The 250,838-nt window shown below is 42.6% G+C and overlaps 1 protein-coding gene and 1 long non-coding RNA gene across 5 annotated transcripts; both read right to left on the reverse strand.

Moving 5' to 3' along the window:
* Positions 1–14,514: 14,514 nt before the first annotated feature.
* On the reverse strand, positions 14,515–143,552 carry AGPAT3 (1-acylglycerol-3-phosphate O-acyltransferase 3). 4 transcript variants are annotated; one of them, XM_030576684.1, is made up of 10 exons: positions 143,220–143,552; positions 140,890–140,973; positions 47,157–47,383; positions 37,592–37,761; positions 37,212–37,373; positions 27,020–27,173; positions 26,439–26,541; positions 18,856–18,931; positions 16,398–16,596; positions 14,515–15,713 (listed from the first exon to the last, which is right to left on the reverse strand). In XM_030576684.1, exons 3-10 carry the CDS (start codon positions 47,332–47,334, stop codon positions 15,625–15,627), a joined length of 1,131 nt encoding a protein of 376 aa, XP_030432544.1. In that variant the 5' UTR covers positions 47,335–47,383; positions 140,890–140,973; positions 143,220–143,552; the 3' UTR covers positions 14,515–15,624. The 4 variants fall into 4 exon arrangements, with proteins under 4 accessions (XP_030432544.1, XP_030432545.1, XP_030432546.1 ...); XM_030576685.1 differs by lacking the exon at positions 143,220–143,552 and adding an exon at positions 142,443–142,545; XM_030576686.1 differs by lacking the exon at positions 140,890–140,973.
* Positions 143,553–205,598: 62,046 nt separating this feature from the next.
* On the reverse strand, positions 205,599–219,449 carry LOC115646387. Its single transcript, XR_003999005.1, has 3 exons — positions 219,369–219,449; positions 212,245–212,250; positions 205,599–205,611 (listed from the first exon to the last, which is right to left on the reverse strand). It is a non-coding gene; the product is annotated as an uncharacterized LOC115646387 (long non-coding RNA).
* Positions 219,450–250,838: the final 31,389 nt, after the last annotated feature.

The following is a 250,838-nucleotide window of genomic DNA, read 5'->3' on the forward strand; positions in this document are numbered from 1 at the left end:
GAAAAATACTGACAAAAGTTTTGGGGAGCCCGGTGGGCAGGGGGTGTGCACTCCTGGGCCTTCGCCCAGAAATTGATGGACTGGGTGACGCGCTGGTTGAGGCCTGATGTCCAAACAGTGGGGCAGATTATGGATCAGGTGATCCTCAAACAGTTTGTGCAGTGCCTCCCCAATAGTATGTGGGTCTGGATGTGGTGACATCAGCCTGGCACTGTAGAAGCCGCCATCAAAAGGACAGAAGAATATGCAGAGGCAGACTTCCCCCCGAGGAGCATTGGACCCTGAGAGAGACAGAGGGAGGCAAGAAGCCCTGGGAGCACCCCACTGGGAAGCCGGTAGACAAGCGACGGGAGGAGCACAACGGTACCCCTAACTGCCAGGGACAGCTTGTATGCTGGCACTGTGGACAGCCGGGGCATAAGAGCCTTGGCTGCCCAGTGATGGACTGTGGGGATGCTGAATTCTGTAGTTGGACTAAGGTTGGGGGGAGAACAAGAGATATGGAATAGCCACCATCCCCGTGTGGGTGGGGAGAAAGCCCGAGACGAGTCTAGTGGATTTGGCCTCAGCCCGGTCCCCCATACAGCGATACTTGGTAAAGCTGCATTGGCTTATCCCTGGATAAAGGATGCTGGTGGAATGCACCAGTGGGGATGGGGAGTATTGTCCCATGGCCCAGGTACCCCTGGAGGTGCAGGGAAGGCTTGCTGGAAGCAGATGGGGGTAATAGAAGGGTTGCCCTACCCTGTGGTCCTGGGATTGGATTGGAACTCTGCCCCAAAAGGGAAAGAGGGCACAGGGAGGAGACCAACAGAGAAAGCGAGGGGGAAGACCCTGGAGGGAGGGTCAAGGCCCCTATGGGGGTGGACCTTGAGAAAGGGGAGTCCCTGCAACCTCAAGGGGAGAAAGATATGAACCCTAGACACCACAGCCAGGACAGGGACCCTAGAGGAGTGACTGATGAGGAATGGAGGTCCCAGGATGGGACCACCCAGGGGGACGGAATCCCCGTGACAGAGGAAGAGAAGCCAAAGAAAGTTCAGATGGTAGGAACCCAAAAGGGGGAGGCTCGAACGCCAACAGGCAGAGGCCCCAAACAGGACACATGGGGCAGCCTCGGGGCAGTTGGCGCCAATCCGTCTCCCCCACCAGGGAAGGAAAGAGAACATCCGGGGTGACCTGCCCAAGGTTGTGACTGGTATGATGACCTCTTGGCGGAGGTGGGATTGTGGGGTGGCCCACCCCTGACCCAACGCACTTTTTGTGGGTGGAGAATGCCAAAACCCCACAGGGTTGAGTGTGAGGACCACCCAGATGGGCAGGGAGGCCATCCTCAGAGTAAAACCACAAGCTGAGAAAAGCAGGGCCGAGCAAGATCAGGCTTGGCAGCAGTTTAAGGGGGGAGGTATGTAGCAGGGTGCTGGTGTAAAAGCACCTAATTAGCCCCTGCCCATTTCAACTCCAATCAAGGGAAAAAGATTGAGGGTGATGGAAAAGGCCTGATGCTGGCCTGAGGACTGGCAACACCTGCTGGACTGATAAGCCAAGGGCTATAAAGGCTGAGAGGGAGCCAGAAGGCAGGGAGCAGCAAGGGAGAAGTCAGTCACAGAGGGAGCTAGAGGCCTCCTAGCTGAAGGCTGACTGCCTGTAAAGCTTGTATATAGATGGACACTGGGGGTGGGACAACCTTAAGTAAATAAAGACATGGGTGCTGCACAACCCTGAAGCCTCTCTGAGCCTTACTGGGGATAGCAAACAGGCCCCAGGAAGAAGAGTGGGTCATAAACCCTGTACAACTTCCAACAGAGTTGATGGGCCAATGGTACTAGGAAATCTCAGTGTTCTATGTGAAAACCTCAGGTCTTTGCAAACCAGCCATTATCCCCACTGAAAGCTATTGAACAAGTGGATATGTGGAGATGGAAGCATACTACGGAACATGACTACATGTTTCTCCCCAGTTCATTCCTCCTAGTCCAGATTAGATTTTTTTTAAAAAATGGGATGCCAGCTCCTGCATATCTGTAGGTGAAAGCTGATATTACGGCACACAAGCATAGCAATAATTACCTTAATTCTAAAAAAGGGCAAGGACAGTCTTCATTGTGACAATTACCACCCCCATCTGTCAAACATAAATTATAAAATTCTGACAAAGATTCTTGCTTCACGCTTGTGCTCCATCAAACATATGAACCAGGTGGGTTTTATTCATGGCAGATTAGCGGCAGAAATATTCGAAAGATTAAACTATTTAAACCGCCAGGCACAAACAACGGATGTTCCAGCAGATATCCTGTCGTTAGACGCTGAAAAGTTCTTTGATCAAGTGGAATTGCCAGACCTACAAGCAATCCTGAGAAAATTAGGATTTGGCCCTAAATTTTTGACCCAAATTGTAGTATTTATAAATCACCGCTTGCCTCTGTTCTGACAAATGGTGTTATCACTTCCATTTCTTACTTAAATAGAGGAATCAATCAGGAATACTCATTATCACTTCTATGTTTTGATATGAACAGGGAACTGCTAGCAGCATATCAGAAAAACACCTTCCACTGAAGGAATTACCATCTGGGATGAAGAGTAGAGAATTAGTATTCTGCTCACTCTCAAAATCCATACGCTTCGATTCCCACTGCTACTGCCTGCAGTAAACTATTTCAATGAGTTATCGGGAATTTGGATAATCTGGAACAAATCTCAAGTGATGGATTTTTCTTGTAGACCAAATCCATCTCAAATAGAATCATTCTCCTTTCATTTATGCAAAGAGAGACCCTATTTAGGCATCAGGATGGGCTCTAATTTATCAAAGATAGTATCTGAAAATGTGGATGGCATACTCAAAAAAGTGACAGAAGACAGGGAAAAAATAGTGTTCATAGACTCATAGACTCTAGGACTGGAAGGGACCTCGAGAGGTCATCGAGTCCAGTCCCCTGCCCTCATGGCAGGACCAAATACTGTCTAGACCATCCCTAATAGACATTTATCTAACCTACTCTTAAATATCTCCAGAGATAGAGATTCCACAACTTCCCTAGGCAATCTATTCCAGTGTTTAACTACCCTGACAGTTAGGAACTTTTTCCTAATGGCCAACCTAAATCTCCCTTGCTGCAGTTTAAGCCCACTACTACTGCTACTGTCTATTGGGAAGGGTAAAAGCTATTAAAATGAATATAGGACCAAGATTAATTTACATATTTAGCTTAATTTGACTTGAATTTTCTGCTTCAACGTGCATACAAATAAACACAGTTGTACAATATTCTTATGGAATACGAAGACACCATAGATATCCCACAAGCTACTTAAGAAATCATGGCCAAAAAAGGGGTGGGGTAGGATTACCTGACTTGTATTTCTATCATCTTGCTTTTCAGTTAAGATTTTTAATAAGATAGGAAGAGGTGGTGGGATAGACCCAAGGCCCAGTGTGCCTTGAAATTGAAGAAAAAATAGTTAACTCCTTTATCTCTCTCTCTCTACACTTCCATTTTGAAAATGGTTGCCTGCATGTGTAAGGCAAAACACTATTTACCATTACCATTTCTAATTGCATCAACTCTCCTTCCATGCCAATCTGGAATAATCCACCATTTAAATTTGCCACAAGCTAGAAATTCATATCCACATGGCTAACAAAGGGCATGTTAACCATAAAAGATATTATTGGACAACTTTAGTTTCCTTCACATATCTTCATGATAAATATCAGTTACCAACACAGCAAGGTCCAAAAAGCTGCCACTCAAATTTATAAAGGAGCTGGAGAATTGTATGGTAGCCAAAAACATTTTGTGGCTAATACATAAGAATGGCTGAACTTGATTTCTCCTACTGACTACACCATAAAAGAAAAATGGGAAGAGCTAAACATCTCAATTTTCCTCTGACTGCTGGATTAGTATCTAGCACAATATATGCAGAAAATGCAGTTCTGTTTTCACACTTCTTTCAGAATATAATTCTAAATAGATATTGGACTTCTGAGTGACTGCATGAAGATGGACTGGCACGCATAACAGACGTTGGAGATGTGACAGCTCCAAAGCAATTCTGTCTTTGTATATCAAAAGCACATCCACGTTTTGGAAGGAAATGTGACACTATTTTAGGTGACCGGGGTAAGATGTTTCCTGTACGTTAAGCCTCTGTGTTCTGGGTATTCTAGAGGATCTTCCCTGTTCAAGCAATGCCAGGAAATGGATTGCCAATAGTCAGTTGACAGCAATGGAAATCTGCTGTTCCCTCCACATTCTTTGATTTGGCTAGCAGAACTAGCCAAACCACCCTCATGGAAAAGCCGACAATCCATAGAAGCACAGGACCCAACTATGAAGACACTTGGTCTTTCTTGAGACCGTTACTAACTCCAGATAGAGAAGCATGAAAAGCCCAATCTTTTTTTAGGCAAGGGGAGCGGAGGGGTTGTTAGGGAATTATTTCTTAATGTCCAGGAGTTATTTATCCATGAATTTCATATTTGTTATGGTTAAATCTATACTCCTGCTGTGTTTTCTTTGGCATTGTATTTAAAATACATCTTTATGGGCAGGGGCGGCGCTAGGCATTTTGCTGCCCCAAGCACGGCAGGGAGGCTGCCTTCAGTGGCGTACTTGCGGAGGGTCCACTGGTCCCGTGGCGACTGGCAGAGCGCCTCCAGTGGCTTGCCGCCCCAAACACGCGCTTGGCGTGCTGGTGCCTGGAGCTGCCCCTGTGTATGGGTACATGAACTTCTGAAAAATAAAATTAAAAAAATCCTTCTTTTTATTTTTGCTTAGCTCCAGTTGTGGTACTTCATTGAGGTACAAGTACATGAAGCAAGCCTGGAGTGATCAACACTATGTGATTTGGAAATATTCCTCAACGAGCCTGAATTAGGCAGAGATTTGATCTCAATTTATAGACAGAAAACTGATTCATCTCTGGAGATAAGGTCATGACAGAATCAGACACAACGGATGGTGACTAAAAGTAAGACACTGCTCGGTTCCCATACCCAGTATAAAAACAGCTAATGGGCTAGACATTTACCATATTATTTATACACACCTCTTCTCCTCCCCCCACTCATGTGTGGGGACCGATATCCATGTGCTAAATGGCATTTATTTATTTCAGCTAGAGCTAGCAGGAAATTTTTTGATGAAAATCTCCTTTGGGGGGGAGGGTTCAGACAATGCCAATGCATCAAAACTGCTCACAAGAAAGGGTTTGTTTTGACCAATTTCTCATTTACAAATATCTTTAATTGAAGTTTCCACATTCTAAAAAATGAAAAATCCCAGTTTTGATTTGAAATGTTACATTTAGAAATATAAGCTAATAACAGTTAAACCCAAAATAGAAAATATTCAAGATTGACTTTTTATCCTAATTCAGCACAGGAAATATTCTGGAAATCTCATTCCGCCCCCTGATGTTTCCTGCCCGGCTCTAGTTTTGACCCTGTCTGTGCTCAGTGATCCATCTGCACGGGGACTTACCCTACATTCTACATTTCTTCAGTAGCTTGGTGCACTGCACATTAAAACAAAAACACAGTCTACCAGAGAAATGATCCCAATATCCCCCATCTTCCCAAATTAGTTTGAAGTGTTATACAGGAATATTCAGTTTTGGATCAGTGGCAGATTTAAGTGCAGTGTTTGTGAACCACAGCTTGAAACAGAGCCTTTTTTTAGCATCTGAAAGTGGAGAATCCTGGCTTTCAAATCGATACAGCACTTGCTTTTTCTAATCCCTAGAAGGTCCCAACATGCTGGAATTGAATTGTCACATTATAATTATTTATGGAAAAAGCTATTTGGGGTATTTTTTAGAAGTTTTTAATCTATTGTTCTCCCCTTCTCCCCCAAGCCTTGTACAGCAGGAGTCAAACTAATTAAGGCTCTAGTTCAGAAAAGTATCCCTATTCGGGACAGCACTTAAGCATGTATTTACACATGACTTCAACTGGACTTAAACAGATGATTACTTTTAAGCATGCATCAATGCTTTTCAAATTGAAGCCTAAGGCATGTGGACTCCATAAGCAGAAGATATTAAAAATACTACCTCTCAAAAACAAATTCTTCAACCTGTACCAAAACAATTTTTGTAACTCGTGCAGCATATAGAGAATACACAGTGCTGTGGTGGGGTCAGGAAGGTTTTCCTTTGCTTGTCCTCAAGATGAGCTGCAAAACTTGCACACTGCTTCACCACTCATGCAGCCATCCCAAATTAACACCAAGAAACAAAATTAACCATCAATATGTTTTTTTTCCTGAGCTGTTCATTAACTTCAATTGCACTTCTTCCCCCATGCTTATTTGAAATACAAAGAATGAATTGCCACTGGGGTTGGTGCTGTTTTTCAGAGTAGAACATTTCAGAATTATTCATATGTGTAAAGTATAAGTCTCCATGCCACTCTGAAGTTATTGGGTTAATTTAGTGTAGCTTCTAACTGAAGTCCTTTGTAAAACAGTGTAGTACCTAGGTCTTAGATAGGTCTTATCTGTGACAAGTAAATAGTATGGAGTCACCCAGTAAGGACTCCACAGTCATAGTGTTTAAGGCCATAAGGGACCTCCAGATCATCTGTGTCTGATCTGCATATCACAGGACACCAACATCCACAGAGTAAACCCAACAACCAATTGTTTCATTCTAAGAAGGGGCATGAACTCCTGCGATTCCTCTAAAAGTAGGTGGCCAAGTTGTGTAAAATTTCAGTCAAGTTTTATGTTCTTTGAATTTTGTATGTAGTTTTTGTTTTTCTCTTCAGAAGTTTTTAGTAAGAAGTCTTTGAACTGAAACGTCCCCTTGGCAGTCCTAAATTTCATTGATAGCTCTTAAAAAAAATTCTAAACAAAACTTGGCAGAAGGGTGAATGCTGAGTTACCTAGTGCACCACAACGTTTTTAAAAAAACTGGATATAGGATCACTTTCAGATGTTATTTACATTACACTTTTATGTCATGTACCTAAATCTAATTGGATAGAGGCCAGGAGAACATAAGATCTTTAGCTGAAGCTTCTCTATCAGGAATAGAGTCTTGTGATGGGTTTTATCTTTTAATGGAGAATATACTTAACGGTTCATGCACTGCTGGTAGCACATAACTGCATAATCGTCTGTTAGTAGTTGCACATCTACCTCCAAACCCCAGAGACATCCACTCTCCTCCCAACTTCCCATCCCCACATAATTCAAAAATTAATCTAGAAAATTACTGTACAAAAATGTCATTGTGAAGCACTTAGTGTTTTTGCAAACATTCCTGACACAAACCCACAAGAGCCAGGAAATGCAAAGTTAAGCCATCTACCAATACATATCTTCTATTCTTCCCTTGCTGGAACACATCTTATCATCATCACATCTACTGTACAGCACACACCATTCACTGCAACTGTAACTCTGCCCCCTCAACACACCCTACTGCATACACCTGTTTACCAGACTGCTCCCCCAACGCCACTTGTAGGTGTGGCTGTTTGGTACAATAGCTGGTTGTGTTGGGAGAGGGTAATCTGGCAAAGCAATTTTTGTAAAATGGCAGTTAATGCCTAGGAAGGGCAGAATTAAAGGTGAGGTGCACAATCTATGAGCACATGGTGCACAGTAGCTGTGGGAATAGCAAGATGTATGCTTGTGGGTGGAGGAGTAGAGGATGTTTACTGTTGGATGGCTTAACTTTTTCATTTCCTGGCTGTTGTGTATTTGTGTTGGGTATGCTGTGTGAGTAGCAACCCTAATTATGTCACAACTTTTTAAATATTTTAATATTTTATTGTGGTGGGCTACTGAAAACAACCACTTTTTTTCATCTTAAGGATAAAAACAATTCCTTCCTGAAATAATACATTTTATTCTAAGTGTCAGATCAAAATCAGCCTTTAAAGCTGAATTGTGAAACAGAGAGGTTTTAATGGAAATGTTAAGACAAGAAAAGTTATAGCAATGCAACCTACAACGAACAAACAAGCAGGGTTTTGCTGGTATGCTGTTAACAGCAGAATCCACCTTTTCTGTGTAAAAGCATTGCCTGAATAATCAAAAACAATTTTACTTTTGCATTATTTTAAGATTTCAGTGAAAAATGGAAATCTGAAAGAGGTTGGATTTTAAAAATTGATTTAATCTAAAATGTCTATCCATACAGTCAGTTCATAAGCTTCCATCTACAGAATCACAGCCTTCTACATTATACAGCTCTGCATTTACTTTTGAAGATCCTTAATGAAATGTTTTTCTCACTTTTTTTTTATTTTCTTATTTTTTGAGGGAATGGGGAAGAATAATAAATATTACACCATGTTCCTATAAATGCTACAATATATGGAATCCCCATAGTTCTTAGTTACACTCTTACTATGGTGAATGAAAATGGTTTTAGATTTATTGATTACACCTAAGGTCCCAATCCTGTAAAGTGATCTGCAGGTGGATATCCCCAGTGCAGACAATGGGGCTTTGCAAAAGAGCAAGAGTTCACTTGCATGGATCAATTTGTAGGACTGGAGTCTAAGAGTGTAAACAGAAAACGGACATATGAAGAACAAAAACTAATAGCTCTTTATGGATGCTTAGTTGGGAAAATCAGAATGGCAAATATGAAAATAATGTAGCTCCTTCATTTACATATTGACTACTTAAGCAGTAACATAGCTGAAAATAAATGTTAGGCAGGTGTCCCTTTTCAATAAGTGCAATTCAAAAAATTCTATTCTAACAAATGTTATACACACACACTCACAACAATCAAAGTAAGTGACTCAAAGTGTAAATGAGATTCTAATACAGTATATACTGATACTTACACAGAGCCAAAGCTATTTTATTTTAAAACAAGATGTTTCTTTTGCATTAACCATTCTCTGAAAGCTCAGTAAAAACAGCCATCAACTATTTATGCAAATGTAATTGAAAACTACAAGTAATATTTGCATAGCTCTCTACATCTGTGTACTAGTTTGGGACACAGTTTTTCAGAAACTACGACAGGTGAGATTATTTTGCTACTTGCTTTTAACAGATTTCAATGCATCTTTTCTGAACTGCATATAATTTTGTGTAGGAAATAACTGTAAAAATGTACAAAAATATATATACACATGCACAGTAAATTTGTACCCTGTATACAGTTTTATTATTTGGTTGATTTGGCTAATATCTGGTAGTTAACAAAAACAACAAAATCACAAGTTTGTAACAATCATTTAGGTTAATGATGTTTAGTTTTCTCAAAGAGAAAATTATTAATTAAAGCTACAGTACTTGCTGGTGATCTTTATGGTTCAGTAACATGCCAGTTTATGGTAGCTTCCTGGCATTCAAGCAAGTAGCATTTGATTGTCACAACTCACAGTTTTGAGACAGCAGAAGCAATGAATGTATTGGGTACATTTTGCATGTGTAACAAATGATAGCTCTGTAACACAATCTAGTGGTTTTAAAAACATTTCATTCACAATAAATATTAGACACCCAAATTAACCATTAGTTTCAAAAGAAAGTTGAAAGTTAAAAATATCCTTCCTTAACAAAAGTATTATGCCTTGACAAAAAATAATAGATGAAACAAGAGTTTTATAAGATTCAAAATACATAGAGACCTCCTCCTAAAGGGATACTGTTAACCTGGATTTTTCTGAAATTATTTTTTTAAGAATTCCGGTTTCTGACAGAGCCCCTTTTAAATGGTATGTCATTATTTTTGAAAATATTTCCTTTAAAAATGTTAAAAGGCTTTTTCCACTACCTTACTGGTGTTTATAAAGATCTCTTCAAGCAAGGGAGAGCTGACTATATACAAAGTGCTCTCCAACAGTTCAAGTACACAAAGTAAATTTTTTTTTGCCAGCTTCTTTCAGATTTTTCATAAAACTGAAGTGTTACTTGTAACTATTGTAGGTACAAAATTTTCAAATGTGTAATTTTTAAGTTATGTTCCTTAAATTTGAAAGCATAGGGGTTAATACAAGAGAATTGTGAAATGTTTAGTTTATGGATGCTAATCCAGTATCTTGCCAGAGTTCTTTAAAATAGAGAATATTTTCATTACATCTTTCAAGCAGCTGGCAAAAATTGCACATGATCTGTCACATTCAGACATTCTGAAAATGTCCCCAAAATATAGTAGCAATCCTGTGAAGATACTGGTGCACAAGATTGTTGAGGAACTCAGGTAGATACTGTCCTGCCACTTCTTCCCTTTCCAGGTGGAACCTAGTTTTACAGGGAAGCTCCTGACTACCCAAGGAGGGTAGATTCTTCTCTGGGACAAATTCTGATCCCAGTCCTAGTGTATCCAGAGTAATTCCATTGATTGCAATTAAATTATTTCACTTTTGTACTAGCATAATGGTTGCGCTTTGTGTTCATGCTTAGCTGTTTGGTTTCCAAACTCTCAGGCAATTATTTAGTCTCCCGGATCAAGAAGTCAGCTGTACCAGCCAGTGCCCTTCATCCTTTCCGCTATGTTTACTCTAACCTGCAGTGTGGCCTTTATTATCTTCAGAACCCAGCTTTATACAATATTTGGTTTGGAGCAGCCCAAGCTCCATCATGGGTTAGAGAACACACAGATGAAAGGGAAGTGAGCAGTTGTGGCACACTGTGTTTGAGTACAGATTCAGCAATAAAGATCAAGAGGGTGAGCCTATATTAATACTCACAAATCAGAAGAGGTAAACAGATCAGCTGTTTCAGGACCAGTGGCTTAACTCTTAGCAGCGTTAATGCGTGCACATCTCAGGGAGTCTATATCCCCTAAATGATAAGCACTGTTTTCAAGGAAAGTCCATGAACATACCTCCACATTCAAGTTGACCTACTATATATGAATGATACTTAGCTGGGCTCTACCTGTTTATTTTGGCCATGGATATGTTTGATGAATGCCGCTGGCTAATTGGCACCAAAACACGTGGACATTTTATTATGCCTCTTGCAATACTCTGAAGCATTCTGCCTAGTTTGAGTTTGGGATGAAAATCAACATTCCTTTAATCAAAGGTGCATACAGCCACAGCTTTTTTGATTACATGCATTCAACGAAATGGGTATTCACCTACGAAAGCTCATGCTCCAAAATGTCTGTTAGTCTAAAAGGTGCCACAGGACTCTTTGCAGCTTTTTTGAGTATTCCCAGGCAGAAAGTGCACCTCCATCAACTAAAAACATAATCACATTAACTAACTGTTGGTTAACTACACACACCCCCAATGTTAATGACATCATTGTGCTAACTCCCTCATGTTAGTCTGGTCCATTTCAGAGGGCTCAAGTACTAGGTAATGATGTACTTACGCAAACAGTATTCTACCATATGAGACATGCCTTCTGTAGAAAGTCTCTACTTTGTACCAGTGAAGGCATGTTATCAACAGACTTAGACTTGATAATATGCCAGTTCATACTTATTGAACATACCAAAACAATACTGACTGACAGGAAGACAAAATCCATGGACATTTGTAGTAACTTCTATTAGAAGATATGCTGTACTGCAAAAGATGTTTTGGAAAGCCCCTGAGCTCCACCTGCGGCGTCAGAAGAGAACAGTCTGCAGACACTACATTGCAAGTAGATGGTAGATGAAGACAAGATGAACAACACAGAGGTGAATACAACAAAGCTCCAGAGAAAAGACGTGTGCTTTTCCCATGAATGCCAGGCAACCAGGAAAAGGAACATAATCCTCAGTATTGGTCAGCAATGAAGTGTACAGAGCCCTTCAAAGTGGTTAAAGCAGAACAAAGGACATTGCCCATCTTCTTTGTGCCCAAGAGAAACATTTCATTTGGTGGGACACAAAGTCAATAGCAAGAACACATTCTGACAGTCAGCTCATGGTTGGCAAGAGACCTCTGTGAGCCAAAGCCTGTAAATGCCAATTAGTATACCACAGGAAGTCCTTCTGCAACAAATTTTTATGCTTTTATGACTGATGGGATGCAATGGTGCCAGCAGCTGGCAAGAGTTCTCCCATCATATTCTTCACAAGGCTCCTGCATTGGGTCGCATGATGCTATTATGGTACTGCACATGGGAATTTGAGGGCGTATGACTTCTTCTTCCATGCCAGTGCTAGGGAGCTGCATAGTCAGTCTGGGAAGCCATTTGTCTCCTGAATCAGGGTTGAGCTCCCCAGCAGTTGGCCTGTGAAAGCTCCGCTGAGACCTCATGTTCACAACTGGAGAACTTGAATTTTAATCCAAAAGGTCAAACAATTACAGCCTTGAAAGATGGGAGGAGTGAAAGGGGAAATGCTTCCAGATTCTTAAAAGACTTATTAAAATTGTGGAGATCATGGGTGAAAATCAAAGACAAAAAAATTTGATATATTTTTGTTTATTATTGCTCTCCGAGGGCTTGGTAATCAATTATACAAGCTATTTTCTATTAAATCAGAAGAAAATAGTGTAAAATATAAAATCTATGCTCACTGTTCCAATCTAAGCCACTTGCTCATCTTCGTCAGAGACATTTACTGCAGCTATTTCCAATCATGTTAATTTATACATACTCTGTATATATATATAATTATATATTAAAAAACCCTATCTGAAGAGACAAATGTTCAAAATGAAAATATTCTTGCACTATTTGTGCAGTGTACTGTGCACTGTTGTACAATTCAGTTTTCCAAATAGTTACCAATATTTCTGCTTAGAATAGTAAAAATTATGCAAATGATAGTATATTTACTACACTTTCAAAACAAAGCACGACCATATGTTATGATTAGAAAAGAAAATACATTAAACATGTGCTTATTCTCCCCTTGACGTACATGCACTAATCCCATTAACTCTAATTAGGAGTTGCATGCACTAAGAGGAGACAAGACCTCTATAAAAAGAAGGGATTTTTAATCTTTACCCCTGTCCAGTGCCCAACCCCTCCCTCCCGCCACTAAGAAAGGAGAAATATTTGTTAAATTCTGGTAGTGTCTACCAGTACCAAGGCCCCTGCTCACAGGTAACTGTAAAGTATAACTAGTGGTCTTCCTGCTTTGCTCTCGTTACCAAAGCAAATGCAATTTAAATATGTTGAACATCATCTTCAAAAAGCAAGTATACAGCATCTGTTAAGTCTTTCTAACAAGCAAGAGTTATAGCCATTACCCAAATAAATAATAATAATCATAAAAAAATAGCAAGCCCACCTGTTTTGGTCCTCTGATTAGAAAATATCAAAGAAAACCAGGGACTTTGCTTTATCAGCATTCAGAATTCTAACTGTTTAAAAAGAGTGCAAAAAAATGCCTGGTAAGAAAACACACAATGATGGCCGTACTCTGCCCCTCAGAAGCCGGTGTTCAACTTGCACTGAAGATAAGAGTTGTGCACCATTTTTTTTCCCTTAGGAAGCATGGCATACTAACACAGGGTCTGAGAGCACAATTCTTAGCTGGAGATGGATCTAACAAAAGACATGGATGCCATGAGACAATCTTGAAAATTCTCTCTTTAAAAAAGACCCCAAATGAACAGTCAGGTGCATGAGAAAGTAATGATGAACAACCTCAAATGCAGCATTTCAATAAGCTATTAAATGAGTCTAAAACTTGAAGTTCAAAAGAAAATCTTTATGGGCAAATATCTGTGGGAGAGGAAGTTAGAGTGAATATGAAAAGAAGGTAAAATATTACACTTTTACCTTTGGCTACCACAGCAATGAAAAAATAAATCAGTGTTTTAACGAGACTCGGCCTTCACAGAACTGAAATAAATATTCAGACTTTAGGTTAAGATGAAAGGATGAGAGGTAACAACATCATTTTAACCTTTAGGGTCAAATTCTGCCCTCAGTTATACTTGAGCAATACATTCCACTGCCTACTCTGGAGTGTAGCCAAGTGCAGAATTTGGCCTTTAAACTTGAAGATATAAGCAGTTTCCACATATTTATGAATACTCATCTAAACACACATACAACAGCACTCTGCACAACCTTACAATGTGCGTTTGGAAAGAGACTGGCACAGCAAAAGTTCCAGTCTCCAGTTTTCAACAATAAGCCCAAAGGCCAAGTGATCAAAATGGTAGATATTAAAACCCTGAAGATACCTCAACACCCATCTAGTGTTTCCATTTCTAACAACGTCTCATCTAGTGATGTATCTCATATCAGTGTCCTACCATAGCCAGCTAAGAAAAGCAGCACAGACCACTGTACAGTCAGAACACATAGGGTGGAATCCTGGCCCCACTGAAGTCAATGGCAAAACTTCTATTGACTTCAGTGAGGCCAGGATTTGACCCCTAAACACTAGAGCAGTGATATCAGACTGTCTTCTGCGGCTCTTTGCAGCACATGCTATTAAAACACTCCGTGATTTAATTATTAACCAATCAGGGTGCTTTTACTATGTTATTAACCAACTGTAGCTGAGAAAATAATATTTGGTCAATCATTTTGCTGTGAGAATAATACATATACACACACACAAAATATTTCGCCGGTCATACTGTTTCAATATGAATATATAGTACTATAGTAAATGAAGCAATGAATTTGCACTACTGTGGCTCTTTTGGGTAATGTTGATTGCTAATTTGACTCCTGAACCACTGAGTATCACAGCATTAGAGACACTAATTGCACCCTTTCTTTTTAGTGTTGCTGCAGGTAAAGAAAAATCCTTTCCAGGACGGCTGTGCTGGTTTATGCTGATTTTCTCAGTAGGCTGCTGCAAGCGACAACCAGTGGAATGGGACTTTGGTGATGAGAAACAGGAACAGAAATAAAGAAGAATGTCAGTATAACTGAGTAAATAGCCTTCTTTACACTGGACCAAATCTCAGGGCTTACTATTCACTTAAAAAAAGCAAAGCAAAGCAAAACAGATCCAAGGCATGTAAAGTATAAAACAGGGCAGTGCTCAAATCAGCAAAGTGGTGTGTTGAGCTTTAACTGAGCATTGACCAACAGGTAGGGGGGAAGCCTTTAAACTGTATTAAAACTAGTGAATCTGATGTACAGTATGTGCTTATCAATAAGGTACCACTCCCATCAAAATTCCATTATCCATTCTCTTGTGGTACAAAAGTTATAGGATGTTGCCTGAAAATAAAAAGTGCCTTCAATAAAATGTACATAAATGGGATTTCGTCAGTAGTCATGATAAAATGGCCTTTCCAAATGGCTTTCACCCAAGGAACTGCTGTCAGTGAATTTAAAATGGATTGTTTCCTGGAGCACACACAGCACTGATGCTGGGAAAAACAAATATTAAATTGGTTTTAGCAAGAGGAAACATTCAATGGCTCCTATTGCAAAGCGAGTTTCAGATTCTTGAAGGATAAACCAGTGTGACTGGTCACCTGAAGAAGTAGGTAGCTGTGTCCAATATTTCTCGACCACTCAGCAAACAAAGCAAAAAGTTACCATTTTTTAGCCCAGATTTTCACTCTAAGTTTGAATAAAATGGTCCTTAGACAGAAAGTTGATGTTTTCTCTCCTCTTGATTCTTCCAATGTCTTTATTCTTGGCTCAAGTATTATTCATTAATATTAGTCATCAGTTAATAAGAAAAAGATAGTTTCTAAGTGTTTTTAAATTAAGTTAATTTGATACCATAGTCTGGTTTTATGTGCTCTGCTGCAGCTGTGAGTTATTCCTTTTTCTTGAATTCTTGGTTGCCATAGCTGGAGCCTTTTTCTATTTCGGTTACTCCTATCAGTCTACGAACTCCAAAGGAAGCTTTAAAATATAATGCAGAAATTGGAGGTGCATTACAACTGATATAATGGTAAAAATCTGTCTCTCTCTCTCAGACACACACATACACACCTTGATGCGAGATGGGCCATGGGGACTGGATACAAAGGTCACAGACTGAGCAATCAGTAGTGACTCCAGGCCATACACTGCCTCCAATCTGTGTATGCAGCTTCCATTGACTGACACTTTGGATCAAGTACATGTGCTAAATCATTAAACCATAGGGCAGTCCAGATTTAAAGACTCAGTAAAAGTGTAAATAGTGCACGTGTTAAAAGAAGCTGCACTGACAGCTCTGAAAGCTGAAGTCTTCCGTAGAACATACTCAGTCAGTATGGGGAACATCAGTGCAAACTTCTTCACACTGGCCAGCCAATATGCTTCACCCCTCATGAAGGGGCTACTGTGTGAATATTAATTAGCATATTAAATGCAACTTAAGAAATAAGAGACTAACCTGTCTGAAATTAAGGCTTTTGAAATAATTGTTTTTCTATGCAAAAATGGAACCATATGTAACTTGTCCTGAATTTTTATCCAAAATAACAACTTTCTGCAATATCAGTAATAGTAATCATACACAGAATTTACCACAGCTAATGGCCACAATTGTATCATATTGTGCTTTGGCATCATCTCCCTCTTTTCAATAACTTTCATTACCTGCTCCAACAAACCCCAGGAATGCAAGGATAAGAAGGGGTGATCCACTTGCAAAAATTCCAAAACCAAAGGTGAAGAGAGGAGAGAGCAGGACAGTAGCCCAGAAGAGGAAGTTTAGCAGAGTCCATGGTCTTCTAGGAGGTTTAAACTGACGGCCGGGAAATATGCCTTCCTGATTATACATCTCTTGTAAAGCATCCTGGGAGAGAGAGGGAGGGGGGAAAAGAATGTACCTAATTCAGAAACATTAGTTTTTGCATGAATAGTTCCAAGACTGTAGAATTCCATGATGCCATAAAAGGCCCACATCTGTGACAAGCATTATTAGACTCTGTGAGAGGAATTTGTATTTTCTGTAGCCTGTCTGGCATTCTGTTATGCTGCGATAACCATCAGTTAATACTATAAACAAACATTTTGAACACTATTTAAAAATAAACAAACGTAAACAAACAGAAATCAAATATTGTCAGTCTCCTTCCACCACTGTACACCTCCTGGCAGTGTGTTCAGACTTCAGAAGAGCTTTAGCCCAGAGAAGTACTCAGACACTTTCCAGTCCTGTGCTGGTTGCTTTTCTATTGCTCTTTCTTCCTCTTCTTTTTTATTACCAGAGAGTCAGGAACCATCTATAAGAGGTGCAGCAGAAAAGTGCTCCTTGTGGAGCTAACAGAGTGAGGCAAAGTAAAAGCTGACCAGCAGGGACAGCATTTCCTTGCAATCTGAAGATACTGGGCCTTGATTCTTCACAGGAAGGCTCAATCCAGTAGCCGTAACCATAGAACTTCAGAAAGTAATACGCCCTGAACTAAGTCTTTAGAAAAGTGTGGTACTGAGAAAAATTAGACAAATATCCACATTATTTTTTTCAGTTTAAGACAATGATTTATAAGCTGTATACAGAATGAAAAGTCATGTATTTAACCTAAAGCTATTTTAGCCTCCATTGACTTTACCAAAAAAGATGAGCTCAAGGCATTTCCTCTTAATAATAAATCCTTTAGTATAAAGACAGCACTTTAGGAATTCCACACTTACAGAGGCTTTTCTAAACCCACAGAGATGAATTTATGTATAAAAAATCCTCTAACAAAATTTGACCCCAGTGTTGAATGGAGGTACAGCCAATAACAAGAGATATCAAACCCTCGATCGTAGCTAGTGCAGAATATTCTGTCCAAGTGAAGTGAAATAGTGTGCTATCTGCCTTTCCTGCTTAACTCTATACTTACTCTACAGCAAAGAGGGCAACACAAATGGAAAAGCAAAAAATAAAAATGTGCATCAGTGCTCATCTACCAAAGTGGGAAATTTCATGGAGCATTTTTGTAATTTTCAAATGACTCTTAAGTCTGTTTGACACATCGACATCCAGAATGCAAGAGGGGCAGACAACAACTAATGTTTTTTGTAAACAATTCTCAGTCTCCTTGCCCCAATTGTTTTGAGTATTTTTAGGATCTACAATAAATACGGTTACAATTAACACAAGTGAAACTTGGGAGAAGAACGCCAAGAACCTTATGAACAATTTGTTGCCTGCCTACAGGTTAAGTGAAGGTTTGGAAATATTGCAGCACAGGTCACCAAGGCAGAAAAATGCTCACAAGTGTCAGGGTTTCTGTGCTCTTCTACTTTCCATGCCAGAAACAGCACACAAAAAATCATCAAGATACGCATTTCAAAACAGATGTAGTGATGTACACAAGTCCAGTCTATAGAAGCGTGGGGCAAACTTTATGTACAGTTCTCTCCCTGTCCCTGCAGCTCTATTAAATCTGTGGTCAAGAAATTTACAATCTAGGAAAGAGTTGAAAGAAAACTTTTGAGCACGTGGACAGTGCACTGCCTATGTGCTCTGACAGCAAACTAACAGACCTGCCTGTATCACATCAGAAATGGCAGCAGAGATCCGGCAGCCAAGTGGACAGAGACAGAGGAATAGGCAGGAGAGAACGAAGACTAGCTCTGCAAAAGTTGCAGTCCAGAGCCTCACTCTGCTGTGCGTGTCCAAAATGAATGACCACGTCTGGTTTAGAATTATCATGTGTCTATAGCTCCTAGAAACATCCATAGGTGGAACAAAAGCATTTAAAAATATATGAAAAATACCCCAAAACTTGAAGGACATTGCAAAAGAGAGAGGTTACGTATGGTCTCCCCCAAGGGTGGCGGAGTGTGTGTGTGTGTGGTGTCTTCTATGTCTGTGCAGTAACCCACAGTGTTTCCCTTCAAACCACAGCCACCATTCTGTGGTCAAGGAGGAATGGCTGGGGCTCCCTCCAAAGCCTGCCAACACTGCTTCTTAAATCAATCTAAGGAATAGATGCCAAGTTACATATAGTGCTCCCATTTCCTCTCTCCTTCCAGGAGTTGAGTGTGCATTGCTCAGCTCTTGACATGCTGCTCCTTAGAACGTTACTTGATGACAGATCTGAAAGAGAAAAAAGCCATTTACCTTCTCCTGGTACAGTTTATGAAGCCAGTTTGCAGCTTCCTTTTCATCTACAGGGATATCTTCAAGAGGAAATCTCCTGGTTTATTAAAGAGATTTAAAAAAAAAAAGAGAGTCTTAAAAGAAAATCCAGATATTTATTTTATTTTAGATCTTTTCAAATGAAGAGCTGCAATTCAATATATAGCAAAAACTGACAGAAGTTTTGGAATTACCAAAGTCATGAAGTGCAAATAAGAATCAGACAGTTTTTAATAGAAACCACACTTAGAAATCTGCATTCATGAAACAGCAGAATATACAGCTGTTTCCTACCAATTTCTGTCTCTCTCAGAAAGATATGTATTTTCTATTCAAGTATTACTGCAGCTGCAATGGAGTTATCAATGGTTGAATTCAAATAAGGTCTAGTTCACATTTTGATGACTAGAGCTGGTCAACAAACGGGAAAATTATTCACAAATATTTTCACAGTGAAAAAAAACTTTTTTTTGCTTGAAAAATCAAAATTTGGAAAATTGTGACCAGCTTCATATCTTCTCTTCATATCCCACTTCTACTGACAATCTACTAATTTCCCTCCTAGTCTACTGTCCTCTCAATCACTCTGCCCTTCCAGCGATCAGTCTCCAGCTTTCAAATTATTTCCCACTCTAGTGCCAGCCTGCTTGCTTTGCAATGTATAGAGACTCTTTGCAAGGTTCAATTTGCAAAGTTGAAACCTGCAAGGTTCACTCATCCCTAGTTATGTAGCATCTTTTGGAGGGATGATATTAATCTGACTCTGTGATCCTCTGGGCAAAGAGAAAAGACACTGGTAGGAAAAAAATATCAGTGAGATGGCCAATGACCAAGTCAGCAGTTCATACATGTAGTACAATAATTGGTAAAATATACATGACCAAAAAAAATAAGTGTTTCCCAGTGCTCTTAAAGAAACATTCTAGACCGTTAAATCACTAACATAATATTTAGTTTTTGAGAATAGCTTTATAAAGGATTGCACAATTAATAAAAAGCATCATTTGCTGAAAGTTCTCTTCTAAAGTCTTCACTGCACTGAAATCACCACTAGAGGGTACTCACAGCAAGACCATTTTGATGATTTAGGAGGATTGTTTCAATTCTCTGGAATCCATTATGAATGAAGAGCTGCAAAGTGTGCAAACAGGCTTGGCCACTCATCTCTGTGCAGAGGTGTGTCATGTGACCCCTCTAAGAACTGCTCCCACCACCCTCTACCAATCAGAATGGTAAAGGGAGAAAAAAGCAGCTACTGGTGAAATGGTTGGGGTCTCCCGATAAGTTTAACCGCTGGGTGGAAGCTTCTCAACTCTGTGACATTTAGACATGAACAACAACAACAACAACAACAAATATTCCTCCTGCAAAGACAGGGAGAAAAAATATGTGATGGCAGATTTTACATTGCTTTGCCCAGCATTGCCAGCTTTGCAGCTTTTCCCCAAAACACCATCTCAAACTTTACAATATGGCTAATTAAGCCATTGGATCTCCCGGGTGCCTGGGAGGTGGGGTTAGTGGAAATACAGTACCCGCACAGCTGGAATACTATCAACGAAGACACCCCAACCATTTCATCAGTAGCTGCTTTTTTCTCCCTTTTCCTTTCTCCGCTAGAACTTTTTCAATCTTGTAAATCCTGTCTCGTTTGGGGTTTACTTTTTCTAATTCTTCAGGGTAAAAAGATCCAGTAACTCCATCACCCCTGTAATCTTTTAAAGGGTATACAGGTATCTGGCACCTGGTTAAGGCTTCATCCACTATGAATATCTCATTGGTAAACGTCTGTTTTTCAAAAGCGCCTTTGGTTTTCTAAAAGGGGCAACAACCGATTTTATTTTAAAACCATCTCCATAAACCGTTTTCCATAGCTTCACAGAATTTGAAGGGTTAACATCAGCGGGTCTGGGACATATAGTTCTGTGAAAGCTCTGGTTGTATCTCTTTATAAAGTCAGGTAAGATGTCAATGTAGTGAAAGGTGTTATGGGCTGTCAAATATCTCCACATCCTAGTTTTTAAAGTTCTGTTAAATCACTCCACAACCCCTGCTTTGACTTCATTATTAGTAACAAAATGGTGAACTCCATGCCACTTTAACAATCTGCTTAAAGGTTTGTTTAAAAATTCTTTCTCCTGATTGGTTTGTAATTTTTGAGGCATGCGATCTTCACTGAAAATAGCTTTAAAGGCCTTGGATACCTCACCACTCATCTTGCCTTTTAGGCCTAAGGCCCAGGCATATTTGGATAAAATGTCCATCACTGTTAAGATGTACTTAAAACCGCTGTTGTGTTTGCAGAACCGGCGCATATCCACCAAATCTGCCTGCTATTGCGCATCCACATCTGAAACAATGGTCTTGTTTCTTTTAAAACGTATTCGAGCCAGTTTGTGTAAAGTGGAAGAATCCTGGTCTGAAAGCCAAGCTGTTACCTGTCTTCTATTTAAAAGTTTTACTATGCTTTCTGGCCACTTGAAAAAGAGGGCTCACCCCGCCAAAGCTCTCAACTTCTCCGGGGGTGTAATATATTTTCTTGAACAGAGCCGTCTGTGTAGACATGACTGTTACTGGTATCATCTTTTACTACCACGAGTATCAAAGGGGACACATTCATATTGACACATTTAAATAAGTTTTATTAATTGCCTTGTTTAACATGACCTTTTACAGCTGCCTGTAAAAATGGACGCCATGACCCCTACCATAAGGGGGTCTCAGCTGGTTCATTCTTCCATTTGTCCTTTTCGTCTTGAGATCTGTGTCTCAGATATGAGCAAAAACAGCTGATGCACGATATATTTACTCCCACAGTGCTACTGATGTGTAAGTTCTCAAAGACCTCTAGAACGGCATCGTCGAGCTGTTGAGAGATTTTCAGAAAAGAAACAGTATAAGTACCCCACTGCTTGTTTTTAATTTACACAAGCCCTGGTTCCTAGCCCTATTACCCTCCCCTCCTTGACCGTCGCTTTTAAATCATTCATTTACCTGAGCGCCATCTTTTCCGTTCACCTTGTCCACTGGTGACTCCCCCAAGCCGCAATTGCCTTCCACTTCTAAGGGGGTGGACAATGAGATGCCATCATGCTCATTGGAGTGCGCCACGAGGGTTTCGGGATCGGGTTCCAACGTATCCATCAATGGTTGAGTTAAAGAGTCCTCCTCCTTGGAACTGTCACTGTTATAGCACTTTCTCCACATAAGTCCAAAGGTGCTCAGGGCTAAAACAAAGTCCAAAATTCTCACGGGGGTGGTGAAGGAGCCCATGTTTCCTCTCAGTAGCTTTTCCATGATTTCTAAAATACGTGTCCTTGATAAGAGATGGCCTCCTCTGTCCAGCGCTGGGATTTATGGGGTAATGGTGCTGCACTCTGATTGGCAGAGGGTCTTGGGAGAAGTTCTTAGAGGGGTCACATGACCAATTTTTGGACGGGTCATCCTGCCATGGAATTCGTCATGATTGGTCAAAATCTCCTATTGGGGAGGTCCTTTCGGGATGCAACCCATCCTGATTGATAGAGGGTGATGGGAGTTCTTAGAGGGGTCACATGACACACCTTGCTTCCGCTCATGTGGCTCTGACCCCAGAAGTAATATCCCCATAGGGCGGGACTTCTGCTGACAGGTGGGAGGGACTAAAGGGTCAAGGGGTGGGGTTAGGGTTTGATTGACAGTAGGACCCTTATACTACTCTGCAGGCTCATCAAGGGTGATACATATGTTCAATTTGCAGTAAAAGGACAGAAACATACAGCCTGTGAGAGAAATGTATACCAGTGAGAGCTCACCATACTGTATTTGTGTTTAATGTCTGGAAAAATTAAGATTCAGTTTTGTACTTGCTCATTGCAGCATTGTAGGAAGTTCCCATCACCAGAAAAGTTGTATTTCTAGTTGGGATTAACCTCCAATGCCCCCAAGCAACCTTAAACAAAGCAGGTTCAAGCACAGTCAAGTGTCTCGAGAAGGCACATTCACCCCACAAATAAATATATATGTTTAAAATCACAGCAGACTGAAAAATTCAGAAGTTAGGTTACTACTGGGCACAATTAGTCAAGTAAGCTCACCTAGCACCAATACTACAGACTCTTCTATAAGGTTGGCTGAAAGCCACTGGTTTTCATCTTTCCTTTAGCACCACCAAACCACACCAACTCACATCTCATTTCGCGAAGCAGAAGGTATTAAGTGGATAAAGCCATTGTTTCAGTGCAAAAATATCCAGATATTTGCTTGTGCATACTTACTCATATCTACTTTGCCATGCTGTGGCACTTACAATTGTCTAGGGAAATCATACTCATCATATGTACAGTGCACTATTATTAGTTTGTAACTTGTTTCTCCACTTAGTAAAGCACACACTCCTCACTGGGAATACGTACGTGGCAAGTGAGAAGAGTTAAAGTGAAACCACTTTGAGTTATCCAACTGCAAAAGATTTCTGGAAAATTTCCTGAAGGCATTTCTGAATGCATGACTTTCCCTTCTCCATCCCTGGATAATTCCCCAAATGGTCAAATGGAATTGTACCAGGTTTCCAATCCCTCTCAACTCTGGGCTCTCAAGAAGCATGGGAAATTTCAGTTAAGATAGTCATTTTTGGGGAAGTTACATAAGCACCTGACAACAGGATTGGAAGGGAAGTTCCTCTCCAACTACAGTTCGTATTTCACCTGTTTCTAGGCTGGCAGCTCTTGCTCTACATTTTGCAAAATTGCTGCTGCTATCTCACAATGCTGAAGGTCTGGGTGAGACTACCGAGAAGTTCTCTCCAATAAGATTCAATACAACACACAACCACTTGTATCAAATAGAATAAGCTTGGCCAATAGCTTGGTGGCAGCACACTCCACAGCAGTGCCCAACACTCAGGAGAGAAAAAGAAATACCTCTGGTTATTCAACAGCAATCTCTCTATCAGAATAAGGTAGTGTTTCACAAAGCATAGGGAAGACAAGGACAAAAGGTGAGGAAGGGAGTGGACAGACCTCTCAATTGTTGTTCAGGGTCTCAACTTTCAGTTTTTTAAATAAAAGGCAGTCTTAAATTGTTTCAGCTGTGAATAAAACCTTCAAAGCTGAAGGTAACAGATACAGATTCATAGATTCATAGACTCTAGGACTGGAAGGGACCTTGAGAGGTCATCCAGTCCAGTCCCCTGCCCTCATGGGAGGACCAAATACTGTCTAGACCATCCCTAAAAGACATTTATCTAACCTACTCTTAAATATCTCCAGAGATGGAGATTCCACAACCTCCCTAGGCAATTTATTCCAGTGTTTAACTACCCTGACAATTAGGAACTTTTTCCTAACGTCCAACCTAAATCTCCCTTGCTGCAATTTAAGCCCATTGCGTAAGGTGAACAAGTTTTCTCCTTCCTCCAGATGACACCCTTTCAGATACCTGAAAACTGCTATCATGTCCCCTCTCAGTCTTCTCTTTTCCAAACTAAATAAACCCAATTCTTTCAGCCTTCCTTCACAGGTCATGTTCTCAAGACCTTTAATCATTCTTGTTGCTCTTCTCTGGACCCTCTCCAATTTCTCCACATCTTTCTGAAATGCGGTGCCCAGAACTGGACACAATACTCCAGTTGAGGCCTAACCAGCGCAGAGTAGAGCGGAAGAATGACTTCTCGTGTCTTGTTTACAACACACCTGTTAATGCAGCTCAGAATCACGTTTGCTTTTTTTGCAACAGTATCACACTGTTGACTCATATTTAGCTTGTGGTCCACTATGACCCCTAGATCTCTTTCTGCCATACTCCTTCCTAGACAGTCTCTTCCCATTCTGTATGTGTGAAACTGATTGTTCCTTCCTAAGTGGAGCACTTTGCCTTTGTCTTTATTGAACTTTATCCGGTTTACCTCAGACCATTTCTCCAATTTGTCCAGATCATTTTGAATTTTGACCCTGTCCTCCAAAGCAGTTGCAATCCCTCCTAGTTTGGTATCGTCTGCAAACTTAATAAGCGTACTTTCTATGCCAACATCTAAGTCGTTGATGAAGATATTGAACAGAGCCGGTCCCAAAACAGACCCCTGCAGAACCCTACTTGTTATACCCTTCCAGCAGGATTGGGACCCATTAATAACTACTCTCTGAATACGGTTATCCAGCCAGTTATGCACCCACCTTACAGTAGCCCCATCTAAATTGTATTTGCCTAGTTTATCGATAAGGATATCATGCGAGACCGTATCAAATGCCTTACTAAAGTCTAGGTATACCACATCCACCGCTTCTCCCTTATCCACAAGACTTGTTATCCTATCAAAGAAAGCTATCAGACTGGTTTGACATGATTTGTTCTTTACAAATCCATGCTGGCTATTCCCTATCACCTTACCACCTTCCAAGTGTTTGCAGATGACTTCTTTATTTACTTGCTCCATTATCTTCCCTGGCACAGAAGTTAAACTAACTGGTCTGTAGTTTCCTGGGTTGTTTTTATTTCCCTCTTTATAGATGGGCACTATATTTGACAGAGACATCTGTCAAGTTAGCAGAGGGCCCGAAACAATAGCTGAGAGGACTGACTGCCTTGATTTATTTCAATGGGTGCTAACTCAGATGCTAATGACGACAATTAACAATGTTAATATTTAAAAATATTTGCAGTGCTGTTGTAGCCATTGGTCTCAGGATATGAGAAAGACAAGGTGAGTGAGGCAATCTCTTTTATTGGACCAACTGCAGTTGTTGGAAGGGATAAGCTTTTGAGCATCACACAGCTCTTCTTTGGGTCTGGACAAGGAAATTAGAGAGTCTAAGCTAAATGCAAACAGGGACAGATTGTTAAGTGTAAGGGGTTCACCATCTTGTAGGAGACTACTTAAAATGAAGTGGGAAATCAGTAAGTCCGCAGTTGTAGGACAATGGAAGATCAGTAGGCAGCAGGATGTGTTACAAATTGTTGTAATGGGCTATAAAACAACCATCATGTCTGTTGCATCCATGGTTTTTAGTGTCTTTATCAGGAGTTAAGAATTTAAGTTCCCAGGCTCATCCTTTGAAGGTGATGTGCAGATTTCCTTTGAGGACCAGGACTGAGGATATAGGATCATGTCCAAAAGGCATGATCCTTTTGTGAAAAGTGCTGATAGGGTGTTTTTGTCTTACAATTTTTCAGTGTGAATTCATTCAAGATTAACATTGTGAATTCACTACTAATCAAAGTCATGTCAACAATCCTTTATGAAAGACTGCTCATTTTGGGCAGGAGTTTAACACCACATGGCACAGAGGGCATGATTAGTTTCATTTTCCTGATTCTGGAGGGTGCAGGTGAACACCGGATTATAGGTGTAGTCATGCCCACTCTTGAAAGTTCCACCTAGTCTCCTTCTGGCCTGATAGGTGAGGGCCGTGATATGGGCTCTTGTAAGCGAGACTAGTTTTAATGATAGGGAAATGGGAAGATCCTCAGGGCTTGCAAAGGAATGTCCTCAAGGGATGCACCGACGAATGACATTTTCCTACCAGTTTTGGGGATACAGTATCCAAACACAAACCTTGTACGTCTCACTTCCATCATTACATGCTCACCTTACACACATATCTGCTTCGTATTTCTTTCCATAAAGGATTCCTAATAAAGATGGGTTCTTGTTTCCTCTAAAGTTTAGCGTTACATCGTACACTGCTGAAACTGTCAAAAGAAAGATAATATAGCTGTTAACCTCAGCATCCAAAACATCGAGGTTGCTGCTGTTCAAGCTTTAAAAAGAAATAAACCCTGATGCAAACACTGCTTTAATAATACCAGTTGGCAAAACATATCAGTTTTATTTACCCAGATGTCCTCCTTAACAATCTAAGCTCTGGCAGAGTATATGCATACACCTCACAGGAGTGGAGAGAGAGCTGATTAATTATGTAATGTTTGTATATTGCCACTTTAAAGATGGAAAGTATTAATTTTTGTAAATTAAAACTAGAACAAATTAATACATTTTAAAGATTGTTTAGAAAATGGACTCTAGTGCTTCAGCTTAATCTTGATGTCATCCAAGGGCTATACTGAGTCTGTATTATCACCTACTCACCGAATGCAATGAATATACTGAACTATCATACATAATAACACACATTACTAGTAAGGTTTAGAACAAATAGCTCACCCATACCTGTTCCCCTGAGACACTGGACAGCAGTGGTGAAACCTTTGGTTCTGGGCAACAGATGATATTTCAATGTAGGCAACCCTTTGGATTTAGCCACCTCCATGCTGATACGATGCTTGGTTTCTGTAAAACGAGTTCCTTCACAATACAGGAGAAACTAGCATACAAAACAAGAGGAAAAACAAGGGTTTTTCTTAAGAAGAAATTACTGTGTAGTGCGGATCTGGAGCTCTTACAGGATGGACACACACAATTCCCTCTTTTGTTCTTTAGATATCACGCATCAGAGCCATCCTACAACTCTTCAGTGGCATAACTGAATATAATAGAGCATATTATTTGAGAATTACAATCAGCAGTTTGCTGTACAGTATCCGATTTCAGAAGACAGCTAATTAGACCCTGGTCTCAAAGAATGTGGAACACACATGCAAATATTCAGAGATGCAACTAAATTTAAAGCATCTTTTTGGATATCAGTTTATTTATTTACTTTCTAATCAAGCAAATAGGTTATACATATACACATGCATACACATGCCCTCCTTCCCAATTCCAGCTGAAATATTTCTTCCTTTAAAAGTCACAGGAATACTAAAAAATGCATGAACATGACTTCAGCTTCAAGTTCCAGCTCAGCTAGAAGAAACAAGTAATTTCCAATACTAAATAAGGAAATTCTCTTCTCTACCACAAAGATGTAGATCACAGAATGACCATAGGACTGGAAGGGACCTCGAGAGGTCATCTAGTCCAGTCCCATGAACTCATGGCAGGACTAAGTACAATCTAGACCATCTCTGACAGGTGTTTGCCTAACCTGCTCTTAAAAATGTCCAACGATGGATATTCTACAGCCTCCCTGGGAAACTTTTTCCAGTGCTTAACCTGACAGTTAGGAAGTTTTCCCTAATGTCCAACCTAAACCACCCTTGCTGCAATTTAAGCACATTTCTTCTTGTCCTATCCTCAGAGGTTAAGGAGAACAATTTTTCACCCTCCTCCTTGTAACAACCTTTCATGCACTTGAGAACTGTTATGTCCCTCTCAGTCTTCTCTTCTCCAGAACAAACAAACTCAATTTTTTTGCAATCTTGCCTCATAGGTCACGTTTTCTAGACATTTAATCATTTTTGTTGCTCTTCTCTGGATTTTCTCAAATTTGTCCACATCTTTCCTGAAATGTGGCACCCAGAAACAGGACACAAGACTCCAGTTGAGGCCTAATCAGCGCAGAGTAGAGTGGAAGAATTACTTCTTGTGTCTTGCTTACAACACTCCTTCTAATACATCCCAGAATGATGTTTGCTTTTTTTGCAACAGTGTTACACTGTTCACTCATATTTAGTTTGTGATCCACTATGACCCCGAGATCCCATACTCCTTCCTAGGCAGTCACTTTCCATTTTGTATGTGTGAAACTGATTGTTCCTTCCTAAGTGAAATACTTTGCATTTGTCCTTATTGAATTTCATCCTATTTACTTCAGACCATTTCTCCAATTTGTCCACATTATTTTGAATTTTAAACATAATCTGCAACCCCTCCCAGCTTGGCATTGTCCGCAAACTTTGTAAGTGTACTCTCTATGCCATTATCTAAATCACTGATGTAGATATTGGATAGAACCAGAACCGATCCCTGTGGGACCCCACTTGATATGCCCTTCCAGCTTGACTGTGAACCACTGTTACCTATTCTCTAGGAATGATTTTCCAAACATTTATGCACCCATCTTATAGTAGCTCCACCTAGGTTGTACTTCCTTACTAAAGTCAAGATATACCATATCTACTGCTTCCCCCACTTTCCACAAGGCTTGTTAACCTGTTAAAGAAAGCTATTAAGTTGGTTTGACATAACTTGACAAATCCATGTTGACTGTTACTTATCACCTTATCTTCTAGGTGTCTGCAAACTGATTGCTTAATTATTTGCTCCATTATCTGTCTGGGAACTGAAGTTAAGCTGACTGGTCTGTAATTCCCCTCGGTTGTCCTTATTTCCCTTTTTATAGATGGGCACTATATTTGCCCTTTTCCAGTCCTCTGGAATCTCTCCCGTCTTCCAAAGATAATCACTAATGGTTCAGATATCTCCTCAGTCAGCTCCTTGAGTATTCTAGGATGTATTTCATCAGGCCCTGGTGACCTGAAGGCATATAACTTGTCTAAGTAATTTTTAACTTTTTCTTTCCCTATTTTAGCCTCTGATCCTACCTCATTTTCACTGGCATTCACTATGTTAGATGTCCAATCTCTACTACCTTTTTGGTAAAACTGAAACAAAAAAGTCATTTAGCACTTCTGCCATTTCCACATTTTCTGTTATTGTTTTCCCCCCACTCATTGAGTAACAGATGTATCCTGTCCTTGGTCTTCCTCTTGCTTCTAATGTATTTGTAGAATGTTTTCTTGTTACCCTTTGTTACCGTTTTGTGCCCTGGCCTTTCTAATTTTGTCCCTACATACTTGGATTTGTCTATATTCATCTTCTGTAATTTGACCTAGTCTCCACCTTTTTGTAGGACTCTTTTTTGAGTTTCAAATAATTGAAAATCTCCTGGTTCAGCCAGGGCGGTCTTTTGCCATACTTCCTATCTTGCTATATAAATCTTGCTAAAGCCAGTGGAAGGTGCATTTGTGTACAGAAGAGCAGATTTTGATCCAGGTAATGTAAAAGTAACGCTTTCAAAGTACTGGTACCAAATTTAAGGTCATAAGGGTCTAAAAGGTTAATATAACAACTGAAAGAGCATTACAGGAAAAAAATCCTAAAAAGTCATAGCATGCGAGGGGCTGGTACTGCAAGTGAGAAAAGCTATTCAAAGAAATATGTGCCCATTTGAAAGCAAATATATTATCCCGAATTATCCAAGTATTTTCCTTTTGGAGGGGAGACTGGATGGACTCACCCTTACATCACCTGTTTGACTGCACTCTGGGCGCCTATTGACAAAGACTGAAACTCTCCACTACACGCCTTAAAAAAAAAAAGCACAATACAGAGAAGACAGATCTGTGGCTCCCAGGCCGCCACTCCACATCTTCCCCTCTTGGAAATGAAACCAGGAGCAAAATTAATAGGCACATATAACACCAGGTACATATGCTGGGCGCCACAGAGATGAACTCTGGATTCTTGGCCATTCTGAGTGGCTGGAACCTATTTCTCCACTTCTCTTAGTCTCATTTTAGCTCTGTGGCACAGCTGCATTCCTAACTTGTGTGCACACAAATCTCTGCACCATATAAAAGCCAAAAAGGGGAAGTTGATTCTACTTATAACAGCAGTAAATTATGTTTAATTGCTGTAGTTCACAATGTGCTTGAAAAGTAAGTTGTCCTAAAAATAGGGAAATCAAGATAGTCTCTCAGTTTTGCTATAGTCACTGTACATCTGTTATGTAACAGTGCTGTTGTGTCTCTACCTTTCTCTTTAGTATATATAAATATTACATACAAAAAAAGCTGCATTAAATGAATGTTAAGATTGCAAAGTCAAGTACTCTGAAGTTAGGAAATGCCAGAATGAATGTTATTAATGCAAAATTAATTTAACACCATTATGGTTATGCATTAAGAAAGTCTTTGTCAATCATCATGTGGGATATCTGTGGCAGTGCCCGGAATAGAAGAACCCAGCTCTCTTGGGTTTCAGTCCAGCATCTTAAACATAATAACTTCTCTTCTTGCAACTCTCTGCCTCCTTCACTGTCCATCCTGTGCACTGAATGAGGCAGAAGTACTGTAGAACAAATACTATGTGATTATGTAATTAAAGACTATCATAATGCAAACACACAAGGAGACCCAATGAAGATTGCACAGACAACCTTAATTCTGGCATTTCCTAACTTTTGAGTGCTTGATTGTGCAACCTAAAAGTTATTTTAATGCAGGTTTCTCAAACAGAGGATGCCGCTTGTGTAGGGAAAGCCCCTGGTGGGCCGGACGGTGTGTTTACCTGCCCTGTCCGCAGATCCAGCCATTTGCGGTTCCTACTGGCCGCGGATTGCTGCTCTGGGCCAATGGGAGCTGCTGGAAGCAGCGCAGGCCAAGGGACGTACTGGCCGCCACTTCCAGCAGCTGCCATTGGCCCAGAGCAGCGATCCACGGCCAGTGGGAGCCGCGATCAGACAGAGCTGTGGACGGGGCAGGTAAACACACTGGCCTGGCCCACCAGGGGCTTTCCCTACACAAGTGGCAACCCCTGATTGAGAAACCACGTTTTAATGTAAATTTTTCCTATATAATTTCCTATGCTTTTTAAAAGAAACTGAACCCCCTAAGAAATTCCATCACCTGGAACCATAATGACCCCCTCAATCCAGGGGTGGCTCCAGGCCCCAGCACGCCAAGCGCGTGCTTGGGGCGGCATGCTGCGGGGGGCGCTCTGCCAGTTGCTGAGAAGGTGGCAGGCGGCTCCGGTGGACCTCCTGCAGATGTGCCTGCGGAGGATCCGCTGGTCCCGTGGCTTCGGTGGAGCATCCGCAGGCACGCCTGCGGGAGGTCCACGGGAGCCACGGGACCAGCGGACCCTCCACAGGCACTTCTGTGGGAGGTTCACCGGAGCCGCGGGACTGGCGACCGGCAGAGTGCCCCCCGCGGCGTGCCACCGTGCTTGGGGCGGCAAAATGTCTAGAGCCGCCCCTGCCTCAACCATCAGCATGGTTGGAACCCATAGCTGGGCAGCACAGACATCTATCACCTGAGCTAAAAGAGTAAGTGGTAGCAGTAGGAGGCTGTTATCCTCTATGTTATCCTCCATTAGAAGGCGACATGAGACATACTTTGCCTGTGGCTTACTCAGTTATTTATAGACGGTGGAGAAATGTTGGGAAACAAGAACGCTGGTTTCCATTTCCGGCTGGGGCACGGGGGGCAGACAGTAATTCTGATTTCTATTTCTTGCTCTGGAAGGAGTGCAGTCGAGTGGTTACAGACAGCATAGCCAAGCACACAGATCTGGCACATTCATTCTGAATGACAGTGCAGCTAAAAAGATGAGATGTGCCATATTAGAAACTTAATACCAATTCCAAAGTCTGCCAGAAGTGACTTCGTGCAACTTCTCACCAGTTGCTTTATTTGTGAAGGTTCTCAGTGATATCTGCCTACCTCTTAAAGGGTATGAGGCGCCTTGCTCAATAATAAGGGCTCTGAAAGGCATATAATCAGCACTGGTTAGTAGAGGAGTCAGACTAGAGCTCAATTTCCTCATAGCTCCCAAACAAGAGCACCTTTCCCAAAGCCAAGGGGAGAGGTGTAGCTGCTACTGCTGTACCCCTTGTCTGGAGCTCTAGCTCTCTGTCTGCCATTTAGGAGGCTTAGCAGAGGTGGAAGCAGGGCCAGCCTTAGGATTTATGGTGCCCTAGGTGAGATTATTAAACTGGTGCCCCTGTGCCTGATCTGTTCTTAGCAACACAAACATAAGCTTACAGTATTGGACAACTTGCCACATTCACATTATTAAAACCAGTTTAACTTAATTAAGCACACTGTAATGCTGATGGACTAGCACTAAAGAAGCAGCACTATAGAAAAAATTCTGATGACAGAATGATGCAAATTTTTTTTTAATTTATCAAAATTTTATTGGAAATTTATATGAAGACGTATTGAAACAAAGATTTGTTTTTAATTAAAAGAAATCTTTCTGGCTTTTTTGGCTGCAAAATCAGTAATAATGTCATCGTATGACAAAGACAAAGTCGTGTCTTGTTCGACTGCAAGAATAGCAAGACCAGTTAAGCGTTCCTGACTCATTGTAGAGCGGAGATAGTTTTTAATGAGCTTTAGTTTTGAGAAACTCCGTTCTCCTGACACTACTGTTAAAGGAATTGTCAGTAGAATACGAGTGGCAATGTACACATTAGGATATATGTCAACAAGTTTGCGGGTATGAATAAACTGTACAATGTCCATCACCGATTTTGCATGTGGCAACATTGATGACAGTGTACTCAATTCTTCGTACAGTTCAAGTCCATTTAAATCAAAACTATCACCGTGCTTCAGGAGGCTCTCTAGGTTCTTGCACTTTGTCATTAGTTGCTCTTGTTTTCCTATTTCGTTGAATTTAGTTATGTCATACAAAAATCCAAACTGTTCATGGTGTACTTGCAAGGTATTAAACCTTTCATCCACAGCAGATACTGCTTTATCCATCACAACATTAAAAAATTCAACCTCAAATTTCTTTGCTGGATCGTCTATGGGCATGATCTGCTGTACAGATTCTTCACAAAGAAGTGTCACTGGCCTTTTTAACTCATATTAACTATGTATTTACTTTATGAAAGTTGGAGAAAACATTGTGAAAACGTAAAACATTGGCTGCCCAACTTCTGGGCTGGCAAAAGTTATACTGACTCACAGGGAAAAAAAAAAGCAGGAGAATCTTAGTACAACATATGGTCACTCTATACCAGGGGTCGGGTCGGCAACCTTTCAGAATGGTGTGCCAAGTTCACTGTAATTTAAGGTTTCTTGTGCCAGTGATGTTTGTAGAAGGTTTCTCTTTATGTCTATATTATATAAATAAACTACTGTTATTATCTGAGGTCTTGGCCACCGGTCCTGCTCAGGCCACTGCCAGCTGAGTAAATGAAACCCCAAACCGGCAGCGGGCTGGTGGCTGGAACCCTAGACAAGGATCCCAGGCCCCGCTCAGCCCACTGCTGGTCTGGGGTTCTGACCACCAACTCCTGCCAGCCAGGATCCCGGCCACCAATCCCCCCTCAGCCCGCTACCAGCCTGGGATTCTGCTCACCCAGACTGGCAGGAGGCAGAGTGGGGCTGGCGGCTGAGCTCCTGACTGGCAAGGGGCCAGCAGCCGGAACCCTGGAGTAGCAGTAGGCTGAGTGCTGCTGGCACCCCAGACTGGCAGCAGACTGAGCCACTCAACCCCCCATAGGCCCTGCTCAGCCCGCCACCAGCCCACTCAGCCCGCTGCCGGCTGAGTGAATGGAACCCCAGGCTGACAGCAGGTTGAGTGGTTCAGCTGGCCTGTTCAGCCCACTGCAAGCCTGGGGTTCCTTGAGGGTCCCCAGGCCAGCAGCAGGTGCTGAGTGGGGTCGATGGCTGGTATCCCAGCTGGCAATAGGGCAGCAGCCGGAACCCCAGAGCAGTGATGGGCTGAGCCGCTCAGCCTGCTGCTGCATACCATCAAAAATCAGCTCACCTGCCACCTTTGACACGTGTGCCGTAGGTTGCCGACCCCTGCTTTATACACTAGTAAGGAGATGAGCATATTACAGTTGTTGGAGGGCTCTTATCAGGAGTAACAGGCTATAGGAAAGTCAGTCAACATTTTTTGTTTCTCTGATGAAAACTGGCCCACTCCCTGCCTCAAACCAAACCTGTCACTAATAATTGTCAACAACTTAATTTTCTGTTTTTGGCTAAGATATTGATTTTTTTTTTAAATAATATTGAAATTGGATTCAGGATTGTTAGCAAGAATTTCTGGCAAACAAAGTTGTTAAATGACAATCTAAATGGCAACACAGTTCTGCTTTCATGCTTGGCTCACCCCCCAGCCCGCTGGTCCAACAGCTGCAGTAGAGGAGGAGATAGGTGGAAAACTGCAGGACCCCAAAATCCACCTCTTGGGGTGCACAGTGGCAACAGCAGCAGCAAACCCTCAGGTCCAATCACACGCCAATGGGCACCACCAGCCTTATGGACCATGGTGAAGTTAGCACAGCATCTGATCTCAGGGACAGGGCACCCATGGAGCCACAGCAGCTCATCCTGCCCTATGCAGCTCCCCCCGGATGAGATGGATAGCTGGGAGCTGCCAGCCCGGGGGAGAGGCGCTCCCCAGCGAGGGTGGCCAGATCCAGATGTCCTGATTTTATAGGGCCAGTCCCGATATTTGGGGCTTTGTCTTATATAGGCACCAATTACCCCCACCTAGAGTGACCAGACAGAAAGTGTGTAAAATCAGGACAGGGATGGGGCGGGGGGTAAAAGGAGCCTATATAAGAAAAAGACCCCAAAACTGGGACTGTCCCTATAAAATAGGGATATCTGCTCTCCCTACCCCAATCCCGATTTGTCACACATCTGGCTAACCCCATCCAAACCCTGTGTGACATTCCAATTCTGGCTGCCTGCCCAGGAAGTGAGTTACTTTCACTTTCATTCCTCAGCAAGCAGCCAGCCAGCCTCCCCTCCCCCCACCTACCCCCAGCACCTCACCCAACCCAGCCCTGACGGAGGGGAGGGAGGAGAGAGAGAGGGGGGTGCTCCTGGGGAGGAGGGAGAAAGGAGAGGGTGCTCCGTGGGGCAGGGGGGAGAAGAATGGATGTTATGGGAGACAACAAAGGATACTGGTTCCAGAGCCACAGCGCCTGCCTCACCTCACCTCAGCCGGGGGGAAAGAGTCACACTCACAGGTGAGCGCCTTCCCCAACCCCTACCCCCTCCCCTTCCCAGAGACCCCAGCAGCCAATCCCATCCCTCGGACTGTGCTGCATTCGGCTCTCTCTAGGACCCAGCAGCCCTGCTTCTACACTGTCTGGGCTGCCTGCAGAGTGGTGCTCCCAGGCAGTGTGAGGCCCTGCGCGGCTGCCTATTCTGCCTATGCCTAAGGACGGCCCTGGGTGGAAGCATGCTCTTTGAAGACGGAATGTTCAAAGATTTTACCAGCAAGCTTCTAGCAGGCTTTACTGGGCATGTACAAATGTTGATTTTAAGAGGGTTTATAATAACTATCAAATCTGGGTGGATTTCACAGGGAATACATAACACATCTCATGGACCCTAAGACTATCTCCCTTTCAGATTTTAAAGTTACTGCTGCAAAATGGAGGCACTAGAGCTCTTGAAAGAGGCAATTTTATTTAATTTTTCTGTTTTGTTAACATTGGCAAAAACTACCTCTGTTTCACTAGCCTCATTCGCAGAAGCAACACTCATTTTCATTAAAATATTCCAAAAATATTCAGTCTGAGGCATGGAGCAAGCACTGCCCAGAGGGCCAAAACATAGGAAACTGACAACAGGGGCTTATAATTCAAACTATTAGCTCCGCCTATAAAAGATAATCTTCAGTAACAATTATGCTGGAGCTGGAGAGAATGCTATTGTCCTGAACGACTTTTCCCTTCACAGATAATCTTTTCTGTCCAGCGCCGTTCGTGAACTTTGTCTGATCACACAGCCACTGGATTGCTAGTTTAATAACTTTGCAAACCATTTTGGAATATATTGGGTATGAGAAGTGCTATGTGGAGCCAAAATCTTTTCAGCACCTCTTATAGTGGGGCCTGGTACTATTGCAGATAAGGTTTGGGCCCATGAAAGAATTTACAATCTTAAGATCTTTTAGCTTGTATTTGGAGACTGAAATGCATTACACATGTTCTCAAGCCTGAGGGAACTTATTTTTAAATAGACTCAAATCAAGTTAAATTCTTGGTGGTGAGGAGTCATAGATACATTAGCTCAAAAATGTGAAGACATGAAGGTATCTTTCAGAATATTAATTTTTTTTCTGGTTTAATTATGATGTATCATTGTAATATACCCCACAAAACTGAGATTAATGAACTGTTGGATGCATATATAAAGGAGATGTGCACTTCAAAGGCAACTGGAGACGTCTGTATATTCTTGCAAGTTTCTCAAATGCGTGTAAAATTTCACAGCGCAAAGAGAATGCACTGATGGAAAAAATTTCCATTGTAATCTGCAACCTGTGCAAATCTCTTTCCACTGCCCCCCTGCAGGTTCCTGCAGGAAAAAAAATCCTATTTTTTAAATAATATGTTTAGGTTAGCCTGGAAAATTTAGCTTAGATTCACAAGTTCAGTACTAAAATTCGAATAATGTATTTTTGGATAAAAAGAGTTACGGAAAGTCCATTTATCCTTTTAGAAGGGGGAAAAAAGTTATATGTTTTGAGACATGCAAGCTTAGGTTTCTACTTCTAAATACTTTGAGAAATACTTATACACATTTACCAACAATTTTCAAAATGGCATTCCTAGTCAATAACAGATCAGAAGCCTGGTTAATATGCAACGAAGTCAACTTGCAGCAAGGCATATAGCTATACACTTCAAATGTAATCACAGGAAGAAGGTGGCGCTCTTAAGTATGAAGCTGACACACCACACAAATAAAGTCTTCATTACTGCATTCTAAGCAGAGGATACACTATATATAAAGGATCAGAGACTTACCCACATATATTCAGGATAATCGGACAAACGTCTTAATCCCTCAATAACTGTATCTCTGTCTTCTTCCCATTTCCTTTTGCAGAAAACGATCTCAAGGAAGTACCACGTCCAACCAATCAAGGGCACATACAACAGTTCTTTCTTAGCAAGAACTTTGGAACTCTGGAAGAAACCCCACCCAATGACATTTGATTATTTATATATGTCAGACCTAAACAAAAGCACTAAGGTTGCAATTTTCAAAAGTGCTCAGCACTGGCCTACCTCTATCCAAACTGAAGTCAATGGGAGTTCTTTTGAAAATCCCACCACAAAGAAAAAACAAACACAGGAGTTTTATATTAAATCAAGATTAAGGGAAAGTTCCCAGAATCACTCACCCCCAACACTCCAAAGCGTTCAGTCATAGTCCAACCACACAAGAAGTCAATTTCAAAGTTGTGATTCAAGATGATGATCACATGTTCTTTTCCAAATTTATCCACTGTGGCCTGGTCTGAGAATAAAGTGCATTCTGTGCCTGACCACCATTCCAGCAACATTACTAACTCTAAATAATATCATGGGGAGGAGAAAAAAAAAAAGACAGGTTAGGTGTAATGCTTAACCATAACATGTTTAATGTCCGCTGTCCATCCCAATCCCATTCCAAACTTTTCTAGACCACAATGTTCATCACCTTTTTAATCCATCCTGCTGAGGTTGCTGGTTTATAATACATTATAGATTAAATGAGTTCTCAGACTGACATGCACCAGATCACCTGCACTCATATTTATGTTCTCACCCTGAAACAGGATTTAGGCCACAGGACAAATACCTGATTGTTATTGTTGCTCATCGTAAATTCAAGATTTCACAAACACCAACAACCCCCCTCCATTCCCTTCCCGCCACACACACACACACATACACACACACACACACCTCTGAAAGCAGGCCTTTCAGCAGTACACCTTTCTACTAAATGGGTACATCTCTTCCCAAGTGGAACACAAATTATGCATAGACTCAATCTAATGTTTCCATTGAATTCATATGAAATATGCTTGATTGAGGTAAACAAACCAATATAATGGGCTTTTAATGGATAAATGCTACAAGAATTTCTGCAGTATATTTTAATATTAAACACATGACTGTAATAATGCTGTATTAGGGTTACCAATACAAAGTCAGAGACACATGGGGGAAGAACTGGGAGAGTCCAGAGAAATTACTGGGTAAGAACAGAAGAAGAAATTGCTTCTCCTTTATTTAGTCTACAAAAGAAGGAAAGAGAAAGAGATCCCTCTCCCTCTCCCTTCTCTAACTCTTCTACATTTCTGTGTTTCCCTTATCTTTTCCTCCATTTCATCTCTCTCTGATATCTCATTCATTACCCACCCCTTTTCATCTTTCCTTCTCTTCAGCATATTTAGAATTCCCACCATTAATAGAACATTCAGTAATGTAGCTTTGAACTTCAGCTTTGTTTCATAAGGCATTGGCTGGACAAGTTGGGGCAGTGTCTGTCTATGTGAGGGGTTGCCCACCTGCTGGTCACAAGGTCTCCAGCCTGCCCTTCCCATATTGCTAAATGGGCTCGGGTCTAATTTTGATCCAGACTAGACATGAGGCAGACTCAGAGGGGTCTGAGTATGGAAAAAAAATTGAGAACCCCTGCTCTATGTTAATCAAAGAGAGGTTAGCTTCTCCAGGACTGATTATCTAAATTGCTTTTCTTGTCATATCCACAAGCCTATTCACTTATATATCATTTATGCAGGGCCTCTTTATGTGCTTGAAGAGACTAATGTAACTTGTACGTCAAGTCTGACTCTTTCCCACTGTGATTTAAAGAAGGGAGGAAATGAGAATATCAACAGGGATGCATAATTTATAACTACAGGTTTCTCTCAAACCTGGCCAGCCCTATTTTCTAAGTGATGAAATGCATCAATTAAGTGCATTTTTGGTGGTTTCAGAGAAAGAGGTTTATTCACAAACCTCTGGTGTACTTTAAAAACTACTCCCATACTAACTTAGTGCTTCCAGATATAATAAGGCACAAATCTGTGAACCTTAAATAGAATTATCTTGCTGTCCTGTGGAAGAAATATTAGCCACTGTTGAGATCAATAAAACTCTTATTATATCCTCTATATAAAGAATTAAACAGTCAAATATATAGAAGAGATGGCATAAAACCTTGTCGTGTTGTTATAAAATTTCTGAAGCAGCTGTATAGGGGACTCAATATCAATTAACACCTTGACTACATTTCATTGTAGTTGTTCTCCTCACCCCTCTTTTTAAAAAATCTTATCCACCTATTCAGGTCTTGTCATATTCCACATTGCAAGCTCTTTGGGACACAGACTGCCTTTCCTGCATGTCTGCACAGCACATAGCCTAATGCGGCCTTGATCCTTGTTTTGTGCCATTAGGCACAATACAAATACCACCACCGCCCTCACTGTAGCAGGTTTGCAGCGGGATCTAGTCCAGTATAGTTAAAATTCAAGAAGTGGGGGATGTCACTAAGTGTACCCACCACTGGTGGAGCTGTCCTTGGATTTAATATATGAGGCTCAGGTTACTGGAGGATTATTCAGTGACTTCAGTGTGTTATTCCACAGCACCCACTCTTAATCCTGCCAACTGTCAATAACTTGGTCCTTTATGCAGCCAGAAATTATGCTAGACCCAGGACAAATTGCCTTTCTATCGCTTTCTGGAGATTAATGTTTATCTAACTCTACACTCTGCTCTTAAAAATCATCCTTAAAAAACGGATGGAGGCTGTTCCTGAGAGCTCCTCTCCAAAGAGAACAAAAATTCAACAGAGCCAGACGTGGATGCACTGGTATGAGAGCATTCCCACCATTTACTCTGAAACATTCTTGTGAGATTTTTCCTGGAGCTCATACTGAAATATGAGGGTTGGGGAACAGGGGAGTTACGACCAGGAAACAAATTGTCCTTTACAAGTACACTGATATTTGATGCATGTACATTTTTTTACTTCGGTGAATTTTTTTAAAAAAAGATTGGGTTCCAGATATTTAGTCTCAAACTGATCCTGTCAATGCTATGGCCTATTCTCTGAAATCTTGTTTGTTGTTTACATGATGGTTTGGATACTTGCTCTAACTGCCTGCAAGGCAACAAGATTTCACTTTAACAAAACAAAACAAAATCTTATAATTTAGCCCAACCCCTCTCGGATTCTAGAGCTTCAGCTTGCCAGAAGAGGGGCTCTTGTTGCCTCCCGAGAGGACAACTATCCAGAAACAAAGTAAGCCAGGGTGGCGAGATACATCTATCTACTGCGCTAGAATGCAGAGGACATTAGTTTCAAGATACCAAGATTTTAAGATATTATATTTACAACTGGACTAAACTAAGCATACTGCCCTATTAAGAATCATGAGTCATTTGAAGAGCACTAATGCTAGTAAGCATGAAATACAGATGCTCTGAAGTGTTTTCTCTTTGTAGGGAGTCTGTCAGAAACTCCAGCACTGCTTTACCACAGGAAGGTGGTATTCACCAAAGCACCATACTGATCATTTTAGTTAACATGTGTTAGAGCAAGAGATTCAAGCCTCCTAAAATTAAGTACACATGTGAATGACTTCCACTCCAAATAATCTTCCTGATAATGACAGGTTTCAGAGTAGCAGCTGTGTTAGTCTGTATCTGCAAAAAGAACAGGAGTACTTGTGGCACCTTAGAGACTAACAAATTTATTTCAGCATGAGCTTTCATGAGCTACAGCTCACTTCTTCGGCTGCATAGAATGGAACACACAGACAGGAGATATTTATACATACAGAGAACATGAAAAGGTGGAAGTATGCTTACCAACAGGAAGAGTCTAATCAATTGAGATGAGCTATCATCAGCAGGAGAAAAAAAACTTTTGAAGTGATAATTGAGATGACCCATAGAAGGTGTGAGGAGAACTTAACATAGGGCAATAGATTCAATTAGTGTAATGACCCAACCATTCCCAGTCTCTGTTTAAACCTAAGTTAATCGTATCTAACTTGCATATTCATTCGAGTTCAGCAGTCTCTCTTTAGAGTCTGTTTTTGAAGTTTTTTGGTTGCAAAATTGCCACCTTCAAGTCTGTCACTGAGTGGTTAGAGAGGCTGAAGTGTTCTCCCACTGGTTTTTGAATATTATGATTCCTGATGTCAGATGTGTGTCCATTTATTCTTTTGCATAGAAATTGTCCAGTTTGGCCAATGTACATGGCAGAGGGGCACTGCTGGCACATGATGGCATATATCACATTGGTAGATGTGCAGGTGAACGAGCCCTGTTGGTATGCATACTTCCACCTTTTCATGTTCTCTGTATGTATAAATATCTCTGGTCTGTGTGTTCCATTCTATGCAGCTGAAGAAGTGAGCTGTAGCTCATGAAAGCTCATGCTGAAATAAATTTGATAGTCTCTAAGGTGCCACAAGTACTCCTGTTCTTTCTTCCTGATAATGTATATCACAGCTACCACAGCTAGCAAGTTCTAGTGATAACTCATGTTACACTGGTGGCAAAAAAAACAACCAACCAAATAACCCACAAACAAAAAAAACAAACAAAATATAGACTGACACTTTTCTAAATTCACTGCATGGGGCAGCAAACAAACAGCTCAGTACCTTGAGTTGAGGGTGCAGTAGTCTTAATTCTAAAGCACGGCTGTACTTTGAAAAGGGATTCTGTAAACATGGCATAGTGGTGTTACATGTTTACTGTCACTCAGTAATTCCACATCAAAAATTTAAAAAAAAATCCCCCCCCAAACGGTGACTGTCGTGGTCTCACGGCACCTACACCACGGTTCACTCAGCTTTCAGAACTCCTGCCATCACCTGTCTCTGGGTAGGGATCCTCGTCCCACTCCTTTCTGATCAGCAGTTTTAAGGCTGCACAGATCCCTGCTTTACACTGCATGATCCCTAGCAAGCCACTCTGCTTACAGCCTGTGGCTGGGCTCTGCTTTCACTCTGAGGACTACAACAGGTGTGATTTACCAGTAATCCAAACAGTTGTTTCTAAGCAGGGATATTTATTCTTATGGGAAAAGTTTTACAGAGAAAAAATGTATAAAAAAATAAACAGATTTAAATCCACACTAAAACATATCAAGAAAAACAAGCAGTCTTAGGGGCCAAAGTACTTCCAATCCTTCAGCAGGATTGGGCCCCTGGGACAAAAATGAATGTTGGTTTGCTGGTTCAGAAAGACGACACCGTGTCACTTCAAACTCAGCCTTTCTATACCAAGAGCTCTTTCTTCGAGTCTCTGGAAAACCCACTTTGAACCAGTGTATGCAAAACAGTCCTGGGTGGTACCTCCCTAGAGTTGTTTAGTCTCAGTGACTTGCCTTGATCACTCCCCCACTGTTTTTAGTTCCTGGAGGAGCTGTGGTAACCCTCCTCCATGGAGAAGAGCACATTCATACATAAACTCTTCATAAATTTAATACATAGGTACTGCAGCAGGCTGCAATATCTGTCACAATGACTGCAAATGTCAAGTCCAGCTTGGTTCTTCTTGTTCTATCACCACTGCCAGTTATCCTGACCCACCTAAGGTGTGTTGTATCTGGGATACCATCAGTCCTACAATGTCCCATGTCAGCCACACGACATAACAGTTGCCGTGGAGAAGTATTACAAGATTAAGTACACTTCATAAAACCCAGAAAAAAGTTACAAAGCTCAAAGTTGGACTGAGTGGCTTTTATTGAACTTGCTTTTTTAAAATGTTATCTTTGAGTTGAGAACTAGCACGAGAAACACCAGCTTAAAAGAAATATTTTTAAATAAGTGACCAAAACCAACAATGTAGAATGGAATGCAAACTATAGCTCCACTCCCGAAATACGTAGGGTTTCTTATTCACGTTATAAACGGTAACACTTGCCATGCTAGGTTTATAGCTGTATCACTTTCTTCATTATAAACCACAATTAAAGTGACGGTTCTGTCAGCTTTTCCATTACAGGCTATTAGCACTGTTAAGGCTGAAGTTGTGTTTACACTACAAACCTTGACTTTCATAGTTTAATTTCTCACAGATTTTAAATGTATAGTAAGCTACGAACTAACACATAAATGCTACAATTGGATTGCACCTAGGATCTTGCTCAACTGCTACGTTTCGTTTGGAGCATAAGTATATGGTATTTTTAATATAGCCAATAGATTAGTTTTTAAAATGCCTATATCTATCTGCTTTTAGCTGTAATACAGTAGATAACTCTCCAGGCTCAATATTAACTTCTTGGATAAATTAAGAGCCTAAATTTGCAAACCAACCTTTGATGACACCAGAAGGCCATTCTTCCTGTGAATTCAATCCATTACCTGAGTGAGTAAAGGTTTACAGGGCTGTGCTCTGATATATTAAACAGGCACGGTGAAATATATAAAAAAGTATTTTTTGAAATATCCTCCTATAAGCTTGAAAAACACATTTTTCTCTGGCAGTCCCCCCCCCCCCCACCCCTTGATCTATAATTTAGATACTAAAGAGCAGGAATGATGGAACAGGGGAGCCAGGAGGCTATGTCCCCACCGATTTTTACCCATCATAAGGGTGAGTGATGGGGGAGGGGTGGAGAGAAGTGAGCAGGCCTTGGGGTGCATAGAAGAGGAGTGCGGGGTGGGTAACAAAGTCTTGGGGCGGGGCCTCTGGAGAAGAGGCAGCAGAGGGGTGGTCAACAGTGCCCCCCTACTTTTAGGAAGCTTCCACCACTCCTGTTACAGAGTATATTTGTTTATAACACTTTGAGCCCATGATTTCTTAAATGTTAACATCTAATGTTAGAAGCCTAAATCCCTGAAAAGGCACCTACCTTAGTGATTTTCAAGAGTGCTGAGCACCCAGCAGCTCCCACTAAAGTAAATAGCCCTTTTTGAAAATCAGGCCACTGAGGCAGGTGCCTAAATACGGATTTAGGAGTCTAATATTAGACACCCATATTGGAAATTGTTCACTATTTGATATGGGGTACAAAGTCCAGAGAGAGAGCAGGAGTGCTGGAGTGGAGGCCAAATGAAGTAAGGCTCGGGGAAAGAAGGGAGTTTTGGGGAGGGTTGTGAAGGAGAGGAGCAACCAGGGCCATACTTAGGTATATGTAGCATACATGGCTGCATAGGGCACCCAAACATTTGGGGCACCTGTCCCCTCACTGGCTGTGGCTGGAATCCTCTCTTCTCCGGCCCCTCCCTGGCACTGGGCCAGCAGTCTTCTCCCCAACCCCAACCCCAACCCCGCTCCTCAGCTGGCTGGCCGAAGGCTCCAGCCTCTGGCTCTGCCACGCCAGCCCCGGGGAGCCCAGAGCAGCACGGCCGGTGACTGGCGGTGCGGTGGCCTGGCCCAATGCCGCCCAGAGCAGAGACCCTCCCTGGACCCTGCCTGCCTGTGCCGCTTGTCTCCGGCAGGGGCCAGGTTGGGGCCAGGACAGGAGGAGTGAAACTTCCACGTGAGTCAGCGGGGGGGGGGGGGAGGGGAAGAGCCAGGCCGAGCGAGGGGGAGGGAGAAAGAGACTTAAAGTGACAGTGCACTCACTGTCTCTCACACTTCCCTAACACACACACCTGTACTATTGTTGCTGTTATTACTGCTTGGTACTTCCACTCAAAATGCTTGTGGTGAGCCAGGATTGGCTAGGGGCTGCAGGAGGGCTGTGTGGACTCTGGCAAAATGCAGCCCCCACGTGACAGCGCGAAGCCTGCCTTGAGCTGCTGCCACAGCATCTGCTGCATACGAAGCTTGATGTGTGTCAGCAATGGGGGAGGCTCTGGGGGTCCACGTGGGGGTGTGTGTGACCATGCCTCCTCAACACACTGGGGTCAGCAGCACTGTTTGAGGACCGCCTTCAGTGGAGCATAGGGGCACCAGTTTAATACTACTACATAGGGCCCCATAAATCCTAAGGATGGCCCTGAGAGCAACATAGTACCATTCACAGGACCAAGCACAAGAGGCAGTGGAAGAAAAGGGAAAGAGTTGGCTGTGATAGGAGACAAGGCAGCAAAACGTACGGCACAAGCAGAGGAAGACTTTGCCCTTTTAATGTTGCATTAACAGAGATTTCTGCATGGAATCTAGAAGGTATTTAGAAGAAAAACTGTAGTAATTTCCCACCAGCTGGGACAGCAGGGGGTCATTGACAGGCTTGACCTACCAGTCCTTTTAGGAGTGTCAATGAAGTCACACATAGGTGTGTTGTCATCTACTTGATGCTCTTTTCTAACATGTTTCAGGATTTACTAGGGCTGTCAGGTGAGTAAAAAAATTAATCATGATTAATTGCACTGTTAAACAATAATAGAATACCAATTATTTAAATATCTTTGGATGTTTTCTACATTTTCAAATATATTGATTTTCATTACAACACAAATATAAAGTGAGCACTATTCTATTTTTTTATTACAAATATTTGCACTGTAAGGAAAAAAAAAAGAAATAGTATTTTTCAATTCCCCCATTACAAGTTCTGTAGTGCAATCTCTTTATCGTGAAAGTTGAACTTACAAATGTAGAATTATGTTCAAAATACCTGCATTCAAAAATAAAAAAATGTGTTAAACTTTAGAACCTAGAAGTCCGCTCAGTCCTACTTCTTGTGCAGCCAGCCGCTAAGACAAATAAGTTTGTTTACATTTGCAGGAGATAATGCTGCCCACTTCTTATTTACAATGTCACCTGAAAGTGAGAACAGGCGTTCGCATGGCACTGTTGTAGCCAGCGTCGCACGATACTTATGCTTATCCTTCATGCTTCAACCACCATTCCAGAGGACATGTGTCCATGCTGATGACAGGTTCTGCTCGATAATGATTCAAAACAGTGTGGACCAATGCATGTTTATTTTCATCATCTGAGTCAATGCCACCAGCAGAAGATTGATTTTCTTTTTTAGTGGTTCGGGTTCTGTAGTTTCCGCATTGGAGTGCTGCTTTTCTAAGACTTCTGAAAGCATGCTCCACGCCTCGTCCCTCTCAGATTTTGGAAGGCACTTCAGATTCTTACATCTTGGGTTGAGTGCTGTATCTATCCTTAGAAATCTCATTTTGGTACCTTCCTTGCGTTTTATCAAATCTGCAGTGAAAGTGTTCTTAAAATGAACATGTGCTGGGTCATCATCTGATACTGCTATGACATGAAATATATGGCAGAATGCAGGTAAAACAGCCAGAGGCATACAATTCTCCCCAAGGAGTTCAGTAACAAATGTAATTAACACATTATTTTTTTAACGCGCGGCATCAGCATGGAAGCACGTCCTCTGGAATGGTGACCAAAGCGTGAAGGGGCATACGAATGCTTAGCATATCTGGCACATAAATACCTTGCAATACCGGCTACAGAAGTGCCATGTAAACATCTGTTCTCACTTTCAGGTGACACTGTAAATAAGAAGTGGGCAGCATTATCTCCCGTAAATGTAAACAAACTTGTTTGTCTTAGCAGTTGGCTGAACAAGAAGTAGGACTGAGTGGACTTGTAGGCTCTGAAGTTTTACATTGTTTTGTATTTGAGTGCAGTTATATAACCAAAAAAATTCAATATTTGTAAGTTAAACTTTCATGACAAAGAAATTGCACTACAGTACTTGTATGACGTGGACTGAAAAATATGATTTCTTTTGTTTATCATTTTTACAAATATTTGTAATAAAAAAATAATATAAAATAAGCATTATATATTTTGTATTCTGTGTTGTAACTGAAGTCAGTATATTTAAAAATGTAGAAAAACATCCAAAATATTTAATAAATTTCAATTGGGATACTACTGTTTAACAATGTGATTAATCACAATTAATTTTTTTGACTTAATGGCATGAGTTAGCTGTGATTAATTGACAGCCCTAGGATTTACCCAAACCCTACTCAATTTTTTACGACCTCATTCCCATCAGAGTATACTCACGGCTCCAGAGCGAATAGGCAAGGCGACAGTTTATTCGGCGATAAAACTGCTTGTTTATAGGCCAGAGGATTAGTGTGCATAGTTGGACGAAGTTAATGATCAACCCACTCACAACGAAGACAAACCCAATGAGGAGATGAACTATAAACTGGGTCTTCAAAAATGCAATTAAGCCCATGATAACCACTTAGTAGGCCTTGCAGGGTCCTTCGCTCAGAATAACTGTCCTGAAAGAGAGAGAAAAGAAAATCTCATTGAGACTAAAGTTACCAGCCTCTGGAAAAGAAATCTAGGAGAGTGTTATTTCTCTGTCTTACAGCAGGAAGAGGAAAACCACCAGCCTCCAGGCCTCTTATTCTGGTCTTTTTTGCAGTGGGGTAATCGTTATTCAGCCAATGATGCAAATCACTTTAAGTAAGAATCTCGTTAACTAGAACTTTTTACTACCTGAGAAAAATTATTCTGGCCGCTGCTGCTAAATTTCACCTCTCTTCACACAAACTCCAAGTAACAAGGCTTTGTGATTGGACCAAAAAATAAATTAAAAACTGAAACAAACAAACAGTAATCCCCAATCTAAGAGCAGGTGGCACCGCAGCACCTCCACAGCTACTTGTTCCTGTCTGTGAACTGGAATAGTGGCTGTTGCCCCTCTGGGCCACATGAGTGGTGTGCCTAGCACCTGTGTAAGCGTGAATCCATTGATCCCTTCATGGCCTGTTCCCAAAGCTTTTTCTCTGCATTGACCTATTCAGAACAAGCACAAAAGGCCATCGCTGCAGAAGCACAGAGAGGATGGTGACCGTGCTATGTGTCTGCTTTGTTTAGAGAGTAGTGTAGTGGCCCATTCACTGAGTGGGCCCTTCCCACTATGACAAATTTCACTTTAGAAAAAACAGTGCAGCACTAAGAGAGGCAGTATGGCCTAGCGGACTAAGAATGGAAATGGAAATCAAGTACAGCAGAATCTCAGAGTTATGAACACCTCAGGAAAGGAGGTTGTTCATAACTCCGAAGTGTTCATAACTCTGAACAAAACATTATGGTTGTTCTTTCAAAAGTTTACAACTGAACATTGACTTAACACAGCTTTGAAACTTCACTGTGCAGAAGAAAAATGCTGCTTTTCCTTTATTTTTAGTAGTTTACGTTTAACAAAGTACTGTGCTGCATTTGTGTGTGTGTGTGTGTGTGTGTGTGTGTCTTTGCTGCTGCTTGTTTGCATATTTCTGGTTCCAAATGAGGTGTGTGGTTGTCTGGTCAGTTTGTAACTCTGGTGTTCGTAACTCTGAGGTTTTACTGTATTCCCAAATTCTAATTCCAGCTCTTAGGCAAGTCAGTTATCTTCTCCCTTTCTCAGCTTTGTGACCCAAGACGCCCTTCATGCCAACTAGCAAAGGGGTTACAGGAACATCCTGATACTGGTATGTACATTTTGGTTCACCAAAAATCATCATGTAAGGTGTAAAAGGAAAGCTGGTGTCACCCTCGTCCTTAATACAGTGAAACCCCGCTATAACGCAACCTTTGGGGTCCAAAATATTCCATCGCACTAAATGCGGGGTTGTGGTATAGCGGGGTTTCAAATCAGTCAGTTTTTCAGTGGTCCCCAAAGCGCTGCATTGAGATGCACCGTCTTAATGCCCCTGGTGCCTAGTGGCCAGCAGGGGAGAGGAGGTGCTGCCCCCCGCCTGCCGGGGACAGAGAACTCCGGGGCTGCAGGCACTGGTGCTCTCTGTCCCCGGGAGGCGTGGGGCCGCAGCTTCTCTCCGGCTTCAAGAGGAGACACGGCTCCCCACTTGCCGGGGACAGACAACTCCGGGGCTGCTCTTGAAGCGGGCGCCTGCCAGGGACAGAGAGCACCGGCGCCCGCAGCCCTGGAGTTCTCTGTCCTCGGCAGGCGGGGAACCGTGGCTCCTCTTGAAGTGGAAGAGAAGCTGTGGCCCCGCGCCTACCGGGGACAGAGCACCGGCGCCTGCAGCCTTAGAGAAGCTGGAGAGAAGCCGCGGCCCCATGCCTACTGGGGACAGAGAGCACCGGCGCCAGCAGCCTCGGAGTTCTCTGTCCCCAGCAGGTGTGGGGCTGCAGGTTCTCTCCCCTGCCATCATGTTGGGGACCATTAGTACAGTACCATACTGTACCTTAAAGGGGAGCCAACCTGTGATCGTGTTATATGCAATTTCGCCTTATGGTGGGGCGCGTTATGGCGGGGGTTGACTATATTGTTGTTAGTACATATAGATACTATGTAAGGAGTTATATATGTACACTGAAAATATGTTTTAAAGTCTGTATCGAGGTATTAGTCACCAGTAAAGGTGAAAAACAAGTTTTCCTCCAGACAGGACGTAAGAGATAGGTATTTCTGTCAGGCTATAAATTAAGCTCTAACTTAACAAAACAGATGCACATTTACATACAAAGTCGCCAGGAAAGGAACACACCGGAAAAAGAAGCCATGGGGGTTACCCTGGTTGTGTGCAAAGAAAATGAACATGGGAGTTATTCCTAGAAGGCAAAGATGACACCCAGTCTTTGTCTGATTCTGCCAACATTTACGCATAGGAATAATTTTACATCCCATTGAATTCAATGGGTAAAGTCACATGAGTGTGAATGTCTGGTTGATTTGGACCTATGTCAGTGCCTGGAAATGGGGGGCAGACAGATCGGAGGGGGGGTAAGGGGAGGTACTGAGACCTGGCGAGGGTCAGGCAGCTGGCTCCAGTTGGGAAGGTGGGTCCCAGGGGTTCCTACCTTATCCTGGGAGCATTTCAGCCCAATCCTGCACCCCACAGCAGCCACTCCAGCCCCTCTGGGTCCTGTTCCCTGCTCCCTAGACCTTGTGGTGGCCTGCTCCAGCCTCTCTGGGTCCTACTTGTCTTCCACGTCCCCCCAGGCATGTGCAAGTTTATGCAGGGGCAGAGCCCCCACAATATTTCCATTGTGAGGGCGCTAGCTCCCCTGACCTAAGTGGTTACTGGTGATGAAATGCTTTGAAGATACAAAGTGCTAAGTAGACAGACAGACAGACAGATGTTCCCTATGGTTAAAAAAAAAACCAAAAACCAGTACACGCCAACAGCCAAGAACTGATGAAACAGCTCCATTTTTCACTCATTTAATTCATGCTGCTATTTATAACTCCCCAGCATTTGTACTAAAGATGCTGGTTTCCTGACTAACACAAACTATTGCAACTCCTACTTGTCAGGTGCTTCCTTCTGATCCCTAGAATATGTCTCATTGCCTTCTGTACTACAAATGAGTTGAGGGGTTTTTAATTTTCCTTACTTAAGTACATTTGGAAACAAAATAGAGGAAAGGGAGAAACATGTCAAACTGCCCAATGCTTCTATCTTAGATTTTTACATAGTGACTATAGTACCATTTCTCTAAGCTAAATCAAAGTAGTTGAATAAATATTGTTTTAGGAAGCCCCACCCTACTTGCCCCAGGATTTTTCCTATAAGAAAAAGGCTGAATTCTAAAACAAAATGTATTTGTAAAGGTTTCCATTTCTGGCAGGCATACAGTTGTTACTTAGCAATAATTCTTACAATCTGATGAAGGGACAACATAATTTTAAAAACAAACAAACTCTGTTTCCAGGATACCCATTGTCTGACACAGTTTAAGTGCTGCAAAATACTTCCCGTGTACTGTATCATCACCTTACTTGCTGAGCTGTGACACTGAGCAGCTGATTCCCTACACAGCAATGGATTCATGTCTTTTTATTAGAACATTCTTCAAGTTAATGTATGAATTATGTCAGTGATAAGCAAACCCTTCCCCACTTCCAAGATTAAAGATAAAATCATTCCTTTATCTGTTGTCTTTCAAAGTACAGTACGGACAGATCAAAAAAAATAAATAAATAAAAATCTGTTTTTTTCCTCCACATAATCACTCAGAATTTCAATTTGCATTTCATACAAGCACACAGAGTTAGCTTAGCTGATGATAATGTGTGTCATCACAGTTATTAGAATAGTAATTATTACCTTGCACTATAAAACATGGCTCTCTCCCTTTGGGTGTGCCATTTAAGATCGGAAATAAACCACTACTAGAAAATGGAAATGCCAACTAATAACACTGAAGGTTTTCAACTGATAAAATGGTTGAGTCACGCTTTTATGCTTCCTCTGCTTTGCACCAAATCTAGGATGTTCTAGCATTTGTCAATCAGCTCAGTACTTTGCAATACTATAGACACAAAAAGGCAAATCTTGCTCCGCCAGCTGCAGCTGCCGGAAGCCTCTATATGTGGAAAGCATGATGTACTACTGGCACGCACAGAACCCAGCTCTGCTGGGGTTCACTGTGCCCCAGTGGACTTCAAGATTGCAAATACAGCGAATACTACTGCAGCCCCGAGAACAGAGAGAGGTTACTCACCCTGTGCAGTAACTGTAGTTCTTTGAGATGTGTCCCCTTATGGATTCTCCCCTTCAGGTGCACGTGTGCCCCACATGCCTTCTATTGGAGAATTTAATTAGCAGTATCCATGTAGCCCATGGATGCACTGTTGATAGTCTCGTGCCCTGCACCAAGGTTATCTCAGGCTGTGCGAGTGAACTCTTCTCAGTACATTGTCCACCACTGAGTCTCAGAAGGAAACTCCAAAGCAGAGGGGAAGGAGGGCGGATAATGGATCACCCATAGGGACACATATCTCAAAGAACTACAGTTACTGCACAGAGTAAGTAACTTCTCTTTCTTCTTTGTGTAGTGTGCCTATGGGTGCTCCACTTCCGGTGACTCCCAAACAGTATCCTCATAAACAGGGCAGGGAGCTTCAGAGCAGAGGCCATTACAAAGGAAAGAACTGCACTGCCAACTGCTGTATCACACCTGGAGGCATTCACTAAGGCATAGTGTCTGGAGAAGGGATGTACTGAAGACCATGTAGCTGTTCTGCAGAGCTCAGAAAGTGGGACTTTTTAAGTAGAGGCACAGATGTCAGCTCATTCAGTGAGGTCATAATCTACATGCCAGCCTGGGGGCGGGGGGTGTTGTTGGCTGCACTGTAACTAGGTATAAAACGCCCAGAAATCTATTCTGAGAGCCATTGGCTAGAAATGGCAGAACCTTTGATCTGTCTCCACACTAAACCAATAGTCTAGAGGATTTATAAAATAGTTTAGTTTTATCTAGAATGCCCTCCTGACATCTGGAGTATTGAGAACAGTCTCCCTGTTGGAACTGTAGTTTCAGAAAGAAAACTGATAGGTAAATGACCTGATTTAGACAAAACTCAGAAGACGCTTTAGGGAGAAACGTGGGATGCAGCTCTTATGCTTATAAAATATTGTGAAAGTAGAGCCTGCCATTAATGCCCCAATGTCTCTGACTCTGTGGGCTGAGGTAATAGCCACCAGGAAGGCTGTTTTCACAGACAAATTCAATAAGGAGCAGGTCTCCGTTGGTTCAAAAGGAGACTTCATATGGACTTTTAAGAACTTGATTCAGGTGACAAGCTGGGGAGGGACTTTCACCTGTGGGAAGAAATTTCCTAGACCTTTCATGAATCTTACAGTTGCAAGGTGAGCAGACAGGGAGAGCCCCTCAATAATGGTATGAAAAGCTGTTAGGACAGCCAGATGAACCTGCAGGGAATTCAGTGACAGTCCTGGTTTTTTTAGTTGCAACAGGTATTCCAGAATGAGCAGAAGTGAGGCAGATTCAGGGACAGCATTCTGTAATTGACCCCAGTGATTGAATCTTCTCCACTTTTGAAAGTATTTCTTGTAGAATCTTTCCTACTGTTTAATAATATGTGTTGTACCTTTGCAGAACAGGACAACTGTAGCCCAGCAAACCACTGAGGAGCCATGCCTTGAGGCAGCAAATGCTCAGATTGGGATGCAGCCTTCAACTGGCACCCCTGGAGAGAAGTTGAGGAGTGATTGGAAGATTTGTAATGGATAAAGAGCTGGGTGGAACTGGTAAGGAAACCATGCATGTCTTCACCATGTTGAGGCAATTAGAATGACTCATCTTGACCTGTCTGATTTTTTTCACCACTGAGAATCAGAGATATTGGGTGAAAAAGCGTAAAACAGCTTCCTCATCCAGGAAAGAAGTCCTCCAAGGAATTGCAACTTAAACCCACCCTTGAACAAAACAGAAACCCCCAAATCTGAAAAATGCTGACCAGAACCTGAGGATCCAGCTCTCTTTCACAATCTTGGGAAAAACACCTTCTGAGAGTGTCAGCTGTGACATTTTGTCTGTCTGGAAGATGCATTGCTGAAATTCCAATGTGGTATTTTATGCACCAGTTCCATAACCATATTGCTTTGGCCCAGTGGGAAGGGGATCTCACTCCTCTCTGCCGGTTGACATAGAATAGGGGTTCCCGAACTTTGTTTGTGGCTTGTTTAGGGTAAGCCCCTGGTGGGCTGTGAGACACTTTGTTTACCTGAGCGTCCGCAAGTACTGCTGCTACAGCTCCCAGTGGCCGTGGTTCGCTGCTCCCAGCCAGCGGGAGCTGTGGGAAGCAGTAGCCTAAAGTGCATCTAGTTCTCCCCCCAGCTTAGTGTCATCTGCGAACCCGCTAAGGGTGTAATTAATCCCACCATCCAGATCACTAATAAAGATGTTGAACAAAACCAGACCCAGGACTGAACCCTGGGGCACTCGCCTTGATATCAGCTGCCAACTAGACATCGAGTCGTTGATCACTACCCTTTGAGCTCAACAACCTAGCCAGCTTTCTATCCACCTTATAGTCCATTCATCCAATCCATACTTCTTTAATCTGATAGATCTGTGCCTGATAAGAGGCAGAAAAGGCAGGCAGGCATTTCTGACTGTGCTGAGCTCCAACAGGTCAGTGTGAAGGATGGTTTCCTGGGGTGACCATCTGCCCTGCACTGTTAAAAGTGTCAAGGTGCGCTCCTCATCCTAACAAAGATGTGTCTGTAGTCACGGTTACCACTGGCATCAGTTGGAGGAAAGGAACCCTCACCCCCTACATTGTGATGGACGTTCCACCAGTGCAGGAAATGCTTTATCTGCTAGGGAATAGACACTTGCTTGTCTAGACTGTATTTGGCAAGTAAACTGATCTGAGCCACCCTGGAAGCAGCAAAGGCATAATCTCGCACACTCTATCATGGAGGTGCAAACGACCATGTGACTGAGAAGTTGAATACAGTTTCTGATTGAAGTCTGGGGGCTCCCTTGACTGGTTCTGATAAGGTTTGGTAATATTATGAATCTGTCCTGGATGCTAAGGAATATAGGGATGCCCCTGTAAATCACAAGTTCTGAACAGGAGACAGTGTGGATTTTTCCGCATTCAACTAAAGACCAAAGTCCAAGAACAGAGAAAGTGCTGTCCTTGTGGCAGACAATGCCTCTTGGTCTAACCAACCCTTGAGCAGCCAATTAGCAAGGCAGATAAGAAGGAACAGAGGGTGGTTTGCCCACGCAGCCTGATATAGCCTTGGTGCAGGCAGAAGGATATCAACGGCACATGCGCAGGCCAAACGGGCCCTGCTAATGAAAATCTCTGATTAAAGCAGTGTGGGGAACATGCACACCTTAAATGGAGCAGCCATAGAGGCACTACTTGAATAAAAACAGTAGCCAAATAGTGGCTTTGCTTCCAGCTTGCACCTTTTGGGGATAGAGAAGATTCAGGGATAGGGTTAACCCCAATGTTTTGTAAAGTATAACTATTTTACTTTTATTTAATCTTAAAAAGACAGGAATCCAAAAGAATCTGAAGAATCCTGTTTTCTCTCCCACCCGATTAATACTGATTTCAATACTGGGCTCAGAATCTTCCATAGTATCTCTATTTTATTTGGCTTTAAAGTAACACAATATTTTTCCCAGTTAGAGTTTACTTTTCTGTATTCCTGTCTCTGTAGGCCAGCCAGATAAGACAGTGAAAGACTAACTGAGAAATGTTACTTTGTCAGCCAGGGGGTGCTTTGTGAATTCCCTACTGATCAATTTATATTGGGAAGTGAACAGGGATTACTATTTACCATAATGAGAAACAGTGTATTAACAGTGATTGAGTACAGTAGATATTGAGGAAACAGTTTCCTTAGAGCAATTTGCAGCAATTCTCAACAGTCTCCACCTTATATGAATAAAAGAAAATATATACAGCAGCCCACTAACAACCATCTTTTTGTTCCCTTCATCTCCAACCATATCTGCAATCCCACAACACAAAACCACCATGAATATCCATTTCCTGCCAGGCTGCAGGACTGAGAACAGCTCCAGTAGCTATGACATTTGTACTCTCCCTACTCCCATGACCTTGCAAACTCCTACCTTTTACAGCGATACTGCAGTAGAGCACAAATGTACAGAGCACCTAAAGAGTAACTTAGAACAAATAGCTTCCCTCAAACACCAGGTTGCAAGGGTCATTCAAATACACAAATATCTTATGAGGCTTATGGAGTCAATCATCTCCCAAAGTCAGATGTCACGTCTCTGATCCCCTATTATTGAAGAGGGATGCTGACTTTTGGTACTACCTGAGCTTTTAAACTCAGAAGGCAAATCAGCAGGTTGCTGGATATCCATGCATCTACTGCTGTTATCTCAAATTTTGATAATACAGCAGGGGTCGGCAACCTACGGCATGCAAGCTGATTTTGAGTGGCATGCTGCTGCCTGCCACAGTCCCGGCCCCCAGCCCCACTCAACCCCCCTGCCTCTTCCCCCCCCCTCAGGGACAGGAGGCAGAAGTGTGGTCCTGCGGCAGCCAAGCTTCCCCTCTCCCCTGCTTCTTCCCCCAGCGTGGTGCTTTCCTGCCCCTCCACCTCTCCTTCCCTGTGCTGATCAGCTGATGGCCCTTGTGAGGGGGACGGGGAAGAGTGGCAGCATGCTCGCTGCTCCATAGAGGAGGCAGAGAAGAGGTAGGGACGGGGTGGCCTTGGGGAAGGGGGTGGACAGGGCATATCCCTTCCAGACCCTGCCATGAGCTGTGACCCCTGAACCTGCCCCCTCATCCTTCTGCCCTCCTCCCCCACACCCCCTCAGCCCTCTGCCCTGACCCTTGAACCCCACCCACCCAGCCTTCTGCCCTGCACCCCCCCAGCCCTCTGCCCTGACCCCTGAACCCCCCCACACACCCAGACTTCTGCCCTACACCCCCCCACACCCTAGACCTTCTGCCCTGAACCCCACTTCCAACCCTCTGCCCTGACCCCCCCAGGACTAGGGTTCCAGCTGCCGGTCCCTTGCTAGCTGGCATCGCGGCCGCAGGCCCCGCTAAGCCCTCTGCCAGCCTAGGTGAACAGAACCCCAGGCTGGCAGCGAGTTGAGCAGGCTGGTAGCATAAGATCAGCATTTTAATTTAATTTTAAATGAAGCTTCTTAAACATTTTGAAAACCTTCTTTACTTTACATACAAGAGTTTAGTTATATAGTATAGACTTATAGAAAGAGACCTTCTAAAAACATTAAAATGTATTACTGGCAGGCAAAACCTTAAATTAGAGTGAATAAATGAAGACTTGGCACACCACTTCTAAAAGATTGCTGACTCCTGTAATACAGCATCCATCTGGAATAACTGGATGGGTCATAATGTATAAACTACAGCTGAAATTTCTAAATCTGGAGATTTGTTTAATAAGAAAGATGCAAGACAGGCAAGGTATACTACAGTAATCTCTGTAAAAATACTAGTGAACTATGGAAAAGGAAAGAAAGAGTACAGAGTATCCCACTGCCCAACTGCTCTGGTGCACTGAGGGTTTTTTTTTTTTTTTTTTGCTTTCCTCTGGGAAAAGATTTGCGTATTGACCACTTGGCACGGTTACAGGAGAGCTAAGGCCTTTGATCCCTTTACATTACCTCAGGTGACAGGCTTTGCTTTCTTCATCTCTTATAAGGTGGAACCCAGCTGCTCAACCACTTGAGAACTGGGTCTCTGGGTTGCAACCCCATTGCCCAGATGCACGAATGTGACAGGCCCAACTGCGTTCTGCCCATGCAAGAAACATTCTTCTAGGAGTTTATGACCAACAGGTGATTAATGTGACTTAAAAAAGCTTCGTCAAAACAAACATATCCACCCAAAGGTACATGGCAATGAGAGAAAAGGGTTAAAAACAACAAAAAGCCTCTCTTACCTTAAGCTTTTCATTTCTTTCAAAACTTGGGCAAGCCTAACTGCCCCAGACCCATCCCGCAGGTCAGTCTGTTGGGTCTCCATGAACAGACACTCAGGTTTGAACCCCCTTCCCTTGCTAGAGGACAAGTTTTTAATTGTTTAGTATTCTTTTGATCTTAGACCCTCAGCTGTGGCAAACCAGCTATGTAACTTTGCCTGGCGCCCGAAAATAGCATCTTCCCAATTAACAGTCCAGCCACTGTTTTCTTACTCCCCTCAAGTTTATCCGAAAGCGTCTTACCTGCTTGTTCTTCCTAACAGCATCTTTTGATTCAACTGCATGTAGCCATAATATCATGCAGGTAAACTGAAATACCCATAATAGTCATAAAAGATATAGACATTCCCTTCATCCTTCATTGCAGGGCAAATGGCAGGATAAGAATATATGAACAGTCATACTAGTTCAGACCAATGGTCCATCTAGCCTAGTATCCTGTTTCTTACAGTGGCCAGTACCAGATGATTCAGAGGGAATGAACAGAACAGGGAAATTTTGAGTGATCAATCCCTTGTTGTCCAGTCCCAGATTCTGGCAGTAGTTTTAGGGACAGCCAGAGCATGGGGTTGCGTCACTGACCATCTCGGCTAATAGCCTTTGATGGACCTATCCTCCATGAACATATCCAATTCTTTTTTTTAAACAAGTTATATTTCTGGTCTTCACAACATCCCATGGCTATGAGTTCCGAGAGTTGACTGTGCTTGGATCAATGGTCCAATACGGTGAGACAAATCTTAAACTCTCAATCCACAATGTTGCAATTTCCCCACTCTTACTACCAGCATGCAAGTTAATGAAGCAGTGGCATCCCTAGCTGTGGCTATCTCGACATATATCTTTTTGCCACACACACTTATTACTCAAGAGTAGCGATTATTTTCAACTGTATTCTTTTTTTTTCCTTTCTTAAGATCACATTTACATTATTGGACCTGGCAGCCACTCAGTGCAAGAATGCTGAGACTAGTCTAATAGTTCATACTCCTAATTTGCCAGTGGCAGTAGAGGATCCCATTGGGAATGATCTTGCAGTAAAATGTCAGTAGAAAGTAAGGAGGCGCACACACCATTTTGCAGCATAGCTGTAAAGCCACTTCCCCAGGGCTTTTCTGCATGAACAAAGAGCTACAGAGGTCTGAGTGCATCCGCCCAGCTCTTCTAGTGTCACTTGGTATCACTCCTTGTTTTTGCTTATGCATTCTCTTGGATTCCATTTACAGTGACTATACGAGAAACAGGTTTTTCAAATAACCGAGTTTCTTCCAATGTACACAGAAACCAATCCTTAAATTGTGGGCATATACAAATTCTGCCAACAGTGCATAAATAAATAGTTCTCTTCATGTACAGTATTACTAAGTCAAAACCACTGGTTTAGAGAATGGTGATGGCTGAGAAGACAGTAAGTGGAAAAAATAATCACATACGGTATTTGAAAATATTGCCATGGAAGAAGTTCAAGTATATTGAGTCTTTCCTGAACTTATGTACACCACAAGAAGGAAACAGAATACAAAGACTTCAAGTCTCCTTTACATAGTATGACTGCTTTCTGCCATAATCCAGGGAGTTTTGTGTTTAATAATGTATAAAATGTATGAATTCATGTATAGAGTTTAAGAAAGTTGGAGACCAAGTCTAACTACCTCGGAAAACCTCTAATTATTAATAGTAGGCTGCACTTCTAGAATGCCTATTGTCCAAGGTATAGAGATCTACATATATTAATGCATTTTTCTTTACTTTAATACTCCACAGGGTTGGGTATTATTATCTTCTCAATGAGGAAACTCAGACATAGAAAGATTAAGTGTCCTGGATAAATGTTCTGTTACAGAGCTGGGAATTGGACACAAACCTCTTTACTTGCAGTTTTGTGCCTTAATCATAAGATCATCCTTCTCCCAGAATTTCCATAGTTCCTTACAAATGATGACAGATCTCAGACTGCATTTTTAGTCCCTGAACTGTTGAAATTTGGATGATATAAACTGCTTCCAAATCCCATTTTCATCAAATCCCTGGACAAATTTCAATTTACGCTGTAAGAAATACAATTTGTTGTGCACTGAAGAACTGGGATTTGATGTCACTGAGGAGAATTCTGTAGGGCCCCAATTAATACTAAATGGAACCACAGGGTTGCTATATGTACTTGTTTATCATAAAACAGTTTCATATGCAGATAGTTAATACTTAAGGCTGTCTGTGAGCCCTCTGCAGGTCTTTTCATGTTCTTGTTCAGATCAGAGGATAAAATCATATTTATCTTGCTCCAGCACAAAAGGATGGGATTCTATTAAAGCAAAATTGTTCAGTTATTTCCTCCCCTCCACTGATTTGATGATCTCCATTGTCAACAGCATTCTTTCCACTCATGTGATCCTTTATCACACTCCTTCTCCCAGCACTATGTTCATACTGTTATTCCTCAATCCCAATTCATCCTGGCTTACTCAACTATTTTTGCTCCTGATTCCATGCTGGTGACAGTCTCTGGGGGAAGACCTGGGACTACATAGACTACCATCGATGCATGCTGGATAAAAAGTGAAAAAAAAATTAAAAATATTATTTTTAAATTTAAATTAAATACAAGTTTATTTTTAAACCTACTTGAAACTAAATTTTAAATTGACAATCCGTGTTAAGGTCTAATCTTATTATAATCTATTTAAGTAAAAAATTAAATAAAAATATATTAATTGGTACATATTTGCTGTCAAGTTTGAAAGAAAGTCAAACCATTGAATTGGTGGAAGTCACTGGCTAAGCATCTAGAACCAGAGTTTGTTGACAAGCTAAACCAGCTTTTGACAGCAGCACACTCTTCTGCAGTTGCAGAGAGAGTATTTTCTTCATTTCAGTTTAAAACCTAGCAGTTCAACAACTAGTTCATTCAAAGTTAAGAAACCGTTTGGGAGTTGAAACAGCAGGAAAGCTTGTTATTCTCTCACATCTGGAAGAGGAAGAGATCTACTAGTTCTAAAATCTTGAAGGACATAGTGATCAAAAATAATCAGTTAAATTCACTAACTCCAGATAATACTTCCTTTATTTAATTAAACAGTTTTAAATGAAAAACATGTTTTAATAAACTTTGATAAACTTTTCTTATGTTTCCAGAATATTTAAGATAGTCTTATTTAATAAAAAAAAATAAAGAGCTGTTTTTGCGCCTTTTTAATTTAATTTGAATTTCCATCCAGGTAGAGCTTGACAGAAATCGCAAATTAAAAAACCCAAACATCATAAGTAATAAGTGCACCATGCACAAATCTAATGTGTGATTAAGCTGTATAACTGCTCACATAAATGTGTATGGATATACTGTATCTTTCAGGTTACCAAAAAACAGTACCAAATTGTGCAAAGACTATATTTAAAAGCAAATAAACATGTTTTAATGGTTACTAACTGGAAATAACTAAAAAGTACAAATGCAAAACATTGATTTCAATCATCAATTGTAATAAGGTTTCCTGCTTGATGATTTAAATCATGATTAAATTTGGTGAGTTAAATTGCTTTGATTTAAATCAATCCACCCTACTCAGATGCAATTTGCTTTCTCTTCAGTAATACTGTTTTTGTTGCTACCTAACCAGTTCTACTTCACCTACCGCATTGAATCCTGGGCCTAAAATTCCAGTGCCTCCTCCCTACCTTTGACTCCTTCCTGAAACCCTCTCTATCTCATTTCTCTTCTCAAAATCATCCCAATTTCTTCGAAGAAAAAAATCAATTATAATCTCCCCAGCCCACCTCTCTTCCCCTTTCCATCAGTACTTAACTATACTCTCTCTAGTATATACTGACTATAACTTTTTAAAAAAGTACCTTTGACCTCCTACTACTAAATGCATTTCTAGGATATCCATAATGATGGTATCTGAATACACTTTACACTCATCCTTTCAAGGACCAGAAATAATACCAGAGAACTAAGATCACCAAATCCATAGCAGTAACAATTAACAGAATATACTTAAAGCATACACAGTAAACATGTGAAATCCATCTGTATGAAATATTAAGCTTTAAATAATTAATTAGCAAAAAATTCATAGTTTGTTGATGAAGAGAAAAAAGGGTAAAATTAATCAGTTATTAAATGTGAATGGATTTTCCTAACTCTAATTTCTGTAGCTGATTTATCCACTGTTCTCTTTTTCACATATAACCCTCTGAAAGTCAATGGGGCAAACACATGAGTCTTTAAATAAGGCTGCATGCATATAAAACTGAAACCAGAATCTGGCCAACTGATTCTAATTGATTAATTGGAAACAGCACATTTAACAAAAAAAATATGCTGTAGACATTACTTGCACCTTCAGCCCAATTATCTTCGCAAAGTCTGTTTATTAAAGTGCCTTTTGTTTCTGCAATTAATTCTGTTCTACTTCATTACATTTGTCTTCATTTATTAAATCAAATTTCCACCATTTCTTGCTCTTCCAGTGTTCCCTGTCACCAAATCAGGTATTTGTGAATTCTACTTTCATTTTGCTAGCTTGATAAGAATTACCATTCAGTCACTGAGGGCCCAGAAGATGAAGCTGATACAATGTCAAAGTTGCAAACAACTATTTAGCCAGAATTTTTTTTTTTTGGTAATGTCTTTTTCAGATGAATGAGATTTACAAAGCTCAATCATCTCTTTAAGCACTGACAATCCAGTTTACAAAAAAGGATATTTAAAATGTAGAAAGTCTAAAACAGTGCAAGAATGTGTGCAGTTGGTGTATGCATGATAAAGGGTTTCTAATTCGTCTCACCAACATGTACATCCACAACTTTTCAAATTCAAAACCCTCTGTGTGTCTCTTGAAAATACATAAGTAATTAAAAAGAGTTAATTTTGGTTCCAAATGAAACTATTTGTCTGTTCAATGAGTGATGGGGTATTATTTGAAATACCCAAGTTACCTTTCAACTAGGCATCATGTAAATTTGCCATCACTATTTTATGTACCCTTAAAAGTTTATCTTCAAAAACGAAGGCGACTTATTTTACTCAAAAATTGTTTTCTGTGGCTCTCTCCTTCAAGTATCTAGGCAACATTAGTATAAACAGAAGCAGGCAAAAACTGAAAAGAACATTTGGACTTTCCAGTCACACACATGCACACGCTCACACTCATGCCTGTGTGTGAACACGACAGTCTCCCCTCTTCCTAGCAGATCAGAGGGGCTAACAACTGAAAGATATATATACTGAACTATGCTCATACTTACGGAGGATTGCTCCAGAACAGAACTGAGGCACAATGGTGAGGGAAGCTTTCACTGCTGCTGCCTTGGCTGTACTTGTTCTGTGGGTAAACAAAAAGCACCAACTCCAGTCCTGTCAATGTAATGCTCATGAAAGTTACCTCAAATGATACAAAAAAAAAAACTTCCTGCTCAGGTATCTTGTCTCTTTCTCATGAATTATATTAGATGCTTGTAAGATGCTATCTCAGCTGATTTGCAGGACTGGTACCACCTTTCCATCTACTTGAAACCAGGCTCTTAAAACAGAGGAGGATAATAAACAGCCACCTTTTAAAAGTGTTAGTGAAATCTGCTGGCACTGAATACTCACAATCAAATATTTGTGAAAAAGGAGGGAATGGATAATCTCCTGTTTTCTCTACTACGCACTTTCATCACAAATTTCAAAATCTTGGGGGCACGACTAAATGATGAATAAGGGCTGACTATCACAATTAAGCAAAGTGCATACTACTGTGAATAATCCTATTGGCTCTGCCCAATAGGAAGAACATGAAGGATTGTGCCTTAAGGTAATAAGGTTCCCACCCAATCTGCTACAACTCCAGTAAGAGTAATCACCATTCAGGTCTAGTTTGCATTAGAAAAAGTTTGCTGGTATAAGCTATACTGGCAAATGCTCCCAGTGCAGACACAGCTAATCTGAGGGGGAAGATGCCAGCACAGCTTACTCTGGTCCCTGAATGAAATAAACAATACCAGGAATGGCACTTTTTTGCCAGTATAATTGCGTGTACACTAGGGCTTTTGCTGATAAATGTCTTTAAAAAAAAACAAAAAAAACCACATACCGCAACCTTAAGCAACATTCCTATATCACCAAAAAGCTTCTAGCCTTACTTCAGATTTAAACTTGTTAGAAAGATCCAGTAAGTTGCCTACACAATAAGCTGAATAGCTTTAGGTCTTGCATCCCAATATATCCTTCTGTGCTACCAAAGACTCTTGTCCAATGTTTATTTATATTACTTATCACAGTTTTCTGAAAACTAAATATCGTGGAAGAGGAGCTCAGTTCAAACTTACAATAAGGATTTCTACCTTGAACGGGATGACTGATGAAATGAACTCCCACCCCAAACCTAAAGACTTTGAAGCAGCATCAATAGTAGTAACTTCTCATTATACAAAATAAGAATGTTACTACCCAATGGTCTAGCTAAATTAGAATATGTTAAGCATTTGAGGTCTGATCCAAGCTCACTGAAGTCGATGGAAAACTTTATTGGAAAACAAGTTTTCCATTGACTTCAGTAGGCTTTGAATTCTGGTCTTTATGGATGTATGGTAGGATACTAGTATAACTTTCTCATTAAGACAGGAGGTCTCTTGCTTAAAGCATTAGACCAATATCCTAATGGAATTTTAGGGAAACAGAAAAATCAGCTCTGCAAATCGCCTTTGCATCAATTTTTATATATTCTATTATGATTTAATGGATATACAGAATGAGAGGTCAGGGAGAAAATCTAGAAGAGGAAAATTCTTGGTGTTGCTAACAGTTGCCATTACATTGATGTTGCCTATCTACATAGAATGTTGACAACTGAGTCATAGCAAAAAGGCTTTTTAAACAACACCTGCAACTACTAGAGGAGTGAAAAATAAATAATTTTAACAGGAATTTAAATGCACATATAATCTATAAAAGCACTAATTCTTATCTAGTGGTTTCTGTACTCTCCAGTGGTCTTGACTGTGGTATTATTACAATACAATCAGTGACCCTTTAAGAAAATAAGTTATAAAGTAACTTTGGATCTGAATAGTTTAAAACTGAGCAACAGTGACCAACAGCAGAGACTAACTCATATACAATGATGTAAAATCGTCCTTTCATTCTACAAACCAAAACCTACAGATCACCAAGATTCTGTCCATCCTTTACCTGGTATTATGTACATTTACTACCTAATTTTTAGAGCTCCTGAACAACCCAAAACTCACTGACATAACAAGAACTCCCACAGTGGTCCCTCCTGAGTGTTCCAATCACGATCAGAACCCAGATTTTCAAAATTTAGGATGGCTTCGATCCAAAGATATGGGTACACAGGACCTCCAAAAATCACAAATAGTTTGTGTAACTTTGACATATATAGACAGAGTTTCACAGGATACATAAAGTACAGACAAGAGGACTTTGAAACAGTTTATCAGTGCTACTTTATGAGGGAAATAAACCAGCACTTCATACTTCAAATCACTGCATTTGAATGCCAGTTTTCCCATTTTCCCATCCCTAACCAAAGTGGTGCAAACATGATTAAGCCTCATTTCTTGCAGTAAAGAGAATGCAGTATTTATAGCCCTGAACAAGCACAAAGCTATTAATGAAAGCTTTATTTTCCTAACCTTTGCCCCAGTGTTACAGATAAAAACGACACGTGAGCGATAACATGGTGATGGTTGTTAATAACATGTTATTAACTATTTCCTTTCTAAAAAGCTCAGCAAAAAAGAAATGCAAATGGCAAATGTGAACAATTTCCTTGTCACCAAAAATGCACACTGGGCAAAATTAGTGCTATAACTGTGTACATCTAGGCTGAGTAGCACAGTGATGTCTCCTCCTCCCCCCACCCCCACACACACAACTGCACAACTTCATGGTAACTACAACTGAAATGCATTGAAACAATTTGGCACTCTTCTTTCATTTTTCTTCCCTATAGCTAAAATATAGTTTGCATGGATATGTGTGCCATATGTATTACAGGTGGAGAGCAATGCTACATCTGCAGTTTAGCAAAGCGCTTCTACTGTCACAAGATGTGTTTCAATTGCTTAATTTTTTCAGCTTTCTACCATTCTTTTTGAAATCCGGCAGCGTTGTTCCAGGTTGAGTGCCTTTTATTAAAAGTTTGAGCCAAAATGATTCGCCATTTGTAGAATCGCAGAGTCACAGAGTTTAAGGCCAGAAGGGACCACCAGATCATCTAATTTGACATCCCATATATCACAGCCAACAATTCCACAAGAGACTAGAGACTATGGTGTGTCATAGGCAGAGAATAGGAGGGACTGAAGAGTTAAAAAATCCACCCTAATTGCAAGTAGCCATGCTTAGCTGAGATGGCTTACTTGCAAAGTTGGTGAGATTTCCTCATTTCACAAGGTTAAATATGCATGGACCCTGCAAAATCATACCTACATGCATTGTAGAAACCGCTAGAACAGGGGTTTCCAATCTTTTTCTTTCTGAGGCCCCCCTCCACATGCTACAAAAACTCCAGGGCCCACCAGGGAGGGGGGCTAGAGACTCCGGGCTGGAGGGAGGGGGCATAGGCGCAGTATGACTTCTATGGGGCAGGGGCAGGGCCTGGCAGGGCTCAGGCCAGCTCCACACAGTGGGGTTCAGGGAGGGAATGTCACTTCCATTCCCTGACTCACCTCCACAAGCCGCCCAGTCAAAAGAGGGCGGGGGCTCAGCTCAAAAAATATGAAAACCACTCAGGATGCAGGCAGGGGGCAGCTAGGTGCTGTGCACAGGGAGCAGGTAGCTAAGGGAGGGGGAATCTAAGGGCTGTGTGTGGGCAGGGAGATAGCTCAGGGTGCAAGGATGGGGCATCTAAGGGCTGAGTGCAGGAAGAGGGTAGCTCAGGGTGTAGGGAGAAGTATAGTTAGGGGCTGTGCGCAGGCAGAGGTGTAGCTCAGGGTGCAGGGAGCAGGGTAGCTAGGGGTTATGTGCCAGGAGGGCCTCTCATGCCCCTCCCTGTGCTCCCTGCTCCCAGAGGGCTCTCCCAGCCCCACAGCTGGGTCCTCCTGCCCTGGTAGCTCCTACTAGCTGCGTGAGCAGTCAAAGGGGGCTGGGAGCTGAAAAGCAGCCAAAAGCCCAGGCACCAGTAGCAGCAGGAGGAGATGGGGGTGGGGGGAGGAGTAGAGATACCATGGCTGCCCATTCCATGGCACCACCTGGAGCAGTGGCCGCCCTGAACTGCCAGGCTCCAGCTTCTGGCCTCCATCCTGGCCTCAGAGTGGGGCCTCTGGAGGACTGGGGAAGAAAAGGAGTTGGGGGTGGGAATTGCCATGCTCTGGGTAAAGCACTGCAGTTGGGGGGGGGGGTGCAACACCCCCCTCTCCGTGTCCTCCCAACTCCACCCATGGGCTCCAGGCTTCAGCCCAGAAGCTCTGGCTTTATTATGCTAGAAATACATCAGGTATAATTAGCCTACCAGGTGTTCTGTTTTGTTTAAACAAACCAACAACCTACATATTTTATATTTGTGCGCTGACAGCTAATTCAGGATGATCCTCTGTTAAAACAGAAACATCCTGGATAATACACTGGCTCTCACTCCAGAACACTGGTTTGTCAGGGGAGAGGTAAAGGGAAAGAAGCCATCCTAAGGCACCAAAGCACCCAGATTCCAAGGCCACAGGTACTGAGGTGTCAAAACAGATGCACCAAAGATAAGAACAAAAAACCTGCAAAGTACCAAAAGGAAGATGTTCTGAATTACCATGAGGAAACATAGCCTCAGTGCCATGCCTTTATACCTCAAGTCCAAAGAAATTAAACGAGGTGCTAAAGTACAGAATCCAAATAAGGTATGGAGGCCTAGGCAACAATGAAATAAAAAAAACCCACAAAAAAACGAAGATCAATCACACACAAAAATGTACAAGCCATCTGAGCACACCAGGCCATTGTGAAGGTATTGCCAAGCCCAGAGAGACCTGGGTGCAGAAGGGCCCTGAGGTTCACAAAGTGATGATGCATAGAAGTATCTAGGCAAAATCTCTGAGGCCAGAGGTGAAAGTAAGCCAGACTGGACCAACTTCTCTGGCAGTGATTTAAAGGGCCCAGGGCTCCCTGCAGTGGCGGGAGCCCTGGGCCCTTTAAATCACTGCTGGAGCCCTGCTGTTGCCGCTCGAGGTAGCAGCAGCAGGGCTCCCATGGTGATTTAAAGGGCCTGGAGCTCCATAGAGGCCAGAGCCCAGGGCCCTTTAATTAGCCCCTGAGCGATTTAAAGGCCCTTGGGCTCCCAGCCACAGCTGGAGCCCCAGGGCCTTTCAATCTTGAAAGGCCTCGCCTCTTCCGGTTGAGGCCCTGCCCTGCTCAGGACTCCGGCATACTAGCAAGTCCTTTAAGTTACTTTCACCACAGCCTGAGGCCCTTCATGAAAGGTGCCATGGTTCTCAAGGCACTGATGGTATGGGGGACAGAGACTCTGCTGTTGTGCACCAAAGTGCCAAGGGCTCTGCCTTGAGGTGCTGAATGGCAGAAGCCATGTTGCAAGGGTCCTCACTTTGGCAGCACTGGGATCCTGCCCCCAGCTTGCTATGCGTCCCGAGGCCTACAGCAGCACACAATTCTATGTGGAATGATGTGCACAAAGCTGGATTCTGTGACACAGGATCTCCCTTAGCCCTCTGTCAAGGGCACCCCACAGAGCACAAAACTCCACTCCTCAAGCTAAGTGCTACTGGGAAACTTTGCATAAATTAGAAGACTGCAGGATGATTGTGACATTCTGCTCATGACACACATAGCTGTGAGCCCCTATTACACCTCTGCCTCAGCAAGTGACCTTTGCTGGAAATTAGACTGTGTCAGCTCCCTGTCACCCCAGTTTGTCTGCTTCACCAACAAACTCCTTGAGAATCTGCCAGTCTACACCTTGCTTTGCAGGTAACAATCAGTGAACTCCACTTCCTGAGTTCCCCAAAGACATCTTCTGGCAGCATCCAGCCCCTCTCACTGGACGAGAGAAATTATTAAGTTTGCTGCCTCCAAAGACACGATGTACAACCCAGCCTGTTAGTGTTGCTGAAGATTCACACTTTACTTCATTATAACAGCACTGAGATGGTTTGAGTACAAGGAACAGAGATGAAGTGATTCTAAGCAAAACAAACAAACAGGCTTTTTAGTGACTAAAACTTAATTTTAGCATGTTACAATCTTTGTCTAAGCAGTTTTCTTGTACCAAGGTACCAGCATCTCCAGGCCTCCTGTCCAGGGGATCCAAATGTCATAGAATCAGAGGGTGCTGTTCCCTTTGTTCCCTAAGTGATGGATCACTGGGAAGTCTTTTTGCACCCCTTGTATTTTCCTAAAGTCTACTGTCTCTGCTTCAAGATCCAGGAAGCCTTCCTGGGGTGCAGATTCTGTCCTGCAGTGTGATTGCTAAACTGTCTTCTCTGCCACTTGCCAGCTTGAAGGCTTTGTTTACCTTATAAGAAAGTATATTTTCATTGTCTTCTGCCTGCAATCAAGCCAGTCAGACAGATAAAGACACAGTCTTTTGTCCAGAGTGGGTGGGTTTTATGTACTGCCTCCCAAACACATTTTAAGAACATATTTCCGGCACACGTATACAACTCTTTATACACAACCTATTCATACATCACACAATATTTTCGGGACTAGCATTTCATCAGTTTACATCTTATACTTTACATGACACCTTTTAAATACACATTATGACAACAATGTGTTGTGGGTAATGAGCATGTCAGGTCTGATACGAGTTACAGCATAGGTGGGCTCTTTTGCCAGTTGGCATTGCAGGGCTATTAGAATCACAATGTCTATAGAGAAGCAGAATTCCATGTACTTTTCCCTTTTAAATTCTCTAAAATAGTCTCATAGTTTTGCTACAAAATATATAGCATATGCAGAATACTTGATAGTATGCCCTTTGCCACTCAAGAGCATGCAGCCATCCCAAACTCATGAAATTAACAGTTTCATACCAAACCAGCCTATCATTTATTCAATTTCACAGACACATATACATTGTATACATGCATGCTTTATATAGTAGAGCAATAGTAATGCCACAGTTAAAGTTGCAGTAGAATTTTCCTTTTTGATAGGGAAGTTCATCTTTTATTTTTCAGAAATCTTATAAAAGTAACTAAAAACTGAAACAAGTTAAAGTTGACACAGTGTTTCAGGTTTTCATGTTCGTTTGATGCAGATCAGGTTCACACATACACAATAATAAGAGGTCAAAAATGGCCACCTTTTAAAAATTGTAAGGAGATATTACCTTTTCTTTTATTCTTTTTGCAAAACTGTATAACCTAGGATCTGATTTTTGCCTCTCACTTTATATCTGCTGAGGGCAATATCAGTTACAAGTGGTACATATTCAGTATTTTGTTCCTCCTGCAATTTTAAGAGTTACTGTTTTTAAGTACTTTAGCAGACTAAATACTGAGATGACTCTATTCACACTGAATGGCAGTTCTGGTGTCACAAGATTTCCAGCTGCTACAACACAGAAGGCACTATGGGTATGGTATACAGTGCAATAAAACACCTGCAGCTGGCCCAGGTCAGCTGACTTGGGCTCATGGGGTTCAGGCTGTGGAGCTATAATATAGATGTTTAGTCTTGGGTTGGAGGCCAAGCCCTGAGACCCTGCAACAGGGAAGGGCCCCAGGACTTGGGCTGGGGCCCAACCCCAAATGTCTACACTGACATTTTACAGCCCCACAACCCGAGCCTCACGAGCTCAAGTCAGTTGACCTGGGCTAGCCACAGATGTTTTATTGCAGTGTAGACATACTCTCAGAGACAAAATTATCAGAAGCTTAGGTTACACCTCCCTATGCTTTATATCATGAGTTCCAACCTCGCCTCTATTGACTGCAGTTTATGGTTGTATCGGGGTGGATAAAAATTGATTTAAATCCAATATCTTTCCTTTTAAAAGTAAACCTGTTTAAAATTAAATTTGAAATTATGACAACCCATGCTAAAGCTGAAACTTACTATAATCTATTACAATCATTTAAATAAACATACACTGCATCAATGAGCCCTCAAATTCTCAAATTTTAATCATATACAGAATCAGGGGAAAACATCTTTAACTTTTGAGGTCAACTCAAGCATTATAAATGCCACAATGCCATGTGTTGCATGAAATAAGTGTCTGCTATTTTCAGCTTTTACAATGGAGTGAATGTTGATAGTTACATTTTCCCAGATTCTGTTGCGCAGAAAAGCTTTTGTCTAAATTTCTTTTTAATTTCACTTTAGCTAGCCAGTGCAGAGACATCGTTCTCTTCATTTGTACTAGTTCATTCAAAGTTGAGAATCTGACTGGGAGTTGAGAAAGCAGGAGGTGCTTGTTTTCCTCTTCCAATCTATGAATAAACACCAGGTGGATGAAATCGACTATTCTTAAAAACTTAAAGGACATGTGGCCAACTTTTCAAAGGCATTTAGGCACCTAAAAATGCAGATAGGTACCCAATGGTATTTGCAAAAGCACCTACCTAATACAGAGAAGACACCTGATTCTGCTCACAACCAATTTTTAGAACAAACCATACTGTTTGAGATCGACCTGGGGCAAAACCTGACATGGCACTGATGCTTTCTGGTGGTACCTAGGGTGATGAGGCACCTCACTACCACCTGCCCTTAGCATGAGGAAGCTTTGTATGTGCTTGCCAGGGGTCAGCTCCCTGACTCCATTAACCACAGGTAATACAAGCCCTCCCCTCTATGCCTCACAGGCCCCGCTGTGGGTAAGCAATAGGCACAGTCCAACCCCTGAGTTCTCAGAGCGTCCCCCTGGAGTACCCAGCCCCTATTACACTGGACACTCACAGTATTTACAGAAACACTATTCCCAAAGGAACAGTACACTTCCGCTTACAGTCATATATTAGGATCACTGCTTAACTCACAGCACTTAAATTTATGCAGTGTTGTCGTAGCTGTATTGGTCCCAGGGTATCAGACACACAAGGTGGTGAGATATCTTTTACTATACCAACTTCTGTTGTGAGAGACACAAGCTTTCAAGCTTACACAGAGCTCTTCTTCAGGTCCTTGAAAGCTTATTCCCTTCACCCACCTAAGGTAGTCCAATAAAATATATTACCTCACCCACCTTGTCTCTCTGAGCACTTAGATTTGTTTATAGTGAATACAAGTATAAGTTTATCTAACAAAGAACAGAGATTCAAATACAGTAATTCCTGCTTAAAAGCAACCTCTGGTTCCCAGCAAAAAGTTATTATACAAAAGTTGCCAATAAGTGGAAGCACTGTTTTCAGGAGGATACCTAGAAAACCATGTGCAGAATGATATATTTGTAGACAATAGAAATTGTGAAACTATTTATTAACTGTTCATTGACTGTCAGTACTAAAGAAGTAAACCAAACAAAATACACAGTGATTGATACATTGTGAAGTGTACCACAATGCTTTAGAACAAATTTAGGAAATCTCAGCTTGCTATGAGTCACAAAGACTACAGCAGCAAACAATTCTATAAAGGAAAAGCATTTTAAAGAAAACAAGAAAAAAAAACTTATAAAACACTTACAGTATAACGTCTCTATCTGCTGATCAGCTCTGTACTTGCAGTCAGTGCTCTTTACATGTCACATCAATTAAAGCAGCACAAGATTTTATCAATAAATAATGTTTTTGAGAGGGAAAAATGTATCCAATGTCTGCTTTCTACAGTTGGCCATCTCGACCTGTAAATCCTTTTCAGTTTTGTGTGTAGGCTTGCAACAGTTCTCAAAGCCATGACTCTGGCATATCCTGTGAAAAACATCCACCACACGTAGCTCTGTGTGGGAAAGCTCTTCAGGTTTGTCACCCAATACACTATCCTCTTGTGCCTCATCAGCCTGTTGGTACAGGCACTACTGTGTCCAGAAGTTCGGCATCAGAAAACTCACCTTCCAATTCCAAATGACTGTCAAACTCAACAATAGCCACAGATTCTTCTGCTGTTAGATTTTCAGAAACAGACATTTTGGCCAGTTCATCAACGTTCACCAGGCCATCCTTTTCTACTGATGAAAACCCTTCTTTTCTGAAGCAGGTTATAACAGTCTGTGGGAGAACAGTGGCCTATGACTCCTCAGCAAGATGAAGCACATCAGAGGGTTCTTGTTATTTTGGCAACATCTATTACCTTGCAAATCAGCATCCAGAGAGCCAATGAGTCATGCATTAAGATGAGAGCAGCAGTGATCTTTGAAGTTTTTACAGACAACAAACACCCAACATATAACCCACACAACTTTACTTAAAAATTACTCTAGCAAAATACAAAGGAAAATGCAACAGATTAATATAGGTTAAGTTACATATGAACATAAGAATGGCCACAGTATGTCAGACCAATGGTCCATCTAGCCCAGTATCCAGTCTTCTGATAGTGGCCAGTGCCAGATGCTTCAGAGGGAATGAACTGAAGAGGGTAATTTCAAGTGATCCATCCTGTCATCCAGCCCCAGGTTCTGGCAGTTGGAGATCTAGGGACACTTGGAGTATGGGGTTGCATCCCTGACCATCTTGGCTAATAGCCATTGATGGAGCTACCCTCCATGAACTTACTTAGTTCTTTTTTGAACATTGTAAACAGTTTATTATAACTGTACCAGGTCCGTAGATGGTGCTGCAATAGTTCAGCTAATGGCTACAAATTTCAACAGCAACATAAACCTAACCAGCACTCTTAGCATTATACACAGATCCATCCCATACCTGAGTGCAAACTAGTTTATAGTCCAGGGTCCTCCCTTGATTGGTGTACTGGATGAGCAGGCTTTGTATAATGACCCACTTAGATTGCACAGTACTAGCTGGTAATAACAGACCATACAATGAATCCCTCCCACTGCCCCCGTTTTCTTCTTAGACATAATGCAGCCAAACCAAGTCTCAACACTATCTTCAACCCAGAGGGGATAGTCCCAGGGGTAACTCATTCTTTCCTCAAATCGACTGAGTCAAATTCAAATCTGTGGCATAACCGACAGTCGCTGGCTTTTGTTCTCAGTGCCCAGCTGTGGAGAAGGAATCAGTGAGCAAGGGCTCAGCATTAACAAGTATTCAACTGCAGCATAGCCTTAATCCTGGTTATATATCTTCAACCCCAGCAACTCAACAACAGAGATCTGGTCACAGCTTTTCTTTGGCCCAGACTCCAAAGGGAGTAGCAGCTCCCAGTTCTAGTTTACAGACCAAACTGGAGCCCACTGGCTCCCATCTGCAGCCTCTGTCCTGGAAGCTCAGTCCTAGTCAAGAGGGCACCCACCACTGCATCCTGGGATTTGTAATCTGTCAAAGCTATAAAACAGCACCACCCAGAGGTCGGTCTAAACAGAGTATCCCTGATAGTGTTCAGAGGCCCCTCAAATGGGGGCCTATACACTGAAATAATTATTCTAGAGAACATCTTTAGTCAGACTACTTTTTCAGTGGAAAAAATTACCACCCACTATAGATTTTTCAGAATAAAAAAGTGATATTCTAATTCCTTTAATTGTTTTTTGCAGTCAGTAAGCCAAGTGGCTACTCTGTACAGGCACATGCATCTTTAATAAAGCAAATACCTTTAAAAAAGTCAACAATTGATTCTATAAACCAGCTTTTGGCCAGATTTATTATAATTGCTTAACAGTCCTCCAACTTGCATCAGATGGGACTTGCTAAGCACCCATACAGCCAGCATCAGATGGGAAGCTATGGTGAAAGCTGTAACTTAAACATTTAAAGACCAGCTTTTACAAAAACATTATCTTTACATTAACACTTATAATGCTTTCTAACTTGAGATGGATTTTCATTTTGTTTCCCCAAATAAAGCTGAGAAGTGTTCCATTGGGCGCCATATTCAAAATGCCAAGGGCCAAATCCAAAGCCGCCTTCTAAACACGAAGGATTCTGCATAGGCAATGACTGTGCACGTTTAGGTTGCTTATAACTTTTCATATGCACTCTGGCAGCTTTCAAGTGCCAAACCTAATCTCTCGCTAGGCTGATTTGCCATTATGTTGAGCTCACTTTTGGCCATGTTGAGTTTGTAAGCTTTCCTCCTCAATTCTCTCCATTCCCTCCAATGCTGGTGATAACATTACCAGCCTCCCTATCACCCAGAGCTATAACCTGGGGCTTACCCTCAACTCCTCCATCAGCTTCTCTGCCAATATCCAGACCATGGTCAAATCCAGTCATTTCCCTCCCTGCAACACTGATGCTTCCTTTCTGTCCCAATAGCCGTATCATTCACTCTTGCCCTCATCATCTGCCTTGACTACTGCCATCTCCTCTTTGGTCCTTTCATGCTAAACTCGCCTCACTCCCGTCTGCCCACAATGCTACCACTAAAATCATCTCTCTCACCTAGTGCTTTTGCTGTGAACTCTCAAGCACACATCTCTAAACTGGTCTTTCTTCACATTGCCCCGTACCTCTCTCTGCTCAGACTATGATGCCAGTCTCAACAACTCCTTTGCGTCCTCTTCTCAAGTATTTCTGTGCCCTCATCCATACTACCCCCTAATACTTGGAACGTCTCCCCAAGTACATCTGACAAACTCATTCAAATTCTTCCCAAAAAATCTCACTATAAGAAGTGAGGGGGAGGCAAGTTTAAAAAAGCACCAAAAACAAACAAAAAAAATCTAACAAAGTTGTGACTTTTGTCTTTCCTCTCATCTTCCCACCTTTCTTTGGTTTATGATCCCTACCTGCAGCATCCTGTCCAATTTAGACTATACATTCCTCATGGTACCTGTTTTTTAAAGATGCCCAGCATATTTGAGGCCTCCAAAGAATTATAATAATTCATGAATAGTAAAATCTAAAGCTTACTCTTGTAACACAGCACTAAGTACTGTTTATGGGAAGGCTTTTTAAATAAAAAACACTGTGACCCCATCAAAATAGTATGTTCTCTACTTACCCTTTCTTCCTCCCACTGTAGCCAGTTCTAGGAGTTATTCATCTGTCAGAAGAAAGTTCTTATAACTTTCAGTTTTCCTCCTACTTTCTGAATTCAGAAAGTGAAATCACAAGCTTATTTTTGACATCTGTTTGATGGCTATTACTGCGCCATAATAATATATTTTAAATAATCAATATGGAGCTTTGATTTAGTCAGGCAGAAGATCGCTTACTGTCAGAAAAAGTCTGAATTCAGCTATTCATTTCATAACCCTTTTGGCATCAGAATGAGGCTTTAGTACTGTGATACACAAATATATTTCACATTCTTCCAATCTTCTTCACCTCGTCCCACACCCACTTATTTAAAAAAAGATTTTCTCCAAGTAAACCAGTCACTAGCCAATTCAAAACCTCTCAGAGACAGGAATAGGATATTAAGCCTACTAACTCTGACCTGTCTGTTCTCTCCACATACAGTATTTACACACTTTCATTTTCTGCAATGAAGTTTCCATTACCAACCTCTTGAGAATAGCCAGCTATTTTTTAAAAATTGGGAATTCCTCCCTCTAAAACAATATATGAGCTACAGGAGTCTATGGCTACATTTAATATTATTCATAAAACAAATAATAATGATGCAGCATATACTATTAAGAAACAGAAGTGTTCCCAGCATCCAAGATTTACTGATGTATTTTTGGGATAATTTTATTTTCTGATACACCAAGTTCTCATTAATCCTCCAGTACTAAAGTCACTTCCTCAGACCATTCTCCTTTGCTGGTGGGACTAGCCAATATTCAAACAGTGTATACAGTATTTTGAAATATTTTTCCTAGTATCATATCTAAGTTCTCCCTTTACAGCATTTCATACGATTGCTTCTAGTTAACCATTTCTGCAAAGCTTCTTCCTCTCTGTGAAGTGATGCCATTTTAATAATATCTATAATCTGATGACACTTCCGCCTCCTTTCCTGCTCCCAAACCTACATATAATTAATCTCCCCAATCTCCTCTCACATTACAATTCCTCTAAGGACTTCATGATCCTGAGAAATGCAATCAGAATTCTGCTTTCAGCTTGCAGTTTATTAATATAAATCTTTTTTAATACTGGGGCACCCACAAGTGAATAGAAGAGTGCATACATAGAAATGCCCAGAACTATTTATTCACACCAGGAATGGATCCATTCCCCTTTTAAAACAATGGAAGTATGGTAAGTAGTATGGTAAGAGGTTGATACCAGATACATTTTTCAGATAATCGGAGATGTCAGAGCAGATAAGAGACCAGAGCTGTAGGTAGACAAGCCACATGAGAAAGATGCGAATGTAGGGCAGTGCTTCCCAAACTAAGAGCCATGGATCCTTGAAGGGTTCCTGGGGGAGTCATGAGTATTGGGGGAGAAATGTAATCAATATGTCTGTTTTTGTTTTTTTCTAATTAAGAGACTATTAAACTAGGCTTACTAATCACCATATTTTCAAATTATAATTTTAAAAAAATCCAGATTAGATTGGTTTATATAATTAAACAAACTGTATGTAGTTGAATAAAGTCACAAAAACATCTGAACTTTAGTGTCCCTCTTGAACCTAGTATCCTGAACTCTTGTATCTAGTGTCCTGAGTTCATTAAAAACAAACAACCCATCCTGATACTTGCTGTAGGGAGTCACCGAGTTTTAAAATATCTGTAAGGGAGCTGCAGTATTAAAAAGTTTGGGAACCACAGATACAGTGTCTCTGTGGTCAAGGATGGGTGAATTTTCTTAGTGCAGACAAGACCAAAAGCATGGAAGCTCACATATTAATTGAATCCTTCTTGGCTTTCCAAAGGAATAAATTGTCAGCAAAAGACAATACAAGAGTTGCTTTTGGGCTTACATCAGAGTTTGTTGATACAGTGTAGGTCTAGGAAGCTTCCCCAAGCCAAACTTTGGAAGTTCATTCTGCATCTTTAAATTAGTCATTCTTAGAAAGCAACTTTCACTAAGTCTAGTACCATTCACCTTCTAGCACTACCTAAAAAGCTGTAGGCATATTAGTTCTTGAGATTTCTGGACATATTTATCGGGACAGGTGCCAAATGCACCTTATGAGCCTCAAACTATGAAGAACAACCTTGACGCTGCCTTTCTCCTGCATCCACACTTCCGTTTTGCTGCATCATCTGACCATGTCTGACTCAAAGTGATGCACTAATTCAGTACTCTATAACTAACTACATCAAAGGAATATGGAAAAGCCAAAACAGACCTGTTAATTTGCTACCTATTCCGGGGTCTTCAAATCCTAATATTATATGTTTGTTCAGTAACATTTCCACAAAATTTAGACTTCAGGTATTTCCCTACTGAATATTACCATAAGCCCTTAATCTTCCCAACACTTCTTCCTATAGAATCAGCAATAATTGTCTATTTCCTGCCAAGGCCTCCTTTTTTCTTTCTTTTTAAAAATAAAATAAAATAAAATAAAATAAAAATGACAAAACATTGATTTGTGCCACTACTTATCCTATTGACAGCATAGGCAGAAAAGACATTTTTCCAAACACTTCCAGAAGTATAAGCCTTAAGTAATAACTTTATAAATGAAAATACACTGGGACCTCTTGTTTGATTGGAAGAGCAAAAAAATCATTTCAGGACCTACTCTTTTCCAGAAAGGACATTAAGTGTGGTGTAGAAAAGGATAAGTAATGCATTTTGAGGTCACAATCTGGGTATCATCTCTGAAAACCTAACCTCTGATTTAGAGCAAAGTTACCCATTTTACTTGTAAAGACAGATGCAAAGTAAGGGTTTATCTATGCAGTGTTACAATCCAGACTCCAGGGCCGTGATCTGTAAAGAATGTTGGGCTCTGACTACCCTGTGCAGATCTTGCTGGCATGAACTAAAAGGTACATACTTTGCACTGTTTGAAAAAGGACTCAGTTAGGACTACATCAGCATGAACTAGTTACCTTTTAATTCACACCAGAAGAGTCTACCACAACACTTCAAAGCATTCTACCAATCAGAACCCTTAGGCCAAACTATTTTGCAGTGTAGATAAGCCCTAAGTCTTAGTTTGGAGTATCTGTTTCCTTCTAAACCCTCCTCTACCATGAAGGAGACAAGTCTTGTTCACCATTTATTGCATTTTTCCTTGGTTAACCTTGACAAAGATAAATGCACTGTGCAACTTCCCTCTAATTATACTGAAGCTCTTGGTAAAGCATTGCATAAAGTACACATTCAGCAACTAGGATTTCCATTGATCCAGGCTGATCCTTCGCTTTACACAGAAAGATTACATTTTCAGAAGGGAATTATAGTTCAACAGTGGTGTATTTTCTCCACTGATGTAGAATTTGTTCATGGCTTTCTAGATGGAAATCTCAGCAATTATGAGATACCATCTACAAGACGACATATTAAAAGCTTATGGCCTAAAAATTATTGCATAGAAAATGAAAAGTACTTAAAGTAATTTCCAACAAGGATAAAGTGCAGGAAGCCAGACCTGACAGATAAAGGGTACACTCAAAAGGAACTAAAAGGAGTCTAAGGGCAAGTGCACCCCTTATGTGATAGGCCGGCTTCCTGCACCACATGCTGGGTTGGAACCATGTGGTCCAACCACTCAAACTGGATCTCTGGGCTGTAGTCCCCCATATCCCAACCGTGTTAGTGTCACAAGCCCAACTCTATTTTTGCACCTGCATAAGTTTCCCTTCGAGAGGCTGTGAAAGCATGCATTGGCAGTGACATGGAAACAGCATCTTCAAAACAAAGCATAATTTATTCACTCTTCAAAGGTATGAGCATGTAGAGCAACGGGTAAAACAAATAAAGGCCTACATGCATGTGTATTACTTACACCTTTGTAAGTTCCCCTCAGCCAAGCTAATTCCCTCTCTGCAATATTTTGTATGTTTTCTTTAAAGCCCCAGTTCCTGAAGTCAGGTGAATACATAAGAATCTCCACATTCACTTTTTAAAAATGTTTCTTGCTCTTACACAGTTGCAGAGAAAAAGCCTCAGAATGTGACCCCTAAATACTCAGAAGGCAAACAGAAGGAACCTACAATTTAAGAATCTCATGATTTTTTAAACCCTGCTCCTATTTTTAGGGGGCCCAATTCATGACTTTTGAGCATATGGATTGACAATCATGGATTTGGCCCAGTTCATGCAAAAACCATACAGCTGTGCTCGTGCTTTGTTTATGTAGAAAGGGCGAGGTCAGAAAACTGCAGGGGAAGTTTTTAAATAGAGCACTGTTTTCTAATATAGGGAAGGCCTTAAAGTTGGCCAACGAAAGGAAACTATACATGGCAATACAAACTGAAAAAGTTGTTGAGCGACTCAACCTTCTTATAGATTCCACATTTATTTCCACTGTGATGTAAAAACCTATGAAGCAGAAACAACTCTAGACTCTTAAAAATAAATATAATCATATGCCTTGCTGAGAATAGTGACCTAGCAGGAATCTGGAAGCCATAATTCCTGGGTTCTGATGCAAGTGTTACCACCAACACAATGTATGATCTTGAGTAAGACACTTATCCTTGTTGAGCCTCAGTTTACCCTATCTGAGTAGGGTCTATAGGAATGTGTCTCTCTCAGGGGTTTTATGAGAATTAATTAGAGTTTGTACAGCACAAAGGTCTTCAGATGACAGGCATTTTACAAGTGTAAAAGTATTATTAACATAGTTTGTGTCAGTTAGAGTTTGTCCTGATGCAGATACAAACACAGACTTCTCCATTACCACTCCTCAAATCCTTGCCTCCTCCTCCTTCACCTCACTCTTAATACTCATATTTAGATTACTACAGTGTATAGGGGCATTAGGAAGGATTAATTTTGACATAGAATTCACAAACTTTATTAAAGAAGAATTCCTCTCTACATGGATTAATTTTAAAGATACACTGTTACGTAGTTAAGCCCAGAAATAGGATCAGCTTTATAATCATGGTAATTTGGAGAGAGCAAGTCCTGATTCTTAGGGCCAAATTCTCCTCTCTTCCCCCATGAGAACAAGAAAGCCAACAGCAGCGGATATATATAGCTATGAGGTCACAGAGGAAGAGTTTTTGCTCCTTTGTCTTCTCCTTCCTCCAAAACTCACCTAGTCCCTCTGGGGACACTACATAAGCTTGTGCTTCAAAGGTAGGACAGCTGCTCTCTGTGGCATCAGCCTTCCTCAGAATTGTGGTGAACTCTCATGTAAATAAATGCAGAACAAAATCAGCATTGAATTTGCCTGGGCTCCCTCATCACGGTGGGAAAATCATACCGACATAGACAGCAAAAGCAGGCTTGAGTACCAGTGGAGACACCATGGGAGCAGTGCTTCTTCATTAGCCAGGCTGCTCCCACAGGGACTTGGGAATGAGTTCAGAAGCAGTAACAAATTGGCTATTAATTTTTGCTTATTTGTTTTTATTTACATGAGAATGTGTTTCCTGGGGGAAAATTTGTTATTTAAAAAAAATATTTTAATAGGCAACCAATGTAAAATCTCCTTGTGTGCTATCGTATTAATAAAAGCACAAGTCAAAAGCTAACTTGACAGGAGCAGGTCTAGATAAATTGACCAAAGATGAGCTCTTATTTATCACTTACATTGCTGCAGTGCCTAGAGGCCAGAAAAAGGCTGGGGCCCTGCTGTGTTAGGCTCAGTACAAACAAAATGACAGCTCTGTCCCCAATGAGATTACAATCAAAAAGAGCACTTACAGTCTGAAATAATTCTGGTTTATAACCCAATGCAAGCCTTCAATTTAAACTGATGGCAAATTTAAAAATAAAAATCCAAGACAACATACCAAACTGCTGCTTCAGATGCTTATGGCGGCCACAAAACCTGTTAGTGGGCACAAGCCCCATGAAAACACAGAATTCTACTAACAAGGAAACACAAGGGATGGCCGATGAGACTGTACAGCTCCTTAAAATTCTGCAAGCATGTGCAAGTACAATACAAAACCACACTGTGATAATCAAGAATATGATGGGAGATAAAACTCTATAATATGAATTACCAAGTCATACCACAGAAGAACCCATTAAGAAACAAGTCTCAAGCAGCTTCATTCATAACACAAGCAAAGTTCATATATATACATAAACTGCTTAAGTTTGCAAAACTGGACTAGAAATCTAGTGAAAAAGATATTTTCAAATATTTCAAGTCCTGACCAGAAATACCTTAAAGTAGCTTGTCTGATTATATTTTGGTGTTTCGGTTCCTTCTGAGGCCACAAACTGGATGGGTGGGAGGGTGAGGTTAAGGAAGGGCATGTATTTGACCATTTCAGAGTCTCATAATGGCTCGAATTAAAAAAAAAAATTGGGGAAGAGTTTTGGGCTCGACTGTCTTATGTAGCCTAGATCAGTTTGCCCCTACACACTATTAAGTCACTATGACAAATATATGACAATAAAAATATCTTTTATATATGGCTAAATAAGCAATTCACTAATCAGGGAGAAGTGTCTTAGAGCCTGACTCAGTCAGGTGCTGGGCTCAATTCCCAATAAGGAAATTCCCTTTGTTATCTGAGCAGGATACTTTACCTTTCGGCTAGTCAGCTGGATCCCACAAGTAGTTTCTGTGGATGGGTGTACTCTTGCATCACACCACCTACTTATTGGGCAGCAGTTCAGCTCCTATCCTGAAAGGGGATGAGCGCCTTCCCAACTGGGATGGAGCACCCTGGATTCCTAGCATAATAAGGTCCTTACAGAGTATATCTACATTTGCTCAAAAAGTAACTGATTACCTCAGCTGGCTAATAGGGTTTTTCCAATCCAAGGAAAGCAAAAGATCACTGATGCAATTAGGCAAAAAACAGATTAATCTCTCAAGATGCAAAGTTCACTCCTTGCCGTCTCTGCAATCTGCAGTCTTATCAGTTCGTCCTTGTGTGAGTGGGGCATTCTATGGCAGATGTAGCACCCAGACAAGAAAAATAAGTTGAAAAGGTTTCAGAAACTACATCCTGGAGACCAAATATATGAGGAAAAATAAGTAATTAATTGACCTACTTTACCCCTGGCAGTACCAGTCTATAGAACTGCTCTCTTCAAGAGCCAATAGATTAAAAAAAATCTTCACGTATAAATAATCAGGCCTCATCTATATCTAATCAGAAAAGTTTAAACAAACTGGCCTGAACAAACAGCTGCGCAATATCTCTGATTTTCTACCTCAACAATCTCAAGGTTCAAGCAAGGCTTAGGCCTTTTACTTGCTAGATAACTTCTGCTGCATACAGAGTTGTAATCTGTCCTGCAACCCAGATCTGGCTTGGCTGTAAGTCAAGAATTTTAAACCATGAGTGAACTAGACTGCTCCTATAGCAAGACTTGCTAAAAACATTTTTTAAATATATAATATTTGTACATACTCCTCCCACAATATAGCATCTCTCTCTATTGGAATACAAGACATAAACTGATGTAAGCTTCAGACTACATTTTGATACTCTAATGTTGGGAAATGAAAAAGTTAGAGATTCCATAATAACCTTAATTTATTCCCACTGCAGAGGTTTTTTTGTATTAAAATATAATCAGTGGCGTAACTAGTAATCAAAAACTTTAAATCTTGCATTTCCTATCTTTAGAATGTTTCAAATTGTAACTTTAATGCTATAGTCACATAAACGTGTGTGTTCTATTTCCCTGGATATTTTTAAGACACAGCAGCAACTTTGACACTATTATTTCCACAGATTTCACTGTGGACTTCAACACTCTGTTGCATAGTTTAAAGTATACAAAACTGTAGAAATTCATAGTGAAATATCAGCAAATACACTCATCACTATTAAATATTTACATTAAATTGTAGTCCTGTAAATACCAGAACTCTGACTAGTAGAAACATTTAATTTAAAGCACACCACAGATTTTAGTTTACTTCTATCTACATCACTTAAAAAAACGCACAATATTCTGGAAACTTATCCTCAGTGAAAACCCCTAACCTGGGAAGTTTCAGTTTGTGAAGTCTAGCCATTTAAGTTGCAATACAGAAAAGTCAGTCTTTTTACAGCTAAAAATATATATAATTTTTCCGTTAAAAATGATTAATGGATTTTACTCAAGTTCTTTAAAAAAATCACCTTTTCACCTAGACCACCCCTTTGAAAGTTCTGAACATCTGAAGGAAGAAGGTTAGAATGGAAGATATTTGCTGAATGTGCCTCCTTCACTGTGGAAGAGATATATACCTCCTTCCTTCTCTTCCCACTGTCTTACCCTGCCACCTCTGCAGGCTCCAACTCTGTTCTCTCCCCACAATCACCTGCTACCTACCACCACTATTCATATATGTAAGGGGCAGATTAGGGAACAATGCCATAGGTTCAGGGGGGAAAACATGAGAGTCCTTAATTTGCGCCTGAAGCTTTCCATACTGCAGTGCAGATGGTACACTTTCATATACACACATTACACAGACACACACACACACACACCCATTTGTGAGGAAGCCAGTCACAGCCTAAGCTTATGAGGAAAGATGGACAGCTGTATGGATGATAAACAGGGGTGTGGAAAATGGTAATGAGTAAAGGGGTTACAAAAAAGCACCCCCCAATGAAGAAGAAATTCAGCCCTCTTACCCCATGATTTCCAATACCAATCACTGTATCCTTTCATCATCCATCTTTCTTCCAAGTGGTAAAGAGTAAACAGAGACTTGCGACACAACTAATGAGGAAAAAAGTAGAGCCACATAGAGAGAGTCACACACTAGTTTACACATCCAGGAAGGAAGCCTACACATAGGAAGCAGTCTATGAAGGTATGCAACAATAACATCTTATGAGCAAAAAAGTAAACAGGTGGTACTAAATCCCACTTACCAGTACAAGTAATAGGCTAAAGCCAGCACAATCAGTGTAGCGCAAATTCCAGATAGCAGACATACTCCCGATTGGTTTGCCAACATCTTCCTTATTTATTTGTTTTTATTTATTAAAAAAAAGAGAGATGGAGAGAGAGAGAGAGAAAAAGGAGGAGGAAAACAGAACTGGAAAAACAAGATGACGTGAGTCTTTGCTAGAAGAACAAATCAAGGAGGAGGGATTATGATGACAAAAGCAAATCGAGGTAAATCTGGAAGCATTGCAGCTGCTAAAAACTGCCTCCTCATCAACAGCAAAAGAAAAAGTCAGACACTGTCTCCAGTAGGCAAACAGTGGCGTTCGGTAACGTAACTGAACTTAAAACAAAAAACAAAAAACCTCTTATCTTAAGAAATAAAGACATGATCTAGGTATAAGTGGACTGATAATAAAATAGGAAATACCTTTCAATAAAAATTACTGTCAGGGGCTGTTGCTGACATACCAAGCCTTTGCTCTAATCCAGTAATCGGCTTACGGCAAATTACCATGCTACAATCAGCTAGGTTCATTTGCACTCTATGGCATGCATGTTCTACCCTGCTCTTTGGTACATTGTTTCAAGCTGACAAAGGACAATCCTAGAATTTAATAAAAATACCTCCTGCCCACCTACCAAAGCTTGTACCTTTTACATCAATGAACCCTGAATACAAGTCTGAGAGGGCAAAACAACAGAAAAAGGGCAGAAGAACTTCGGTTTGTCAGTCAGCAGAATAAGTGTCCATGGGCCATGAAGGCTACAGTAACTGTGATGAGGTAAGTAAGTCATCATGCCTGGAGTACAGAACTGAATTTCAATAACACTTGGGGAGCCTGTTCTCAGATGCTATATTGGCCTGAAGGAGAGTTGGGACCCTGCTCCAGGGTCCCTGAGAAGAGTTCCAATCAACTTGTGAGCAGACCCTCTCCTCTCTTTTCTCCACACCAAATGAAGATGCTAAACTTCAGAAACATGAGCAGGGCAACGCAAGAAAGACTGCACCGCAGCTGGGTAAACTCTAGCTGTTCCGTTCATTAATAGAGGATTCATTTAGTGTCTAGAGATAAGAGGAAAGAAACCTAAGATCATTACAGTAGCAAGGGATAGCATAGCAAAAGAGTGGTTAAGGCTCAAAGGCCTGTAGTTGTTTTACCTTATAATCTTGGCAGTTTAGGTAAATGAATTCAGAACTGGAACACTGAATTAAGGCCTACTCGATGCAGTTTTTATATCAGTATAACTATGTCAGTTATGGGTCTGATTTTTTTACCCGTGTAATTATACCAGTACAACCTTTGATGTGGATACAATTACACCAGTTTAAATGTGCGTATATTAATAAAGCTTCTTCCCATATGGGAACAGTTAGTGGTAAAACTTGTGCATACAGTATACACAAGGCTTTAATGATTTAAGTGTAATCTGAGGTACTAGGAAGAAACAGTGTTTATGTGTACTTTAAATAGCAATAAATTAGTTAATACAGCAGACATAGACCCAAAACTAAATGCTCAGATCAAAGCGCATCAGCACTGAAGGCAGTTACTGGGATGCTGGTTAATGCTTCATAGAGCACTAGTTTCAATATAACTGGAATCTAGCATTTTTTAAAAGATGTAGTTACATTGGAAAGATACAGCATAAAGCAAGTAAGACTATAAATAGAATGGAGAGATTTACATACAAGGAAATTGACAAAAACTGGGATTATTTGAGATTCTGATCCAAAGAAAAACTGACTGACATGTTTAAAACTCGCTAAAGATTTAATTTTCTATTACTTTGATCCAATAGCACTAGCTGGAATAACCAGGAATTGGGGACACAGGTTTTAGACTCTCATAGACTCATAGGTCAGAAGGGACCAATATGATCATCTAGTCTGACCTCCTGCACAAGGCAGGCCACAGAACCCTACCCATCCACTTTTACAACAACCCCTAACCCAGGACTGAGTTATTGAAATCCTCAAAATTGGTTTGAAGACCTCTTTTAATTAAGAAGGAATGTGTACAAGAAGAATTTAAGGAGGTATTATTTTAAAAAGACAGTAGTGACTAGGTGAAATGGACTTGAGGCTGAGGCTGAAATTTCACGCAGTACAGAAAGCACAGATCTGTATAGTCACTCCAGTTAGCTGAAAATCAGGTCCTATATGAGTATGCAGTAATTAGTTAAAGGGCATGGTGTTCGTGAATTTCATGTTTGGGAATAGCCAACCACTCTTTTTGTGGGTTACAAAGGAATTTTTATCTATCAAGTTCCCCAACTTCACTCCGAGACTGGCTAAATGATTTTTGCCTGTCATTAGCATATAAAGTTAATTTTAAAAAAAGAAGGCATTTAGAAGTACATAATCTGGAGATGACAGAAGAGTCTGGTTGTTCCAGACACAGAGGGTGTATGGCCTGCGCTCACATTACAATGCTTCAGTTAGCAACTAAGGAACTTTACTCTGAAAGACTGTCAAATCAACACCTTTCATGAGCACAAGATATTCATTTAAGAAAATACATACTATTAAAACATGACAAGTTTCCAGACACTCTCGGGATGCTGTAAACTAAAGCAAAAACAAAAGACAGGCAGCAGTTTTAAAGAAGTCTCATTAGACAAATTTTCAAATTAGAAATTTGCAGTAATTACCTACATTTGAAACAGGCTTATTTGGCATTACTGTAATAAAAGCAAATCTAAAATTACAGTGCTGGTATTAAAACAGTGATTCTATAATACCAGCCTTTGCACAACAGAGGCAGAAAAGAGTTAGATAACAGAACAGCTATTAGTGCAGAATGCTTTCCTTAGCAGTAAGTACTCAGTAGGCCTTCTTGTATTGTATAAATGAATCAGTGTTATGTAATGTATAGAGTTGCCAACCTTAGTCTCTGGAAATAAAAAAATTCAGTAGTGTCTGCCCAGCTCCAAGGCTTTCCTGAACTCCCCTCCCTGCCCAACGCTCACCGATGGTGGACTTCTTTAGAGGTAGGGAATATATGCCTTTGTACTCAATGAAAATAAACACACAAGGAAACTTGGAAGGTAGGTGCATGTCTAACAGACACAAATACATTTGTAACAGCCAGGGACTGAGGAGAAGAGGGGTCAGTAAATCTGAGTTCTCCTCCCGATTTTTCCCAGGACTTGCTGCGTGAACTTGGGAAAGCCACTGTGTCTCAGTTATCCTGTAGGTAAATTAGGGATGCAAAATCTAAAGCTTGATGTCTGAAATCAATTGGCAGTATAATAGAAAGATGGTACTGTTCACTTTGTGGATGAAGAAAATATGCAAACCCAACCATTCAACCTGAAAAAAACCAAAAAAGCAGTCAGAGAAGAGAGAACTATCAGCATGCAAATATGCTTTAGTTGAACAAGGACGGATTCTGACTGGCATTAAATGAAGTTTCAGGGAACAAGGTTCTGTGTATCTACAAACACCTGCCTAGGTTCAAAGGATTCCTTTGAAGTACTGCATGCTAATTGGGAGGAAATTGAAAGGCTATCTATCAAGATATACTGAGCTTCGTATCCTGTGCAAAAAAGGACCAATAAGCTTATTCCATGTCTACAATAATACTTTTCTTTAATATTTCCCACCGATGTACCATGACAGGTGCTGCTCCACAGGCACCAACAATGGTGAGAATGTGATTATAAATTAGCAGCTGGTATTTTACCCACCTATCCTCTTACCCCACTGTTCAGAATAGAGCTAAACAATGTGGTGATTAAAATTCCAGCACCTGGCAGCACCTGTCTAAACCTGTGTTCCTATCCTATTTGAACTGCCTGGATGGGGAGTTTGAAGAAAAATGCTGGTGATGACAAAGCCTTAGGTGCTGTAATGAACCAATATATTATTATCCATACATGGATACTAATTGTGAATGTCTAAAATGGCAACATGCACTTCTGACACCTTACATATCAACATGCTACCCAGAAAAACAAACAGGAGAAAGAAGGAGAGACAATGGAAATGGGCTTTCCCTGACAGCTTGTGGGCACATTAAAACCAGAGCTGCAATGGAAAATGAAGAGGGTGTATACCTTACATAACTCATAGGACTTACTTTAAGATTTTACCTTATTTAGCTACTCAGACCTTATGAAATTTAATATATAGCCAGCATGCTTTTGTTTTATTTAAAAATAGAAATGAATATTTGTAACAATAACAAAGTTGAGTAGGGACCGAAGTACCCATTTGTGACAGTCACTGCAGTCACTGGGGGGCAGATGGAAAGTTTAAAGACCAAGTGGAGAGAGGCACAAGCGATCAAAGGTTACAGGGGAGAGCAACACTAGGCACAAGCGATCAAAGGTTACAGGGGAGAGCAACACTTATGTCTCAGTGGAATATCACTAGGGTAAACTCATAAAGCACTTTGATATGGAAATGCAAAGTATTATTGCAATGGCCACTTGTTTATTAACTTCTTCAACATTGACAATCAGACCGTATCAATATGGGTCCATTTGCCATTTTTGTTCTAGAACTCTGACCTCAGTAATTCATCGTTCAAGTGCTGAGATACCACAGTGACAGGTATGGTATAAAGTGTGTATGAGAGAGACAAGGATTCCTCTGTCATACACACTGGTGTAAGTCGGGAAGTCAGTAAAATTATACCACTGCCAGGGAAGGAAAGGAAAGGAAGGAAGAGAAGAGGAGATAAATATTTTATAAGTCACAGACAAAAGTACATATTTTTAAATTCATTGTGGAACTCATTTCCTCTGCCACCCCTTTCTCTTTTCAAAGCTGTGCTCAATAAAGGTTCTGCTACCATGAAGGTTGTACCCTCAGTGCAGCAAATGCTATCCTTCAATCCAGTTCACAAGTGTTTTCTTCAAAAATTATCAGCAGGTCTAGGACCGAGGCCATGGCTACACTTACAGTTCTGCAGCGCTGGTAGTTACAGCTGTGTTCGTACAGCTGTGTAGGGCCAGCGCTGCAGTGTGGCCACACTGACAGCTACCAGTGCTGCAGTGTGGCCACATTTGCAGCATTTGCAGCGCTGTTGGGAGTGGTGCATTGTGGGCAGCTATCCCAGCATTCAAGTGGCTGCAATGTGCTTTTCAAAAGAGGGGGGTGGGGTGGAATGTGACAGGGAGCGTGGAGGAGACAGAGAGAATGGATTTTTGGAGTTGACACTGTTCTCAGCTCCCTGCCTTGCAAGTTCTAAGGACTGGAAGACACACAGTGCCTACCTTCAATCATTTTAAAAGTTCTGACCCCCTTCCCCCACCCCTCTCTCATTCACTAAATGCAAATTATGTACTCCTAAATAGCCGTCAGACCAGATAAGCAGCTGCTCAACATGGACTTCCCCCTCCCCCTCTGCCGTGTGAGTGTGCTGTTTCTCTCTTCAAGCAAACAGCTGTGAACATTCCAAAGTAATTCCCCTGCCTGCCTCCGCTCGCTCAGCAAACAGGAGCTGTGTTTGTTTTTTAAATAAGCAGTTTGGCTGAACTCCGAGCTCTCCCTTTCTTCCAGTTTGTTGTGGACAGGAATTCTGGGATACCTCCTTATACCCCGGAGGTCAATAAAAGCGCTGGTGGGGTCCACATTTGCTGACCAGCGCTGGATCACCAGCGCTGGAATCCCTACACCCGAGGCTCGACCGAGTGTACAGCCAGCGCTGCAACCAGGGAGTTGCAGCGCTGGCCGTGCTTTGCAAGTGTGGCCACATCCTAAGTTGCAGCGCTGTAACCCCCTCACCAGCGCTGCAACTCTCTTGTGTAGCCATGGCCCGAGTTCAGTAGGCTCTCTTTCAAACCAGATAGCCAGCAAGGCCTAATTATTTTAGCTTAGAAGTCAAACTTTTAAAACCTCACTGTCCCATTCTTTTACTTCCTTTTTAACTCATGACACATACCCCCCCCTTTTTTTTTTGTTGCTTCGCCTGGGAGTAGTGAAAAGGTTCCAAAGTGTCTCTTTTACAGTAATCAATTCACTGTCGACTCGCTAATAAGATTATCTTTTAGAGCAGAGTGCCTTCACTTCCACAGTAGTTTAATAGAACAGAAACACAAAAGAGAAATCCCTGTTGAAAAAAATCACAAAAATCTTGTTTCTACAGTATCTTTCGATAATATTTGCGTGTGGTTAAGACACCCTATGCCGACAGGAAAGAGCTCTCCTATCAGCATAAAAAAACCCACCCCGGCAAGCGGCAGAAGCTATGTCAACAGGAGAAGCTCTCCCGCCAACATACAGCTGTGCACACAAGTGCTTATGTCAGTGTAATTTATGTCATTTGGGGGGTGGTTTATTCACACCTGAGCAACATAAATTATGCCAGCATAAGCTGTAGTGCAGACATAGCCCCAGTCTGAATCAGTATACGCAATCCCCCCGCCCGTCGCAGTCCCCATCAGGGGTTGTACTTTTCCAGCACTGTTTACTTGGCCTAGGATTTGCAGTAATTACCCCCCTTCCCATCTGATTTTAGTTCCTGAAGGAAGTTCTATAACTCTCCTCCATGGAGCCAGAGTACTATCCCTAGCTCACCAAGCTATATATAACATGGGGGGTGGATTTTGTTGTGAAACTGATTACCACCTGGCCTACTGAATACAAATCCCCATGATCTGTACCAACAACAACCTAATTGTCAAATAAAAGCAAGACAGAAGAGAACAATGGTCCAAAATCAGCCTGGATTAAGTGGGAGCAAAACACAGAGAAGCCTCTGGATCAATTCAGAGGAGACAAAATTGGCAGTAAAAGTTACGCTTTGGGAGCCTGATCTCAAGATCTCAAGAGGAGGTGCTGACACTGACACCTCCCTTTGGAGCTGAGGGTGCTCAGTGGCACTCAGGATCAGTTGCCTTCAGAAGTAAGATGGCTAGAAAATTGTTCTAAAGGACAAAGTAGCATAAGTTAAACCAATTTGCCATTTACAACGTCTGAAAAGTGAGTGTAACTTCCATAGGGCAGAAAAGGAGGTGTAGGATAAAGCAGCCCTGTCATGGTATAACCCCCACTCCAAACCTTAGCGTCCAAAAGATGGGGTACCAGCATGAATTCCTCTAAGCTTAATTACCAGCTTAGATCTTGTAGTGCTGCCACTAACCAGGACTTGCAGTGCCTGGTACACTCTGGTCCCACCAAAATCTTCTCTGAGGACCCCAAGACCCCAAACTCCTTGGGTCTCACAACAAAGGGAAATAAACCATTCCCCCTCCCTTCCTTTCTTCCTCCCAGATCCTCCCCTCCCTGGGTACACTAGGAGATCACTGTGATTCAAACTCCTTGAATCTAAAAATAGAGAGGAACGTCACCTTCCCCCCTCCTCTTTTCCCCTCACCAAGAGGTAATACAGATTCAAGCTCTGTGAATCTAAAACACGGAGGAATTCCACCTTCCCCCCTCCCTTCCCTCCTTTCTCCCACCAATTTCCTGGTGAGTACAGACTCAATTCCCTTGAGCCTTAACAAGGGGAAAAATCAATCAGGTCTTTTAAAAAAGAAAAGCTTTTAATAAAAGAAAGAAAAAATAAAAATTGTCTCTGTAAAATCAAGTTGGAAAATGTTACAGGGTCTTTCAGCTTATAGACACTAGAGAGAAGCCCCCCCCCAGCACAAATACAAATTAAAATCCTTCCAGCAAAATACGCATTTGCAAACAAAGAAAACAATCAAAAGACTAAAACCATCTTATCTACCTAGTACTTACTATTCTGAACATATAAGAGACTGTATCAGAGAGATTGGAAACAAACCTGGTTGCATGTCTGGTCACTCTCAGAAACCAGAGAGAACAGAGCAAAACCCAAAAAACACAAACAAAGGCTTCCCTCCACCAAGATTTGAAAGTATTTTGTCTCCTGATTGGTCCTCTGGTCAGGTGTTCCAGGTTCACTGTTTGTTAACCCTTTACAGGTGAAAGAGACATTAACCCTTAACTATCTGTTTATGACAAGCCCACATAAGCATTCTGACTTTTCTTATACACCAGGGATCTGCAACCTTTGGCACATGGCCCATCAGAGAAATCCGCTGGTGGGCCGGGCCGGTTTGTTTACCTGCAGCATTCGCAGGTTCGGCCGATTGTAGCTCCCACGGGCCACAGTTTGCCGTCCCAGGCCAATGGGGGCGGTGGAAAGTGGCAGCCAGCACATCCCTCGGCCCGTGCCACTTCCCACAGTCAAAATTGGCCTGCAACGGCGAACCGCAGACAGTGGGAGCTGCTATTGGCTGAATCTGCGGACACTGCAGGTAAACAAACCACCCTGGCCTGCTAGGGGATTTCCCTGATGGGCCACGTGCCAAAGGTTGCTGATCTCTGTTATTCACTATACCAACTCCAACATTACCAGCAACATGCTCTGTCCTGAAAGGAGCAGGCATCCTTCATTTGGATTTGTGCCTCTTACGCCAGTGGCTCAATTGGTCCCCTACAGCGTATCAGTTTGGTATAAGTTAGACTCATTTTCCAGCTTCACTGAATGTCATGTTAGTGCAAGTTATACCACTTGGTCACTTATGCCTGGTTTCTGACCCGTCTACACAAAAAATACTGAATTTGGTCAAATGCATCTTGCTGATGCTGAACTATTTGGAAATGTAATTGAAATGCTGTTTGTTAAGTGTTACACGGACATGCTCTCTTCAGTTCATTAAGGCTCTTCATACAGTACTTCAATATATGACCAGATACAGCATGCTTTCATTAACAAATATTTGGGAAAAGTCCATTATTCTGATATGGACTGATTGTCATGTTTCTGTCAGGGTAGGTGGGTAGGTGTGTGTGTTTGTCTGTCTCTCCACACACACACACACACACACATACACACACGCACGATTACATATCCTTCTAAGCACAGCAGTCTCAGACCCCATGTCAACTGACTTGGGCTTGCAAGGTTCAGGCTACAGGCTAAAAATAGCAGAGTAGATGTTTAGGCTCAGGCTGGAGTCTGGGCTCTGAGATCTGGCACGAGGGGAAGTCTCCGAGCCAGGGCTGCACCCCAAGCTCAAACGTCTACACTGCTATTTTTAGCCCCACACTGTGAAAGTGAATCAGTTTACTACTCAAACTTTTGAGACTTGCTGCCACTGTGGTTTTTTTGCAGTGTAAACATATCCTAAAAGACATACTATAACTCAAACAAAAGTTATGGGCTGGAGATAAAAATTATGATGAGTTTTTTTGGCCTTGGTTATCCAGGAGGTCACAATGGTCCCTTCTGGCCTGAAAGAAAACAAACTACAAATCTATGCTTGATTGTGCCACTAAAATTAGTGGCCTACAGCATTTCCATTGTAAATCCCCTTTTTTCAGTTTAAAATTTGAAAACAAAACACTTTTCTTTGTGAAATTTGGCATTCCAGGTTCTATTTCAAGGGCAAACTACAGATGTATGTGGAGTGCAATATATTTTAATAAACACAACTAGGAAGCACACTAGTAATTCAGGAACATAGCTACATATATCCTTTCCCCTTTTTATAGTTACTGTAAAGCTCAGTTTATTTTCTGAAATTCAACTGGAGAGCTGAACAGAAGTTCCTCCACACATAGATCTCTCCAATTCTTAGATCAGTGGTTCCAAACTTGGGGTGCCGCTTGTGTAGGGAAAGCCCCTGGCGGGCCAGGCCGGTTTGTGTACCTGCCACGTCTAAAGGTTCAGCCGATCATGGCTCCCAGTGGCTGCAGTTTGCTGCTCTAGGTAAACAAACCAGCCCGGCCCACCAGGGTCTTTCTCTGCACAAGCGGCATCCCAAGTTTGGGAAACACTGTCTTAGATCCTTCACTAGCTGCCAGTCAGACAATCTATTGATAAAAAGTTTCTTGTAATAAATAGTTAACTGAAACCATTACAAATTCTTTAGGGCAAGTTGCCCATCTATGGTTACACAGGCTCTTTGAAAGTTATTTCCAGCAGAGATCAGAAATGCAGTATCAGTGAGTATTTTCAGGATTCAGCTCCCACTTGTTTTGTTTCTCCTGAACAGTAGCCCTTTTATGAAATGGTTGAGAGGGAAATGCCCTAAAATGTCTTCACACTGAAAGGCTGGGCAGGCTCACACTTAGGCTTTGTCTACACTGGCAAGTGAAAGACAAAACCTTTGTTGTTCAGCGGTGTTAAAAACACACACACACACACACACACACACACACACACACACACACACAGACACACACGTTTTGCCAACAACAAACACTTTGAACAGTGCTTTCTCCGCAGAAGCACTCTTCTACTGACAACACTAACACCGCTGGTTGGGGATGGAAGTTTCTGGTCGGCAGACAAGCTGTGGGTACACTGCGTGCCTTTTAGCAGCACGACTGTAGCAGCACAGCCGTGTTGCTAAAAGCTGTGTAGTGTAGATATAGCCTTAGGAACACTTGAAACAACCCACCCCTATGGGAACTAAGGCTTCATCTACACCAGGGGTGGCCAACCTCTGGCTCCAGAGCCACATGTGGCTCTTCAGAAGTTAATATGTGACTCCTTGTATAGGCACCGACTCCGGGGCCGGAGCTACAGGCGCCAAATTTCCAGTGTGCCGGGGGTGCTCACTGCTCAACCCCTGGCTCTGCCACAGGCCTTGCCCCCACTGCACCCCTTCCCACCCACTCCCCTGAACCTACTGTGCCCTCGCTCCTTCCCCCTCCCCCCTCCGAGCCTCCTGCATGCCACAAAACAACTGATCAGGAGGTAAGGGGAGGGAGAGGGAGGCGCTGGTCGGCAGGGCTGCTGGTGGGTGGGAGGTGCTGGGAGGAGTGAATGGGGGGCTGCTGACGTATTACTGTGGCTCTTTGGCAATGTACATAGGTAAATTCTGGCTCTCTCAGGCTCAGTTGGGCCACCCCGATCTACACTAACAAAATACAGACTCATCATTCTGCACCAGTGCAGCTCCATCAGCGGTAGCAAAGGTGAAAATGATAGCATGGCCAGGGCTCTGGCATTTTCACTACTGTCTCCTCAAAACTTGCTCAGAGTAGGTTTAGATGATGTGATGATAAAAAGTCCAGCACCCTGTCTCTATCCACAGTACCCAGGGTGGAACTGCACCAGTAGGAATGCAACAGTGGGAGATTTCTTCGAGGAATCTAATATGAATATGGTCAGTAAATGTCTCTGCGAACTTTTTTGTATCATAATGACTTATATGGTACCATTTCTATTTGTACCTTGAATACGCAGGGATTAGATTTTGTAGCATACTGCACAGTTATAAAGTACTATGTACTCTGAAAAATGTAATGGCTTATAAAATGATTATTATAAAGACACCTATTTCTCCTTGGAGCCATGCCAATTTCAAAACAGCGATGGCAGAGTTAAATATTGCTCAAAAGCATTTGAAACTTTAGAAACTGAAATTAGTAAATGATGTTTTCTATTGTATCAACCAATCCCTTACAATTCAGACATTTCTCTGCCCACACCCAATTTCTGAATTTTTCAATGCTAGCTCAACACTGTTCCTAATGAACTTCACAATAAGTGAATGGCTAGAAGCGGCATGATGAAAAATTAGTACATACTGAACTTTCCTGCTTCATTTTCATCTATCTGCCAAAAATATTCTCTAGTTTAGCAGCAATTAAATGCCAAAAAACTGGAAGTTCTCAGGAATAGTATTAAAAAGATCTTGATTTCAAAGTGAAATTCTAACATGAAATACATTTTTAAACCACGTTAATTCTAACAAGCAGGATAACTTCATTCAAAATTTGAGAGACAAAGTGGGTGAGGTAATATCTTTTATTAGGCCAACTTCTGTTGGTCAGAGAGACAAGCTTTCGAGTCACATGCAGCTCTTCAGAACTGGGAAAGGTATTCTGAGCTTACAGCTAAATGCCAGATTGTTTAGCACAAGTAGTTTTGTTAGCACATATTCTAAGAATCATTCAAGGTAGAATGGCCTGTTAACACCCCTCAAGTGATAGGATATAAAGAGGGGTCGGTGGGTTTCAGATTGTTGTAATAAACCATAAATCTGGTATCTCTGTTCAGCCCATGATTTTTAGTGTTTAGCAGAGTTATGTATTTAAGTTCCCAGGTTCCTCTTTTGAGGGTGTTGTGCGGGTTTCCTTTGAGGATGAGGACTGAGAGGTCAGATATAGAGTGATCGCTTTGTGAAAAGTGTTCACCCACAGTTTACAGAGTGTTTTTGTCTTTCATCATTTTCCTGTGAGAGTTCATTCAAGAGTTTAGTGACTATCTGGTTTCACCCACATAGCTGCTACTGGGGCATTGGTGGGACATGGAAAAATAGTTATTGGGGCACTGGTGGGACATGGAGTTTTTATAGCATGTTGGGGGGTGGGGGGACCTCAGAAAGAAAAATGTTGAGAATCCCTCGTTTAAGATACCATTGGTACTACCAACTCATCACTATTATAAAGGCTACAGTAAGTATGGGTGTGTGAGGGGGATCCCTCTGCCTGACCGCTATGTGTGTGACCAAAGGGAAGAGACATGTATATTTTTTAGAGTTCCAATATGCTTGATTTCAGCACTGCATTCTGTAGGCTGGGATCAGTAGCAGTACACAGAGGCTTTCTTACTATGGGGATTTTCAGCAGCGAGGTGGGAGGTGAAAGTGGTCTGCGAGTTTAATGATGGGTAAGTGAAAGTAGAGTGTGAGGTGACATCATGCTTATATCTGGCATATGTGGTGTTCTTTCTGTGGCTGAGGCTAAGGGTATATCTAAACTACAGAGATTATAACAGCAGAGCTATGCTGGCATAGCTCATAGTGTACTCAAAGCCTAGACCAACGGAGGAAAAACCCTATTCCACTGATACAGCTGTGTCTTCACTGGGTGGTTATGCCAGAATAGCACCATTGGTGAGGGGTGTGTTTTTTTCACACCCCTGACCAATGAATCTATGCTGATATAAATCTTTTCAGTGTAGACCAGGCCTAAAGTGGTTGAGTATAGGGCAGATGAAGGTAGCTCTGGCTCAGTACATCACAAAGGCAGAGTGTGAATATGTTTTACAAGAGTATTGGAGCATCACTCAAAGAGGGGAGAGTTAACATTGTATGTACATGACCATAACTCTGTATTTCCTGGTTTCCACATGTTTGAGATTTGCTGAACTTGATGTTCTCGAAGGGCATGAGATACCATCAGGCAGCCTTACCTTTGCGTTAAAGTTTTTTGCCATTTAGTTTCCTAGTTTGTTTTGTTTGTTTATTTTTTGCTTTTAAACAGAAACAGAAATGTTGTAGAAGTTGGTAGTCATTTAGGCAGTTATAATTATCATGAAGGTATGTAGTTCAGACACTACTGTGGCCAGATAATGATAATAATATTTAGCTCTTATCATACATTTTCTTGGGTGCTCTTATGTGAAGTGAACTCAAACTAGTCCTTTCCCATTTTTTAAACCATGTACTGAAATAGGATAATTTCTGTTTGGAGATTCAGTACCACACACTGAAAAAAAAATGAATTTGGCATCTATTTAGAATAGGTTCTTAGCTGAAAGTCAGGCAGGTAGCATCAGATTAATGGCAGACGTTGACTTAAGACTGTGTGCCTCCTTTGGCAACACTTTAGAAAGCCGTAAAACAGAGAAAATATTCTGAAGAGCCCATTATCATAGTATCCAAGTTCTGCACATCTTAGATAAATATGCAAATAGATACCTATGTTGGTCTTCCAGAGCTATGTGGGGCTTCTCCCTTCCAGGGTTCTAAGAAGCTCATGTTCCTCTCCCACCCTTTCCAGTTACAATGGAAAAGACTAATAAAAAATGAGTTTTGCAGTGAGCCCTAGAAATGCTCTGACTCTGATTTAGTCTAATTCCTCTGGCAGCTCTTCCTGCTGCAAAAGCTCCTTCATCTGAGAAAGCTTAATCTCCAGCCCTTAGGTACTTCATTCTGGGTGTTGATACCTGTATTGTCTCAGAGGAACACAGCTGTCTTGGTGGATGATAGACAGAGATGCAGTTGCTAACACAGTTGTCTCTTGACCTACTCACGGCTTTGAAGATCATGGCCAGGGTTTGACTTGGCAGCAGCAGCTGGGAAGGACCCAGTGGGGAATGCAGAGCTCAGAGATGATGTGTTCATGACAGCCTGGACCGCTGAGGTGGTGGACTGTTGCATTCTGCATAAACTGGAGTCTTTCTGTGCCTTTCATCTGCCATAACACTAATTACAGTAATGCTGTCTGGAGGTGACACACACGTGGATCAATCTGGTCAGTTCCTCATCAGGAAGGGAGTGGTGAAGCTTCCTAGGAAGATGAAGGTGGAAGAAGGCACTTTTGCCATGAATGGTACCTGATTTTAGGCTTAGTGACAGGGCTGAGCAGAACCCGAAGGCTTTACACCACTTTGACATCCTACAGGTTAAACCTCTCTAGTCCGGCACTCTCTGGTCCGGCAACGTCTGTGGTCCGGCATGATTTTATTTTATGGTTTTTATGCTTTCCTACTTATTTTCTTGTGCCAGTACAGTAAAATTATGTAACAACATTAACACTTTGTTATGAAGAAAGCCAGTAAGTCTTGGCTAGGCAGCGTTGCAAGCGTTGTTCCATTTATTCGCCTCAGCGACATAAAAATAAAGAGAGACCCGCTTGCTACATATTGACCTCCTGTGGTTTGGCAAATTCTCTGATTCGCCAAATTCTCTGGTTCGCCATCTGGTCAGGTCCCGAGGGTTCCGGACTAAAGAGGTTCAGCCTGTAATAAAGCCACAGTGAAGCAAGCAGGTAAAAGCTGACAAGAACATATGCCTTTTTGTTGCACTGTTTTTACATTAATGGGAATAAACACAAGCAAATCCACTCTGCAAAAACAGTTCTGAATGTATCTAATTACTGCGAATTTTTAGCATTTTCTTTTTCACCAATCAACCTACTAGTCCAGATATCAAAGTTTTGGATGATCTTAGTGACCAAAATTAATTTAAATGTAATTACTAATTATTATTTGGGGTATAAATGGCAAGCCAGGAAGTATTTTGGATTTGCAGAAAATCTCAGTCTACTAGCCCAAAGTAGATTGGGTCCAGTGCTTTAATTTTCATTATTGTCGAAAAATTTACTCCTTCAAAAAGGGCTTAATTTTATCCTCAAAATACATAATCTGAGCCCATTTAGATTGTGACTGCTATACTGCAACTATGAAACAGAGCTTTACTAACTGTCTTACAGAAGATAAAGTTTCTCGGGTGCCTATTTTCACCATAATAGGCCTCGAGTGGCTATGAAATACCATAGCAGTGTAACCTCTGCTACTGGGTAAATGTAAAACCATCACCAGTCTAACACCAGAAATGTTACATTTTTTTTTTTTTTTTTTTTTTGCAAAAGCACTCCTTAGAGTCCAAGGAAAGGGTGGGGACTCACAGAGGTCTCCGTTACATCAACAACATGTGGCAACAGCTGCCATCAGCTTTACATCTCCTCCTGAACTTTAAATCTCCTGAAAAGCCTTGTGCTGCTGCTGTGCCACTGAGGTTTCATGAGTTTTCCCTTTCCACAAGCCAACATTTTTGAGAGAAGAGTGGGGGTAGGAGGAAATGGATAAGAGGAGAAATAGAAATGCTATAATTGATCAACATGTCTATCAAGTTTCTGGACAGAATTAAAAATATATTTGGATTAAAAGAGGTCATATCTGAGATTACTATAATAGAGACATATATTAACATACCTTTTAAAACTAGAATATTTGTTTGCTTTTTATATAGTCCTCTGGAGATCTATTTGTAATTGGGCTTTGCTGTCTTTATTACCAAAGGTACAATATTCATTGGGGGGGTGGAGAGAGAGATAACAGAGCTGAGCCACAGAGCAGTTCTGCCTTTAAAAGAAGCTATGGAGATCAGGAGAATTTTGACTTCTATCTCCCAGTCATTTACATAGGATCAAGAACTGTGAACTGCACAAAATTTGCAGACCAAGCACTTGCAAAGAGTTATTTTGGAAAACATAATGCAAATGAAGGAAGATTGCAGGGGGCAGGGGAGGAGGTTGCTTTGTTATCACCATCACTGTGGAACATTGCTCAAACATAGCAACAATAGAAGTAACAAGAGAACTCCATTCTCCTCCCTGTGGGAGGTGCGCAGATTATGTTTCAACCGATTGGTTTTCTCCCTTTCCCACAAGCAAAAAAGTGTTCTCCTATGAATAACGATCAATTTTTTTTAAAATAAAAGGCTACTACAACCTTACAGAACCATGTATAAAATTGTAAACTCATCAGAAAATTCTCTTTAAATCAAACTACAATGATAAAAAAACCCACCTATTTTGAAAAGTTAAGCCAAACGTAATAGTCATAGTCTTGCAAGAGTTTTTTTTGTAATTCAGCCATTAAGGGTGTTTCGACACAGCAAGTGTCGCAGGGCACAGGTTACGGGATTAAAAATCACAGCATAGACATTCCTGATCTGAGCTCAGCCTCTGAAACCCAGTGATGGGAAAGTGTCTCAGAGCCCATGCTCTAGCCCAAGTAGAAATGTCTACATTGCTATTTTTAGCTCAGAAGTGAGATCCCAAGTCAGTTGACCCAAATCCTGAGACTTGCTGCCATGGGATTTTTTTTTTTTGATTTTTTTTTTTTTTGCAGTGTAGATATACCCAAAGTTAAATCTTTTTAATTTTTTTGTGGTTAGTGAATTCAAGAATTATTTTATATAAAACTTTGGATTCCATATCTTTCAGACTCAATCATACTGCATACTATAGACCTACTTCCTTTCGAGGTGGCTTGTTTAAAGTATATTGCCTATTTTAAGTTTCCTTCGCCTACTTTATGATATTCTAATATAGATTTTTAGCAGAAATCTTACATTTCTAGAGAAAGCATCTAAATTTTGTAATTTATATACTTCAGAAAGTGGTGTTACCAAGTATGAGACAAACTGGGGCCAAATACATTAAGAAAAAAAAGTTATATCAAGTATGGAAAAAGGGACAGTCAGCAATCCTGGTGCACTGAGAACCGACAAACCCCATTTCATCTAGGATGAAAAATAAAACTTAAATGGTCTGCCCATCAAATCCGATGTGTCACAAGTATTTAAACACAATCGTTATTTAATCTACCATAGCCTCCAGCAAAGCTGAAAAGCCAGCTTGACATTTTATTTTAACAAAAACAGACACTATTACAGATGTTGCACTCAAACAAGTCACCTAATTTTCAACTCACTGGAAACAGGGCATGTCACTCTATGGGAAATATTTCAGAGATAATTCCACATACAGTTGCCACAACCCTGAAAGAGCTTCTTAAAGTCACCGGTATTCTATGAGTTAGATATTTTTAACTTACCACCACCAATTATTTCAATAATATATCAGCGGAACAGAAACAGAAGAGGCCTAATAGGGGTTATCTAGTCCATCCTTACACAGTGTAGGATTGTTCCCTACACTGGCCCCAGTTCAGCAAAACACTCAAAATATGTGCTTAATTCCCACTGATTTCAACTAACAGGTTTGTCTACATGAGGCAATTTGTGCATGTTTGATTTTAACAATAATGGTGAATAACAGTGTAGCACTCTGTACCTCAAAGTAGCACCCTTTAACCCCCAGATTAATCATTCATATATAGTTCTATTTCACATAAAGCTGTGGTTCCCAAACTTTAACAACCTGTGAACCCCTTTCACTAAAATGTCAAGTCTCATGAACCTCCTCTTAAAATTAATATTTCCAGGGATTTTCTCCTTTACCTGAGTATAAATTATAAAAGCAGTGATCTTGGAAATACACAATTTGTTTTTATGATATGCTTATTACACATTATTATTAATTATTATTTATCATTACAGTATTTTGATTACATTATGAAAACGGCAACACTCTTCCAAGATCTCACTTCATAGCTTGAATCACTTTGAATAAGCCTGTTATAAGACAAGGCTCCTATGTTTCATCAAGGAGTATCAGATGTGAAAGCATGAAGGTATTTAAGACGCCAACTCAAAGAGTTCCTCCTACACAAGCATTCAGGTCTTGAGCAGTCCACGCAAACAATGCACATTACAACAAAGCTTAAACTTGTTCTTCATAATCATTTTAAAAACAAGACTAGCTGCCTATTTAATTTTAAAAACAGCAAAAAATATCCACCTCCTTTTCCATGTCTTTTAAGGAGTCTTGAAGTTTAAATCTCCTCAGTGTGATAGATAGGCTTTGATCTGCTTAGCTCTTGGAAGTCCAGGGGCTCCAGGCTGCTGGCCCCGTGCTGCCCAGGGTCCCTAAGGGCAGCTCTGTCTGCCATTAGGGAATTTTTTCCTGAGAACCCCCGGTAACATTTCACAAACCCCCGTTTGGGAACCACTACTATAAAGCACGCTATGTAAGACACAGTAGAACCTCAGAGTTACAGACACCTCAGGAATGGAGGTTGTTTGTAACTCTAAACAAAACGTTATGGTTGTTCTTTCAAAAGTTTCTAACTGAACACTGACTTAATACAGCTTTGAAACTTCACTATGCAGAAGAATAATGCTGCTTTTAACCATCTTAATTTAAATGAAACAAGCACAGAAAGTTTTCTTACCTTGTCAAATCTTTTTTTTTTTTTTAAACTTTCCCTTTTTTTTAAGCAGTTTACATTTAACACAGTACTATACTGTATTTGCATTCTTTCTCTTTCTTTCTTTCTTTTTCTTGGTCTCTTCTGCCTGATTGCGTACTTCCAGTTCTAAATGAGATGTGTGATAGACTGGTCAGTTTGTAACTGGTGTTCTTAACTCTGAGGTTCTACTGTATCACAGGAAAAGCCATGATCTGCTGAAACTCATTATTCTGTCAAAATACGTGTATGATTAATGTGTATGAAGTTATGAGATTTTGCTGCATGGTTGTTATTGAAATAATTTTAAGTTTGTGCGTCGTCCACTGCTAGTTGTTTTGTGACAACAAAGGAGGTGACCAACACTCGGCCGGGTGCTGAAAGATCATCACGACCATTAATCAGCAGGGGAGTTGTAAACAAGGGATTTACAGTTCTGTAAGAGAATTGCGCAAGCATCACACAATGGGGGATTGCTCAACTCTGTGACCCAGCAAAGCCTACCAGGAAATATCTGAGCTAGTATTTTCCATTTTCCAAGCACATGGACTGAGGGTATAAAACAAGGGACAGTGGCATCATGTGATTATCCTTCTCCTCCCCCACCCACACTGGAAACAACAAGAGTGCTGGGAAGATAAAGACTTGAACTGAGGAGACTGGTCCCAGGCTTTAAGGGGAAGCCTGTGTATTACAGACTGTAACCTACTGTAACATCTTGTGGAGTGAGAAAAGCTGCTTGATCCAAACACCACTCAGTCCAAAAAGGTCTAGGATTTAGACTGTGTGCTTACTTTTATTCTCTTTGGTAGCTGTCTATGACCTTTATGCCTACCACTTATAATCACTTAAAAGCTATATTTCTGTAGTTAATAAATCTGTTTTATACTTCATCTAAAACAGTGTGTTTTGCCTGAAGTGCTTGGGAAATCTCAGCTCACTTTACAAAGGCTTGTGTGTGTCCCCTCCATATCGAGGGAAGGGCAGATTGGGTAATGAACTTTCACAGGTCAGGCTTCTGACCAGAGCAAGACGGTACAGTTCTGGGGTACAAGGTTGAGGGATTGAGAGATTTGCTGGTGACTTTCTCTGTATGATTTGAGTGGCTTAGGGAGCATTCATGCAATCTAGCTGGGTGTGGGGCTCTACATGCTGTTGTATTGAGTGATAACAGCGACTGAGGGGTTTGCTGCTTGTCACTAGCAAAGCATTGTAAGAGACATCCCAGGCTAGAGAGTTAAGGGGGCACTGCGGTACCCTAGTTCCAGGTTGTACCCCAAGGTTCCCATCACAAACAGTTAGCCATTCTGCAAGCAGATTGTCTATTGCAGATTTCATTTTGTAGAACTGTTAATGGCATATGTGTCTGCCAGTCAACCTGGATTGGCAACCTTCCAAGAACAATATAATAACAAAACTATGCTCACTAGTTTCTATAGTACAGAATATCCATCTCTAGTACTACTCGAAAAGAACTGCAGAGGAGACAGAATTTGGAAAATTCTAGCTGGGCAAGAATTTGGAAAAAGTTTACTACTTTTTGTGGATTTCTCTCAGGTAACTACTACCCTGCAAAAGGCAAATGCTGAATTGGGGCACATATCAAAGTTCTGGGTTAAATGCAACTACTTACCAATAACTATTGAATGAGATTTCATTTACTGGATGTGGAAGACATAGGTTCATAGACTTTAAGGTCACAGGAGTACTATTATGATCATTTAGTCTGACCACTTGCGTAAGAGCTTCACCCAGAGATTCCTCCATCTAGCCCAACAACTTGTGCTTGAATTAGAGCGAATCTTTTAGAAAGATATACAATCTTGATATAAGAACTACAGGTGATGGAGAATATAGCACAAGCCATGGGTAATTACCCTGTTAAAAATAGGTGTCTCATTTCCAGTTTGAACTTTGCTGACTTCAGCTTCCAACCACTGATCTTACTATGCTTTTGTCTGCTAGAGTCCTCTAGTATCAGATCTGTTTCCCCTGTCCAGGAGCTTACAGGCCATGAATAAGTTGCCTCTTAATCTTCTTATCAATAAACTAAATAGATTAGTCCAGGGGTGGCAAACTTTTCGCATTGGGATGCGAGACTGTTTGGAGGGCTGGGGATGGAGGCTGTGCCCCCAAAACAGCCTGGCACCCGCCCCATCTTCCCCTCCCCCCCGAATGCCCCCCTCAGAACCTCCTACTCATCCAACTTCCCCCACTCCTTGTCCCCCGACTGCCCCCTGGGACCACACCCCCATCCAACTCCCACCCCCACTCCCTATCTCCTGACTGCCCCGACCCTTATCCACAACCCTACCCACTGACAGTTATTACCATCTCTGATACTAGTTGAGGTTGTCAAGCAATAGGGGTGTTTCTCTTCCAAAAACTCTCTACAGTTAAAGTGAAAGGGATAGCTCAGTGGTTTGAGCATTGGCCTGCTAAACCCAGGTTGTGAGCTCAATCCTTGAGGGGGCCATTTGGGGATTGGTCCTGCTTTGAGGAGGGGGTTCGACTAGATGATCTCCTGAGATCCCTTCCAACTCTGATATTCTATGAAAGGGACACTGATAAAATCAAAGCCTTATTTAATACTTTACATTTGAAATGCTCTAACTCATTTCCTTTTTCTGTATCTTTAATAAAATGAATTTAATGGTGTGTTTACCATGGTGCTGAGTAGCCAACCCCAGGACCTTGTTTAACACAATTCAGTGCTGGACAGTAACTGGGTTAGGTTAACACCTTTAGACCATTTATTTCATCTAATTTAATACAACAGGTCTAGCAGGCTGCATTCAAGAACAGTAGCTCCCAAAGCCAGGGGGCATATGTTGTGGGTTATGGGGCACAGATAGATTTATGGAGGATACAGTCCTTACAGTGACTTTGGTATTACAGGATTCTACAAAGTGGTATTGATTAATTCTTAAAGGAAAAGAGAGGAGGAGGGATAAAAGGAGGCAAATAAATGTAACTACCTAGTCAAAGAAAAATCAATACTTGTAATTGTAGTGAGGTAGTTTCACAGATTTTACAGCTTGTCAATTCTTTGTTTAAATTATAATCATTAACACAAATGTATATAACTCAGTAAGGTGTGCACTGTAATAGGTCAACATGCCATATAGAGAAAATAATCCCTGTCCCAAATATCCCAAACTAAAGAAAACTGAGAATTGCACATCAAAACAGATTACAATCATTGTAACTGGAATGCTTCCTGGAATAGGAGTGTTTTCAGACTTGAAATGACTTTTGAACTCTGCCTTCCCAACATTTCAGAAGGAACTTGACTTTCCACTGTGTATGTATGTAAAGCTTTTCATTTACAGACACTTAAGTAAGACTAAAAATGCCAAAGTTGAAGTCCCTAAAATGTAACACAGGTACTCATCAGGGCAGCATATCTACTTTCTGGGGCAATAATATAGCTTTGCATTGGCATGCAAAAGAGCAGAATTTGAAAGCAATTTTTTGTATTGCCCTCTTGTTGCAATTTAGCATGGATAAGAAGTACTTAACTCCAAAGAAAAGCACTATTTTGACTTAGGATCTCAAGTTTTTACAAGGAATTCAAGACCAGTAACAATACTGAATTGTTTCTCTGATTAGCACCAAGACTGACAAACTAATTTACAGTATATTAAGCATAAATAAGTTCTGTATGTTTTTAAATATGTAAATGGTTTTCCATTTCAAGTAAGTTTTCAATGAAATATAAATGTATGTGCATTAAAAGGCTTTTCTGGCATAAAACCTTACATTGTACTCAATATTGCAACCTAAACTATGCTATTATTGGCTATTTTGATAACAAAACTTTGAATGTGTTCTCTGCACTCCAATTTTTGGGGTGTAGAGTATTCAGAGTTGCATTCATCTGCTTTTGGTCTTGTATACCATATATCTTGGAGAATATTGTGGCCTTCCTTTTTTAAGTTCATGAATTAGTTTGCTAGCATTCTCCCTTAGACAGGAAACAAATCATCTTTGCCTCTTCTATTACATGCTAGTCTACAGTTCAGACCCCAAGGCAGAAATGTTTCATCTGAAACCTTTGCAGAAGTAGGCCACAGACATACAAGTATCTGAAGGCGCTTCTTTCAAATGGTTATCTCAATTTCAAGCGGTGAGCAGAATAAAGGTGTAAAATGAACAAAAAAGCATCTGGAAACTTATCTTGCCATTATCATTATAATGCAGATGAGAAGTCAGGCTCTGCCACTGGCCTGCTGAGTGAAACTGGGCAAGTCATTTCACCTTCTTTTGCCTTAGTTTCCCAATCTGTAAAATGGGAATAATGATACTGCCCTCCTTTGTAAAGTACTTTGAGATCTATGAATGCAAGAGCGAAGCATTAATTATTATTATAGGAGAAAACAATGAGAGGACAAAAAGTGCTGCCTTCACTGCTACAATTTCTTTATTTTTATATACAGCACCTAAGTTCTATGGTGTTGGATACAGTATAAAATATAGAGAAAATACACAGGTTTCTTATGATCACTGTTGGCCACTGGCTTGTTTCCCTCCCTTCAATCCCTTCCCCAATTCCCCTGAATCAATTTTTAAACATATTTTACTCCAGATGTCCTTGATAAGTTTTATTTGTTTGATCTTTAAGATACTAGTTTCTTCTATTATCTGAAAATTTTTCTTTACTTTTTGCAAAGTCTCAAGCATGCTACCTGAGGGACCTCTTTAAAAATACTGATTATATGCAGGGCTGAAATCTATCCTATGTTAGTTGAGACTACAAATATTCCTCCCATTCTCCCTAGGTTTTCAGTATGCATTATGAAATGAAGCCACTGAAAAGGAAACTTCTGTAGATTTATTGATGGCTTTTAGAGTTGTAGGTCTTTAAATGGCTTTCAGTCAGCAAAGAGAGACCCTCAAAACACAGTTCTTTATAATTACTTATTAATGAGAAGCAACTAATCATTAAGCTTCATCAGTAGACTTTACAGGTGCTATGTGTTAATCATTTTCCTGTGAATTCATCAGGCCACTAGTACTTTCATATTAACTCCTCATAGGATTTTAAAATTCCAGTATGTTTTGAAAACATTCTTTTTATAAATGCCTCATATTTTAAACCTTTTAAAAAGAAGGATTAGGCTATTCCCACACTATGTGCGAACATTGCCTCTGAACACCAGTCACTCTGGGAACTTCATTCTCAGTTGTTATGATGTCTCCGTAGAGAATCAGCTGAGCAGAAGTAGCCTCATCTTCATGGAGTCTCTAGCTCCATGTGCCTTTGACTCAGAGCAGGTGAGGGCTGGCTCAAGCACTCATGCTAAGATAGGGGTTTCACTGGGGCAATATGAAGGGCTTTTCTGGGGAGGAGGCTTGTGTTAACCACCCAAACAGAAGACTCTAGTGGAATGGCGGCAGGAGGGGCTCTCTCCAGGACCCCTCACTTACCTGAAGAGTGAAAGCAGCTAACACCACTTGCCCCACCTAAACATCAGCAGCAGTGACCTCTCTTACCCCAGGTGCTTGCCTGAACATCTGGCAAGGAAAACTAGGGTGTGTCTGCACAGCAACTAAACACCCATGGCTGGCCCAGGTCAACTGACTTGGGCTCGCGGGGCTGTAAAATTACTGTGTAGACATTTGGGCTCAGGCTAGAATCCAGGTTCTGGGACCCTCTCCTCCCCCCCGAGCCTGAATACCTATACAGCAATTTTCAGTCCCGTAGCCTGAGCCCCAGAAGCCCAAGGCAGCTGACCCAGGCAAGCCGCAGCCATGCCGTGGGGGTGACAAAAATCAGTCTTAAGAAGGGAAAAAATCTGCCTTCACAATTAAGGTTAAAGCTAACGTCTTTCAAGTGACTAATATAGGAATATATAGTAGCCCCTGGACATGTGTAATTCCCTCTAAACCAAGCAAGAGTTCTGCATGGATAAATTCTTGTGGATTAGGCCCACTGAAATGGACATCTGTTCTATACCCTGCCCTCCCAGCGACAGGCGACTAACACTGAATTTGGTTAACCTACTCTCAGTGATCCACAGTGCAATTCTGGGCAAAGGAGCACTAGGTTCATATTTTCCAATGCAATCCATTTGCATCTCTGTACAGACAGTCATTTTTAGAATATATAAACAGAAAAAACCTTGCTGTCGTTTATTCACAGGTTATTTCAAGCACCTGCTTTACAGCATGCTTTTAAATTATCCAGAAACATACATGATACAGTGATTTTCTAGAACTTTGTGACCTAATAAATGCATTTAAAAAAAGATTAAATAGTATTATGAAGTTCTGATCTGTTGTTAAGCATCCCAAGGGACAACTCATTTTATTAGAAAAACTGTTTCTGAAGGGAAAAATCTTCTTGATTTAGGAACACATTAACTGTACTGGCATCCTACAACATTATGATCAATAATAGTGTATAAACGGCAATTTTCATCTTCAAAATGCTGTGCAGCTATTAACGCCATGTGAGGCACAAAGGCATCCTTCCCATTTTACAAATGGGGAGATTAAGGATGAGAGATTAAATGATTTGCCAAAAGTCACAACCGGAGATCTAGAGAGAAGGTGCTTTGGAGGCTGAAAACAAGCAAGAGAGATTTCAGCCTAAATGTAGGTATGGAACTTGCAAGACAGAGCAGAGATTAGAATTCAGGGCTTCCTGGATATCAAGACCTGTTCTTCCTATAAACACAGTGTTATGACAGACAAATCACTCTACCACTTTTGTTTTTTAAGGTAAACTTTGTGAGCGGGGAGAGAGGGGGGTGGTGTGAAATGCTTCAAGACATTAGACTAGGCACTCAGCACTGTGCAGTTACAAAGCTCTGAAGAAAGCCCTGTCAAGAGAGGCTTCCCATTGCCACATTAGAGTATAAAATCGGGGAGGGGGGGAGGAAGGGGAATAATTACTTACCTTGTGCAATACTGATGGTTCTTCGAGATGTGCCCTCTTATGGGTGCTCCACTGTAGGTGTGTCTGTGCTGCCCATCGGAGAAATTTGGCAGCAGCGTGTATTTGGCCCGCACATGGTCTGGCATGAGGCTAACCAGCGTTGCGTGGGCAAACCGTCCTCAGTTCTTTCTCTACCACAGAGTCTATGGGGAGAACTCTGAAGTAGAGGGGAGGAGGGTGGAGCATCCAGAGGGACACATATCTCCAAGAACCATCATTACTGCTCAAGGTGGGTAACAACTTTGAGTAGTGTCCTTATGGGGGCTCCACTGGGTCAGATCAAGCCCCAGAAACTTCCCCTGGCTGCAGAAAGCTCTGCATCATGGGGGGAGGGATGTTCCAAGTGTGTATGGGGGCAGGGAGTTAGGCTCAGCATGGCGGTTTAGATGCGGGGGTGGGGGGTCTGGATGCATGGGAGTTGGGTGGATAGGGGAAGCAGCTCCCTGTACAGTGACCTCCTCCCCATACCTGCACATCTGGAACGCCCCCCCACCGAGCCCTCTCCATATCAGGAGCCGTCTGCATCCAGAACCCCCCCCACAAAACCCCCTAAACCCACCCCCACCAAGTCTCACCTCCTACATCAGGAGTCCCCCATACCCAGACTCCCACCCCACTGAGCCCCAACCTACTGCACCCTGACCTCCACCACACCCCCGTGTCCCCTCTCACCACTGAGCCCTAACCACCTTCACCTGGACGCCCCTGTAGAGTCCCATTCCCCCTGCACCCAGACCCCACACCGAGCTGTCCACACCCAGACTGCACCACACAGAACCCCATTACTCTTGAGGGAATTCTGCACCAAAAATACAAAATTCTGCAAAGTTCTGCATATTTTAATTGTCAAAATAACAATGTAATCACACCATTTTCAATTATTTTGGTAATTTATTTCAAAATACTTGTCAGCAAATAATTGAAAATGGTGTGATTATATTGTGTTATTTTGACAAATAAAATTTGCAGAATTTTAAAATATTGTGTGCAGAATATTTAATTTTTTGGTGCAGAATTCCCTCAAGAGTAGCAAATGTATGTGCAGATGCCCATGTATCTGCTCTGCAGATTTCTGATCTAGGGATAAGAAGGTGACAGACAAGGGAACCAATCATACATGTGGATTGTAGATGGGAGTGCTAAACTCTGAATTTGATAACAGAGTTGGATATAGTTCAAGACCCATTTAGAGAGTCTTTGAGCTGAAATCGCAGTACCTTTTGATCTATCTGCAATGGAGAGGAAGAGTGTCAAAGATTTTCTCAAAGCTCTTGCGCTGCCCAAATAAAAGGCCAAGCATTGAGTGTATGGAGATGGCTTCCCTATTATCCTGGTGAGGCTTGGAATAAAAGGTTAGAAGGTGAATGAGTTGGTTTACAGGAAATTTGGATGTCACTTTGGGAGTGAACTTCGGATGTGGCTAAGTGTGTCTTTGTCAGGGAAGAACACTGTGATGGGGGAGATGCACCATCAGGGCTATCTCCCCTATCCTTCTTGCTGAGGTAATGGCGATTAGGAATGCCGTCTTCATGGAGAGGTGAGTTAAAGAACAAGTGGCCATGGGTTCAAAGGGAGATATAGTCAGTCCTTTTAACACTAGATTGAGATCTCGTTGTGGGATAGAAAGCCTAGGTTGGAGAAAGAGGTTTACAATGCTCTTAAGAAACCTCTTTGTAGTTGAGCAGGAAAAAACTGAGTACCCTTATACCTGATGGTGCTGCTGAGTGTACTTTCAGTGAGCTAATAATCCCGATTTCTTGAGATTCCGCAAATAGTCTAGGACAACAGGTACAGTGGCTGTATCTAGGGTGACTTTTTTGGAATGGCACCACATCTGGAATCGAGTCCAGTTCTGGTGCCCTCAATTCAAGAAGGATGATGATAATTTGGAGAGGGTTCAGAGAAGAGCCAAGAAAAAGATTAAAGGATTAGAAAACATGCCCTATAGCGATAGACTTAAAGACCTCCATCTATTTAGCTAAACAAAGAGAAGGTTGAAGGGTCACTTGATTGCAATCGGTAAGTACCTACATGGGGAACAAATATTTAATAATGGGCTCTTCTGTATAGCAGAGAAAGGTATAATATGATCCAGTGGCTGGAAGTTGAAGCTAGACAAATTCAGATAGGAAATAAGGCCTAAGATTTCAACAGGGAGAGTATTTAACCAATGGAACAATTTAGTAAAGGGTGGGGTGGATTCTTCATTACTGGCAATTTTAAAATCAAGATTGGATTGAGGGTCCAAAGGTTTCCATTTGGAGAACATGGACTTCTTCCTTGGCAGTTCATATGAGCATTGAGATGAATATTGTGATGAGTGGGGCCTGAATGAAAGCTGAGGACTATTCTTTCTCTTCTGCCCAGCTGTGTAGATTCCAAGTGATCCAAGAGTAGCACTGGAATCTTGAAGTGTGGAGGGAAGCATCCATCTTTTCCACAAAGAGCTCTGTACCTTCAAAAGGGAAGATCCTCCATGGTTGTTTGCACTTCTTTGGGGAAACCGGAAAAGTGCAGTCAAGCGGCTCGTCTCATCACGATGACCCTGGAGATGGAACGTGCCACTGGGTCAGCTGCATTGAGTGCAGACTCGAGTGATGTCTCTGCCACTAGTTGGCTTTCGTTAATGATGGCTTTGAATTGGTCCCTGTGAGATTCTGGGGGCTGCTCAATAAAGGAATTGAGTTTTGAGAAGTTAATGTAATCATATTTTGCTGTTAAGGCTTGATAGTTTGTGGTATGGAACTGTAAAGTAGCTGAGGAGTATATTTTTCTCCCAAAAAGACTGAAGCACTGCCAGTCCCAGTTATAGGGAGTGGATTTCAGTTGATGCTGATAGCCTTTTGAGTTCACCACATCCACAATGATTGAATTGGGGAGTGGGTGGAAGAAGGGAAATTCTGTGTCTTTCACCAGCATGTCATATTTTTTAATCGTCCCACTTGCGTGCTGGTAAGACCGATGCTGGGGTCTGTCATATGAGTTTGGCAGAGCCCAAGAGGGCCTCATTAATAGGGAGGGCTACTCTGGATGATGCAAAAGCCTGTAGAATGTCCAATAGTTTATGGTGAGGCTCGGTCACCTCCTGTAATGGCAGTTGTGATGCACCTGCCACCCTTTGAGCTAGCTCTTGGAAAAGCTTAAAGTCGTCTGCCGATGACAGAGGAGGGGACATCACTGTTTCGTCTGATGATGAAGATGAGAAGCTAGACTGGCATGGGTGAGGGAACATCTCCTCGACTTCAGCCTCTTTTTCTTCTCCCGTTTAGGGGGCTTGGATGCCCTCGATGCAGTGGCCAAAAGAGGGTGTCTCATGGGCTCCTGATAGACACTGTGTCTTCCATGGCTCTGGCTCAGCCTATGTGCCTGCCAAGGGTCCCAGTAAGGCCACTGAGAGGGTGGGAAGGGCTCCCAAGGCTGGTACCATGGCTGCCCATACCAAGGAGGCTGGGAACCAGAGGGGTGGATGGTTGAGGTCCATACTGGAAATGAGTATGTAGGGTGGATGAGAGAAGTGGTGGGAGACTACGTCCTCTTGCTCACTGTCTGACTCAGCACTCAAAAATGAGGGTGTAGGGCATGACATCACCAGCTAGTCTGGAACTCTGGGTGGAGTCAGTACTAGGGCTCTGGTACCAAGCAGAGGTGAGTCTGGTGTGTCAGAAACCAAAAGCTCTGTTGCATACCGGAAGTCTGGTGGTGCCGCAGCAGTCGATACCAGTAGCATTTGCAGTGCTGAGAGTTGGTGATGCTGTCCTGATCGAGCAGTCTGACGTTACCGACATCGATGCCTGCACCCATTTGTTCCCATAATACAGGCCTGAAAAGACTATTCAGGATGTGATCAGCAGCTGACTACATAAAAGGAATTCTACCCACCACAGATTAACTGCACTTGTTAAGAGTTACTTTAAACCTGTCTAAACTGATTAAATCATTAGCCTGCTTTGAAAATCTCAACCTTTAAGATGATAGATAGATACAAGATCATTTCCACATCTCACTCTTGAAAAAACCTGAATTATTCTATCCTTGGTTGTAACTGAAGCCACTCACTCTGCAAACAGTGCAAAGTAAATTAAAGTAGCCTGTCTAACAAGAGACCATTTCTTCAGTGTGATCAAAGTTATGTTGATAGGTTTGAATGGAAAATTTATTACCTGATAATTTCCTTTCTGCTAGCAGAGTCCCCCACAATTCTGAGATGTCTGGGCTGGTCTCGTCTGCTTTGCAGCCCCTGGAGGCAGTTCAAAGCTGTCATGCAGCATGTGTTGGACATGACTCCTTCTGCAACTTGTCACTCCAAAGTTGTATACGCATAGAAAGATATTATTAACAACATCAAAGCCAACTCATGAACTATGTACAGCAGGTAGCTGTCTATACAGTTATTGTCCAGATCAAATGCTGACCCCTAGACTAACAAGCCATCCAGGTTGGGTAGAATTGTGGGAGACACTTCTACCAGAATGGAAAATTTACTACCCAATAATTTCCCTTCTGCAGCCCACTGTTTCCTGTAATTCTGATACATCTGGAAACAGAAGTAGGGAGGAATACGGAAACAGGGAAGAAAACACCAGAATGAGATATGAAGGAAATCCCTCTAGAAATGTTCCTCAAAAGGAAATACTATTACTGGGCCACCACCTGCAGCACCTTCCTGCTCGAGGAAGCCTCCATGGAAGAGGGAAAATCCATCTTACAGCGTCTGATAAAGTTGTTAGCCGATGTCCAAGTGGTCGCTCTGCACATCTCAGCAGTGGAAGCATTTGCTCACTCAGCCCATCTGGTTACTATAGATCTCGTGCTTTGATTCTTTCTGGAACAGGGCCGCCTGAAGGTCTCCATAGCACAAAGTCTGACCCAACTAGCAAAACTTCAAAACACTGAAAAAACAAGTCTTCCACCACTGTGGTAATTTCGGGCACATCTTCACTAGCAAAATTAAAGGGCTGGCTGCGGCAGTGCTTTAACATGGCTGTGTAGATACCACCTTCACGAGGGGAATACCTACCAGCGCTGAGTGCAGCTACCAAAACTGATGCACGGTTTACACTGACACTTTACAGTGCTGAAACTTGCAGTGCCCGGGGAGGGGGGGAAGGTTTCACACCCCTGATTGAGAAAGTTGCAGTGTTGTAAAGTCCAAGTGTAGACAAGCCCTTAGCTTTTCTCTCCATGCAGTTACTCTCTTCATGCCCCATCACAGGCATCTGTTCTATTCCCAGAATACATGCTTAATCAAATCAAAATAGACTATTCTCCAGACCAGCAGACTGACTTGTATTCCATGCAATGTCAGTTATTAAAATGGTGCTGATTTTAGACAGACATAGCTGTTGTGCAAAACATCCAAGATGCTTTTGTTAAAAAACAGTTAGATGTATGTATTTATATAGGTTTTATGGTGTTTTATATAAAAACAAAGTTAAAGAAAAATAGCCAGATGTCAACATCAGTGTATATTTTTAGTATCTGAGTTGTTGCCCTGTATTTGTTCTTTAACTATCTGCTGCTGAAGTGTTATGAGAAAATACGTTCCATTGCAAAATTTGCTTCATAGCTCTTAACTATATCAATGAATTGGTAGATGTGGCATATGTCATAACAAATACACCGAGCATCCATACAAATCCAAAGACTTAAAGTAGACAAAGCATAATAGTTCCTGAGGCTAGGCCTACTCTGGGGTGGGTGGGTATCTTAGGTCGATTTACCTGGCTGTGAGGCGAGTTGATCACTGCCGCTCCCGTCGACTCCGCCTCCACCTCTCGCTGCGGTGGAGTTCCGGATTTGACGGCAGATTGATTTTACACTAGACACGATAGATCAATCACTACCCGCCAATCCGGCGGATAGTGTAGATGTACCCTAAGTATTTCCCTGAAACACTCGAAAAGCCCACAATGAAGGTTGGTGTGGGTTTTCGGGGGGGGGTGGTGTTACTTACTATTGTTATGGGTAACACCTTCAATGACAGTAACTAGAAGAAGTCAACTGAAAAAAGGTGATTTCTCCTAATTATTTTGCATATATAGTCAATTTCACTTTTGCATATATAGTCAATTTCACTTTTACTTCTGTATTCTCAGTGCCTTCGGTTTCATAAAGAGGAAATAGAATAATTTAAAAAATGGGACTGTAAGTCCACAAAAATTGTGAGGGGAACTCAAGGAGCAGTGTTTTACGTGAATATACTTTTAACTTATATTTAAAAAGAACAATATTTCATGTTGATGCCCCAGCAACGATACTCACTTATGGGTTGAGTATACAGTTATTGTTGAGTTGTTAAGCTAAAATTGAGTACATTAAGAATAGGTTTATTATAACATTAAAGTTGAAAAAATGATACTGGTAAAAAGTTAAGTTATCAGATAAGGGTCAAACCCCAACTCTAATTCTACCCTGCTTATTCTCAGTAACCCTCCACATACAAGCCAGAAATCCCCCTTTAACACTCATACTTCTGAATATGATTTCACTGACACAGATTGCTTAGTTTTCTTAAGCTGTCCCTTGTGCATCTTCCAAAACATACACTTGAAACATGAAGGGTAGGAATGGGGAAGAGAAGGCACTTTGGGTTCTGAAAACAAGCAAAAGCCCAAGTGAATGTGTAGAATTTGTTAGTCTATTTAGATCTTGAGTAAAATTTTCTAAAGTACCTCTGACTGAAGCACTTAGGAGCTTAAAATCGATTTTGAAAATGTAATTTAGGTTTTTAAGTTCCATTGACTTTCAATGAGATTTATGTTCTTAAGTTCCTAAGTAGTTTTTGAAAATGAGATTTAGGCTTCCAAATCACCTAGGAATTTTTTGAAAACATTACCCTTCATTAAATGTAATTTTTATCAAAAAAGAAACATTTATCCTTCAGTAAAAGATACAGAGAAAAAAAAATCAGCAGGTACCCACTACCTTTGAGCAGTCTGAATTCCAGGCCCAAGGAAAAGATTATGAATTATTTGATAATTAGAGGTCTTTTCAAAACAGTCGAACTAAAATCATGTCAAACTCAGAGCAAAATGGCCCTTGTACACTCATATTTTCAACAGCCTTGCATTACATTGCGATTAAATACATACCATGAAATAACTAATACCTAATATTCAAGAAAAAATACATTATCTAGGAGCGCTGCATTTCCCCTCCCTACGAAATGCTTTATGACAGACATCTTCCTCTCCACCACCACATACTGTTTGTGAACCAAAACATGATAATAGGAGAAAAAATAATGACTCAAAATATAAAAATGAAAACTTGTCAGGACATGTCTTTTGTACCAAGAATAGACTTTGAGAAAGTAGAGCTGACTAATCTTCAGTTCCTCACTGGACCAACAGATACTCTCTCAATTTTTTTAAAATCCATATGACTTCATTTCTACTGGCTGAGCAAAAAAACTCCAGCATAAGTAAGGGCTACAAATGACCAAGACTTTTAATTTCTAATATGTCACTGTGAATTCCTGTTACGGAAACATTCAGATTTCTTTATTTTTTCTCGTTCTTACAACTCAGTTTGTGTGTAAGGTGTTTCTACTACCTCTCACATTTATTATACACTAAAACATTTCCCTTGTGGTCACTGGCGACTTATTCACTTGATTTCTGTAATGACTGGTACAAGCAGATACACCAACATATCCTTCATTCTATCTCTGGATACCTGTATTCAGAAGTTTTCTTTGTTGCTGAATGTTGTTACTGAGATATATGAATCCTCCCCCCGCAGATGCAAAAGACAGTTTTCCCAACACATACATACTCAATATGACTATTGAACTGGAGACAAAAAATGCACTTGTTCTCTCTCCAAACACCTTCTGATCCTTGTAATGGAAACAATCACTGGGAAAAAAGAGAAATAATCAAACCAGTTCCAACCTAGCTTCCAGACTTATAACAAAGGTAGACTTTACCAAACCAGCACAATATAGCATCTATGCTTGCATATCGGCATTTCTGTTCTAAGTTTTAATACTGCCTTGATGCAGGGTTCATTGCAGTCACAGTTTTTTTCCCTGTCTTCAGCTTTGTCTGCGTATGCCAAAGGACTGAAGTCAACAGGAAAGCTGCCTTGGAAACACTTGGAAAGCAAGCTTCTCGTGTGTACCACAGTCACTTAAGAAGTTACTAGTCTTAAGAAGCAGCACTAAGGACAACAGAGAGGCGAGCACAATGCATTTGTTTTCTTCTACAAATGCAATAAGCCGTGTAGCTTGGATCACCAGAATTCAAATGTGGGCTGATATAGGCAGATAGACAATGGCATCTCGCAATAGCAGTGCCTCATGATATATATCCACATTAATAGTCTTTCTGTATTTGCTCACTAGCACCCCTGCTTTCATGCTGGACTGTATTAATGCCGAAAAGTACAGAAAGATGTTGACCCATGTGCAGTGAGAAAAGAAGTGCTTCCAAGTCAGCTGTAATTGCCTGCTGGGACACACTCCTACAGCGGGAGCAGCACAGCAGGAGATGAAAGATAAAGAGAAATGGGGATTGGGAGCCAACAGAGGAAAAAAACAGCAGGGAACAGAGACGGGTAAGGGGGATAAATGAGGAACAAAAAGAAAGGAAGCAAGCAAGGAAAAAAGAGAGAAGGAAAAAAATATGAGTTGAAAGACTGGAAAATAGAGAAGGGAAGAGAAAGATTGAAAGGAGCCAAAGCCCCACTGTGATCAAAAGGACTAACGTGATCTTTGGATGTATAAATAGGGGAATATCAAGTAGGGAGGTTATATTACCAGTGTATTTGGTACTGGTGCAATGGTACTAGAATAGTATATCGTTTTGGTCACCAGAATTCAAGAAGGATGTTGATAAATTGGAGAGTTCTCAGAGAAGAGCCACAAAAATGTTTAAAGGATTGGAAAATATGCCTTATAGTAAGACACTCACGGAGCTCAACCTATCAAAGAGAAGGAAAAGAGGTAATTGATCACAGTCTGTGAGAAGATATGATTGAGGGCTCCTCAATCTAGCAAACAAATTCAAACTAGAAATCAAGACTAGCAATCTGGCACAATTTTTTAAGAGAGAAACTTTACCTGGATGCCAGCTATACAGGGATCAGATGTGGCAGATACTGTGATCTATGCAAAAGAAATAAGATACCAAGACACACACAATGTCAATAGTCAAAAGGTGCAAACTGCATGAAACATCCGTATGTCTTATATTGATTCCTTCAAGCTTTGGCAATTGACACATTAGAACAGCAATGTGATTATGATTTCATATACACCTCTACCTTGATATAACGCTGTCCTTGGGAGCCAAAAAATCTTACTGCGTTATAGGTGAAATCATGTTATATTGAACTTGCTTTGATCCACCGGAGTGCGCAGCCACGCCCTCCCGGAGCACTGCTTTACTGCGTTATATCCAAATTCGTGTTATATCAGGTGACATTATATCGAGGTAGCGGTGTAGTTATAACCAAATCTTTAAGTGTGCCTTACGTCTGCATAAAGGTGAAACTTTAGACATTAATATAAAGTTTCACCTTTATGCCTCACAGCTTACCCCTTCATCACACCATTTTTAAAAAAAAGTCATGAGGAAAACTCAAAAACTTTGAGGTAAAATAAATATCCCAAAGCTTAGGCAATTAAATCACATTTCAACCATTCTTATTCTCCCATTTTAGTATTCTGTTCCCTCCACACAACTCTTCCTACTCAGAGAGACAAATATGCCCAAGATACATGGGTCCTCAGTCATTTTCTTTCCTTCCCCTCTCCCCTCTAGTCCCTGTTTTGCCTCTAAAATTTAGGAACTGCCACACTGGATCAGGCCAGTGGTCCATCCTAATCCACACTACTGTCTCAGATAGTAGCCAGTAACAGAAGAAGGTGCAGAAAATCCTCATAATCTACAAGTATGCTGGAATAACTCAATGATAGAGGATATTTCTTGCCAAACACTAGACAGTTAGTAGTTTGCTCTTGCCCTGAAGCACGAGGGCTTATACCTCTTATAAATGTTTATTCCATCCTTTGTAACTGTGAATGTTTTAATCTTCCATGTAAGTATGCAATCCCTTTTTGAGCACTTTTAAGCTTTTAGCCTCTGAAATAGCACACAGTAATGAGTTCCACAGGTTACTCAGGAAGTGCATCACTTAGGATATGTCTACACTGAAACAAAACAAAATACCTGTGGCAACAAGTCTCAGAGCCCAAGTCAACTGACTCAGGCTCATGCTACAGGACTAAAAATAGCTGTATAGACGTTCATGCTAAGGCTCTGAAACCCTGTGAAGGGAGTGATGCTATCGGTTGCATTGCCTAGGACAGTACGAGACAGAGTCAGTTCAAGTGTTTGCTTCTCTACTCTCGCTACTGCTGTGTCTGTCAGCTGTCTTCACCTGTTCATGCCACACGGCTGAAAGTGGCCATCAATGGCTCGAATCACATTTAGAAGAGAGCAGTAAATAGATGGTGATGGATAATTACATGGATAACGATAATTAAATACTGAGGAATTTGATATGCAGCATCCCTCCAAACCCATCTCTCATGTTGTCCAACAAATACAGGAGGCCATTCAACAAAATCACATAAACAGCAAAGGTAAAATACCATCATCACTACACTGATGACACACAAGTATATCAGTCGCCTCACGGGTCCTGCTCGATCTGTTTTGAGCATGAAAAATATCCCCAGATGGATTGTCTTAACTCTCAAGAATGTTTGCTGATCGGCACGGTTTTCCACATCAGAGGGTTTCTCTTTCTTTTGGGGTCTACTTTGAGGAGATTCATTCAGAGAAATGATGGCAACCATGGTTAAGAATCTCAGTATCTCTCAAACCTCCTTTGGATGTACAGTATTGAACCTAGTAAGACACTTGTGCATTGGCTTGTATTCAGAGGGATGAGGGAGGGTAAAGCGTGTGCAGGGAGAAGAGGAGGTATATTCCTCCAGAAACTAAATATATATAACACATACCCACTTGCCTCTGGGTACCTTCCAAAGATAAAAATACATTGTGAGCAAGGGTTAAGTGTCACCTTGAGCAGGGCTGGTTGCTATAAGTATGTATATGGTGAGGATACAGATATATACACATACATATAGACAGTGATTCTTTTTCTATTTAATTGTTACTTTTGGGGACATTCTAAGTGTCTGTTCACTTCTAAACTTGGTCACCAACACTCTCTTTCCTTCAGTCATACATTTTGACACACTGGAAGATAAGAGAAAAGGTATATATGCGGTTCCTCATTTTATCCTTCTGTTTTTTCTTCCATTGTGTCCTCTCCCTCCTTTTAGTTTCTACCTTCTCTTCACTCTCGCTTGTGACTTTTTGGGGTCCACCCAGACTAGTGAGAGGCTTGGTCACCACCTGCCCTGCAACTTTGGGAGCCTTTATGATGTGTAGCTATGATTCGATTCCCTGATACCAGTAGCCTATCCATGAGGCCAAGCATAAGGACTCATCTTCGTACTCACCAGCCTAGATACTCTCTGCAGTGTGATCCCAACACCTCTTCCAGCCCCAGGTTTCCCCAAATACGTCCTCCCAGACTTCTTTTTTTCCTGGCAGTTGCCCCATTCCCCTCTGACTCATCACTCCCAAAAGAGTGAAACTGGGCCTCCCCCAGTTATCAGCTTACTTTAGCACACACACTCCATGCAGTTTGTGCCCCAGAGACCTGCTCGGGATAAAAATAAAAAGGTTCCTTGAATAGAAAAACCATCAATTGAAAGAGGAATTAGTTTCTTTTCCTGGGCTGGACAACAGACAGTTACTTGAAGCCTGTTTCATGTAAACAACTGGTTTGGGAGGTGCCCTTCTCTGACTGCTCATCATCCTCCTATGAGATGGAGCTGAAGATACACCACAGATTAGGAGATCAGTTTTCCATATACACAAATACATAAATTCATAAATATAGCTGGCATATATATCTCATAGTGATTACTAAATTTAGAACATTACAAGCTTTCACAGGAGACCTTACTCAATATATATTTAGAGCAAAATAGCATAGTATGCAGTCAATTGGTCTAACTGTTTATTCTGGGGAGTTAACTATTCCGTTCTCTCTGGACACCAAACAACTCTCTCCTTCCTTCTTCTCTGCAACAGTCTCTCCTCTCCCCAAGACGAATACACACACACAGCACTTTCCACTCCATAGATTGAGCATTTTCCCATCCCTTTTATCCTTACATAGGATACCACAGGGTTAGGGAAAAGCAGTTGACTTGACCAACACAAGCAGGAATCGTGAAGTCAATAGGGCTTAAGCGTTTAGCTGACCCTAAATTGCTGGGAGCGTGGAAGCACAGAGAATGAGAGAGCAAACTTAGTCCTTAGCTATGTAGGTATACGATTCAGTAACATTTTCAAAGCCTGGAACCCCCTATTTATAGTTGGAGATCTTTGTTTATCTAGTCATATAACATTTATTATGAAATTATTGTACAGCATCCCACCTCCTTTCTGGAGAATGCTGTTAAAAAGTTACTAGAAAATGGTGAGCAGCAAAAACAAAACAAAAAATCCCCACCACATGTATCCATTCATCAATTCCTTCCTCTTTACCAGCATCCTGGATGTATGCTTTTTGTGGCTGCAGAATCATACTAGAACATAAGAACAGCCATATTGGGTCAGACCAAAGGTCCATCTAGCCCAGTACCCTGTCTTCTGACAGTGGCCAATGCCAGGGGCCTGAGAGGGAATGAACAGAACAGGTAATCATCAAGTGATCTATCCCCTGTTGCCCATTCCCAGCTTCTGGCCAACAGAGGCTAGGGACACCATTCCTGCTAACTATAACACAATACGTAGCCCTTTCTTGCAATAAATGGACACACGCTACAGAAGGGTGGTCAGCCTGCATTTCAACACTCATTTTAAGAGTCGTGTTGAAAATGCACACTTCAGAGAATCTGCTTTGGGAATTATAGTTCTTGTACATTAAGGGCCCAATGTTGTAAACACTTATGCATATGCTTAAACACAAGCGGTCCCACTGACTTCAACATGCATATATTTATTGTCACACTGACAATTAATGTATCAATTTAAATGTGATCTTAAAAAAATTATAGCATATTTTTGTGGGAACCAAGTCACAAAGCACAGTTCATGCATCATACTATTAATATATACATTTTATTATGGGCATTAGTTTGGAGAAAATTTTTGTAAAACACTTTTCAATGATATATAATCATAAATACATAAACTTTCAGGAGTCAATTGAAGTTTTGGAAGCGTGTGTTCAATCCTGAGAAGTTCTAAGTCAAAAGGTAGTTTTTAAAAAGTTGTACCTTAAAGCCTCACACATTTGAGCCAATACTTAGTTTCTACAGCCTTAATTACAAAACAAACATCACACTAATGACCTTAAAATTGGCTCTGCCCACTGTCAGTTACTCAGGGCACATCTATACTGCAATAAAAGACCTACGGCTATCCTGGGTCTCCTGACTTGGGCTCCTGGGGATCTGGCTGAGGAGCTAAAAATTGCAGTGTAGTCATTCGGGCTAGGGCAGAGCCTGGACTTTGAAACCCTGTGAGTGGGGTGGGTTTCAGAACCCAGACTCCAGCCCAAATGCCTCCACTTCAATTTTTAGCCCCACAGACTGAGCCCCGCAAGCCCGAGTCGATTGACATGGGCTCGGAGATTCACTGCTGCAGATTTTTTATTGCAATGTAGACATACTCTTGGCATGGTGAAGGCTGGACTTGCTGCACTCCCAACATTTCTAGAATGGATAGGGAAGGAAGCTGTTTGCCCCTTCACAAAGAATATATTTGTCACTTTTGGGATATGTCACATTTAAGTCAGCGAATCAAACTGACGAACAACTTGAGTGGGAGAGTTAAACCTCACAGAAGGCTAAGAAAACTCAGCAACAGGAAAGACTACACGACTGGATTCCGAGAGAACTCGGAAACCCTGGAGTGGTCAGAAGGTTCACAGGTACACCTCTCACCACCCCCACAAACTCTCACAAAATAAGATTTATATTTTTATCTGAAAAGCCAGTTTATGGTTTTCAAAAGCCAGACTCTAACATGGCAAATCCTATGTTCCAGACTAATCAGAACTGCTCTTATAGTTTGCATTAAAATCCAAATATTAGGTTGTTGGAGGCACAAGATATGTACAACTTGAGGGGTGGAGGGGAAGGTTGTGCGTAACTATGACTTTTACTCTCTTCTCTAAGGTCACCAAGTCTTTTCCCAAAGGCTATGTCCATAGCTCAATCATGATAATTTTATGCACTCTTACTAAGTAGCACTTACTTTCGATAATATAGGACTTGATAAAGTGCTCTATTTTAGATCTCAAAAGGAGAGTAATCCAAAGACTTGTTTCAATCAAAGTATGAAGTCTCCTTTAAACTACTGTTTTCACAGAATGTGTGGCTGTCTTTTACATTAGCTTTTTATTATCTTTAGATTGGCTGGTATGGATTTATGAGACACTTATCTGTCAATCAAATGGGTCAAACAACTGCATTCCGGCTAATCTACCGAAAACACAACTTCACTCAAAAAGAAGTGCTACTGATTCAGTCTCCTTATTTTCACAAAAGCTATTTCATTAAGATGGTCACATAATTCATTCAGTAATCAATATTTCATTAAATAAGTATATCCACCTTTTTTAAGAACAAAAGCTAGTGTTTACTGACCCCAATTTTATTCAGGACAGGGAACCTTCCAAGCACCATCAGGGAGCACTAGTTAGTACCAACCTACATTACACTGAACACTTAAGGTGGAGGCAAGCTGAGAAGAGTCATCGCAAACTACATCCAGGAGTCAGAAACTTAATTACAGCATGCTGGGATACATCAAAAAATAACCCATCTCAGCAAAAATCAGGCTTGATCAGACCATAAATCATTCAGGTGATACATTCAGTGACGTATTATCAGATCACCACTGTTCTGAAAATTTGCTATCAGTGATCCCCAGTGCTGGTTCCATCAGCCATTCATGACTGGAGCCCACTGTGCTACTGCTACTACCAACCTATTTTAATCTGGGTGCTCTCCGGCCTACAAACAAGTTTTCAATTGTTCCAAACATCCCAAAAATTCTACTGCGGGTCAGAGCTCACCTAACTAAATGGAATGAAGGCAGGTACTGGCCTGTACAATCAAAGTCTCACTTAAGTAAACTGCTAGAGCTGCCTAAACATTTGGGAACCACAACTTACAACTTAACATTACATTGTGCAATGCCAACATTTGCACAAGATGATTCTCAATCCTCTGTCTCCACATATGTCACATACATAATTTACAATTATCAGAGGGGTAGCCGTGTTAGTCTGGATCTGTAAAAGAAGCAGAGTCCTGTGGCACCTTATAGACTAACAGACGTATTGGAGCATGACCTTTCGTCGGTGAATACCCACTTTGTTGGATGCATAATTTACCATGTAGCTTATGATTCCTTGGAAAACCAACATGTCCTCAATACACTAAAGGGACAGCTAAAATATTCCAGTTGCTTGGGAACTTCAACCAACAGCTTTCCTTCAGGGAACATACTATAAGGATTTCAACAGTTTCAGCAGGGGAGGAATGACAATTATGAAACGACCTGCTGGACAAAGTACAAAGGGAGAATGATGGTTTGGCAAAAAGCTAAATCTCCTATTATAGACCAGCAGCAAGAGCTGGATAGCAATAAGTGAAAGGACTGGAGATTCCTTGAAAGGGACATGAGAAGGGGAAGAGGGAGAAGACAGACAACAAGATCCAAGCTAGGAGAGGTCAGGTGCAAGAACTCAAACTAAGGCCTTGCCTACGCTATAAATTCTTGCTGGTATGGCTACACTGGCAGAGTCGCCTGGTGTAGGTACAATTTATGCCAACAGAAGGAGTTTTTTCTGTTGGCACAGTAACACAAGTTCCCTGAACAACATTTGCTATGCTGACATAAACACTCTTCTGCCAGCATAGCTGTGTCTATAGTGGGGGGTTTACCAACGTAAGTATTGCTGTCAGTAGCTACTGGTGTGGTGCTCTGCTCTTGTTCAATGATGATACCAGTCAGCTGGGTGTGTTCCCTCTGCTTGCTGCCCCAGTTCTGCGCAGATAACTAACACAGCAGACCCCGAGAGAACCTCCAAAAATCAGAGACTCTAGTAAGGTACGAATGAACCCAAGCCAGGTTTATTGTCAAAAGAAGCACTGTAATAGTTTCTCATAGACTCTACAAGACATACTATGAACTTGTGCCCCCTGGCAATGGACTGGCTCAGTCAGTGGCGGGACTTTCCACTGCCTCCTAGGCCAAAAATGCACACTCCGGGACGTGCTTTTATACAGTCACAGGACAGATTACTCATCCCTACTGACATATTGAGGTACAGCCCCTTGGCTCATTAGGGTGCTGTCTCCCCCTTTGATCATGTTGTTTCAGACTAATAGATCTATCCATCATGCTGTCCTTTTGACTCTGTCTTTAAGATGCACCTGCCTGTTCCTTGTTATGTCTATGGAGTGTCCTTGTATTGGGCTGTCCAGGTGCCATCTTGGCACAAGTTCCTCTTATTAGCACTTACATGTGAATGCACCTGCTTCTAACAACTTCTCATCAGCTTCTGTGAGTGAGGCCTGTCTCTGGCTCACAGCCCAGCTTTTGCTTAGTAGTGCCTGGAAGTACTTTGGTTCAGGCTTCGGGCCTCAGACTGGGCCTCTGACACAAGAGTTTGTTTAAGAGCCTCATCTTACTACAACTGTGTCACTAGGGAGAGTGGTTTTTTCACACCCCTGACCAGTAACAGTTGTGCCAACAAGCCTTGTAGTCTACACTTGGCCTGAGGCAGGTAACAAATAATCCCTGAATGAAAGGGTTCACACACAGCAACTGAATAGGAAAAAATAGCTCTTCCCTAGGATCTAGAAGAGCCCCTTCAGAAGAGACAACTTCCAAGGAACATCGGATAACTTAATAGATTCATAGATTCCAAGGCCAGAAGAGACCATTGTGATCATCTTGTCTGACCTCCTGTGTAAAAGAAGCCACAGAACCTCCCCAAAATAATTCCTAGGCAGCATAGCTTTTAGAAAAATATTCAGTCTTGATTTAAAAATTGCCAGTGATGGAGAACACACCACAAAGCTTTGTAAGTTGTTCCAATGGTTAATTACCTTAGCATTCAAAAAATGTGCACCTTATTTACAGTCTGAATTTGTCAAGCTTCAACTTCCAGACACTGGATCATGTTACACCTTTCTCTGCTAGACTGAGGAGCCATTATTAAATATTAGTTCCCCATGTAGGTACTTACAGACTATAATAAAGTCATCCCTTAACCTTCTCTTTGTTCAGCTAAATAGATTGAGCTCCTTGACCCTCCTGCTATAAGGCATATTTCTAATCCTTCTCACGGCTCTTCTCTGAACCCTCTCCAATTTATCATCATCTTCCTTGAATTGTGGGCACCAGAACTGGACACAGTATTCCAGCAGTGGTTGCACCAGTGTCAAATACAGAAATAAAATAACCTCCGTACTCCTACTCGAGATTCCTCTGTAGATGCATTTTAGGATTGTATTAGCTCTTTTGGCCACAGTGTTGCACTGGGAGAATAATCATGTTCAGCTGATTATATACCACCACCCCCAATATTTTTCAGAATCACTGCTTCCCAGGATAGTCTCACCCATCCTGGAAGTATGGCCTATATTCCTTGTTCCTAGATGTATACATTTTGCAATATTAAAATGCACAGTGTTTGCTTGCATCTAGTTTACTAAGTGATCCATATCACTCTGAATCAGTGACTTGTCCTCTTCATTATTTACCATACCCCCAATTTATCTCCTCTGTAAACTTTATCATTGATAAGTTTATGTTTTCTTCCAGGTCATTGATAAAAATTTTAAATCGCGTAGGGCCAAGAACTGATCCCTGCAGAGCCCTATTGGAAACTCGACTGTTCAATGACTATTCCCTACTTATAATAATATTTTCAGACCTATCAGTCAGCCAGAGTTTAATCCATTGAATGTGTCATGTTAATATTATATTGTACTTGTTCTTTTAATCAAAATGTCACGTGGTACCAAGTCAAATGCCTTACAGAAGTCTATGTGTATATTACATCAACCTTCTTGCCTTTATCAACCAAACTTGTAATCGCATTAAAAAAAAAGAAATGAAGTTAGTTTGACAGCATCTATTTTCCATAAACCCATCTTGATTTTCATTAATTACATTACCCCTCCTTTAATTATTTATTAATAGCTGATACAGAGTTACTGATCTGAGAAAAGGTGAAGGTAATTTTGTTTAATTATATCAAATTATCTTCCCACTCCCAAACCTTCTCCCCTTTTAATCCCCAACAAAACATTTCTGGGCGAGAAAAATGATTACACAGGTGCAATAAAAAAAGTCAGCTGCAAACAAAGAAAAAAATGTTCTTAAAAGTATGAAGAATGTACGTACACAGACAAAACCTGTCATTAGTACAATCATGGTGTCTTTTATATTACTACATTATGTGCTCGTTACTGTGATTTGGCAATTTATTTAAATCCATACTTGAAGTTGAAGTAAATCTCTAGCTAGATGAGAAGGCGAATAAAAGAAATATTTTCACCTTGTGTTGATCTAACAGATAAGCAGAAGTATGGTTATCTGAGGAGACCATCCCTTGGTAGGTGAGATTTATGGACTAAAATACCTTCTAGAAACTCAGTAGAAACCCCATGAAGGGTTAGAACTTGTAGCTACACAGCTGCAGAGGGAAAGATACAATCTGGTAACACGTGAGGCACCACCACACTGAATACTTGATTAGTGTGGCAACATAATTATGCTAAAGTTTAAATGTGCAACAGTTGCTACTACTTTGTGGCTTTGTAGGGCCCCTCTATACTACAAAACATAAGAAATATCATTTTGGATCAGACCCAACGTTCATCTAGTCTAGAAACCTGTTTCTGGCAGTGGACAGCATCATATGTCTCAATGCAAAAATCCAACAGTAGGCAGATATGATCTAATCTGCCCTCATAAAGGTCTCATCCTAATCCTTGTTAGAGACTGGCTTAAGGTTTTTATCCCAACTGTTATAATTCTAGATATTCTTGTTAGCCCTATCAATATATAAGAATATGCCATATTATGGGACCTAGTTGCTATATGGTAGTGTTCAAAGCGGTTTTGTCTTGCCGAGCTATGTTTTAACTATGTTCTGGAATCAAGGCAAAATCCCATAAAAGTGAGTTCCCCAGCATGCCAGAATTTGAGAGTACATAAGGCTTTAGTATACATTTCTCTACTGACTTAAGAATTTACAGTTCATTAAGTAAAAGTGCTACAGTAAGAAAAGTCCTAAATTTTTTCTACATAGTGCATTATTTTGCACCAGTGGGGTGTTACATTCTCGTGTGTTGCACACTAACTGGCCTGTGTTGACCCTGCTAGCATATACTAAAAGTTCCCTACTGTGCGCTAAAGTAGTCACTTTTCAAACTTTTAGCGCATGCCAGCAGGGTCTACACAGCCCAGTTAGTGTGCAACACAGTAGAATTTACAACCCTCTAATGTGGACTAATGCGCCATGTAGACAAGCACAAAGTCAAATAATGCAGCAATAGAAGCTCTCTGGCAGGAACATGAGTAGGTCAAAGATATGGACGAATCTTGGAGTGTGGAGAAGAACTGAAAGGTATGGTCTTAAGGTGCCAGTTTGTAAGGACTCAGATCATGCCTCCTTTACTTTATTTTGGTGAAACTTACATGACTGGTTCCACTGAACTCCGTGAAACAACTCGACATAAGGGTTGTAAAATCTAACCCTAAATATTTTGAGGTAAACAAACAAGTGAACAACCAGCAAAAACAAATGGGGTGGGGATGAGCTAAGGTGGACGTACTCATGACTGAATCTGGATGTTTTGATATGCCCTGAGTGAAACTGAAAATGGTTTAGAAACATTCTGATTCTGCCAGTTTGCCAAGGATTTCCAGTAGACTAGGTTGTACACTTCGGTACCAAACAAGGAGCCTACCAACCTATTAAAAGGGGACAACATCTGAGCTATTAGGCCTAAATAATACCTACTATGACAACGATGGGATTCATGCATGTGCACATGAACATCAAGCCATCACTCTACACTTTGGAGCAGGCACAAATAGAAAGACACAAAAATCTTGCATGTGTATGCTTAAGACAGCAAGATCCCAGGCGTCTTGTTTTGCTTTTAACCTGGCCTAGTCACAAAAATAGAACAGGCACATAATGTGCATACTTGCAAAGAAATGTAGAGCCCAGGACTGGTCACTGTATGTTGTCCAGTAAAAAGAAAGCACATGTTCATAATACTGTAGCACTCAATTCTTCAGGGTCAGAAGAAAGCTTATAAAAATATATGTAATATTCTTAAGCTCCTTCATTTTCAGTTTACACTGATTTTTAATTGAAAAATTCCCAGGTTTTATAAAAAGCATTACTCACTTTTTTCCAATTTTCACCCTACTTTTGTATCATTATCAATGATACAAATCAGTATCAAATATATAAAAAATAACTTATTTTATTAGGAAGATACAATACATTGCATGAGATATATGTATTACGATAATACATTTGTCTGTGTGTATATGAAAACTGCCTGTTGAAGAAAGGCTATGTATTAGTCTAGAAGATATAACACAATGAAGAAACAGGCACACGCACAAGCTCTGAAGTCCGTACAGATCTGAACATACCGATGTATCTCATGCCCACCATGTATACATTTCAAGCTGTTAGCAGATAATGGCTAAGGCTATGATTTAGTCATGGGTATTTTTAGTAAAAGTCATGGACAGGTCACGGGCAATAAACAAAAATTCACAGCCCTGTGACCTGCGGCCCAGGGGTCAGTGTGGCTGACCCCAAGGCCGCAAGCCACCGAGGTCATGGAAAGTCACGGAATCTGTGACTTCCGCGACCTCTGTGACAAACATGGAGCAATAATAATGGTTTATAAATTTCACACACTAAAATGAGAAGAAAACAAAAATCTGTATCAGAATATGTTTCAGAACACAAGGAAGTATTCAAAAGTTTTAAAAATACAAAAAATAGGAGATAAGGATAAAGTTGAGTGTACGCGCTGCAAATGGTGTGGCCCAAGTATTAAACGTAAATATTTATAGGCTAATAGTTCTAAGTCTACAACAGTAAACTGTTTATTCAAATGAGAAGTTTTATTTAGGGATTAGAGATGTATTGTTTTCTAAAACTCGGAGGTAACGTGTTTTGAGTTCTGTTTTAGTTCTGCAGCAAAACACATTGATGACAGGAATTCAAAGCATTAATCTACGGAATACTTTTCCCCTCAGATTTCTGTCCACCGAAAGAAACCTCGATATTTATCCAGAAAAAATATTAATTGTTTTTTGCACTGATTTTCACCATAAATAAAATAAAAACTGAAAATGAAGGGTCCTAAATATTCTTAAGACAATTTTTAAGCACTTTCAGCTTGACTCTGTCATTTTAAAAGCCAGCAGCACCACCTCTGTCCCACCCCACAAATTTCATACAGTAGAAATTCTCTCTAAACAAATTAAGCTGCATTTGAAATAAAAGACATACACTTGGAGGCAGCCACATTTTAAAGAGGGCCTTCATATTTACACTAAATGAAATGTTAGCCAGAATTCCAGACAGTAGATCACCTGCTTGCATCTTGCTTAAAGGTCAGTTTAATGTTAAAACATCATTTAGCTATTTAGGCAAAACTGTATCAGACTGAAAGATATTTTAAATAATGAAGTTAGTTTTCTGCTTTTTAAACAAACTGTAAAGCCATATGAAAAAAACTCACCTCACTCTTGTCATTAGGCTCCCAAACTAATGGTATGGCAAAGGGACGTTCCTCAATTCACAGATACGGATGTAGTTGTGATGAGCAGGAGGATACGAAATACCAGTTTTAATCAGAGTTTAGTTTCAAAGGCAATGCTAACTGCAGTAAACTGGGGAAACTTTTGACAACCACTCCTCACTCCCCAGGTCCTTTCTTCCCTTCCTTCTCCAAGCCAGTGACATATTTCAAAGACTAACCTTCCAGGTGGTTTGTGGTTCCCTTTGGAACCCATCAAGGCTGCTTCTAAATTGGTGTCAGAATGCTTACTACAGTCTATTACAAAGTACTCCTTTCCTTCCAATCATCGTGAAAGGTTAGGCACACTGCCTTGACTGGGAGCAGAGGCTTCAAGCACTGATCCACCATATGTTGCATACCAAACAAAGGAAAGAGTGAAAACAATTGACATCATTATGCCCTTGAACAACATTTGAGATTGGCATTTGGATATACATATATATACACATTTGGGATGGGGGCAGGAGGAATTGGAAGAAGCACCTTTATCATCACTTTCAACAACTGAGTAAACAGGATGGCCTGCTTACAGCAGCTACTGTATCTCACTGATGAATGCTTGCTGTCTGTCAGACTTCCACTGTGAAATACTTGCAATAAGAAAGACAGTATCATGGATGCCAGATAACCATGACAAGTGTATCCCTGGCAACAAACAAGTAAACTCGATTTTCCCAGTTAGACTGAAGATTCCTTTACATCACACAAAGCCATGAAAGTTACTTTCCAAAGTACTGTGCAGATTTACTTTATAAAAAGTGACATTCAGTTAGGATCCACATTTTCTGTAATAAGGGCCTCCCTTCTTCTTATGTAGCATTTCCATTACTGGGCAGGACCGAGGTGTTTTGCAACCATGGGAGCTCCTTCTGTACAATCCTCTGGTAATCTCTTTGTGGATGAATAATTCTTTTGATCCACCCAGTATACCACATAGTCCATCCAAGATCTTCTTTTTCTGACTTGGGTTCTTCTGATATTAAATTTCCCTTTCAGTGCCCATAAGCATGCATTGCCAGCAGAATCTCTTAATATTTCTTTTCATAAGATCTCTCTGACTAGTGTTTGCTGAGTTTCAATAATCTCCAATAGTTTTTCAATGGTTACTTAGTCTATCCACGATATTTTCAGAATTATTCTACAATACCATGATTTAAAGGACTGTTTTTTCATGGGGTTTTTATTTGTTTGTTTTATACTTTTGATGGACAGCTCAGGAGGAGAGAATGAAAAGTTTTAAACATTCTTTGGGAGCAGTGGAAATCGAACCATCTTAGCAGTATGCTGTTAATTAGAGAATGAAACTGGCCAGTTTAGTTTTTACTGTTAAAACTGAGTGAAGTTGCAATAAAATAAAATAAAAAAGCATACATGGTTTAAAAATAAATTTCAGTTTTAATAATCTAAACTTTTAAACAGATGTAAGGTCAATATTGGTTGTAATGCTAGTTATCAGAGAAATGTATATATTTCTAACAGTGAATTATTTCCCTCACCCCAGGTACATTTTTCATGATGTAAGGATGATTAGAGATATACAACTCTGGCACAAATATAGATGCAGACCTCAGAAAATGAATAACAAATAAATATTACTAAAAACAAGACAAGCCATGCAATCAGCTTCTGTTTAGGAAAGTGTGGTCTGAACTCTTCTAGCCAAAATGGTTAGCAAGGACAACATCAGGATCCATTTCCTTTGCCTGCCTTTGAAATCAGGTTTAAACTGTTACATTTGACTTATCAGCTGAAACTATCCTGACTCTATTTCTGTGAAAATTTGGTGTTCAGGAAAGCGAGAGACTAGGTTTAACCGAAGCCAACACATTTAGTGTGCAGGTGCTCTGCAAATACACTACTGAGATGTCACACCCTGTACTACAATTGTGCTTGGCCTCAAACTGAGGCCACCAATAATGTTGAATTGTGATGATTTTGCATTGTGAGCAAAGTGAGAGTTAGAAGGAGACCAAACTCAGAAGGTAAATTTTCTGAGGTGACAAAGTCGGTACACCCAACAGCATACCATCAATCTCTAGCTTTAGGGTGCCTAGGTGACTTAGAAGCACAAATCCCACTGTTAGTCAATAGTATGTATCCTCTAAAGCAGTGTTTCCCAAACTTGGGACAACGCTTGTGTAGGGAAAGCCCCTGGCGGGCCAGGACGGTTTGTTTACCTGCCATGTCTGCAGGTCCGGCCAATCGCGGCTCCCACTGGCTGCGGTTCTCTGCTCTGGGCCAATGGGAGCTGCTGGAATATAATACAGCTTATTCTTGTATGGCATGGGGAATGAGCTATACTGGTATAAGCACTTTTATAATGATATAACTGCATCCATACTAGGGCTTTTACCAATATATAGCTCTTTTGATAAAAATCCCCACCCCCTAAACAAAATAATTATATTGGTGAAAGTTTTATGTGTAGACCAGGCTTCAGGCATTTTTGAAAATCCCATTCTTAACAGCATAGACCATAACAATGCCAATAATTGTTTCTTCATCCATAAAAACAAAGACAACATTTACTACACAGAGTTGTCATAAGGATTATTTAACATTTGTGAAGTGTTTTGAAGAAAAAGAAAAAATGCAAGGTATTTTCATATTCCTGGTTTATGTGCCATAAAATTTGGAGAGAATCTCACATGAATTATGTACATCATGTAAGTGTAACTTGCAATATGGACTGTTTACTGCTTGATATGCGAAACCAAACAAAAGCTTATGTATACTGGACAACATTTATTTTGTGCAGTGTTGTTGTAGCCATGTTGGTTCCAAGATATTACAGAGCTCTGTGTAAGCTTGTTTCTCTCACCAACTGAAGTTGGTCCAACAAAACATATTACCTCATCCATCTTGTTCCTCTAACGTTTATTTCAGTAAAAAATGAGAGAAAATAAAACTGATTTATTCCTTAAATGTGTGGCAATTTTGATTAAGTAACTAATGGGTGCAGGTGCTGATTCTAGTCTTTCCTTCTTAAGGGAAACACTCACTAGCATTATTTATAGACAAACAAAGACCGCACTTTAAGATGTCAAGGATCCTGACAACATATCACAATTGCCAAAAATATTTCTAGCGCACAAGAGTAATAAAATTTGTATCAAAGCACACTTGCCTTCACTGTAGCAGATAAAATTTGTCATTGCAGAGGAAAAATGTTAGACATATGATAAAGAGGCCAACACTAAACTGCTTTAGGCTAACTGCAAAGTGGCACCTTTTGCAAAACTGTTCAAAAGAGTTTAAGAGCTCTTCATGATGTAGAAACCTTGGTCTTTAAATATTTGTATAAAATAGTCCTGGTGAGTGCTCACCTGCTGTCAGGGAACTCTAGAATTCAACTCTTTCCACTAATTATTTAACACATTCTCCAGCCATCCTCTTCAACTCATAAAATTCTAATAAGAGGAAGGTAATTCTTGCTCTGTTAGCCCCTCTAAAAAGTATGGGCTGTTGTTCCTTTGGACCAATTTCAAATATGGGCAGGTATTTTATTGAGGAATCTCATGAAACCACAGTGACAATGAAATGTAAGCATTTAGTCTGTACCCTGGTTGGAAACTGGACAAGGTACAGAAGCTAACATCTCTATTGTAGTGAAAGAGTCATAGGAACTTTAGGCTTCTTTGGGCAGAGACCATGTCTTCTTATGTTTGGAAAGCATCTAACATTGTGGATGCTACTGCAATACAAATAAATGCAATAACTGCCACAAGTGGCAAGAACACTGGTTTTCAGTCCCATCCAAGAGGCAGCATGAAGACCCTTTTAGCACCATGCCAAGGCATTAATAAGTACTGACTCTGAGGGGGAAGTATGCTGTTCCAGCTACTCAATCATCATCTCCACTTGCTGCAACACCTGGATTTTCCCTGCAAGAACTAACCAGGCCCAAATTTGGATCAATCACTTTATGAGATCAGACAAGATCATAGAAACAGGTGATGAGGCTACAGGCAAAATATACACTTCTCCAATAACAACAATGGAGTAGTCAGACTCAGAGGGCTTGTCTCCACTTACTGGGATCAATATGTGGAGATCAATCCACCAGGGAACAATTCACTGAGTCTAAATCGACCACTGATCGCTCTCCCGTTGACTCTGGTACTCCACCGGAACAAGAAGCATAAGGTAAGTTGATGGAAGACTTTCTCCTGTTGACCCAGCGCGGTGCAGACACCGCAAAAAGTCGACTAAGGTACGTCGACTCCAGCTACATTATTCACGTAGCTGGAGTTGTGTAACTTAGGTCGACTTAGTCCCATAGTGTAGACCTGCCCAGAGAAATGTACATATTACCTACAGCCTTACCATCTCGATCTGTGATCTTGTTAGATGACCAGTTGATCCAAAATTGGGCGTGGTAAGCGGGGACAGCATGTATCTTAACTTTGTATTTCCTGGTTTTCAGGGGGGTTAAATTACATTACCTTCCATGCCCACCCGAGATCCCAGCTCAGATGGGCCAGGAAAGTGGCCCCCCACCAGATCTCAGCACACACATGGGAAAGGAGAATGTGGGACTGATAGGGTCACCCACTCTCCCTGCAATCTATCCCCATGTCCCCCCAAGTGTCTCATATGCTTCTCCCACTCCCCCAATTCCCATCCCCTACCCCTGACCTGAGGCCCCCCAACCATACCACCCATCCCCATAATCCCCCCATCCCTCACCACAGCCGCAATCCCCTCTCCTCTATTCTCCCTCAATCCCCCAATCCCTCCTAGCAAGCATTCATATCTGTAATTATTCTTTTGGAAAACAGTTTGAGCACCTTCTGAATTATCTGCCATGCTCAAACTACACATTCTCAAAATAAAACCTTCCTTGACAGAGGCAGATATTAGCAAAATGCCCATATTTCATTTTCTGCTAAGGGTAAGTTTCAAACTTACAGTACCTGGGAGTGGGTCAGGTTTCCTGGCCAAAGCATATCGCCACGAGCCACTAAGCTCCCATGGAAACTAGCTGGCTGAAAATTCATCTTGGCTAGTGTCTGATTTACACCCCAGCCTGTAACTAGCCCCTTTCAAGTGACCTCGTTAGCATGCCAGACCCCAAGGATCCACACAGTTCCCCAGGCACAGGTCCATGGCCTTCATGACTTGGAAACTGAGTCTTTGGGCACCAGCAATCCTCCTTCTTGGCTCCCTGAAGCAAGTCCAGTCAAGCCAGACTGCCAGAGAAGGCTTAGTTTTCACTCAAGACACAATGCTCTCAGTAAGATTTGCACTGACACCAGGCAACCTTTTCAAAAGAAGGTAACAATTTATTAATCACCTGACATAGAGAATCTGAAAATCCTTCAGTTAGCATAGAGAAGCCAAGGGTAAGATGGAGTTCAGACTGGCAAAGATCACGGATCCCTTCAGCCATGATGCTGTAGCCATCATCTTTGCTTCCTCTCCATTTCTTTGTGCCAGTCCCAGGTCAGAGCCATGTGTCTCTGAGGGATGTCTACACTGCCATTAAACACTCACAGCTGGCCCACGTCATCTGACTCTGGCTCACAGGATTCAGGATGTGGGGCTGCAAAACTGCAATACAGACATTCAAGCCTGGGCTCTAGGGGTATGTCTACACAGCAACTAGACACATGCGGTGGCCATGCCAGACAACTTGGGCTTGCGGGGCTTGGGCTGCAGGGACATTTCATTGTTGTGTAGACTTCCACAATCAGGCTGAAGCCTTGGCTCTAGGACCCTACATGCTGCACCAATGAGGCATTTTAAGTGTAGACTTTCCCTGAAGCATGCATATGGACAGAGAAGGGGGTGCAGAGACACATGAGCATGGGGAGCTGGCTGACGCAGGGTGGAAGGGTGACTGAGTGGGGATGCAGGGACATATAGGGACAGATGTGCATGACTGAATGAGAGAAGCTAGAGGTCAGCCAGGGTCTGCAGGGGGGGAAGCTCCCTAACAATCCCTCCCCCTCCAAAGAAACCTCCTGTTCCATACTTCTCCTACCCACACACAACAACCCTCCAGGTTCGTTCACATGCTCTTTCACAGCAATTACTTCCCTCTCCCTCAGCTCCTCCGTTACCCGACTCCCCCAAGCCTTTGCACTGCTTCTGAGGGGTGCGGAAATACATGTCTGTATTGTAATTTAAATGAATTATTACTTAAAGTTCTGAATTAATATGCCTAGTAAGGAATCCATTTGTCAAAAAAACATTTCCTGGATCATTTTTGTTGTCTGTATTGTTACAGACATGCTGACTGGTATTTTGAAATAAATTACCAAAATAATTAAAACCGGTGTGATTACATTGTGTTATTTTGCTAAATATGCAGAATTTTGCAGAATTTTAAAATATTGTACATAGATTTTTTTAATTTTTTGGCACAGAATTCCCCCAGGAGTAACTGTAGCAATAACAAGGAAATCTCCTCCTAATACATCAAAACACCAAAAAGATACTTCATCCATTAGTCTTTGATTATACAGCTATTTCTTATATTGAAATAATGTACACTTCATGTGCCTATATATAAGTTTATTGTATACATTTTACATCTCACTACGACAATATTCAGTACTAAAAAAGATTTATTGTTCTCTTGTCTAATTTTACAGACAGAAAAGATATACAATGGGACCTGCACTCAGCATATGGCAACATACTAGTGCTATGTTCACTTTAACTTTTGCCCTGCTCAGAAAAGTTATTGGTAACTTTTCATATAGTTTTTCTCCCGTCCCTTCTCACTTTCACAGGATACTTAGCATTACTGCTTATCTGTAATCCTACTCAAAAAAATTAAATAAACAAAAAAACAAACATGGTCCACAACAAATAAGAGCTTCACAATTTTACAAGTTTCAATAAAATTTTAGTTGGGAGTATTTCCTATACTTATTCTGCAGATCAGGAAATGTTCCTACATCTGGTGAATGAATGCGTCTTCAGCTGCATTGAAATAAAACTGAATAGGGCAATCAGAGACACAGAAGAAGTTGTAATTTTAGCCTCTTGAAGCAACTGCACTGGTAAAATTGAGTTTTCCCTTAAAATGCCAAGTGGATTCTTCCTTCCAATAACAAATAAAAGATTCTACCTCCCACCCCACCCTAACCTCCTTAGTTTTTCTATAAGATCTGTGTACTGTACCCTGTTCTGTGGAGATAAAACATGAACAACTAGTTCTCTCCATACTCGTCCTTTAGGTACTCAAAACATTTAAGTTATTTTTTTGTTTTTAATAATCACACACAAATGCACACAAACTTTGTGCAGAGTCTTAACACTAAATTTCTTGAGGGGTGACAGTAGGCAGGGAGAATGACTGTTGGAAGCATGTAACTACAGATGGTGGGGAAAAAATCTTAGAGATGATGAAATTGAAGGTTCCGCTGCTTCCAGTGATTTTTTAGGGTTCTTCACCTAGCTGTTTAAAGCAGGAAGAATAGCCACAGGGCCACCCCCTCTCACCAATGAACCAATGGTTTCAAGTGTTGACAGTCAGCAAGTCTTTCAAAAAAAAAAACCCTCTACATTAAATGTACGCAGGAAAGTAAGACTGGCAACATAGATACTTTTAAAACATGAGAAGAAATATCTAGTGCACAAGTTCAACAGTTTTTGACTGAAATAACTAAGATGATGAGAAATAAGCAATGAGGAGCACCATTGCGTTGATGTTTTAATAAGCAAGGGGACAAGGGAAAGAGAACTAAATACAACTTTTTAAGAAAAATTGTAGCATGATGCTTCCACCAATATTAGTACTTCAGTGATAAATACACTATAGTTAACTGGAATACCTTATTTACACATTTCTCCTGAAGACTACAGTTCCTAATCCAACAACTCAGTAACAGTTTCATAAATAAGCAAAACATCAATTAGGACTTCAAAACAAAGAGTCTTTCTGCAGATGGAAACCAAAAGAAAAAATAAAACTAATAGTGGAATGTGCAGCAAACAGTTTCATTTTGTAAAAGAACTATGACAGAGGGCAATAGCTTTATCGTTCCATGAATGGGGAAAAAAGAACATAAGCACTTTTAACTGGAAAGGGTTCCATACAGATAGAATTTTGTTTTGTTTGCTGAAACATCTTTTTGAGAAGATTAAGAATTAGGCTCTATGGAAACTGAAATTTCTTATACACCTCTACCCCGATATAACGCGACCCGGTATAACACGAATTTGGATATAACGCGGTAAAGCAGAGCTCCAGGGGGATGGGGCTGAACGCTCTAGCGGATCAAAGGAAGTTCGATAAAATACAGTTTCACCTATAACACAGTAAGATTTTTTGGCTCCTGCGAACAGCGTTATATTGGGGTAGAGGTATATTTCAGTTCAAGATAACTTCAGTGACCATAGTCAGGGAAACTCAATTGATAAGACCAACTGTAATCTCAAACTTGGCCAGAAAGCAACTCACTGCTCTAGGTGCTATGCTAGCTTAATTTACTCCCTGGAAACGCTCATGAGCGAGCTATCTGCAGTACACTGCCAAACCACACAAAGTTATTATAAACGTGCTGCAAGACTGATTGTGTTCAGATAAGACAATCCAATTGGTTTCCCTCTGCTATACATGTTAGATTCAAGCTTCAGTTAGAGGCCAGTAGTTTGTATCTCTTCAGCATGCCAAGGCCATTTATATGGGAGAGAAGAATTAAGATGAGTAATTAGTAACATAGGAAGCATAACACGAGATGGTGCCATTTTAGACCAGGTGGATGAAGTCTTAACTCAATTTCATTAGTCAGCTTTTTTATTTTTTTAATGCAAGTAATGTTTAGCATAAAAGTTTGGTAACACCAAATATATAGGGTAGGAAGCAGATATGGGTCTAAAAATCAAGGAGCCAAGAAACATGATGCTTTGTTTTCCTGTAACTAGTTTAAAAGGTAAACTTATCATTGTTTTTCAAAGCCAGAACAGTTAAGCTGGACAATTTTAGAATGCAAGACTGTCTATACTACAGAAAGTGCAGTGACTCACATCTGCAATTAAAAGCACTTGTCCGACTAGTGTGGATTCAGCTGAGTTCAACAGGTGCAGCAAAGCATGCCAGACACTTGACAGATTGAGAAGGGGCAACTGCATTTAACACCAGTGTCAATCAGCAGTTTCTGTAGTGTAGACACAGCCCAAGAATCTGCATGAAAGTTTTATCTGTTCCACCGTAAGTGGAATCAAAGCATACAAACCTAATTGTAAGTTTAATCAGTTAGTCACAATAGAATCTAGCAAAAAGAAATTGTTATAGTACAGACAAAAGTAAAACAAAAATTCCAAATGTAACACTTTGCACCAGAAGAAATGCTGTCAAGACAAGCCAGACACTCACCACTTTACTATTAAGAACTCAGATTCAGAACAGCAATTCACCTGTTGTCAAATATTTGTGATTCTGGACCCTGAAGTGTTAGCTCTAGAGTGGAAGAAAGGGTGAAAGATCAGTTAAGTTTACATTAGACTTGAAAATATGTTTGCTACTACACCCCTTCCCCTGAAAAGAGAGAGGAAAAAAAGATCCAAGGAGAGATGGTGGCCTCAAGAACAAAAGCAGTGCTCAAGGAAAATGAGGTGTCAAACTGGCCAGTATGCTAAGGGCTTGTCTTCTCATACAGCACTACAGCAGCGCAGCTGTACATTGTGCCCTGTACAGAGGTGCAGCTGCACTGCAGTAGCGCTGTATACAAAGATGCTATTACGCCGATGGGAGTTTCTCCCATTGGCATAGTTAATCTCACCTCCCCAAGAGGTGGTAGATATGTTAGCAGAAGCTCTCCTGTCAACACAGTGCTGTCTGCATAGGGGTTAGGTAGGTATAGCTCTGTTACTCAGGAGTATGGATTTTTCCAACCCCTAAGCAATGTAGATATACTGATATAGGTCTGCAGTATAGACCTGGCCTAACACATGCACTGACAAAAGTTTCAACATAAACAGAGTTCCAAGAAAAAGTGACACTGAAAGTTATGAAAGAATTATTACTATTGATCTGGGTGCCTATACTTTAGATTAACATTTTATTAAACCCATCACCACCATTCTCCTAAGAGCATCCATGGCTCAGCAATATTATAGTTGATTTAGGCTGTCAAATCCTCAGGGTTTTCTCTTCTCCATTTTGTAGTTACATGCTGTCTCCTCATATACAGTGGAGCCATTCAGAAGTAGGCTTCTTATTTATTTTTAAACCATTCTTTCATCGTTTTCTGTACATGCTGCTGCTTCATCTTAACAGAGGCAGGGCAGATTTCAGTGAGAAAAGGACAAGTGACATATTTTCTGCTTTTCAATAATAAGAAACAAAAAATCCTTATCTTAATTCATTGCACTAGTGATGGGGGAGGGACAGAGTCTTAATTTTATTGTGTACAATATTTACTGCCAAGGGCTAATAAGGCCAGCTTATGCAAAGCACTCTGAGATTCTTTTATGTAAGATGCTATTAATGTAGCATTTTGCATTTCTAGATTTTCTTCTTTTTAACACCTTCTGAATGTCCACATACAATTTGATCAACTGATACAGCTGGACACTTCAGAGACTTTAGTTTAGCTTGACAGACTCAGCGAGTATATCCCCTCCCTTGCGCTCCCTTTCTCTCCTCTCCTATTTGCTTCCATGGGTCAGAGGCACAGGGCTTTTCAGACACTTACAAAAACACAAACAAAAGCAACATCCCAGAGCATAGCCCTTCCAATGCAGTGATCCTGCTTGTGCGCGCACACACCCCTTCCCGAAATCCCAACGGAAATCAAGGGGCCAGGCCTTCACAGGGTGACGAGATGTCCCGATTCTATAGGGACAGTCTTGATTGGGGGCTTTGTCCTATATAGGCCTCTATTACCCCTCCCCCATCCTGATTTCTCACACTTGCCATCTGGTCACCTTGGGCCTCCCCCAGCCACACCGCCGAGGAGCTGAAAACGGAAGAGCTGAAGGGAGACAAGGCTCTCGCGGCTGCTAATGGTCCCCGCTCTCCAGCTCCAGCGCGGACCTTTCACACACCCATCACAGCCCGCGGCCGCAGGGCTGGGGCTGAGCCTCAACCCACCGCCAGCGAAGTCCGCCGGGAGGAAGCGGCCTGCGGGGGTCCCAGGCTGGGCGGAGCCGCGCTCCCCGAGGCAGCGCCAGGGGCAATGCCCGGCAGCGGCCGAGGGGTGGGAGGAGGAAGGAGAGAGGCTAGAGACCCGAGCGGCTGCAGCCGCCGCTGAGCGCCAGCCCCGCGCCATGTGCATGTGCATCCCGGGCGCACACACCGGGAAGACTGTCAAGATGTCAACTTCCAGGGGAAGTGACCGCCCCCCCCGGTGAAAATTCCCACCCATCCCCAGCAGCAAGGGGGGGAGCGGCTGTCTCGGGGCGGTGTGCCGGGGAGAGCGCACGGAGCTAGGATGCTGTGGGAAAGACGCCCACTGAGCGGGGCCAGGGCAGGAGATAAGGGCGCGCCAAGGAGGCTGCGGCTGGGGAAAGGGGTGGCTGGCAAAGGGCTCCAGCCAGGAGCGGGAGGAGGAGTTGCCCGGGGAAGGGCAGCGCTCGGCAGACGCTCACACGACACCGGTCGAGAGGCAGCCCCAGCCAAGGCCCCAGCTGTGCACCGCACAGACAGCAGCAATGTCCCGAATCCCCCCCCCACCAACCCCCTGCAGCCAGAGCAGCACTAACCTGCTGCCGCCTCCGGATTAGCTGGAGCTGCTGCTGCCCGGCTCAGCTCCGGCCCCTTGGCCACCGCCACCTCCTCCTCCAGCAGCGACTGCTCTGCTCAGCGCCTGCCCTGGGTGCTGGCACCGCTGCTGCTCCCCGGGAGGCGGGGCGGGGATAGGATCGGGGCGGCCGGCTGGGTCCCTTTCAATGAGTGCGGCAGATGCTGCCGTCTCCGCTGCTCCTCTCCCGGCTGCCGCTACTTCCTGTGCAACGATGGTTCAGTTCCTCCCGGGCCGCTGGGGGCAGGCGAGCTGGGCTCGGGGGGGAGGTCGGGGCAGGTGCGGGGCTCTAGCTCTCGCCCTAGACCAGTAATGCAACGCTGCTGCTGCTGCTGCCGCTGCCGCTGCCGCCCAGCCCAGCCCTCCCTCTCCCACCGGGGGCACGAACCCGGCTCGCAGCCCCTCCCCAGCCTCACGCGCCCTTCTGCAGCCTGCCTGCCCCGCCTTCGCCTCACGCCTCTGTCCTGGAGCGGGGGAGCTACAGGAGCCCGGCTGCTTCACTCCCCCTCCCCCGGGAGGGCGAAGGGGACACGGTCGCAGACCCGCTGGCTGGCTGGGAAACTCGCAGCGGAATGGATTTGCGGCAGGATGCATTGAAGTCCCTGGCTCCGGGGCTGAATGGGTGTGACTGATTTACCCTCCTCGTTTTTCGAGGTCTCATTCATTCACCTCCCTTGCAGAGTGTGCTAGCCCCAGGCATGGACCCAGTAGCAGCTGCACCTTTCTGCAATGCTTACTTTGTAATGAAAGAGGTGCTGTGGCTCAAGCAATTGTTGTTGTTTTTTACTTTCATAAGTGACAGGGCAAGCCCAGAGGTGCCGGGTTTCTAGGACTATGAACTGCCAAGCCTAGAGGTGCTGGAGCTCAGCCCTGGCACGCCCTGGCACAAATTAAGCACTGTCTCTCTGCTATTTCTCATTAAGAAATAAATCGTTTTAGACTCACCTCAGTTACCCACACAAACCCGGTGTCTGCTCATGTTTTATTATGAGGTTGGGGTTTTTTTGGCTCTCTTAATAACTAAGTTGAAAATAAAATGATGTATTTTAATATATATCTGTAGCCCATATCATTCAAAGTGACCAGCTGTTTTCCTTTGATTGTGTCCCACGTTCTATTTGCTGTGTTGTTCTAAACTTGTTTGCCCCGAGGTATTAAAGGGATGGGGCAACGGCAGGGAGGTAATATCTTTTATTGGACCAACTTAATGAAAGAGAGATGCTTTCCTGCTTACACAGAGTTCTTCTTCAGATCTGGGAAAGGACCCAGTCACCCATACCTGAAGAAGAGCTCTGTGCAAAGCTTGTCTCTTCCACCAACAGAAGTTGGTCCAACAAAAGATATTACCTCACCCACCTTGACTCTCCCACATTCTCTCTCCCACCATTTTTCTCCATGTAATGACCAACATTTGAACCGTGGCATGTTGCATTTAGGACCTGATCCAAAACCCATTGAAATCAAGGGCTCTCTCTACACTGTCTTCAATGGCCTTTGGATGAAGCCCTTAAAAAGCCCATACACACAGGTCTGTTTGAAAATCAGGATTATAAACAAAGGGGGGGGGCATTTAGAGAAATATGGAGATGACATCATGAGGACTTCTTAATATATGCTTAATAACATAGTAACCTATAGGTGCCACTGAAATAAAAATAGTAATAATAAAGGTATAATTCTGTATCTTAATGTAAGTTCACGAAAACAAAGCCATTCAAGTGTAGGGTTGAAGATCCATGTACGTTACAGCTTCCTGTGATCCACGCACCACTAAATTCCATGGCAGTTCTGCATGGGGTGAGCAGGATCAAGCCTGTGGTATTTTATTTTTAAACAAATGTATGCCTTGGATTGACAACATTTGTATTATTATTTTATTTTTAGTATGTGGCTCTAAAGTACTTAAGATGTTTAAAAAAAGAAAGGATAACACTTTTAAAAATGGTGTCTAAAGTTATTCTTTGAAGTTTATATTTATGCACCACATAAGTGTTGATTTTCAAAGATGCTAAGTACTTGCAGCTCCCGTAGACTTCATTGGGAATTGCTTGCGCTCTGTACCTCTGAATATCAGCCCACTTATTTAGGGAATCCGGGGGCAGTCAGGAAGGAGGAGGGGTTGGATGGGGCAGCAGGAGGCAGTCGGGGCAGGGGTTCCGGGGACAGTCAGGGGCAGGGAGAAGGGGTAGTTGGATGGGGCAGGAGTCCCAGAGGGGCCGTCAAGGAACAGAGGGCTTGGATGGGGCAGGAGTCCGGGGGGGGCAAATAGGTGGTGGAGGCCGGGCCACGACCCCTCCCCTAACCAGCCCTTCATACAATTTACGAAACCCGACGTGGCACTCAGGCCAAAAAGTTTGCCCACCCCTGCCCTAGTTTTTATATTATGGGAACAAGTAAATAACTTTTCCTTATTCACTTTCTCCACACGACTCATGATTTTATATACCTCTATCATATCCCCCCTTAATCTCCTCTTTTCCAAGATGAAAAGTCCTAGCCTCTTTAACTCTCCTCATATGGGACCTGTTCCAAACCCCTAATCATTTTAGTTGCCCTTCTCTGAACCTTTTCTAATACTAGTATAGCTTTTTTGAGATGAAGAGACCACATCTGTATGCAGTATTCAAAATGTGGGCATACCATGGACTTATATAAGGGCAATAAGATAGATACTCTCTCTCTTATTCTATATTCCTTTTTGAATGATTCATAATATCCTGTTTGTTTTTTTGACTGCTGCTGCATGCTACGTGGACATCTTCAGAGAACTATCCACGATGACTCCAAGATCTCTTTCCTGATTAGTTGTAGCTAAATTAGTCCCCAATGTATTGTATGTATAGTTGGGGTTATTTTTTCCGATGTGCATTTCTTTACATTTATCCACATTAAATTTAATTTGCCATTTTGTTGACCAATCACTTAGTTTTGTGAGATCTTGTTGAAATTCTTCACAGTCTGCTTTGGTATTAACTATCCGGAGCAGTTCAGTATCATCTGCAAACTTTGCCACCTCACTGTTTACCCCTTTCTCCAGATCATTTATGAATAAGTTGAATAGGATTGGTCCTAGGACTGATCCTTGGGGAACACCACTAGTTACCCCTCTCCATTCTGAAAATGTACCGTTTATTCCTACCCTAGTTGCCTAGATCACATCAAGAGCCATTTAAGGCCCCAAATGCTCAGAACTGGAATGAGGCAAATGTGATTTAAAGCTGACCTACCTCCAAATAAGACACTTCTGGACCTTTCCACTGTCTGAGCAAAAAACATTTGACATACATCAAAGTTGCTGAAATCCATTTATCAGCCATCTAAGCAACTCCAGACAGGCATTTGTTGGCATGCAGGAGAGGAAATGTTGTCTTGCATTGATCCTAGTATTTGTTGTTAGTCTGACTGAATATGAGACTATTCTTAGGAAATGTGAACTATCTCCCCCCTGGAAACCCACCTTTTCAACTGTAGTGAGGACCCAGCTCACTTTGTTTAATTAAGCTTGAGTCCAACATAACCTATACACTGAAATTATCTGAGTCTGGCTTCTCACATACAGTGAAACCCCGCTATAATGCGATGTTTGGGGTCCAAAAAATTTCATCGCGATAAATGCTGGGTCGCGGTATGGCGGGGTTTCAAGCCAGTCAGTTTAAGTCAGTGGTCTCCAACACGGTGCATTGATGTGCGCTGCCTAGTGTCTAGTGCCCCTAGTGCCTAGTGCCCAGGAGGGGAGAGAAGCAGTGACCCCGCGCCTGCCAGAGACAGAGAGCACCAGCGCCTGCAGCCCCAGAGAAGCCAGAGAGAAGCCACAGCCCCGCGCCTGCCAGGGACAGAGAGCACCGGTTCCCTCAGCCTCAGAGTTCTCTGTTCCCGGCCGGTGCAGGGCCACGGCTCCTCTTGAAGCCAGAGAGAAGCCACGGCCCCGCGCCTGCCGGGGACAGAGAGCACTGGCGCCCGCAGCCTCAGAGTTCGCTGTCCCTAGCAGGCGTGGGGCCGCAGCTTCTCTCCCTTGCCATGGTGTTGGGGACCACTGGTATTAGGCCTTAAAGGGGAGCCAACTTATGATCGCGTTTTATGCAATTTCGCGTTATGGCAGGGCACATTATTGCGAGGTTTGACAGTAGTTAGTTAAAAAGTCACAGGGGGACAATTTTCTGTTATTTCTCCAAGATACAAAGCCCAGTCTGAGTCATGTTTGACTCACAAGCCCTCCTCAATTGCAATTAAGCATAGTTGGGCCTCTCGATTGAAAGGGGCCAAGCAGGGGTGACAGAACTGGGAGGGCAGGGGGAATTAGTGCCACAATATTTCCAGCGTGGGGACTCCATCTCTGCATAAACTGACACACACCGGACTGCCAGGGGAACAGGGAGTGAGGCGCAGATGTGAGAGTAGGAACCAGATGAGCAGGAGCAGGCACCACCAGGCCTGGTATCAGGCAAGGGAGCAGGGAACTGGACCTGGATGGGTGGAAACAGGCCGGAGACAGGTAGGAATCCCCAGGACATCTGCTTCCCAGCCTGGAGCCAGCTACTCACCACCCTGAGTCTCATTACTTCCCCTCACTCCTCCTCTGCTTTCCATTCACAAGGAGCTTCCATCCCAACCATTGTTAGAACAAGAGGGTTGATGCTTTCTGATCCAGGTATTGAACACAGTGTGACCTTCTCCACAACAGCCATGTTATATCCATTGAGGGACAGTCAGAGGAACTGTATTTGCTATTGAAGGCCTGACTGTGGTCTCATTAACATATGTAAATCTGGAGTAACTCCATCAAAGTTAATGTTGTTACACTGGTCTAAAACTGATTATTGAAATGAGTGGATAATCTGGCAATACATATCAGACACAGTTAATTTTTGAGCACTGACACACTCTAACATTAGGTTGGTAAACTCAACCTCCTACTTAATTTGAAGCCTTTCCAAAACAGTTACAGGCACAATGTATTAATCTGAAAATGATCCAAGATACTGAAAATGGCAAATCATTTATAAAAAGTGTCAATCCCTTAAATCCAAATCTACTTGAAACTACTCTTAATGTGCCAAATAGTTTATATAATAAAATAAAATAATAATAATAGTATATCTATATAATAATTTGTGCTAGTTTTCTTTACTATGATAGGGCTATACTGATGACCCTGCAGTAGCAGATGAGTAGGGACCTTTGCTATAAAAACATGTTTTCAGACATCTATACCAGCCTGGAAAATGAGTATCTTTGGAGTTAAAAATTCTTTTTTGACTTTGTTTATAAAATTTCAAACTTACTATGGATACATTTTCAATAAAGCCAAGTGCCTTTAATGTGGTAGAAGAAATTTCACTAAAAATAATGAAGTTACAATCTAACATTATGGGACAGTATTTTCAAAAATGACTAGTGATTTTGGATGCTGAACTAAAAATCAGGTGCCTTCAAAGTGTCCCAAATTGAGCATACAGAACAGTACTGGAATATGATTTTCCCATTTTTTTTTAAATGATGAACTTGTGTAGAATTCCAGATATACAAACATACACATATTTAGCATTTTGTACATTGAAATGCTACATGAACAAGTTAAGACTTTTGTCTTATTAGTTCACATTAATCATGACCATTCTGGACCTTCTCTGCACCCTGGCCAGGTGTCCCCTCCCTTGAAACCATCTACCCACTGCTAAGTTTATTTGAATGTACAAAATTTTCCCTGTGCATGAAGTGTAGATTCAGGTTCTTTGATATACTTAATAAAATAGATTTGGGAAAATATTGAATAAATGCTTTTGTGGGTTCATAAGGGAAGGTAGGCAGCAGCAAGGAGACTTTCCTGCCTTTGCTTCCCTGAAGCAAGGGCCAGTCATGACTCTTTTATCAACGCACTCCAAGCATAGGGATTCCTCCTTCCAAGCATTCCCTGGGAGCTCATGTACATTGCTCTATTTTCCCTGCACTAGCATACATGTACACAATTCAGAGAGAATAAATACTGCCTTAGACCTTCCGCGTCTTCCAGAAGCACAGGAGAACAGTGCATTAATAACCTCAGGACCCCAGTGATGTCAGGAGTTCCAGACCCTGTGAGCTGTTTTGTGGGGGTCGGAGATTAACTCTTGGGTGGGGGAAATGTGAGAAATGGCAGCTGCTGAGGAGGGAGTTAGATAATGGGTAGACCCCTGTGGCATCTTCACAGCATCAGGCTATAGTGACAGTACCATGTTAGGTCTGGTCTACACTAAAAAGTTAGGTCAACCCAGCTACATTGCTCAGGGGTGTGACAAATCCCCACTCCTGGGCAATGTAGTTAAGTCAACCTAATTCCTGGAGTAGATCGCACTCTACTGCCTTTCGGGGAGGCAGATTACCTACACCAACAGTAGAGCCCTTCGCATAGTAGGTAGTCTAGATGCTGAAATGCTACAGCACTTGCATCCACATTATATTATTACTGTGACTCTTGTCTTCTCTCCACATTTCCCTCCTTTTGTTTGTTACTTTAATTTAGTGTATATTGTCTTTAATCAGACTGTAAACTTTGGGATCAGGGACCATCCACCTATGTATTTGTTCAGCACCTACCACAGTAGCACCCCAATCTTAATTATGCTTCTGTAAAATAACTTCCCCCCCACTATATTATTATGAATTTTATTTTTTTGTATTCCTTCAGTGACTTTTAATAATGTCCTGCCAATATTCATTTTTAAGTAATCAGAACTTCCACCCTTGGGTTTGTACTTAAACTGCACTTTTGTATGTAATCTTGGATACACATAAGTAGCATTTTGGTATTATTATATACAGTGTGTGGTGTAGTCATGTAATAGAAGAACCTACTTTAATGCATAGGACCAAAAGTTACCAAGGATTTTGGGGGACTTTTAACTTTGCCTTTCCTGATTTGTTTTTATAGACACCTTGAGCTTGTTTCCCTTTTACACTAAGACTCCTTTTCACTGCTTTGGGTAGGGTAAAGGAGCCTTAAAGTGTACTGTTAGAATGGCGGAAAAAAGTGAATTGTATGAATGAGAATATGGGCACTTATTTAATGCTGCATTAATATAGATTTTAAAAAAACATACACTTGACATACATTCGTCTTTTTAAACATTGCTAATAGCCTAGTGTACAGTTTTGTTATGGACACTACAGAGCATATTGTTAGCAGGTGATCCCCACTCAGAATAGGCACACACATACTTAACATTTGCATGTGCACTGAGTGTGAGCACACTAAGACACACATTCTTTGTTCACCATCTTCATCCTCCACATGGTGAACATTTGGCCCTGTTGAATAGCTGTAAATGCTAAGCTGTTTCTGCTTTTATTGGTCAGAGGTTTTTATTGGTCTGGGCAGGCTGCCTTTTCATATGTAAATACATAAAAAGTGAACAGAGGAACTAATGTTGGGTGCCAAGGTGCCCGCATAGACCAACACTGTGATCTCTGACACTTGTGTGGAGGAATTAATTCTTCATTCCCCTTGCAGCAACATGTTTCTGGTCTAGTAAATTGCTATTATATGGAAGAGAATATGTGTTCCTGCTATGGTTTCACTGTATTTTAATTTTTTTCTTGAATAGTCTGTGGCTTTGCCATTTTGAAAATTGAAAAATGAGAAAATACTGTATCATTTATAATATGCGGATGCAAAAGATTACTTCATGTCTTAAGTGGTAACATAGAATGTTCACATTTAAAATTAAAGATGAACTAAGTCACAGCTTCTTGGAACCCCAGCCACATCGTGCCTCACAACCCTCCCCAAAAACCTGGGGATAGCAGTCCACCTTGTAGCAGGTCCTGAAATTGGCAGATTATAGGGGGAAATTAATTCTAAAGTTGAGAGCCCCTTGTATAAAATGCCCTGCTGCCATTAGCCTCCTCTTTTTTAACCTAAGGGGCTGATAACGCCTCTACTGATCACAACTGAGGTAGTCTCATAGAGCATACATAGAGCAGTTGTATGTCGGATAAGCAGCTTCTAGCCAAGCCTTGCTGTATACATCAAAACCAACAGCTTCAGCTTCACCTGGAAACTGACAGGCAGCCAGTGCAGATTTTGGAACATTGGTTTACTTGCTCTCAGCAAGAGATACTGTTTAACAAATTGGCAACTGCATTAGTCTTAGTCTTACCCTGTCTTATTCTTACCCAGAGCATAATCCAGTAACTGTACCTCAAAGTGAAAAGCACCAGTAACAGTAGCAAGGTCCCTGTTTGGGAAAAAAAAAAGAAAAAAAAAGTTGCAACTTCCTCGCCAAGGAAGATGGAGAGAAGACGCCTTGTCTAAACGCAGCTGAGTATCTAACAAGATTCCCAGATTGCAAACACAGGTAACAAGCAGCAGGAATATCCCCACATAGTCCAGGGGGCTATAGTAAGCTCCAGCATGTTATCGGAAACAACTCACATAATTTCATTCTTATGTGGATGGTGCATCTCTTAGTTAGCTCTAATTCATGCCTCAATCTAAGACACACAAGGGATAAAATATGCAGCAACTGCACCATCTCATTCAGACAAGGTGCAGACACAGGGCTGACTATGCTGCAAAAAATGAAGTATTCTGACTGCACCTTAACCTGAGTCTCCTTTCTCACAGCAGGTTAACTGCACATTAATTTGAATATGCGTGCACTGAAATGGCCTTTATATCCATGATGCAGATGTCACCTTCTCCATTTAAAAGCTGGCTTGGGTCCAGGATTGGTCAATTTGCTTCTGTATTTGAATATATCAGTGTTCCAGTGGAATTATTAGAGTGGCATTACACCATGTCTCATGCAGCTGCTCGGAGCCATGCAGGCATCCTTGGTACCCTCACCAGCTGGGGAGAAGTGACAGTGCAGCAAACGCTCATCAGCAACCGCTGCACCAAAGATGTGTTCACAGATACAGCTCAGCAGGTGGCCATGAAGGGTCAGAGCTGGGATACTATACAGTGCTGCACCAAAAACTAAGAGCTCAGTAACCCTTATACAAAGATCAGGGACACAAGCCAAACCTCCAGCAGCGCCCCTGTGACCTGTCCATTTTATGAGGAGCTGGACAGGATTTTTTCCAGGGATGCCACCGCTGCACCCCACATGTGTAGACAATGCTGACGCTGTAGCCACAACCACTGACCAGACTGTGGACCCTTAGAAGACCTGAGCTCTGAGGAGGAGATCATCACAAACAGCCAGGATGTCTTTTCCACACAAGACCCCGAGGGCAACCGCTTACAAGCCCAGTTGGTTTCCCAGCCCAAAGCTGAGCCTGCGACATAGGCTGATGATCCTCTCCACGGGTCCTCAATATGTAAGTATCTTAATTTGTAATTGATTATTAATTATTATTATTATGTGGAAGTTGGGAAAAGAGCAGACATCTTAGTCTTCCAGGAAGAGCAAGAGTCAGGCTAACTCTAACAGCTAATAATGCGAGACCTCCTGGGCGAGCGGAAAAGAACTGTAAGAGATGCTGTTTTTTTGACCTTGAGTTAGATAAGAATAGAATGCAGACTGTAGCAGAAATTGCTGAGAAAAGGAAGATATCAGAAAGGAATATGTACAAAAAAATGCAGTTGTTGATCATTACTGTATGTCACAAAAGGTATAAATGCTTCCCTTAATTGTTTATCTATCTGTCTCAGGAGGGGAACCCCTGCCTGTGAGTACTCTCCCCTTGCAAGTGTTAAAGAAAATAAAGCTGCCTCTGGCATATTGCAACTAACCTCAGAGTGAGAACTCATTTTTCTCCCACAATTATCATCATCATCATGGTTTACAACTGCAGTTACTGTTGTTCCTGGTGACTGCCATTTTTGGTCTATGTGAAGTAGAAACCTTTCTAAGCTTCTAGCCACTGCCTCTCTGCCTTGCCCAGTGCTGTCCCCTTCCCTCCCCACCTGCCTACATTTTCGAAATAGTGACGAGGCCAAGTATTCATCTTCTAACTCACTCATACTGATGCCCTGAATGTTGATTGTTTACAAGCCCTTCCCTTGGAAGGCGCACACACACACCTAGTTCTTCCCTTTTCTGGGCCTGCATCTCTCCTGGCTGACCAATGTCATTCCTCCTTCCCATTTCTCTGCACCTGACAGCATGCTCAAAATGGCATCCCCATGCCACAGTTACAACCTCTCCATGTCCCCACTTCACACAGCAAATTCAAATAATCAAACCTTGGAGAAGTGCAAAGTTTAAAAGGTTCAATAGAGAAAACAAGGTTAAGTTATTTTTGCACAGTTTACATGAGATATACACGTAGGACAGGGATTGCATGGCCGTACAACTTTTAAGGCACCCAGTTGAGATATATCAAGTACACTTTTCATCATTGCAATCAAATAGGTAAATGCTGCATAATAACACTTCATAGATACAGATACTGCATAGAAAAAGGCTGGGAGCCATTAAGGTTTCAACAAGCAATGCAAAACTGCATCCATTTTTCTCTGCACTTTCTGCGTGTCAGCAGAGGACATTATCATAACTTTAGTCCCAGATTTGGACCTTAGCGTCCAAAATATGGGGGTTAGCATGAAAACCTCCAAGCTTAGTTACCAGCTTGGACCTGGTACTTGCTGCCACCACCCAAAAAATTAGAGTGTTTTGGGGCACTCTGGTCCCCCTGAAAAACCTTCCCTGGGGACCCCAAGACCCAAATCCCTTGAGTCTCACAACAAAGGGAAATAATCCTTTTTCCCTTCCCCCCTCCAGGTGCTCCTGGAGAGATACACAGACACAAGCTCTGTGAATCCAAACAGAGTGACTCCCCCTCTCCGTTTCCAGTCCTGGAAACAAAAGCACTTTCCTCTTCACCCAGAGGGAATGCAAAATCAGGCTAGCAAATCCAACACACACAGATCTCCCACCAATTCCCTGGTGAGTACAGACTCAATTTCCCTGAAATTTCCCAGAAAAGAAAACTCCAACAGGTCTCAAAAAGAAAGCTTTATATAAAAAGAAAGAAAATACATACAAATGGTCTCTCTGTATTAAGGTGACAAAATACAGGGTCAATTGCTTAGAAGAAATATGAATAAACAGCCTTATTCAAAAAGAATACAAATCAAAGCACTCCAGCACTTATATTCATGCAAATACCAAAGAAAAGAAACCATATAACTTACTATCTGATCTCTTTGTCCTTACACTTAGAAACAGAAGATTAGAAAACAGAAACTACTTCTCCAAAGCTCAGAGAAAGCAGGCAGACAGAAAACAAAGACTCAGACACAAACTTCCCTCCACCCAAAGTTGAAAAAATCCGGTTTCCTGATTGGTCCTCTGGTCAGGTGCTTCAGGTGAAAGAGACATTAACCCTTAGCTATCTGTTTATGACAGACAATTTAAGGTAAACAAAGTGCTCAATTTTCCAGAGTAAGGCAGCCTAATCGTTGGTGCTGAGATAGCCTGAGATGCCTTTCCATTCCTGCAATGCTTCTAGGGGGAGCATCCTGGTGAACAACATTACAGCTACAGTACATTTCTCGTCTGCCCTTTGCTTCTTTGAATAAGCCCTTCCTCTGCCGTCTAGTAACTGGCATCAGTGTCCATCACAGAGAGATAAGGCTGCCTAAAGAGATACAGAGGGAATTACTATCCGGCTCTTCTGTAACACCCCCCAGGACATTCCCACTCCAGACCAGCAAGAACAGCACTGCATGGGATCCAAGCTTGTTCAAGCCCTGTAATGCAGCAGAGGCCTTTCTCCCATGGCACTCCAGCCCACATGCCTGTGACCAGAAGCGTAAGTTTGCTGCCCGCTCCCTGTTGCACTGTTTGTAAATATTCCACAGTTGAACATCATGACTTTTAAGTTGTATTTTATGTTGTATTTGTTAAGTTGTTTGCTGTACAAACTGTGCCAGTAAAATGCATGCAGAAAATATGATTGTGAGAACCTTTCAAACTTACCACAAAAAACATAAAACGAGTACAGTATTTAAAAGCATCTCCAATGCATGAAAAACACCAAGACCCCCAAATTTCACACAACAGCGCTGGGTTAAGTTTTAAATAATTCATACAAACATCTCCAATACTTATATTCAACAAATAAAATAAAACCCGCAGAATTACAACTGACAGCCAGAAAAACATTTTCAGGCCCTACACACAAAGTAAGGACAAAAGGCCTCCCTAATATTGTGGGTCCTAGCGGTTGGCACTTTGCAATGAGCACCATGGTGGCTGCTGCTCATACTGCCCAGCAAGCCTCTGCACCTCTGCCTCCCACCCAGCAAGAAAGCTCTCTCCCTTGCTCTCATAGATACTGTGAAAAATAAACCATGCAGTTATCTGAGGCAAGTTGTGCTCTGCAGCCTCTGACCTTGTTTTGGGACTGTGCCATCTACCCTTCAACTGCCAAACATATGCTCCACTGTCATTCTGCAGCTACTCAGGCAATAGTTAAACAGTTCCTTTTTTCTACCCAAGTGCCCTATAAATGGCTTCACCAGAGACTGAAGCAGAGGATAAACTGGATTTCCCAGAGTGACAGGAGTCATCTCAACACCATTAATCTCCATAATGTTCCTGGAGACAAATCTTTCAATATTCATTAAGGCAAACAGATGCTAGTTGCAAAAGATCTTAGTACTGTGGACCTTTCCAGACCATCCTGCACTGATGTTTGTGAAGCTGCCATGGTGATCAACCAGGCTTGGGAGCACTGTGGAGATACACCCCTACTCCACTATAATGTGACCTGATATAACATGGATTCGAGTATAGCACAATAGCACCGGGGCTGTGGCGGCTCTTTAAAGGGTCCAGCTCCTCCGGCTGCTGTGGGAAGCCCCAGGCCCTTTAAATCACTGCTGGAGCCCTGCTGCCGCTATCCCGGGGCTGTGGCAGTGGGGCTCCCCGCAGTGGCTGGAGTCCGGAGCTCTTTAAATCACTGCTGGAGCCCCGTCGCTGCTACCCCGATATAACGGGTTTCAGCTATAACGCGGTAGGGATTTTTGGCTCCCCATGACCACGTTATAGCAGGGTAGAGGTGTATATTCTAACTGTGGAGAAACACTCCTTTCTGTTTATAAACTCTGAGGCCTACTGTGGAGGGCAAATAAAGGGCACATGGGTCCCATCAATTGCTCCAGTACAGTGTGGGAACTCCACACATGCAAAACCATTAGTAACGTTCTGAGCACTGCCAAGGTTTATGACCTGCTGCATCAGCACCTTTTGCACAGTAGCAGACACCTGCATCACAATGGGCCCAACAATAGACCTGCCCAAATTGGCTAGCCACTGACCAGTAGCAGCCAGGGTGGCCAGCTTCCAGATGGCCATGATGATCCATTTCTGAATGGTGACGGGTGCTCACAGGTTGGTGTGCTGCCGCTGCAGTTTCTGGATGAGCTCAGCATAGATCTCTAGGAAAATTGCCTTTGTCATCCTAACATTTTGGTACTGATTATCCCAGGTCTACAGAAGGATCCTTTCCCACCATTCACTGCTTGTTTTCTGAGTCCAGAAATGATGCTTCACTGTAGGAAGCTGTTCCAAGAAAAGTTTGCGCAGGAGTGGGGCAGTTGTTCAATATCTTCCTCCTCCTTGTTCTCCTCCTCTCGCTGCTATTGGTGCAGCGGCTGCAGCATCATCAGAACCTGCTTGGTGGTGGGGCAACTGAAATCCAAGTCCGAATCCAAATCCAGCCGGCACTGAGATCTCAAATAAACCCCCAAGAGCCTCTGAATATTTGCCGTTGTCAAAATCATGGTACAGAGCATTGTTTTGTCCATGCTGGCTGACAGAAGTTTGAAAATGGCACTTCATCTCAAAATGGTGCTGACCTGCTCAGAAAGAGAGGAACTATGGAACGACATACACAGAATCATGGGAGCTTTGGAGTTTGACCTCAAGTCCCAGAAGTCTATTGGCTTTTACCAGGCTTTCACTATGCATCCCATAATGCACCATGAGAAAAATCCCAGAATGCCCAAAGCCCAGCAGCAAAGCAAAGGACCATGAGCTTCCCACCCAGAATGCTGTCTTGTGTACAGAACGATGTGGATTGAAAAAGAAAACAGGAGTCCATGTGTATACTTTCTTTGTGGCTTATGTACTGAGCACCAGCTAATGCACTACAACCCAGTGAGAAGTAAACCTCCTGTGTAGGCAAAGGGTTTGTCTACATGTTCCTATATGCTTGTGTTTGCTTTTTTATAGTAATCCTTCATAACTTGGCCTAGTTTCCTTTTTTGTATGACTCTTTTCTGAGTTTCAGATCGTAGAAGATGTCCTCGTTAAGCCAGAGTGGTATTTTACCATACTTCCTACATTTCCTACACAGTGGGATAGTTTGCTCTTGTGTATTTAACCTGTCTCTTTAAAGAACTGCCAACTCTCCTGAACGCTTTTTTCCCTTAGACTTGATTCCCTTCGAGATCTTACCTACTAATTCTCTGAGTACCTACCTACTAATTCTCAGATGTAGTAGTAGTTGAAGTTGAAGTCCCTCATCACCACCAAGTCCTGTGCTTTGGTTGATTTTGTTAGTGGTTTAAAAAAATCCTCATCCACCTCTTCTTCCTGGTTAAGTGGTCTGTAGTAGACCCCCCTACCATGACATCACCTTGGTTTTTACCCCTTTTATCCTTACCCAGATACTTTCAACAGGTCTGCCTCCCACTTCTATCTCAACCTCAGTACAAGTGTATATAGGTTTACCCATACTTTTTGTATTAGTATACAGACATCTAAAATATTCATTACATTTCCTCCCTGTGTTCCCTTTTGCCTCTGCTTTGTCCCTGCTATGAATACTCATGTTCCCCCCAAAGTCTGACCCTTCTCCCTGATCTCCATGTACTGGACTTACCTGTGTGCTTTTATCTACTGCCCCTGTTGAACGTAGTTTAAAGCCTGTTTCACTAGGTTAGCTAGTCTGTATCTGAAGATACTCTTCCTCTTTCTTGATAGATGGGCCCATCTCTGCTCAGCAGTCCTTCTTCCCAGAACAGCATCCCACAGTTGAAGAAGTCGAAGCCCTCCTGGCAACAGCATCCATACAGCCAGGCATTCACCTCCAGAATGTGTCTGTCTCTGCCTGGCTCCTACCTTTGACTGGAAAGATTGATGAGAACATCATCTGTGCCCCAATTCCATCACTCTCGCTCCCAGAGCCCTGTAGTCACTTCTGATCTGCTCAGGGTCATACCTTGCAGAACCATTAGTGCCCACACGGAAGAGCAGCATTGGCTGTTAGTCAGAGGGCTGGGTAATCCTTGGGAATCCTTCCATAATATCTTGGATATAGGCCCCTGACAGGCAGCACATCTCCCAGGATGCAATGTCAGGCTGGCAGATGGGTGCCTCCATTCCCCTTAGAAGGGAGTCATCACCAGCTACCACCCTTGGTTTCCTCTTGGGAGTGATGGTCATGTTCCTCCCAGCCTTAGCAGCCCATGGCTTCTGCTTCTCCACCTTTGGGAGAGATTCCTCATCCTCCATTGCCAAAGCAGCAGACTGATTTTTATGTCTATGGATGGTGGGCTGGGAGCAGGGGTGGAGTACTGCCTGCTGCCAGAAGTAACCAGCAACTAGTTTCCTCCCTGTACAGGAACTGTTTCCTCCTCCCCTAGTGGTGCTACTGCAGTGCCCTCCAGCTGTATTGCTTCGTCAACCTTCCATATGAATATTATCAATGAACTCCTTGTGTACACAGTGAGACACCCTGGCACCCTAATATTCACCACTGTGATGTAATTAGGGTATGTTTTTTACAAAGCATGCCTTGTGAGGTATCATTCTAAAAGTCTGATCTGCTAGACAATAATATCTTGTTGGATTGTATGTGCTATTATCGTATGTGAAGTTATGAAGTTTGGCTATGTATGTGTTACTGAAACATGTTGTGAGCTTGAAAACACCTTCAGGCAGCCTTTCGGGAATAACAATAAAAAGGCCAAGCAATGTTAATGGTTTATTGAGGAAATGCACACAAGCACAAGAATTACCCCAGGAACTGTGTGCAACAGAAACCTCTCAGAGATAGCACTAAAACAATGGGAAATGTTTAATCCAGGTCCCAGCAAAAGAGCTTTCCGGCAAGTGTGAAGAAGATATAAAAGGCGCAAAATGACATCATGATGGTACCTCGCTCTCCCTACAACAACACACTTGGAAAAACCTGAGGTGCAAGGACTCAACTATGGAAAGTGATAGTCTCAGGCTGGAGGGATTTTTAGCCTGTGTATGAAAATCTGAGAAAGCCAAAGGAATTTGTGCCTTAAGAATCTGCCAACCTGTTTATCACTCAGGGTAAGAAATTGCTAAATCATATCCTACATATTTAGTGTGTTAAGCTCAGTTTTCAGTTTTGTTTATTTACTACAGTAATCTGCTTTGATCTTTTTGCTATCAATTATAATCACTTAAAATCTATCTTTTGTAGTTAATAAACTTGTTTTGTTTTGTCTAAAACCACTGTGTGTGGAAATTATAACCTGGGGCAGAAAGTTGTTGCATCTCTCTCTCCACATTGAGGGAGGGGAGGAATTTTATGAGCTTATGCTGTACAGTTCCATGTACAGCGCAAAACGGTATAATTTGGGGTTTGCAGTCCAGAAAGGGGTGCATGGCTTGGCAACTGGGAGGTGCCTTAGCTGAGCCTTCCCATGAAGAGCTGATCTCAGCTGTGTGTGAAGCTGCAGTCAGGTGTGTACCTATCTGTGTGTATGCTGGTGAAAGAGCAAGCTTGGAGAACTTGGCAGTTTATCACAGTATCGTAGTGTGAGAGGGAGCCCAGGCTAGTGAGTCAGGAGGGCTCAGTGGTACCCCAGTTTCAAGTGGCATCCTTGGGGGAACCCATCATACACAGATGCTCCTCAGCCTAGCCACTTCCTTCTGTAGCTCTCCCACCTGCTTCCTGAGAGATTCTACCAATAGGCACCTCTCACACTGGATGGTCTTCCCAGCCTGGCTTTCTATGATGTGGATATGCAGGTCAGAGTTTCTGAAAATCTACACCAGGGCCTGGGTAGAAGCATCCATGGCCAGGTTCTCTGTCTGGACACACACACAGGTGGAGGAGCCAGGAACAGTATGTGGCTTTTCTGAACCATGATGATTTTATTCTCTCTCCCTCCTACAAAATCCCTCTCAAACTTCCCTGTTTTTTTGTTTCTTCCATGCTTAGCATCTAGCTTTTAAGCCCCTCTCTCTGAGATCAGTCCTGCCCCCTCACTAACACACAGATGGATGGAAGAATTCTTCTGTCAACCTAACTACATTGCACATTGAAATTTTTCAAAGCCCTGAGCAAAGTAGCTAGGTCAACCTACATTTTAGGTGTAGATCAACACTAGTCAAATGTCCTGAGAAGCAGTGTGACAAAATGAAAGAGAAGTCGGTCAGATCTAACTGTCCATATGTGTCTCTTGCTTCTTCCACCAAGTTGAGCAATGTTTCCTTGAAGCACTGGCTGAAAACTGAAAATGTACAGTTGCTACTGTCACAAAAAGTTGTTAATAAAATCCATTGCTGTGATGTTGTCAACTTTTTTTATTGTAGCAGTTTACTTAAATTACAATAAAACACAAGGGGGGAAATCCTTTTGTTTTGGGTCCTGCAATAGAAAATATTGCCGGATGTGATACATTACACTTCATTTCAGATTTATTCATGCTCTTCCATGCCCGCCCTGAACCCAAGTAAGTGGAGAGGAGCTTTGCAGGCTCTATATTTTTAAATGAGATTCCTCTTTAGGCCTGATTCAATGCCTATTGATTTATGGATATTAATCACAGTTCTCTCAGTGAGATTTTAAAAGGTTCCAGGTAGTTATTTTATAATGTGATACATGGCATATGGAGCTGAATCAAGTTACTAACTTAGGAGTTTAAGGGCAGTCAATAAGGCTTGCCAGTCTTAAAAAAAAAATAGGATGATTAAGACAGGTTTTAAGAATGAATTTAATGCAGCAGAGTTAATGTCTTGTCTTGCCAGAGAAAGGAAAAGAGAACTTTATGTTTATAACATCTTGTTTTCTCCTACTGTTACGTTAAAGAAGTAAAGTAGTTAGGTGGTGGTGTAATTGCAGCTTCCGTTTGGCAATGAGCAGATAGATTGCCCCAAGATAGTGACAAGAAACACAATCTTTTTTTTCCCTTTCTGAGATTATACATCTGGTGTTTTCACTTAGAAACACAGCATACATAGTGATGCACTGGAGGGGGCTCCTGGAGACCTTTGTTAAAATTCTACCACCTTATTGTAGGAAGGGTTAGTATATTTCTTTGCCTGTGATGAAACAACAGCTTCTCTGGATATTGATAAAACATCTCTGGCAGAGATGAGTTATTTCTGGGTCTCTTAAATATTTCAAAAAAGCAATTGTTTTGTCTTTAGAATGCACCAGATTTCACCAAATAATGGCCATTTTCAAAAACGTTTCCCCAGCACCTCATATTCTGTAAAAATGTCTCTGGTCTCCCCCAACTTCAATCTCCAATTTACATCCATTAACATTGTTCTATACTATCAGTATAGTCAGTAATGTTACAGGAACAAAGTAGAAACATTTCTAGCAAATACACTAAGCATACAGCAAGATTGTTTGCTATGTGCATGGCTTCTTGTCTTAGTTATAATTAAGAGAAAGTGTTTTTTAAATGGAGGAAGATCAATGAAGTCCCTCATCCCTCTTTTTGTGCAAACACATCCAGTCATGGTATTTAGCAGGGTCTATCACAGTCTAAAGAGGACAACTTCCGTAGGAGCTGCTTGTCAAAATATTGGCAGCACATCACCAAGTTTGCATCATTAAAAATAGCTTCTGCTTGAAATCACAAATAAATGCATAAAGAAAGAGAGATGGAGATCTTGTTTAGATCTCAACTTTGAGAACTGTGCCACTATCTGGAGAGAATTTAGTCAATAAAGAAATGGAGAGCAGCAGAAAAAACAAACAAAAACCCAAAGTCAGCGGGTATACATTGCCATAGTTCCACTGACTTCATGGATAGACCTATGATAGTTGACACCACCTGAGGACCTGCCCCCAAATTCCCTATTACTAGAAACCAATTATTATAGAGTTCCAAAAACTATGTAGCCCTGTACAGTCGTGTTTATGTGGACTACTAGTTAGTTTTACAAAAAAAGTGAAAAAAGTTTCATTATTTTAAATGAATTGTAGAGAGAAGGGTTTTTCAGATGTGTGTGATCAGGATGGACTGAGTAGAAAAAAATATGAATATTAAGGGAACTAATGAAACTGGGCCACGGTGAAAGAGAAATGATGTGTTGAGAACTGATGCTTTGGAATAAAGAGAAAGGATACACTGAAAATTGAGGAGGGGCCAAATTCAGTCCTAGCATAAAAGAGTAGAACTCCCATTGACTTGGATAAAAGGACAGTGGATGATGCAGCTGCATAATGTGAACAGATGACAAGTATTTAGCCCTGTAATGTGCAGAGCACTCCTGGGAGATGTGTGTGACCTTAATTTGCATTTAAGTCAGGAGCAGAGTGTGAGCATGAGGGGGAAGTTTTTTCTCCCAGTTCTGGCTCCCTAGCTAAAACCCACAGACAAGGCTCTGCAATCCCATGGTGCTAGGAGCCAAAGAATGGTATTTTTTCAGCGAAATCCAAAAACCAGAGGATGTGGACCACACATCTGTATGTATATCACTGGACCCTGCACCGGCAAACTTGCATTCTTACATGCATCTTAGTTATCCTAGTGGGAGTATTCCGTTCAAGAGGAGGCTCTACGTGAGGTTGCTGCCAGCTATAATATGGATAAACAGTATTGCTACCTGTACCTTCTGTACCTGTTTTCATTGCTATGCAGTGCAATAGCCAAATCTGTCCCACTAAATTCACTACATCTTACCACTTGCAAATACAAGTACAATTTATTTCTTATTCACAACTGAATCAAGAAAGAACCTTTTTTCCTTATTTTAACAGATTTAGAATTTGATTTAGAAAGATATCTCAGGTAGGCTTCCCAGACTGTGGACATCATGGATGATACTTGCATAGGCAGTATTAGGAAGTCAGACATGAAAGTCTCATCAAATGGGCCCACATGATCTGGGCCAGCAACACTGTAAGGGTGCAAACAGGAGACTGTTTCTAAAAAACAATCCCAGAAAATTAAAAACAAAACAAACTCCCATTGTTTGTCTGTCTGTCTGACTGGCTAAGTCTTTATGTCTTTACAGAGGAATATTTTTAGATTTGATGGTGGAAAAACACCGGAAGAACTGCACTCTTGTGAGTCACAATATATAAGCAGCAATGCTAAGAGTATAACTACCATTCAGTGATGTCGCGGAGGCAATAACAAAGCAGAAGCTGAATCACCCAGAATGATACGATAATATGCACAACATATATCTGGTTTAAATACACATATAAGCAGTAACTGCCACATTTCAAAGAGAATCCTCTCCACCAACTAAATCAAAATAATGTTAGACTAATACTGTGTTGCAGTGTTACATTTGCTTTTAGTGATTTTTTTTTTACTGATTTTCCTCCTCTCCCAGGAATATGACAAAGAAGACAGGTTACAGAATTATATTTTAACATACCAGGACATCCATACACAGAACTCATATTCATCAAAATCAAACATAGCTGAACATTTAAATACCCCAGATAGCAAATCTTATTGTTTGAACCTGTCATTTAAAAAATTGGGTTATTGCCTGATGTAAACCAAGAATGTCTGTGCTCCCTGCAATTTGGGAAGGTAAGAACCAGAAGTGAAACTCCCATTTCTCTTCTCTTATTCTGCCCAAATTGGAAAGGCTGTGATTCCCAGTGTGGAATGCTGCTGAGCCAAACTATTACAGTATTTGCTTTTCACTCGACTTCATTAATAGATGATATTCCAGCAGGGGCAGCAACACAAAGGAGAGAGGGAGTTGGTCTGAACTTCCATCCATTCTCTGTCCTGAAACCTGGTCCCAGCATACCAACCCTGTCTCTGGGAGCAAACGGAAGGGCAGAAGCCACTATCACCATCTGGAATGGGGGCCAGAATCTTCCTGCCAGCAGTCCCCATTGGCTGCTACTTGACAGACCTGGAAGCCTCCTTCTGTGATGTCACAATAACCTTGCTCGTTTCTGCTGGCAGAATGGAATGAGTACTGATGGGAAAGTCCATACAGTGGTTGGGGTATTCCATCTCTGTGGACAATAGGTGAGGTTTTGGTTCAGAGGAAGCTTTGGCATAGGAGGGAAAAATTTTGTTTTTAAACTTATTTTATAAAGAACTAAACGTTAATCAATAGGCATATTATGTGCTGGTTGCAGAAGATTGAAAGAAAGAAAAGGTAAAAATAACTTAATGGGATAAAAGAAAGAACATTCTAATAACAGTTTGAAGGAAGGGTGGTGTGAATGTTTCATTCCTTCCCCATCATACTTCATCTGGGCCATATTCTCAGCCAGTGTAATTAAGTATAGATAGATTGAAGTCAGCTAAACTTCACAATTTATACCAGCTGAGGATCTGTTCTGTCTTTTTAGATTGCAAATTCTTCAGGGCACAGCCTTTATATACAATTGTGCAACGTCCAGCACCGTGGGGTGCTGATCCTGATAGGAGAGTTTGGGCATCAATACTGTAATAATTCCATATAAAATGGCATTAAAAGAATGTTATGAAGGATGCAAAGTCAAACACTGAAAAGTTAAGAATGCTAGAATTAAAGTTGTCCATGCAAAGTCACAAGCAACTGAAAACAGGTCTCTAATGGGAACAGTTGGGCAACCTTAAATGGGTTGCTATGAGCCCCTCCTATAACACCAGCACTGGTGCACTCTCTGCAGCTCAGCAGTTCATCCTATTCGGTTCTTCCTTAACATTGGCAGAGATATAAAACACAACATGATCTGAGATTTTTGGGAAGTATAGATAGGAAGAAGGGAAAATTAAGTCTTAAAATCCCCTTTTCAACAGCATTTGTGGGAGTGTATATTTTTCCATTCTGTTATAGTTGTGTGCATAGAGATCAAGGATAAAAAGTGCCATTTAAGAGCTAGATATTAATTATTATCATTACTTATTATTTAAGAGGAGGCCCATGATTTGGATAAAACTGTTTGGGTGAAATCCTAACCTGATTGAAGTCAATGGTAAAACTCTCAATGACTTCAGTAGGCTCAGATTTCACACTCAATGTGTTGGCAATGGTGCTTCCATGGCAACGTCTACTTTTTGCTATAGAATTGAACTCCATTGCAGGATCATACCTTTTGTTATACTGTTTCAGCAAAGTTTAGGATTGAGGGTTTTTCTCCATAACTCCGAGACGAGCACAGTGGAAGTCTGTTCTCTCCCCTTTCCCTCACAACTTTATTTTATAATTAATAAAATACACCCATCACTGCAAATCCTTGCAAAGAAAACAACGCAAGGGCATGATATTTTCAATATGAACTCTTCTGTCATTATCTAAAAATACGACCCGACCCAGGCAAAAGCCAAACAGAAGAGTCTTACATTGTGCCCTTAAGGTTAACAGATGCAGGATTGTTGAACCCATGTGTGGAAGTAGTTCCAAAGTCACTGCAAGCACCCTGCCTCTGGTCCCACATACATCTAGGGATTGTTAGCAGAAGTGCCCCCTCCTCTGTCATACTGGTATTCAGGGAGAAAGGTTGTCTGTAAGATAGCCAGAATCCCAAAGTCTTTTGAGATCAAAAGCAAAATCTTGAATTGCACCTAAAAGAAAACTGAAAGCTAGTTGTAGACCATACCAAGCCAAAAACTTATATAATGGTCAGGGAAGTCAAAGGATTCCAGATGGCATCAAAGCCATTGCAATAAGAATCTGACTCCTTTCTGGGTCATGGACATAGCTTTTGACTTTTGGGTTTGTATATTACACTAACTTCCATTGCATACTCCTTACAAACCACTGGCATACAATATTGTATTTATCTCCAAACCTAAGTAAACAAAAAACAAACCAGAAATATACTGTGGGCTGTGAGGACTGTGATGATGATTAATAAGATTCCACTGCCATCCTTTGGCTGTTTTTATTAAAATCGTGGGTTTTTTCATTGCTGTAGGTTAATTTACTTTTTTTCCTTCTAATGAGCTAGTCCAACTATACTTTGAAAATCAGATATCTGCGTGATCAGAGGTTGATATATTTACAGCACTGAATGCAAAAGTCTCCAAATGCTTGGTTTAATTTTACAGTGAATCACAGATGGCTGAGGACATTCTCGGTGTGAACTCTGTTAGTCTTGCCTCAGTGCTGTGGCTCTGACTTAGTAAGGCTACACTTATATGGTGATCTGGTAAAAATAAAAATCTCCGTGAAACAGAATTACTGAGTATATGTAGGGATATTCTGCATATACATATAGAATCATAGATTCATAGGACTGAAAGGGACATTGAGAGGTCATCTTGTCCAGTTCCCTGCACTCATAGCAGGACTAAGCATTATCTAGACCATCCCTGACAAGTGTTTGGGTATGGCTACACTTGGGGCTTGGCTACACTGGAGAGTTGCAGCGCTGGTGAGGGGGTTACAGAGCTGCAACTCAGGATGTGGCCACACTTGCAAAGCACAGCCAGTGCTGCAACTCCCTGGTTGCAGCGCTGGCTGTACACCTGGTCTGCCTCGGGTGTAGCGATTCCAGCGCTGGTGATGCAGCCCTGGTCAGCAAGTGTGGACACCACCAGTGCTTTTATTGGCCTCCGGGGTATAAGGAGGTATCCCAGAATTCCTGTCCACAACAAACCAGAAGAATGGCTGAACTCCGATCTCCCCGTAGCTACTTGCTAAAAAACAAACACAGCTGCTCTTTGCTTCAGCGAGCGAGCCAGCGAAGGCAGGAGAATTGCTTTGGAATGTTCAAAGCTGTTTGCTTGAGGAGAGAGGGGGGAGGGGTAATGTTGAGCAACTGTTTATGTGGTCTGACGGCTATTTAGGAGTGCATAATTAGCATTTAGTGAATAAGAGACAGGTGGGGGAAAGGTCAAAACTTTTAAAATGATTGAAGGTAGGCACTGTGTATCTTCCAGTCCTTAGAACTTGCAAGGCAGGGAGCTGAGAACAGTGTCAGCTCCAAAAATCCACTCTCTCTGTCTCCCCCACGCTCCCTGTCACACTCCACCTCACCCCCCTCTTTTGAAAAGCACGTTGCAGCCACTTGAATGCTGGGATAGCTGCCCACAATGCACCACTCCCAACAGCGCTGTAAGTGCTGCAAATGTGGCCACACTGCAGCGCTGGTAGCTGTCAGTGTGGCCACACTGCAGCGCTGGCCCTACACAGCTGTACAAACACAGCTGTAACTACCAGTGCTGCAGAACTGTAAGGGTAGCCATGGCCTTACATTTCTGCAGCGCTGGTAGTTACAGCTGTGTTCGTACAGCTGTGTAGGGCCAGCGCTGCAGTGTGGCCACACTGACAGCTACCAGCGCTGCAGTGTGGCCACATTTGCAGCATTTGCAGCGCTGTTGGGAGTGGTGCATTGTGGGCAGCTATCCCACAGAGCACCTCGTCCCATTTTGGCGCTGTGGCTTGTGGGAAGGGGACGGAAGGGTGCGGGTCTTTCCGCTTTCTGTTCCAATGCCCCGTGGCGCTTTGCTACACATTCCAAGCAGTTTGGCGGCATTGTGAGTCTGCAGCACGATTTCTGTTACAAATGGAGCCCGAGCTGCTGAGGACCTTGCTGATGAATGTTGCCAGCACATCACGCATGGCAGTGGAGCTATTCCTTCAGCTCCAAAGTGACAATGAGGAGTCAGATGATGATATTGATTCACCTGACACTCAAGACACTAAATTGCTTGTGGCAGTAACAGACATGCTCAGCACCGTGGAACGCCGCCTTTGGGCTCAGGAAACGAGCACTGAGTGGTGGGATCACATTGTCCTGCAAGCCTGGGATGACGAGCAGTGGCTGCAGAACTTTCGGATGAGAAAAGCCACTTTCATGGGACTGTGTGCTGAGCTCGCCTCTACCCTGCAGCGCAGGGACACAATATTGAGAGCTGCCCTGCCAGTGGAGAAGCGGGTAGCTATTGCAATCTGGAAGCTGGCAACTCCAGACAGCTACCGATTGGTGGCAAATCAGTTTGGAGTGGGAAAGTCGACCGTTGGAATAGTGTTGATGCAAGTTTGCACAGCCATTAATCGCACCCTGCTAAGAAGAACTGTGACTCTGGGGAACGTGCAGGACATTGTGGATGGCTTTGCACAAATGGGTTTCCCTAACTGTGGAGGGGCAATAGATGGGACGCATATTCCTATTCTGGCACCACCCCACCTGGCATCAGAGTACATTAATCGCAAGGGGTATTTCTCTGTGGTTCTCCAAGCGCTTGTGGATCACCGTGGGTGTTTCACTGACATTTACTCAGGATGGCCTGGAAAGGTGCATGATGCACGCATCTTTCGGAACAGTGCCCTGTTCAGGAAGCTGATGGCCGGGACTTTTTTCCCAGATCGCAAGATCACAGTAGGGGACGTCGAAATGCCCACTGTGATCCTTGGAGACCCCGCTTACCCCTTAATGCCATGGCTCATGAAACCGTATACAGGGAAGCTTGACAGGAGCAAGGACCGGTTCAACTACAGGCTGAGCCGGTGCAGAATGACTGTGGAGTGTGCTTTTGGCTGTTTAAAGGCGCGCTGGAGGTGTCTCTACGGGAAGCTAGATTTGGGGGAAAGCAGCATCTCCACTGTTATATCCGCGTGCTGTACCCTCCATAATATTTGTGAAGGGAAGGGTGAAAGATTCAGTGAGGAATGGGCTTCCGAGGTTCGACGCCTAGAGGCTGAATTTGCACAGCCAGAGAGCAGGGCTACTAGAGAGGCCCAGCAAAGGGCTTCAAGGATTAGGGATGCCTTAAGGGAGCAATTTGATGCTGAAAGCCAACAGTAATGTTTGGTGCCTTTGCTGTGCCAATTTTTCCCTTGGGGTACAGTATTTATCACTTTCTTCAATAATAAAAAATATTTTATAAGCCAAGAAATCATTTATTCAAAATACAGTACATAAAAGGGCAGGGGGGTAGGGTGGTGGACTGTACATTCAGAGGTTTGAATATGTCCTGCTTGGATTGCTGTTCAATGCCTGCTGCACTTCAGGATTAATATGCTGCATCGTGATGGGGGTTGAGTGCATAGGGTAAGGGTTGTAGTTATCAGGGCTGGTAGGTGATCGTACAGGTGTTGGGGGCAGCTGGGGGTGGTAAGAAACAGGCTTCTGGAGAAAGGTGTTTTGTGCAAATACTGGGGAACGAGAGAGAGCTTTGGGAGGGGTGGGGGTTACCACGGTACTGATCTGCCTGCATGGCTACGAGAGACTGCATACAGTCAGTTTGGCGAGCGAGGAGGCTTATCAGCTGCTTCGTGCTTTTCTTGGTAGCCAATTCCTTTCTCCTGCTTTGTGTTTGCCTCCACTCATGCATTTTCTCTCTCCATTCCTGCATCTTCTTACTCTCTCTGGCGTACTGATTCATAACTGCTTTGATCAAATCTTTTGATTTTCGAGGATTTTTCCTCAAGTTCTGTAACCGTCGGGCAGGCGGTGATACTGCTGGATTATTCAAGGTCACTTAAAAAAACATAAATAGAAACATTTAATACATAGAGGCTACATTGTTTATTATCACACAGTGAAGGAGTTTGTAGACTTTTTGTAGCATCATTCCCACATACCTAACATAGCACAGAGAGGCCATGGCAGCGAAGGCATGGTGAGCAATGGGGTGAGTGTTTCTGCCGCGACTTCACCTGGGAACGGGAACTGCCTGAGGGCTCACTGGGGTTTCTGTGCACTGGGGAAAGCAGAGAGCAGGGACCTGGGGACCTGCACTGGGGAGAGCAGGGAGCAGGGACCTGGGGACCTGCACTGGGGAGAGCAGAGAGCAGGGACCTGGGGACCTGCACTGGGGAGAGCAGGGAGCAGGGACCTGGGGACCTGCACTGGGGAGAGCAGGGGACCTGCACTGGGGAGAGCAGGGAGCAGGGACCTGGGGACCTGCACTGGGGAGAGCAGGGACCTGGGGACCTGCACTGGGGAGAGCAGGGACCTGGGGACCTGCACTGGGGAAAGCAGAGAGCAGGGACCTGCACTGAACAGTATCCCTACATTCTCAACAGAGTTTTCTACTGCCAGATATATCACTGCTGCGTGTTTCCTGGCAAGAGAGGGAGGGTCTTCTACAGCAATGTGGATTCCGCCCTGGTCCCTATGCAGCTTCCCTGTGTGCAGCAATGGTCCCCCCACCCCTCGCGGCACAGTGGCGCGGACGAGTTAGCCTGACCGGGACAAGGACCACGGTGGCTCTCCCTATAAACTTGCGCAAGCACATTGCCCACGCTCTGGGCTGCAACTTTTCAAGAGATTATCGAGGCTGATTACAGAGACGTGATAGAGCAAATCAATGGGCTATTCCACATTTAGGCATGCATGCAGCCAGCCATAACCCCCACCCTCCTCTCCCAAAACATTTCCATCCTAAAAATAAAATCTGCTTACCGGGAACACGCTCCTCTGCTTCTTCTTCACCAACAAGTTTCAGCTGCTGCGACTGGCTAGCCTCCTCCTGTCTTGAGAAGAGCTCCTGGCTGCATGCCTCCTGGGACTCCGGGGTGTCTCCCTCCACCCCAGTAGCCTCACTCTCGGCTTCCTCTACACCCTCCCCCACTTCTCCCTGCTCTGAACTCTCCATCGTGCTCTTCGGATTGGCAGTGGGGTCACACCCAAGTATGGCATCCAGCTCCTTGTAAAAATGGCAGGTCGTGGGGGCAGCTCCTGAGCGGCGATTTCCCTCACGGGCTTTGCAATAGGCACTGCGCAGCTCCTTTACTTTTGCCCTGCACTGCAACGCGTCCCGTTCATGGCCCCTTAGCAGCAAGGACTTTGATATCTGCCCATAGGTATCATAATTTCTACGGCTGGAGCGCAGCTGTGGTTGCACAGCTTCCTCACCCCAAACACTGATGAGGTCCTGCAGCTCAGAAGTGTTCCATGCTGGGGCTCATTTGGGGCGTGGAGGCATGGTCACTGATTGATTGATTGCACTCCACACCTGGCTGAGCAAACAGGAAGGGGATTTTTAAAATTCCCAGGGCATTTAAAGGGGGGGTCACCTGAGTCCAGGGCAGTGGAGTGTGAAACGATGAGCAGAGTGGCTGAAAAGGTATGCTGGGATACCTCCTAATACCCTGGAGGCCAATAAAAGCGCTGTCGGTGTCCACACTTGATGACCAGCGCTGCATCACGAGCGCTGGAATCGCTACACCCGAGGCAGACCAGGTGTACAGCCAGCGCTGCAACCAGGGAGTTGCAGCGCTGGCTGTGCTTTGCAAGTGTGGACACAGACTGAGTTGCAGCGCTGTAACCCCATCACCAGCGCTGCAACTCTCCAGTGTAGCCATGGCCTTCGTCTAACCTGCTCTTAAAAATCTCCAATGACAGAGATTCCCCACTTCCCTAGGCAATTTATTCCAGTGCTTAATGGCCCTGACAGTTAGGAAGTTTTTCTTAATGTCCAGCCTAAGTGCCTAAGTGCCTAATTGTGCCTTTGCTGTAATTTAAGCCCATTGGTTCTTGTCCTATCCTCAGAGGTTAAGGAGAACAAATTTTCTCCCTCCTCCTTCTAACAACCTTTTATGTACTTGAAAACTGTTATCAGGTCCCCCCTAGTCTTCTCTTCTCCAGACTAAACAAACCTAATTCCACCAGTTATGCACCCACCTTATAATAGCTCCATCTAGGTTGCATTTCTTAAGTTTGTTTATGAGACCATCATGTGAGACATATCGAAAGCCTTACTAAAGTCAAGATATACTGTATCTACTGCTTCCCCCTTTCCACAAGGCTTCTAACACTGTCAAAGAAAGATATTAGATTGGTTTGACATGATTTGTTCTTGACAAATCCATGCTGACTGTTACTTACCTTGTTATCTTCTAGGTGTCCACAAATTGATTGCTTCATTATTTGCTCCATTATCTTTATGGGTACTGAAGTTAAACTGACTAGTCTGTAATCCAGGTTGGCCTTATTTCCATTTTTATATATGGGCACTATATTTGTCCTTTTCCAGTCCTCTGGAATCTCACCCATCTTCCATGACTTTTCGAAGACAATTTCTAATGGTTCAGATATCTCCTCAGTCAGCTCCTTGAGTATTCTAGGATGCATTTCATCAGGCCCTGGTGCCTTGAAGATATCTAACTTGTCTAAGTAATTTTTAACTTGTTCTTTCCCTATTTTAGCCTCTGATCCTACCTCATTTTCACTGGCATTCACTATAGTAGTTGTCCAATCATTACTAACCTTTTTGGTGAAAACTGAAACAAAAAAGTCATTTAGTACTTCTACCATTTCCACATTTTCTGTTATTGGTTTACCTTCCTCATTGAGTAACAGACCTACCCTGTCATTGGTTTTCCTCTTAATTCTTATCTATTTGTAGAATGTTTTCTTGTTACCCTTTATGTCTCTAGCTAGTTTACTTTCATTTTGTGTCTTGGCCTTTCTAATTTTGTCCCTACACGCTTGAGTTATTTATTTTCATACTTTGTAATTTGACCTAGTTTCTACTTTTTTGCAGGACTCTTCTTTGAGTTTCAGATCATTGAAGACCTCTTGGGTAAGCCAGTGTGGTCTCTTGCCACAGTCCCTATTTTGCCTATGCACTGGGATATTTTGCTCTTGTGCCCTTAATAATGTCTCTGTGAAAAATTGCCAACTCTCTTGAACCATTTTTCCCCTTAGACTTGCTTCCTATGGGATCTTATCTACCAACTCCCTGAGTTTGCTGAAGTCTGCCTTTGTGAAGTCCATTATTTTTATTGTGCTGTTTTCCCTCCTACCATGTTCACGTTCACCCAAGCTGCCTTCCACTTTCAAATTCTCAACCAGTTTCTCCCTATTTGTCAAAATCAAATCTAGAACAACCTCTTCCCTAGTAGCTTTATCCACCTTCTGAAATAAAAAATTGTTTTCAATACATTCCAAGAACTGTGCCCTGATGCATTATTTGGCCAACAGATGTCTGGGTAGTTGAATATATATAATATATTGGTTTCAGTGGGGTTACGTCCCAGCAGAGAATCTGGCTCTCTAACACTCAACAAGTTTCTCTATCCTAAAAATTGCAGCAGTAATTTATCCTATTATCAGAAAACAAAAAACCTGGGGGAGAAAAAGCATGAAGATTGAAAGTATATTTCAGTAGAGTCCAGATAACAACAGAAAATAGTACTGAGCTTTCTTTACAAAAATTCTGTTTAAAACACTACATATATATTAGAATGCCTGGCAGTGACCAGTGAAGGGATTCAGCCTGTTCCCCTCTGCCTCGTAGTCCTTCATCACTCACTATCATCCAGTCCCTCCACCCTTAATGTTGTCCCCTGACATTTTCAAAAATGTATGCAAAGGTGAAAATAAAAAGTTACTAGGAGATCAGTGCAGGCTACCCACTTGAGTAAGTACCAAGGGTCCTGGGCAGGCTTGTAGAGTCTGTGCTGAAGATCATACCTCTACAGCTTCACTGGTATTAGTACGTGCGCTACCTAGATTAAAGCTAGTTTGGGTAAGCCTACATGTGCTGCAATCACACACTGCAAATGCAGTGTAGATATATTCTAATTGAGACAAGCAATACAGCACAGAAATTCAGCTTATGACTGCTTAAGCATGGACGCAGCCCCCAATGAGGATAATGGCTCACTATCTCTATCTTGCTGGGCTGATTTCAAGTAACAGTTCTCTGTCAGGCTGCTGGATGAGGAGCTGCAGCAAGGAAAGGAGACATTATTTCTAGTGTAAGAAACGGGTTGAACAGATGTGAGGTGAACATAACAGTTGCACTGCATAAAACAGTCTGCTGAATTTCTTCCTTTTTTGTTGAATGATGTATCCAGAGGGAATGTAACAAGAAAAGTGTAACTAGTGAAAGGATAGAATGGCAGATCACATGTTTCTATGGTTGGAGAAATGAAAATTCAGCATCTTAGCTGCCCTAATGTGAATCCCTCCCCATGCTGTAGGGAAGGAGAAAACACAGCTGCATTTCTGCCTGGCTTTGAACATGGGATTTTGTACACATTAAGCAAATGTGATAAACATTTAGGGTTGTGGCAATTTTCCCCAACCAGGAAAACCTAACAGCTTTCATTTTCTGAAAATCCCCACTGGGAGTGTAGGGTTGCTGGCTTGTTTCCTCACTCCAAGAAGGATTCAACACCACACCAGCTCTCTTCAGGCTCTTTCCTCTGGGCACAGTTTAGTAATTCATACAAAAAAACCCTTACAAAGCTACTCCCCTGATCAACACAGGCTGTGTGGGCCCATAGGCTTTTAACTCTGCATCTCTCTCTGTGCTCAGGGCCAGTCACAGAAGCCAACCTCCTTCCTACAGCTCCCCTTCAACTGGGTGCTCTCAGCCCCTTACAGGCATTACCTGACCTCTCTCTAGATCGCTCTGATAATAAAACAGAGATGGCTGACCCCAGGGTCCCTGGCTTTTAAAGAGGGCTGCTACAGGGGTGGTGGGAGGGAACTAAAAACACTGCCCAGGATTTTATGAAACAACACACACGTATGTCGTTCACTTCACACACTTATTTACTCTTCACACACATTGTCCAAAACGAAAGCTTGCAAATCTGTAAATAAAACACAATAATTTAATCCCCAGTGTACTAGCCAATTGGGCCTCCCACTCTTCTTGATCTGCCCTTCAATAACTATACATTTTTACCAATCAATTTGGTTTTTTTAACACTTAGCCTATTTTCAACTGAACCATTCTGAATGTGCTGGATTGATACTGAGTTAGCTGGGTAGGAGTGCAGACCTTTTAAAAACTGGAAAAAATCTGAATTTTAACTGTCCTGTCTTTCATGATTTTACTGCCATACCTCTCCACCAATTATATGCAATAGGTTGTGGTACTGCCACCTTCATAAACATAGAATTGAGAGAGTGATCTGGATCTTCAGTTTTTAAATGCTAACAGAGCAGGAAGGGATTCAGGATTACATTCCATCTGATATGTTTCTGCCTCTCCTCCCTCAACTTGTGACCATTGTATCTGGAAATAGTCACATCAGCTAAGTAATAGAAAGATTCCATCACTTTGCTGAATCATTTTTTGATGTTGTCTTCATATGTGGTTCCAGTTCTTTGTTGTTGATTAGATGAAGCCAGATCTCCACTGAGATGATGATTGTAGTATCATCAGACTCTAACCTGTCAAGTCCTTCCAAAACCTCCTTTAATTGCTTTTTAAATTGAGTGCCTCCTGCAATGTTCCTCACTGTGTCCAATGCATCACTCCTTTTTGGGGGTCTCATAAAGAGATTTCAACAGAGAAAAGCTGACAACTGCAACCATGATGCTGGCTGACTGAAAGCCAAGAGAGGGGATGGAGCAAGCTTCACCATCATGGCTATTACCCCCACTGTCTCCTGGGACCCTGAACCTTCTTCCTCCTAATTCTGAGAGATGTCCTGACCAGACCAAGCCAGAGAAAAGGAGAAGATGATCCATACCACCTCCAGCACCTCCGGCCAAACATGACCACCACCTGGGATATGAGGCTTCGTCTTCACTACCGGCTGTATCAGTGGGTAGCAATCGATTTCTCAGGGATCGATATATCGCGTCTCATCTAGACGCGATATATCGATCCCTGAACGAGCTCCTGTCGACTCCGGAACTCCACCAACGCAAACGGCGGTAGCGGAGTCGACAGGGGGAGCCGCAGACGTCGATCCCGTGCCGTGAGGATGGTAGGTAACTCAATCTAAGATACTTCGACTTCAGCTACGCTATTCACGTAGCTGAAGTTGCGTATCTTAGATCGATTTCCCCCCTAGTGTAGACCAGCCCTGAGACTCTGTCTCCTCCACCTCAGCCCCAATGTGTCCTTTTCCTTCTCCAACTTATTTCTTCTTTCCTATCTGTCTCCTTTTTCCTCCTGTCTAATAAAAGTCTGCAGACTGCACATTTTGCAACGCTGCTGTGAACCTGTGATCAAAGAGGCAGAGTCTTCCCCAGGAATTGAAATTATAGGAGGTGTTAAAATTTAAGGGGAGAGAGGTTCAAAAACAACTACATTGGCAACACTGCGATGTAACTAGTTGACCACGGGACGGGATGAGAGGGGTAGAGGGCAATCTTGATGCTATAATCTCCATCTCTGGAGATATTTAAGAGCAGGTTAGGAAGATATTTAAGAGTAGGTTAGATAAATGTCTATCAGGGATGGTCTAGACAGTATTTGGTCCTGCCATGAGGGCAGGGGACTGGACTCAATGACCTGTCGAGGTCCCTTCCAGTCCTAGAGTCTATGAATCTATCAGTTTGCCAGGTTTTGGAATGGCTGATAAGACCCTGTGTTATACTTGTGTAAGCAGAGTCAGGATAAGCTCTACACTGACATCTGGTGGTTACACTTGTGTTTTCCAGCAGCGAGGTTGCAAGTGAGAGTCAGCACCAGAGATAGAAGCTGCCTTTTCTCTCTCTGTTGTTCTTTTCTCTTCCCTTTTGTGTGTTTTTGGCTTGTTTTGCCTTCTAGGAAATGGGTTCGGACAATGACAGTGTAGACCATCTAACTTCTTTTTCCCATAAAAGGACTGGTATTACCTTCTCTAATACCCTCTAAAAGACTGACAAATAAAAGGGTGGGGATTCCTTCTAAAGACTCTCTACAGCTAAAGGGAACGGGAACAAGGAACGTTGTTAAAATAGAAGCCTTATTTAATAGTTTACATTTCAAATGCTTTAATTCTTTTTCCTTCATTTTCTGTATTTTTAATAAAAGTCTAAAAGGATTGTTAATGATCTATAAGTCTCTGTATACCAACCCCGAACCTTCTTTAACACTGTTTAATATTGGACAGTTTCAGGGTCATGTTAACAAATTTGATTCTTTGGGCCTTTTATTGTATCTCAGTTAATACAATAGGCCCCAAACTTCGGTTACAACCATTTTTCTCCATTCTAGCCACACAAACCTATGTCAAGTGGATCCAACCCCTGGATATTTCCTCCATAATTGGACCCTTGGTGGTCCTATCTAGATTCTATCTGCGGTACTTATGGTGCCCCTGTTCCCTTAGGGTATGTTTACACTGCAATTAAACACCTGTGTCTGGCCCATGTCAGCTGACTCAGGCTCACAGGGCTGTAAAATTGTGGTGTTGACATTCAGGCTGGAGACCAGGCTCTGAGACCCTCCCCCAGTGAGGTCCCAGGGTTTGGGCTTCAGCCCAAGCCAGAAAGTCTGCATTGCAATTTTACAGCCCCACAAACCCAAGTCAGTGGTGGGTATTTAATTGCAGCATAGATGTACCCATAGCATCTAGGCACCTCAACATCTGTAATATATTAGTCTCCCAACACCCCTGTAAGGTAGAGCAGTGCTAGGATCCCCATTTCACAGATGGGGAACTGAGGACCAGAAAGACAAAGTTACTTGTCCAGGGTGACACAGGAAGTCTGTGGTGGAGCAGGGAAGTGAATTCAGCTTTCCCAAGTCCTAGGCTTGTGGCTTGACCATCCTTCCTCTCCAATGGTACTCTTCCCTCCTAGCTACTAGTCTAGGTGATGTGGCTAGGAGTCCCTTGCATCATAGCACTCCCAGCTGCCATACAACTCCTTGGGACCTCCAGCCTTCAGAGACCAGTGCAGCCTTCAGGAACCAGTGCAGAGCAGTTCAGGGTTGTGGGGAGTTATGGGCCAACTTTGACTTTTTTAACTCAAATGTACCGATCTGGAAATGTAACTAAACTGAACTGAAGAAAGTCATTCAGTAACCAGGGCCCAGAGCTGCCGCTCCCCATAATCTGCATGCACTCTGAAACCCTAGCAGGACAGAGTTCCTAATGGCTTTCTGAACTGGGCAACGCATGTCCTTATTTGGCAAGATTCTCTATTTACCTCTGAGATTTATAGTTTACATTTACAGGAGCCTGTAAGCTTAAGTCTAGACAGAGAATTAGTTTGCACTTTGTAAATTCTTATTTGTACTCATATTGAAGGATTTAAACCTTATATTTGTGCTAGCATTTGTAAATAGAGCAGTTGAAGCAGGAGACTGGGAGCCAAAACTCCTGAATTCTATTCCATTCCTGCCACTGACTTGCTGTGTGACTTTGGGCAAGTCACGTAACCTGTCTGTGATGATGATCATACATACCTATCATACAAGGATGTTATGAGGTTTGTAAAGTATTTTGAGATCTTTGGATAAGAGAAGCTATGTATGTGAAAGCATTTATGTCATAATAATCACAGAGTAGAGTAATTTTATTGTACAATTTGTCTACATCTCCTGAAGAGGTGCACTCTTTGGGTGACTGTCTCAGCAGCACCCGAGAGTCTGAAAATGGCTTTCTCCTCTGAGGAAAGTACTTGTGAATATAGTCTGTCCAGCAAGGTTTGGCTGGGCTGTAGTTGTGAGTGTGCAATTCTGATGGAAGCAGTAGGTTGTTTGTGATAGTAACTTTAAATGTGTTTTTGTGTTGTTCCTCTGGTAAACAGGGTTGAGGTATTTTCATCCGGAATGTTGCAGGTCATTAGTCCACCTTTGAGCATTTTCAAAAGAAACCAATTATAAACCGTTGTTTTATCTCATATGTATTTTAACTTTATGTAATCCCTCTGCCCCTCTGAGTTGGCAGCAACAAGGGCCAGGTTCAGTATCCAGGGGTTCCGTTTCAATAACACAATGCATAACCGGCTCGAGTCCCCACCCAGTGACCTGGGACACTTACATACCACACCCCCGGCGCCTCTAGGAGGCAATACTTCCCCTCTCGCAAGCACGGAGTCTGAGTGTAGCAAAATCCTTTTAATAAAGGAGGGAAACAATGTGGCATCACATTGGAGAAACACCACAAACAGGATTATAACACAAACCATAAGCAAAAAACCCACCTCCAAGTACGTTTGGCAATGTCCTTTCCCCCTTAGGGTCTTAAGTCCAATCATCCCAAAGGCCAACAACCCAAAAGTCTCTGGTAACTGCCACCTCAGAGTTCAAAAGTTTATCTGCAGAGTTTTACTCACCTCAGCCTGGGTAGAAATGGGGGGGGCCCACACAGAGTGGTAAGGGGCACCTTACGTGGGCCAAGGCCAACTGCTCCGCCTCTCCGTGGAGTTCTGCTGCAGCCTTCACCACGACCAGCTCCACTTCACCAGCTGTGCCGCTCCTCCAGCCAACCTGCGAGCCTCTCCAGCCGTCCCCACAAACCACTCCACTCCGCTCACTGTTCCATGGGCTGCTCCAGCATGCTGCAAACTGCTCCGCTCTGCCAGCCGCTTAGCGATAGGTCTTCAGGCTCCCCCACTAGTTAGCACAGCACTCAGTGCTCTCAGCTCAGTAATTCCAGCTCTTTAGTGATTTCAACTCTTAGCGATTTCAGCTCATAGTAGGGGAGCCCCGGTGCTGGTGCACCATTGGTCCAACATGAATTCAGCTCAGCAGCCTTTAGATGGACTCCTAATGGAATCAAAATTAGCTCGACTCTTTAACAGTGCAGAGAGGAGGATGTGCAATTGGTGTTCCAGGCCCTCAAAAGGGGGCTGATACCATCACAAACACACCAGCCCCCAACCTCTCTCAATTCACTGGGTTTTGGAACCCATGTCCCTTGTCTAGCAAGTGCTACTTAATTGAGGTTGAGTCATTTCTGTCATAAAGCAGTCTCATAGTTCCTCATTCACATAGTCAGGGTAACACCACTTTATTCTTCTTGCCCCAATAACAAAGAAATTGGGGATCCCAGAGTTGTCAAAATAACCATCCCAGGCTGCCGTGGGCTTTGCTAGGTGAGGTGGGTGTGCCAATGCAAATACCTGAAATTCCTTTCCACACTCCCCATAATTCACCACCAGATGTCAGGGTAGAGGTCATCCTGACTGCTTACATCTACAAAAAGATTTCATAAGGACTTAGAGCAAAGTAGATTTATTGAAGTACTATATGTGCAGCAGACACATTTGATGTGATAGACTATAGAAATTTCTTGCTGTGGTCTGTTGCATTGATGGCCTATACTTGAGTGATGGTTGTACTCTTAAGAGACATCTCCAACTAAGGCTTGTTAAATGGACTTACATCCATTCATGGCTGATGATGGGTAGAACAGCTGCCTCCATTTAATGGTATTTGTTCTAGAGTTGGACTGAGGAGGCGATATCTGGAGCTGAATTAGGTTTAAATTAGGGTTTGTGGCTCAAGTTTAAAGCTGAATCTGGGTGAAGGGTTTGGGTTTGTATCAAACGATGCCAAAATCTCCTGAACGTTCCTTGAAAGCACCTAGGAGAAATTTTATAAGAATAGTAGTTCTTGCAAGGTTATTACATATGAAGTGGAAAACTGGCCCCTGCCATTTTAGATCCAGCCTGCAGTCAATCCATAGGGGTGGTTTGGAATACAGAGGTTCAAGTCTGAATACCTCCAGCAACTGACAGGGTTTGTATTCAAGGTTTTGGTGTCAGTTCTTCTCCAGTCTTCACAACAAGCTGCCAAATCTTCTCCTCATCAAAATTAAGACTTTACAAAGTCCCCAGAACTAGATTTACCTTTAAGGCAGCTGTTAATTATATGGGTGATTAAAAAAGGAAATTCTTTTATTGACCTGGAGAGACTGTCAAATAAGAATGTGTAATGATTCAACAGAATTTAAAACACAGCTATTCATAGTTTGAAAGATTCTTGATGTTTTGTATTTCTAATCACCCACATACAGCCCAAATGATTTAGTAGGAAGAAAGGTCAGCCAATATACACAGGCCTGGTCTACACTGGGGGAGAGGAGAAATTGATATAAGATACGCAACTTCAGCTACGTGAATAGCGTAGCTGAAGTCGATGTAATTAAATCAAATTACTGTGGTGTCTTCACTTTCAAATTACTGTGGTGAGTCAACTGCTACCGCTCCCTCGTTGACTCTGCCTGCGCCTCTCCCCGAGCTGGAGTACAGGAGTTGACGGGAGAGTGCTCGATTTATCGCGTCTAGACTAGATACGATATATCAATCCCCACTGGATCGACTGCTGCCCGCCGATCTGGTAGACATACCCACAGACATGTTTTGGCTTTGGCAGTTACTGTGTGTTCTCACTACAACTATAGTATTTATAGCACAACTAAAGTAATGCAGTCCTATGTTAAATATAATAAAATTGTTCATTTTATCTTAAATATTACATGTATGATAGTATATTATATTTTTGTAATAATGAAGTAAAACCATCATATTTTATTAAATTAGTACAGGGCCTGGATGAAATTAGAAGGTATAAGAGAGCATAACTCCATTAACAGAAGTGAAGTTCTGTCTATTTACACAAGAGCTGATTTTGGCCCATAGTTTATATACCATCTCTAGTTTTGACAGTATTACTATATAGCGCTCATAATTTTATATGAACACTGTGTCCTACCAGTTCATAGGTGTTATTTGTGGTAACTAGTATTTTTAGCTAAATAGACACAATTTTGCTCCAGTATTATTCATGTAACGTAAAAGGGGGTAGGGGCTCTACCTTTTCCTTCAAGAAGTTTCACTCTTGCCCCACCCCCGTCCCCAAGGCCCCACCCCTTCTCTGAGGTCCTGCCCCCACTCACTCCATCCCCCTTCCCTCCCTCGCTCACTGTCCCCAACCCTTGCTCAAAGCTCATTTTCACTGGATTGGGGCAGGAGGTTGGGATGCAGGACAGCTCCTGCTTGGTGTGCAGGCTCTGGGGTGGGGCCAGGGATCAGGAGTTTGGGGTGCAGGATGGAGCTCTGGGCTAGGGCCAAGGGGTTCGGCATGCGGGAGGGGGCTCAGGGATGGGGCTTGGGGCATGGGAGGAGGTGAGGGCTCCGGCTGGGGGTGTAGGCTCTGGGGTGGGGCTGGGGATGAGGGCTTTGGGATGAAGGAGGGGTCTCTGGGCTGAGGCAGAGAGGTTCAGATTGTGGGAGAGGGCTCCGGGCTGGGGCAAGGGGTTGGGGTGCAGAATGGGGTGCAAGGTGCGGGCTCCAGGAGGGAGTTTCAGTGCAGGAGGGAGCTCAGGGCAGGGACAGGGGGTTGAGGTGTGTGAGGGGATGCGGGCTCTGAGAGGGAGTTTGGGTGTGGGAGGAGGCTCAGGGCTGGGGCAGGGGGCTGGTGTGTGGGAGGGGGTGAGGAGTGCCAGCTCAGGGAGGAAGTTAGGCTGAGGGAGGAGGCTCAGGGCTGGGGCAGGAGGTTGGGGTGTGGGAGCGGGTTCAGAGTGCGGGCTCTGGGCAATGCTTACCTCAGACATCTCCTAGGAAACTGCCAGCATGTCCAGCTCTTAGGTGGAGGGACCTGGGGGCTCTGTGCGCTGTCCCCACCTGGAGGCGCTGCCCCTGCAGCTCTCATTGGCTGTGGTTCCCAGCCAATGACACCTATGGAGTCAGTGCTCAGGGTAGGGGCAGAGTGCGGAGCCCCTGTGGATGCCTCTGTGCCTATGAGCCAGACATGCTGGCAGCTTCCCAGGAGCTGTGTGGAGCCAGGTAGGGAGCTGGACTTTTAACTGGACTTTTAATGGCCCAGTCAGCAGTGCTGACCAGAGCTGCTAAGGTTCCTTTTCAAGTGGGTGTTCCGGTCAGACACCTGGCAACCCTACTTTTAGATATTCCCACTTCTGGAAGGAGCAAGAGGAGTACAATATTTCTTGCAATTGTTTTATACCATGTGTTAGTAAACTTACCCAAGAGGAAATTGCCTGTTCAAAATCTCAGATAGGCTTCTGGCAAGCATATCCATATTGTGAGAGTCACATCATGTATGCTTTTATTTTGCAACAGCATGATACTTGGCGCCTGAACCTGCAAATGCTTCTGGGCATAGTGCTTTCTAAACTGAAGAGTTAATGGGATGAGTCACAAGAAAAAGCAGATTACATTCAACAGTGAGCCCTGTTCATCAGAGGTAATTAGGTGCCCAGCTCTCTTTGATTTCAATGGGGTTTAGGTGCCTAAATACCTCTGACGATCTGGGCCTTTGCTTTCAGCTTCATGCCTTGTAGTCCAACCCAAAGTGATAAGCACTCAAAATGCAATGCCTGCCATGTGTACTGAGCTTATTCCTTTAGGAATTCACTAAACCACTGTGATTTACTAAAGCCAAAACATTCACAGTGACTTACCTCCAGTCTCACTTACAGACCACAAAATGTTGCAGCCCATACTGCATAATTTTGCAATCCATAACAATCAGGTTTATCTTATTGCTCATCTATACAAGCCAGTGTTCAGAGCCATCAAACATTGAAAAGGCCGTTAGCGAAAATTTTTAATGAATCGGTAAACTCAGGGGTTGTACCGTACGACTGGAGAATTGCTAACGTAGTTCCTATCTTTAAGAAAGGGAGAAAGAGTGATCCAAGTAACTATAGGCCTGTTAGTTTGACATCTGTAGTATGTAAGGTCTTGGAAAAAATTTTGAAGGAGAAAGTAGTTAAGGACATTGAGGTCAATGGTAATTGGGACAAAGTACAACATGGCTTTACTAAAGGTAGATCATGCCAAACCAACCTGATCTCCTTCTTTGAGAAGGTGACAGACTATTTAGACAAAGGAAATGCGGTAGACCTAATCTACCTCGATTTCAGTAAGGCTTTTGACACAGTTCCACATGTGGAATTATTAGTCAAATTGGAAAAGATGGGGATCAATATGAAAATTGAAAGGTGGATAAGGAACTGGTTAAAGGGGAGACTACAACGGGTCATACTGAAGGGTGAACTGTCAGGCTGGAAGGAGGTTACTAGTGGAGTTACTCAGGGATCGGTTCTGGGACCAATCTTATTTAACCTTTTTATTACTGACCTTGGCACAAAAAGTGGGAATGTGCTAATAAAGTTAGCGGATGACACGAAGCTGGGGGGTATTGCTAACACGGAGAAGGACTGGGATATCATACAGGGAGACCTGGATGACCTTGTAAACTGGAGTAATAGTAATAGGATGAAATTTAATAGTGAAAAGTGCAAGGTCATGCACTTAGGGATTAATAATAAGAACTTTAGATATAGATTGGGGACACATCAGTTGGAAGCAACAGAGGAGGAGAAGGACCTTGGGGTATTGGTAGATTGCAGGATGACTATGAGCCGCCAATGTGATATGGCCGTTAAAAAACTAATGCGGTTTTAGGATGCATCAGGCGAGGTATTTCCAGCAAAGATAAGGAGGTGTTAGTACCGTTATACAAGGCACGGTGAGACCCCACCTGGAATACTGTGTGCAGTTCTGGTCTCCCATGTTTAAGAAGGATGAATTCAAACTGGAACAGGTTCAGAGACAGGCTACTAGGATGATCCGAGGAATGGAAAACCTGTCATATGAAAGGAGACTCAAAGAGCTTGGCTTGTTTAGTCTAGCCAAAAGAAGGCTGAGGGGGGATATGCTTGCTCTTAATAAATATATCAGAGGGATTAATATTAGGGAGGGAGAGGAATTATTTAAGCTTAGTACCAATGTAGATACAAGAACGAATGGGTATAAACTGGACACTAGGAAGTTTAGACTTGAAATTAGACGAAGGTTTCTAACCATTAGAGGAGTGAAGTTCTGGAACAGCCTTCCAAGGGGAGTAGTGGGGGCAAAAGACATATCTGGCTTTAAGATTAAGCTTGATAAGTTTATGGAAGGGATGGTATGAAGGTAGAGCCTAATTTTGGCAATTGATCTTTGACTATTGCCAGATAAGTATGCCCAGTGGCTGGTGATGGGATGTTGGATGGGATGGGATCTGAGTTACTGCAGAGAATTCTTTTCTGAGTGCTGGCTGGTGAGTCTTGCCCATATGCTCAGGGTTTAGCTGATTGCCATATTTGGGGTCGGGAAGGAATTTTCCTCCAGGGCAGATTGGCAGAGGCCCTGGAGGTTTTTCGCCTTCCCCTGCAGCGTGGGGCATGGGTCACTTGCTGGTGGATTCTCTGCAGCTTGAGGTCTTCAAACCACAATTTGAAGACTTCAATAACTCAGGCATAGGTTAGGGGTTTGTTATAGAAGTGGATGGGTAGGGTTCTGTGGCCTGCTTTGTGCAGGGGGTCGGACTAGATGATCACATTGGTCTCTTCTGACCCTAAAATCTATGAATCTATGAATCTATGAAAACACTAAATTGATGTTGGAGCAGAGTCTCTGTAAGCCTATGTTCCTCCTGAAGGTAATCAACACTGTATTTCTGCCATCTATCATATAGTGCCAGAAGGAGCCTTCTCATTAGATCCTATGGCCATTTATTATTTTTAATTAATATTAAACAGGAATAACCCTAACTTGTCCTTCTACACAAACATAAATATGCTTAAAACAATGATATTCCTGGTAAGGAAGCTGATCAGCATATTTCCAGGTTAGAAAATTAATAGAGAGTCCATAACATTCTCTGGAATCAGAATAAGACTGCAAATTAACAAAATAATGCTTAAAATAACCATCCCCATATCTGGGGTTAGATTAACAAACCAGAACAAAAGCAAAACAAAACAATATGGTACGCTGTTGCTGGCTTTCACTGAAAAGTGCAAAGCCATTTCTGCCACTCTCAGGTTCCTGCTGGGTGGGATAATGCAAAGTAATGCAGACACCAAGCAGCAACTTGCAAATGCAGCAGGAATGGCTTCACACTCCTCTGCGAGAGTAATTGTATGGACTAAATCCTAAAACTGCTTTCTTTCCCCTTGGAAAAGGAAAATCAATATCATGCTTGCCAACATGTGAATGCAAATCACAAAACTCCAGACATCAGTCTTAAGAGGGAGGGGTGGTTGTGGCAGCAACCATATTTATGTTGCCAGTTTTCTACAATCCATATCTGACTCAAAGTTGGTTAAAATACATTAGATGTGGGACCAGTGTTGAACTTTTCTGCACCTTTGAAGAAAATTGCAAAGGGGATTACTGAATTATGACACCTAAAAAACAGAGCTATCAAGCAAAATTCTTCTAACCCTTCTTCTGCCATTTTGTAAGAAAAACAACAGAGAGAAGGAGAAGACAAAACTGCTTTACTGGAAATTCCACTAGCTGAGATATAGTCCCTAGGATCAACATGTAGTTAATTAGTCTCTGACGTCAAAAGGTATTAAAATCATATTTAGTAATATCACCAGCATTGATTCTGGCAAGATTTCTGGAGGCCAATAGTACCTCACGAACTACCTTCAGTGCTGTGCCATTGTAACAGCACTGATTTCAACAAGATTGCAGTAACATAAAATTGTAGTAGGCCTGTGCTTAAAATTTCAGAAAGAAGAAAAAAAAAAGAAGGGAAAGTAAGAAAGGAGAGAAGGAAGGAAAGGAGAAAAAGAAGGAAAGAAAGAAGCCCTTATGAAAGGCAGAATGGAAGGATGCCATTTTATCTCCTTCTCCTCTGTCCTTATTCTCTCTGAGAGCTCCTTCCTTAGAGACCTCCTATGGTGGAAAAAGTCCTATTGTGGACAAGGAATGACAATTTGCAGAAGTTCCCAGAATGGAGCCTCATTCCTGCATGCCCCAGATGTCCATGAGAACAGAAAATCAATCTTCAAAGCCTCCAAGAGTGTTCAAGTATAGATCTCAGCACCTCCGGTAACGAGAGGGGTAGTGGGTGGCAGTAGCAGAGGAAATGCCACAGCTGTTTGTCCTCACTGTCATTGCATGGTACATAGTGACAGGATGTAGGGTGTAACCGTGGAGAGTTTTGCAAGTGCAATTGTAACAGCAACAGCAGCTCTTGGACATTTTTGTGAGCACTCCTGCACTTGGGACACAAGCTGAATTATAAATATGATAGGTGTTTGCAGCACCAAAATCCTCCAGCGTAGTTACAGCTGTGAATGACCGCTTTACATCTCATCTTAAAGCTATAGCCTTCTTCTATTTCTCTTACAAATGTTTTTTGCTGAGAAGCACTCTCTGTTGCTGTGTAATAAAAACCCTATGCACCTACACCCTCGCTTAGGTTTATTCAATTTTCATTGTATACAAACTTTGCTTGCCTCTTATTTTTAGTTCCATTCCAGCATTTCTTTAATCCCAGTTAAAAATCAAAGTGGTAGCAGGGACTCAGATGGTGCTTGCCTGGATGGAATCCTCCTTTTCAGACTCATTTTTGCTTCCTGACATCCCACTGATTTCCCCCTAGATGTGTCCTGACCTGTATAGCTCTCTTCAAAAAGTAGCACTGAAATTTCAAAATTAGAAGCAACCTAGGTGCATCCGACCAAGTGGGTATTCACCCACGAAAGCTCATGCTTCAAAACGTCTGTTAATCTATCAGTTGCCACAGGACTCTTTGCTGCTTTTACAGATCCAGACTAACACGGCTACCCCTCTGATACTAAGCAACCTTATGTTTATTAAAGGATAACCCGCTGAGCATCTCAGGAGCACATCTGCTCCCAACTGCTCTGTATTTCTCTCATCATGCTGTGTGTCTTGCGTGCCTAGGATGAGCTTTATTAAAGGGCCTATGCTGCAGCTATGTCTGTAGATTCATATTCAGACCCAAAGACAGGTCAGCAGTGACTCCTAATTTTTTGTAAACATTATTTGCTACGGTAGGCCTCAGTTTTGTCACTTTTCCTCATGTTCAATAGTGCTTCACTCCAGTAGTAGTCCCATTGAAATCAACAGGGGAAAATGCAGAGTAAGGCAGTACTTAAAGATAGTGGGGGTGTGGGGAAGAGGTGAAGGAATTAGGCATTAGTCTAAGTTTATCTGTTTAAACCCATCTCCTCTGTGTAGAGTGACCTCCTTTGTTCTGACTGCAACCACAAGTTCTGTCTACACTTAGCACGTTCTGAATAATTGTGCCCATGGGTAACAGGTGAAGCTTCCCCTTGGGGGAGGCTAGCCCCCTGCTCATCTCTTCTGGCCAAGGCCCCCTCCCCCGAGCTCGGCCAGGGTGGGAGGCTGAGAGCTCAGTTGGGTTTGAGCTCTCAGCCTCGGCTGGGACTGCAGCTGGAGCACTGAACCTAGAGCTTCTCCTCCATTCTTCCTCTTCTGCCACAGCTCCGTCCCCATCCAACCTGCACTCCACCTCTTCCTCCCAGTGACCCTGGCCAGGATGGGGTTGAAAGCTCGGTCGGTCGGGGCCACGGAGGGACAGACGACACAGTGATATAAGTTAGAGGCAGCCCTCTGACCTATGAGATGCACTGTAAATAGCTTGCACTTCGCCCTCTTCCAAATTCTAAGCCACTTCCTTAGAAATCATTTATTGAAGTGCTGTATCTAGCATAAAGAAGCCTCCCTGATGCTGGGAATTAACAGCTGATACTTTTAAAGAAACTCCAATTTATAATTCCACATTTTGAACTCTGTATGTAACCTGTACCATGGCTTTATCCAGTATGCTATCCTCCTTCCCCAGCAGGTTATGAAGTTCTCCTGCTAAACCATTTATAAACTTGTTTTTCACAAAGGATTCTCCCATGTCTTGCCATTGGGCATATGCCTCTCTGCATTGCCAGTTCCAAATTTGCCACACCACGTTCCGCTTCACTCAGGTAGGGTGACCAGATGTCCTGATTTTATAGGGACAGTTCCGATTTTGGGGGCTTTTTCTTATATAGGTTCCTATTATCCCCCACCCCCGTCCTGATTTTTCACACTTACTATCTGGTCACCCTACACTCAAACCATCTTCCAGACGGGGCGGCACAGGGAAAGCCCTATCGAACAGTCTCCTTAATGAACAAAAATAACTATCCAGAGATTTCCATTTCTGCCTCCTCCTAGCTTGCCATTCCTTCTGGTATTTCAAGGGGGCTAAGCCCTCCTCACAGCTGCCATATAAGTGTTTGCATAACTGTCTATAAAGACTCACAACCTGCACCGGGAAGTAATGCTTTGGCATCACCATCCAAGCACATTGCTAGGTACTGGGCTGCTTTCTTATCAGTCCACTCATTCACAGAGCGCAACAGCCACTAGTAGTATTATGCTTATAGGATCACAGAGGTTTATTGGGACACTGCAATTACCAGCTCCAGAACACACAGGCAGGACTGAACTTCCTGCTAACTCCCCAGGTCAGAGCCACAACTTAACACTAAGATAAGGATATAACACCATCTACTGGTGGAGGGGCTGTCTACAGTGAACATTACATGATTTTAAATTTTTCTCCACTTATTTCCTTTCTATAAAGACTAGCACTATGATGCAGTGACAGATTACAGCCTATAAGGCTCAAGGGGTTAACCCGCCGTGTCTCACTTTCAAGGGGAATATTTGTAATGGAGTGCTCTAAACTTGTTTGGTCCCTCTGTGAAGGGAGTGGGGTTTCCATAACTGCCAAGAAAGTGAACCTTCTTCCCACAAACTCTCTTGGTCCGACTACTGCTATTAGGCCTCATGCTTCCCTTCATTAGGAGATGTAGGGGGAGCAAAATGGAGTAGAAAAGCCCCCAAACCTTGGAAAGTAGGAGCAGCACCTCCACTCTTAGCCTCCCTGCCCCCATGTCCAGAGACACAAAGGCCTCACCATTCCAGCTCTGTGGCTTTTGAGGGAATGAGTTGGGGCTAAGACAGAGGGCAGCCACACATTGAGGGTGTCTCCTGGCTAACTGGCATCATTTGCCAAATGGAAACCAACTCTGTAGTTATTGCTGGCATCAGAGAGTAAAGAGGAATACACAGACTCTCCACAGGGATCTACAGGTTTGTCCTTCTTTTCCCCTGGAATCCTGGCATCCCCTATATAAGTCCTTCACTCTTACACCTAGGCTTACAGATCATACCCTTAGCCCCTTCCATTATTACCACCAGAGCCTTTCCTTCTTTGAGAACAGAACCAGGTACAGACTCAGTGGGTTGGATTCTGCTCTCAATTTACACTAGTGTCAATCCAGAGTAACTCCACCAAAGTCGCTCCACTTTTATACCTGTGTGACTGACAGCAGCGACTGGTCCAGTAAGTTTTAACTTGTGGAGTTTTCTACTGGATTTTTAACTCCCTAAAGGTTTTTTTCCCAGCAGGGAAAGTAGAGTTGCCAGACTTCCCTAATGCTAGGTTCCTGTACACAGTGTCATTTCTCAGAGTTCACTATTGACTTTCAAAATGGTTCTTTTATGCCCTCATGAACTATCTTCTTCAAACGACATACAATACACAATCCTTATGTAGCATTCCACAGAGACAACACAGTATCAATGTATATTTTATACGTGCAGTCCTGCATAAAATTTCACCCGCCACTGTGTGGGACCATAGTTTTCAGTTAATTAAAATGGCTCCCTGAAAGAGAGACATCTTCTGAATACAAGGTATTGTACATTATTTAAAACTGTTGCTGTTTAGAAATGAATGCTACTTTTAAATATTTAAACATCTAACAAAAGAAAGTCTTTAAAGTTAAACCCCCAAAGTCTCACATCTAAGAGCCAGACTGCAGTATCTGAATTTTCATCCATTTGTTTTTGCCAGATTGTAAAAGTATTGCAGTCTGTAGAGACAGGCCTTAGATGCAAAGTGTGGTACTGGATCCAGAGCCTAAATTTCAGAGAGAAATTCAGATCCAGAATTTTGATTCAACCCATGACAGAAGTGCAGATTTCAGCTCTAGATCCAAAGGGGAGTGTTCCGATCCAGATTTTGGCTCAGGCCCAGACACAAGGCTTTATTATCTTGTCAGTTGTATTCATGCAACGCCTATTCACTTCAAATTCCTTCCCGCACTACACACACACACACACAGATCTCAAAATGCAGGACACAGAAGACCAAGTATCAATATGCCCATTTTACAGATAGGGAAAATTGAGATAGAAAAAGATTAAGTAACTTGACCAAGATCACACAATGAGTTAGTAGCAGAAATAGAATCCACATCAACTGACCCTCAGATCTGTGTCCTGTTCATTGGCCTATGCTGCTTCCCTTTCACTGAGCAAAGCTACATAGGTTCCAAAAGACTGAACCAACAAAAGTGCTTCAGCAACATTTTATCTTGATGGGGTAAGCAATGAAACACATCTTATATTGAATCAGCATACCGGATAGTATCTAAGAACTGCTAATACCATCAGACACTATACTTTGCACACAGTTTCAGATTAATTTTCTCTGATAATGAGGGGCACAGCTGATCATGTCTTAAACCATCAGCTGAGCCCTTAATGGAAGCAATCAAAACAATCTTATCCTTATGGCACAATATCAGGAGAAAGTTCACATAGAAATACCTTTGGCAATTATACTGTTAACTGCAAAATACAGTTTCTCTTGCTGCAGAAATGATGCCAAAAATAAATGTGTAACGCAGCAGTATTCAGCGGAAGAGTCAGTGAACATAGTAACCATGACTCCCTGAACACTTGCAGTGTGACAGCCTGGCATTGCGTTTTGACATGTGCACCTTTGCATCACAGCAGCATATGATGACTGTAGGAGTGCATGGCCATCCCTCCCCATTAAGCTCAGAGGGAGGCCACACCCCCTCACTCTCGGGTCCCTCTCTAGGCAAAGATTGTTAGGGGATTAGTAGTTTCTAAGGCCCTGGCCCTCTTAGCAGAGCCAAGCGGCAGATACTCCAGGGTCCTGACCACAGACGGACCAGAGCAACAGTCTATGGGCTTAGGCCATCAGGTATGGCAAAGTGACAAGCAATCTAGGGGCTCGTGCCTCTGGCAAGGTAGAGTGATAAGCAGTCTAGGGCTCATGCCTCAGGCAGGGCAGAGACCCGCATGTCTCTCTCCACTGCCACACATTGTGATATCCCCAGCAAGCCAGTCTGTCCAAAGGCCAGCCCTTCTGCTGTGCTTTTGGCCCAAGGATTATGACCAGCAAGAGCCAGCAGTTACACATTACCATGGAGAGTGCATTTCATCAGGATTAATAATCATACAGAGAAAATATATACAAAACAATAGCAGGTCCTACAAGCTTAATAATAACCATACCAGAAATCTCCCATCAGTTTTCTGGGCCTTAGCAGGCCATAGTCATTCCAAACCTTCAGCACAACTGGAGCCTCTCCTTGAGCAGAATGTCCTGTCTGTTTCTCGCTCAGACTGAAGGCCCTGAGTCTTTTTAAACTCAGCCTTTATATTCCAAGTTCTTTCTTTGCACATTGCCTCTTCTCCAGGACTACCCTACACTATTGTAGGCAAACCACCCTATGGGGTAGTAGTATTCTGGTGTGGTTTACAATCTGTAGGGGTGTAGTAGTCTAACCCCTTCCTCCCATGCTATTTATAGCTCCTTCCCCCATGGAGTTGTACACAATCCCAAACTAATACTTAAAACATTCATAAACTTAATAGACTATGGTCCCCAAAGATACTGCATGTGGCTGCAGTATCTGTTGCAGAGTGCTTTCTGTGTCATCTCACGTGCATCAGTAGCATGCCAAGGACTGTTCAGATTTCCTCTCCATTCATTCTGCTAAGACCCAGGCAAAGTGAGAGGAGTGTTGATTAAACCTGCCGGACACTCAAAGCTACACACAACTTGAGAGTTATACCTTGAATACCAGCGAGTTATAGTAAGAAAAATCCCCATTTTCCTTCCAACCACATTAAAAATGTTGGGCATTATGGACCAAGTTCCACCTCAGATCTACACTCTCACCATCCCATGGAGATCAGGGGATGGCCCGGGTGCAACTGAGGACAGTCTAATAGGTTCTTAATGCGAATCCAAACAGGTACAGGATATGTGTTCACAGAAGTCTGCAAGAACTAGAAATTCTGTACTGCTCCTTGGCTCATGCTGTGATCAGTTACAGTATCACACCCTTATTTATTAGATAACAGCATATGGTTGTGCAAAATCAGCCATATCAAGAAGCAAACCAAGCAAAAATGTTTTTTAAAAGTTCCTGCTGAGTCCTCACAATGGGCTGCCAATCAGAAATTACTATCGAAGCATAGACATATCCAAAATCAATGTGCTAACCCGCCTCAAGTAGGCTGGCTAATTGGAACAAACACAGAGCAAGAGAGCTTCAATAGCTGTCAGATTGTCATTACAGGTTGGCAGGTACAGGTCCAACTCTGCTGGAAAAGCTCTCTGAATCCAGGCAGCCAAATAATAGGTAGAAACCATGTTTCACACAAAAGACATCACCAAACAGTGCTTGCTATCCTGTCAGACCTTATTTCCTAAGCGTGAGGAGAATGTCATTTGTTCTTAAGAAACAAAAACTCAAGATTTTAACTGATTCGTTGCATTATCACAGGGGGAAATGAATTTGCATAATCTGACATTTCAGCCTTTGCAACCTGTGTCACCTTGCTGCCTATCATCATAAAATGTGTCATAATGCAAAATACCATCATAAAAAAATCCATTCAAGAGCCAAAACATAGGGAAAAGATGCTTTTCTCGCCTAAAGTGCCTGAAGAGAGATGTGGAGCTGGTAAATCACCTGAGTCATACTTCTCTCTCAGGGAACAAAGGACACTAGATCCTCTAAATACATCTGCCACAGGCAGTGCTTAATTTGTAATAAAAAAGGTGCTGGAGAGAAAAACTGGATTTGTGTATCCCCCTCCATTTTTTCTCTCTCTTTTTGATGTGTGGAAAGGCCTGATTTTAATTTTTTTAATTTAAAAAAACCGGTCTCTCCTAGATTGGAGGACTCAGTGGATGACTGGGAAGAATGGGACTATGACACCAGAAGTACTAAGAGAAGTTATTTTTATTCAAACTGATTAAAACACTCAAGTTTTGGTTTTTGCTAGCACTTGGGAGAAAAGCTCACAGTGAAGATTTCATATATCTCTCTCTCATCAAGAAACAGGTAGAAGAGGACACAGTACATATTTCTGAGTCCTCCAAGAAGATCATCAGCAAAAACAGAGAAGACAAGATGTGATATTACTGGTGTTTTCTATTGTAAAAGAAAAAAGCATGGATAGAAAATCCTCCAAACCCCAAAACTTTTAGCTTTTTTCATGAATCATACAAAGTAAAAAGAGCACAAATACAGTGCTGCACATTTAACTTTGCAGGCTACCTAGCAGATCTTTCACATAGCTAGAGGGACCAATAAAGGCCAGCACCTGCTCTCACTGAAGCCAATGGTACAAATTCCATAAACTTCACTGGGATATGAATAAGATCCTAAATAGAAACACAAAATAAATTGTTGCCAACTCTCATTATTTTATTGCAAGTCTTGTGATATTTGGCATTTTCCTTAAAGCCACAGCTTCTGACATCATGTGATTATGTGAGAAACTCATCTTTCATTTTTTAAAATAGTAAGTTTTCTAGCTCTCTGGTGTGTGAAGCAAAGCTTGAAAATGCATTCACTTTAAAGGCTCAAAAAACCCAACATCCCAATGTAGTATTTTTTAAATCTCATGATTTGTAAACCAAACTCATGATTTTTGGAGCCTGACCCATGATTTTTAAAACTACAAATGCCTACAATGTAAAGTAACAGCTTTGCATGATAAAAGTGATTCCTGTTCAAGATCAGCACAAGGGTTTACTGTTCTATGAGTGCTCCATGGAGTTCAGTGTGATACATCAACCTTTTTCCATACAGAGGAGTTCCTTTCAATGCATTCTCCAAACAGGACATAGGGGAAGGCCATTAGTTCCCAGTTATGCTTATTCATTGAAATAGGCTGAGTTCTGTGCAGTACATGATCAAAGCACGAGACAGGAGGACATCCCATTTGGAACAACTGAATCATGCCTCATTCGTATTAAAAAGGAGACTTTTTTCTGAGAGAAAATCTAGGTTCTGAATTATTGCCAGCAAAGTCAGAATGAGCGACAAGACAGACAGTGACTTTTAAAGTGAGGAACATTAGGAAAAAATGCTGCAATTATTGAACTGAAAAAAAAAATAATTTTGTTTCACCCAGGCTAATTAATATTCTGTGCAGCTGGAGCAGCACTAAGAAATAGTCCGATTTCCCTTCCACTTCCAGCTTTGTTCAGCTATTTATAGCATCTCTACTTTCAAGAGCACACCAATTACATCCATTGTGCTGTGGCCTTTACATTTCAACAGAGCCCTGACGTAGGCAATTAGCCAAAATGGTGGTGTAAAGAAGTTTGTATCTTTTTTTTTCACTCAGACTTACTAATAGAATAGTGGGGGTTTAAAAGCAATGGGTCTATTTAAGTCAATACTTGCCCAGAATTAAACAGAAGCGACTGTGCCTGATCCAAAGCCCAGCGAAGGCAGTGAGAGTCCTACCATCAGACCCTTTATGAATAGTCCTAGTTGTTCCATGCTAGCAAATCTCACTGCTCCTAGCTGCAGAACATTGCCTACGGACAGGGAACTAACTCTGACAACATCAGTGCTGCTGCCAGCAAGGTAGGGCACAGCACCCCCACCCTCCAGGCTCTTAGTCTCACTTCCTGGACACAGGCACACCTATCCCAAATTAGTAGCCCTTCCTGTTAATCAGTTGAGGGGCATGTCTCCCAAACACTGTAGTCACGCTGGATGTTGAAGCACCTGGTGGGACTTTGAGCATTCAAAAGGTGATTGGAAACAGTTTTTTTTTTTAAAGGTTGTTTATTTAAAAGAAGACTGAAGTAAGTTTGGGGGTGCCAACCTCTCCAACAAGAGCTGTGGGGGGGTTTCTCTAACCCTCCCCAAAGCATTACCAAAAAGGCTATGTGAAGAAAGCTGAAAACAGCAGAGTTTATTTATTAAATGAATTGTCGTACACACACTATGCAATTTGCTCTGTACACGTTTCTCCTTCAAACACAAAAAGGTGCATATGCAGACTTTTAACTTGTGTTTTTCCTGACTTTTGCATGCTTAAAACTGTAACCATAACAATACAGAAGGTAAGAAGTTGACTGCAGGACTGTTTCATTTTTAAAAACACAGTAGAAACAATCATGTAGTCACTTTTGTTTATTTTCACAGGGTTAGGACCCCTGCAGAGCTGACAAACTCCATCAAGAGGTCTATGCAAGATTATAAACTGCACTCTATTCTCCACATACTGCTATGTGAAAGACACAGTAAAAATATTCTGTCACTGAAAATATCTAATTGTACTCTGTTTATATGTATGTCAAGAAAAACACAACCCTCCCATCTCCAGCCTCCCTTCCCAACTATTAAAGCCTTAAAAGAAGTAACATTCATCATCTGTTGCCGCTTGGGATTTGCCTTCCTTTTAAAGAAGATATGTTTGGTAAACCCCTCCTCTGCATATTGTAAGAGAAGATCATTCCCAAATGCACACTTAGCACTATAATGAGCAGTGTAAAGATAACCACGTTGTATGTAGAAGGCATTCTCCACTGGATGCTGGTCTGACATCTGGCATCCAACCCTATCAACATTCAGCCCTCTTCAGCCACAACAGGCTTATAAAATTGTCTGCTTCTTCCAGGAATTAATTATTGATTTGATATAGCTTCTAATGTTCAGCCCATTCAGCATTTTGCACTCTATTTACTTTGGAATTATATTGTTCTGCAGCTGGCAGATTAAGGAGGATCGTATGGTCAAATAGTTCTGAATATTATGCCAAATTATTTTTGCTCTCTTTCTCTCTCCCTCCTCCTTCCTCCACTGCCCCTCCCCCATGTCCTTTCTGGATAGAAATGTGTTAGGAATGTACAGGTTGGGAGGACTTCTAATTTCACAATATACTGGGAAAATAAAAATGACTTGGTATAAAAACAAATATATTACATCTCAGCATTACAGGAAACAATACCTTTTATCATGTAACTTTTCATGCCAACCTCTTTACATGGAGTGCCCACCACCATCCTGGTTCACCAAACTATCACTCTTCTGCATTCAAGTCCTTCCTAAACTATCACTCCTTCTGCATGATCACACGGAGTAAGCCAAAAATAAATCAAGTAACCTTCACGTTATTTCCTCTTCTAGGTTTTTTTAGTATGCTTTGTCTTCTCTCTGCCTGACTTTTATATCCCTGTATGCTTGGCATGCGTGCTTAACTCTAATGGAACTGATTGCACCTTAAAGTTAAGCATGTCTGGAAGTGTTTGCAGGATGAGGGCCTTAAACTGTAAGGTCTCTGAGGTAGGCACAGTCTTAATTTGTGTCTTGTATGGAGTGCTAAACATACTGACAAATCTTAAATTATACTAAGTTGGGAATACAGCATCACGGCTCTCATCATGCTGAAAGGAAAGAAGATTTTAAAAGGCGAATTTTGAGTCACAACTTTCTGACATGATGGGCCTGATCCTCAGCTGGTGTCAAGTCAGCATGGTTATGTGGAAGCCAATGGAATTACCCTGATTTACACCCGCTGAGGAATTGGGCCTGTGTTGTTGTGACAGGTTGGACTGCCCCCCATCTGAGATGCCACTGATGTTCTGGGTTTCCACCTGGGTTTTCCCTGCATTGGGTTGCTGTGCCAGGCCCTCAAGTCCCTGTCCAGCACACACCTAGGCCAGGCCACTCCTGTTGTACAGACAAAACTACATAGGATCTTTTCAGGGGGCAAGACAAAGATGCCACATTTATTATGATAAAAATCTGATTTATGACCAATAACTAATATCTTAATCCTTATACACACACATTATACCTAATACCTATACACACACACACACATCCATCAGATGTTCTGCAGCTGCTGCATAGTTACCAGTCCTGGTCATAGCTTGAATTCGTGGTTTGATTTTGCAGCTTGGGTTCGTAGCTTGTGGCAGCTAACTGGCCAGGAAAGCTGGGCACAAGGCCGAGCTGGGTCTCTGTTGGGCCTGCACCGATGCCCTTCCATGTTGGCAGCAGAATGTTACCCTCCAAAGTCTTCCATCTCACCCATCCTTTTTGTAGGCTTTAGTTTGAATCCAGAGTCTATAGGTCTTGCTGTGTGAGGCTGCCTCTGGCTTTGGTGACTGGTCACCCATCAATTGCAGGTGTGACTTTCAGCCTGGGACCTGTCTTTGATCTTCCTTCTATTGTACCTTTTCTTTTTAGGGTGGACTCTTCTTACTTTGTTAGGGCTCTTGTCTGCATCTTCAGCCATTGGTGTTTGAACTTTATTTCATCAGGACAGGCTGGGGTGGGAGGTTGATTCCATCATCCATACATACCTCAGTCACACATCTAAACTAATAACATTACAGCAGGGTTTGCAAAAATGAAGGTTGGAGGAAGCTTTTACAAAATGGAGTGAGAGTTTTAAAATGGGGTTTGAATTACAATATGGCAAACAGTGAACAGAAGTTACAATATAGACAAGTATAGTGGATGGCAAACAGTGAACAGAAGTTACAATGTAGGCACGTGTAGTGAATGGTGAACAGAAGTTACATTAATGAAGTGTCAAGTATCAGAGGGTAGCCGTGTTAGTCTGGATCTGTAAAAGCAGCAAAGAATCCTGTGGCACCTTATAGACTAACAGACGTTTTGGAGCATGAGCTTTCGTGGGTGAATACCCACTTCCTCAGATGCATGTAATGGAAATATCCAGGGGCAGGTATATATATGTGTGCTAGCAAGCAAGCTAGAGATAACGAGGTCAGTTCAATCAGGGAGGATGAGGCCCTGTTCTAGCAGTTGAGGTGTGAAAACCAAGAGAGGAGAAACTGGTTCTGTAATTGGCAAGCCATTCACAGTCTTTGTTCAATCCTGAGCTGATGGTGTCAAATTTGCAGATGAACTGAAGCTCAGCAGTTTCTCTTTGAAGTCTGGTCCTGAAGTTTTTTTGCTGCAGGATGGCCACCTTAAGGTCTGCTATAGTGTGGCCAGGGAGGTTGAAGTGCTCTCCTACAGGTTTTTGTATATTGCCATTCCTAATGTCTGATTTGTGTCCATTTATCCTTTTCCGTAGAGACTGTCCAGTTTGGCCGATATACATAGCAGAGGGGCATTGCTGGCATATGATGGCGTATATTACATTGGTGGATGTGCAGGTGAATGAACCAGTGATGGTGTGGCTGATCTGGTTAGGTCCTGTGATGGTGTCGCTGGTGTAGATATGTGGGCAGAGTTGGCATCGAGGTTTGTTGCATGGATTGGTTCCTGAGCTAGAGTTATTATGGTGTGGTGTGCAGTTACTGGTGAGAATATGTTTCAGGTTGGCAGGTTGTCTGTGGGCAAGGATTGGCCTGCCACCCAAGGCCTGTGAAAGTGTGGGATCATTGTCCAGGATGGGTTGTAGATCCTTGATGATGCGTTGGAGGGGTTTTAGCTGGGGGCTGTATGTGATGGCCAGTGGAGTCCTGTTGGTTTCTCTCTTGGGTTTGTCTTGCAGTAGGAGGCTTCTGGGTACACGTCTGGCTCTGTTGATCTGTTTCTTTATTTCCTCATGCGGGTATTGTAGTTTTGAGAATGCTTGGTGGAGATTTTGTAGGTGTTGGTCTCTGTCTGAGGGGTTAGAGCAGATGCGGTTGTACCTCAGTGCTTGGCTGTAGACAATGGATCGTGTGATGTGCCCGGGATGGAAGCTGGAGGCATGAAGGTAGGCATAGCGGTCGGTGGGTTTTCGATATAGGGTGGTGTTAATGTGACCATCACTTATTTGCACCGTAGTGTCAAGAAAGTGGACCTCCCGTGTAGATTGGTCCAGGCTGAGGTTGATGGTGGGGTGGAAGCTGTTGAAATCATGGTGGAATTTTTCCAGAGTCTCCTTCCCATGGGTCCAGATGATGAAGATGTCATCAATGTAGCGTAGATAGAGAAGGGGTGTGAGTGGACGAGAGCTGAGGAAGCGTTGTTCCAGGTCGGCCATGAAGATATTGGCATATTGTGGGGCCATGCGGGTGCCCATAGCAGTGCCACTGATCTGGAGATATATATTGTCATCAAATTTGAAATAGTTGTGTGTAAGTATAAAGGCACAGAGCTCAGCAGCCAGTTGTGCTGTGGCATCATCAGGGATGGTGTTCCTGACAGCTTGTATTCCATCTGTGTGTGGGATGTTTGTGTAGAGAGCCTCTACATCCATGGTGGCTAGGATGGTGTTTTCTGGGAGGTCACCAATGCATTGTAGTTTCCTCAGGAAATCAGTGGTGTCGCGGAGATAGCTGGGAGTGCTGGTGGCATAGGGTCTGAGTAGAGAGTCCATATATCCAGACAGTCCTTCAGTGAGAGTGCCAATGCCCGAGATGATGGGGCGTCCAGGATTTCCGGGTTTGTGGATCTTGGGTAGTAGATAGAATAACCCTGGTCGGGGCTCTAGGGGTATGTTGATTTCTTCTGGTGTTAGTGTAGGGAGTGTCCTGAGTAGATGCTGTAGTTTCTTAGTGTATTCCTCAGTGGGATCTGAGGGAAGTGGCCTGTAGAATTTGGTATTGGAGAGTTGTCTGGCTGCCTCCTTTTGATAGTCAGACCTGTTCATGATGACAACGGCACCTCCTTTATCAGCCTCTTTGATGATAATGTCAGGGTGGTTTCTGAGGCTGTGGATGGCATTGCGTTCTGCACGGCTTAGGTTGTGAGGCAAGCGATGTTGTTGTTCCACGATTTCTGCCTGTGCACGCCGGCGGAAGCATTCAATGTATAGGTCCAGGCTGTCATTTCGACCCTCAGGAGGAGTCCATGTGGAGTTCTTTTTCTTGTGCTGTTGGTGGGAGGGCACCCGTGTATCAGTGCACTGTTCAGTGTTGTCCTGGAAGTATTCTTTGAGTCGGAGACGGCGAAAGTAGGCTTCCAGATCGCCACAGAATTGTATCATGTTGGTGGGGGTGGCAGGGCAGAAAGAGAGTCCCCGAGATAGGACAGACTTTTCTTCTGGGCTGAGTGTGTAGTTGGATAGATTGACGATATTGCTGGGTGGGTTAGGGGTACCACTGTTGTGGCCCCATGTGGCAGGTAGGAGTTTAGACAGCTTACAGTCCTGACAGCTTACAGCTTACAGTGCTGAGCTTCAGTTCATCTGTAAATTTGACACCATCAGCTCAGGATTGAACAAAGACTGTGAATGGCTTGCCAATTACAGAACCAGTTTCTCCTCTCTTGGTTTTCACACCTCAACTGCTAGAACAGGGCCTCATCCTCCCTGATTGAACTGACCTCGTTATCTCTAGCTTGCTTGCTAGCACACATATATATACCTGCCCCTGGATATTTCCATTACATGCATCTGAGGAAGTGGGTATTCACCCACGAAAGCTCATGCTCCAAAACGTCTGTTAGTCTATAAGGTGCCACAGGATTCTTTGCTGCTTTTACAGATCCAGACTAACACGGCTACCCTCTGATACTTGACACCATGCAAGGCACTGCATTTAGCCGTATGGAATGGAAATCCATCAACCTCATGAAGAAACTTGCACAAATACAGACAGATATCATCTTCCTTTCCAAATGCAAACGGATGGACATCATACCAAATGGACTAAAGGTAAAAAATCCACTGCTATCTACATACTACACGGACCACAGTGAGAGATTATGTCATACTCTATCAAAAAAACTGAGGAACCACCTGATCAGCATCCTATACAGCAAACAGGAAAACATCAAAAAAGAGCTCTCCAACCTGGAGACTCTCATTAATAACCAAACTTCTATACAAACGGACTTCACTGGAATAAGACAGGAGATCTGCATTACTCACTTCACCTCTCTTCAAAGGAAAAAGGACTGTAAGCTGTCTAAACTCCTACCTGCCACATGGGGCCACAACAGTGGTACCCCTAACCCACCCAGCAATATCGTCAATCTATCCAACTACACACTCAGCCCAGAAGAAAAGTCTGTCCTATCTCGGGGACTCTCTTTCTGCCCTGCCACCCCCACCAACATGATACAATTCTGTGGCGATCTGGAAGCCTACTTTCGCCGTCTCCGACTCAAAGAATACTTCCAGGACAACACTGAACAGTGCACTGATACACGGGTGCCCTCCCACCAACAGCACAAGAAAAAGAACTCCACATGGACTCCTCCTGAGGGTCGAAATGACAGCCTGGACCTATACATTGAATGCTTCCGCCGGCGTGCACAGGCAGAAATCGTGGAACAACAACATCGCTTGCCTCACAACCTAAGCCGTGCAGAACGCAATGCCATCCACAGCCTCAGAAACCACCCTGACATTATCATCAAAGAGGCTGATAAAGGAGGTGCCGTTGTCATCATGAACAGGTCTGACTATCAAAAGGAGGCAGCCAGACAACTCTCCAATACCAAATTCTACAGGCCACTTCCCTCAGATCCCACTGAGGAATACACTAAGAAACTACAGCATCTACTCAGGACACTCCCTACACTAACACCAGAAGAAATCAACATACCCCTAGAGCCCCGACCAGGGTTATTCTATCTACTACCCAAGATCCACAAACCCGGAAATCCTGGACGCCCCATCATCTCGGGCATTGGCACTCTCACTGAAGGACTGTCTGGATATATGGACTCTCTACTCAGACCCTATGCCACCAGCACTCCCAGCTATCTCCGCGACACCACTGATTTCCTGAGGAAACTACAATGCATTGGTGACCTCCCAGAAAACACCATCCTAGCCACCATGGATGTAGAGGCTCTCTACACAAACATCCCACACACAGATGGAATACAAGCTGTCAGGAACACCATCCCTGATGATGCCACAGCACAACTGGCTGCTGAGCTCTGTGCCTTTATACTTACACACAACTATTTCAAATTTGATGACAATATATATCTCCAGATCAGTGGCACTGCTATGGGCACCCGCATGGCCCCACAATATGCCAATATCTTCATGGCCGACCTGGAACAACGCTTCCTCAGCTCTCGTCCACTCACACCCCTTCTCTATCTACGCTACATTGATGACATCTTCATCATCTGGACCCATGGGAAGGAGACTCTGGAAAAATTCCACCATGATTTCAACAGCTTCCACCCCACCATCAACCTCAGCCTGGACCAATCTACACGGGAGGTCCACTTTCTTGACACTACGGTGCAAATAAGTGATGGTCACATTAACACCACCCTATATCGAAAACCCACCGACCGCTATGCCTACCTTCATGCCTCCAGCTTCCATCCCGGGCACATCACACGATCCATTGTCTACAGCCAAGCACTGAGGTACAACCGCATCTGCTCTAACCCCTCAGACAGAGACCAACACCTACAAAATCTCCACCAAGCATTCTCAAAACTACAATACCCGCATGAGGAAATAAAGAAACAGATCAACAGAGCCAGACGTGTACCCAGAAGCCTCCTACTGCAAGACAAACCCAAGAGAGAAACCAACAGGACTCCACTGGCCATCACATACAGCCCCCAGCTAAAACCCCTCCAACGCATCATCAAGGATCTACAACCCATCCTGGACAATGATCCCACACTTTCACAGGCCTTGGGTGGCAGGCCAATCCTTGCCCACAGACAACCTGCCAACCTGAAACATATTCTCACCAGTAACTGCACACCACACCATAATAACTCTAGCTCAGGAACCAATCCATGCAACAAACCTCGATGCCAACTCTGCCCACATATCTACACCAGCGACACCATCACAGGACCTAACCAGATCAGCCACACCATCACTGGTTCATTCACCTGCACATCCACCAATGTAATATACGCCATCATATGCCAGCAATGCCCCTCTGCTATGTATATCGGCCAAACTGGACAGTCTCTACGGAAAAGGATAAATGGACACAAATCAGACATTAGGAATGGCAATATACAAAAACCTGTAGGAGAGCACTTCAACCTCCCTGGCCACACTATAGCAGACCTTAAGGTGGCCATCCTGCAGCAAAAAAACTTCAGGACCAGACTTCAAAGAGAAACTGCTGAGCTTCAGTTCATCTGCAAATTTGACACCATCAGCTCAGGATTGAACAAAGACTGTGAATGGCTTGCCAATTACAGAACCAGTTTCTCCTCTCTTGGTTTTCACACCTCAACTGCTAGAACAGGGCCTCATCCTCCCTGATTGAACTGACCTCGTTATCTCTAGCTTGCTTGCTAGCACACATATGTATACCTGCCCCTGGATATTTCCATTACATGCATCTGAGGAAGTGGGTATTCACCCACGAAAGCTCATGCTCCAAAACGTCTGTTAGTCTATAAAGTGCCACAGGATTCTTTGCTGCTATTAATGAAGTGAACAATTAAAAACAATTTCATTTATCAGTTCTACACTCCCAGCTGCAGACACAGACTGAAAATAGCTGTGTGTAGGAATCATCTAGAGGAATGGCCAGCACTTCGGTGCAGACATCATCAGGAGGGTAACCCCCCAAATAATATTGTCTTGTGCTATATAGGAAGATCTGCAAGCTCATAAAAATTGCCCTCTCCCTTAGTGTGGAGCAAGAGATGCACAGCTTCTCTCCCCCCCTCCCGCCATATGAATTGCACAATCTGGGTTATGTTATAAACAAGAAATAAGTTTATTAACTACAAAAGGTAAATTTTAAGTGATTTTAAGAGATAGCGAGCAGAACAAAGCAGATCACTAAGCAAATTAAACAAAACACGCAAACTAAGTTTAATACACTAAAGAAACAGGTTTCAAAATATAATTTCTCACCCTAAATGTTGTTTTTAGGCAAGTTGCAGAGTTTCTGTGGCTTAGAGTTCCAGTTTTTTCTCTTTACAAACTAGACACCTCTGTCTTAGTCTGGACTCAGCCCTTGCCTTTCCCTCAGCTCAGTTCCTTTGTCTTTCTTCTTGGGCAGGAAAGCAATTGAGAAGAGTCCTGTTTGCCTTACTCTCCAGCCTTAAATAGAATTTACATAAAGTGGGAAGCCTTTGTTTCCAGTAGAAAATTCCAGCAGCGTCCAAGGTGGTACTTTGTATCAGTGATATTATCACCTGTCCTTGCAATGTCAAAGTAGCCATGAAACCAGATTTATTTGCAATGTCCACAGGGAGGAACTCCCAGAAAATGGGAGATCTACATCTTCAAAGACTCATTGTTTTTTTCTAATGGCCCATCAAGGCTGATTGCTTACTGTCTGGTGGGCATCTCCAGGTATAACCACAGTTGTAATAGTTACATAGTCAATATTCCTAACTCCAGATACAGAAATGGTACATGCATACAAAGTGGATAATCATATTCAGTAAATTATAACCTTTCCAATGATACCTTATATGAGCCATCTTGCATAAAATATATCATAGTTATGCCATATTCATATCATAAGCATATTTCTACAAAGAATATGGAGCACCATGTCACAGTTATGTAGCCAATAAGAAGAGATTTCTCCTCATTTATTTTTTCTCTGTTGTTTATGTAATTTTCCCTTTAGGTATTTATATGGTCCCCATTACTGTAGTATCAGAGCATCTCAGACACTTTAATCAATGTACCCTCACAATGTACCTGTGAGGTACAGCAGCACAATTATCTCAGTTTTAGAGACAAGAAACCAGGGCACAGTTTAAATGAATTGCCCTAGGCTGAAGTACAAGTTGGTTTAGTGAGAGGAACTGAATCCTGATCTCCTTAGTCTGATTCCATTTCCTTAGATGGGAGAACTTCTTGCCTCCCACCCATCCTTTTCTATTTCTCTGTTCTCCACATATGCCTAAATGATGGAGAAACAATTATGAAAAGTCATTTTCCCTTAAGAACATAGCCACCGGTTTCATATTAATGTTGGTTATCTGTGTTTATTACTCAATCCATTAAGGTGAATATTTTCTTCATGCTTTTCAAAAACATATTATTGTATGATCCATTTATTCAACTTACTCTTAAACAAGTATTTTCCCCCTTCAGTTACTGGGAAGAGGTGCTGTAAATCACCTAGTTGGAAAGGAAATAAAAGAGAGAGGCGGAGTCCAAAAGAAAAAAAAGGCACAAAAAGATCTGTTGCCCAACATGAGCATGTTACAGCTTTAACCAGTATGCTGTTGCACATCTTAGATTGTGCTCTACACCAGTGGTTTTCAAACTGCTGGTCGCGACCCAGTACTGGGTTGGGAATGTAAGACACTGGGTTGCAGCGGCTCTGATCAGCACTGCCAACCAGGCTGTTAAAAGTCCTGTTGGCGGTGCTGCCTGGCTAAGGCAGGCTAGTCCCTACCTGTTCCAACACCGTGCTGTGCCCCGGAAGTGGCCAGCAGCAGGTCTGGCTCCTAGGCTGGGGGGGGGAGGCCACAGTGCTCCATGCACTGCCACCACCCCGAGCACTGACTCTGCACTCCCATTGGCCAGGAACTGGGGGGGGGTAGTGTCTTCAGACGAGAGCCATGCAGAGCTGCTTGTGTGCCTCCACCTAGGAGCTGGACCTGCTGCAGGCCACTTCTGGGGCGCAGCGCGGTCTGCAGTGCTAGGACAGGTAGGAAGCCTGCCTTAGCTCCCTAGTTGCACTACTGATTGGGAGCTGCCCGAGGTAAGCCCATGCCCCAACCCCACGCCCCAATCCATTGCCCCAGCCCTGAGCCCCCCAAACCCAAAGCCCCCTCCTGCACCCCAAGCCCCTCATCCCCAGCTCCATTGGGTCACAGGCATCAACAATTTTCTTCAACCGGGTCACTAGAAAAATTTTTTGAAAATCATTGCTCTACAATATCCCCTTGGTCCTGCAATCAAATCCAAACTGGCAGACACTCCTGTTGGGAGTCTGCCTGAGTGCAAGGTTCTGCCCATGTGGAACTGACTACTGAAGAATGGGTGTCTATGAAATTTGCCTGCTGTTGCAGTTTGGTGACGTCCAGGACCATAGTTCCGACCCGCTTACAGCAACCTAATAAGTGATCAGAACTTATTAGCTACCAGGAGACATCATGCACATACATGTCTGATAGCTGCTGTAGACATATCCCTGCCCTTGACTCTACAAGAAGGGAATCCCAGATACAACTCTGAATCAGCCACACATTGCTATGACTGGTATTTTTCTGGGGGACACAGTCAGGAAAGTACCACAAGTTGACTGCACACTAAAACCTCAAGACAAATCTCAGAATCTGTGCAGAAATTATTTTAGTGACAATCATAGTCATTCATTCATCATAATAGCTCACTGATCTGCTTGCATGCTGAGTTTTGACCAGCTGATTTATTTATCATGTGACTAACAAGTGAAATCTTCCATCAAAGAAACAAAATTAAAGTCTTGATAATATTGTCAATGCTGTCTGGAGTTGCTCATGACTATGAGTGCCAGCCTCAGGGCAGAGACCCCAGACAGCAAATATGAAAAATCAGGACGAGGGTGGGGAGGTAATAGGAGCCTATATAAGAAAAAGACCCTAAAATCGGAACATCTGGTCATTCTAGCTTGTACATTCTATAATTAGATTTCCCCAACCCAGTAACAAATGTGAACTCCTAAAGCACTATAACATTCTTACCATGGAGCCACAGTCAGTCAATTTGGGAACTCCAGCCTATCTTGCCACCAAGGCAAGCTGAACTTAGTGATGGTTGTTGCTATACCTCAAAGATCACAACATATTTAAGTTGTTTCCAGACCCAAGAGACCAGTCACTTGCCCCAGGTCAATTTGTACCTTAGATCTCTCAACATAGGGCTTGGCTACACTTGAGAGTTACAGCGCTGGTGGTGGCTTTACAGCGCTGTAACTTACTCCCCGTCCACACTGGCAAGGCACATACAGCGCTGGCTCCCTGGCTACAGTGCTGGTTGTACTCCACATGGACGAGAGGAATAAAGAGAACCCCGCTGCTGCTGCAGCGCTGGAGTGCCAGTGTAAACAGTGATTAATCTTACTACGTGGTAACTGACCTCCGGAAATTTCCCATAATGCTTTTAACTAAAGAACTTTTTGTTTTGTTGTGAACTCGGGGCTCCTGGAGCTGCTTATCTAAAAAACAAACACAGCAATTGTTTGCTCGAGCAGAGGCAGGCAAGGAATGTCCACAGCTAGTGTTTGCTTGAGAGAAACAGCACGGCGGGGGAGGGGGAGGGAGTCCATCGGAGCAGCTGCTTATCTGGTCTGAAGGCTAGTTGCATTTAAGAGTGAATGAGAGAGGGGTGGGAAGGGATCGGAACTTGCAAGGCAGGGAGCTGACACAGTGTCGGCTCCAAAAATCCACTCTCTCTGTCTCCCCCATGCTCCCTGTCACACTCCACCCCACCCCCCTCTTTTGAAAAGCACATTGCAGCCGGGATAGCTGCCCATAATGCACCACTACCAACACCGCTGCAAATGTGGCCACACTGCAGCGCTGGTAGCTGTCAGCGTGGCCACACTGCAGCACTTTCCCGACACAGCTGTATGAAGACAGCTTTAACTCCCAGCACTGTACAGCTACAAGTGTAGCCAAACCCATAGTTTATTACAGGATTAGCTACAAGTGTTTAACTAAAGATTTATTAACTAGGAAAAAGAACTGAGAGAGTTATTACAAGGTTAAAGCAGTCAACATATACACACAAATGAGTTACAGTCTATGGTTTTAATAGTGACACAGTTGTATTAATCTGTCAGCTCTGAATGTTTTTAGGGCTAGCGCAGGGGATCTCTGCTTCTGTTTCATAGCTCCAGCTTGCTGAGGAGCCGAACAACAAAAGAAATGAAATATTGTCTTATCAGCTATTATTATTTCCTTCTTCCAGAATTCAGGTTGATGGGATGAGCCCTTTTGCACATAGCTTCTTCATAGGTTTGAAGGGGCAATTAACTAAGTCTTTGGCCATGTCTACATCTAAAATTTTGCAGCGCTGGTTGTTACAGCTGTATTAGTACAGCTGTATAGGGCCAGCGCTGCAGAGTGGCCACACTTACAGCAACCAGCGCTGCAAGTGGTGTTAGATGTGGCCACACTGCAGCGCTGTTGGGCGGCTTCAAGGGGGGTTCCGGGAACGCGAGAGCAAACCGGGAAAGGAGACCAGCTTCGCCGCGGTTTGCTCTCGCGTTCCCGGAGCCACCCAGCAAACCGCAGGGAAGGAGACCTGCTTGCTCGGGGTTCCGGGAACGAGAGAGCAAACCGGGAAAGGAGACCAGCTTCGCCGCGGTTTGCTCTCGCGTTCCCAGAGCCACCCTGCAAACCGCAGGGAAGGAGACCTGCTTGCTCGGGGTTCCGGGAACGAGAGAGCAAACCGGGAAAGAAGACCTGCTTCGCCGCGGTTTGCTCTCGCGTTCCCAGAGCCACCCAGCAAACCGCAGGGAAGGAGACCTGCTTGCTCGGGGTTCCGGGAACGAGAGAGCAAACCGGGAAAGACCAGCTTCGCCGCGGTTTGCTCTCGCGTTCCCCGAACCACCCTGCAAACCGCAGGGAAGGAGACCTGCTTGCTCGGGGTTCCGGGAACGAGAGAGCAAACCGGGAAAGGAGACCAGCTTGATTACCAGAGGCTTCCTCCTTCCACGGAGGTCAAGAAAAGCGCTGGTAAGTGTCTACATTGGATTACCAGCGCTGGATCACCAGCGCTGGATCCTCTACACCCGAGACAAAACGGGAGTACGGCCAGCGCTGCAAACAGGGAGTTGCAGCGCTGGTGGTGCCCTGCAGATGTGTACACCTTCAAAGTTGCAGCGCTGTAACTCCCTCACCAGCGCTGCAACTTTCTGATGTAGACAAGCCCTTTGTATTGTGATGTCCCACAATGGCCCATTTAGTTTTGATAGGCCTTCTTTCTGGGCTCTCAGTGTCAGAGCAAACTTTTTTACAGTCATAAAGCAAAAACTTAATTACCACCTTATAGTATGCGATAAAGATATTATAAGTGAGATTAATGCATGCAGCAACTTACAAGCATTTCATAAAGTCTAAACACTAAAACACATTGTTATAAATTCAATACCCATCTTAACCATACTAACTAACAAGTGGTGAAACAGACGTGAATTTGCCAGTGCTTGGCTGTGGCCTAAAGCCTTGGCAAGGGCTGTCACCAAATCTACCAGCATCACACTAATGCTGTCTTTAACAGTTGAAATAATACTGTGCAGAAATTTAAAACAGCCATTGAAAATGCATGTTTCAGGGGGGTTGCAACTTTCACCAGAACCCCCAAAGCACTATTTTTCCCTAATTTTTTGTCTAAAAATAAGTGAACAAATGAAATTTTTATAAAATGAAACATATACTATGTGATCCTCTTTGTAAGCATATTTATTCCTTATGTCTTCAAGCACACTATCAGAGAGCCTGCAGGGTTTTCAATGCAGATGGATCAGAAGAAGCTTTTTGCAAAGAGAGCTGCTTCCTAGTCTGTCATAAACAGATGGTTAAGGGTTAATGCCTCTTTTACCTGTAAAGGATTAAAAAGTTCACCTAGTCTAGCTAACACCTGACCAGAGGGACCAATGGGGGAACAAGATGTTTCAAAAGGAAGAGGGAAGTTTTTCCTTTGTTTAGAGTTTCAGTTGAGGTTGGAGTGAAAAAGATCAAGGAACCAGCCTCTTATCAGAGTAGTAAGTTTTAGAAAGGAATAAATAGGTTTATGTTTATTTCTTTGTAACCTGTCTTATGCAATTAGAGGTAGAATCAAATTGGGTATTTTTTGGTATAACTAAATTTCTGTCCAGGGGAACATTCTCTGTGTTTTGAATCTGTTGTCTGTGAGAGTAGCTGGTATGCTAATCTCTCCCAGAGGGTTTTCTTTTACCTTTCTTTTCTTTAATTAAAAGCCTTTTTCTTAATACCTGATTGATTTTTCCTTGTTTTTAGATCCAAGGGATTGGATCTGGACTCACCAGGGATTGGTGGGAGAAAGGAGGGGGGATGGTTAATTTCTGCTTGTTTTAAGATCCAAGGGATTGGATCTGGACTCACCAGGGAATTGGTGAAGAAGTCTCTCAAGGCTACCGCGGGAGGGGAAGGTTTTGGTGGGAAAGGGAGTGATCCAAACACTGAAATTTCTGGATGGTGGCAGAGTTACCAGATCTAAGCTAGTAATTAAGCTTAGAAGTGTCCATGCAGGTCCCCACATCTGTACCCTAAAGTTCAGAGTAGGGAAGGAACCTTGACATGGTCACAAGAACACAACCAGATTTTGGTCAATGCTGCCTGGGCACCTGTACCACACAGTCCCAGGGAGGGCTGTCGGTGGGACCAGGAGCAAGGGCCAAAGAGCAGAGAGGGGACTAAGAAGCTTCCCTGCAGGGAGGGGGAGTGGCAGAGCTCCCAACTCATCACAGCCAGGGGATGGATGACCCCCAACACCCCAGCTGCTCCCCCTGCTTGCAGGGCAGCCACTTGGTCCTGCTCTGCTCTCTGTCCCTTGTTCCCAGACCCCTCCTGCCCTCTATGGGGCTACGTGTGCAGGGGCACCTGGGCAGCTTGCACTGTGATGGTGGTGGAGGGGGAGCCAGTCCCAAAACCTCCCCAGAGCCTCCTGGAGAATCCCTTATCCCTGCCTCCCAAGGTGCAGTGGGGGTGGGGATAAGAGACCCTAGGGGGTGCTTGAGCACCCTGCACCCCAAGTCCTGGGGATGCACATCATTGCTCAGCAGCCAGAAGCAGCCAGGCTCGGGGGGGTGTGAGTGTTTTTATTCTGAAACCGGCATTTTATGTAAAACTTCAAAACAGACAAAAATAATTTAAAAACGAACCAAACAAAAATACTTTGAACATCCCATTTAAAAAAATTAAGAATTGCAAAGTTTCATTTCAATAGTTTGACAGCCCTGAAGACTGATGTCCTGATTATCCTCAGAACTGGTGCACATGGGCATTTCCATGCCATGTGACTCAGCCTAGAGGTGGAGAGCCCTGTTCTCAGATCAACGGTAGTTCAGTATAAAGCCTCCTCACACTCAGTCATTCTACTGAGACAGCCACCAGAGGAGCTAATTATGCAGTGTCTGTACTCCTGTGCTCAGAGCTGAAAGTAAGCCATGAAAGAGCCACTACACCATGCCGGACTGGACCAGCTTCTGTGGCAGTGATTTAAAGGGCCCAGTGCTCCTGCTGCTGTGTGGAGCCACGGGCCCTTTAAAGCACCTCTGGAGCTCCAGCAGCCGGGCTTGGGCGGGCATTTAAAGGGCCCAGAGCTCTGCTGCGGCCGGAGCACTGGGCCCTGTAATTCGCTTCTGACTCCCAGGGCTCCCAGCCGCCTCTGCAGCTGGTAGCTCCAGGGTGATTTAAAGGCCCTGAGGCTCCCAGCTACAGCCGGAGCCCCAGGACCTTTAAATCTTGAAAGGCCACGCCCCCCCTCAGGACTCCAGCATACCAGTAAGTCCTTTAAGTTACTTTCACCCCTGCCTGTGCTCCTTATGGGTGCCTGACTCCCATCAATAGCCAGAGGAAGATTAAGATCTGCCCGGGGCCCTGAGCTAGAGCAAGTGGGGAGCCCCAGTGTCAGAAGAGTGTCCCCACCCCAATCCTTCCACATGGAGCCCCACCCCCATTCCGCCCCTTCCCTATGGCTCTGCTCCCCGCTCACTCCTTCCCACCCTCCCAGCTGTGGCCCTGAGACCAGAGAAGCTCTGTGCCTCCGCCAAGGCCCAGGGGCCACGGTCGGGAGTGAGAGCTTCTCCTGCCCCAGGGCCACAGCGGAGGGAGATTTTTGCAGGGGTCCCAAATTGGCTGGGGCCTGTGTCATAATCCGCTACTGTCAATAGCATCATCACAGTTACGAAACAGGGTGGGTAGTAGAGTTTTTCCACAATGCAACACATTCATAGGGCTAGAGTGTCAACATGGGGGTGGAGGAAAGGGGTGCTCTAACCCCACAGACAGAGACCAACACCTACAAAATCTCCACCAAGCATTCTCAAAACTACAATACCCGCATGAGGAAATAAGGAAACAGATCAACAGAGCCAAATGTGTACCCAGAAGCCTCCTACTGCAAGACAAACCCAAGAAAGAAACCAACAGGACTCCACTGGCCATCACATACAGTCCCCAGCTAAAACCTCTCCAACGCATCATCAGGGACCTACAACCCATCCTGGACAATGATCCCACACTTTCACAGGCCTTGGGTGGCAGGCCAGTCCTTGCCCACAGGCAACCTGCCAACCTGAAACATTTTCTCATCAGTAACTGCACCCCGCACCATAGGAACTCTAGCTCAGGAACCAATCCATGCAACAAACCTTGATGCCAACTCTGCCCACATATCTACACCAGCGACACCATCACAGGACCTAGCCACACCATGACCGGTTCTTTCACCTGCACGTCCACCAATATAATATACGCCATCATATGCCAGCAATGCCCCTCTGCTATGTACATCGGCCAAACTGGACAGTTGCTACGGAAAAGGATAAACGGACACAAATCAGATATTAGGAATGGCAATATACAAAAACCTGTAGGAGAACACTTCAACCTCCCTGGCCACACTATAGCAGACCTTAAGGTGGCCATCCTGCAGCAAAAAAAACTTCAGGACCAGACTTCAAAGAGAAACTGCTGAGCTTCAGTTCAACTGCAAATTTGACACCCTCAGCTCAGGATTAAACAAAGACTGTGAATGGCTTGCCAATTACAGAACCAGTTTCTCCTCCCTTGGTTTTCACACCTCAGCTGCTAGAACAGGGCCTCATCCTCCCTGATTGAACTACCTCATTATCTCTAGCTTGCCTGCATATATATACCTTCCCCTGGAAATTTCCACTACATGCATCTGACAAAGTGGGTATTCACCCACGAAAGCTCATGCTCCAAAACGTCTGTTAGTCTATAAGGTGCCACAGGACTCTTTGCTGCTTTTACAGATCCAGACTAACACGGCTACCCCTCTGATATTTGTTCAATTTGCAACTCTGAATAAGACACAATTATTTAGTTCTTAGCTCCAACACCTGGCAATTTGCTGATTAGGCTTATTTTGGAAAAGCAAGGTTTTCTTTTTTAACCCAGCTTTCTCTTAGCTAATCACTATTTGCTAGGCCTCTGGTCTCTTGACCAAACTCTGGACTTTGGGGTCTGGAAAAGAGTTGGCACGATCCATATACCAGGTTGCACATGGATTTTAATCCTTCAGTCATGCCTTGTGAGTGCCCAGTGGATGTCAAGGGGAATTTGCCTTTGTAGGGAATGAAGGAAAACTTTGTAATAATTTAAGAACTTGGCCCGAGAGGGGAACACTACACAGAATGAAGTTTCATTGGCAGCTTATTTTTTTCCTTATAGCAAACATGTGACTTTCCAACTCTGTCTTAAGGGCATGTCTTCACTGGCAACGTTTAAAGTGCTGCTGCGGCAGTGCTTTAACCTGGCTTGTGTAGTCGCAGCATAGTGCTGGGAGAGAGCACTAAAAAAACCCACCTCCCATGATTTTGGTTATTTAAATCTGGGAGAGAGCACTGGGGCAGAGTGCTCTAAAAATCCCACCTCCATGAGGGGAATAGCTCTCAGCTCTGATGCACTGTCTACACTGGCACTTTACAGCACTGAAACGCACTGCTCAGGGTTTTTTTTCATCCCTCGAGCAAGAAAGTTGCAGCGCTGTAAAGTTCCAGTATACACAAGCCCAATCACCTTGGTATCTGAGCATCAGACAAAACAATATAAATTCAGCATGCAAATTAGCTTTAGGTTCTATCCTGACATCACCAGCAGAGATGGAAAACTTCTCCTCACGTTTTCCTTCTCTTGTCTATTCCTTTTCCTCCTTCAGAGTTTCACTAATATGCTCTACTTTTACCACTTTCTTTTTACAGCTGTTGGATATTGGGGAAAGAATTAAAAACATTGGGAAATGATTAAAGGAACGTATGTTTTTCCAGTCATATTGTAAGACGGTATTTTGACGACCAATGGAGGCTAGTGACATCTGAAAAAGGATAGGTAAAACAGACATGGAATGGTGTATAGTATTCAGAGCCATCTTAGCAGACGAATAAAGATCAGACTGTATAATAACAGCCTAAGAAAAGCTTATCTTGAGAAGCTGCCACTGTTGATAGCCGTATGTGCTCACAGCTTGACAAAGCCTAATTGATAAATTATTATAGAATCTTTCTCTGTAATGACATTAGCCATGACTAATTCCTAGTATCACTATGGATGTAATATAAAGTGATCAATTAAGTCTTAATCAGCAGTGGCAGATTAAATTGCCACACTAAGAGCAAGGTTTTTCATTCAAAGCTCAATCATTGGTAAGTGGGATTCTGCTGTAGAAGTTCATATGATGAGATCACTTTAAAATAGATTAGGCCAAGGTTTCCCAACCTGGGATGCACCAGATGACTTCACAGGGCAGAGGAGAGGAAGAGTGAGGGTGGGGAAACCACAGGATCCCAAATACATCCCAATGCCCTCCTCCCCATGCGGCCACATCTCTTTACCTGTTTATAAGGTCCCCATCATCAGCAAAGATGAGAGCCTCACAAGCATTAATGAATGTATCTTCACAACACTTCTGCAAGGTAGAAAGTGTTATCATGCCCATTTTACAGGGGGAGAACTTTGGCATGGACAGTTTTAAGTAATTTGCCTATGGTCCCACAGGAATTGTCTTCATGAGCAGACCCAGCAACTCAATCCTGAGCTCCTGAGTCCCAATCCAGTGCTTTGACCACAAGACTATTCTTCTTGTCAGGTAAAGTGGCAGGGAGCTCCTGGACAGCCACTCCTGCTCCTTGCTCCCTGTTTGTCCCTTTCTGTAGCTGGCTGTGGGAACAGCTCATAACATATAGGCCTGCAGACTGCGGTAGCAGTCTGCCAGCCCAATCTACTTTTTTGTGTTCTGGAGCCATAGAGCTCAGCCTTGTGTTGACACCAATGCACGTCCTCTCCACCCAGCAGCATGTAGCTTCTAGCGAATGGTGGTTGGGAGGCAGACACTGACCTGATAGAGAGGATGGGGTGGTGCAAGGGAAGGAGAAGTGTCAGCAAAAATAAAGGAGGAAAAAAGAAGTGATGAAGAAGACAAGAAAGAACACAGAAAAAAGGGAAGTGGGACAGAAATTAGATGCTGAAAAAGATGGTGCCAGTTGTGTCAGACTGTGGTACTAGTAAAAGAAGGCTGGGAACCACTGACAGAATTAGGCATTATTTATAAAATCCCAGTTCAATGACAGTCACTTAAAAAAAATCCTCTCATGGGAAGGGACAAAGATCTCTGCAGGAGCTTGAAAAAACAGTCCCTCAATGGTGTGTCCAGCTATGGTCAGGGATGATGCAACCACTAGGTGAACTAGGTGGTCGTCTAGGGCATCTAGTGGTTGAGGACACCTAAAAGCCCGCTCAGGCGAGGAGGTAGAGTGGAGGTGAGCTGGGGCGGGGGGGCACGGGGAGGGCCACCCACAGTAATGGGGGGGGGAGCGTGCAGGGGAACCGCTCCCTGCCCCAGCTCACTTCCACTCTGTCTCCTCTGCTGAGCACACAAACCCTGCTCTAAGTCTCCTCCAGTTGGTGCCACAAGCCTGGGAGGAGAGGAGAATTAGAGCGGTACTGGCGTGCTCAGCGGAGGAGAGCTGGGAAGGGCTCCCTGGGCGGGGTTAGCTGCGGCAGGGGGTAGCTGCTGCGGGGGGGGGGTCTCCCTGAGTTGGGGGGTGGCAGGCTGGATTAACTGCTGTGGTGGCTGGTGGGAGGGGCAGTGCGTGTGGTTAGCTGCCACGGGGGGGCTCCTCTGGTGGGAGGGGTGGGTGAGAGTGGTTAGCTGCTGGGGGAGGCGCAGAGGTGGGGTTAGCTGGTGGGGGGAGTGGTGCAAAACTTCCATGCACCAGCCCTGGCTACGGCTCAGATCCAGCACACAGGTACATAACTATAAAGTCTGTATAATGGAAACCACTTCAAACCAGAGGGTGTGGCAGCACCCCCAGCACCCCTAGTTCCAGCACTTATGAAACTCAATGAGACTACTTATGTGTTTAAAGATTGCAGGATTGGGTTTTAAGCAGAGGGAGGGAGAGAAGGAAATGACTGTTACCTTAGGTACATCTAACAAAGAGGAATGTGTCCTAGACATGTTGAAAAACAAAACAGTAGCACTGCTGCCAAGTGTCCAAAGTGAAAATATCTTGTTCATAGTAGTGAGAGCAACATGGATGAGAATTCCCAGTTAATATATAATTACAATGCTACAACTACATCCAGGGGAAATCATCTGGCTTAAAAGTACTTAAACTTGATTGGAAAGGGACAGTTTATAAAACAATATTTGTTGGAAAATCAGCTTTCAGTACCAAGCAGCACTTCTTGGCAAATACTTGCTTAAATCTAAAATTGATCCATAATGAGGGGTTAACGGATGTGTCTTAAAACACACATTTCACCTGCATTTTACAAATAAATATTTTATAACTGAGGAGTCTCATAAAAATCTCATTCTCTGTGGTTCTGGCACCAAGTTAGCAGATTACAGCTTTTACATAAAAGGTGAACTGAAAGGCTTTTTACTTGCCAAAACCTGAGCTTAAGTTTCTGTGTTTCCTTGGCTACTGCTGATAGCATCACTAGTATCCAAAGAATAGGGAGTATTTTCATTTTAGGTGCTTAAAATGTCATCAGTTATTGTTGGAGTAGCTCAGAACCCTAAGCTTGGATCTTGGAATCTAAATGAAGGAGAAAAGGATTTTGTGATGGTCTGTTTGTCATATAACAACTGGGTCTGAAATCTTTAGCTCCCTAGAATGACAAGGTTCAGACTCCAGCAGCAAGATCATCTCAGCCCTTCTCCTTCTGAGGTCTGGTACATGAAAAGGGTTCAGTGCAGGTTACTGTGTGCAGGACCTTCAAAACCAAGGTCCAGTCAGCCCTGGGGAGACATTAAAGACTGCTTGAGCCACTTGGCATAAAGATGGGGCCTTGCCTTGGTGTCTGGCCCCAAATTCCCCTCCCTCAGTGTTCTGCAGTGGGCTGCTGCCCTTCACTCCAAAGGTGGCTGCATTTCCAGGGTGCTGCACGTACACACTGTGCGATCGTTTGGGGTGAAAAGTGCCAAGATGATTATCTGCCTACACATGTACTCTGTTACTGACTTGTACGCTTAAGCCATTGACTACATATATTTATTTTGAAGCAAGCTTTTCAGTTCACCTTTAAATATAGCCATTTCCTGCCCTTCTCCAGATGTCATGTAGAGCTGAGGAGTTATTGATTGTCGCCTTTATCATCTTGATTGTAGATGTAAACGCTTGACATCTATTGTCATAAACAGATAGCTAAGGGTTAATATTCTTTTACCTGTAAAGGGGTAACACCGGTAACCTGAAACACCTGACCAGAGGACCAATCAGGAAACAAGACTTTTTCAAATCGGGGTGGAGGGAAGTTTGTGTGTGAGTTCCTTGTCTTGTGTCTGACCCTCTCGGCTCTGAGAGTGATCTTTCTGTCTCCTGGCTTTCTAATCTCTGTTTCCAAGTTGTAAGTACAAGAATAGTAAGACAATAATAGGTTTATATTGTTTTCTTTTGTATTTACATGTGTGTAGTTGCTGGAATGTTTAAATTGTATTCTTTTTTGGATACGGCTGTTTATTCATTTTTTTCTTTTAAGCAAATGACCCTGTATTTGTCACCTTAATACAGAGATACCATTTTTATGTATTTTTCTTTCTTTTATAAAGCTTTCTTTTTAAGACCTGTTGGAGTTTTTCTTTAGTGGGGACTCCAGGAAATTGAGTCTGCAGCTCACCAGGGAATTGGTGGGAGGAAGAAGTCGGGAGAAAATCTCTTTGTGTTAGATTTACTAAGCCTGACTTTGCATACCCTCTGGGTGAGGGGGGAGGAGGAGGAGAGATTAGCTCTCTTGGTACTTGTGTTTTCCAGGACTGGAAACATGGAGGGTGGAGTCCCTCTGTTTAGATTCACGGAGCTTGCTTCTGTATATCTCTCCAGGAACCCAGGGAGGGAACACCTTGAGGGGAGGGAAGGGAAGGGAAATGGTGGAAATGGTTTATTCCCCTTTGTTGTGAGACTCAAGGAATCTGAGGCTGGGGGTCCCCCAGGGAAGGTTTTGGGGAGACCACAGTGCGCCAGGCACTGTATAGATTCCTGGCTGGTGGCAGCTTTACCAGGTCCAAGCTGGTAACTAAGTTTGGAGGTTTTCATGCTAACACCCATATTTTGGACGCTAAGGTCCAGATCTGGGAAAAATGTTATGACATCTATGGATGCTGCTGCCATAATAAAGTGACTACATCACTTACCCAACATCTAATTAATTCAAAATCGCAAGGGCAGGGGTGAGGGATTGATACATCAGAGATGTCAGTTGCTTCCTGTTTTAATGACTTTATATATAATTCAAGCTTGTGTCCCTGGAAGAATAAGTGGCACTTTAATGCCAAGTAGGGCTTGTCTACACTAGAATGTATCACTTACCAGAACACTAATCCACATCCCTGAGCGATGTAAAATATACTAACCTAAGTGCTGGTGTAGACCGAGCTATGTTGGCAGGAAAGCTTCTTCCACCAACATAGCTACCACCTCACATAGAGGTGGAGGTGTTACGCTGACAGAAAAGCTCTCTCCCATCAGCTTAGAGTGTCTTGAATGCTACCAGGAGCTGTAGCACTTCTAGTGTAGATTAACCCTTATACTGGATCTCAGCCTTGACACCAAGAGGCAAGGAGTGTGGGAAAATCTATCTTGGCAACTTTGCTCTGCTTTGCAGGTTGGGACTCATGTTTGCTGCTAGTTGTCGGTGTTTTCTAAAAAGAACTTGTGAAGTCCCAGCCCAGAGTGTGACATGGGTATGAAACAGCCAGGGGTCTTGGGGCAAGGACAGAGATGGGATCCTGTGTGAGAACAGACAGCCCAGAGAACACTGTTTCAGGAGCGAGAGAGAGAGAGAGGGTACGTCTACACTACAGCATAATTTCGAATTAACTAAAACCGGTTTTATAATACTGATATTATAAAGTCGATTTTATGCGTCCACACTAGGGCACATTAATTCGGCGGTGTGCGTCCATGGTCCTAGGCTACCATCGATTTCCGGAGCGTTGCACTGTGGGTAGCTTTCCCATAGTTCCCGCAGTCTTCCCTGACCCTCGGAATTCTGGGTTACTACCTCAGTGCCTGATGGGGCAAAAATCATTGTCGCGGGTGGTTCTGGGTACAGCCTCACCCCTCCCTTCCTGAAAGCAGCAGACAGCCATTTCACACCTTTTTTACTGGGTGAACTGAGCAAACGCCATAGCACAGCAAGCATGGACCCTGCTCAGCTCAGTAGCGCGATCGTGGACGTTGTAAACACCTCATGCATTCTCGTGCTGTCTATGGTAAACCATGAACTGCAAACGCAGGAGAGGCGGAGGCAGCTACGGCAGCGCGGCGACGAGAGTGATGAGGACCTGGAGACTGAGTTCTCTCTAAGCGTGGGCCCCCGCACTTTGGAGCTCCTGATGGTAATGGGGGAGGTTCTACCCATTGATCGCCGATTTTGGGCCCGGGAAACAAGCACAGACTGGTGGGACCGCATAGTTTTGCGGATGTGGGATGATTCGCAGTGGCTGCGGAACTTTCGCATGTGTAAGGGCACTTTCTTTGAACTTTGTGACTTGCTTTCCCCTGCCCTGAAACGCCATAATACCAGGATGAGAGCAGCCCTCACAGTGGAGAAGCAAGTGGCAATAGCCCTCTGGAAGCTTGCAATGCCAGACAGCTACCGATCAGTCAGGAATCAATTTGGAGTGGAATAGTACTCATGACTGGAGTACAGGTATTGAAGGCTATGTGCTGTTTAGAAAAGACAGGAAGAAAGGCAAAGGTGGTGGAGTAGCCTTGTACATCAATGATGAGATTAACTGTAATGAAATAAGAAGCGATGGAATGGATAAGACAGAGTCTGTCTGGGCAAAAATCACACTGGGTAAAAAAGCAACTAGAGCTTCCCCTGAGATAGTGCTTGGGGTGTGCTATAGACCACCGGGATCTGATTTGGATATGGATAGAGACCTCTTTAATGTCTTTAATGAAGTAAACACAAAGGGGAAAGGTGTGATTATGGGAGACTTCAACTTCCTGGATATAGACTGGAGGACGAGTGCTTGCAAGAATAATAGGTGTCAGATTTTTCTGGATGTGATAGCGGATGGATTTCTTCATCAAGTAGTTGAAGTACCTACGAGAGGGGATGCCATTTTAGATTTGGTTTTGGTGAGCAGTGAGGACCTCGTAGAAGAAATGGTGGTAGGGGACAACCTTGGTTCGAGTGATCATGAGCTGATTCAGTTCAAACTAGATGGAAGGATAAACGAATGTAGATCTGGGATTAGGGTTTTCGACTTCTCGAGGGCTAACTTTAAAGAGTTAAGGAAATTAGTTAGGGAAGTGGATTGGACGGAGGAACTTGTGGATTTAAATGCGGAGGAGGCCTGGAATTACTTTAAGTCGCAGCTGCAGAAATTGTCGGAAGCCTGCATCCCAAGAAAGGGGAAAAAAACCATGGGCAGGAGTTGTAGGCCAAGCTGGATGAGCAAGCAACTCAGAGAGGGGATTAGGAAAAAGCAGAAAGCTTACAGGGAGTGGAAGAAAGGCGGGATTAGGAAGGGAAGCTACCTTGGTGAGATCTGAACATGTAGGGATAAAGTGAGGAAGGCTAAAAGCCGCGTTGAACTGGACCTTGCAAAGGGAATCAAAACCAATAGTAAAAGGTTCTACAGCCACATAAATAAGAAGAAAACAAAGAAAGAAGAAGTGGGGCAGCTATACACTGAGGATGGAATGGAGGTTAAGGATAACCAAGGCATGGCCCAATATCTAAATAAGTACTTTGCCTCAGTTTTTAATAAGACTAGTGAGGAGTTTAGCGATGATGGAGGGATGATAAACGGGAATGTGGATATGGAGGTGGATATTACCGCAACTGAGGTAGAGGCCAAACTTGAACAGCTTAATGGGACAAAATCGGAGGCCCCGGACAATCTCCATCCGAGGATACTAAAGGAACTGGCGCGTGAAATTGCGAGCCCGTTAGCGAGAATTTTTAAGCAATCGATAAACTTGGGGGTTGTGCCGTACGACTGGAGAATTGCTAACGTAGTTCCTATTTTTAAGAAAGGGAATAAAAGTGATCCGGGTAATTATAGGCCTGTTAGCTTGACATCTGTAGTATGTAAGGTCTTGGAAAAAATTTTAAGGGAGAAAGTAGTTAAGGACATAGAGGTCCATGGTAATTGGGACGAATTGCAACATGGATTTACTAAAGGTAGATCGTGCCAAACCAATCTGATCTCCTTCTTTGAGAAGGTGACGGATTACTTACATAAAGGAAATGAGGTAGATCTAATTTACCTCGATTTCAGTAAGGCGTTTGACACGGTTCCACATGGGGAACTGTTAGTTAAATTGGAAAAGATGGGGATGAATATGAAAGTTGTAAGGTGGATAAGAAACTGGTTAAAGGGGAGACTCCAGCGGGTCGTATTGAAGGGTGAACTGTCAGGCTGGAAGGAGGTTACTAGTGGAGTCCCTCAAGGATCGGTTTTGGGACCGATCTTTTTTAACCTATTTTTACTGACCTTGGCACAAAGAGCGGGAATGTGCTAATAAAGTTTGCGGATGACACAAAGCTGGGGGGTATTGCTAACACGGAGAAGGACAGGGATACTATTCAGGAAGCTCTGAACCACCTTGTAAACTGGAGTAATAGTAATAGGATGAAATACAATAGTGAAAAGTGCAAGGTCATGCACTTAGGGATTAATAATAAGAATTTTAGATATACGTTGGGGACGCATCAGTTGGAAGCGACAGAGGAGGAGAAGAACCTTGGGGTATTGGTTGATAGCAGGATGCCTATGAGCCGCCAATGTGATACGGCTGTTAAAAAAGCAAATGCGATTTTAGGATGCATCAGGCAAGGTATTTCCAGCAAGGATAAGGAGGTGTTAGTACCGTTATATAAGGCGCTGGTGAGACCCCATCTGGAATTTTGTGTGCAGTTCTGGTGTCCCATATTCAAGAAGGATGAATTCAAACTGGAACAGGTCCAGAGACGGGCTACTAGGATGATCCGAGGAATGGAAAACCTGCCTTATGAAAGGAGACTCAAAGAGCTTGGCTTGTTTAGCCTGGCCAAAAGAAGGCTGCGGGGGGATATGCTTGCTCTATATAAATATATCAGGGGGGTTAACGTTAGGGAGGGAGATGAATTATTTAAGTTTAGTACTAATGTAGGCACGAGGACGAATGGGTACAAACTGGACATTAGGAAGTTTAGACTTGAAATTAGATGAAGGTTTCTAACCATTAGAGGAGTGAAGTTCTGGAACAGCCTTCCGAGGGAAGTAGTGGGGGCAAAAGACTTATCTGGCTTCAAGACTAAGCTTGATAAGTATATGGAGGGGATGTTATGATAGGATAGTTTAATTTGGGCAATTGATCTTGGATTATCACCAGATAAGTCTGCTCAATGGTCTGCGGGGAGATGTTGGATGGGATGGGAACTGAGTTACTGCAGAGAATTCCTTCTTGGGTGCTGGCTGGTGAGTCTTGCCCACATGCTCAGAGTTTAGCTGATCGCCATATTTGGGGTTGGGAAGGAATTTTCCTCCAGGGCGGATTGGCAGGGGCCCTGGAGGTTTTTCGCCTTCCCCTGCAGCATGGGGCATGGGTCGCTTGCTGGTGGATTCTCTGCAGTTTGAGGTCTTCAAACTAATTTTGAGGATTTCAATAACTCAGTCCTGGGTTAGGGGTTGTTATAAAAGTGGATGGGTAGGGTTCTGTGGCCTGCCTTGTGCAGGAGGTCAGACTAGATGATCATATAGGTCCCTTCTGACCTATGAGTCTGAGTCTATGAGTCTAAATCTACTGTGGGGGCTGCTGTGTTGCAAGTAGCCAAAGCAATCATTAAGCTGCTGCTATGAAAGGTTGTGACTCTGGGAAACATGCAGATCATAGTGGATGGCTTTGCTGCAATGGGATTCCCTAACTGTGGGGGGGCCATAGATGGAACCAATATCCCTATCTTGGCACCGGAGCACCAGGGCACCCAGTACATAAACTGCAAGGGGTACTTTTCAATGGTGCTGCAAGCACTGGTGGATCACAAGGGACGTTTCACCAACATCCACGTGGGATGGCCAGGAAGGGTTCATGACGCTCGCGTCTTCAGAAGCACTGCTCTGTTTAAACGGCTGCAGCAAGGGACTTACTTCCCAGACCAGAAAATAACAGTTGGGGATGTTGAAATGCCTGTCATTATCCTGGGGGACCCAGTCTACCCCTTGATGCCATGGCTCATGAAGCCATACACAGGCAGCCTGGACAGTGGTCAGGAGCTGTTTAACTACAGGCTGAGCAAGTGCAGAATGGTGGTAGAATGTGAATTTGGCCATTTAAAGGCTCGCTGGAGAACGTTACTCACTTGCTCAGACCTCAGCCAAACCAATGTCCCCTTTGTTATTGCTGCTTGCTGTGTGCTCCACAATCTCTGTGAGAGTAAGGGGGAGACCTTTATGGCGGGGTGGGGGGCTGAGGCAAATCACCTGGCCGCTGATTACGCGCAGCCAGACACCAGGGCGATTAGAAGAGCACACCAGGAAGCGGTGCGTATCAGAGAAGCCTTGAAAACTAGTTTCATCATGGGCCAGCGTACGGTGTGACTGCTGTGTTTGTTTCCCCTTCATGAACCTCCCCCCTTTGACTCCTCCTGCAAGCAACCCACCCTCCCCCTTCCATTACAGCTTGCTTATGGAAATAAAGTTACTATCATTTAAAAAGCTTGTATTCTTTATTAAAAGTCATTCCCTGTAAGCAACCCACCCTCCCACTTCATTTAAAAAGCATGTAATTATAAAAAGAGTAAGAGAAATAACAAGGTATCCCGGGAGTGGTTTGGGAGGAGGATAGGAGGGAAGAAAAAGGCCATTAAGGACATTTCAATGTAATGACAGCCTTTTGGTTGGACTGTCCACGGGGGTGGAGTGGGCAGGTTCAGAAAGCCTTCCCCCACGCGTTCTTACACGTCTGGGTGTGGAAGACATGGAACATGGTGAGTACTGAGGGTGGTTAAACATGGGCTGCAGTGGCACTCTGTGACCCCGCTGCTCTTCCTGAAGATCCACCAGACGTCGGAGGATGTCAGTTTGATCATGCAGCAGCTCCAGCATTGCATCCCGCCACTGCTGATCTTCCTGCCTACACCTCTGATCTTCCTGCCGCCACATCTCATCTCGAGCGTCTCTCCTGTCCTCACGTTGATCCCTCCTGTCCTCACGTTCACTGGCATCTTTCCTGTACTTTGCTACCACGTCCTTCCACTCCCCCAGATGAGCTCTTTCATTGCGGGTTACTGCCATGATTTCTGTGAACATTTCATCTTGTGTCCTCTTCTTCCTCCGCCTTATCTGAGCTAGCCTTCGGGATGGAGTAGGGAGGCTTGAAAAATTTGCAGCTGCATGAGTGGGGGAAAATAGTGATAGAAGGATTATAAAAGATATATTTCACAGAACAATGGTTATACTCTTTCACAGTGAACTACACTATTCAGCTTACATAGCACATGTGATTTCACTACAAGGTCGCATTTGGATTCTTTTAGTATTTAGTGCCTGTGGCTGTGGTGTAACAGATCAACACAGACGCAGGTCCGGGTATCACAATTCAGCTTGCATGCGGTCATGGTAAGGCATACAGCTTCTCCCTGTACTGCTGCTTTTACAAGGAGCAGCAGACCCCCATACCCTACCCCTAAGGGAATTGCTTTACCCCTCCCCACACCGCATGGCTGGTATAATGGCAGATCACTGCTAATCACTCCCCCTTTCTCCTCCCACCCCCCCTCCCTGCGCGTGGCTGGTAGCTGGGAAGATTCCTGCTGGCCAAATGCTAAAAAGCTCAGCGCCATTAAGCCCCCTCCCCTCCCCCCGCTTGACTACCTGCAAGGAAGGATTTCTTTTAAGCAACAGGCAAGCAGCCCAGTAGGAATCGCCATTAAGCCCCCTCCCCCCGCTTGGCTACCTGCAAGGAAGGATTTCTTTTAAGCAACAGGCAAGCAGCCCAGTAGGAATGGCCAGCTCTCTCCCCTTAATAAAATACATTAATTTAAACCAGGTTACCATGAACGATATCACTCTGCTGAGGATAAAGGAACGAGATAAAGAAAGGATGTTTCTTGAATGCCTGCAATCACCGGGACCTTACGCAGCTAGGCTTTGTCATGCAATGATACCAGATTACTTGCTACATGCATGGCGTGGTAAAGTGTCCTACCATGGTGGACGGAACAAGGCTGCCTTGCCCAGAAACCTTCTGCAAAGGCTTTTGGAGTACCTCCAGGAGCGCTTCATGGAAATGTCCCTGGAGGATTTCCGCTCCATCCCCAGACATGTTAACAAACTGTTCCAGTAACTTTAATGCCTTCTAATGCATGCCAAGCCCTCATGGCAAATCAATCATTAAAAAACACTTGCTTTTAAACTATGTTTTATATTTACAAAGGTACACTCACCAGAGGTCCCTTCCATGGCTTCACTGTCTGGGCTAGTGGCTTGGGAGGGCAGGGACGGTAAATCCGTCTGGGTCACAAAAAGCTCCTGACTGTTGGGGAGAATGGAGTGCTGTGTGGTCTCTGCAAGCTCTTCTTCCTCTTCCTCCTCGTCATCTTCCCCCTCCGCTGAATCCTCATCCATGGTTGAGATTATAACCCCCACCTCGGAATCCACGGACAAGGGGGGGTAGTGGTGGCGCAACCCCCTAAAATTCTATGCAGCTCAGCATAGAAGCGACATGTTTTTGGCCCTGATCCGGATCTGCCATTTGCTGCTTTGGTTTTCTGGTAGGCTTGTCTGAGCTCCTTGACTTTCACTCTGCACTGCACTGAGTCTCTGGTGTGGCCTCTCTCTCTCATGGTATTGGAAATTTTTTCAAAATTTTTTTCATTTCATCTTTTGGAACGCAGTTCTGATAACACGGAATCCTCTCCCCATATAGCAGTAAGATCCAGTACCTCTCGTGCGGTCCATGCGGGTGCTCTTTTTCTATTCTCAGGATACTGCATTGTTACCTGTGCTGATGAGCTCTGCATGGTCACCTGTGCTGATGAGAGCTCCACGCTGGCCAAATGGGAAATGCAATTCAAAAGTTTGCGGGGCTTTTCCTGTATACCTGGCCAGTGCATTAGAGTTCAGTTACCTGTCCAGAGCGGCCACTGGTGCACTGTGGGATACCGCCCGGAGGCCAATAACTTCGATTTCCATCCACACTAACCCTAAATTGATATAGTAATATTGATTTGAGCGTTACTCCTCTCATTGGGGAGGAGTACAGAAATCGATTTTAAGAGCCCTTAAAATCAATTTAAAGTGCATTGTAGTGTGGATGGGTACAGCGTTAAATCGATTTAACGCTGTTTAAATTGATTTAACTGCATAGTGTGGACCAGGCCAGAGACTCCTAAATAGAGAGGGTTAATAAACCAGTCCGAGCAACATCAACAAATCAAACTGATCAGCAGCACAGGGCCAATGTCTTCCCATTCCTCAGGCTGGGGAAATCTATGGCCATGTCTCTCTGTTGGATGGTGATAATAAGATGTGACTTTATCTCACTGTTGACTCATCGTTCCTGGAGAGAATGAAATAATACAATAGGATTATGAGTCTGAAATGGCTGCACTGCATGTATGTAAAAAGACCTGCAATTTTCCCTGCAGTGCTGACTTTGCCATGTTCCAGTCACTCTTGGAAGATGATGTTGTGAAGAAGCAGCCATCGGGCCTTTCTTTTTAAAGCTGGTTATGCCAGCTGCAGTTTAGATGAGTTATAATCTGCTTTAAACCATTATTCCCACTCAAGAAACAGAGGTGTTAGAACTTTGAACGAGTTAAAATCTCCCAGAATATTCTGTGCTTGTGCTAAGATTTATTGTGCAAATTTACTAGTAGTTAAATTGTTCTAACCTTTGTTTATTGTATATATGACATCAGTCAGATGCAAGATGTATGCTCTGTTAAGGTTTGCCAAATATGAACTGTGTGCTAGGTACAATTAGTGCAAATATTTCTTTGGTTTTATGCTATTTATGTGCTATGGTCTACTGCCAGCTAAACTGTTGTGTGCATAGTTAGATAAGAAAAGGTGTGTAAACTCTGTGGAATCTGGAATTTTCTGTCTTCTAAATGAGGACAAATATGAGCAAAACATACAAATATGAGCAAAACTGAGGTCATAGTTTGGAACAGAGAGAACATGTAGGTGCTGCAAGACAGTTCTCCAGATTGGGTATATACTGACCTTTCTGTATTACTGTGACAGTCTGTACCTCTATGTTCACCCCTTATCAGGATTATGATAAATTTTGTATAAAGTATGCCTTCTGAGGTATAATTTGAAAACTCATAATCTGCTGAACATCATTGTCCTGTTAAAATATGTGTGTGGCAATATTGTACGTAAAGTGATATGATTCTACTGTATGATGTTACTTAGACATGTTGCAGTTCTGGAGAAAACCCACAGACCAGTTCCTCAGAGACAAAAAGGCAGATTGATCCCTCAGCCAGATGTCAGCAAAATCAAATGGTCTATCATCTGGTTAAGTGGCTGTTCTTTGGTAAGAAAAAGGGTGTGAGTGAAAAATCTGCATTTTAACAAAGGAACATCTTAAGGTTATATGAGCTTGTATTGTCCAGGAGAAGGCTGGACAATACGTGATGTACATTTCTGATGTATGTTTCTGGGACTAGGAATTTGCTGGTGTTACTCTGCAGTATAATTCAGGAGTCACTGGCTATAGGACTCATATAGTATTGCTGAGAATAATTTACATGCTGGAGGCTGTGTGAGAGCAGACCAGGAGTGGTTGCCTTCACAGCGAAGCAGTGTAAAAGGCACCCTTGATTGGAGAACAGATGAGACACAGCTGTTCAACATTCCACACTGAACCATGGATAAAGTCACAATTTATTGATTGGAAGTAGAGTCTGGTTATCTGACATCTCAACTCACTTACTATGAAACCCCACAGCAGATAAGAGTTATTGTGCATCTCTCTCCCCTTAGTGACTCTGAGCAGTACTAAGACTGAACTGCCTTAGGGGTACATGTTAGGGCAGGGGTCAGCAACCTTTCAGAAGTGGTGTGCCGAGTCTTCATTTATTCACTCTAATCTAAGTTTTTGCATGCTGGTAATACATTTTAACATTTTTAAAAGGTCTCTTTCTATAAGTCTATAATATATAACTAAACTATTGTTGTATGTAAAGTAAATGAGGTTTTTAAAATGTTTAAGAAGATTCATTTAAAATTAAATTAAAATGCAGAACCCCCTTGACTGGCGGCCAGGACCCGGGCAGTGTGAGTGCCACTGAAAATCAGCTCGCGTGCCACCTTTGGCACATGTGCCATAGGTTGCCTACCCCTGTGTTAGGGGTACATGTTAGTTTGCCAGCCCCAAATGGTTAAAACTCATGAGATTTTTCTAAAATAATAGAAGTTGGAGGTTTTTACTTGCTTTAGGTTTCTGAGTGCTACGGTGCACTAGTTTCAAGTTTTCAAGGTTTTCTCTGCTACCCTGAGGGTTAGAAACTTACCTTTTATAATAAAAGCTGAAAGTCTCATGCAATACAATGGAGACAACCTGAACCCCTGCTCCACCCATACTCCCTGGGTGCCAATCCCATCCTTCCCCTCAACCAGCATTGGCAGTTTCCCAAGCAGACTGACTCTCCTGGTGTGTTATCTGGGCTTATGTGACAGTTGCTGAGTGATCAACATGGGCTCCAGCTCGTATATGCTTTAGCATCAAAAGCCCTTAAGGAAATTGCAGAGGCAGGGACACTTTTCATTTTGAAAATCTTTTATAATGAAATGTGGACATTTTTGAAAAACTGAATTTTTGGAAAAATAATTTGATTTGAGATTTTCTTTAGGGGTTTTTTGTTTTGTTTTCATTTGCTACTTTTAGCTTTTTAAGGAACTTAGGCAGTAGCTGCTTCACTACCTAAGATGTTTGTACTGGCCGATTGCCATGGTTCAGTAGCTACATTGAGATGGTTAGGATTGCATAAAGTCTGAGAGCGTGTCTGTGCTTCAGCTCTCACGCAAAAGCTTTTTTGTGCTGCATTATTCAGTATCACAGAATATCAGGGTTGGAAGGGAGCTCAGGTCATCTAGTCCAACGCCCTGCTCAAAGCAGGACCAATTCCCAACTAAATCATCCCAGCCAGGGCTTTGTCAAGCCTGACCTTAAAAACCTCTAAGGAAGGAGATGCCACCACCTCCCTAGGTAACTCAGTCCAGTGCTTCACCACCACTACTGAAAAAGTTTTTCCTAATAATATCTAACCTAAACCTCCCCCACTGCAACTTGAGACCATTACTCCTTGTTCTGTCATCGGGTACCACTGAGAACAGTCTAAATCCATCCTCTTTGGAACCCCTGTTCAGGTACTTGAAAGCAGCTATCAAATCCCCCCTCATTCTTCTCTTCTGCAGACTAAACAATCCCAGTTCCCTCAGCCTTTTCTCATAGATCATGTGCTGCAGCCCCCTAATCATTTTTGTTGTCCTCCGCTGGACTCTTTCCAATTTTTCCACATTCTTCTTGTAGTGTGGGGCCCAAAACTGGACACAGGACAATGATCATATCCCTCAATCTGCTGGCAATGCCCCTACTTATACAGCCAAAAATGCCATTAGCCTTCTTGGCAACAAGGGCACACTGTTGACTCATATCCAGCTTTTCATCCACTGTAACCCCTAGGTCCTTTTCTGTTGAACTGCTGCCTAGCTGCTTGGTCCCTAGTCTGTAGCAGTGCATGGGATTCTTCCATCTTAAGTGCAGGACTCTGCACTTGTCCTTGTTGATTATAAGATTCATCTTGAAAACAGTCTGAGGCATAATGAACATGGACACACACGTATCTCCCTACCTAAGTGTCGACAGGGGAATGTGTGTGTAAGTAGCATTCACACAGTGCTTGAATAGTATGTCTATGCAATGAAGTGTCTATTTTTGCTGAAAGGAGCGCCCTCTAGTGTCTGTAAATAGAACAGTCCATACAGGGTCATTTTAGTTAGCAATAAACAATCCAAGTTGTCTGTATCCCACTAACCTTATGGCATTAAAAATAGTAAAAGGTTACTCAGATTTCAGAACAGGGAGCTGCACTCTCTTATTTTCATCATCAGCTAAACATAACTAAAATATAGAAACTAGTAACCGTTGTTCCCCACGGACTCCCTCTCAACACTTCCTCTGACTATATTGGGTGGTGCAGTATTCATCTGGTCCAGGGTGAACAACTGAGGCAGACTAAAGATTCCTCCCATTCATACATTAACAACATACATGGAGCCAAATACTTACCAGCAGGCTCTGATGCTATTTCTGCCTCTGTTTCTGCTGCCGGGCCCTTGTGGGTTGCCTCTGGGGAGAAGCGGGAATCAAACAGCTCTTCCAAGTATAGACACAGGACATACTGCAGCTGCTCGGGCACCAAAGCCTCCTCAGACCAGTCTGAGTGCTAGCCTGATCCAGTGGCTGCTGGCTCCCCTCTGGTCATATACTAGAAAGTCACCATCCTAGCTGACCAGGTTATCATGAACCATGGAGGGTGCAGTGCCTATCACCCAGTCAAAATGCTTGTAAAAGAGGCAGGATGACAGCGAACTCTCAGAGCTGCAGTTCTCATTCCTGGCTTTCCAGTAGCTGTCCTTGAGCCACTTAATCTGCTCCTTGCACTGGTCACTCTCCATTGAAAGCCCAATGCTGCCAGCTCCTCCACTATTTCTTGGTACACGTGGTCATTCCTGGTACTCTTGCTGAAGTTGAACATCTTGCTCGCCTCGCACCAGAGATTTACCAGAATCTGACTGGGTCCTGTGACCAAGTAGCAGTGCTCATGGCAAAGGACTTCTTGTTGGTGGCCATAGCTAATGCAGGAGACGGTTCACTCTGTTTGCAGCTCACTGATCAGAATCAAATGGAAGAGTTAAACATTGAGCAACTGCATTTGAACCAGGGGGATAGTTTCTGTTTCCTGGAAGCTGATTGGGTAGTCTTGGGATAGAAAGGCTAGAAACACTGTCCCAGGGGACCCTTGCTGTGTCGGAGGGCCAGGGTCCAGAGGGCTTACTGACCCAAGTCGGATAGATTTGTGTGGAAAAAAAGTGGGTGGGGTTTAGATTCACGCCTGACTCTGAGCTCTGGCTTACATTGCAGTGTAGACATACCCTTAGTATTGTGTCTGACGGACTCTGTCACACAAAACAACCAGTGCCTGAAGGATATATTGCAAGTAAAGATATTGCAACTAGAGCTGTGCAACATCCTTTGGGCAAATAGTTTATTTGTTGAAAAATGTAGTTTTGGGTTGACCAAAACTATTCACAAAGTTATGCTGAGTTCACCAAATTGTTCTGACAGCACCAAAAATGTCAAAAGAGAAAAAAGTCAAAGAGAGACACTGATGTGGACAGCGGTGAAACAACAACAGACACGTGCATGGAATTAAGTGGCAGGCTGCAACATTTATTAAACCTTAACCCAGGGGAGGGGCAGTATCCGTACAGCATCTGCACCCTCCCCTATCTGGTATTTAATTGGTTCCACTGCAGGGGTTAGAGGACTCCTTACCATATAACCCACAACTTGGAGTGGCTCTCCTTAGCCTACGCACCTCCCAGGACTCAGCACTTTGAGTCCAAGCACCCCTCCCCTTCCAGGGGACAGAGGGTGCAGCAGGATGGGGATCTCAGCCCACAAGGGCCACAATGTCTCATTCTATCCCATGAGCCCGAGGCCCATCACCAAAATCCCAGGTCTTTGACCTCTGGAAACTGTTCATTTTATGCTCTTAACCTCACTGGAAACCAGCCACAGGGAAGACCAGTGTGGTTGCTCTTCCCCAAACCACACATCGTGGTATCACAATTGCTGCCCAGTCAATTCCCTCACATTCTTAGCCACAGGTCAGCACTTCCATTTACAAATGTACACCATCCTCCCTGAAAAATTCAAGCCAACTGTAGTGGATGTCGCTATGCTGCATCATTGAACCCCCTGTAGGGTGACCAGACAGCAAATGTGAAAGATTGGGACAGGGAGTGGGGGATAATAGGAGCTTATATAAGAAAAAGCCCCAAATATTGGGACTGTCCCTATAAAATCAGGACATCTGGTCACCCTAACCCTGTCTCCACGGCTGTCTTGGTAAAACTTTTTTTCTAGCCTTGTCCACCCGAGCTGGGTCTGTGGCTCCCTGCCAAAACCAGCCTTATGGACATTTCTGACCCTACTAACCTCACCTGTACCCATGATTACCTGATCAAGCTAACATCCCTCTGGATTCTGTCCCCAAATTGACTCCTCCTCTCCAGCCTCCAAGACCGTTGAAAGTGGGACTTATATGGCTACACTTGAAATTTCAAAGCGCTGCCATGGCAGCGCTGCGGGAGCACTGCCATGGCAGCGCTTTGAAGTGTGAGTGTAGTCGGAGCGCCAGCGCTGGGAGAGAGCTCTCCCAGTGCTACACGTAAACCACATCCCTTACGGGTGTAGCTTGCAGCGCTGGGAGCCGCGCTCCCAGCGCTGCAGCACTGATTACACTGACACTTTACAGCGCTGTATCTTGCAGCGCTCAGGGGGGTGTTTTTTCACACCCCTGAGCGCGAAAGTTGCAGCGCTGTAAAGTGCCAGTGTAGGCATGGCCCTAGGCCCTTTTGGAACTTTCACCCACTATCTGTAACTGTCTGATGTGCTGGCAGAGGGTGTCCATTAGCCTGTACGTTAGCTACAGAGAAGTTTTGTGTGACATTTCACTCCCTATTCTTTATGAAAATATGCTTATAATATGGATCTGACATAACAGATATACTTTATGCAAGATGGCTCGTATGAAAGCTCATTGGAGAGGTTATGATTTACTGAATGTGATTATCCAATTTGTATGCCTGTATCTGAAGTAAGGAATATTAATTATGTATCTATTTCAAATGTGTTACTTTGGGTGTCATCCCCAACCAGCCCTTCAGGTACAATAACAAGGCCAGACAGTCTAATGGGCCATTAGCAGAGACAATGGACTGTAAAAGAGCTTAGTCTTCCTATTGACGCCGGCGACAGCCTACCAGCAATGGCTGCCACAGCCCTGCAGAGACATGGGTCTGAATAACCTGGTACTGGATACCGCTCCTCCCCTGTTGGAATGCCAGTGTTTTTCCACTGGAAGACAAAGGGTTCCTGCCTTACACAAGAACTATATAAGAACTATTTTACACAAGAACTATATAAGGAAGAGGAGTGAGATCATCGTGGTTCTCCTCTGCTTCCCCCACCCTGAAAGACACTGAAAAACACCTGAAACCAAAGAACTGAACTGGGGGGGAGAAGAGTTGAGTCCTAGCTGGAAGGGGGTCCGGCTTGTGAGTAATAATACCTGAGGTCTCAAGCTGGAGACCATTGCACCTGCCTTTCAAGACTTTCTGCAATCTGCCTTCAACAATATCTAGGGTGAAAAATTACTGTTTTTAACCAATTTCTTTAGTGAAACAAGCTTAGTTTGCATATTTGGTTTTATTTGCTTAGTAATCTGCTTTGTTCTGTTTACTATCGCTTTAACTACTTAAAATCCACCTTTTGTAGTTGATAAACTTATTTCCTGTTTATAATATAACCCAGTTTGTGCAATTCATAATTGGGGGTGCAAGAAGTTGTGCATCTCTCTTCACATTAAGGAGGAGGGCAAATTTTATGAGCATGCGCAGTATAGATATTTCTATGCAGTGCAAAACAATATTATTTTGGGTTTGTCGCCCAAAAGGGGTGGGCATGTGAGTGCTGGGGGAGTCCTCTCACACAGAGCTGACTTCAGTCTGTGTCTGCAGCAGGGTGTGGCCCTATGCGTGTGTGTGCGCTGCATGAGGCTGGAGACTGTAATTCAGCAAAGCAGGGAGAGGGAACCCAGGCTGGTTGAGCAGGAGAGGCTCAGTGAAATCCCAGTACATCAGGCGGTATCCGTCACACTTTGTTTAAATATTAATGAGAGATCTTAGCTTTTAAAAACATGAGTGTGCTCTTTGCATCAAATGAACATTGAAATAGGAAGAGAAACGGAGTTCCCATCTCTGCCCTGCTGTCCATGCCTTATGGATGTCCCCAAAGCCAGCTGCCATCTGTGTCAGCTAAACCATTTGGAAATGAGTGCAGGAACATAGGGTTTGGCATATCACTTCACACCAGTGCTACATCACATCTAGACTCTGGTCTCCAGCAGTGGCCCATGCCTGAATCAGAGGGAGAGCACCCTTGCCAAAACAGAGCTACTGAATTGTGCAGTGCTGGAGGCTGGAGACCAGGCATGTCAGATTCCTTCCTGGCATCGTTGTAAAGTTAATAGACTCCTGGAAAAAGAGATCTGATTATCGTTTTTTTAGCTTGCATAACTAAAGAATTTTATTAATGCTCACATGTGTCCAGCTCTCTTAAATCCACTTGCTGTATCTGACCCAGAACCTCCTGCAGTAATGAACTGAAAAGTTTGCCAATGCTCTGTGAAAGAGTGTTTTCCCTCTGTTCATTTTAAAACATTCTCATCCATTAATTTGGGTAAGCTTTTCTATTAACAAGAAAAAAGGGACAATCAGCTTTTACCATCTCTGTTACCATTTTAAATACCGCCATGCAAACCCCCTGCAACTCTCTTCCACAGAGGTTTTTGGGGGTTGGGACAAAATTTGAAGGCTCCACCTCTTTCCAAAAACTTTACCATGAAGAGGAAAGAGTTCAACGAGAATACTGTTGAAAACTTTAAAGGAGATTTATTATCACAAAAGACAAATCACATCAGGTGTATCTTTCTTGCTTTTTTGAAGCTATCAGCATTACACTATTAACTCATATTTAGCTTGTGATCCATTATGACCCCCAGATCCCTTTCCACAGTACTCCTTCCTAGGCAGTCATTTCCCATTTTGTATGTGTGCTACTGATTGTTCCTTCCTAAGTGGAGTACTTTGCATTTGTCCTTATTGAATTTCATCCTATTTCCTTCAGACCATTTTTCTAATTTCTCACTATCATTTTGAATTTTAATCTTATCCTCCAAATCACTTGCAACCCCTCCCAGTTTGGTATTGTCTGCAACTTTATAAGTGTACTCTCTATGCCACTGTAAGTCATTTTTTCCAAATAGTATCTCTCTCAGCTTGTTTAAAAGGTAAGTTTCTTAAAAAAAATATAAAGTCATTTCCTATCAAATCTCTTGCATAGCATTTTGATAAATTTTGAGTTTTGTGTGATGCTGTAATTCGGCATCATTAGTAATCTGGCTCCAAATAAATGGAAACATGCTGTTGACTTCTGTTGTTGTTTCAGATCTTCTTGTAATTTCATGGATAAGCAAGTTTAGAGCAGCGTAAAAAATAATCTTGAACTTTGGTTTTCAGGGCTGTAGAGAGCAGTTCAGTCTCATCATGGATTTTTTCCCTCTTTCTGCCTTTTTCTTCTTGAAATCTTGTTCGAGTCTCAGGTGAGCTGCTACAAGTTTTGACTTGTGAAGAATAAGAGGCCAGGATTCTCAAAAGCACTCCCATTCGCTTAGAAGTGATTTAATCAGCCTTGATTCTTTACCCGGTATAAGCCCAGAGTTTTGAAGAAAATGACTTATGTTATCAATGGCTTGTAAAGTTTTAAACCAGAAAGTGGCCAGTAAAATGAATATGAAAGATTGTAACCAGTCAGTCAGGTTCTTCCTTTGGTTTCACCAAAGCTTGTAGAATTTCCCTTTGGCTTATTAGCTCGTCACATATCAGAATGCAGCCTAATGTTTCTTGCAGACCAAGACTCATACATTCTCTTCCCAGCGCTGTCAGTTACCTATCGAGTAACTTGGTCATGTCACAATGTGGGGTTGTGATGACTTGGCCTACAAATTTACTCCAATTGTGAGTTTAACTGTAAAAAGTGAGTGTAAATTTGTGAGGTGGCACAATAACCTAGAACAACAAATGTTGTAACAAGTGCAAGTGTAAGAAGCTGGATTGGTCTAAACCAAAAAGGCCATGCTGATATATTCTGAAGGCTGTTAAAATTACGCTTGATAAAAACAAGAGATGTGGAGCCTGAAATTAATGAGCCAAAATTGGTATATTAGATATTAGGCTTAATTGCTGGACAAAATAATGAGGTGATGGAATATTCCACCCCTCTCTCCTTTCTTGAGTCCTTAAAAGAGATTTTGTGGGACAAATATGAAAGAACAAAAAGGACAGATAGAGGTTACTGGAGAAAACATAACCCTCATGGAGGCCACACCCACCCCACCATCTCCTGGGACCCCAGGCTTCGTCAGCCTAATTTTGAGGGATGTCCTGACCATATGGCACCACAGAGAGCCAGATGACATCACCGCCCCTACCAGCTCCAGCACAATCCCAAACTCCTTCAGGGATGAAACTGGATTGGACTTTAACAGCAGCAGCTTCAAGCTGATCTTAACCAACTTCATTTCTTTTCCCCAAAAGGATAGTTATTGCCATCTCTAATACATTTCAGAGACTGTCAAACAAGGGGGTTTGTCCTTCTAAAAACTCTCTCCAGCTAACGGGAAAAGGAACAAGGGATGTTAAAATAAAAAAAAATTATTTAATACTTTTCATTTCAAATGCTTTAACTCTTTCCCCTTCTTTTCTGGATTTTTAAAAGTTAAACATTGTGTTTGACGTGGTGCTAAGCAGGCTGAGGTCTAATATACTACATTCTTTAACACTGCTTAATGTGATACAGTGATTAGGTTATGGTAACACCTTTCGCCCATATATTCAACCTAAACTGATGCAACATTATACTAACATAATTAAGACAACTGTGTCTGTGCCTCATTTTCTCCACTTACCAGACAGGAAAAGACTGACCTACCTGTGAAAAATGCCAGTTTGACACCGCCAAAGACAAAGTCCTGTATTTATCCAAGGAAAATAGAAAGCAGTGAAAATTTCCATTGCTAGTGTGCTCTTAACTCTGAAATGGCGGAACCCCTCCTAGAGACTGACTCTATCTGAGCACTTCTGCCAAGTTTGCCAGTTGTTGTCTGTTACAGAAGATGGTAGTTTCCCCCGCCCCCCGAACAATCTGTGTACTAGGAACTAGACAAATCACCAAATGCATTTAACCAAAGTCACTAAAGAATCATCACATGCGATATGCCAACCTGCATGTTTCTTTCCTCCCACCTGCTTCCAAAGAAGCATGCATTAGCTCCAGCTAGATTAGATGACCGATTGCTTTGATCAAATATGGCAGTTCCTATACAGGACTAGGTTTATTTAGTGCAACAAGACCTAAGGCTCTCCCATGAATTCTACTATATTATTGACTCTCAGGTTGGCACTCCCCTGGGCAGGCAGAGGGGCATGTGCACAGCCAGGGTGACAAGCCGAAGCGGGAAGCAAAGCTGACACCAGCAGGCTATGGTGTGAGTCAAGCTGACGTGGTGAACTAAATATGGCAAAATAGAAGTATTAGCAGGGTCTTGCTAACAGTAGGGGGCACTTTCATTCTAAACACTTCAATTGCTCATTACATTCAGCTGAAAATCATCTTTTCTGAGAAGTATGACATTGTTCTCTAATCAATATTTCCTTTAGAGTTAATGACCCCAAAGTGTTCCTGGGCTGTGATGCATACTTTGACACAATAAGCATTCAAGAAACAAATACAGCTCCAAAGTTACCAATTGTTCCTGTACCACACACACAGAAGTGGACCTGCATTCAAGTCAATAGCCATATTATTCTGTTAAATTATAGGGAATTCATATCGACAGAGAAGGTTCACTCTCCTGTTTTTTCCCCCATTGTGATATAAAGAACACTCAGCAGGTTGATGCTTTGCTTGCTCAGTAATATAATCGCACATGAGTTGATGCTGGCTGGACATGAATTCGTACTTGCACCTGGTCAAACTGCATAAGTATGTCTGGATTTTTTATGAAACCCCTCTATTGATTCAGAAAGCAAATACAGCATCTGCAGTGTGAATTTCCCCACAACTATGTCCCTAAGAGACAACCTGGAGTGTGAGGCGATAGGTAATCATTTGTATGCCTTGCTTCTGTGACTATCAACAAGATGTCCAGTTGTGGTGGAGGCTGGGACAAGCTGTGAACATTTGCCCACCGGACATTGGAACAAGACCTGTCACTTGTTCTACAAAACAATTCAAGGCTGTTTGGTGAAACTTTGACTACCAACTTGAAACAGATACTGACCAACACCTCAATCCTCTGAGCTAGAGGCTTGCAACCTGACCTGAACTTGATGGAACTTGTGCAGGAGGTCAGACTAGATGATCACCATTGGCCCCTTCTGACCTTAAAGTCTATGAGTCTATAACTACAAGGGTCAGGTTCAGGTCAGATCAGAAAACCACCAGATACTCTCAGGCTCAGGTTGGGTTGCTCTGCTCACCTTCTCCTGCTTGTGGGGTTGACACAGCTGCAGCCCTTGCTCCTGCCGGCTGCTACCTCCTTACTTTGCTGCGTTTGCTGTGCAGTGAGTGTGCTGAGTCACAGCACCTCTCACTCCACAGCACACACAGGCCAGCGGGGGCCGGTGGTCGGCAGGAGTGGGACTCGAAGCTGTCACCACACTGAGCCCATGGGGCAGGCAGTGACTGGAGATGGATTGCAGGCACAGGGGGTGGGGAGTGGGAAGACCCCACCAGGCCTAGTCCCAAGGACAAGACAGTGGTGCTGACAGAGGTTTGAGGGGAAGTGTCAGGTCCTGGTCAGGTCTGAGAATGACTTGATTCTCTTGGACTTGGATCGGGCTCAGGTTAGGTTTCAAAATTAGCCCTGAGCAGACCTCTACTCTAGTGACACTTTCCCCCTATTCATCTTTGTCACCATTAACAATATACCATGTGCATTGCTTAAATACCATCCTTCTGCTTTACAATGATGATTTGAACTCTAAGGAACCGCAGGAATTTCACCGCAAGTCAGCATCAACCAGTCAATATCAAACAAGTTATCCCTGGATACAGGGGTCATTGTGAAGTTCTCTGGCAGGTGTGACACAGATCAGACTAGATGATCTAATGGTACCTTCTAGTCTTAAAAATCTCTGACACTAGCCCGGGGTAAGGGGTGGGCTTGAAAGCCCAAGCCATGTCTGTACAGCTCTTTTAGCTTCCTAGCATAAGTCTGTCCAGCTGGGCCTAGGAGGCTTTCTCAGTAGGTCTTTTGCTCAGTAATCTTTTACTACTTTGACAAAGTACACAGAGGCTTGCTGTGTTTTACCTTTCTTATGACTGAGCAAGAGAAAAATCATAATTAACAATGCATGTGAGGTGAGCACTGGCCCCTCATTCTACTATGCTCTTAGTGAGATTTGCATATGAAGGACTCCAGAGATAAATGGGTCATTAAAACACTCCAGGTAAACCGTTTAGGAAAAGAAACATTTTATTGAAAAAAAATTACATTTCACGTATACACCATGAAAATAATGATTTGTGTTTAATCTTCATAAGAAGAGATTAAGACTTTCACAAAAACATACACTCTGTATTACAGCATTACTCTATTTGATAACAGATTCTGGTGGCCTCTGCCTTGTTCATTTACACTGGACAGCAGCACAGCAGGATTAAATGTGCTTCAAACAAAAGTCCTACACATTGGCCTCTTCCAGATGCTACCACCTTTCATTAAGAAGAAAAAAAAATCACCAAATGGGTCAATATTTAAGGTTCATTTTATATATTTTAAGTAAGGCCAAATTTCAGTCCTCCTTTTCTTAGTTAATTCAGAAATCAACAGCCTGTCTAAACTCCTACCTGCCACACGGGGCCACAACCGTGGTACTCCTAACCCATCCAGCAATATCGTCAATCTGTCCAACTACACACTCAGCCCAAAAGAAAAGTCTGTCCTATCTCGGGGACACTCTTTCTGCCCTGCCACCCCCACCAACATGATACAGTTCTGCAGCGATCTGGAAGCCTACTTTTGCCATCTCCGACTCAAAGAATACTTTCAGGACAACACTGAACAGCGCACTGATACACAGGTACCCTCCCACCAACAGCACAAGAAGAAGAACTCCACATGGACTCCTCCTGAGGGTTGAAATGACAGTCTGGACCTCTACACTGAATGCTTCCGCCGACGTGCACAGGCAGAAATTGTGGAAAAACAACATCACTTGCCTCATTATCTAAGTCATGCAGAACGCAATGCCATCCACAGCCTCAGAAACCACCCTGACATTATCATCAAAGAGGCTGATACAGGAGGTGCTGTTGTCATCATGAACAGGTCCGACTACCAAAAGGAGGCCGCCAGACAACTCTCCAATACCAAATTCTACAGGCCACTTCCCTCAGATCTCACTGAGGAATACACTAAGAAACTGCAACATCTACTCAGGACACTCCCTACACTAACACCGGAACAAATCAACATACCCTGAGAGCCCCGACCAGGGTTATTCTATCTATTACCCAAGATCCACAAACCCGGAAATCCTGGATGCCCCATCATCTTGGGCATTGGCACTCTCACTGAAGGACTGTCTGGATATGTGGACTCTCTACTCAGACCCTATGCCACCAGCACTCCCAGCTATCTCTGTGAAACCACTGATTTCCTGAGGAAACTACTATGCATTGGTGACCTTCCAGAAAACACCATCCTAGCCACCATGGATGTAGAGGCTCTCTACACAAACATCCCACTCACAGATGGAATACAAGCTGTCAGCAACAGTATCCCTGATGATGTCACAGCACAACTGGCTGCTGAGCTCTGTGCCTTTATCCTCACACACAACTATTCCAAATTTGATGACAATATATATCTCCAGATCAGTGGCACCGCTATGGGCACCTGCATGGTCCCACAATATGCCAATATTTTTATGGCCGACCTGGAACAAAGCTTCCTCAGCTCTCGTCCACTCACGCCCCTTCTCTACCTACGCTACATTGATGACATCTTCATCATCTGGACCCTGGGAAGGAGAATCTGGAAAAATTCCACCACGATTTCAACAGCTTCCACCCCACCATCAACCTCAGCCTGGACCAATCTACACGGGAAGTCCACTTCCTAGACACCAAGGTGCAAATAAGTGATGGTCACATTAACACCACCCTATACTGAAAACCTACTGACCGCTATGCCTACCTTCATGCCTCCAGCTTCCATCCCGGGCACATCACATGATACGTTGTCTACAGCCAAGCACTGAGTTACAACCGCATCTGCTCTAACCCCACAGACAGAGACCAACACCTACAAAATCTCCACAAAGCATTCTCAAAACTACAGTACACGCACGAGGAAATAAGGAAACAGATCAACCGAGCCAGATGTGTACCCAGAAGCCTCCTACTGCAAGACAAACCCAAGAAAGAAACCAACAGGACTCCACTGGCCATCACATACAGTCCCCAGGTAAAACCCCTCCTATGCATCATCAGAGATCGACAACCCACCCTGGACAATGATCCCACACTTTCACAGCCTTGGGTGGCAGGCCAGTCCTCGCCCACAGACAACCTGCCAACCTGAAACATATTCTCACCAGTAACTGCACACCGCACCATAGCAACTCTAGCTCAGGAACCAATCCACGCAACAAACCTTGATGCCAACTCTGCCCACATATCTACACCAGCGACACCATCACAGGACCTAACCACATCAGCCACACCATCACTGGTTCATTCACTTGCACGTCCACCAATGTAATATACGCCATCATATGCCAGCAATGCCCCTCTGCTATGTACATCGGCCAAACTGGACAATCTCCACAGAAAAGGATAAACGGACACAAATCAGATATTAGGAATGGCAATATACAAAAACCTGTAGGAGAACACTTCAACCTCCCTGGCCACACTATAGCAGACCTTAAGGTGGCCATCCTGCAGCAAAAAAACTTCAGGACCAGACTTCAAAGAGAAACTGCTGAGCTTCAGTTCATCTGCAAATTTGACACCATCAGCTCAGGATTAAACAAAGACTGTGAATGGCTTACCAACTACAAAACCAGTTTCTCCTCCCTTGGTTTTCACACTTCAACTGCTACAACAGGGCCTCATCCTCCCTGATTGAACTAACCTCGTTATCTCTAGCTTGCTTGCATATATATACCTTCCCCTGGAAATTTCCACTACATGCATCCGATGAAGTGGGTATTCACCCACGAAAGCTCATGCTCCAAAACGTCTGTTAGTCTATAAGGTGACACAGGATTCTTTGCTGCTTTTACAGATCCAGACTAACAGGGCTACCCCTCTGATACTTGAACCTGGAGAAAACACCAATGGAAAATAATTCCAAACTCCTTTTTCTCCAGCGATTGAAAAAGTGAAAAGCACAGTAAAATGGCATTTAGGAAATAATGTTTCTTGCTTTTCCAAAGTGAATGACATAAAAAGGCTACATTTAAAATGGCACCAACAGCAAATTGTAAGGTCACGATCCAATGGCATCAGAATATCCAGAACTTAAACCCTTCTATCACATCATCCCTCTCCTAAAATGACAAACCACACTACAGTTTTCCAATATATTAATAAGGAGAAAACATTGTTCAATCAGTATTGAACATTTCCTGTATAAATATCAATTCTGATGGAGCCACTTGGCACTTCTGGACAAAGGTTTCAATCAAGCAAAGTGCTTAAGCACATGACTAGTATCACTGAAGTCAATGGAACTACTCACATGCTTAAAGTTAGGCTCATACTTAAGGGCTCTGCTAGACTATAATGTATATACACCCACAAGTGCTCTTCTACAATTGATCAATTATTGATAGGTTCTTCCAACAAAGCAGTACTAGGCTGACAGCTGATAATGACAACTAGTATTATACTGCCTGAAACTATATCTTCTGGAACTCCCTTCCTCACAGGGATACTAGTGTTATTTTGGTTCAGGAAGGTTTTTTTAAAAAATCTGTAAATAAAGGAAAAAAGACATATTAATGCCACTTAAGATTGGGAGACTAAAAAAAGTAACCCATTAGCTGCTGACGAGTGCAGCACAATTCAAATCCAGTGTTTTCTATAGTGAACAGCAGGGTTTATTGGGTGCCTTAAATTTTTCTTGTGCAAGAACTATGAGTTCAGACGGAGGGGCAGTTTTGCTGCAAGAACTACAATAATTTGTTCTACAGAAACAGGCTAATTTTTAAACAATTCTTGTCAGATCTGGGTAACGTGACAGTGTGCAACTACTGTGAAAGCAGGCACCGTGAAAGCTACTTCACATTACTTTACCTACATAACTGTAGTTGTACAAGGCAATCCCTATCCAGTTCTAGTGGATCTTCCAATAACGACGACAATCACTAAACTACAAATTGTGCAACTGTGTAGTGGTTTTGCAGTGGGAGAGAAGTACTCGGTTGAAACAATCAAACTGAATTCACTTGAGAGCACTGAGATTTCAATATTGGTTTGAAGTAGTTAGTGATTAAACACCAAAGTTTTTCATGAAATAAGTGGGGCCCACCACACCAGCTGACAATTCAATATCAAGCATATCTATTCCTTCAAAATGACACAGAGTTTGGGTGTGGAAGAACAGATGATGTTAACTGCATCTTAGAGTGTTCTATTAGCCTCATACATACTATTGTAAAAGTTAAGGAATATAATTTAATACATTACATTACATCTTGCAAATGCATTCTTAACCTTTAATGCATGTGGATAGCTCCACTGACATCAATGGGACCTACTTGTGCACATTAAAGTATAAGCACGCATATGACTACTTGCAGGATCAAGGCCTAAAAGTTTTTGTTGCTCTTAGCACTGGGAAAAATCCTGCCCCAACTGTTTTATTGATTTCAATGTAGAAATATACAAAAAGAGGTGAAAATGATTGCCGTATGCAAGCACCTTCCATTTATTTCCCCTATGTGAATCTAAGGGCCCATGAAAACTATGTCACTGCTAGAAAGGAAGCAAGTGACCTATGAGGACCCCAATACAGCAAAGCACATAAGCATGTGCTTTAATATCAAATGCATGATATGCTGAATCAGGCCCTGGGGGCTGTATTTGAAAATAAAACCAAACAAACTTGGTTCTCCCTGCCTTAGTGTTCCAAGCTTCCAAGAACTGGTGCATTTCCTCCTGAAGGGCAGTGCAGACAGAGAAGTTAGTGCATTTTGATACTGCCATCCCTCAGGGGCTCTAGCCTCTCCTCAAGACTCATCACACATAAATTGTGACCACAGATCACAATGGGAGTTGGGTATGTGCACAGTAAAGCACAGAATAAAGCATACCCTCCTCTGTCCCATGTCACATGATTAGATGCTCCATCAGGTTTTTCACTTCTTTGCTATCTCTGCAAAGCAGAAGTAGCACTTTGTCAGGCCTGGATACAAAAAAATCTCCCAAGAGAAGACAGCTGATAAGTTCTTCCCCAGCTATTGGAAAAAGTGAGGTATTTATAAGTGTTTTTATGAGACTGGACTGGTTCTTTAGAAAAATAAGAGAAGGGAAAGAAGACATTATTGTTGACTACTGTCAAATAATTTCTCCAACCCATAGATATATATGGCTGGGATATGGATACAGCATCCAACATCGGACTCCAACCCTGTTTATCTAGGCAGACAGCCCCTTGTCCCTGTAAAATAAATGTAAAAAACCACCCAAACCAGTTTCTTGATATTTAGAAGTGGTTTGCTTTTGTTCTATTCTCCCAGCCCTAAAAATTAAACGGAAAAAAGTACATCAAGGTAAGAAATAATTGGTCTGACCATCAAAGGTGCTGGAAACCCACAATTCCAACTGAATGGGATTTATTGGTAACACAGCTCTTCAGAAAGTCAGGCCATGTATTAAAAAACAACGTTCATAACACTTCAAATTACTACAACTTGTTGGCCAAAAACCCACTTCACTTTTCTCTATCCACATTGTTTGTCTATTTTTGCACGCCACTCTGCATGGGCAGCTAAACAAAGCCCGTCAGCTTCACATTCAGTTTAATTTAGTCATGTTAACGTTGATTCTCTTGACTCATCTCAACACCTCCGAGACATGTTTAAATCAAAATCCATATGTTTCTAACTTACTCCAGCTTTATCTATTAGTACTGTTAATGCAACTCAAAACTGAAATTTGGGACTACTGATGTTTAAAAAAAAATCGATGTACAAATTACAGTGGGTTGGGCAGCAATATTTAGCCCTTTATCTACTGTACTACTGCACTCCTCCACAATTAAGCATATAAGCCTTTCTGTAGAAAGAACAAAATGCACGAGAGCCAACCAGAATATACACAAGCACTATCAAAGCTGACATTTTCACTAGAAATTAAAACCATTACCATTACATGGCACTCTGTCTGTCCGGCATACAATTCATTTACTTATTTTATATGCCTCAAGGACAGTCTTTAAGAGAAGTAAACATATAACAGGGTCATCTATTCAATACGAAACACCACACAAATATCAAGTACATAGAAAGTTAATTTGTAAATATTTCTCTGTTTAACAATTTCGAACTAAAAAAATATTACTTCAAAGGCATATTTTATTTATTTGTAATCTGTCCAGGGCTGTTGGTGTTGTACTATCCCTACATGTCATAGCCACCTTCTGCTCTCCTCCCTCACAATGTTACGTTCCTGGAAGAGGCAGATATGATGTGGCTGGGACTTGAAGCCACAGTGCTGTCCATAAAAATATAATTCGTAAGACTTTCTGCTCCCATTCTGAAGGCCTGCACAGCCAGCCCCCAAATTCTGCATTTTCCCCCCACTGCAAGTAAAACTTTTAACACATATACACAGTACATATGCTACATTCTTCTAGACACAGATTTTTCTAAATAGCAATGCAACAACGAAGGCAACATGTACGTTATACAGGTAATTTCAGTGATAACAAATGGCACAGCCTTCAAATATTGTTGGTATTTTCTTCAATGTGCTACCTTATTCTCTACAAATTCAGGGTTTTTTTTGCCTCAAGACCTGTGGCTGCTCCCAGAGGCACTAACTGAGGAATATGCATTTTATTCAGGAAAGTACTTCATACACATGCTTAACTGTATGTATATGTTTACATCCCCTTTACTTAAAGATTCATTAAAGTTAAGCATGCAAGTGTTTTCCTGAATCAAGGCTAGAGTGAGCTTGTAGCTGGAGCAACAAGTGCCAATTCATAGGATTTTTTTTGGTCTCACTATCAAGGCCTGGGACTGGTTTTCTAGCTAATTGTATGGAAGTTGTGGGGCTGCTATACTGCTTATATGTTCTTCTCTCCTGGCTAGTTTCCTTTTGACTCAATTCAAATGATGAGCAACTAGCTTGGGATCTCACTCTGAAGAAAACATATGTTAAAAACAACAGATTCCCTATAAGATCTGTGTTCATGGCTCTTTGCTAAAATAACCACACATTTTCATGTTTCTGATAAACAGGATGCCCCAATGCTTATCTTAAATCTTCTAATATAAATGTGCATAAACTAACCAATTTACCCAAATATTTAAAAGTAAGAGATTTCTAGTTTCAAAGCTCAACAGCTCTTGCAGACTTGAAATGTTAATTTGCTGTGCACAGCAAACAATTTATCTCAGAATGCTGTGGAACAGAAAACTGTCCTCAAATAAAGGGTCTCATTTGTCAATAGTTAACACCAAGAAGAGAGCAGAAAAAGGTATTTTCAAAAGCCATTTTTCTTTTGAAAATATTCTACTCTAAATATTTAATTAATAAATCTGTTCCATTGACTTAAACAGGCATTGAAAGGTACTCCAACAATGAAAAGCTGCAATCTGTTTTAAGAGAAATGATTTGTTTAGTGTTTAAGCTTCAGTCAAGAAACATTTTGGTTTCTAAGTAGGTGGACTATGTGTTAGTTTTATACCAGCGTAAAACAACTTTTTAAAGGGGTATAGGGGAGCCATTGTGTCATTTAATTGGGGGGCACCAATTTCATTTGGCTGAGTGACCAAATCAGCCTTTCTGACTGGAACGGGCATTTTGCAGAAGTGACTTCTTTAATAGAGGAACTCCCATGTTTTTCACTAAACTGGATGTCTGCCTTCTCCCACTCACAGAACGGCCCGAATGTGTAAATTATGCCATGTGGATACAGGCAAGGGGACCTCACCTGGCACTGCACTCCCTTCGATTTCACTACTCAAGAAGCAGACCAAGGAATGAACTGTGGTTCTTGTTCTGGAGCCCCTAATTCCTGACGAGGGCAAAATACTCTCTCACCCTAGTAACACGTACATGGGAATAGAGATGCAGAATGCCAGAGTCACTTTTCAATTGGAACATGTAGGTCTCCCACAGGCAGTTATGGAGCTAAACATCCTCTATAAATCAGTCTAGCATCCTCGAATCACTAATGCCATCTGAGCTTTAACGCTTAACCTTCCAGCAAGTTTCTGCTGCTATGAAAGTTATTCAAAGAAATGCGCAGAAGACAAGCCTAGTATACCTCCCCACCCTTCCCCAATCCTGTGGTTTTATATTGGGACGATTTAGGTGTCCAAATGTGGGCTTTCTCCTTATCCACCCAATCTTTGTATCAGATACTCATAAAATCTTAATCAAATCCACTTACTCAGAACACTGCCGAACTGTTCTTGTTTGGTTTAATTCTGAAATGGTCAACATATTCAAAAATAGGAGCTAACAATTTTTATGCACAATATATTAATGTAGACATTTTTATTACAATCTTTCTTGCCACATATTGTCAAATAAAATAGACTAACACAACCACTCTAACAGACAATGAATTAACATCAACCAATCCAGATACGTATAGGATACTCTTAACAAGGCAGTATTTTTAGCTAGAAACCTTGGTCCTCCAATTTTTTGTATAGTATGTTGATTATTGATTTCTTGCATTTTAAATATAAATCAGCAAATGAACATCTACATTAGCAATTTTAATGCAGATTTTAAAAACATGTATGTATGCCAAGCATGAATAAACTTCCACAACACTTTTTTAAAAAAAAAAAACTTTAAAGTGTTGTTATGCATGTATCTTCCAAGGAAGTCAGCAGAAGTTTTATGCATAAAAAGGTTGGGTTCCAGCCCAGAATAGACTAGATAATTAATTTTTAAGAGAGTTTTGGTCCATTCTGCATAAAGCTCCACAAATAAGTGAAACTATAATAATCAAAATGCCTGCACACAAAGAAGTTCATTACAGAAAATGGGTTCAAACACAATTAGCTCAAGTAACACCAGCATTCCATTTTGTTGACAGATGAAAATCACTGAACAGAATGATTGAATCTACTGCTCTCTGCCAAGTTGCTTGTACCTCTGCAGTCATTAGAGACATTCATTTTAGTTTGAAAGCTTTTCTTTGGATGAGGATCTGCAAGTGGATAAGACTTGACCCCTGTGATAGACTCATTTCCTTTAAATGAATAATGGGGAACTGTGCTAAAGGCCAGAGTGAATACTTCCTAGCTGCTCTGGAAGTACGTGTAATTTCTGTATCAGTGGACTCTTCACGGATGTTATATCCAAGAGAAGAGAAGGGGGAATAAGAATGATTGGATATGATCATGTTGTGTTTGTCCAGTGTGGCACATACAGTTTGTTCTATAAACACTAGGAAAAAGTCTTGCATAACATTTCACTGGTAAAAACGCCTTCAAGTTATATGAATTGCTTTAATGTTTAAAAATACCTTTGTCCATATGTTGTGACTACAATGTACAATGTTACAAGGTAACTACAATGTGCACTTACAGTCAGTTTCTCAATGCTTCTTCAATTATTAGAAATTGAGCCTGCTTCTGCAGCTGATGCATGGCCTGATCTATTTAAAGTCATGGAAAGAATATCATTGACTTCAATGGGAGTTCATTCAGATATCATACGAGCATCTCCCACTGACTTCAACAGAAGATGGTAGAATGCAGTGGCTGCAAATTGCGGCCAGTTCGTAACTGAACTTCTCCAAGTTCTGTTCTGCATTTTTATGTCTTTATTTTCCTTCTGCTTTCTTGTGGTATTGTGTCAGTTCATCACAGATATTAAATGAGAAGGGCATTACTGGAGGGGTGGGGAAGGAGGGGGGTCTGCCTTCCTCTGAAGCATCGGGCACATGCCACTCCTGAGGTCTGAATATCCGATTTAGACCACAGGTCCAAGTTGATATGGCAAATCACAGGTGCCTCTTATTAGCTTGCCTCTGTTCTGCTTCGTAGAAAAATTCATTTTGGCTAAGTTTTACAGATAAAAATTCTGTATTGAATTATTATCATTTAACTTATTAACCTCTTTCATGGAATCTATTATTCCATTTTCCATATTAACCCCTCTCTTTTTCTAGAAGCACAAACCAATGTATATGCTCCTAAACACCAAACGAGACTCCTTTGGTACCATCTTATCGCAAGCTTGCCATAAATATGCTCTCTTGATGGCAAGAAGCTTGGATCTGTATTGTTACTGCTGCTTTTCAAAAAAGAAGAGGATTATGAACCTCTCTCTTTGACCCCCTGACATGAAGAACAGGAATTTCTCACTAAGCTATGGAAAAGTTGAAAATTCTGTAGGGTCTAGTCCTATAAGTTTAACACTGTGAGGCTATTTAAAGAATCATTGTGTGAAGAGATGGAGCAACAGTCTGTTGATCATAGCTTCCCAAGTCTATGGGAATGACTGCAAATGTCAACATGAAATATTATGAGTTTAAAAAAGTGAAATAAAAAAGGTTTATGCTTATAGTTATCCCTGGGGTGGGCTACATGGCCACTACCTGATTAGCATTTGGTAGTGGTAAAAATGTATTTGTATTGAAAAATAAGTAGAAAGTCCTTGGAGTTGTATTACTGAAATATCATTTTTATTTAAAAGTTACTATCTCTAATTTGAAAGTTGATTACATTTCCCATGCAGCTTCCACAGCAAACATTGTATGTTAAAGAGGGCAGTTTTTATGTAATAAAGTTTTTA

The sequence above is a fragment of the Gopherus evgoodei genome, chromosome 1 (genome assembly GCF_007399415.2).
Source record: "Gopherus evgoodei ecotype Sinaloan lineage chromosome 1, rGopEvg1_v1.p, whole genome shotgun sequence".
Classification (NCBI taxonomy): domain Eukaryota; kingdom Metazoa; phylum Chordata; order Testudines; family Testudinidae; genus Gopherus; species Gopherus evgoodei.

What these genes read in the sequence shown, in the direction of transcription:
- AGPAT3 (XM_030576686.1), bottom strand. Translation starts at nt 47,334, where the DNA reads ATGGGCTTAATTGCATTTTTGAAGACCCAGTTTATAGTTCATCTCCTC. An exon ending in CCAGTGTCTCAGGGGAACAG is followed by an intron (nt 26,542 to 27,019) that starts GTATGGGTGAGC and finishes TTCTTTTGACAG; the next exon opens with TTTCAGCAGTGTACGATGTA. An exon ending in ATAAACTGTACCAGGAGAAG is followed by an intron (nt 16,597 to 18,855) that starts GTAAATGGCTTT and finishes TCTCTCTCCCAG; the next exon opens with GATGCTTTACAAGAGATGTA.